The 288,358-nt window shown below is 38.6% G+C and overlaps 1 protein-coding gene and 1 long non-coding RNA gene across 2 annotated transcripts; one reads left to right on the top strand and one right to left on the bottom strand.

Moving 5' to 3' along the window:
* Nucleotides 1-47,141: 47,141 nt before the first annotated feature.
* TMEM135 (transmembrane protein 135) lies at nucleotides 47,142-277,509 on the bottom strand. The gene is made up of 15 exons (XM_058663713.1): nucleotides 277,183-277,509; nucleotides 250,393-250,520; nucleotides 245,999-246,091; nucleotides 230,540-230,573; nucleotides 172,808-172,873; nucleotides 126,184-126,230; nucleotides 74,549-74,590; nucleotides 68,082-68,228; nucleotides 65,567-65,636; nucleotides 62,285-62,452; nucleotides 58,036-58,099; nucleotides 57,167-57,243; nucleotides 51,661-51,759; nucleotides 50,826-50,893; nucleotides 47,142-48,367 (listed from the first exon to the last, which is right to left on the bottom strand). The coding sequence occupies exons 1-15, from the start codon at nucleotides 277,321-277,323 to the stop codon at nucleotides 48,235-48,237; spliced, it is 1,377 nt and encodes a 458-aa protein (XP_058519696.1). The 5' UTR covers nucleotides 277,324-277,509; the 3' UTR covers nucleotides 47,142-48,234.
* Nucleotides 277,510-277,635: 126 nt separating this feature from the next.
* LOC131480216 (uncharacterized) lies at nucleotides 277,636-281,583 on the top strand. Its single transcript, XR_009245342.1, has 2 exons — nucleotides 277,636-277,759; nucleotides 280,367-281,583. It is a non-coding gene; the product is annotated as an uncharacterized LOC131480216 (long non-coding RNA).
* The last annotated feature ends 6,775 nt before the right edge of the window (nucleotides 281,584-288,358 follow it).

Below are 288,358 nucleotides of genomic sequence, written 5' to 3'. Positions count from 1 at the left end.
GTACTAATCTTACTTTTAAAGATCTATTTAATTTTATTTGATAGGCAAGTTTACAGAGCAGGAGAGAGAGAAATAGAGAGGTCTTCCATCCACTGGTCTACTCCCCAAATAGCCAAAATGGCCAAACTGAGCCAAAACTAACCTGGGAGCCAAGAGCTTCCTCTGTGTCTCCCACTTCGGTACAAAGGCCCAAAGCCCTGGGCCATGCTCTGCTGTTTCCCCAGGCTGCAGATAGAGGGCTAGATCAGAAATGGAACAGCCAAAGTATTAACCAACCCACATGGAATGTTGGTGCTAGCAGGCAGAGGATTAGCATGTTATGCCCACTGCACTGGTCCCACATTAGTTTTAGTCTTTAATTCCATTTTTCAGTAGCTTTTCAAAAAAAATTTATTTATCTCAAAGTCAGAGAAAGACTGAGTGACAGAAAGAGAGAGATCTTCTATTTGCCAGTTCATTTCCCAGATGACAAAAATGACTGAGTCTGGCCCAGGCTGATGCTCATTTAGGTAGCCCAGAGCTCCATCTATGTCTCCCGTGAGTATGGCCAGGGTCCAAGTACAGGGGCCTTCCAAGGGACATTAGCAAGGAGCTGGACAGAAAGCAGAACAGCCAGGGCTCAAATTAGACCTCCTATACGGGATGACGGCTTTGCAAGCAATGGCTTAACGTGAGGTGCCACAACACCAGGCTTCCATAAACACGTTAGAACACACAACACATGCATATGCATATATATATATATATATACACATATATGAACTAGATAGAGGTTTCTCCAAAATTAAAAACTGAAATTTTGCACTTTTACACAATAATTACCAAAATTGAAATTAAAATCTTGCAATATTTTCAGCAATTAAATTAGAAATTCAAGCAGCATGTAAGAAAGTATATAGTCGGCTTCCATTCTTTCTACAGACAGGAGTATTACAAAATCATTACACTATGAAAAGCAGTCAGCCAAAAACGGTAAGGAAAGAGAACTATTGTCTGCCAGGTAGTTCAATATTATTTAAACTTATACTATGCTTTTGGTATTTGTGATTTGGTTTTGTTTATTTTCTCATTATAAATATATTTTACATAATTCTATATTCGTAATTTTGTGTCCATTTTATGAAGAGAATGAAAGTTGTGTCAGTTTCAGGCCCCACACATCCTGGACTTCCCCTGATTTGTACCCATTTTACAGGTGAATAAACATACTCCAGAAAGGTCTTGCCCAGCATCAACTACTAGAAAGTGACAGAGCTGAAACTCAAAGTTGATGCATTTCTTTCCCTGGGACATTATCTCTGACATCAGCTTTGCTATACTTGATAAACCCTCATGCACTTCCTTTGGGGAAATAGAAACAAAATGAAGCCAAAACATTTTTAAAATCCCAAGAACCCCTTGGATTTCTAAAGAAGAATTAAGGGGCTCTTCCCTTAACTTCCATTTAGAACTGTGTCTGGATAAAAGGATTCAAGTTCTAGTCAGAGCATGCATTCCAGGCTCAAAGCAATGGCAGACTCCAATACACCCAGGGGTGGTAAAGATAGTTTACATCAAACAGTCAGATGTCTACTCTGATTAGTACACATTGAATACATGTATTGATACGTCACACTGCACCACACAATTATATGCAACTATTGTTGATAATAAGTTCTGAAGACAGGCCTGTTTGTCTCCTCTTCTGTGTGTCACGAGTGCCTGGACTGGGTCCAGCACAAGGCAAGCAGGCCCTAAGTGGGATGAATGACAAAAGCTCACCTCCCTTCACACACACCACACTGGGTTCAGGCCAGTGCTGTCTTCCATTTTGAATATTTGAAGAGCCCTAGTTGAAGGCTGTCCACATCTATGGGCATTATTTATGGAGTAATAAATCCCTCAGTTGAAAGGGGTGCCCCTTCTGTACCAGTCACCGGGACACTTTGGGATCACGATACATTGGAACTTTTCTGGTCATCCATATATCAGCAACAATTTGTCATGGCACTGACACACTACAGTAAAGAGGTGATTGTTGTACAATTTTCTTTTTCCTTTGCAACCAATTGTAACAAAGAACCTGACATCATTTTGGAGACTTGATTGATGATTCCTTTCAGGCCTCACCCTTTCTTCCCTCTCAGCCCCACATCTGGACAGGCTGATAAGAAGGCATATGACATCACCACCTCCTTTGGGGCCAGTAGGAAATTTAAAACTTCCCACACGGAGGAGTGTTCCCCCAGCCCACTCCTTCGCACCAACAGTCTCCTCTAACGCATCCTGTCTCCTTTGCCCCACCCAACCTAAACCTGTGCTGCCTAGTTCTCCACAGGGCTCCCTTGTAGGAGTAACATACTTTCTCAAATTCTCTTGGTGTATAATACATATGAGCCAAGTCTGTGTGGGGTTCTTCCTTCCCTGCAGGAGAACTGTATAGTACCAGCAGTCTACACAACACACACACACAATCTGAGGCGTCTTGGACATTGCAACAGGTTGCTATCATTTTTACAATGATTAGGATTCATTATATTTCCTTCCATTTCTTGCATTCATACTGCCAGGAATGGGTTTGCACTAACTTTATAACTCTGTTCCTCTTAAAGTGAAAACAGAGACAAAGAGAAATCCAGGAGGTCTGGAGAGCATCCAGACAGCAGCATAGGATCAAATTCCCACCTCCCATGCCTGTCTTCTAGTCACACACCACACAAAGCATAAGCCTCAGTAGTCAACAATTAAAATGGCCTCACTGAGCACTCACAAAGTTTCAGGCATAGTGGTCAGCATTTCAAACAAATTACTTCATCTTCCAGGTAACTCAATGCCATCATAGCACATGCATTTGACAGATTTTTAAAATTTAGCTTTGGAGAAATGCTGTGGTTATCAAGCAGGATAAAGTAGACTCAGAATTAAATCCAGGACCACTTCAAACTCTGGGTTCATAACCACCATGCTGCTAGAGCCCCAAGACTTCCTTGGAAGCCAGGCACAGGTAGTCAGGACTGCCAGTGTTGCCTGTCAGCATGTTCAGTGGCAAACTGCAAGCTTCACAGACTAGTTTCATTCTCTTCAGGATGCAAAGCCCTGTTGCTGTGGCCACTGACTGTGGTCCACTGGTGCCTCATCAAAAAACCTGTGATCCAACAAGTCTCAAAGCCCTTCACCAGGTGAGCCAACAACAGAAGGGTCTAGCCCTACTCCAACTTCTGAGTCCCAGGAGCATCTTTGTTTTAAATCCTGCTATTATAACCTCAGGTGCTTCACAGGACTGCTTCCTGCTGGGGTCCAGAAGCTGTCTCAGGGTCCTCACCTGATTCCCACACCCAGGCCAGGCTGTAACATGTAGCGATACTTAACCTAAAGTCTTCAATTAAGAGAAAATGCAGGGAGCAAACTACAGTGGGATGATCTTATCACAACATGTGCTGAGCCATCTTCAGCTTGGAGCCCAACTTGCCCAACATGTAACACAGATCTTTTACCTTCCATGTAGAGCCTGTCTGCATACCCTGTAGCCAGGACTCTGAGAATCAGGCCCAAAAGACACCCACCCCCTGGCCCGCAGGCCTGCCTGTGGCCTTCATCCCACGGTCTGTTTGTGTCTAAGGACAAGCCTTTGCACCGCAGAAAAGAGGAACATCACTCTCCTCAAGGAGAACCCCACCAGGCATCCTTCCTTGGCCTCCACAGGGCAATCGTTTCGCATGTGGCCAAACAGACGCCACAACCCAACAGGGCTCAAATATCAGCAACAATGCCCATCATTTCCTGAGAGAATATATGAATGTGCTTCAAACAATTCTTAGAAAGTGAAATTAAGTGGTGTCTTTATTTTGGTGCAAACAAATTTTAGAAATCATAGATAGGAAAGGTCTTCAGAAAGTTCATGGGTAAAGATGTGTCATGAAAAATCTATTCTTAGATTTCAAAATATTTACACCAAATAAATTTAACTCTGATATGCATTTTCCATGAACCTTTTGAAACACTCATTTTTAAAAAAGATTTATTTATTTTTATTTGAAACGCAGATTTATAGAGAGAAGAACAGACAGAGAGCTCTTCCATACACTAGTTCACTCATCAAATGGCTGCAATGGCCAGTGCTGAACTGATCAGAAGCCAGGCTTAGTCTTTCACTGGCACTGGAGCCCAAGGACTGCAACCATCTTCCGTTGCTTTCCAAGGTCATAAGCAGGAATCTGGATCAGAAGTAGAACAGCTAGGATATGAATTGCAAACATATGGAATGCTGGCAATGCAGGCAGAGGATTAACCTGTTGAGGTACTGTACCACCCCACACCCTCATATTTCTCACTGTACTGTTAGATGTCTGTTGAAATTTGAGTGCCTCTTCTTAATTTCTATAAAAAAATGTTCATGGACGGGCCTCTTCACCTCCTTCCTACAGCTCCGACAATATTTTCTCAATACAGTAGCCAGAATCATTGGTCTAATTGTGATAAGAATACTTAACTAGAAGTCTACTAAACTATCCTCTAGACTTCTAGGGACATAATACAGTATTGCTACCCTTAAGCACAGTATTGTGTAGCACAGGAATGGAACTTACTCATCCTAACTAAAACTCGGTGCCCTTTAAACAGCAATTCCCCATTTTTCCACTCCCCAATTCCTGATGATCAGCATTCCACGTTTTACTTCTTTGACTTCGACTATTTTAGAATCTACCTGTAAGTGCAATCATTCATGTATTTGTCCTGGTTGATTTCACTTAGCATAAACTGACATTACATCAGTCCTCTGCTCAGAATCATTCAGCGGCTCCTACTTCAATGCCAAATAAAATGTACAGACCCCGCAGTGCCCTGTACCTCTGGCATTGCTGCTATTTCTCTGCCCCGTGCCTACATAGAGCCACACTGACCTCTGAGCTATTCCATGAACCTCCCAGGCTTGTACTCACCTCACAGTAAACACCCTTGCTGGACTTTCTACCCATAAGGCTTCCTTCATAAAGTTGTATGACTACATGCTTCATTTCCTTGGCATCTCAGGATCATGTTCATTTTTCAATGAAATTCAGCCTAACTCATTTTCTCAATGAGACTCAGCCTGACTCAAACTGGCCCCCACCTCCACTTCCACATTCCTGATCCCCATTTGTTCTTGGATTTTCTTGTCCTTGTTGATTTCTTTCTATAGTACTTATCACGTTCTTATGTGAAAGCTCTATGAGGACTCAGACTTCGTTCTTCTGGTTTATTCCCTAGAATATCCAGGACTCACAGAATATCTGGCACATAGTAGACCCTTACTATATAGTCCTTGTATGTGTAAAAGATAGCATATAAGGATGTAAAACAGCTAGACTCCAGGTTCACATTTCAATTCTTCCACCTATAATCTGTACAGTCTTGGATAAATGTCATAAATTCATGTCCTCGGTTGGAGGAAGTCCTTTGGCTTAAACCATGTCATCACACAAGCTTCTCTTTTTAATCCTAAATGCTATTCTACCTAGTCTCACTACTGAGGAGACTGGATCTCAACGAGGTTATGCAACCTGTGTGTAGTTCCTAAACTGAAAAGGTAGAGTTTATATTTGTATCTTACATTCTGACCTATGAGACTGTTGTTTCTTCCTCCACAGCACACAGCTTTATAAGCACCTTCATATTTCATTGTCAAGAATACTAATAGCCAACTCACATTGAACAGAATCTTATAATTGGGAGGGGCACCATTTTGGGGTGGGTTGAGCTGTAGCAGAATAACCCACTCCATCACAGTATTTACACCTACTTGCTCCTCCAAAACTCCTTGAGAGGGGCCCATGCACAGTCAGTTAAACCGTGCTCAGATGACTCTCATATATTTCCTGGATAAGAACCACTGTTTCCAATAGCTGAAGGTGGTCTTCCAAATAATTTCACAGGCACATTTTCTTTAGAAAAATGAAACTCAGAAACAGGAAGAGATTCATGCACAACCACACAGTTGGGGAGGAAATTGGCTAAGAAGTCAAATTCCAAATCCCTGGCTCACCTCCACAAAATGAAAAATCTGATCTGGACTAGGCATGGATCCTATTCTCAGCTCCTTCCCTGCAAAGATAAGTGGATAGAACAAGCCATTTAATTGCTTCTGTTTCATGTGAGGGGGAAAGAATGTGTCCTCATTTCTTTGAGGTAAACAACATAAGAAACAAATGAGATAATAACCATAAAATAACAGCCACTACTTAATGATTGCCTATCAGAGAAGAGAAATACTCTACATTATTACACTTAATCTTCATAAGTGTCCTATGGGATGTCGTTTGTTATCATTATTGTATTAGGGAAGACAGAAAAGTAAGCAAACAGTTCATATGCAGTAGACATTTCAGTGTGTCTTGCAGACCTCAAATCCCTTATGCCTTGCAGTCTACAACATTCCTATCACAAAATACACATGGGGCAATGATAGCTGTGAGATACAGGTCAAATATACAATAGCAAACCATGTATCACTGATAAGACCACATGAACACTGAATATGATCATACCAGATTAAATTCAAGGGCTACTCACTGAGCATATTGTAGTCTTCATGCTGGGCAAAATGATTGAACAACACTCAACTCTTCCTTCAATTTTTCTCACACACTTTCTTAGCAATGACCTGTACAACACAAGTTTTCAATTCAGATTTATAACATATAATATCACCCCTAGCACTGATAAGTTTGCTGGGTGACTTTGTGCAGACTGCTTGGAGATATAAAACCTTAGTAGAAAACAGTCTATTCCAAGGCTGTAGGATTCTACTAAATCTCATGATACAATGATACTGCTTTTTCTAAGGCTATGGGAATCAGAAAAGAGTCATCTGGTTACACCTGAAGGCTAAGCCAACCATTAATAGGAAGACAGAGACCTGAACACGTAGGAAACTTTCATTCCTTTCTTCCTGGTTCCCATTCAAAACAAACACAGTAGTGGGTATGGCCTGCAAAGTGATCCAGAATCCAAACAGAAGTGTGAAAGTCCTTTACTAGGAGTCCAAATCCAGTGGGATCAGTTGTGTAAAAACCAAGGGCAATGTAAACATCAGTGTCTGGGAAGGAATATGAATGACTAATTCCAAATACAGAGCATCAAATACAAAGCACTCTTGAGTTGAGATCGGGGAGGAGTTGGAAAAGAAGTCAAAAATTGCAAAGAGCAAGCTCTCAATAATTTCACTTTTAGAGAGTCAGCACCAAAACCATTTCTTTTGCTTCTTTATGAACATGTCAAATATTATGTTTATGGGCATAATGTAAAAAGATACAGAATTGTAGCAAATTGTGGCCATCCATGAATCTCTCACATGTGGATGGATGCCTCATCCTCACCTTTTACTGAATATAAACCATTGACATAGACATGGGAGGGCCACCTCAGGACACAGCTATGGAATGCCTTATCTCCAAAGAATCCTGAGAGTGGAATCAGTTGACATTTGATGCTCAATTCATCATAAAACTTTTCAGCAACCCTATGGTAATTTTAATTTGTTTTGTCCAGTTCTTGGCTGTGTTCCTAAGGTTTTGTTAACAACACAAATCCCCATGGACACCAAGTCCTGAGTAACCATTCCTGGTCTGGGTTGAAACTAATGTAATTGTTCAGAGAGTTAAAGTTAGAGGCATCAGGGGGACAACCGATTGCAACTTCCAAGTGCTATAATTGACATACAGCCTCTGGAATACAGACAAGAAAAGCCTACAGGGAGACATTGCTCTGTAGGGGATCTGGGGAAAGGCCTGGAAACTGTTCCAAGCCTGAAATAGCTTGGATGAATTCAGAGGAGGATAGAAGGTCATTCCTTTCTAGCCCTAGGGACCTTGGGAACAAGGTCAAAAAAGGAACAGCTCGTCCCCCTAATGGAGTCCAGTGGGGGCTTGGGAGCTGTTTTGTTTACCTTGGGTAGACTTAGTTTCAACCCTTTCCCACAGAGTCAGGATGAACTTCCCTCCTTTCCACTAGCAGCCTTGTAAAGGAAATATTCTGATTCTTAATCAGACATTCCAAAACCACTCCTACGAGACCAAAGCCAAGTATCATGGAAGGCATCTGAGGATGACGATTGAAGCCAGACCCTTGGCAAGGCACAGTACGTTCACCTCTGTTCATCCTAACTTTATACCTTGGCCTGTGAACTCTCAACTTTACTCCAAAAAAGTATTATAAATATCAGTATATTTTGTACTCCAAAATAAAAACCAACAACAGGATGAATTGTCATAAAGTACAAGAATTAAGCTGACAACAATGAAAACTGCAAGCTGAAATTTGTTCTAGCTTAAAAACTAAATGGAAACTCACACAACACTGAATATACAAAATGCAAAAGGAAAAAAAAATTTGAAATAACCAAGAATAAATATAAGTGTCAACAGTCAAAACCACACTCAGAAAAAAAAAACACAAAACAACAAAAAAAATCTTCTAGCAAAATTTACATCAAGAAAATTTTATCTGGAGAAAAATAACTTTAGTAAGATCAAAACAAAAAAATAAATGGAAGAAATGTTGACCAATAAAATCTGTCAATAATGAAACAAATGACAGCAAAAATGAAGAGCTATATCAAAAGTTATTATGAAATATACACAGAAATAATTAATGTAGATAAATAGCAATAAAATAAAAGTAAAATTGGAACTGGTGTAACTGCCTTAGACAGTGTCAATCACCAAATAAACTTGGGCTAGTGTAGACACTCTTACAATATGAAATTATCCTGAGTTAGATATTTATTTCCAATAAAATTCAGGAATTAAATATATGTAAGACCAAACCAGACAGATCAAAACACCTACAGAGTTCAATTACCAATCAGTACAAAGGATCAGAACACCCCATATTTAATATCCATGATTGAGTGGAGGCTGTAGAGCACGTGACTTTGTAGAATTTATGAAGAAGTAAAAGCGTGTGTAATAAGATCTAGGAAAGAAGGAAGCATTGGGAATGCAATAGGAAGAAGCTGATAAAAAGATAACAATTGAGTTGCTGCATCATTGTGATAGCCAGGGTTCTCCAGGGAATCAGAAACAACAGACAATAGATACATACAGAGAGAAAATTTATTGTGGAGAATTGCTCATGTGACTATGGAGGGTGAGAAGTCACATAATATGCTGGATGGAGGTTGTGGAACTAGCAAAGCTGATGGCATAACTGAGTTCAAGTCCAAAGCCCCAAGAGCCAGGACCAATGTCCAAGAGCCAGGACCAATGTCCAAGAGCAGAAGGTGACTACTGATGCCCCATCTCAGGGAGAGAAGTCACCCTCCCTCTGTCTTTTTGTTCAATTCAGATAGACCTTCAAGGGACTGGATAATGCCTGTCTACACTAATGAACAGAATTTTCTTTACTGAGACTACAATTCAAAAGCTAATCTCATCTGGAAATATACCCACAGACATACCCAGAAACCCAATTTATCAGTGACATTCATGGAGATGTTGCTGGGGCCCAGAGCTCCTGACAGATTCATAATAGTGCTGAAACATGCAATATTCCCATCTCCACAGTCCTGGCTATGAACCTTCTCATTTGCTCACATATTCTTCAACCTAATTGCCATCACTAGTGACATGAACAACAAACAAAATGAAACTAAAACACATAAAGTGCATTCCTCCTGATTCTCAATAAGATAAAGTAAAAGTAAAACGAAACCAAGATTTTATTTCTCATCTATCATGTTGAAAAATATTCAAAACTTCATAAAGAAACCGTGTCATCAAGACTATAGAGAATAGGTAATTTTCTGTGGGTGAGAAAACAAATGAATACAATCTCTGGGTGGGGAAATTTGGCAATATCTAGCAAAATTACACTTGTATTTATTTATGCTTTGACAAAGTAATTTTGCTCCTATGCAAAAACACATTAAAATGTAAAAGATGTATGAACAGGCTACATAATTTTAACTAGTAAAAATTGCAATTAAAATAATTTCAATTTCTATCAAGAGAGGACTATTTGGATAACCAATTATGCTGTACAGTTGTTAAAGAATAAATGACATTTTTTGTGTACTGCCATTGAGTGAGTTGGAGGAATTAATGTTAAGTAAAAATAACTTTCAGGCTAAGGGAGCTGGGACAGAAACGGCAGATGAGGCCCTGCCTGAGATGCCAGCACCCCACGCAAAAACTTATCTGAGTCTGGCTATTCCGCTTTCAATTTACCTACTTGCTAATGGCCTGAAAAAGCATGGTAAGATAGCCCAAGTATATGGGCCCCTGCATCCATGTGGGAGACCTCAGTGAAGCTCCTGGCTCCTGGCTTCTGCCTGGCACAACACTGGCTATTGCAGCCATCAGGGAGTAAATATGAAGGTGAAAGATTTCTCCCTCTCTTTTAGTCATTTCAAATAAATAAATCTTTTTTAAAAATAAGGCAAAGAAGAAAATCATGATATTTGATATTCAATCCAATTTCTCTCTCTCTTTTTGTTCTATCTCTAGAGATTCAAATACTGAGACCAATGTTCCAACAAAGTTTGCTTCTAGTGAGGTTTCTTCTTGGATTATGTTCTGAATTGTTTCTGGGTTGTGCCTCCTCACTAAGTCCTCACATGGTGTTTCCTCTATGGGTTCTTGGAGAGAAAAAGAAAGAGAGGCTGAGTGAGCTCTTGTGATATCTGCTCCTCTCCTGACAAGGACATTGATCCTGTTGAATTAGAATTCTCTTTCAATAACCTCATTTAACCTGAAATCCATCCAGAAACTCCTGTCTCTAAATATAGCCAGTTTGGGGACACAGTATGTTCCTTGACAGCTAATGAACACTGATATTCATTGGTCATGTTTTTATTGTTATTAGAAGTTTGCAAAAGGGTAATAGTCTCTCATTCCTGCTTTGTTCGTGAAACACTTGTGTAAAAGTCAATGCCTGCAACCTTCATGCAAAACACAAAACAAATAGATATATAGTTTAAATATATATGTACATATTCTCATAGGTGAACTGCATAATGGAGACTAGCATATCAGGAAGTGAAGATACACTGCAGTAACTGTCTCTACTCCAGAATAAAGCACTCCCAACATAGCTTGACAATGTGATATTAGATTTTCTACAATGCCATGATACACTTAAATAGCAGAATGCTAAATTTATAACTGTGACTAAAGACTCTATTGCTGTAAGAATATGGGGGAAATGTGGGAGGGGACAATGAGGAGGGAGGAAGGGAAGGGGGTAGGGGAAGCCCTGTGCCTACAAAACTGCACCGTGGGAAACAATAACATGAAAGAAACTGTGCTATTCAGAGAAATCCTGGGTTAATTCTATGAAAATAATATAGAGAACTCCTCTATATAATGCGTACAGAAACGGAACTTGCATCTTTAATTCTAATTTTTATTTACCATTTTCCTGCCTGGTATCCAGCCCAAGGAAGCTTGTTTCAGGCCTACCAACCCAATGCAAGCTATAATGCTAGAATTTATCCCTAAATAGTGCCCTGAGAAGCTTTGACATCACTAACTTTCTTGTTCCTTTTTCTACACATTGCACATGGGTTCACTGCATTCCTCGACACAGAGTGGGGGATTTGAACTTCCACCAGATATTAGATGTTGCTAACTCAATTTGAAGTTAAATTTTGAATTCTTGATGTAACCTGGATTTGTACAAGCACACCCAGCTGCTCTGTCTTGACTTTGTGTCTGCTGGGGGCTGACTCCATTCCTCCACCCCAGTTAGGACAGGGCTTCCAATTCCTAAAACATGTGTCACCCCACCACTAGCTTTAGCTTGACTTCCCACAGTAATGCTGATAGATTTTCAAAATGCCTTCTTCATGTCTTTGCTTTGTGCTCTGGCCCTCTTGCTACCCTGCCTGGCTATGATCAGGATTTTCCTTTTTTTAAAGATTTATTCATTTTTATTGGACAGTCAGATATATCAAAAAGAGGCGAGACAGAGAGGAAGATCTTCTGTTCACTGATTCATTCCCCAAGTGGCCTCAATGGCCAGAGCTGAGCTGATCTGAAACCAGGATCCAGGAGCCTCTTCCAGGTCTCCCATGTGGGTGCAGGATCCCAAGGCTTTGGGTCATCCTTAACTACTTTCCCAGGCCACAAGCAGAGAGCTGGATTAGAAGGGGGGCCACCGGGACTAGAACTGGCATCCATATGGGATCCAGGTGGAAGCAAGATGAGGATTCTAACCATTAGGCTGCTGCATTGGGCCCAGGATTTTCAAATCATTCCTTCAGCACCTCTCATTCTTTCACTGCTGACACTTTGCTCTTGTTTTGCAATATACTTTGAAGTTTGCAAATAGCAATGAAATTTAGGACAACAAGAATGATAGTCTTGTGTGGCCTCGCTAAGATTGATACCATGTTGTTTTTGACCCAGTTACTGCATTTCATTGTTACCAGAAATCAACTGATTAGGCAATTTTGGAAGTACTTTGCATCTGGTTGTTTTTTGTTTTTCATTTTCACTAAGTAGCATGACTCGTACATCTCAACTGGTTATTCCCCAAAGTAGGCCTAATAGCTGGCAATCTTAACAGTTACATAATTTCCAAGAAGCCTGGATTCCATGTTCTCTATAAAGTCAGTATTGCAATCCTCTGATTTTCTGCCCCTGTAGAAGTGTACCAAAGGATCTAACATGTTATAATGAGATCAGGTTATATGGTCAGTATGGAAAGAAAAGAGAGACTAACATTAGACCTTTGCTTCAATAACCGCCTTTGCTTTAACAGTGGTGTTTCATTACTAATAATAGGGTTTTGTTTTTTTTTTTTACTTTTTCTTCACTTTTGTATATTCCCTAAAAGCCTTCAGGTCAGGACTTACATTCCATTTTCTTTGTAACTCCAGGGTAATTTTGTCAAATAGTAGGTATTAGATGAATCTTGAATGAATGAATGAATATTCAAGACTTGGGAAATCATAGCTTCTCTGGTTATATCCAAAATCCCTGATACCATCAACAGTCTTACAGGCAGTAATGGCCTTTTATTGATGATTAAAAGTAACTCCTGGCCCATGAAAAGTCTGCCCCAAATTTTGAGGTTTGTGATAATGGAGCAGTTAAGGAGTCAGTAGAATATGTGTTGGATTCTTCTTTAAGTAAAGACAACTCTTGGAAATCACAGGTTTGGGGGGGCAGAGGTATAATGTATTGAATTCCGTCAGTCTTCTGTTTAAGAGTTTTTGGTTGTAAGGAACCGAATTTCCTTGAACAACTTTAAGCAAAGAACAATTTTAAAATACTGGCAGAGAAGTATCAATAAGAGATGAAGAGCAGCAGTGAAGCTGACTCCTACTAAGGCCTGGTACCAGGAGTTGAACAAGTACCCTCCACATCAGATCACAGACCCACGCTACTGCTAGGTTCCCAGCTCTCCAGGACCACACGGTCCCTTGTTCCTTCTGCCCTCTGCACACCTCTCTGCAAACAATCTTGCCTTTTGCACTTGTGAATAGGCCAGCCATGGTGTCTAGGTCCTGTTTACTGTCACTGCTGAGTTTGGCAGTCACAGAGGCTCACAGTCTTCAGACCCATTGCTGTCTTCCAGAGAGAGGATGTCTGATTTTTCTCTTCACTCCGGGCCAGTGGCCTCTGCCTTCCCACTCAGGAGTGGCTGCAGGAATCATTTTTTTTCTGAAGAATGATGACCTTCATTATGGACGCAATATTAGTAGTTCCTGTGGCAGAAAGGATGGATGGGAATGTACTTCACAAGGGAACCGACGACCTCCCAAAGCTCCCAACTCCAAATATCCCCATGTTCAGATTTAAACACGTGAATTAATGGTAGAGCGAGACTAAGCATCTAGACCATAGCAGATGCTGTGAGCAACCACACTCCTTCCCATCTTTTTAGGCCAGAGAAAAATGGGATTTGGAGAATAGGAGGTGAGTAACTAGATTAAAAAAAGAAGTCAAATTGCCATTTTCAACATTGGAAACCATATGTTGAGGACTAGAGTTCAAGCATGAAGCAGAATGCAGTGAGACTGGTGTGTGTCTGTGTCTGTGTGTGTGTACACACACGTGTGCACTTTGAAGAAAGAAAAGTAAACTTTGAGCGTGTCTGTGAGCTGCAGAAGACGAGAAGAGGCTAATCGAGAAGAGGTGTTGCTGAGCTGACAGACCGAAGGGAGCGGGCCGTGAGCCAGAGCAGGAAAGACGCTTTTTCCACATAGATGATGGAGCCCCTCGTTGCTTGTCCAGTGCCTCCCTGAACACCCTCTCCTTGTCAGCCCTCTCCCATTCCCTGGTCATGCCACACTTGTCCTTGCTGGCATGGGTTTTGGCCCATCTTGTTCCTTCCCGTTGAAAATCACTCTCTCCTTGAAACGTGGAAAGAAGGAATGGGGAAATGCGAAGACCCTGAATGGCTGAGGAGCTTTGGGGCAGGGAAAGATGAAAGATGACAGTCTGAGTCCTTGGTGAAGTGTCAGGATGGAAACAAGGACCTTCCCCTCCTCCCCAGAACAGCCTTGTGGCTACTTGAGTGCATAGCCAGTGACAATGGCAAGGCTCTGAGGCTCGGGGAGACACAACCAGCGTGCCTGCCAGTGACATCAGTTCATAAACACAAATTCACATAGCTGAAGTTCATGACCTTCCTGTGAAGCGAGATACAACTCTCCATTCCCACAGTCAATAGCTTTATCTGGGGCATAAGTGGAAAGTGATCAAATCAGATTTATGACCCCTCAGGGGAAGTCCATGATCAAAGGCTGGCAAGCTTGGCTCATGAAAAAGAAAATCTGCTTAACCAGATTAAGAAAATCTTTGATTATTAATGTGTTGCCACGTAAAACTGTTGTTCCATAAAATAGAATTAAATATCAATGATAATATTTTAAATCTGTATTATTATCATGATTTAGCAATACTGATTTGTATAGCTATTAACAAATCATCAGTTATAAACCTGATATATACTTGAGGGGAATGTGTCTCAACTCACTGTCTTTTTTGGGTGTTCTCAAGTCCAGAATATCACAAACTGAGGAACCTTAAAGAACGTGTAAGTCAGTAGCCTCATTTTATTAGAGATCAGGGTGTAAACGTGAATTCTCAAAACTCTCACCTCATTAGTGGTAGAACCAAGCTAGAAACAAAAATGTTCTCATCTTTTCACTAAGTGATCCTCACTCTGTAGTATGTTATGAAAATAAAGCTAAATCATATTCACAGTTCTCTTTTTGTAAATCACCCAACATATTTCAAAAATTTCCCATCTACAAGTGGTAAGCCCTAGGATAGCCATAAAATAATGTTTTCCGAAGCTCCTTATTTCCTAAGAGTGTTGAAAAGTGGCAATTCTGCTGAATATACACTGTTCTCAGAATCGCGAAGGAAGAGCCTGGGATTGAGGTGAGAGGTGGGAGGCAGATTATGAAAGAGGATTTGCACAGAAAGCCCGGACTGAACACATGGGGCAGACAAGGCAAAGGGCCAGGATGAAGAAAACTGCCACTGACTAACACTAGATTGGAATTCATTTGTTTAGAAAAATTTCCCAGAACATATTCCATAGAATACTCATTACAAAATACACTGTAAGACAATTAAAAAATAATGAGGGAATCTATGTTCAAACAAGGTCGAGGAATTCTATGGCCTCTCTGAGAGACTGGAATATACAGTGTGCCCAGTCTTCTTCCAGTCGAAAAGCTCATATGGCATTTTTAAAGTTTGTGTTGAAAGATGGTGTACATAATGGTATTGCTAGACAAATTCTTGCCAGCTGAACACAGCCTGTGTTTAGATCACGAAGCAGCCCTGCAGAAGCATTTAACCTTCAACAACACTTTCTGAAATTCATTTGATCATAGAGCAGAGGTCACTAAACTTCCACTGAGAAGGGTCAGATGGTAAACATCTTAGGTTTGCCTAACACATAAGGCTCAGTTATATATTCTTTATATTTTTTACAACCTTTTAAAAATTAAAGAAAAAAAATTCTTACCTCAAGGGCTACAGCAGAAACAGGCCAGTGCTGTATTTTTAGCTCTTTTCAGACTCCCTCTCCTAGACCCCTCTTGATGCTACATGCTTTTTAACACAGTTCTTATTAACATCCAAGCACCTCTGGTTTTGCTAAATATAGTCTAGGGCCTGGCGCCATGGCCTAACAGCTAAAGTCCTCACCTTGAACGCACCAGATCCCATATGGGCGCCAGTTCTAATCCCGGCAGCTCCACTTCTCATCCAGTGCCCTGCTTGTGGCCTGGGAAAGCAGTCGAGGATGGCCCAAAGCCCTGGGACCCTGCACCCATGTGGGAGACCTAGAAGAAGTTCCTGGCTCCTGGCTTCAGATCAGCTCAGCTCTGGCCATTGAGGCCATTTAGGGAATGAATCAATGAACAGAAGATCTTCCTCTTTGTCTCTCTTCCCCTCTGTCTCTCTTCCTCTCTGTATATCTAACTTTGTAATGAAAGTAAAATAAATCTTTAAAAAAAAAGAAAGCATAGTCTAGAGAAATCATTCTGACATTAAACATAATCATCAGCTGAAATGCTGGTTAAATGCAGATTCTTGTGCCTGAATCGCATTTTCTCAAAGATGATTCTGATAGAGGAAGTCCAAGAATCATACATGTGAAAGAAAGCTGATAACCATGGAAAATCAAGGCCAATGATGAATATTAGGCTGAAGACCAACAGGTGACTAACTAAATACAATTAGGAAAAAGAGGGAGGTAAGGTTCTCAGAGAACACAATCATATTTGTGGGGAGGGGCCAGCGAATGAATTTTATATTTCTATAAAAATAGAGAAAGTAGTCTCTTGCACTTCCGGGCTTGGAGATGTAAAGAAACTACTGTTTTAAGAGTCCCTGACAAATTGTAAAGCTTCCACAGGTGAAATAAACATTGTAATGCCTCAAAAGCAGAATTAGGAGAGAGCTTGGGAAACCCAGCAGTTCTCTACTCCTACCACCTGAAGTCTTCCAGAATTCACTTTCTTGTCTGAGAAGTCTGCTTCTGCCACGAGTGACCGTCAGTGAGGATGCTTCAGGGGCACTCACTGTACAGGAACTTTTTTCTATTTAAAAAAATGCTCTCCTTTCAGACACAGCCAAGCTGGTACTAAATGCAGACACACAGCAAGTGTGTCGGATTTCACTACTCCACCTCCAAACCCATACTTAGCTGGGTCTGTAGCACATGTCATTCTGTGCATAAGATGGGCCTCAAGGACACACACGGTCACTGTCATTCACTCAACATCGAGATAGCCAGTGATTCTTTAAAATGTAAAATTTTCATTAATCTGGAGGTAGATTTTATGTTCTTGCCTAAGTAGAGAATTATGTAGCCAATTAAGCCATCCCATGGCCTCCAGGGCCTCTTTATCAGCACCAGCGTGGAGAATTGTTCTTCCCACCTATTCTTGTTATGAGAGAAGAGGAAGACTGCATGGAAGCTACCACGGGACAGCTCCAAGGAGCTGAGGGTTTAGCTTAAGTCTCTTGAACTCCATTTATTTTCCTGTTATTTGCTTCCTCCAAGGAGTAAAAAGATGCACAACAGACTGTGAGGTGAGGTGCAGTTCCACAGCACAAAGTGATGAAGCTTTCCAAATCCAGATCATATTCACCTGTGTTTCCCTTAGCCATGGTCTGCTGAAAGCAGAGCTGTGAGACCTGCAGGTCTTTTCTGCAAAACTCCATCTGCCTCCATTTCTCTCATGTGCGCTCTCAAGGGGTGGAAGTTTTCTCCATGGAACTTTAATTGATTTAGATGAGAAATTGGTATGCAACACACAGTCCCAAATACATGAGCACTGAGACAGTCAACATGTCACTTACCTCATTAGGTTATAATTTAATTACAAGCAGAAATTCTTTCCAGTGTGTTTGCCATTACCCTTAATGATCAGAGTAAAAGAACAACTTTATTTGGAAGAGGACAAGTCTGAAGAGCTTCTAGAAAATCAGGATTGAAGGCTTTGGGTTCTTCAACTGAGATGCACTACCAGCAGCTCTCCAGCTCGCTATGGCCTTTCCATTTGTTCTGTTTCTTGGAAGAACCCTAACACAAGGTGACATTCCTCAGCTCTGTGTTTCTGGATGATTATTCTGGCTGCTGTGTGGTAAAGGACTCGGGGGGTGGGGGGTCAGGGGCAGGAGAAATTTCTGGGAAGCCTGTTAAGAGACATTGCTGTGACCTGGTGTTGCAGGGTGCGAGCAAGATCATACCAGACATGTCTAAGGCTTATTAAGGAGTCTTTATTAACCAAGCTTGGTGATAATAGAGCACAATAGCAAATCACAAGTCCATACGTCAACCCAACCAATCATAATCCAACCAATCATAATCCCAAAAGAAACAAATGGTCATCATCCTTAAGTCCACCCATTAAGCTGAAGACCCAGCTTCCCCAACAATATATGTTATCCTAACAGACATACAGCAAATAACCTGGACACACTTACAAAGAACCTGGACACACAAAGCTGCAGACATTCACCTTTCCCTGGCTTCTCTGCCCACATCCTACTACTGCTTGGCCTCACCCCTCTTGGAACTCCAGATAGTACACAAAGCAGAAACAACATTATTATAACCATTGCCTCTTCTAAGCAGTACATAGGGACCATGCTCAGGGGATTACCTGTCCTGGGTCAGCCAAGAGTCGAGATGCTAGCATAACGGAAGCACCTGGCCAGAAAGAGAGTGAGAGCCCCTGCTTCATGGGCCTTTTAAAGGGGCTTGTGAGGGGCGTGGTTACACGACAATGCAATACCGTCTCCTCTCAGTTGATAGGTGAGTCACAGGTGGGCAGGAGCGAATACCTAAGAGTTGTGGGCTAAGGAGTTGATTAGTGCTCGTTGGGATGGCAGGAACAGGAACTGGGCTTGTAGCTAAAACATCTAGACTAATTGGACTTCCAATATCCTGACTAATTTAGGATGTGGGGGACGTGGTTGAGGATGGAATTAACATCCCATTGCTGTTAGGACTCACCTTCAGGACAGAGGTTGGTGGACACAGCCAAATTTCGTTTGCCCACTGTCAATGGGTGCTGGCTATCACTGGCTGCACCCCATAACACTGGGAGAGTAACCTAAATGTACTCCAGGCACCATGATGCTGGAGGAGTACTCTGCATGAGTAGAAAAAAAAAAAAATCAATGAAATTGTTGGTACCTTCTGGAAAAAAAAAAAAACCATAATAAACAATAAACTGCTCCAGCTGTGTGGGGCATGGGTGGCAGAATTCTATTTAACCAGAGCTACGAGGGCAAGCTGTGTGCTGTCCATCCAACCAGAAGCACGTGGCTCATTGACAGAGATGTCCAGAGTTTGCATGCCACTAGAGTTCACCAGGCAGGGCATGGGTGACCAGCAACTGGGTATCCCAGACCATTCTCAGTAGGGCAAGTACTTGCCCTGAGGCACTTTAAACACAACTCTTGCTCTCCAGTGTATAAAGAGATACCAGGCAGAGGAGAAAGGCATGTTCAGAGACAAGGGTTGGACTGAAACCCTAAGATGGAGCTATTTCATAATATCTTGACCTTGCACAAGTTGCTACCTTCTGGTGTCTCAGTTCCTGCCTTTCATGCAATCTAGAACTAATCCACCTGCTTCCTAGGGGCCCGTGAGGGATAATTTAAAGTTAATGAGCTCCAGGGAGCCCTCAGGAAGGGCAGCTAGCTTCCCTCCTGATCTGAGAGGTTCTGCAGACACAGAGAATTTGAACTCAGGCTCGTGTTGCAACCCCTCCTATGGCCTCTATTCTTTGTGACTCTGGGCCACTTCATAAATGTCTCTGAGGCCCAACTCATGCCCCTGTCAGATGGGGATGATAAAGTGCACCCCTAAAAGGTGGTCATGGGGGTTGAATGACTCAGGTCCATCCAGCTGTGCTTCTGCCTGCCGGAAGGGCCACGAAGCAGCCTTTTCTCAAAACAAACAGGAGTGCAGATCTGAGGCCTTGAGAAGCACTCAGGTGACAGCCTCCCTCCATACCTGCATTTCTGGGCATAAGGAGGCTGGATATTATTCAGAGTGAAGGGTAATCATTCCACCAGATATCCGTGGGGAGAGACTCTAATTAGCATTTAAAGAGGTGCTGGAAATGGATCTTGCTGATAAGGTAAAACCTTGCAGCTTGGAACTCTGCACTAAAAATGTGCATCCTGCTCTGACAAGGGAAAGAAAGGAAACCACCCCAAGTTGTTTTCCTGTTTTTCAACAGAGGAAGGGTGACTTGTGCGTTTTCAGCCAACTCCAGACCTGCGGGTGAAAAGCAAGCTTGTCCTGGGCAGCACACTTGATCTGCTGATCCAGCACAATCTGAAACACCCACTATGTGCCAGGCGGCCTGCTGCAGAGAAGTGAGACATGACAGGGACCTCCAGGAATTCACAAGGGCAAGGGCAGACAGATGTGGTAAAGGCCCCAGTGGCCTGTCCACAGAGCTGCAGCAGCCTGGGCATGCATAAAGGGAGATTTCTTCCAGGAGGTAGCATTTTAACCAAAGCACACGTTATCAATAGAAGAACAGAGTGTAAAGTATCCACTCAAGAGCCAAACACGGAAGAGACTTTGTTAGATGATGACCACCGACCGCCCACCTGCTGGTGGAATAATATCAGCAAGTTGTTCAGAGTTGTAATGGAAACTTTATTGGAAAATCCGCTCCTGGGTCCCCTTCGCACAGAGGGGAAAGAGGAGGGAGGTGAAAAGGGCAACTGGGATAAGCGTGGAGGAGTTTTATAACCCCCTAGACATGTGGGCAGGCAAAGGGGCTGTCCTGTGCCCCAACTATGTGAGGAATGCCCATTCAGGTGTGCCATTGCTCAATTGGAATCCCGCCTGGTCGGTGCTGTAACTGGCTCCGGTGGCTCCTTTGTTCCAGGCTGAGGCCTGGGAGATATGCCGGGGCAGAGCAGACCAGCTCCCTGTCTCCAGTGCCCCGGGCAACTATCAGACTTCAGCTCCCAGTTGGAAAGAAAAGTCTGGCAAATGTAGAAAATGGCATGAACCAAAGCAGGAAGTCACAGATGGGAGCATCCACCTTGACTTCAACCACACAACAACCCTAGGAGGAAAAGTCAGGCTGACAGATCAGAAAGGGAGCAGAATGAATAAGATCAGTCTAAGGAATGGCAAAGTTGGAAGCCCTTGGACTAACTGACCATTCACTCAAGAGAGCGAAAACTGAGTCAGGGAGGATCACAGAGATGAAGAAACATGCCCAGTGTCACACAGCGTCTTAGTGGCAGGACCGGGAATAGAAGTCAAACTTCATCTTTGGCACCCAGCTGTACAACCCTTCCTGTACTATAAATGACAGTGAGGGCTCCGGCGTGTGAAACCATCTAGCTCAGCTAATAGAATGGGAGATGTGTTTTGTGCTCCCAGTCAACAATAGTCTCTAGGCCCCCTATTCATACCAAGGGCTGGGAGAGGGAGAAAGCAGGAAACAAGCCTAGACTCATTCAAGAACCAACTCACCAATCAACTTCTAAAGAGAAAGAAAGCCTGGGACAATATCCGACACTGGAAACAGTCTAAACACTCACCACCAGGAGAATGAGAAAATAGAGAATAATGAACCCACTCAATTGTCTCTCAGCTCTTAATCATTTTTACAAACACCATAGCATAAAAATTCTGATGACATATTAAGAGAAAAAGAAGTACAATGCACTACTAATAATGAATGAATACTGACTCAAAGACAAAAATAGAAAAAATAATAATAAATACAGATAGACAAAAATGTGGGTAATGGTTACTTCGGCAAATATGATGAAGTAAAAGTAGTTTTGAAGACCTATTGGTGTGTTTTAATGGCAGAGTAACAGAGGAAGGAAGAGCTCCTTCATCTACTAGTTATTCCACAAATGATCACAATAGCCAAGGCTGACCAGGTCCAAGCCCGGGATCCATCCTGGTCTCCCACAAGCATGACGGGATTTTCCTGGGCCTCACCTGCTGCCTCCCAGGCACATTAGCAGGAAGCTGTATAGTAAATAAAGGCGAGTGAATCCCACACACTCTGATCAGAGATGTCCTAAGTAGCAGTGTAACCCATTGTATCACAGTGCCTATCTCAAGGCATATTTTTTTATTTGTTCTTTAAGGTGTCTTTAATTATTATACCTTTATATTACTAAGGAATGCATAACCATCTATATAGAGAGATGTATAACTAACATTTCTCACTTTACTCTTCTCCACTGAAAATAACAAACTAGCTATGTTCAAGGTCATCACAATCAAGAGGCAATCAGGGGACATCTGCTTGTGTGCCTAGAATTATGCCACATACTATGAAAAGCTGTAAAAAAAATCTTAAAATTACAGACACATTTTCAAAGTCTTGTGATACTGTAGGATGTTAGACTCATGTGTACAACAGGTCCTGGTTAACTCATGGTACAGGATTGTTCGTGGTTGGCTCTGCAGCATCCTTACCCTGTCTAAAACTCCTGGCACTTCTTTCCCAAGAATCCTCTGACCAATTAATTGGGCATCAGGCTCATTCTGTCAGCAGATGCCCTTGAGAGCACCACCAGGAGCCCAAGGAGGGACAGCCCTCCTATCCCAGGGAGCAGCTGTTTGCAGACAGCTGGAACTTGACTAAAGGCAGATGCTTGGGACAGCACTCCAGGAATCACCTTCTTTGGTGTGGAAACATTCAATCACCCACCATAGCTTAGGCACCTCTGGGAGGCCTCCTGGGGATTTCTCCCCAGGAGCCTGGGCACTGCAGCTGCTGGGATCAATGGGGCAGCTCCCCTAGGCCTGTTGAGCTTGGTGACTTCCTGGAGGCAGAAACCTCCACCCTCTGCTAGCCATGGAAACCTCCAGGTTCCTGTATTAAGCTTCCTCCTGTTTTAACCACCTAAACTGGCTTCTGTTCTAACCACACTCTGATTACATAAAATGGCTACAAACCATGAAATGCAAGACTGAATGGACCCTAGCAAGCCCTAGACACACTGCCACAGTTAAAATCATGGGATCCTTTCTAAACCAGACAAACCAACCAGACAAGTGAGTATTGGTGTGTGAATGAGTAACAATTGTTACTGTTCACTTCATTCCAGCATCCTTCTGAGCTTTATCACGCACATTAGAGTTTGTCTAAGATTCCTGTCTCTTTACCACCAGATAAAGTTTTAAAAAAAGTCATGACACAGGCTTTACAAAACACTGACGGTAACTAGCAATTCTCTTTAGGAGAAAAGCATTTCATTTGGGCTTTTACTAGTATGTTTTCCTGGCAGTGGTTGCCAGTGCCCTGAAATAAGCCTAAAGAAATCTTTACCAAACCACTGAGGCATCATCATGCCTGGCCACTCACGTCCTGGGATAGATCCAGATCCTTCATCGACAAAGACCAGCATTAACCCCAATTGGGCAAATGCACTGCAAAGGCCAGCAACTGGCTTGAGCATCTCATTCATGTGCATTATTCTATGTTCAATGAGCATATATTTAACATCTGATATGTGCCAGGCACTGAGGGTGAGCTATAGACATGCAACAGCAGCAAGTCATGGGCTGCTCCTTGAAAAACTCAGAGAGCATAGGGGAGCAGCAAAGGGTAAAATCATAATTATAGCAGGATGCTTCTTTTAGATCCACAATGCTTTAACCAAAGTACTATCATACAAATAAAAACCAAGTCATTAAAGGTTAAGAGCTATGTGGAAGTAATTTTACTTCCAGGCAGGAAATATCTAGCACACAGTTCAGCGCTAAAGTAGGAGGGTTGGAGAAAAGGAAATGGAATTAGTCTTTTACAGGCAAGGAAGTACTGGTTTTCATATTTCTCTCTCTCTTCCTGTGTGTGTCCCCCAGGTAGGAAGGCAAAGCTTCGAAATGCTGCCCTCTGGCTGGGATATTGGACCTTTTGGCTGCATCTAAGTGCTGAGGTGGCTGTAGTAGTCTCTGCTGTGCTTGGGACGCACCTGCTTTGGGGGTTTAGTCCTTCCCTTGCAGCTTTTTCATGAACTTTCTAAACTGGGGTTAGGACTCCCAAGAGTCATTTTACCGTAAGCCAGGCTTGTGACTTTGGCAGCAGGTTAGTTGGCACATCAGGGTTCATTACTAGGATAACAGTATAACCTTTCATCCCAACCAACATACCACTTTAAATAAAACAATGGACTGCTCCTAATCATTGCAATGGCTCAGTAGTAAATCTGTGACCCAGACTGCCCCAAAAAGGATGGCCAGCTACCCAAAGTGAAGGGGACAAAAAGCATGAGCACTTTTGTGTAAAATGCTACCAGCTGCCACACTGACCTTCCTCTCATTTTAATTCTCATACCAACTCCAATAAGTAAATGTTATTTATTTCCATTCTACAAATAGAGACCACGTCTCAGATAATTAAGTAAATTGCCAAGGGTCGAAAAGAAAGTAAGAGGTGAAGTCATAATCTGAATTTAGGTCAGTCTGACTCTAAATACCCATTCTCATCATAGGCATGATACTAGCTCTGCAACGTGGTGGCGCTGGACTTGGGAGGCCCCCACTGAGTGTGGCTACGGATACAGGTTTTCATTAACAAATGTAACGTGGTGGCTCACAGCAGTGTTCTCCTGCTTTGCTAAAATTCAACCACTGACTTGATTCAGTTCAACACACATTCAGGCTGGGTTTGGCACTGTGGTTTCTCACGTGAAGGTTATATTCTGGCCCTAACAGGTGAAAAAAATCAACAATAAAAGAGCCATGTGATAAGTGTCTCAGAACAGAAGAACTTCCATAATCCTGTGGAATCATTACAAGGAGCAACTCACCTGGTACAGGCTTGAAGGAAGGATTGCCAAAGCAGGTGACTGCACCAAAGGACAAAGGATATGTAGGAAACTGGTAGAAGAATCAGGATAAAAGCATGGGGACTGTGGGTGAAAGAATAGTGACATAAAAGCCTCTAGGAGCTCAGAGAAGCAACCCGTATGAGTCTGTTAGCCCACAAAGTGCAGCTTGGGGCAGGTGGAGGGCCAAGGGAGGATGTAACCTTGTCCCTCTGGGCAGCTGTTCACAGAGGATGTCTCCAGATCCAGAAACACCAGCCATTGCATCAGCAGCAGGCACATTACACTTAGTAGGCCAGCAGCAGTCTTCCTGGAGACGTTTATTCCTGATACAGTGTTTAAACATCTTCATTCAGCTGAGACTGCTAAATGGGTAGCAAGGGCCATCTTGCCATCCTACAAAAAAATCCATCTGGGACTGAAGCCAAGGCGGAGGAGTTACAAGACATACAGAGAGAGAAGTAGAGACAGATAGAGCACCCAAGGGGCACAGCTTGACAACCTCAGTGCAAGGATGTCAAGCGGAATTTACGCATTTGGGAATTTCAAGTTACGTGAACCAACAATCGTATTTTCCTGCTTAAGTTCAATGAGTTCTTTGCCCTAATACAGTGATTCCAACATATTGTTGGGCCATAAAAATGGGAATTTCCAAAATATGTCTGCAGCTCAAGAGATAAGTCAGGAGACATCAATAAATCTGGAGCTATCACTATAGGAATCCAAACATCAACAGAGACCGCCATCATCCATGGGGGATGGGTGAACAGTGAGCCTGCTGCTTGTAGGGCACATGGCCGAGCCCTAGGGACATCTGGGCATGTGCCCTCAGAGAGGCAGAAGGACAACAAAGCTAGGGGTCAGAAGTTGAAGGAGAACAGAGAAGAAGCGGTATTGCTCAGCAGGACCAAGTGCCACATAAAAATAAATGATGCCCATCTCACAGGAAAACAGGAAATACCACTCCTCACGCCAAAGTCACACGGTACTATAAGAAGTGCCATAAAAAGGGTCATATGTCAAATGGAAGTCACAGACCAAATTCTCTGGCCATTTCTGTTCTCCTTTTGCTTAATGCTTAATGCTTAATGCTCTCTCACCATTCTGGCAGGTACCCCCTTAGGTATCTCCTCTCTGGGTGTCTGGGTAGCACTCTCTCATTTTTTTTCCCTAGGTCTCTTATCCTTTCAAGCCCAGTGTTGTTGAGTGTCATTCCTCATTTGTAATCAACCTTTTGAATCTTACTCTGGCAGATCTAAATCTCTCTCACTGTTCTAAATCTCTCATACTGTACTAAATCTCACTGTTCCTGGGCCATGCCCATAAAGAGTGCCTGGGAGGAGGGTTGTCATATCTTCATTAGCACAAAAGACAGTCTCTTTGCCAAACCCACACACCATCAGAGCTGCCACCAACCCTAGGGTCATCCTTGTTAATTAGATGAAGTGTGGATCAGCATTGACCTTGGACCCAAGACACAATAAATTAGCGAGATTCTTTGAGAGAGAAAAACTGAGGGCTGGCAGACAACTGATCAAGGAATATGCTTCCCTACTGCCCTACAGGAGGGTGTGCCAGCTCTTCCAAGCTCAAAATTTTCTAAATCAAACTATTACTACTTAGTCCATTCCCACTCACCATTGAGTTTATTCCTCTACTTGGAGGTGCAGGGAATACAGAACTGAATTCCTCACAAGCCATAAGCATTAAATCTCAGGGAAACGGGTGGGTACCAGAAAAAAACGATTCACTTGCCATCCACCCCACCAGTCACAATTCAGGTCCTTTCCTGGACTAAACTTCCAGCAGGGACTCATTTCTGGTACACCTTGCCTGAGAAAAGTATCTATCATGTATGGGAATCCATCATTAGCAGGTCAGAAAGTAATAAAGGCCAATTCTCAGGATGCCCCTATTCTTAAAAAAAAAAATTAAATGGTTTATAATTATTGGAAGCTCAGATCTACAAAGAGAAGGAGATACAGAAAGATCTGTCCACTGGTTCACTCCCCAAGTGGCCATGACTAGGTAGGACACAAAGATTAGTTACTCCTCACTAAGGTATTGGAGATTTCTCAGTAAGGATTAATATTGCTGCTGTGGCACAGAAAGGTAGGATCCCATTGAAAGAATATCCTTCACAAAGGTGTCACAAAGCTGGCTTTTCCACCCAGGAGCTGTGTGACTCTAAGTACTCTTGGAAAAGAGGGATAACATGCAAGCCTTCAAAAATACAATTGTTGGGCCCGGCGGCATGGCCTAACAGCTAAAGTCCTCACCTTGAACGCCCCGGGATCCCATATGGGCGCCGGTTCTAATCCTGGCAGCTCCACTTCCCATCCAGCTCCCTGCTTGTGGCCTGGGAAAGCAGTCGAAGACGGTCCAAAGCTTTGGGAGCCTGCACCCGCGTGGGAGACCTGGAAGAGGTTCCTGGTTCCCAGCTTTGGATCGGCACAGCACCGGCCGTTGCCGCTCACTTGGGGAGTGAATCATTGGATGGAGGATCTTCCTCTCTGTCTCCCCTGCTCTCTGTATATCTGACTTTGTAATAAAATAAATAGATCTTTAAAATAAATACGATCGTTTACGCAGCAGGTGTTCTTGCTTCATACACTTGCTGTTTCATGTCTTCATTCATTCCTCATTGGTACAATCCCAAATGTACACTCAGTCTGTCTGCATTCAGGCCCACTGAGCTCAGCTGGTGGAGCACAAACAAGAGGCCCAGACATCCAAAAGCAGCATGAAAAGCAGGAAAATGACACAAGTGACGTGAGCAGAGGAAGGGAGATGAAAGAAGCGAGGGTGAGCAGAATCTAAACTGTCAATCTTCGTTTCTTTACATTCAGATTCTACTTAATTGCATTTCAGAACCCTAGAGTTTGTGTTCAAAATGCCTACTAAAATTAGCATGTGCAGTGTCAGCCATGCGGTGCCCACTCTTCCTAGCACTGCCCACGTTCCGGAGAACTCTCCCATCCAGGAGGGAGTGAGGATCATCTAGGAAAAAAAGATTGACCCTCTGGGTCTCTGTTTATCCCAAGCCCACTGAGCAGTAAGGTGAAGGGCTGTCTCGGGGCCTGGACGAAGGACACGGGGCGTGTGAATGCCAAGCATCCTTCGGCCATGCTGCCAGGCCTGCAGGCTTCCAGCTCCTTGGCCTTTCGGCTTTCCAAGTGCTGTCACAACATTTTATGAGCTTCTCCCATTTTCCCTTTTGTACAGGTGCCTCCCTCAGTTCTATGCTAAAGGTGAAGATTTAGAGAGGTTTGCAGGCTTTGCCTAAGCCTCAGTAAGCCAAGGAGGAAACCAGACACAAGCCTCAGAGGCCCCAGCTGGGAATGTATCTCCTTCCCAGCTGCCTTCCCTCCAGGTGTGCGACATCCCTTCTTTGTCCTAAACATGCAGTAATAGAGGTCCTGCTTGGGGATCAGGAGCAGGCAACCTGACAAAGCCAGAGCTAGATGGGGTGACTAGCGGGTTGCAGGGCTGGCTGCAGGGGCTCACACTTTCAGCCTGCCTACGGTATTAGGAACCATTCTGGGCTTCACCCCGCCTCCAGCCTCACAGGAGGAAGTGAGGCCCCACGGTCCTCCAGCCCTGCTCCCAGCCGGAGGAACGTCCCTGTCTGCATCCTGACACTGGCTTTGCCATTGCTCCCAGGGTCCTTACACATCCAAGGGCAGCCCCGCCTTAGCTCGGTGGGGCTCAGAACCCAGGAGCTGCCCTGCAGCCTGCCCTGGGCCTTAGGCCATTTGGGGACTCACAGCTACATCTGAGGAGGCACACCCTTCTTCACTTGCAGTCTTAGCTGCTAGACAAGGCTGCCTGCATTTCTGAGATAATGTCACCCCCTCTCTCCAGGTCACTATGAGCTTTCTGTATAATTTCATCTTTAACTATGTAGGCTGCTTCTCCCGGTTCAAAGCTCTTGAAAGTATTTTTTTGGACTCTGCTATGGTAAATGTCATGAGGTAAAAATTTGTTATCTGAACAGCTGGCCTCAAAGTTCTTAGTGAGGAAACTACTTTTATTTTGGGAAAATACTCTGACAATCACCTTGGGAGAGGAGGTGAGACTGACAGGCACCTATCAAGCCGTTGGCTGAAGGGGAACTTACCAAAAAAAAAAAAAAGGCAAGTTGCTTTGCCCTGGTGAGGAAGGGTGAAGGGTAAGGAAGAGAATTGCGACAGGTCTGAATGAAGGCTAAGTTCAAGTCCCGGCATCCTCTGAGTGGGGTGCAGGGCAGGGCCCGGCTCCAGAGAGCGTTTAGTGCTGGCACAGTGAGAACAGGAGGCTAGGCTCAGCAGGGCTTCCCGGGGTTAACATCCCACTAGGCCCTGACAGAAGCCTGCCACAACTCTCATGTCCGTGCCCCCTGGAGGAGGAGTCGCTCTGGGAGACCCTGAACAAAGGGCTGGACTTCTTTCCTGAATCGCTGTAATAAGAAGATGAACTTTATGAGAAGTTACGAAGGAGTTGCCAAGGACACTTCCAGAAATTTTTTGTGACAGCCTGGACGTCTTCAGAGAAGAGCATGCCCAAGTCCAAGTGTGAATTAAACACATGCTAAGCAACTGACTGAACAGAGTGACTGAGGGTGCGGGGGGCGGGGGGAGCAGGATGGAACCTGCCCAGCAGTGATATTCGGCAAGGTGCTGCTTCCGGTGCTGTCCCGTCAACCCTCACTGCACCTGCAGGAGGCCGCCCGCAGGGAGGGCTGGAAGCCTGCTTAGTAGATGTGACGTGTGTTATCTTCCACGCCCTTGCAGGCCCGGGATCTCCAGGGGCAGGGAGTAGTTCTGTCTGAGCTCTCACCACAAGTAGGAAGCCACTGCTTGTTGGGCTACATGGTCAGGAAATGTGGAGGGGCGCATCCCGGCCAGGGCAGGCTCCTGTGTCTGCCATCCGCTACGGAGCCTCTTTCTGCTTCGGTTTGGAAGCACAGACCTTACCCGTTGCATGTGGTTTCCCCAAGCGAACTTTGGTGCTGGTGCACATATCCCGGGTGCAGAGCCGGCTTTGATGTCAGCGTCCCACTCCTGCCCCTCGCTGAGGGCGGGCGCTGCTGCCTATCCAATTCCTGCTACGGCCGGGGATCCTGACTTCCGCTAACCCTGTTTCCTGCGCTCCCGGCCAGCCACACGTGCCTCAGCACTGGAACCCTGCGTGGGATCCTCAGAAGAAATGACGCAGCTGCAGGAGTTCATCCTCAGAGCTGCCTAGGAGGTTTGGTTGCTGCAGGGTTCAAGGTCAGCCCACGCATGGCTGCCTCTGGTTAGGGTCTGGGTTCCTCCCTGGAATGGGTGGGGTTTCTTGGCCTGTGAGCTTTCCTTGATGGGAGAGATTAGTTTGATAAACCTTTTGGGGTAGAGGAGGAAGTCCCCAGCCTCCACGTGCGGCACCGACACCACAAGCCAGCTCCTCCTGAAGAGCGCCCTGCTACCTCCCTGTCTCCCTGCACTGGGGGCTGGCCTGTGTCACAGCAGCCACGGACCCCCACCAGAGAGGCGGGCGATTGAATGCACAAGCCAAGGAGTGTCTGCAGTCCTGATCATCGCCCTTTGTTCTTGAGTGTGACACAGGCACCATGAAGCCTTCCAGTCCCCGGTTCATTTGTCAGTAGAGTTACAGCTCCCACATAGCAGTTGACGGCTCCTACTGGCCTCTGAAGGGGAGGAGTGAGCTGTGGGGTCCACCGACAGTTTAGGGGAAAAGTGGGGGCACCGTACCCCCAAAGCTTCCACACTCAGGAGGAAGGAATCCTGGGCTGGGGCAGGAGCCTGGGAGTTGAGGAGTGGGATGGCAAGGGGGCCACCCACCCCTGGATGTAGCTGCAGCGGCACCTAACCCAGTTCCACTGGACCTGCCTTAGCACGACTCCCCAGGCTCCCTGCCTCTCGGGTCAGCTGAAGCTCCAAGCTGGAAGGCTTTCCGAGGGGCGAGCTAGAGGGGGCGAAGGAGGCAGGGTGTGTTTTTCAGATCTGGGGCTCAAAGTAAATGCCACTGACAGGCCGAGGCCCGGACGCGGAGCGTGGACACTTCATGTGTCTGATAGGGTCTGAGCCTCCGACCTCTCTCCCCCGCCGCACTTCCTGCGAGCCCCACTGATGAGCAGCCAGAAAGACTGCCTGGGAGACAGGGCGTCACCTCCTCCCAGCAGGAAACAGTCGACGCGAAACAAAGCGCTGTGGGTGAAGTGTGCAGCCCGGTGGGATCAGGACCACGCAGGGGTCGGAGAGCTAGGAGGCGGGTCTGTGGCCTCACGGACCCCACAACCTCCGGGCTCAAGGGGTAGGCAGGGTTGAAGTCTCGTTTGACCCCATAGGCGCCGCTAATTTGAGCCAGAGGCAGAAGGGAGCCAGGAAGTGTGGTCTGTTCTGCATTGGTAGAGCGCGGGCTCCACCTGGTGGCCAGAGCTGATAATACCGGAGGACCTTGAAATGAGCTCCCGTGGTCAGGACCAGGACGCCTGTGTCACGGAAACTGCAATGTCAGCCACCCATTTTTGAAGCTATCCCGCCGTCCATCTTTTGTAGATTTCACTTGATCTTACCCTTTTATTGCGATTACAGTCATATTGACTAGACTGATAAGGTGATTAGTTCCACTAAAACATTCAAAATTGGAGCCATCTGTTTGTTCGGTGTTGTGTAAAGGGTTATGCCACTGCCTAGGAAGTTTTGTCTCTTTTTTTTTTTTCTTTCTAATTTTTGACGATTTTCACATAGTTGATTAGGGTTCAAAGGGTCAAGGGCTAGAGGAACGTGGGCAAGACCATGGTTTGCACAATCTCTTTTTTCTTTCCTTTATCAGGGAGAGGGGAAGGGATAAAGGGGAAGGGATAAAGGGGAGAAGCCACACCCAGCCTCCCCCCACCCATCCCAGGGTTCCCGATGAGGAACATGCTTGGAGGGCGCTGCTCAAGTGGTTTTGATAGTTCAACAGTTCTGAATTGCTGCTGTTCTCACCACTCCAAGCACAATGGAATCTCTCCAGAATCCGCTAGTTGACATAATCCACCTTAGCATCTCTATTTGCCCAGATATGCACTGCCAATATTTGGCTGGGGTACTTGCCCAATTTGTTCTGTCCTCCGTCCTTTGTTCTGGTACCAGGTGTCCTCTGCAGGTTCTGATCTACTACTGTATCCTCCATGTGCAACTGGCTATGCTGTCCACTATTTCATCTAAGCCACTGAGGAGGGCCACCTCTGACACGTGCATTCCATGACATACTGCATTCTGCAGTCAGACCATGGAAATTGCAATTTCCTTCAGGGTTGGAGTTCTGAGTCCAGTGGTTCAGTTGGGGAATCCCGGAAGAAACCTCATTTGAGGTGAACCCAAAACTGATTCTTGTGTGTGCATGCCAATACAGGGTCCAGAACAGTCTGTCACCCCAATCAGCTTACATGCACACTGGTGGTTGCAATTGCTGGGTCAGTTCTGTCTCCAGCCTTGTCCTCTACATAAACCAATGGGTGTTGCAACCCAATCCAGTCCCACCCACCACACACTTGGCCACATACACCAGTGGAAGCTGCAGCCTAGTTGGGGCAACCCACAATAACCCCCACCAGGCCCACCCCTGTCCTGGTCCCCATGCTTGCCAGTATGTTCAGCAGACTGGTCCAGTGTGTCCCACATCCCATTCAGTTCTTGTGCAATCAAATGAGCACTGAAGCCTAGTTCGATCCAACCAGCACCACTATCCAGTCCACACATGCCAGTGGGTGCCACTCTCTGTCTAGCCATGCCTGCCTCTGTCCTGGTTCTCATGCTCACCAAAGTGGCAACCCAAAAGGGAGGTGCCCACAGTTCCCCTACTGAGCACACTCCTACTCCCAGATCTTGCACTCTCCAGGTGGTTCTGCAGTTTAGTTTGACAGTTTGCCCCCCATGCCTGCATCTGCCAGCTGATGCTGTGGCAAAGGCCAACCCACCCACACCCACTCTGGCTTGTGCATGTACCAGCAGGAACAGTCAATTCAGCCTGGCTTTCCCCTGATCCAGCTCACATGAGGCAAACAGGTGTTATAGCCCTGACCAGCCTGCGCTGCCCTCAATCCCAGCTCTCATGCTCACCAGTGGGAGTAGTGGTCCAGCAGGGGAGCCCCATGCAGCGCCCCTACTGTGTTCCCTTCCCCCAGGTCTCAAACCCCTCCATGTTTGCTGACTGCTTCACCAGGTAAGATGACCAAAAGAAAAAGTAGAATGAAGACAAGAGAGAAAACTAAAGGGAAAAAAAGGATACAAATGCTCTTCCTTGTTTTGCAAACAAAAAACAGGTGGTTCAGAGGTAGTGTGCAGGCTGAGGTGACACCGCACGTCCCACTCTGACATGCTTGTGAGCGGCACCTCCTCGGGAAAGAACAATGGCACAACTTCTCCAACCGGATGGCAACCAGCCAAAGAGGCCGGTCCAGGCCAGGATCCAGGGTCCCCAGAAGTTACTCCATGATAAATGACTCTTGAGTTCAATATAAATTTTTTGAGATTTATTTATTTATATTTGGAAGGCATATTTACAGAGAAGGGAGACCACTGGTTCACTCCCTAAATGGCCACAATGACCTGAGCTAAGCCAGCCCAAAGCCAGGAGGCTGGAGCTTCTTCTGGGTCTCCCACCTGAGTGCATGGGCCAAAGAATCTGGACTGTCTGCTGCTGCTTTCTCGGGCCTTTAGCAGGAAGCTGGACCAGAAGAGGAGCAGTCAAGACAAGAACCAGTACTCATACGGGATGCCAACGTCACAGGCAGAAGATTAGCTTGCAATGCCACTGTGCAGGCCTTCAACTTAACTTCTTATCTCTGGCAAAGCTAAACTCCCACTGTTCTTACTAGTGCCACAATGAATTCCATCAAAAATCACAATAAATTCTTATTGCATAAAACTTTATAGTAAGACTAATGAAGGTACACCCCTAATATAGCTCAGGGAAAATTCAAAGCTATCTACCAATTGGTGTGGGCCACTTTACCAATGCAGTAAATGAATATGACCATATCATTTGTTTTCAGTTGGTTGCAAAAAGGTACAGAATAAACCTCAATGTTGCTGGCAAATTTTGGTTCTTGGTTTTGATGTGCAATAATTTATATAAACACTTCAAAATCAAAATGTTATAGCTACTAACATGTCGCACGTATTCATATTACCAACTCATTTTTCTATTTCTACAAAGTATTTGTTATTTTGGTTATTTTAAACTTTTTATCATTTCCGTATACAATTAAAATGGCTAGCACAATTCACTTCTGTATTCTAGTATCTTTAGATTTCTAAGATTTTCTACAGAAATGGTTAGTGACAATGTTACACTTCTTACATTCCAATTTCAGTTGTTTCATTTCTTCTTTCATCTCAATACAAAGGCTAGACTCTCCAATACATTGTGAAATACAAGTTGTAAGTGCAGACATTCTTGGGGCCTGGCGCGATAGCATAATGGTTAAGGTCCTCGCCTTGCACGCGCCGGGATCCCATGTAGGCGCTGGTTCTAATCCCAACTGCTCTACTTCCCATCCAGCTCCCTGCTTGTGGCCTAGTAAAGCAGTCGAGGACGGCCCAAAGCTTTGGGATCCTGCACCTGCTTGGGAGACCTGGAAAGAAGTTCTTGGCTCCTGGCTTCCAATTGGCGCAGCACTAGCCGTTGTGGCCACTTGGGGAGTGAATCATCAGACGGAAGTTCTTCCTCTGTGTCTCTGCTTTCTGTAGATCTGCCTTTCCAATAAAATAAATATACTTAAAAAAAAAAAGAGCAGACATTCTTGTTTTGTTGTTGACCTAAGGAAGCAAAGCATTTTGTCTTTCACCATTAAGTAGGATACAGCTTTGTAGACGCTGTTATTAGAAAATTCTCTTCAATTCCTCATTTGAGAAATTCATTAACACTCATAATTGTTGAGAGTTATGTGAAATTAGTGTTGGATTTTATCAAAAACTTCTCAGATTCTAATAATATGATCACATTGTTTTTATTATTTTGCAAACACAGTGAATTATATTTATCTTCCAATTGAATCATCTTCAATCTTGAATTCTTGACATACACTTCAGCCATAATGTGTTATACCTTTTTAAGTTCAATTAGCTAAAATTTTGAAATAAATTGTTCTTATGGTTAAGAGTTGCATTTTCTTTAATTTTCCTTGCCAGATTTGGTTATTGGGAGAATAGTTGCTTCATCAAATCTAGTGGGCAGTTTCCGCTCCTCATTAATTTCAGAACAGTATCTATAAATTGATATATTTTCCCCTTAGTTTGGTAGAACTCATCAGTGATTCCATCAGGTCTAGAACTTTGTGGGGAGCCTTTCAAACCAAAATTAATTCCTTTGATATGATGTTGTTCAGATTATCTAGGTCGGGGAATCAAGATGGCAGAATAGGGTAAGGACACATTCAAACAGACAGAAAAAAATCTAATCAGGATGAAGCAGAGAGGACATATTCAAGGAAATAGGAGAGGACAGAACAACAGCAGAGGGGTACCTGGAGACTGACAGACACAGGAAAGCAGTGGACACAACGGTGTGGTGTTGCAGTGACTGATACTCCAGCGGCATTCAGCTAATGGTGATCCGAACTCCACAAGCAGCCAGAACTCCACCAGCAACCACTGGGAGCTTGGGAGGTGAGCCCAGACAAAGAACTGTCCGTCCTGCTGGTCCGTTTGATTTGACCAGGAGCAGAGACGGAGCAGCAGATTCGAGATAGGCAGTGCGAGAACAGGGTGGATTTCACAGCCCAGTCAGCCCCCTAGAGCTGAACTGGGCACCATTTCGCGTAAGGAGGCAAAAGCAAAGGAAAGGACTGAGCATACGCTGAGCTGGGAGTGAACTAATTTCTGACTCAGTGAACTGCAGCAACGTGGCATTCTACAGGTTCCACCCAAGACAGGTCTCGGTAGCCCTCAGACCTGATGGCCAGCAGATCAAGAATTCTAGTGGTGGTATGGCAGGCGTCATTTTGTACACTGTGGTAATAGCTTTAGGACTGCAGGGGAAAACAGTGAACTGCTCATGTGCTGATCTCGCGAGAACTCACTGAATTCAGTGATTTGCACTGGTCCCACAGGAAAATAATACTAACTGTGGCATCGTACTGGTCAAAATAGGTCCGTGTGGCACCCAAACCTAACAGCCAACAGGTTCCAGCAGGATCAGTACCACCAACAACTTAACTATATAGGACACCTGGTGTCTCCCTAATCCTGGGACCTGCTCCAACCGGAAGTGGGAGAAAAAGGTTGCAGAGACAACAGTGCAGCCTCAGCATGGGATCACAGGAGGTGAAGAGTAGAGAGACAGGAGCTGGGGCTATGGAGACCACGACAGAAATCTAACATAAGAACCCAGACCTGAAACTCGCTGGAGGTTGTGGCACAAGTGGCTATAAGCAAAGAATTGTGTACCAACTGCAATAAGTAAAATCGCACTGTAGACCTGTGGGTGACACAGCTTAGAAACCTGCCCCAAGGAGAAGACTCTGCTAACCAGAAGTACAATGACCAACAGCAAAAGAAGAGACAGAGGCACAATGAATATTGAAAACCCTATGCAAAGGAGCAAAACCTTATGCCAATCTCAGAGTTAACTGAGGAAGACATCGAGAAAATGGGGGACACAGAATTCATAAGACTCATTTTAAAGCTTCTGATCAACAATGAGAAGCATGTACAAGAGTTCAAAGAATTTAAGGAAGCAATAAAGCAAATCAAGGCTGATATATCAGAAATTAAGAACACAGTAGAGCAAAATAAAAGTACAATGGAGAGTCTCCAAAATAGAATGAAGCAAGCAGAAGATAGAATCTCAGAGTTGGAAGATATTTCCTGTCATCGGGGAAACAAACAAAAAGCTGGAAGCAGAGCTGGGTCAGGCCAAAAAAAGTATTCAAGAATTGAAAGACACTATTAAGAGGCCAAATCTAAGAGTTATGGGAGTCCCAGAAGGTGCAGAAAGAGAAGCTGAGTTTGCAAATGTATTTAATGAAATAATAAAGGAATATTTCCCTAATCTAGAGAAAGAATTGGGAAACAATATCCAGGAGGGGCACAGAACTCCCAACAGGCTTGATCAAAAGCGATCTTCACCAAATCACATGATCATCAATCTCTCTTCAATTGAACATAAGGAAAAGATCCTTAAATGTGCACGTGAAAAAAATCTATTGACATATAAAGCAATCCCAATTAAACTCACAGGAGATTTTTCACAGGAACTCCACAGGCAAAAAGAGAATGAAGCGACATATTCCAGATTCTAAGAGAAAAAAATTGTCAGCCTAGGATAACATATCCAGCAAAACTTTCTTTTGTCTTTGAAAATGAAATAAAATTCTTCCACAGTAAAGAAAAGCTAAGAATTTGCCTCTTCCAAACCTGCCCACAAATGATACTAACAGATGTTCCCTTGACAGAGAAGAGGAATAGCACCCAACAAAACCAAAGGCAAACGGGAAGAACATCCAAGTAAAATGACAACAGAAGACTAAACCAATGAACAACCCAGTCCTAGAAGGACAGGACTAAAGTACCATCCATATATGTTAAACTCTGAATGTAAATGGCTTAAGCTCATTCAAACATCATAGATTAGTAGACTGGATTAAAAAAACAAAACCCACCTATTTATTGTCTAGAAGAGACAAACTTTACCAACAAAAATAAGTGGAAACTATATTGCATGGATTTGGTTGATTTCTGTTAGTTTCATCTCTTCAAAACACTTTCTTCTGATTAAATCATTCAATGACTCATAGATCATACGGCAGCATCATTTTCTTTAAGAAGGTTCTTGATTTTCATTTCTTCAGCTTCATGTCAGTCCTTTAGTAGCATGTTATTTAACTTCATGGTGTTGCTAATTTCTTTTTTCTCCCTGATGTTGATTTTGTTTTGTGGCTTTTCATTTAGGGGGATGTGTAGTAGATGTGTAATGGAGATTGTCATATCTAGTAACATGTCATTTAACTTCAGGGCATTGTAAATTTCTATTTTTCTTTCTTTTGTTGATTTTGTGTTATGACTTTTCATTTAAGGGGATGTACAGTAGCTGTAAAATGAAGACTAACATCCAGATGTGAGAATACAATGTAGTATGCATTTCCACTTCCAGACAAAGATGGACTTCAAATAAAACTGTGTGCTATATCATGACAAAAGGATGCTGGACTCTGCCATTGTCCATGTCCGCAATGATGGACATATGACTGTGAATGAAGAACTATATTTTAGTAATGATATAGAGGAACTAGGTGGGGGGAGGGAATCGGGGAGGGGATAAGGGAAATGCCAGGAGCCTATGGAACTATATCATAAAATGATAATAATAATAAAATGTTTTTAAAAAGATTATCTAGGTCATCTTGCATGAGTTGCATTAGTTTGTTTTATATGCTGCTATAATAGAATATTACAGAAAAGGTCTTTTAAAAGAACAGAATCCTGTTGGCTCACAGTTCTGGAGAATGAGAAGCCCAAGACCAGAAACGGGCAACAGCCAGGACCTTCTTGCTTTGGCAGCACGTGGCAGAAAAGGAGAGGAAAGTGAGAGAGAGCAAGGGGTGGCTGACTTCATCCACTCCAGTGATAACAGCGTTCATCCACCCATGGGATTAGCGTGACGATGAACACCTGTGTGAGGCCCCACCTCCCGCACCTCTGCACTGGGATCGAAAACAACAGGGACTCTCAAACCACAGCTGTGCTCTTGGGAACACACGACTCACAATAATGCTTTTCTAGGGATTTGTCAATTTCATGTATGTTGTCAAATGCATTGGCGTAGATTGGATCATCTCTGATTTCTCTTGATTTCTGAAAAATCGCAAGTTCGTCATCTGCATTTATTTCTGTACTTTTTTCTTTAACTTAAAAGTTTATTCATTTTATTGATTCTGCTCAAAAAAAGCTAGTTTTGCTTTACTTGGCTTTTCCGTTTTTTTATTTCATTGATTTCTGATTTTATGCTTATTACTTCACTTTATTTATTTTACAGTTTACTTCGCTCTCATTTTTCCAATTTTTTCAGATAGGAACTGAGATAATTGATTTGAAAACATTGTTCTATTTTAAACTAGACAAATGTAAGTTAGTTTTCCTGTAAGAATTGCATTATCTGGACTAGTGTTGTGGCAAAGATCGTAAAGCTAATGCCTGCAATGTGGGCATCCCATATGGCCACTGATACATGTCCTGTGTCTCCACTGCCTATCCACTGGACGATGATTCAATGGCTTGGGGCCCTGGTATCCCTTGTATGAAGCTCTTGGCTTCTGACTTCTGGCTGATTCATCTCTGGCCATTGTGACCACCTGGAGGGCGCGCCAACCCACTGAAGTGCTTTCTCCGTCTTCTCATCTGTCTTTTTGACTCTTTCAAATACAAAATCTTTAAAAATAATAAAGAATTGCCTTACCTGTATCAATATATTTCGGTATGTTGTATTCAAGTCAGTGGACTTTCTATTTTATTTTTATTTCATTTTTAAGCATTCTGTTGGGTTTGTAAAATTCGGGTACTTCCCAGATACCTTGTATTCCTGATGTAATACCAATGTAACCTCTTTTATTCTTCTGCCAAACAGCAATGTATTTATTTTGACTTGTTTTGTGGCCTTGAATGCACTCTCTAGTTGAGTTGCTCCAAAAGCATGTGAAAAAAAAAATGTAGTTTGTGCCTGTTGGATGGAGTGTGAATTAAATTAAGATGCTTGGTGAAGTTGTTTGTCTGTATACTCACTGATGTTCTGTCTGTGTTTTATCAATTACTGAAGGCCTGAAAATCTCCAATTGTTATTATTTCTCTTTGTAGCTCTATTAATCTTTTTCTCATTCATTTTGATGTTCTAATGCACAAACACACTTAGGGTTGTAATTTCGTCTCACTGAATTCATCCATTTACCATTATAACCCACTGTCCTAATCTTTCATACTATCAGCTCGGGGATCAAATTTATTTTCTATTGCAATCGTTCATTTGTTTATTAGTGTTAGCATGTCTTTCTCCATATGTTTATGCAAAACTTTTTTTTGGCTTTCTTTTTAGTTTTGAAGAGCTAACTTATAAGGTAGTCTTGCTTTCTGAAAAGTCCATGTTACAATCATTGTCTTTTTACTGGGTGCTTAATAATTTACTACTTTGGTCTTTGAAACAGTTACTGTGAAATCTATCCTGTTGCTATTTGTTTTCTATTTGTGCCAGCTATTCTTTGCCCTTTGTTTCCATTCCTCTCCATCGTTTTGTTCTTCTCTTCGATGAAATATGTTTTAGCAATTCTATTGTGTCTTCTTCGTTGGATTATTAGCCATTACATTATCAGCTGTGTGTGAGGAAAATAACTTAGGGTATATACTATAAAGCATTAACTATTGAAATTTTTTCATCGAACATACTTACTGTACAGCATAAACATCTCTAGTAGTATACTTCCTTTTGCCTCTTCCTCAACCTAGTGATTTTTGCTATATTTTATTGACATGTTATAAATGCAGTTGCTATTGTTTGTGATTCAAACAACAAATAACCTTTTTAAAAATTCCAGGTGTTACTTATCCACCTGGAATTTCTTTGCTTTTTTTTGTATTTGTTTTAAACGTATCTACCTGGAGCCTGGTTGCCTGGAAAGCTATAGCAGTAAGCTAGAACTACATGAATAGGAAAATTTTTCTTGAGAAAACATCCAAGAAAAATCTGTATCTTAAGGTATCAGTGATATAGTCATCTTATTCTAAAGAAAAGCTGTAAAGAAAACACAAAACTTCATGTGGGAACACAAGACACCATGAATAGCCAAAGCTATCCTGAAAAATAAAAATAAAGCCCAAAGAAACACAATTCCAGATTTCAAGATATACTATAGGACAATGGTAATCAGAATGGTCTGATACTGCTACAATAACAAAAAAATATCAATGGAACAGAGTAGAAACTCCAGAATTTAGCCTACATATGTTTAGTCAACTAACCTTCAACAAGGGAACTGAAAATAACCTAGGGGAAAGCTCTAGTCTGTTCAACAAATGCTGTTGGGACAAGTGAATATACACTTGCAGAAGCAAGAAATAAGACCCCCACTTTCATGATTAGAAGAGAAGATAGGAAGCAATCTTCAAGATAAAAGAATAGGCAATGACTTCTTAGAAATGTTACCAAAAGCACAGGCAGTTGACGCCAAAATAAACAAATGGGACTACATCAAACTAAGAAGCTTCTGTACAGCAAAGGAAATGATCGACAAAGTTAAGAGGCAACCAATGAAATGGGAGAAAATCTTTGCACACTACACAGCTGATAAGAGACTAATATCCAGGATTTAGAAAAAGCATCAGAAACTCAATGACAGTAAAACAAGCAATCATATGAAGAAATGGGCAAAGAAAATGAGCAGGCATTTTTAAAAGAACAAATTGAAATAGCCAACTCAGGCTCCTTAGCTATTAGGGAAATGCAACTAAAAATCACATTGAGGTTCCACCTAACTCCACTGAGATAGCCTACATTAAAAACTGTGCTAACACCACATGCTGGTGTGGATATGGGAAAAAGTATCCTACTGCACTGTCAGTGGGAGTGAAGATTAATACAGCAACTACAGAAGACAGTATGGAGAGTGCTAAGACAACTGAAAATTGATCTACCATATGACCCAGCTATCTCATTCCTGGACTTACATTCACATCAAGTGAAATCTGTCTATGATGAAAGTGACCTGCAATTCTATATTTATTGCACCACAATCCACAAAACTGAAGACAGAAAAACAACTCAGAAGCCTGTGGAAAAAGGAGTGGATTAAGAAACTGATATATCTACTCCATGAAATACTATATAGCCATTAAAAGGAATGAAACTCTACCACTTGTAACAGAATTTCACTGACCACTAAGCTCAGTGAAATAAGCAGATCTCTAAAGCACAAATACCATACAGTATCTCTGATATAAGGCAACGTTAATGCAAAATACAAAACAAATGGATATATATGTACATAAACATATCTATATACACATAAACATATATATGCATATATATACATTCTCATAGATGAACTATATAATGAGAACTATCTTACTGAGAGTATATCCACCTAAATATGGTTAAAGTATGTTCTGTTTTGCAAATGTATTTCTATATGGTCTGTGGCTTTCAAACGATACTTAAGGATCATAATAAAGTTGTTGCAAGAGTAAGACCTTGAAGATAGCAGCATATCGGCATACATATAGAATTTAGAAGAGAAAAAGAAAGTTAGTCCAAAGGACAGAGTATATGATGGGAAATGAAATGAAAGCCAGTTTGTGAAGTACTGGGATGTGTCCATCTGAAATGCTTTTAGCTGAAAGCAACAGAATTTTTGAATAGAGCCATGGGATATAGAGGTTGATTTTCTGAAAAGAATCAGAAATGTGCTGCTTGGGTTCAAATCAGTAGCTGAACAATTTCATCTGGAAGGCAAGCTCTTGCTATTTTTCTGTCTTGACATTTGAACATGGTGTTTTTCAGCTTTGTCCTGCTCTCTTCTGTTTACAGATGCAAAATCTCATTAACTGACATGAGCATCCTAAACCAGAGGAAAAAAGGAAGGAGCTGAAAAGAGCCTTGTTTTAAATGGGGAGTAAAGATTTTCTTTTTCCAAGAGTGTCTCAATTTTCCGTTATATCTCATAAGCCAAAACTCAATCACATGACCACCCTCAAAAAAAAAAAAAAAAACTGGCTGGAAAAATCCAGACATAAAGAATCACATAAAAGGCCTGGAACAATGATGATGTACTGATGTACTCCCACCCCACCCCCCGACTGGGTGTGTCAGCAATGAAAAACAATCAAAATCTCTTTTAAAAATGTTTACATAGTTGATTGGGGTGGGAAGGATTGAAAGTTAGGGGAAAGTGGGTGAAACCATTTTTCCCAAATTTTCTTTTCTTCCTCCTGCATCTGGGAGAAGGGGAAAGATAAGCAGAGAAGCTGCAACCAGCCTCCCAACCACCTCAACACCTGGGGATGGGGAATGGCCATCTGATATTATCCCTGGGTCCCCAATGTGGAGCATGCTCAGAGGGTTCTGTTTAAGCGGTTTGGGTACTTCTGAAATGCTGTTGATCTCACTGATCCAAGGATGAAGACATCCTTCCATGTTCCGCTGGCTGACATAATCCATCTCAGAGTCGCCATTTGACCAGATATTTGCTGTCAACACTTGGCTGGGTTGTTGTCTAAGTTGTTCTGACCTCCTTCCTCTGCTATGGTAGCAGATGTCCTCTGCAGGCCCCAATGGACTGCCATATTTACCATGTGCATCTGGACATGCTATCTACTGCTCCATCTTATCCACTAAGGAGACCCAGTTCTGACACAGGCATCCATGGTGAGTACACAGACCCTACAATTCTCCCCATGATTGGGATTCTGAGTCCAGCAGTTCATTTGAGAAGATTCCCAAAGAGACCTTGTCTGAGGTGGTCCCAGACCTGACCCTGGTTCTCATGCGCACCAGTGGGAGTTGTAGCCCATCAGGGAGGTGCCCACAATTTCCCTACGGGTCCACACCTATTCCCAGATTTTGCACTCTTCAGGTGGTTCTGTAGTCTAACTTGACAGGATTTGCCCCCAGTCTCAGCATTTGCAAGCCAATGCTGTGGCAAAGCCCAACCAGCCTGCACTTACTCTGGCTCATGCATGCACCAGTGGATACAGTTGGCTAGCCCAGCCTGGTTCGCCCCCTAGCCCAGTTCACATGCAGGTCAATAGGTGTTGTAGCCCTCCCTGGTCTGGTCTGCCCCCAGTCCCAGTTCTCACACTCACCAGTGGAAGCAATGGCCCAGCAGGACAGCCCTGCCCAGCTCCCTTACCTAGCTCACACACCTCACTCACCCCGGGGTTTCATGTATACTGGTGGGTGCTGCAGTCCAGACTGGCACAGTCCATCCCACTAGTGAGTACTGTGATCTGGCCCTGTCAGGTAGGCCTCCAGCCCTAGTTTCACTGTATACCAATGAGGGATGATTGGTGTTGGTCAATGCTAACTAGCCCAGCTCAGGTCTCCCACATGGGCTGGTACATCAGTCTGACCTTTAAAGATCCTCCAGTTCCCCCATCCAAACTGCTCGGCCTTGGCCCCCTCACTTCTCTGCAAGTACAATGACCTTGTCGATGTATGTCCTTTAGAGGTCATTCCTAGATGTGAGCCCCCAGGTCCCTGCATACCCCCACCTGTGCCATGCCCTAGACGCCCTGTAAGCCCACACCCTGAACCCTCATGAGCATGCAGCCAGGTGGCCCATTGGCTTCACCCAACCTGAGTTGCTTCCTTCCCTCTCCAGGGCTAACAGGCCCAGCTTCCATCACACATTTGAGCCAAACAACCCAGGCCAGATGGCCCAGTCCAGTCCCCTTTAAATAGCCTTTAGGTGAGAGTTAACAATGACCAACAGGGGATAGTGTTGTGGGGCAGTAGATTAAGCGTCTGTTTGCAACACAAACATCCCATATAGGAATACACTCCAAGTCCTGGCTACTCTGCTTTTGACTCAACATTCTGGCTAGTAGACCAGGGAAGGCAGCAGAAGATGGCCTCAGTACTTAGGCCCTTGCCAATCATGTAGGAAAGCAGAATGGAGTTCCTGGCTCCTGGCTTCAGAATAACCTATTTGAGGGGAAAAGTATTTGGCTTTTTCACTGCATTTTAAATATATATGATAGCAATTCTATTCTTGAACTTTAATTCAAGTGGAAGGAAGGAAGGAAGGAAGCAAGCTTTCACATACATAATGTGAAGGCACAGCAGACCATTCTGACAGTGGCTTCTACTCTGTTGAATCCTTAGGACATAAGCTACATGATGGCCAAATTTCTGCCCCTCCTCTGCTTCCAGAAAATACAAGTTTAGTCTCACTTTTTTCACACTGCAAAACTACTCCAAAGTCACCTGTGGCTACAACTAGAAATAGCAACCCAGAGCCACACAGCCCTAGAACAGGTCAACACCCAGATCACAAGGTCATCACAGTCCTTGACACTTCTTTCCTTGCACATTCCACAAGAAGGAATTAGAGTTGGGACCAACAGTGGCTTCAGTACTGAGTAATGGACAGTGAAAGGAAGTTGAGCAAATTATTTCAGCAAGGTCACAACTCAGAAATTAATATTTTGTTATTGTATAGCAAAGAACAACTCTGGCATTGGTCAGACTGTTACTGGTTTAGGCAAGACATCATTTACATAAACAAAAACAAAACAGCAGAATTAAGTAATCTTTGGGTTGATGGCTTCCCTGTTCTGTTAACCCCAGGAAAACCTGGGTCTCTTCTGCCAAAGGACAGACTCCTGCCCTCAGGCCCTGTGGAAAGGCTTTTTGTTGTTCCTCTTTCTCTTCTTCTCCTCCCTCTAGTTCCTCTTTCCTTTTACGAATCATTTGAAAGGAACAGAGACATAGAGACAGAATTGGCTCATTCTTCAACATCCTTCAATAACTGGGGCTGTCCCAAGCAAAAATTGGGAGCTATGAACTCAAGCGTCTTCCTCCACACAGTTGGTGGTCGCAGGGACTCATCTGCTTGAACCACCATCTAGTGCCTTCCGGGGGAGTGTATCAGCAGAAGGCTGCAATCATAAGCGGGGTGCGGACACAAACCCAGACACTGTGATATGTAGTGGACAACCCAAGGGTTTGTGAACCATGAGGCCTTAACACTCACACCCCAAGCAGTTGTTTGACTACCACGAGCAAAGAGGATGTGGCCAGGTCACGGATGAAGTTCTCGGAGGGCTGGGATACTGATTTTCATGATCCATGCAGAGGACTCAGAAACTTAGCGATTTGATAAAAGAGAAGCAGAAATAATTGTGTCAGCATTATTAACTCTGTCAGATGTTAGCCTAAAGACAACCTCCAAGGAATTGAATATTCCAGTGTAGTAAGAAAGTAATATGAGTTTCTCCAAAAAAGAAATCTGCATTCTAGTTAAAAATGAATTCTAAAAACTGAGAACAAAGAATAAAAAAATTAGTTTCAATTCAGTGACAACCACATGTATAGAGTTTAAAAGAAAAAGTTACCTTTAGGATTCATAAAAGAAGATAATTAAACCAAAGATGTTAGTTCAGAAATAATCTGATAAAAACAGGTCAGAATCCCACAAATTGGAGAAAACTTACTGTCTCACATGTGGTCTTCATGTATGGTACTAGCTCTGTGAACATAAGGGCTGCATCACTACCGCTCCAAGTGAGGCATTTTACAATCTGCATATAACGACGTCAGAGTGACGAAGAAGGCATATTAATGTTTACAGTCATCAGTTCTGATGGAAACTTACCAAAAGACTTACACAACCTAAAAAGAAAATATTTTGGAGTGAGGAGATGCATCTCTATTTATGATGCCACAAAGTTGTAAATCAATACCGTATTAGGTAGAGGTGGAAAGATACCCACTGGGTTGTCTTCAGGAACACAAAGTTTCTTTACAATCTATCTCAATGAAGTCAAAGTGGACTTCTAAATTCACCACTGAAAATGTACCAGGGATTCTTGTATGCTCTTTGCGTATTACCATATTTTACCTAATGACAGTTATTTCATTTTACATCTTTCATAAAACTCTAAAATCACTGCAACTTGTAAAAGAAAAAAAAGCATAGCAATACATTTTTGACCAGCAAAATTTTACTAAACAATCTCAGAAAATTTCAGTAGAATCTGTCTTTCAATATCACAATCTTTTAATGTCAGTGAAAATAATAATTTATGGATTAAAATGTATATTTTAACTTGACAGGACAAATATTATAAACACAATTTCTGAATAGAGAAAATGAGGTACAAGTAAGAGAGCTTTCTCAGTGCTTTAATACTTCATTTGAAAAAGTAAACACGGTAACAGTCATCATTTTGATTCCAGTGAATAGAAACTTAGACTAAACTTACTAAACATTTTGAAATCTGAAACCAAAATGATTCTTCAACTGGACAGATCATTCTAAGAAGTTAATCACAATGGAAATTTTGGCCAACTTAAGTGGTTCTTTGTGTTGCCATGGTACCTGTGTCTTTTTTGTTAGGTTTCCATTTGCCATAATAACCAAGGATAAGATTACAAAGAAACAGAAGTTCACAAGGCTTGATGACATTGAATACTCGGCCTTACATCTTTTTAGAGTTCAGGTTATAATCCCTGTCACAACACAAGTTGTAATGCATATTATGTAATGGCCTAAAAATCTTTCAGCAACAAAACTGTATTAAAAAAAAATCATCATTCCCATATGTTACATTGACTGTATATAGCACAACCACTAAGCCTTTAATTAACTTAGAAAAGCATAACTTTTCCCTGAACAACTTGGAATAGGGATGTCCTGAACTTTCATATTCAACGAGTATGTTTTGTCACTTCTTCATTCCAGAATGAAAGGGTGACGATGATTTTCTTAAAGCAAGCCAGAGAACCTGAATCCAAATAGTGATAAGATGGACTTTTTAACAACAGTTGGATTTTTATATTATTTTCAGCTATAAAATATCCACCATGCAGGTGAAACAGCCGAGAGAGCTCAACACACCGACTCACCAACACATTTTTGTCCCATAGGTTTTGATCCCTTTTGTAAGGTCAGACAAACTGAGCTATGAAGAATTCGGCCCTACTAAAGGAGAACCTACAGATTTAAAAGCATTGTTTTTAAATATTCAAGTGCAATGCTATTACAAAGGATTAAAACATCTGTTTCAACTCTATCAGATGTATCAATTTCCATTTGTTCTTAACCTGTCTGAAGTACACAGGTTCCCCGGGCTGCCCAACAGCCCAAATGCTGCAGTGGAGAGATGATGTTATCAGCTGAAAAAGACCATGGATACCACTCTTATCCCAGTGCTTTGAGACCCATTTTATCATCCCTGAAGAATGGCCACCTCTCTCCAACTGAGTTGCTCCATACTAGAGCAGCATTATATGTAGAGAGTTACTTTAAATCTATACCATTCTAGAACTACAGATACCACTCTAAAAGTTAAAAATAATACAGATCAATCATGTACCCGTGATCCTTTGTAAATTCTAAAATGCAGAAATATTCTTAGTTTCAACCAAGAATACTATTGGAATGAACTAAAGACATCTTTTAATGTAATTTTAACTGTCCTCTTATTCATTATTACACTTCTATATAGATTTAATATTGCTTTTGGACATAATTTAATCGATAATATATCATAATGTCAACTACAACAATGACCCAGAATCAGATTCTGGCTACGGAGGAAGCTTAATTATTAAGCAACACCAGCCTAAAAAGCTTCTGTGTCTCTGATTGGTAAGAAAAACAAAGTACATCTCTCATTGAAATAACACTGAAGTCTGAGCTTGGGCCCCCTTCTTTGTGTTCAACATAATTCACTCTTCAGGATAAAATGATGAAACATTTAGTCACATGAATAAGTTACAGCCATCTTCAAGAAAACTCCACAGGCAACTCTGGTGGCACAGTTGTGTATCTTGGATCCAGCCTGGGAGTGAAATCCTGAAAGTATTTAGATGCACTAGTACCAAAAACGTCAAGGACTTTCCGGTTCATGACAGCAAATCTGTAAGACAGGACACAGTGGACAGTTATTTGATGAGGTTTAAAAAATAAAAGCATTCACTTAATTCGTCCTGGTTTCAGAAGATAGAAAATAGAAAAGGCTGATACAGCAAAAGATTTAAATCCAATAGCAAAATCAAGGTCACATGAATACTCTTCTTCAAGATTTACTATCTTTGCAAAAAAAATACTTTATTTATGTATCTAAAATATAGAAGACACATGTACAACACACATATACTTACATGTGGGTAAAGAGAGAGACAGAAAGAGACAGAGAGAGATCCACCTTGCTTCTGATGGTGCAATCTCCAAATACTGGCAACATTCAGGGCTGGACTGGGCCAAAGACACGTGTCAAGAGTTTTATTCATGTCTCCCACAGAGATGGCAGTGATCCAAGTATGTGAGCTGCCTCCCATGCTGTGGCTTAGCAAAAAGTTGAATCAGAAGTGGAAGTAGGACTTCATCCTATGCAGTCTGCATAGGATACTGGCACTTGAATTACATCACAATGCCCATCAGTGTCTAGTATCGTATTTTAAAAGATTTGGGGCCCCAGAAATTACAAACTGTTACTTCAAGTCTTTCTAGAATTTAGTTTCCACTACATTAATGTCAAATAATGAAAAGGTCCATTTTTCCTGTTGAATAAAATTATAGGAAGCAAAATAATGAATAAGTTAACATACACTAATGAGGCAAAAATACTGAATGTAATTTCTTCCTGAATTAACATCTTCCTGTCTTGCAATCAAAAGAAAGCACATCCAAATGTATAAATATTTAAAGATAAAAAGCAAATACCATATAGATTTCCAAATTTTTAATAGACAAAAGAGAGCAAAAATATACTCTCGTGCATTCATTCACCTAATTGATGATATATAAAGCTTTTTTTAAAAAAAAAATACATGTTTAGTCAACAGGCAAGCTGAACCTTCTGAGGCATTATGCTTAATTACAAGCAATTTCTTCTACAGAAAACAGAAGAAAATTTGTTTTGAATCATTGCCCAGCTGGTAGCATTATTCCCAGAACAAATAAATGTGACTTTTAACTCTTTTCCAAAATAAGATTCTCTATAAAATAATGTGTAAAACTCCTTTATGTGACAAGCCAAGCCAAATGACAAGAAATGATTAAACAACAATATAAAGAATATATAGCACTATGACTTCGAGGAAGAACTCATTTACTAGCTGTGTTACTTTCAGAAGCTGTCTGACCTCTCTGTGCATCCCTGCTTCCTTCCATGTGTCACAGGGATAATCACAGTACACACCTCACAGGCCTAGTTCAAGGACTAATACATAATATGCTTGCAGATGTATCTCTGTATCTATCTGTAAATCATGTAAGCATTAGGCAAGCATTTGTTATTTTCATTATAAACAACAGTAATATTCATGAAGCTGTGATTTACTGACTTCCTACTAAATGCTAAGCAACACTATAAGTGTCTTCATTTTCTCATATAATCATGCTTTGCATGTATCATCGTTTCATTGCAGAGAAAAAGACACCTCAGCTTGTGAGGGTAAGAAACTGTCAAAACTTTGTCACAGTTACCACAGCTGAAGGTATCAGAGAGGGAGTTAAATTTATGTCTGCTCAACTTTAAAACACATATTCTATTAGGGCAATCATCTCCCAAAGAATTAGATTAAGATTAGGAGGGCAAAACAGGATGGGAAGGGCAGAGGAAGGTATATTTAACATCAGGTAACAGAACATAATTTTTCTAGCATGGAAAAAAATCAATTAGTTAAGCAGAAATGAACATAAAAGAACACATTTAAATTTTTAATCAAATGATGAGATCGAAGATTGAAAAAGTTACTCTTTATAGCAACTAATTATCAGTAATCAACATGCTGTCAATCTGGAATACTTAAACTGAAACATAGGGAAAAGAATAATGTTTACTTAAACAATGCCTCATGCTGGGCCCAGCTTGGTAGCACAGTGGCTAAAGCCCTCGCCTTTCATGTACCAGGATCCCATATGGATGCCAGTTCTAATCCTGGCGGCCCTGCTTCCCATCCAGCTCCCTGCCTGGGAAAGCAGCTGCAGATGGCCCAAAGCCTTGGGACTCTGCACCTACATGGGACACCCGGAAGAGACTCTGGGCTCCTGGCTTTGGATCAGCGCAGCTCCAGCCATTGCGGCCACTTGGGGAGTAAACCAGCTGATAGCAGATCTTCCTTTCTGTCTCTCCTCCTCTCTGTATATCTCATTTTCCAATACAAATAAATAAATCTTGAAAAAAAACTCAATGGTAAGAATATTTAATTTTTAAAGTAGACAAAAGATTTACATATCTATATACAAAATCAACATTTATATATAAAACTTCATCACTGAAAGAACATTATCAAGGAGAAAAAGAGATTTGTAACATTTTTATGAAAACTGTTTTTTTCCCCATGAATATTTAAAATCTCTTAATCACTTACTTGCCCTTGGTGAGCCTTAAAAGAAATTTCCAGTAAGATGGTCGCAAAGTCTGCACTTCCATGACGGCCTAAGAGTATTCAATTAGAAACTTTCCTTAGTAAATACAAATATCAATAGTCTTAATCAATACTTTTATCTCTACTGTTTTGCTTATTATATTTAGAAAATATGGTGACAGTAATAAATAACATGTCTTCATGTTTAAGTCAATAACTGTTAAGAATTTTTGTAAATATGTCTTCAATTAGAATTTCTGCATTTAAAATAATTATGGGATGAATATTCATTATTATCAGGAATCATTTCTGGAGTAAACTTTAGACAGCTGATATTTTGCTAGTTTTAATGAGGTAATCTACCTGGCAGCATTCCTGCAAAAAAATGGCAAATAAAAGCTCTCCCAAAAACTTTGCAACAGCCCTAAAAACATGAACATCATAATGATGATTACAGAATTCAAAGACATTAAATACTGTTTTTATCCATCCTCATTCCTTCAATATTATTGGGAAAATGTAATTTTGTGTGTTTCTACCCATGCTTTTTTTTTCTTGATGAAAGAAAATTAAATTGGATCATTCCACCCAAGGTACTGAAGTGCTGATTTACATACAAAGTGCACTCTATTTAAACATAAGAATTGGTCTGCCCATAAACCAGGACCTGGTCCATTTAGTTAACATGTGCAATAATTTGAAATATAGATGCTGTCTCAATGAAAAAAAAAGATACAAAACATCATAAATAGAAAGTTCCCAGATTTTTGTTTTCCCTCCATTGGCTTAATAGACCTTACAAACAGAACCACTCTTCTCATCTTAAAGTTACACTTACTGCCTGGAAGCAAATTGCTGTAGAGATGGAATAGATGATAGTATCTGCATGAGGAAAATAGGGAACCTTCCCTGCTTCAATGCCTTTGAAATACATGGTCTGTAAAAGAAGTCAAAAGCCAGGGTTAATCAAAATAGCAAAAACACTTTAAAATACAGTCGAGGAGCATGCTTCCTATCTACAACTATGTTTTCTACCTCTCTAAATTCTATTACGTCCATCACAGCTCAGGTTTTCTGTTACAACCCATGACGGGGTTAAGTGCCAGCATTTTCCTTTGCTTTGCTCCAGACCCCCGCAACAAGTGGCAATTCTTTCTATGAAATTAAATGGTATCTTACGTCTCCCACATTGCTGCCATTTATTCCTCACTGTTTGTACACAGCCTCAGGGCCTCCTTGCTCTGAAGGATCTCTTTCTTTATTCATTCATCTGTACACATTTAGTCTACAAAGTCCAAATTCCCAATTCTGCCAAGATTTCAACAACAAGATATTTATATTAAACCAAGTGGTATATTTATTTCTTCAGTTTTACAGGTGTCCTATATATAGCACAATGGGTAATGGATGCTGGACATTAAGCTAAGAGCAAGAGATTTAAAAATGAATAAAACACAATTAGTGCATAATATATCACAATTACACATAATTATATACTATAATGATCATAGATAATACATGTATTTATAACAATGACATATGTTTGCATGTGTGCATGTGTATCTGTCCTTCTGTCTGTGGGTCTCCCGAGAAGGGAGCAAATTCTGAATTCTGCGGCTGAGATAAAGAGTGATGGAGAATTTCAGAAAGGACTGTATGTGAGTAGTGCTTATCAAGCCATCTGCAGCAAAGAAGCATTTTTTTAAAACTTACAACACTTAAAAAAACATACTCACTATTCAAAAGATGAATATCATGGTAAAATAACTACATAGATTTCCAAATGCTTAATCTCAATTATATAGTTATTATGTCACAAATTGGTGATAAGCAGCATGCTGAACACATTTTTAGTAGTGCTGTCTTATAAGATACAAAGTAGGCATCAAAGGATATGATGGATATAAGATTTTTTCAAAATGTTGATGAAAAATGCAATTAAAATATAAATTTTGATATTAAAAATGTTTCTCAGGGGACAACATTATCACACAACAATTTAAGCCATGGCCTACAATGCCAGTATACCACATGCGTACTGGTTCAGGTCCTGACTGCTCCACTTCTAATTCCTTGCTAATGTGCCAAGGGAATCAGCTGAGGATGACCCAAGTACTTAGGCCCCTGCACCATATGGAAGAGCTGGATGAAGTTCCTTGCTTCAGATTGGCCCAACCTCAGCCACTGTGGCCTCTTAAGAAGTGGGCCAGCACATAGAAGATCTCCACATCTCTCCCTCCCTCTCTTTCTGTAACTCTGCCTTTCAAATAAATAAAATTAAATAAATCTTTAAAATATTTTACAAATTATCTCATCATTTATTTGTCTTATTTTCCTAATCACTACTACAGTCTCATTGAATTAAATATTTATTTTTATTCACCCTGAAAAAATATCTTAAAAATATTTCAAATTCATGAGGTTTTTTTTTAAAAGATTTATTCATTTTTATTAGACAGTCAGATATATAAAGTCAGAGAGGAGGAGAGACAGAAAGGAAGATGTTCCATCCAATGATTCTCTCCCTAAGCAGCCGTAATGGCCAGTACTGGGCCAACCTGAAGCCAGGAGCCCAGAGCCTTCTTCAGGTCTCCCACGCAGGTGCAGGTCCCAAGGCTTTGGGCCAACCTCAATTGCTTTCCCAGGCCACAAGCAAGGAGTTGGATGAGAAGTGGGGTAGCTGGAATACAAACCTGTGCCCATATGGCAAGGATTTCAGCCATGGGCTACCACACTGGGCCAATTTTTTTTTTTTTTTTACAATATATATTTTCCTAGAATTTTTTTTGAAGATTCAGCAATCTGTACCTAAACCCTCATATGAGCATGTGTGTGTGTGTGTGTAAAACATAAAGAACTGCTGGTAAACACAATTAGTAACAAAAAGCAATAAATAAATCGGTTTCCTGGTACACGAGAAAGCTAAAGTAAAACTTGAAAGAAAAATGAAAAGGTGATGAGAAGGAATGCTGACACAAACAGAAGTTCAACCAGATATGAGTGACTCATGACATAAAGAGCATGGAGAAGACAGCAGTCATTTGACACAATCGTTAAGACCTGCTCAGCATCCCCTGTCACAGGACCTAGTTTAAGTCTTAGCCACCCTGTTTTGCACGCTGTGCCTCCTGGCAGGTGACACAGGTGGCTCAGGTACACCCACATGGCAGATTCCAGTCTCTCTGTGTCATTCTGACCTAATCCTGATTGTCACTGACATTTGGAAAATGTACCAGAAGATTTGTCTCTCCGCCTTTCAAATAAAAAATACATAAATAATTTTTAAAGGAACATACAAACTAAAGAAAGAATTTTTGCTTTATCTTGATCACTGACTCTTGACCAAGTGAAAACACTTGTTGCATAAATTTGACATTTCAGTTATTTTCCAAGTATGTGCCATAAAAAAATCTCTAAAGATCCATATAACCGATCCAAATCAAAGAGCAAAGCAACAAGGGAAAGGAAGGGTTGAACAGATTACACATAAATCAATAAAATACATTTAAGAAATTCACTTATTTTTATACTAAAAATAAACATGAAAAGTAATGTATATTAGGGACTGTAAGATATGTCTCAATATTATGACCCATTTCAGAAACAAGAAACTAATACACTGCCAGTCCATTATTTTGAATATAATATATCAACATATTATGAGATATACTGCAGTGAATTCATGTTAAAGAAAGTGGAATTTGGATAGAAGGGTGACATTAAAAAATATTAAATGAAATAGCTATCTCATGCCATATGTAATGTTTGTGTTTCTAATTATCTCCCATAATTAAATACAACTATGAACCAGATTTTAAGTTAGCAAAGGGCAGGAACCTTTTTCTATCTTTATGCTTACCAACTCCCAGACCAGTAATAAGAACAAATTAGGTACCTAATAAATATATGCATTTGACTTACACATTTCAAAGAAAAAAAAACTATTCATAGAGCTGATTTTCATATCATCAATACTGTGCAGTAATACAGCATTTTAATATAAAATAGCATGATTTTAATTAATTTCATAAGAACACAGGAAGCTGAAACTTCTAATTCCCTTTTTTCACTAAAACATCTTCATCAGCATGCTTCATAGCCAGTTCCTTTTGCCAAGATCAGACACGCACAACCCAATGACACAAGAAGCCAATATCACTGCTCCACTTTTAAAATTCTAATTATGTACTGAAGGAAGCTTGCTTAAGACAGCACTTATAAATCAGATTTTATTAGTGGTTTTTTCCTGTGGCAAATAATGCATTTTACTAAACAGATACTACTTTTGCTATCACTTCCTTTTTCTCTTTCTACTCCTAAACATACACAATTTGTGTATTACTCTCTCTGTGGCTACCACCCTGATATGGGATGCCACCTTCTGCCAGACTACCTATTCTTCCAGATTCCAACTTGCCACTCCCTAATACACTGTGTAACATCCAGAATATTTCTTCTTAAAATGTGAAGTAAATGTCATTTTGTGATTAATACTTTTCAATGGCTGCAAACTGTACTAAGGAAAAACTAACAAAAAGTTGCATGTTCTAGCTTTTAAAACTCTACATGATCTAGCTCCTGCCTTTCTCCCAATTTCATAATACATACTTTCATATATTCTCTCAATCTCTCTCTCTTTCTATCTCAAATTTTGTCTTCCCCTCCTCTTTTTCTTTTTTCCCCTCCCTCAGACAATATGTATGAGAGGAAAGCAAACATGTAACTCTGCTGATGCTTATAGGAACATAGATTTCTGCGAGACAAAATTAAAAGAAAAAAACAATAAAATCTATAACCCTAATTTTAATTGGCAATGTCCAATTAAAATTTTAATCTATCCAAAATATATTTTCTCTCTTATTGAGAAAAGCGAGGGAAATGGATTCTGTGATTGTATTTCCTGGAAGCAAAACTCCTCTTAATAACAAGACTGAAGTCTCTAAAATATAACTAATTATCACTAGACAAATAAATACAATCAAACACTCCAAAACATCAGAAGCCAGAAGAAAATACGGCTGATCCCATGCTGAAGTACCAAACTTTCCAAGTGAACCTGGGATATCTTGTTTCCCAGCACGTCAAGCTGTCAGAGGCAACTGTGTCATGTCAAAACAAAGAGCGAACTACAAGTGTTGGAGTGCCTCTCTCTCAAAGGGGACAGTTTGAGCATTATGACTGCAGTGGTTTTTATAAAAATCCATTCATGCCCATGTTTTCATGATACTTAAAAAGTAAAAGACTTGGGTCAAATTTAAAGGATACTAAGGTGCTATCCTAAGCATGATTAATAAAAGAGGAATCAAGCATTTTATTCCTTCTTCACACTTCAAATGAGAAAGTTCTGTTTAAAAGCATGACAACTAATAAACACAGAAGAAATAACAGTAGATTATCATCACTTTGGAAATCATCATGAAATAATGAATCTCAGAATGATCTTTAATGGCTGCTGAAATTATTCATTGAAATGTTACTGAGGAATCTTACATTGTCTCTCCCAAAACATAAATCGATCTGTCAGGGACAGACAACAACTCATTTTTGTGACTCCTAACATGATATAAGAGAAAATATTTCTACCTTCCTCATTCCACAAAATGAAACCTGAATTTGCTTAAGCATCTAGATTTAGTTAACAGTTTGTAGAAAACTCATGAATTAAAGAAACAAAAGAAAACAACACAAGTATGCTATCAGCAAAATATAGAATGTGGGAAATTCCATGGAACTAAAACCTAGACTTTTTACAAATAAATAGCTAAAGAAAAGAGGATGAGAAGCAGAAGGGAAGACAGAGCTAGTATAAATTTAAAAAGACTTAATTTTGCACAAAGGCATTTATTTAGAAGATGGCAAAAAAGTGAACTCTAATAGAATATCCTATATCATTAAGGAATTTCTCTTTGTTTTTAAATATAGAGTAGTATTGTGCTCATACTTGGGTGGCATTGTTGATTTGCTTGTTTTTTATAACTCTGCTTCCTCTAGCTTTTATTGTCTAAGGAGACTTATCCTGGGTTGTTTGTGGACGAAATGATATAATGTCTAGAATGAGCTTTAAAATAACTCAAGATCTGGGGAATTGGGACAGAGAGAAGAATTGGCCAAATGTTGGAAATCTGTGAAGCTGCATGATGAGTGTATGAGCAATAATTATACCACTGTATACATACTAAGTGAATATGATTTGAAAATTATAAACCTAGGAAAAATGTATAATAATTGACTTTATAAATACTTTGATACTAGTTGGAACATATATTTGCTGCACTGCAGTTAGAAAACAGTTAAAAAGCTTTATATGCCTCACAATTGTTCATGCATAAAATTTATTTGCTTACCTCCACCAATTTTGAAGCTAAATACATGGAAATTGTTGTGCTCTTATAGAACATCATTGATACGCCTGCCAAAAATCCTGAAACAAAAAGGAAAAACTGATAGCATTGCCAACAGTTTCTTTGGTATTCAGGCACAGAAAATGTAAATTCATTTACAGTTAAGAAAGGATTTGAAGCATTCCCTCTTATTACAACATCATCAATATACCTAATTTCATGAAAATGTACTGAGGTCTTATCACATTAAGAAAAATAATTTCTGGGCTACTGGTGCTATTTCTATTTTGAAGTGGAAAATATTTGCTCATTTATTCTCCTAACACCTCAAATTATTTTTCATGCCAATATTATTCTTTTCTTTATATCATTTCCTTTACTATATAAATTGACAATTAAAAGGTACAAGACTAGTTAGTTAGACTAATGTTGTGATCAAATGTCTCAGAAATGATCTTTTAGTTTAACAAGTATATATACTGTACTTGCAGGAAATAATCTCTAGTTTTATAACATACATTCCTTGACAGAAATAATATGAAGACATATGTCATTTTTCATGGCCAAAACAGAATTAAGAAGTATACTCTTACATCCATTAGTTACTTCTAACTTTTTTTAATCTTTATGCTCTTTTGTGACACATTTTCTAGGATTTGTGGCCAGCATCAAGGCAGACACCAAAGTTACTGAATTAACCATTAAAACCACCAGATTGCAGGAATGACTTGACTTGCCAAACTTCAAAAATGCAGTATTTAGTTTAGTCTATTACAAGAAAGAAAGGAAGACAAGTAGAAACTTGGTAACACTTGGAAGCTAGTCAGGTTCATTCCTAACAGTGATTAGTGATAACTTTACTATTGCTTTACCAGCTATGATAGCATGGAGCTCATCATCCAGGTTTCTGACCCAACGCAAGAAGCAACTAGTACCCTGTATTAAAAAGAAAAAAGAAAAACATTGGCTTCAGTTCTTTCTTTTCCAGGAAAAAAATGCTTGAACAAAATTTTCAATGAGATATTCACTAGACGATTTTTGGAATGAATTAGTGAATTTAGACAAATCAATTGTATATGACTTGAAAAAAAAATCTGTGCTTTAATTGATTGCTTTAGATAGACTCTGTTAAGATACATAGCTTCATTACCCTGATCTTCTAAAACAGATCCATAAGCTCCCCTTCCATCTAGTAACATGCTAGGGAAAGTATCACTTCCATCCTTAACTAAGAAAAAGCGAGATCAACTATAATCTGTCAAATCAGAATTCGACATACAGAAAAAACTTCAGTACTGAAGGTAAAATAAAAAACTTTTCAAGATGAGTAAAGCCAGGGCTTGGCAGCGTGGCCTAGTGGCTAAGGTCCTCGCCTTGATCCCATATGGCTGCTGGTTCTAATCCCAGCAGCTCCACTTCCTCTCTATCTCTCCTCCTCTCAGTATATCTGACTTTGTAATTAAAAAAAAAAAAAAAAAGAGGAGTAAAGCCTAGGAAAGTTCATCATCAGCTGACTTGAGATACTAGAAATGTTAAAAAGCAGTTCTTCAGGCAGACAGAATTCAGCAGACAAAAAATTTCTAACTATGCTAAGAAATGAAGACCTCTGGATATAGCGAAATCACGGACAATTTAGAAGCCATGACAATTTTTTAAAAAATATTTATTTATTTATTTATTTATTAAAGATTTATTCATTTTTATTACAAAGTCAGATATACAGAGAGGAGGAGACAGAGAGGAAGATCTTCAGTTCAATGATTCACTCCCCAAGCGGCCCCAATGGCTAGAGCTGAGCCAATACGAGGCCAGGAGACCCTCCTCTGGGTCTCTCATGCGGGTGCAGGGTCCCAAGGCTTTGGGCCGTCCTCGACTGCTCTCCCAGGCCACAAGCAGGGAGTTGGATGGGAAGTGGAGCTGCCAGGATTAGAAGCGGTGTTCGTATGGGATCCTGGTGAGGCGAGGATCTCAGTCACTAAGCCACCATGCTAGGCCACCGTGCCAGGCCCCGATAACTGTTTTTTTTTTAATTTTAAGATTTATTGGGCCCGGCAGCGTGGCCTAGCGGCTAAAGTCCTCATCTTGAACGTGCCAGGATTTATTTATTTTTATTGCAAAGTCAGACATACAGAGACGAGCAGAGACAGAGAGAAAGATCTTCTGTCCGATGATTCACTCCCCAAGTGGCTACAATGGCAAGAACTTAGCCAATTCAAAGCCAGGAGCCAGGAGCCAGGTGCCAGGAGCTCTTCCAGGTCTCCCACATGGGTGCAGGATTCTAAGGCTGTGAGCTGTCCTCAACTGCTCTCCCAGGCCACAAACAGGGAGCGGGATGGAAAGCGAGGCTGCAAGGATTAGAACCAGCACCCATGTGGGATCCCAGCACGTGCAAGGTGAGTACTTTAGCTACTAGACAACTGCACCAGTCCAAGAAGCCATGATAGTTTTATCACTGATTGCTTTAAAAGTAAGTTAAACTGTTTAAAAAGTAAGGAGGTGCAGCGAACTAGGATCCACTAGCCAAGTCTGGCCTGCTACCTGTTTTCTTTTTCAGGAGGTAATTAACGGTCTTTGAAGCTTTAGACATTTTGTAAATACTGCATTTATTTCCATCTTATTTGAAAGACAAAAGCATGGAGAGACAGAAAAATATTCCCTCCAAATGTTCATTTCTAACATGCTGGCAACAGTCAGCACCAGCCCAGGGTGAACCCAGTAGACCAGAACTTCTGCATGTCTACCCTGCAGATGGCAGGGACTCGGGTAACTTGAGTCATCACCCTCTGCCATCCAGGGTCCATAATAACAGGAAGAGGAGACACAGAAGGCAGGAGGAGTCAGGCCTCGAAGTAGGCACTCTAACAAGGGAAAATGGTGTCCCACGCAGTGGCTTAGCACACAGTGTCAAATGTCTGAGCCTACAATTTTAAATGAGTGAAAATAAGTCAATAGAATAATAATAATAATGTGATGTGAAAATTACATGAAATTCTACAACATTGAGAAAAAGCTCTGCTTACTCATTTATGCACTGATCTATAGTTGTTTTTGCAACATGTAGTAGTTGAAACAGAGACACATGGAGCCTAAAATACTTATTCTTTGCCCCTCTATTGAAAAAGTTTGCTGACCTCTCATGTAAAAATAATAGCATGTGTTGTGGAGTTGAGAACACATATAATGATGAATGTATAGCACAAAGGTAAGAAGAACTATAGTGTTGCAACATGAACTATATGTAAAGTAGTAACAACATTAGTTGAAGACTAGCTGATGAATAAAACTTTCCTTTGTAAATGTCAGGACAACCACTAAATTAAAAAAGAAGTAATTAGAAATAGTGAAGCCAGAAGACAGACAATACCAATTTAGAAGGTAGTTAAAAAAAAGAGTGAAAAAAAACAGAGAAATATGGAACAAATACAAAATAACTAACAAGAACACAGATTTAAACTCAACTATATCATGAATATATTAAGTATAGATAATATGAACATTCCAATTAAAAATAGAAATGCTTAGATAGAATAAAAAAGAAAGAACAAACTATACAAAGATACTTCAAAAAGTTTGTAGGAAATGAATTAAAAACAAGTTTGTTTTAGTGCAAAAAAATTTAAATTCATGGAGTTTTTTGGTAACAATTATGTACTTTCTGAAAGTCCCTTAAGTGCATGGGATTCAAGGTATTTTTATACCAAAATAAACTAACAGTGAAATTCTACTTTCTATGAACATTTTTAAAGTCTTGCTTCTGGGTTTATTTGTTTTTATTCTTTGAAAGACATGGTGATAGAGAGAGAGAGAGAGAGAAGTTTTCCATCAGCTGATTTACTCTCCAGATGCCACCAACAGCTGGGCCCGTATGGCGGAAGCCAGGAGCCAGGAACTCTCTCCAGGTCTCCCACCAGAGGAACACAGATGCAGGTAAGTAAGACATCATTTGCTGCTGCCCAAGATGTGCAGAAGCAGGAAGCTGGATCAGAAGCCAAGGCAGACAGCGTTCCGGGTGGCAGCTTTACCAGCTGTGCCACAACACCCACCCTGGATTAACTTTCTGAAGTACCCTTGAATAGGCTGTAAAATAAACTAAGTTTCAAAACAAAGACAGATAACTTAAACAATAGCAATCTTATATTGTCAAAAGTTAAGCAAGTGAAACAGCAGACTTAAGAACAAAGGCTGTTATTAGGGATAAAAAGGAAGGAACACTACAGGGTCAGATCAACAGGAAACAAAAGAAACAAGGGTCATTTGCTGTGCTTTTCTTAACCATATTCATTTAGGTGTTTATGTTGGGAATAACACAAAACACTGTATATAAGGGATAAAAAGTGCACAGACGTGTACTTTTTAATAATCTGTTCTAAATTATTTTGTACTCAAATATATTAGTAACACCACCTAGTCAAAACGTATTGAAAATGGTTTTAATATTAACAATATTACATAATAAGTGACTGCCATGGATTATTTACAGTTTTTTCCTCCTTTCCATCTTGAAATACTTTGTTCAAACCTATCTTTTATGAGCAAACATTTACATAAAATAATATACTATTTTAGTTAAAATAACTGCAGCTTTCAATTTTTCCAGCATAATTTGAGAATAAGAAAAATATAAAAGGGGACTTTGAAAAGTTCATATAAAATGGAATTGAATAATAACCTAATTCTTATGCCCCAAATTTTTAAATACATAATTTTTTATGATATGCACTTTTCATGACCATTTTGAAGAGTTTAAAATATATTTAAACACCCTGGCAGGAAATATGACTAAGAAAAAAGATATACCAGGTATATTAATATAAATTGATGTTGAAATGTGAGAAAATTCCTATATTTTCTTAAAGTTTCTATGCATTTATGAAAGAAAAATCAGTATTTGAGAATATTTCATATAATAAGTAAACTCAAATGTGTGTATAAACTTAAGTATATTAAATAACATTTTAAAACAGGAGCTTTCTCCAAACTCAATTCCCAATGTTCATATTTGGTGGTATCATGATATTTCTTAATATTCTACAAAGAATCACTAAACAAAATGATAAATGAATTTTGGCCATAGTCATTTCTAGGAACAACCATGTTGCTTTCTTCTCCTGAAAACATTACCTTGTATATACTAACAAAAGAGCCAAGAAAAGCTCCCAGTTGGAAGTTTTCTTTATTGTAGAAAAGAGACAGTAGCCTGGATGGTTGTGTAAACAGATGCCGAAATGCAGAGGGGATCCGGAGGCAGCACTGGATCAAGTATCCCACGCTAAACATTCTGATAAAACCCTAGAGAAATTGGAAGCAAATTCTGATTTACAATACAATACTGAAGGCTGTCAGAATATTAATGTTATCATCTCAAATCTAAAATAAGATGCAAAACAAGTTATTACACATTTACGTTACAGCAGTTTTCAAACTAAAGTCTAAAAACCTCAAGCAATAATTTTAAAACAATTACCTTAAAAATAAGGGTGAAATTGTTGAGTGAGTACACTTTCTTTGATTTACAAAGACTTAAAAAGTCTCATAAGCTCTGGCCAAGCTTGCCTATGCACCAAAATTCCATCTCTTGACATTTTGTTGGCAATAACCAGGATTTTAAATTCCTAAACCACAAATGAGTTTTAGAAACAAAAGCACTAACATTCCAAAAAATTAGTTTCAAAACCAAATGCTTTTGGAAATTTCAAAAGAAAGCTGCTCTTACTCATTAGCATAAATAGGAATTCTTTTGATAGATAAATGAATTCATTATTCATTTAGACTTTTGACATCTACTTTTTTACGGTTTTTTAAAGGTTAAAAGGATTTCCTCTCAAAAAGAAATTATAACTAGGCTTTTATTCCTGTGCTTAAATGGGTCTGGCTCAAACAACTCTGTGAATGGTGGTTTTAAGGTATACTAAACTTAAAACAGTAAGGCCACTAAAAATCCATATTATACTGCCAAAAAGTCACCTGGGGAAAAAGACAAGTATTAGTCAATTTCATTTCCATATTTATGAGAATGAAACTTATACTTACTTACTATCAAGAGACTAAAGAATTCTAACTAACCTAAAACAAAATGTTTGTGGTAAGCATAATATTTTATATGTGATTTAATCAATACATTACAATTCTGGTCTTCCATCCTCCTCATCACCTCCTCTCTCACCACTACTGGAATGGGAAAATCTTTTACATTCTCAGTAGTGCTTGCCTGTTGCTTTCCAAAGGTCAAGTCTATATTTTCTGGATTGTGGCTTCTTATTTTTCTGGAGAAAACTGAATAATTGTAAAGAAACACTGCATTCAGGCTAATTTATCTGAAGATACCTAATCTAGTTAAAACATGAAAATTCAACTGTCCAGTAAATTACTGTGAATTATCACACATTTACTTAAATTAAATGTCAAGTTCACTGGATTAAATGGTTAAAATTATAGTTTTTATTGACATCATAATATTGTAACTATTTTCAAAATATTCATTTGTCTACCATGTGCTATATTCATCAAATATTCAATGAATATCTGTTCATTCAATGAGTATTTCCCCAGAAGTAAGAGGAGTAAAAGTTCTTGCCTGCATTTGGTTTTCATGTTCATTAGAGGAAAAAACATGAGAAGAATTAAACACATAAAATAATAACAGACTAAAATAAACATTACAAGGGAAATGATCAGGGCACATAGGTAAAAATCAAACAGTCATCTATATTAGACTGAGAAGTTAGGGAAGGACAGAGACACAGCAATTAAACAGATCCCAAAACGCAGAAGAAAAAGCAGAAGAAGAATATTTTAGACAACTTCAACAATAATCACAAAGCCAATTAAGAAGTTGGGAGGTACAAGGAAACAATACAAAGTTAGTTGAATGGAAGACAGTAAATTGAGAAAAATGTAATTAATATGGATATTTCTTCAGGGCTATGATTTAATATGCAGTTCTACTTAAGCCCATAGAATACTGAAGTGCACTGTAAAACAAATGATTATTGTATTCATGGTGTAAATTCTTTACCCACTAGTTTCAAATAGCTTTATATACACGGACATATTTCAATTCACACAAAAATTACCAAGTTTATGGTACCGGTACACATTTGAAAGAATCACTATGCTTTTTCCACTGCTAGTAAATTACACCAACTTTACTGTACACAGTGTCTTTTAATATCACTTTCCCTAGATCTCAAATTTTCAAATACCTCTAACTTTACAAAACTTTCCTTAGTTCTACTCTTGAAGTCTCCCTTGAAATTTCAGTCAATTTAGTTAGAAGATCTAAGAGCTTTCCAGCAGCCCTCAGGTTCTGAGATTGCCAGAATCTTAAAAGTGAAAGAGAAAATGGGAAAGAATATATCAGAAACCACTGCACACTTAAGAAAAACTGCTGCTTTTATCCTGGTCCTATCTTTGGAAGTTCTGATGGTGCAGCCTTGACCAAATGGCCACTCTCAATCTGCTGGGCCATAGGCATTCACATTCACAAGTACTAGGGATATTCCCTCCCTGCTGGAATGACTACAGAAAAGCTGTCTTTCAGCGTATTGTACAATGTAGCTCCTATCCTTGACAGAAAACGTATTTTAAAAGCATTGGAATTGTTAAAGTACCATTCAAAACCAAGGGGCTTGAACTTTACCAGGTGGTATGACCCAGGCCTAGCTAATTGCAAAAAAAATTTATAACTTACCTTCGAGAGCTGGTGGTGATGGGGGAAAGTAAGGAGACAGATACAGAGGAAAGAGGGAATGACACACTAATACATAGTATATAGATGTTCCTAATTTATGCCAGCAGCCATAAAGAACTATGGTAATGAACAGTAACTGTGCACATGTTCTGGTTATTTTCATGTCTTAAAATAAATGTTATACTTTTATAAGTCTGAAACCAAATGCTAATGTAGTAGATCATAATAATATATGCAGTATTAGTGTATACACTAATCTAGCTGAAATACTGCACTGTCCACTGGTCACTGCAGCATGAACCAAATGCTACTGTACCAGATTGTAATAATACGTACAGTATTAGCATATACTCTACTGAAATACTGTGTTGTTCACAGGTCACTGTGGCATGTCGTTCTCAGAGAGGATATATTACAATGTACAAGGTTTAATGACCTTATTTTTCTTTTCTGTTTTGCTATGAATCACCCGCCCTATTTCATAAGTTTTAAATAAGCTAATTTTTAAGTAATCTAATTTAAAAATGCTTAAAGATCTGGTTAGTGCATATTAAAAACTAAATCGTCACCTTTTCTCACAGATTTTTATTGCTCAAATCAAATGCAAAGAATGACAGCAATTTTTAGTCAACTTTTGTACTTCCAAATTATTTCTTAAATACGTTGATATACGTTTAACATTGATAATAAAGTGGGTGCTTTCATATACTTACTTTAATGCAGTAAGAGATGCAGTTATCTTCATAGTGTTTGCAACATCTATGCCTTGGTCCATTTTTGCATCTGAAATTAAATCCCAACAAACTAAACTAATTATAATTAAAATGTGTGGGTGTTTGAAGAGTCTTAAACGACTCTCTGACAACAACAACAAAAAGGTTAAAACAACACTACTGGCTTCTAAATTTATGCACTTTGGGAGTTCTTGAGGCATACAGGAGCAAGGATAAGAAATATTTTTGGTTTTCTTTGCTGCTTATTATTTATCATATTTTTAAAACATATGAATGCACTAAAAATTCTTGAGTGTGGAGTAAAAAAGTCACATTGGTAAGTATTTGTGACTAAATATGAAAAATATGTGTATATTATCTACATATGCTGCCAAATCCGTTGGAAGCTTTAAATCACTTATTGCAGAGTATAATGGTCATAAATCATCCATGAAGCCAGTACTTGTGCAAAAATCATAATGAGAATATGCTCAGGTTACAGGAATTTATACATAATTATATTTGAGAGAAAACATCTGGAAAAGCAACATGATGCAATATTAGAACTCAAAATTGAATTTTTAAAATAAATACAAATGGAGAGACCATGTGACAATTTAAAAGCAAGTTGTTTGCAATTTAACTGTAAACTACTTAACACTTAATGTTAAATATAAACATTGCTGCTGAGAGGACTCTAATGTAAAACACACTGATTTTAATTACTATATTGAAGAAAGGATTATCTATTCATCCTAAGCATTAAAAAAATAAGTGGAATATCTTTTGTGAGCTTAGCTCTTTCCCTTTCTCTTTAAAGGATTCATGCTTCAAAATAAGTAGTCTGTATAATTCCTTTCAGACTATAGTTAATTAATTATCTTCATGGCTGGAACACATCAACTCTTTCCTGCTTGCAACATTAATCTGTAGAGCATTGTTCTGGCTCAACACTTCTCCAATCCCAATTGCAAATTGATTAGTAAGAGTCTCTGAAATCCAATTCTACCCAGCAGCTGCAGGACACTGGCAGCCTGTCCTGTGCTAGGGTGACAAAATAGCTTATTCCAAGCACAGCTCTTATGTCATGAGAATGATATGACATATCTGTTCCTGTGAGTTGCTGAGTGATTAAAGCTGTGACTAGAAAAGAGGTGATTCAGAGAAGTACTATCTTATGTAAATCATCGTGCTTCATAAAAACATTTCATGAATGTCTTTAAAGACATTTCTCAGCCACTGACTCCAGAACTACACTGAAATGATTAAGCACTGCGCTGGTGAGGTTAAATGTTGGTATCCTCCACACTGTCCCTCTTTCCTCAGTCACTCATTAGAACACCTTCCCAAGTCTTCAACTCCCCAAATCCTGCATTATTTCTCTGCTTCCATATAATTCTACATTGGTTGTCACCCAGGGGCCTTACTGAGTCTATTCTTGTTCAAGTATGCACGGCCTGCTCAATTCTAATGTCCTGGGCATCATTCACTCACATAATTCAAATTCTGCTCTGACTTTTACTGAAATCACTTTAATTAATGGAGATCTCTCCTTTATTTTTTTTCCTTCTTTAAGGTAAATCATAACTGTTTTTGAACTTAATAAATGAATTAACTACCACAATTACTCTTGCAATCTATGATTCCTTACTTAATTCAGTTAGGTGTGGTATATGATAAAAGCTGAGCACTTTGTGCTTATATTTTATGTCTTGATTTCACATGTGTTTTATATTTAATGCTCACAGAAATTTTTTAATAAAGATGCTTGACTCCAGTAAAAAGCTAAAGAGGCGGGAGAGGCATAGTGGTTAAATGACTTGTGCAAAGTCCCACAGCTGGTAGAAACCAAAGGAGGGTCAAACATGGTTTTCTGATAGCTTAGTAGCATCAGCTCCTTAAAAATGTTCTCTAACTTCCTATAAAGTGTACTCATCCTACCCTCTCTAAAATAGTAACTGCCATGATTATTTTTGTCAGCTGACATTATAATTTCAAAACAGTAGATTTACTTCCTCAAGAGTTTACATTAGAACTATAAATGTGTGCTTATATGAAATACAAAGAATGTTTTGCTGAAAAGATTTCTCAATTCTGTATCAAAGCCCTAAAAACTTTTATTCTTAGAAAATATTGCTTTCTTAAGGTCTGTTCCTCATTTTTTATCTTCTTGACTCTCTTTCAGGAACATTTTTTCCTTTCCATACCTGGCATACTCAATGAGTGGATAGTAATCTGTTTCCTCAAAAGTAATTTGTTTCCTAATAGTCTGAAATAGAAAAGTACTTCAATTTTAGAGAAATCAATTTTAAAGGCATAAGAGGCTCTACATTCCTGCCAAAAATGAGAAATATCATTCACTTGTCATCATGTGCCTTTTATCAAATTCTGTACACAGTTTCTGGTGAAAAATAATCATCACTACCTGAACAGAAAACAAAATTACCTTGGCATAGAATAGATATTGTATATAACAGTGACAAAGCATGTTAAAATATCAAGATAAAGGACTCACATTGAATCCACAAGTTTCCTGACTAAAGCAATTATATTCATTTTTCTTGGTTTGTCTTCAAGCTTCTCTTTCTTTTGTTCAACTTTTATATATGCTGCCTCTGGTGAGTAAGAATGTGTGGGAATTTCTTCCTTCCCTACAATGAACCTAAAGAAAAAAAGCACAGAGTGAGGCATTTTTAACCTTAAAAAATAAGAAAGATAACAGATTTTGCAGAGTATCTTCTTTGAAGTCATATTTTCACCATTTACATAAAATCTAATTTTCGTTTAAAAAAAAATAGATAGTCAAAATCAGGATACTTGGCAAAGTGCAATACTCATTTGTTTGACATACAGGTATTTTAAATCAGGCAAATTCCAGCACATCACTTTAAAGAAACACACTTTTTAGGATAGCACTTTTTAATGTATTAGATGTTTTGAAATTTTTCAATCAGAAGGAGCACTTTTTGGGGGGAGGTGACAAAATTTGTATTTTTTTCAATCACATCATTTTCTTAAACTCTTCTTAGAGTTACAATTACATGAGTTTCTCATGCAGAGTAAAACTCTAAATGTATGCCTAATGTCACTGAGAGGCAGAAACAGCTGCACACAGGACAAAGTCACCTGCACCCACACAAGGAAACACAAGCAACTAGAGACCAAGACTCAGTATCTGGTTCAACAGCCACATCTCAGATTAATTCATTAGGAAATTTTAACCTCATTGCTGTTCTTATTTATTTCTCTTTTGAAAAATCAAATACCTAAACGAGGTCATCTTGTTGTTAAACTATAAAAACTGATATGCAGCCAGAAAGTGTTCCCACCATCGGTATTCTTTGTTGGAATTTTAAGTCACTGCTCTGAGCTTTCCAATGGAAAGTTTACTTTCCCATTTTAGAAAATGCAATAAAATGCAGATAAAACAGATATATGACATACTACCAAATTAAAATTCTGGAATTTGAAGCTGTGAAAGTGTAAACTTACACACCCTGAAAAGAAAAAAAAGACATTACTGCCAACAACTGCAATCTGTTTCATTTAGACAAAACATATAAAACATCTAGCTTATGAAATCATAAAGGCCTAGTGGCTGTGTTCTTGCCTTGCATGCGCCAGGGTCCCATATGGGCACCGGTTCATGTCCCGGCTGCGCCACTTCCTATCCACTCCGTTTGTGGCCTGGGAAAGCAGTCAAGGATGGCCCAAAGCTTTGGGACCCTGCACCCAATGAGAGATCTGGGTGAAGCTCCTTGCTCCTGGCTTCAGATGGGCTCAAATCCGGCCACTGTGGCCACTTGGGGGTGAACCAAAAGATGGAAGATCTTTCTGTCTGTCTGTCTTTCTCTCTGCAAGCCTACCCTTCAATAAAAACAAATAAATCTCAAAAGAAAAAAAATAGAAAAGGAAATCACAAAGGCTGTGCAAAAAAATATTTGGTTTGTCACTAGGTGGCAGCTCTGCTTGCTTTGCAGCAGAGCTGCAAGAATCTGAAAGAATACACTTGTTACTTTTATGCACGTGTGTGGACAGTTTAAGTTCTGTACTAGTATTCTTTATATGCAACAAGAAAAAATAATATCTTTCACACCTTTTGTAACACTGCTGCATTTTTCTTTTGCTAGAATTTATCATCTCAGATTACATGTTGCTCTCCTGGAGATGCTGGCCCTTTCCCAAGCCAGGATGAGTTAGAGGTCATACCTCTGTGTTCAGTCCAGGGAATCCACAGAACTATACACATCATTTTGGTAGTCAATGTTTTTCCCATGAAAACTGTGTGTCTTACTTGCTGTTACATCCCAGAACTTAACATAGCGTCTGGTACATAGAAAATATCTAATTAATACATGCTCTATAAGGTAAAACAAAAAAATGCCATATTCGGAGCACTTACTAGGAGACAGGTGCAGTGTCAACCAAGTTTTTCTTACAAGTATAAAGTTAATTAAAGCTCATGGCAATGCCATAGGTTAAATGCCATGAATCTCAGCATGAGTAAGGATCTGTCCACAGCAGTAAATATCAGCAATTATTTCAACCCAGAATTGTTTAACTTTAAATCTTGACTTCTTAGTAATTGAGCTATGCACACTTCTAAGTTTGAAAGTACATGAACGGAGGCTTAGTGTACTTTCCAACTCCCATTCTGACTTGATGTCAATGACTTCTATTATTTGTTTACATAGATGATTTTCAAATCATCTGCACACATGTACCTACACTTCCTAAAGTCCAGGTCAGAATATGCTACTCCTATTCTCAAAGAATTTCACTGGTCTTCACTTACTACTGAGTCAAATACAAGCAAGCTTGAATTAATACCTGATCATAGCGGATGGCAGTTAGAAGAGCTGTTGTCATATTATAGCCAACTGAATTAATCACCATTCTACAAATAAGCCCATGCTTCTTTGCTGCTCTTCTTGCCTAGATTTTGAAATCTCCATCTTTATTAAAATTTTAAGTTTCATAAAAATCTATTTTTTAAAAAGTATTTTAGTTTTACTTGAAAGGGAATGAAAGAAAGGAAAAGAATCTTCCACTTGCTGGTTCATTCTCCAAAGGATCTTAAGAGCCAAGATTAGGCCTGGTAAAAGTTGGGAGACAGAATTTCAACGTGGGTTGCTCACATAGATGGCATGTACCCAAGTAATTCAGTCATAAGCTTTTCATTCCTAGCATATATGTTAGCCAGATCTAGAATCAGAAGCAGAGTCAGGAATTGAACCAGGCACATTCTAATGTGATGTGGGCCTCCGAAGCAGCTGATAAACCACTGCACAAAACACTCCCTAAAATCCATCCTAACAGCTCCTTCTTTCCCCCTCACTCCTTATCCCTTCATGGGTGGGGGTGGAGTCATAGCACTTAATCTCAATTCTCCTTGGAGTCAGAATTGTGGCATACACAGTTAAGCTGATGCCATGTCAGCATCCCGAATAAGCACCTGTAGGAGTCCTGAGTGCCCCACTGCCAAACCAATATCCTGCTAACCCCATCTGGGAAAGTAGAGACAACTGCTCAAGTGCTTGGGCCCCGGCATGCACGGGACACCTGGATGATACTCCTGGCTGCTGGTTTCATCACAACGCAGCCTTGGCCAGTACAGCCGATTGGAGAGTGAACCAGCAGATCTCTGTCTTTCCTTCTAACTATACCAATACACAAATCATTTTATAAAATCTATTTTCTCACAGAATTTTATCTTTTCTATTGTATAAGTAACTCTGGATCTCAGGAGTTTTCCCACTTTCTCTGCCTTTATTCCAGACTGAAGTTCCATCTTCTGAAATATATTCTTGAGACAAGCTACATTTCCCCCTTGTAATACTTGGTGAAATTATAATTAAAAGTTTCTTCCCTACCAGACCACATGCTCTGTGAGGAAATTGTATCTGACTTATACATAATGCATTTTCAGTATTTACTATAAGAGTTGGAGCAAAGTAAAAGCATACTAAACATGCACTGAATGAACTCTGTTCATCTTTGTAGGCCCCATACTATCTTACATATTTGAGGGATATATCAAAAACCAGGTGCTGAACTGAAGTAAAGTTCAATATTCTAAACCTTTTACTCTCTTCCCAATTGGGACACATAAAACTGGGATACTCTATACATAATTCATGCCTTGTGAATAAAGGACAGGCTTCCTCAAAGTAGACAGTGCATATTTTTATGACAGCATAATTATCTTTGTAAGTTATTCCCTTTAAGCTCTTTTACAATTGCATTCATTTACATCATTTTCAGTTAGATCAGGTACTGATTAACTTTTCCAAAATGAAGTTAAATAATGACAGAAATCAAGTTAAACTGGGCTATAATAAGCACATCTCTTTCCTCTTCATCTTGTAGTTGACATTAAGTGTTTATTTTTTTAAGACCAATTTATTTACTTATTTGGAAGACAATAATCTTGAGAGAGAGACCATCCACTGGTATTGGCCAGAGCTGCAACAGGTCAAAGCCAGATGTCACGGGCTTCTTCCAGATACCCCATGTGCGGCATGGCCCAAGCACTGGGCAATCTTCTGTTATTTTCCCCAGGCCATTACCATGGAGCTGCATTGGAGGTAGAACAGCCAAGATACAAGTCAGATACAAGTCAGCATCCATATGGGATGCTAGATTCACAGGGAATGTTTTACCTACTATGCCACAGGGCAAGCCTCTAATGTTAGACTTTTGTCACACTATAAATGTATATAGCTTATGTCTGCAACAGAAATTGGTCAGGAATGTTAAGAGGAAGAGTCTGAATGTCATATCAAGTACTTTTTCAACCTACAAAATCCACAGACTGACATTTTCTGACAATGAAACTTAACAAAAAAATTTATTTGGTTTCTTGTAATATTTTTCTGAGTGTTGGTTCTGTAGCTTTGAGATTGATCAATCTGCAATGCAGGAGATCTGAAATGAATTAAAATCTGTTTAGAAGGCGATGTACAATATAAAAACAAGGCAACTCATAATATTTAACCATTTTCTTTCTAAAACAAGAATACTAACAATAAATATTTTCCTATAATACAAATAAAAAGTTTAGGTACTAATAGCACAAGCGGCCCCTTTATTACAAGTGTGTCTTAAGAGGAGACAAAATAAATATGATATATAATCAATATTTACAAATATTCTTGGAGCCTACAATGACATGTAGGAAAAAAAAGGACAAGGTTTTCAAGGTTTTCCCCTCCTCTTTATGAAAACCAGTAACTATCCGTTGTGCTTACGCCCCTTCAGCTTAATACTGCATAGCCAATACAACAACAGACACTGCAGCCTGCAAATTTCATGATCTATTAACAAAAACTACAAGATGTAGTATTATATATTATGACATTATTACTACCATACAATTTCCACAGTCAGCGATATTCTTAATCACACAGGAGACTGCATCTGTTCCCTCCCAAACCAGTTTTCTTGTATAGCATTAGATTTTCTGTTAACAAAAATTTCTTTCACATCTTTAGTTTTTTCAATACTTGACTAGGAATAACTGAGAGATGGAGAGGAAAGAAGCAAAGTGTCAGTCACCGGATCTTCATCTTCTTCCATCATTGAATCTAACTGGTCTTTTCTTTATTCCACCCGCTGTGACCCAACTCTAGTTCCTAGTATCTCATCTTTCTCCGTTCTGCCTCTTTTTCAGTGTCCTAAACACCATGGCCAGCCTGATCTTTCTGAAATGCTATCAACTCCCCTTCTCAGAAACCGTTAGTGACTCCCAGGTAGTCTACCTTACCACAACTCAAATTTGCCCTTTTTTCTAGGTCTTCCATCATCTGGCTCTTCCCTACTTATTTTTTAAAATCTACATATTCCCTAATAGAAACTTATAGTAATTAAATATTCTCACTCCTGCCTAATATTTCCAATTAAAATTTTTTTATCCTTTCAATAATATTCATTTCCACAAAGAGTACTCTTTATTTCTCTGTGCCTACATGATTCATGTGCCGTTTAAAGTATATCACCTGTAAAATTAATAACAGGTCAACATTTCCCAACTGCTTTCTCTGCAATGCAATATTCTACTACATACTTTTCAGGGTGGCAGTGAAGGAACCGACACATTGGATACTAAAAATAAAAACTTCTAGTCTTCTAGTATTTGAAGTCTACCTTGATTTTCTCCCCAATATATACCAAGCCACAACTCACCTTCACTAAGCACCTAGCATATGCACTTGAAAAAGATAAAATAGTCAATGATTATGATCTAAACAGGAATGTATGGGTGTGGATTCAATATATATGGCTGCTCACGTGAAGTTGAGTTTATCATGTCACATCACATACTGTTACTCACATGAAGTTGATTTCATCACATGATTTTAACATGAAGTTGATTTTACCATTTTATCAAGTTTCAATTTTGTCATGCTACACATGGGTTAAAAATACCTGCCTCATTAATTCTTAGAAAAATTTAATTTTTAAACTCTGTGAAAGCTCTTACTTAGCTGACTATTAAAATATAATTTGTATAGTACATGGTAAGTACTACTCCCTGTGTGAAGAGATGGCCTATATGGTGGGAAAAAAGGGGGGACCTGGCAATGCGTAAAATCTAGCATGTGTCAGACAATGTGAGTGCTCTCCTACAGAAAACTATCACATAATCAAGTACCTAGTTTTTCAGTCATTGTTCATATAAGACTCTGTTTCCAAGCTTAGGGAAGAAAATATGTCATTTCTTTTCTAATATTCAACAGTTTAAGGCATATGATAAGCACCAAAAGTAATAGTTGACAGAGTTTTAGGGGGAAAATCTGATAAATCACCCTTTTGATTAACCATAGGCAAAGGCTTTGGAATACTTCTGAGACTTCTAAAATCCCCTGCAGCTTAAAAATTGGGTCAGAAAACATTTATTGTAATTATGTAATTACATATAATGGTATTCCTTTTTTAAAAAAGATTAACATAAATTGTCTCCGAAACAAAAATATTACTTACCTAAGTGCAGAAAATGCAAATCCTTTCAAGCCATCTTTGCACCTAAAGCAATTAAAATTTAGTTAGAAAATAGCATGTTGTGAGAAATAGAGTAGAGCCTTAAAAAGCTATTATAAATGGTTTTCCAACGAATTATGTTTAAGAGGTTACATTCTTATTCAGAAGAACCATTTGAACCTTACCAAACAAATAAGCAACAAGCAATGAACAGCCACCACATACAAAATGAACAGCAATGATAATGTTTTCCTACGTAATAGTAAAATAACTTAGGACTCAATTCTTAGCTCTGGTTGCTGAAGGAGACTTAAATAATTTTTCTGAGGACTTAAAACGAGGTCTGGGCATGGAACATTCTTCACTCCAACCACTCTCTCAGAGAGCAATTCTGCTGTGAAAAATGTGACATACACCTGCTTAGGTGTTATACTTAGTCAAGTTGAGGTCCTGACTACTACTTACTAATTCAGTGAGTGCAAAGGAATGTACTGGCAGGCACAGAAAGTCTTCAAGTTGAATTTGACAGCTTTAACTTCTGATTAACCTCAATCACAAGAGATTGGGGAAAATGGTTGGGGTGAAAGGTGGGAGAGATCAGAAAGAGAATTCTAAACAGTACCAATGAGTGCTAACTATTGCTGAGTACTGTTATGGGTCTTTGGATGCAGTGCCTCATTTAATTATATCACAACTCTGTGGACAGATTTTTCCTTACTTTCTATCACACACACACACACACACACACACACACTGTGGAGGACATAAAATTAACAACCAGAAATGAGGGACAGAAAGGGAGAGAGGATTTTGACCTGAAAAGTAAAAGTTTTCTTCCATCCTCCCAAAATTATACCATCTTTTATTGAACAAGATTCAAAATATACGATGATTAGAGAAAAAAGAAGAGTCTCACATGCATAAAAACATTAAAACAAGATGCTAAAATTAAGACATCACTACACCGGTCTTACATTATTCTAATGTCGTGCTGTGCCTCTCTTCTTCCTTTACAGGTAAGAATACATTACATAAAGAGCTTTAGGATATTCATTAGTAGAATCAATTTTATAAATCTATTAAAGCTGGTGACACAATGATGATCTAATATATGCTAATATTGGAAACTGGATATTCCTCAATAAAATAAGAGTCTCAAATGAATTGAGGCTCTTCCATGAAAATGTCACAAAGGGGGCTTAGCATGGTAGCCTAGCGGCTAAAGTTCTTCCCTCACACGCTCCAGATCCCATACGCAGGCTGGTTTGAATCCTGGAGGCCCTGCTTCCCATCCAGCTCCCTGCTTGTGGCATGAGAAAGCAGTCGAGGCCAAAGCGTTGGACCCTGCACCTGCATGAGAAACCGGAAGAGGCTCCTGGGTTAGTATCTGCTCAGTTCCGGCTGTTGTGGCTTAGGGAGTGAATCAGAGGGATGCAAGAGCTTTCTCTCATATCTAATTTTCCAATAAAAATACATTTAAAAAAATTTTTTTAAAAGATTGCAAAGGAAATGCTCAAAATGTGATAAGCCAAATTAATCTAAATATATTGCTTTATTGGAAAGCTTTTGATCTATGTGCACAAAGATGTTTTAAAACACTCAAATCATTTCAATTAAGGCATGTGATCTACTATTGAAAGAGAGATATGGAACTACAGAATTTAGCTAATATTTTATATAACTATCTACTCTACAGGGTGGTAAAGGCAAAATAATTCATATGTAAGGTAATAAAAGTCCATGCAAAAAGTATAGCACTAAAATTCTTAAATTACTCTTCTTCCACCTAAAGAAAGTGTTTGAAGTAATTTACAAGCTCAAATCTGAGGAGGAAGCAGGCTGCAGATCTACTGAGTGTAAGAGAAAAAGTGTGGACTTAAAAGATTTTACATATATATGCATATATATGTATAAAATTTCGGCTTTGGTGAGTTCATGTTGAAAAACAGCAATGTATCTTTGTGCAATACTGAATAATGGTCTAGTCAGGATTGCCTATTTGTGAACTTAACAATAAATGCAATTAAGGATCCAAACTCAAAAAGTGGCTTTCACATATAAAAGAAGCACATACAAATGAATTTGCAATTTCATTATGAGGAAAGTTTGGTCTTCTCAGCAGAGCCCTGTGGGAAGCACTTGATATTGATAAAGTCTTAGAGTGGATACAAAAGGGCCTATTCTTTCCATTCATGTCTATAAGGTTTTTAGTGTAATTGAGAGTCGGATGTACACGTCAAAAGAACAAAAAAGTAATTATTCTCATAAAAAAGAATCATCAAAATAGTAATATGGCTCTGCATATGGTTCCAAGGACATTGTCTGAGTATTATCCTAAACATGAAACACTACAGTAATGTGTGCTAAATGTAGAAGGTATGATGTAAACATAAAAATTTAAGCAAAGCAGACTCCATTAGAAGAGATCTGACTTTTCTATGGATTGAGTTACTACAGTGTAAGCCAAGTCACATTTTCCACTTACAAATGAAGGCTCAGTGACTTATCCAACAAACATTAACTAAGGGTCTACCAGATAGAAGCACTGGTTTAGGTTCTAAGGATGTTGTAGCAATCAGTCAAGAATTCCTGTTTTCACCCAACCGACTTTCCAGTAAGGAGAGACATTAAAAAGTAGACATGTTGATAATAGCTATGGCAAAAAAAACCTTGCAAGATGACAGTAAAAAACTGCCAAGAAATCCGTTTCTATTGCATTGAACAGTATGCCAACAATGGTGTCTCTGAAACAGTAAAATCTACTAATCTGATCAAAATCCTTCAGGCATCAAGGAGAGAGTGTCAAGCTAAAGGAGAACAAGCACAAAGTCCAGGACGAAGAGTCTCTGTGATCTGCAAGAACAGCAAACAGATCACGGACACAGGAGGGAAGCAGCTAGAAATGCCATCACAATAACAGAGGGAAGGAAAGGTGCAGACTTCACACAGTCCTTCAGGCAAGGCAAGAATCTGGGCAGATTCTCCACAAAGGAACGACAAGATCTGTCCTTACGTTTAAAAACATCATTGTAGCTGTTGGGTGGGAAACAGACCACAGGAGGGCAAAATTGGCAGCTATTTGGCTAGCTAGCTCAGAGGTGTAACTATGGTCATGCAAACCATACTGTCAGATGTGAGAGATTTTAAGTACATTTCAAAGAGGAGCTGGTAGAATTTCTTGAAAATTGAATGTAGCGTAAAAGAGAACTTACAAATTACTATAAAGTATGTTTGGTTTGATCAAATGTGAGGACAATATAATCACTAATATGAGGAATGCTGAGAAATACGTCCAAGGACAAAAATCGAGTTTCATTTCAGATATGCTAAGTTTTAGATGCATGTTAGCTAATTAAAAGAAAATGCCAAGGAAGCAAGCATCTCACTACACAGGTCTGAGGATCAGGAGTTATGAATCAATCAAATATAATATTTAATTTTTTATTTTATAAAGGTATATTTATTAGGGCTGGCATGATGCTGCAGCCAGCTAATCCTCTATCCTGTAGCACCAGCACCCCAGATGGGCACCGGCTCATGTTAGGGCTGCTCCACTTCCAAAGCAGTGGCCTGGGAAAGCTGCAGAGGATGACCCATATCCTTGGGCTTCTGTCCCCATGTGGAAGACCTGGAAGAAGCTAATGACTCCCAGCTTCAAATCAGCTTTACTGGGCCTCCTGAGACCACATGGGGAGTGAACCAGCACATGGAAGACCTCTCTGTGTAAAAAAAGATAGAGAATCTTTGATTTGCTAATATAGTCCCCAAATGGCTACAACAGCCAGGGTTGAGCTAGGCTGAAGCCATGAGTCAGGAAATTCACCCAGTTATTCCACATAGATAGAGCAGTCCAAACACTTGGCCATCTTCCTCTGCCTTCTCAGGCAAATGAGTAGGGAGCTGGATCAGAAGTGCTAGAGTGGGGAATTGAACCATTGACCACAGAGGATGTCAGCACCACAGGTGGAAGTTTTCCATGCTACGCTACAGTGGCTGCCCCTTAAATGCAGTATTCAAATCCAAGACACTACATGTAATCATACAGAAAATATACATAAATAAGGAATATATTTAAGAACTCAATATACTTTATTCCTTTATAATTATTAACATAGAAAAACCTCTTCTACAGAAAAAAATTGCCTAATTATTCTCTAATATAATCTCATTTTATTCTTAAGCAGACATAAAGATAATACACTTAACTCTTTAAACCTTTCTATTTCTTCTATGTAAGTAACATAAAGTAATTACTATAATTCAATTAATATTTACCGAATCTCTACTTTTGCCAAGTTAATGGTAAGGTAAAGTATGATACAAAAGAACCCTACCAAAAAAACAAAAGGAATTTTCAAACAATGCAGTTAATACACATCTTAGTGCAGCAATTCAGATTAGAAATAAATACTATCAACAGGAAAGTATAACGAAGTTATCAGACTAACAATGCTAATAAAATTTCAGAATTTTCAATTAGAAGTGTAAATACAGACTTTTCCTCTCACCCTAATTCCCATGTCACTTCTAAGAGACTGAATTGTGATGTGACTGTTACTTTTAGGCCTTTGTGGTCGACTGTGGAACTGCTATCTTCCTCCTTTCTTCTTACTGAATATTATGACTAGGGGTGAATAAGCCTGTGATTACAGAATGGATTAAAAGTATGTATTTTCAAAAATTAAAGAAAAAAGGGGGTTGAAAGGTAGAAGGTAGTATGGTTACCTTAAAGCTGTAACCATGGAATATATATCTGTTGTCTTTATAGTAATAAGAAATGTAACACAATTTTTAAAATGTTCCCAGAAGTAGATTGCTTAGTTGCTATTAGAATATTACACCAGCAGGTGTCGCTAGGAAACTGTATTTGGAAAAAAATTGATACAGCTGTGACTTCCAATAGCATGCATTTTACTGCAGGTTTTCTTCTAATAATGTACTTATAAGGTTTCAGAATTGTTATTAATCCTAATTAAATTAAATTCCAAAGTAAATATCATTAGACCTATTGATATTGGTATTCAGATGAAGTTTGATACTTTCTGCTCCTGTCACCTATCATTTCAAATAGTTGTGAAGTATTTAACAAAATCCAACTAGTTGGCATGAACACAAAATTTGATGACCTGCAACTCTAATTATATTTGCTGTGAATTTTACCTGTTCATACTTTCTAGTCATGTGGGTGATTATTAATAAGCAGGCAAGTTAAATCTTCAAATTTTTTGTTTGTCTAATTATGGTATCATTGCTTTTAAAAGCAGAAATATATCTGGAGAGAACACAATTAAAATTTTTATTTTGAAAGTCTAAACGGAACAAGAGTATCTATTTAAATCTTTATAATCTCAACTCATAATTTTCTACATTTTAAAAAGAGTGTCTAGTCTTAGGTAGATGGCTTTTCACTTAAGCTTTTACTGTTTTAAAACACCTGTATAAAAGAATTTGCTTTTTACCAACTTTCCTAGCCCATTTTCAAGCATACAACTCACATTTAGTATGGTTTAGTATTTGAGACTTGATCAACAATCGTAGTTCTTATGCACAAGCTTGTCGTAAGAATATCAAGTAAAAATCGAGATGGTATTAATTGTAGGTTGTTATTTTTGCCTTGTTATGAAATTTTTCATTGTTCTCATAACATGCATGTGCTCCAGTGGGTTTTTGTCAACATTTACAATTTATTATTTAGAATTTGTGGTTAAAACACATTCCATTGATCATATACATTCACCAGGGTTGTCGTCTTTTGTCTTGTTTGAATAATAAAACAGATCAAGAGTTCAGGTTCAGCCTCCATCTAGCAGTTAATATGAGAAAGCAGAATAGTTAATGCTGTGTTCTTATTTCAAGAGATCTCACAGGGACCAGAATTGAGACTTAGTGGGTGCTTGGGAGGCCAGCATGCCACATGGATGACACGGTCCAAATCCTGGCTGTCTTACTTCTAATCCAGCTCCCGGCTAATGCACTGGGGAAGATAGCTAATGACGGTGCAGGTGCTTGGGCCCCCACCACCTACGGGTGACAGCTAGTTGGAGTTCTGGTTTCAGCAAGGCCCACCCTGGATCCTGTGGAGCAGCGGATGGGAAATCTTCCCCTCTCTCTAACTGCTTTTCTCCATCCCACTTCCTATTCCTCCCAGCCTGTCTCTGCTTTCCAAATAAAGAAACTGCATGTAAAAAAATCTGAACTTGGAATAGCAACAAACTGAGAAATTATTTTCCCAATGAATCTTTATTGTATCTTCAAAATATTTTTCAATAGGCTTTTTTAAAAAGTAAATTTTCCCACTGCACAAGAACTCTTCTTCCAATACATAGTTGACAGTACACTCGGTTCACAGAGAACGGACCCAGGCTGCCAGGCTCGTCCCCCGTGTCACAGGAAAAGTTGCTGAAGCAGTCAGGCATAATCAAGTGTGACTGCTACATCCCCCAGATGATTGTGATGCACGGTTTTTTCTGAAGCGTCCCAAATATAAATTGGAAACAGTTGGACTCAAACTTCAGTAAAAACTCCAATAGCGTCCAATTTCTCTTTAGACTTAGAGAAGAGGGTTCCAGTTTTGCTTTAAAATTCATACAATGAAGGCCGTACTCCAAGATGCCTTGATTTGCTAAGAAATCAAGAATGATTTTCATATTGTTTCTAACAGGAATGCCAATTATGATAAACTTCCCTCTCAAAATGAACTTGTTTTTAGGAGGGCTATTTTATTTATTTATTTGGAAGGTGAAATAACAGAGAAAGAGGAAGAGAGACAGATAAAGATGTTTCACGCCCTATCAAGTTCCTCAAAAGCTAAAAAAATTTACATATTTGACAGGCAGAAACAAGCACAGTGATTACTCCCGTTACATTTGCTAGTTCATTCCCCATTGTGCACTGGCTGCAACTGGGCTGCACTAACTCGGAATGAGCTGAAAGCTGAATTCAAGCCTAAGGGAATTCAAGCCAAGCACTGTAATATGGGACCCTGGGATCTTGACTAACATCTTTAATTTTAGGCTAAACATCTGTACCTTGAATTTGTTTCTTATCAGCAACCTAGGGTATTGTTTTATTTTCATTTTTGCTTATTAAAAATTTTTGTTTTTTTTTATAATAGATACCTCAAATACTCATAAACAATTCTCAATAATCTTTCTTAATATTTCCATTGGTTTCTTTGCTTTTTTTAAAAAAGATTCATTTATTTTATTGGAAAGGCAGATGTACAGAGAGGAAGATCTTCCGTCCGATGATTCACTCCCCAAGTGGCCACAACGGCAGGTGCTGCGCCGATCCGAAGCCAGGAGCCAGGAACTTCTTCCAGGTCTCCCACGCGGGTGCAGGGTCCCAATGCATTGGGCCGTCCTCAACTGCTTTTCCAGGCCACAAGCAGGGAGCTGGATGGGAACTAGAGCTGCCAGGATTAGAACCAGCACCCATATGGGATCCCGGCACTTTCAAGGCGAGGACCTTAACCACTACGCTACTGCGCCGGGCCCTCCATTGGTTTCTTTATACTGGTAATTTAGAATGAATTTAAAATTAGACATGAATTTTCCATATCCTTACTCAGAGCCTCTGTTTCTTACTTAGGGACAATTATTTCACATTTGAAATAAAATGTAGCAATGACTGCTATATAAAACAGTCTAGTCCAAAGGGGCAGAAAAGAAAATTTATTGGAAACTGTAATCCAGGAAAAGACATGAGGGCATGATGTTTAGTTTGGAATATTGTCCACATTCGTTCATCCTTCACTCCCTCACTTACTCACTCACTCCCTCACTCACTCAGTCACGCGGTTAAATATTCTGCAATACTAAGAGTTGACTATGTACTGGGCAAGTACTGGACATATCCTTGGTTCTTCACGAACTCACAACCCAGAAGAGTGTACAGTCTAGTACATAATTCTCGTTTGTTATAAAAAGCAATTAACACAGAGTTCATAGTGCTAAGAGCACCTAACCCTGGCTTTGATGTCACGAAGACTGTCAAGCAAAACAGAGAACATCTGAAATGCTATAAAAAGGAAGATATAGGGTTAGAATGCAAGGAAGGAAAATATATGCAAATGACCTAGAAAAAGGTAACACTGGATATTATGAGCATTTGACTTTATAATAGTTGTTATGGGGCCTGCTCAAAAAAGATTGCTATATGACGGACCGTGACAAAAATGGGTCTGAACTTTATTATAACAAAAAAGGGCCAACTTCCCAGAGATACGACACAGCCCCAGATCCACATGAACAAAGACATGCCAAGTGCAGCTTTCAAGAGCTATTGTGGATCTCTCTCAATTGTTTATTTTTAAAATTTACTCTTATGTAATAATATGCATTTAAATTTTATAGATGACAAGCTAAGAGTAGCAAGTAACAGATGTTAAAATCATCTATAAACTTATGTTGTCCTTAACCTTAAAAGTAAACCATGGAGTTGATGCTATGGTGTAGCTGGTAAAGCTGCCACCTGTGATGCCAGCATCCCATGTGGGTGCTGATTTGCGGCATCCCATGTGGGTGCTGATTTAAGACTCAACTAGTTCACTTCTGACCCAGTGCCCTGTTGATCTGCCTCAGGGGGCAATGGAAGATGGCTCAAGTGCTTGGACCCCTCACCCATGTTGGAGATCTGGAAACAGTTAAGACACTTGGCTTTGGTATGGCCCAGTTTGGTCTTTGTGGCTATTTGGGGAGTGAACCAACAGTTGGAAGAACTGTCTCTCTCTTCTGTTCTCAGTTAACTCTAACTTCCAAATAAATCAATTAATCTTTTTTTTTAAATACAACTAAATATTTTAAAAATAATATCAAGATAAAATATTAAAGTATAGGCCAGATAAGTAATCCTGGCTGCTGTGTAATAACAAGTGAAAAATCTCAGTAATTTAATATTAAAAAGGCCTATTTTAGTGGCTAAAGTCCTTGTCTTTCATGCACTGGGATCATATATGGGCGCCGGTTCTAACCCCAGCGGTCCCACTTCCCATCCAGCTCCCTGCTGGTGGTCTGGGAAGGCAGTTGAGGACGGCCAAAGGCTTTGGGACTCTGCACCTACGTGGCAGACTCGGAAGAGGATCTGCATTATATGAAAATAGCCATACCACTTTTATCTTTAAAATGAAAACCAGGGCATTGGCACAATGGTTAGGATACCACATTGGGATACCTGATTTCAATTCAAAGTGGTTCAAGTCCTTTACTTACATCTAAGTTTCTGCAAATGAACACTCTGGAAGTAGTTAGTGGATGGCACAAATACCTGGAACCCTGACACCCATGTGTCAGATACAAATTGAGTTCTGGTCTCTTGGCATTGGCCTGGCCCAGCTGGATGTTATGGGCAGTTATAACATTTGCAGGATAAAACGTTGGATAAAGAATCTTTCTCCCTCCCTTCCATTTGTCCTTCCATCAATCCATCCAGTCCTCTATCCTTTATTTCTTTTTTTGTTCTTCTTTCCATCATCCTTCTCTCTTTTTTACTCTTTTTATTTGTTCTCTGAATTCAAATAAAATATAAACCGATAAAACATTTTAGGCTATTTTACCTTCCCAAGTGAAGAGCAGGAAGGAATTAAAAGTCATCCATGGGGGCTGGCATGGCGTAATAGGCTAAGCTTTGGCCTGCAGCACCATCATTCCATGTGGGTACTAGTTCAAGAGCCGGCTTCTCCACTTCTGATCAGCTCCCTGAGACCTGGAAGAGGATGCTGGTTTCTGGCTTTGAACCAGCTCAACTCCAGCCATTGTGTTCATCTGGCGAGTGGACCAGCAGATGGAGGACTTACCTCTCTGTCTCTCCTTATCTCTATAAATCTGTCTTTTCAAATAAAAATAATATAAACCCTTTTTAAAAAGTCATTCACAACTGTAAGGCCCATATACTTTCAAAGATGCCCATTAGTATTGCAAATAGGGAGTTACAGTAAAAAAGAAAAGACACCTGCAAGGCATTTTGTAGATATCAGTCATTCATGTGGCACTGATGTTTTAGAAATATAAGAGAAAGGAACAGGTCCTTCTACTAGATTAAGATTTCTTTTAGCTGGTAAAAGGCAACCGTGTTAATGACTTAGTCTTAGAATTACCATAAATTTTGATCATTTTGTCTGCCTAATCACTGGGCAGTTAACTACCTTCCAATTTTACATCTTACAACTGATTATGAGTAGACTGAGTCTAAGAATATGAATCCAAATTCTAGTTCTTAGTAAAAAAAAAAGGTTAAAGAGACACAAGGCCAGCATGGTGACAGAAGTGTCATCACCATTTCAGAGCATCAGCTGGATTCCTAGCATTTCAACTTCTGACATAGCTTCCTTCTTATGGTCCTGGGAAGGCAATGGAAGATAGTCCAAGCACTTGGAACTCTGCAACTATATAGGCAACCAGAACAGAACTGCTGGCTCCTGGCTTCAGCCTGTGCTAGCCACGGCTGCTCTGGGCATTTGGGGAGTGAATACACGCATAGATGATATCTTTCATCCCTCACTCTGTGTCTCTTTCATTTCTCTTTCAAAGAAAGACAAAATGAAAAAAAAAATTTAAAAGCTGACAGATCTTAAAAAGGAAGAAAATTGCTTATGAACTTTATTTTTTACAAATATAAAATTAATAACTTGAATAAATGATCATTAAGATCTCCTTAAACTTCAGATTTCTTAAATACTATCCACAAATTTCTGTGCGTTATTCAAGTTCAGCATAACTCTGATCTGATTTTTTTCATTCAAACTAAAATCTATTATTGAGTCAAAGCTAAGCTTTATTAGATAGGTTAAGATATTCCAGTCTAGTGAACAGTAAAGATACCTTTGTATATATTGTAAGCAGAAAATAACATATAATTAGCAATCTACCCAATGAAAGAATTTTCAATGCAAATGAACAAACCATATATTCAAATATTCAAAATAAGCTATTCCCTTAAAATAGCTTATCTTCTAACTTAGGCTATAACATCTGAGTTTGTGGAAATTATCTGAGTTCCACAGAATGAAGTATAGCAAATAACAAGAGTGTAAAGCACACAGTTCTATCTCCATTTGCTATAGATTAAAACTTCGTGCATCATATTCTTTTTCTAACAGCTCAAAAGCTGAAATATTGAATAAGACTACATTAAGAAATAATTTTAATTTTAGGAAGCTAAAAAGATTTTATGTATCCTTATATACATACATGCATATATGTAGAAGTTTATGAAGAGACTTAAAAACACTCACAAAAATTGAATTAATAGAAAATGAGAACTTTCCATTACACACACATACACACACATACACACTCTTTATTTGGGGAGTGGGCCAGCAGATGGAAGACTTTTCTCTCTGTTTCTCCTTGTCTATGTAAACCTGCCTTTTCAAATCAAAATAAAATAAATCATGGAAAATAGTCATGGAAAATATGTACTAGGAATTTCCATCAAACCACAAATCTCTTAATGTTATTTTCCCTCAAATTGCTTGAAGTTGCCTTTTATAAACTTTCAGAAATACCTTTAGATTTGAAGAATATATTTATATTCATACATATCTTTTGAGATTGTATTCCTTTATAGTTTTTATTTATTTGAAAAGCAGAATTCAGGGGAAAAAAAGATTTTTTAAAAATTTAATGTACTAGATACAAGAGAGGAGAGGTTAAGCCTGGCCTTAGTTAGGAGCTAGAAAATCCGCACAGGGCTGCCAAGTGGGTGGCAGGGCCACAGGTACTTCATTCTTCATCTGCGGCCTCCTAGAACAGACATTTGTAGGAAGTGAGATTGGAATAAGGGGCGGGACTTGATCTTAAGCACTCAGTAATGGGCTGTCCCAAGAAGAGCTTAACTTGGCACCACAAAGCCCACCCTTGAATTCCTTTTAATGTTGGGTAGAACTGATGCATGTATACATTTCAAATAGTTCGATCATATATGTTAGTTCCATCCTTATATATAACCCTAACTAGCGTTCATTCCATAATATATTAATTTTACATTTTCCTATTGCACATTATAAATTGAAATGCTGCTGAATCAAAAGAAATGCTTCAAAATGCAGGGAATTTTTTTTTTCAGTACTGCATGATTAAGCATCCCTTTTAGCTTGGGAGGGGTAAAAAATGAGAGCAAAACATTAAAATCCAGACCCATTTTGGTTTTTCTTAAGCTGAAACTCTAACTTGCTAAAAAATGTCCTTTCTTTTCCAACAAGTTCACATGTGTGGGCTATATTTTAAGTTTTCAGTATCTTGCCGACAAATACCAAATAGATAAAGTGATGTCGTGTTATATTTTTGGCAATAGTGTATCAAAAGTTAATGTCATCAAAATTAGTCAAGTGCCATTGCCTGAAACATTTGATTGTCCATCAGCCAAATTTCTAATAGACCGGCTAAGGTCTCAAGAAACTTGTCATGGTTGCTAGTACTTGAATATAGGAATTTACATTTGACTTGATGCCATGTCTTGCTCTGAATTCAAGCTTCAGAGGCAAAATTCCAAGAAGATAGTTTGTGAAACACAAAGGTTAACAATACAGAATAGAAGGAAACAATATCCTTATATTTTTATATTTGAAACAATATTGCTCGAGATGATAATAACATTTCACATGCTTTATTTTTTGTTAAATAAAAAAACTGAAGGGACCTAAACATTGAGACTAGGGCTTCACATTCGTTATTTAAATAAAGTAAAAAATAAAGAAAAGGTTATTTGTTCTAGAACAGATACCTCTTACAACTTTGTAGAAGAAGAAAAGGAGTTCTTCAGAAATCAGTTCATTTAAAACTAATTCTATAAATGTCCTGCTTATTCTTCCTTAATATCAGGATATTGAGTTGAAAATGTAGCATTTATTCTTCAGGAATTTATTACTTCCATTATTTATTCTACATTGATTTGGCATAGAATTTTGCCATGATATGATCTCTGGAACACTAAAAGATATTTAGTATGGTTTGTCTTTTCTAATAATGCAACACAAAATGTCATAAGATCAGAATGTGCTGGCAGAACCTGACAAAAATATGAATGAAGGTACATCAATAAAGAACTAATAAGCAGAAAAACAGAGAGGAAAGGTTTAAGGGAGGTGAGCTGAGATCAGTACAAAGCATATTTGTGGAGACAATTCATGAAAGTATGGATTTAGCCATAAAAGTCACGGCATAATTCTGAGATGTACAAGTACCATTTTAGCTTTGCCCATCAGTAAGGAGAGTAGCTGGCAGGATATTGAGAGTCGGGACCTCAGGGAATGTGAGAATGTGGGAAGGAAAATCGGACGTTGGGAAGGTTTTCATTTTTGGTGTTCAGCAGTTTTCAGAACTATAAGTTTTGTTGACATGTCTAGCCTGAGAAACAAAGGCCTCCTGAATTACCCACTAAACTCACCCTAAAAACTGGTCTTGAAATACATGTTTCTTAAAACATTGCAAAATATATTTCATAAATATCATATCAGATATCCTTTTTAAAAATCACTCAAGTTTCATTTACTTTTGTTAGAATACTTGCAACTCACTCCATTTACATAATTAGCACAGAGCTCCATTGTCCAAAGTAAACATTGTTGCCCAAGCAATGGTCTGAAGAGAACTATGCAGAAAAATAATAAGACCCAAATAAACTCAGAGCAAGTTATTTTACATAGCTATTACTCAAGTTCAGCCTCTAAAAAGCTGAGGGGAAAAGGGAATATAGCAAGTATTCAACATATATTAAGTTCCTTTCTCCCTTTCCTACCTACCACCTGAAGTACCCTCCTCCTCCCTGATGTTCACAACATTTTTTTGTAAATCTATGACAAAGTTTTTAAAAATCTAGATGCAAGTTTCAAGTAGTGACTTCCATTTTGCAAGCAATGTTACACAGATGATTCCTGACCTAATGCATTTAAGTGATAATGCATTCTAGAGAAACTCTTATTTCAGATTTTTATCTTTTCCAAGGCTAGCAATATCCGTGAACTTTCTGTAAGCCTGCTGAGCAACAGCATAAGCCACAGCTCCCAGCTAGTCACGCCATCAGAGGAAAACACGCAACACTCGGCAGTGTACTGTGTTGTGTGTCTATGACATTGTTAGTAGGTGGGATGTATTAAATACATTTTTGACTTACAATATTTTCAACTTATGATGGGTTTATCAGGATAATGCCATTATCAGTAGAGCAGCAACTTTATATTCACTTTGTTTGTTTATAGCCACAGCCTGTTGGAAGGATTAAAGATTGCTAGAAGAAAGAATATCAATGAATGGGGCAGGAGGGGAAGAGCTAAAATTATAAAAAGTATAAAGGATAGCAAAAAAGTATAGTATCGTTTATAGTTGAAAGAAGGTTTAGAAGAAAATAAGAAGATGGGTAGGTAACAACATATCTATTTTACAAATACAAGGATGGAGGTTTAGCAAGGTAAGCGTCTGCTCAGGACTGTTCACCTCTTAACAGGAGCAACGAACTAGAACTCTTCTGCCCAAATCCTGCATCCTCTCTGGGATACCATGCTAGCTGTAATTAAGATCGATGAGAAAAAAGCTTTGGGAAGTAATGTAAGAGTTTAACAATAAAAAGATATAGAAAAGCAGAAAAATAGATAAACCCACTTCAGAAATGAGAAGATCTTCACATAACAAAAAGCTGAAAGGTCAATTCTTTCATAGCAAGAGTAATATAAATAGTGCGTGCCCTGAAATAAAGAAATGATTTTCAAAGGCTCTATATTATAAAACAGCATACTATAAAATTCCTGAATAAAGACTTCAACATCATTACAATAAAAAACAAAATGATACTTTCAGAGCCAGTCAGAATCTCTCAGAATCATTGCAAGGCTGGAACCAGAGGAGTCCGTGCCTCAATCGACATGTCATATCTTCTTATAATAGCACTGTCCAATAGAACTATAACGTTACACTATATATGTAATTTTATGTTTCCTAGTAATCATTTGAAAACTTGTAACAGATGGAATAAATTTTAATAGTGCATTTCATTTAATAATTTAACAGATATCATAATACTAAATATAAAAATATTATGTCAGGAAATAATATAAATTATTATTAATGAAATGCTTACATTCTTTTTACATATTAAGGCTTCAAAATTGAGCATACATTTCATACTTACAGTAGTCTAAATTTGGGCTCCCCATGTGTCAACGACTTAAATAGGTTTATGTAGCTAATAGCTACCATTAGGAAAAATGCAACTTACATGATCATAAATATAATATTTAGATATCAACAGGAGTCCTAATGATTAAGGGTAGTGATGTGTGATATAACTTTCTTCTCTTGGCTGATGATACTGGAACTGTGAAAATCTCATGGAAATTTATAATCAATTAATGTGACCATACTGTAGCTCTAAGAAACTGGTCATTGATCAAACTAAGGATCCCCTAAGCTCAAAAAGGCTACAACTACAGACATTTGTGTGTAGTACTGTCTATCTTTTAAAGGGACTTGTGTTTCCTTAAGAATTAGTCAAAAACGAAACAATCCCAATAAGCTTTCTAAAAGTAAACAGATACATAATCTGATATAGCAGGTTTCATGAGAATTATTTTTAAAATGAGCATTTACAAGACAGAAAAAGAACCGAATTTTTATGGATATTCAGGCATGAATATATGATTTAAATCTGAAAAAAAAATATTCAAAGCTTTAAAAAAAACTTGTGGGAAGGAGCAGACAGAAACCTGTAACCTAAAATAATGATGGCCGATAACTAATCAGAAAAACATGGTTGCACAGAATTTTTAAAATTTAGGACATTATTGAGTTTATAAAAGATATTATGAAGTTTACAAAAGGAAAACTTAAAAATCATACAAATCAAGACAATATAGGATACTGCCAATTTTTGTGACAATACAAAAAAAACATAATTCATCAAAACTATGTAATGACCAATATCTTATTTCACTATAAAACAATGTGTAATGTGGTCAAATGGGCCCGACTGGAATCCATCATGCTAAGAGAAATGAACCAATCCCAAAAGGTTAAATACCACATGTTTGCCTTAATCTGAGATGAAAAGAGGACAACTTAGAAGATAGTACCTGTATATTGTAATATCAGTGCAATCTCTAACAACCTGTATCCAATGCAATAAGATAATGCGATATAATCTATAAACCAACAATTAATGTCAGAATACTTAAGATCTACATCGTAAAACTGTAAAACCTACTATACCCTCAATACGCTATGTTAACCTGTAATGGGGAGGGAGTGCAGGGAAATCTTTCAGGACCATAAAAAGAGTGAGAAAAAAGTACAATATAGCCTATCAAGATCAAATCTGGTGATTCATAGACAACAGACTCAAAGCGGCACTAAACAATAGTAAAACTACTATACCAATGCATGAGGGGGGAATCGGGTGCGATCCTGACAACCTCTTAACAGGAGGTCATGCGCGTGGAGCAGGGGGGCACTCCAGAGTGGAGCAGGTGGTAAGGAGGAAGCTTGGATCCCAACCATGAAGACTCTCAGACCTTCACCACAAACTATTAATACGAGCAACAAGGACTATATCCCAAATGCCAAGGAGGCCACAGGGAATTGGATGCCCTCAGAGGCCGAGCACTCTGAGGTCACCCACCCCAACCGGAGCTTCCGCAGGGGATGGAAGAAGTCCAAACACTACTGCGCAGAAACCAACGTCATCGGAAAGACAACCAGAAGCCCTGAGCGGTCCGCAGAAACAGAAGAACAATAAATGTCCTTCGGGACCAGGGAGGAGAGCTTTCTCTGGTCCGAGCCTGGCTCCACCTCTGGACCCCCACCCTCCCTCACAATGACCATCGGGATTGCTTCGAAAACCCCTCACAGCAAACAAACAATCATACAAACTAAAAAAACCTAAAATAAATAGACAAACAACAGAAAGTAGAGCTTGAAATTTGACAGGAAAGAGCTGGCATGGATTGGCTCGTGCCTCGCTGGGTGGGACACAAAGATTAGTTACTCCTCACCATGGTGTTGAGGATTTTCCTGCACACGCCTCCCCCCCAAAAAAATGTTCTGCACCTTAAATGTCGACAAATATCTTGTCAGAGTTACAAGCCAGTCTAGATTATCCTAAAATCTGCCAAGATCAGCAAAATTATACTTCAACACAACAAATGGCTAAATACTAAAATGAAACAGACACCAGAAAGCTGAATAGTACCTTATTGCCATTTTAAGGTATATAGCAGCCGGTCCTGAATATAAACTAAAATTGAAATATCAATGAGCTAATCATAGGTTGTGGTTAGGACTTGCTTTTTTTTTTTTTTTAACATACTGGTTACTCAAAACCATGTCAGTTCCATAATGTTGCAAATTGCTGTTGATGTTATATTGGGACTCTTAATTGACTGAGATGATATTCTACCAGCTCTAACTTCAGACCAGAAATGGTCTCCCCAAGAAACTGTTCAACCCATCTGGACAATAAGTAGCTGGACTTTATGCTTGGTATATGTTTGCAAGGAAAGAATCTTGATTGAATTTGAACTGTAATACTGCATCAAGGTGGAGGAATCCACCAGGGGGGAGGGGCGTGGGGAGGGTGGGGAGATTCCCAGAGCCGATGAAACTGTCACATAATGCAAAATAATTAATAAAAAAATAAATAAATAAACAATATGTAATGGAATGCAACACAATAAAAAGCCTTGTTTACTTGCAGAAGAAAAAGCAAGTAAGACAAATTCAGCTCTAGCTACTAATAGAGATAATAATCAAATAAAAGCACTAAAAAAGTTCTTTTATTATTACAGCATTTTTCCTTTTCAAAAAAGATGTATTTATTTATTTGAAAGGCAGAGTTATAGAGAGAGAAGGAAAGACAATGAAAGACAGGCAAGGAACTTCCATCCATTGGTTCACTTAAACGACTGCTGTGGATCCTAAAGAATGCCAGGATCTAGAAGCTTCATCCCAGGTCTCCCACATGGTACAAGAACGTGAGTACTTGGGCCATATTCCACAGCTCTTCCATGCACATAAATAGGCAGCTGGCCAGAAAGCGAAGCAGATGGGACTCAAACACCTGCCCAGACGGAACATCAGCATCACAGGCAAATAACTAACCATCATGCCACAATGTTGGCCCCCTTTAATATTTTTCTTACATAAACTCCACTAAATGATGTTGATTTGGCTGAGAATGTAAAGTACCAATAATTTTTATACACATATAATCCTTGAAACCTAACAACTTTTAAAAAGCAAATTTTAGAATCTATAATCTTACCTATAGTGAGAGGTGAAAATCTAGTTATTGAAACTTTGAAAAAACACAGAATTTGAAATGTTTACTGTAATTCATAAGATAATTTGACAAAGTAAAATAAAATAAAATAAAATAAAACAAAACACCCACAAGACCTGCGTATACAGGGCGAGGACTTTGGCCGCTGGGTTACCATGCCAAGCCCAACTATGACTTTATGTTACATTTCAATTTATTAATATATATTGAGATTTATTTTATATACTATTATAGATTATATCAGTGTTTTTAATGCATATGTAATAGTCCACCACTCATTTAATTGCTCCAGTTTAATAACCAAGTTGTTTCTAATCTTTTGAATCAATAAACAGAGCTGAAGTAAAAAAAAAAACCCAATACCACTTTTATTCACAAACAATGCCATGGCGGAGAAAGCACATGTAAGAAAAGTCTCACTCACCATAGCTACACAAATTTTAAATACCATGTAATAATTTAAACAAGATTCTGAAGGATCTCTCCAGTGAAAATCAGAAATAGAAGGCATCAAAAATGGAAAAGTACTCAGGTTCAGGGATTAGAATTAATATCAGTAGCATAGTCATATTATTATCCACAGATTCAATGTGATTTCAATCAAAATACCCCAAATTTTCTTTTCAAGCATAGCAAAAAAAGACCCTAAAATTCATTTTAAACACAGACACCCCAAATAGCAATAGAAATGTTAAATAATAAAAAATGCCATAGATATCACAAAACCAGATTTCAAGATACACTTTATGGTAGTCACAATCAAATCAGCCTGGCAGTAGCACAAAAATAGATATGTGGAGCAATGAAAGAGATTTTTAAAAATCTCAGAAATCAGTTCATGCATCTCTAATCAGCTACCCTTTGATAAACAGGCTAAAAGCACTCTCCAAAAAAGGACAGACTCTTCAAATGGTGAGGATGAAGTTGGATCTCCACATACAAAACGTACAACAATAATCCCGGCCTTACACCCTACACAACAATCAACTCGCTGTGGGTAAAGGGTTAGACCTAAGACCTGAAACCATTACAATTCTTGCAGAAAACAGGGAAAACGCTGCAAAACACTGGCATAGGCCAAGCCTTTCTTGGATAAGATCCCAGAAGTATAGGCAATAAAAGTGAAAATTTACAAATAGTATGATAACAAGGTAAGAAGATTCTGCCCAGCAAGTGCAACAAAGAGGCAATCAACACATCACATCTGGTAATGAATTAATACCTAAACAGTATAAAGTACTAAAGAATTTATAAAGTATAAAGTACTGAAGAAATTCAAGAAAAGATGTTAAAACATGGGCAAAGAACATGAACAGTTATTTTTCAAAGACTGAAAAACAAATAACCAATAGACGCATGAAAAATGACTCACAGCCATGAGGAAAATACAAATGAAAACCACAACGAGGTTTTGCCTCACCCCAGTTATAATGGCTATCATCTGAAAATCAAAACAACAACTGGCAAGGATGTAGAGAAAATGTACACTGTTCATTAGAATGTAAATACAATCATTAGGAAGATCAATAAGGAAGTTCTTTAAAAATCTTAATACTAATCTACCATATGACCCAGCCATCCCACTCATGTGAATTTACCTATTAGAAAGAAAGTCGGCATATGAAGGAATGATCTGTACACACACATTTATAGCAGCTCAATTTATAATAGCAAAATGTGGCATCAAAGCAGATGTCCATTCACTGATGACTGAATAAAGAAAATATGTTATATATACAAAGCGGAATACTACTAAGCCATAAAAAAAGCAAAATCCCATCTTTTACAACAAAATGGACTCAACTGGAAAACATTATGCTTAGGGAAATAGGATCCTGTAAGACAAATACTATATTTTCTATTAATTGTGATAGCTAATACATAGAACACAAAAATGCATTATATATGAGTAAAATTGGCTTCTTAAGATTTGATTATTGTTTTTAGAACTTGTCTATCCTTCTGCTGAACAGCAGTCTTTATGTTGAGTTCTTTATTTAGTGGAGGATTATGCTTGTGGTTACAAAGAAAATGAAAGTGTATTATTGTTAAAAACAAACAAGGAAAAAAACAAAAGGAAGGAAGGGGGAGGAAGAATGGGCAACACTATCTTTTGCTAAAACCCATTTATGAAGTGCATGAAATTTGTTCCATCTGTATAAATAATTTTTCATTTTTTTCATATTTAATACTGCATTAGGTGACAGCACTATATTAATCAACTTTTAAAATGAAAAAAAAAAGATTAGCACAGCCATTTTAACAGAATCATCTTTTCATTGCAGATGCTATCTGACATACAATTCTAAGAAACCTCAAACATGTGGAATCCAGTTTAAATAAACAAAATAAATCACTTCTGACTGAAATTCACTCTCGAATGCTTTAATCAAGTTTCCACATGCAACAAAATAAAGAACGTTACCAACACCATTCAAGTGGTTTTGCTAACTATTCAGCAAGAGAAAAACTACAATGTCAAAGGAGACAATAGAATTCTGTGTTAAATACATAATCATCCACTCAGTTCTTTCCCCTTTAAGGTCATAATTGTGTTCCTAATATACTCTTCAAATAAAGATACAAAAAGTTGACTCACTGTAACTCAAATTGTTAGATCATTTATTAAAAACTTAAGTCATATAAGACATAATTTTTATCCAGACAATCTTTAGAAAAGAAGAAGTACTTAATCCTTCGTGGAGCTAGTACAGGTATTCTGTACTCCAAAATACTTTGTCTTAAGGGAAAGCAACAGTAGTCATCATGACAGCTTCATGTAGTTGTTTTAGAAATGTATATCATACATAAATTCTCTACATTCATGAGAAACATATATAATATGTATATTTCATCTAAAATGTTTTATATTTACATATATATACACATATATCATCAAAAACAATCGTGAAATAAGTGAATAAGAAAGAAGTTTAAATAACTACTGGAAGTCTATTATTGTTATTCAAATAATACCTTTGCATTAAATTTTTATCCAGTCACTTGTTTTCCTATATAATAAAACCAGAAATCCAGGTGAAAGCAGAAACAACAAGTCTTGGATTCCTTAAATGAGGGAGGGACACTATACTGCCTATCTTCTGTAAGAGAAGAATTAAGAAGTGACTTTCTCTTTACCCAGGACATTTTCAGTTCAAAAATCGCTCCTTTTCTACATATATAAATGAACAAATAGATGAGAATGTCTTCATTCATCCCTCTCTCCCTATTTCCTGCTACCATGCAGAAACTAGAAGTCCAAGAAAAACATACTGATTTTTACTAACCTGTTAATAGTGCAACACACATTTTATGTGGATGAATAATTGGATTCATTTGTCAGCTTCATAGTAATGTTGGCTCTAAAACCCTGCAGCAAATCTTACTACAACAAAGCTGACTCAATCTCTTCCTACTTAATTTTTATAGCACCCTCACTATGAATGACAAGAAATTCCATTGACAATTTCTCAAAATTCTTAGGTCTTTTTTTTTTTACATATATGTCAGTTCAACATGTGCTGATACAAATCATCAGTAAAGAGCGTTCTGAGGAGAGGTGGCTACTAAGGCAGGTGTCTCACAGACTTCTACAGCCTCACTCCCTCTCTAACTCGGTTATTACTCATGTTCCTAATTCCACACAGTGAACTGTAAGCAAGAGGGTTACATGAAAGATTTACTTAAAAGTGCTGATTCAGACAGAAAGCACCATTTTTTCTTTTCACACCATTCACCTTCCTTCTGTCCCATAAGGTAGGTAAGATGGCTGGGATTGCAGAAGTCATCCTACCACTTGAAGTAACTTAGAGAATGAAGTCAATTCGTAAGGGTAACGGAACAGGTGGTTATGACATAGTGATTGTGGGAATACCTTCTCAGCTATGGACTGTACTTCTCCAGCCTCTTTTCATGTAACAAATTGTTCCCTTGTTTAAGCCACTGTATTTTGAAGGTTTTAGTTTTAATCACTGAACCCAATTAAAGTAATCTATATGGACTGTAAAAAAAATAGAAACAGAATAAAACAGAAAAAATTTACTGCAACAGTAAATATTGTGATCAACAGTGAACAAAAGTAAAAACAACACAGCAAACACGATTATAAAAAGTACCCAATACTTTGATACATTTCTAACCTATCTAGTGTGTTATACTTTTAGCAGGATTTTAGAGTGTATTCCTACTCATATGAAAATAGCTACTGTGAAAGAGTGCCATTTTATGCAAGGAGAAGCCTTATATTTCCCACTGATCATGCATCTTGACTGCAACCTTCTTTGTGCAAGCATACTCAGGGATACATGCTTACACAACAACAATCACCCAACAGAAAGGGTTCTCAGGAAATACATTAATTTGTAATGCATGCCTGTATTTTTATTGGACATAATCTTCTTGAGATGACTTGAAGCAGTGTAGCATAATGATGAGCAGCAAGACTATGGCACCAGAAAGTAAGATTCAGGTACTGGCTCTGCCACATCCCACATCCCATCTGTGACACAGGGTAAACTAATGGATCCTTTTCCTCTTGGTTTATCCACCTATAAAAATGAATGGTAATGATACACTCTACCTCATAGGGTTGCTATGGGGATGAATTAGTTAGCATATGAAACATATTTGAACAGTACTTGGTACAATTTGTAGTAATATTCTAAAATAATAATTTCATTATATATTTATAGTTTAATATTTAAAGGACTTTAAGAAACTGATCAATAATATTATCTCAACTATTCATGCATATATACATATGAATTTATATGTAAATAAATTAACTTATATATATTTCAACACTGAAATATGGGCATAGCCAAATACATTTAAGATGTAATTTACATCACTAGAAGAGTGTCAAGGAAAGATAATGATAATATTCAATAAGAAAAATGCCATTTGCAAACAGAATTCTATAGTCCTTGTGCATCAAATGTTACATTTGACTTGCAATTTTTAACTGATGTTATCCCTAGTAAAACACCCAAATGAATGAGAAAGGAAGATGGTCATTTTAATGTTTCAATTAAATTTTTCTTATTGTTAAATATATAAATAGCATTTACTGAGTACAAACTACCTGTTTATCTCTTCCCAGATATTCAATCTCATCAGGGGAAGTTTTCTTCACCTTTTCACATCCAATGAAAACTAGTGGTTCTCCAAATATACCACTCCCCGGCACATAGCTCAAATGAATGTTGTTTACTTATTACATTCTTCCTTGTCTCTGTATTTCTAGCTTCATATATTATCTCCAGTTCTTTAGTAACGACCCTGATCTTTTGAGGACCACTCCTTTCCATTTTATCACTCTCTTTAATTCCACCTCATCATTTTGTCCCACTAATCAGTTGGCCATTCTCCCCCATTCATCAAAGACTTTAGAACTTCACTCAAAGTCTTTTAATGCCAAAGCCTGCCATTACTCTGGGTAATTTCAACATCCACCTATGCGATCCAGGCAGTTCCTGTGGATTTATTGTTTCTAAACAGTAACTCCAATTCAGACATCTACTTCTACAGTTAGACCATACTCCCTTCATCCTGTATGCTCCTTGATTAACAATGTTCAAATAGTTCAGCTTTCAATAACTAATATTCTTCTGGATGCATACTTCTAATTTTTTTGGATGAGCTACTTTCATAGGCAAGGTTTTTTCAGCCTTTAAGAAACTCCCAGTTTATAAGTTCTACATTTCCACCCATCTATCAATGCTTTTTTCTTTACTATCCTCCTTACCTTACTTAAAGTCCTTGACCTTAGAAAACATCCTATTACCCTAAAATTCTTTGTTTTCAGTTCTTGCATGTTGGGTTTCAAACACAGTTCCTGCTTCCTAACTTCATCCTAAGTAGTCAGAACATAAATTAAAACTTCTGTTTTGCCTTGAAGGTATACATAGAGAAATTCTCTGACCTATCTTGTGTGACAGAAGATAAGACCCCCATTTCAGGAGTCCTGTCCCACATCCATGAGGAAAATGTGCTGGAGAATTCAAACAGATAGAACTCTGGATTTCCCCCACTCAGTCTGTATTAGCAATGATCATACCTTGCCTACACAATCCATTAAAAAAAAAAAAACAAAAAAAGGATTTAGCTGAATATGTAGAAGTCCCAAAAGGGTGGAATGCACAGAGAAGGCATAAAAATTTAACACCCTATCCCCTCTATCTTGCCTTATGTAGCGTGTCACCCATTTTCTTTGTAACATCCTTTACTTAAAAATTAGAAACATGAACCCAGCACCGTAGCCTAGTGGCTAAAGCCCTTGCCTTGCACACGCCAGGATCCCATATGGATGCCAGTACATGTCCTAGCAGCCCTGCTTCCCATTCAGCTTCCTCCTGGTGGCCAGGGAAAGCAGTGAAGAATGGCCCAAAGTTTAGGGACTCTGCACCTGCATGGGAGAACCAGAAGAAGCTTTTGGCTCCTGGCTTTGGATCAGCTCAGCTCCAGCCATTGTGGCCACTTAAAGGGGGGAATCATCAGATGGATGATTTTCCTCTCTCTCTTCCTCTCTGTATATTTGAATTTCCAATAAAAACTAATCAGTTAAAAACTGGAAACAAGTTTTCACCTGAGATCTGTAAGCCACTCAAAGTAACTAATCAAACCTGAGTAGGGGATTGTAGGACTTCATTTTATAACTAGCCAGCAGAAGCACAGCTCTAAGGACAGGTGACCTGCAACTACCATCTAAAGTTGGCAGGACATTCTTAGGACTGAGCCCTTAACCTTAGTGTTTTCACATCATCTCCAGGCAGATAGAGTAGAATTGAATTAGAAGACATTCAGTTGGCCATCTACTGTAGAACTGCTGACTTGCTGTGTTGGGGAAATCCCCGCATCTTCTGGGATCACAACAGTCTTCGATATTAACTGTGGTGTGAGAACAATAAGACAACAACAACAACAACCAAAAAGACAAGTATTTTCTTTTTCTCTTCAGAAACCCAGTCTGGCTAAACTTCAACCCTGAATGAAATATTCATTTTCTGTGTACATTAAAAGATTCAAGAGTGCACTACTAGGAAAAACTACCCAGGATCACTGTGCCCAAATGGATCCTGAAATATCGTAGCAATCCTATCATTCTGCTGTGATTATGCAAAACAAATATCTCAAACCTAAGGAAATCTGTTCAGGTTTTTGACTCTCTATACTTAGTTTCAGCAAAGATTCTCCTACTTTACAGAAAAACAGAGAAGTTACAGATTTGGTTTTCCAAAGGGGAATAAGAGGAAATTCATGTCTGACAACTTTCACCTTGTATCATTCCCTTTTCCCTTCTATTACATTAGACAGTAGTGCAGGCTCTGAGTATGATGGGGTTTACAATGAGAATACAGAGGCAGACAATAAGAGAACTTTCAACTAATCCTTGAAGAAATCTAAGATTTGATGGCTGCTTAGAGAATGAAGTTTCAAATGAAACCACAGATTTATGCTAGAAACAAGTCAGTTATAGTCTGCTATAAAGGGGTGTGTGTGTGTGTGTGTGTGTGTGTGTGTGTGTGTCCACACATACAAGAAACTGATTTTGAAGGCAAAGGCAACTCTGGTGTTTCTCAACATTAAATATGAGTCCTTTGATAGATGAAATGTCCTAATATTATTACTACTGAATTCCAACGAAGCATTTTCCCCTATGAAAATAATCTACTTGACAGAATTCTACTAGCCAAAAGTAGAGGATATAGGGTGGAGAAAGTGAAATTATTACCCTTTGCAGACACAAAATTTTCTACTTGGAACAGAAATAGCCCTGACTCATCAAGACTACATGTGTATTTAGGATTCTTAACTATAAACAGTAGGCTTCAGGCTTGGGTGGTCTGCATTACGTCCAATAATATATAAATTGGCTTATCCTCAAAATAAATATTTCCTTTTTCATTACTCTGAGCCCTGAATTATATTGGCTCTTTGGTCAAAACCAAAAACTTTTTCAATAGAATCTTCCAGCTTTCAGTTTTTGTATTCAGGGGATAGTTCAGGATCCTATACTCATTATATATAGATTTTAAGTGGCTTTCTCTGTTTCTTGAGGAATATTCTGAGTGACTGGAAAAATATCTACTAAGAAATAAAATGCCTCAATGCACATGATGATAACCAGTATTTTCCACGCCATGCTCAATTGTGGATTATGATCTAAAGGAAGAAACACAAAATATTTTGTGTCCTGTTTTCACTTCAGAAATGTTTGCAAATTATGTAAGCTGTCTCAAAATTACTTTTATGCTGAGTATGCCTTTTATCTTCTTTAAATATTAAGTTAAAATGCCGTTGGTTATGTTACATATATATGTCTTTATGACAATATCTTAATATTTTAATAAAAAGACACATCTCTTAATATTTTATATAATATAAAAATATATATAACATTTTAATAAAGATATTATACATATATATAAATGATTTCAGAAGAAGTCTTTAAGCCCTTATTAAAACATTGTGTAAAGTGGTATTTTAGTGGTGGGAGGTGTGGGCAGAGAAGGGCATGAAAAAACATTGAGGAGTAAGTGTTATGGTGAAGCATATATCCTGCAGTTGCAACAGAACATACATGTACCCATTCACATCCTTCCTGACTGGTATACTTCCAACCCACCTTGTTAACGCATCTGTGAAGGCAGAAGAGGATGACAATTGCTTGGGCCTCTGCTACCTACTGGGAGACCTGTTAGAAGCTCCTGGCTCCTGGTGTGGGCCTAGCCTAGCTTTGGTTGGTACAATCACTTGGACAACGTACTAGCAGATGGAAGATATCTCTTTGCTTCTACCTCTGCCTCTTTCTCTTTCTGCAACCATGCCATTCATATAAATAGGTACATTTTTTTGAAAATGAGGACTAATATTCACTTCGGTTTAGTAAGGCTTCCCTGTACCATCCAAATAGTTTTTTTTTTTTTCAGGGCAAAAAGAATCCTTTATTCTTCTGGATAATAGGAACTTGGCATGACTCACAACTCTCCTATATACCTGGTTAATGAGTTGGCCAGAAAATATTCTGAAGTCATAACAAAGACATATCATCAGAGAGCAAAGATTCCAAAATCATTATGACCAGATGTGTAGGTCTAAAACTCTTGGCTTCTGGCTAGATTTCTCAATATTGGTTTATAAAAGCAGCATTAAATATTATTTGTTCTAGTTCAAAATTTCTTCCTTCCAAAAGAGCTGACCTAAGTGTGAAAAACTTTGTGGAAAGTTAATGAATGTTATGAGGAAATGCTTTAGCTACAGCTGGCTGTTTTCCATATAGTACATATTAACTCATATGCTCACTGAACTTCTACAAGGTACTTTAAGAATTTAATGGAAAACTTCAGTTAAAAGGTAAGTTCATTTTGATACAGGAAATTTTTTAAATCAATGCAGCTTTTTCATAATATACATTTCTATGAAATTCTCAGACAATGTAATTTGACTCAGAAAATTAGTTGCGTGCTAACAATATTTATTTTTCTACAATTAAGAGCTTTTTTATTATCTAAATGACAGAAAATTTTGTTCTAGATTTTAAGTAATACCACAGGATTTTTTAATAAACAAAAAATGTGACAAATACCATAATCACATTATAACTAGGAAAACCTGTTTTATTGTATTCAAATGAGTAGAAAAAGGCTATGCATTGATACTAAGAGAAGATTTAGTTCTACTCTACACATAATGCTACAATAAAGTCAACTTTAAAATTAAAATTTGAAAGTGGGCAATTTTAACACCAGTGATTGCTTTATAAAGCAAATAATTCATCCAGTCTTGGATTCATCCATTATGAAACAGCATATGTCTTCTGTTTCTTAAAAGGTTTATTAAAGGAAAAAACTGTTAAATACTCAGATGATTAACAATCTTTATTGTGATAAAAATTCTGAAGTTTAACATAATTATGAGGTCTAAAAAAGAAAATGTAAAATATGATTTTAGAATGATGAAAATTCTGCATGATATACTATAATTTTACTTACTATCCAAGAAACAGTTTAAAAGAAACAGTTTAAAAACTCTAGAATTAAAAGCCTATCTCATTAGCAAAACAAAATCCAATTCTTGCATGATTGTGAATTCATGATAAAAACTATTGCTATTGCTATTTAACAATATGGCAAGATTATTTCTAAGACTAAATTTTGCTTTCAAAGTTCTCATATTGACTTGTCAAACCTTCGTTTCACTGATTTGGGCTAAATATTTCCACAAACATGAATTACACTTTTGAATAAAGATATCCAGACTGAATGATGCCATCGCATGCTAATTCTTGCTGCACTGGCATCTCATACCAGTGCTAGTTTGTGTCCCAGCTGCTCCACTTCAGATCCAGCACCCTTTTATGGTCTGGGAAAGCAGTGGAGGAGGGCTCAAGTTATTGGGCCCCTGTACCCATGTGAGAGACGGGAATTCAAAGCTCCTGGCTTTGGATCAGCTCAACCCCGGCTCTTGTGGCCATTTGGGAAGTGAATCAATGGATGGAAGATCCGTCTCTCTCTGTCTCCCCTCTCTGTGAATCTGCCTTAAGTAAAAATAAATAAATCTTTTTTAAAAATTCAATCTGAACCAGTATTTATTAAGAACCTATACTGCAGAAGGGAAACAGGGATCAATTTTGACAGGGTAACTCAGTAGGCCATTGGAACAAAAAGGAGTTTCATACGCATCAGTAAATTCATAATCTAGTGAATTTTATGAGATATGAAGGAAAACAAGAGATATTAGTCACAAGGCAAAGTGTTATTTCTTTCTGAAATCATATAGAAGGAAGGAGGTCTTAACAACACAGTAACTCTTTTTATTACGATAAATGATATTAACAAAGACTGTAATTCCACTATTTTTAGCATCTCTTAAACTGTTATCACAAAGTTAAGCATTTACTGTTATCCCATTTGCATTATATTGCATCTCTACATTATCAGGAGGAGTTATGCTCATGCTGTGGTTCAGAAAATGAATCAAAAGGATTAAATACTTGGGCAACACAAAATAATTCTCAAAAGGCTCAGATTTTTACAGAGTATGTAAACAGTTCCAATCAAGAGAAGTGCTTTCTCTCCTAACCCTCCAAATACGCAGAGAAGATATTCGGATGGTCCACTAACATCACCAGTGGAAACAATTCAGGACTTACTAGGAAATGTCATTAACTTTTTAAAGTGTATTTATTATTATTATTATTATTTGTTTATTTTTTCTTTCTTTTATTTTTTGATTTTATGGTAGAATTCCATAGGCTCTGGGATTTCCCCTCCTCTTCCCCAAATTGTCCCCCGCACCCTCTGACTTCCCCTATAATATTACAATAATAAAGTCCTTTAAGAACAGTCATTAAGTCCATTATTCTGCTACTTAAGTGTATTCTGACATTGTAGGTACGGACAATGGCAGAAAGTCCAGCATCCTATTGTCAAGATATATTTAAGTTTCCTTGAGAGTTTATCTTTGCTTTGGAAGTTGAGATGCATACTGTATTATATATTCACATCCGGATATAATAGTCTCTATTACACAGTTACTATATATCCCATTAAATGAAAAAGCATAAAACAAAATCAACAACAGGGGAAAAAAAGATCTAAATTTACAGTTAATAATCTTCTTCAACATTTCTATGAGAACCTGTGCCATTAGTGGTGTTAAATGGCTTACTCTATTTCCAGGTCTGGATTCCCTATAATATATGAAACACAAAGCATTTGGTACCTAACAATGACTTTCCTGCACAACATTATTCTAAGGAACATACTCACACTCACTTCCAGACTTCAACATGGTATTGATGACTACATTTGCATAAACCACATTATTATACTTTCTTCCTAGTATACTTGGAAAGAGCTTATAGTAATACAATCATAGTCAGTTAGTCCGCATTTTCTCTGCGACACAGGAATACAACACTGTCCCCATAGAAGCACAACATTCAAGCTTCTGCTGGGAAATGACTTATCGCATTTATCTTCTTTGGTCAGAGTCATACGAGCACAATTTTCTTCAAAGGTCAGTGAAGTCAAATCTTGCCATGTGATCACAAGGGTTACTTAACAGATATTTTCTTCACAGATGAGATGAAAATACAAATGGTAGAAATGATACAATTCACTAAGTTTTGGCTATTGAAAGAGGTACCACCTCTCTCCACACAATTCACAAAGGAGAAATTACTGACATATTTTGAAGGAAAAAATGGGCTCCAAGAGATTAAATAAACACCACAAGGCTGTACAAACAGTAAAAATAAAATTGAAATCTAAATTTGACTCTAAAACTCAACAAAGGTAGACTTCTGACTCAGTGTTCAACATGCAGTATTTTTTTAAGTTTACAGTTACACGTAAACCGATGTCTAACTTCAAATTCAAAAAGGGTGACTTCAAATCATTTATACAGATGCAAATAGTGATATTAAGCACCATTCCCCAAGATTTTACTTCAAAGACTTACGTTATTCAATGTATGACAAATTATAAACCACCTTAAATGAAATAATCTATATTAAAAATATACGTCCATAAGAAAAATTAGTGAAGCAAAAGCTTTCTTTTGGAAATGGCATTAGTGAGAAGCCAGTTAAATTGTGAGTTGTGTTGTCTACATTGTGACAGCTAAGAACATAGTTTTATAATCTCTTTACTAAAGAAGTAAAAGAAGAAAATACTATACGTTCTGAAAATTGCTGACTCTTCATACCTTTGGCCTGTTGCGACAAGTAATCAAAGAAAGCATCAATATTATATTGTTCAAAGGTATGCATGATACTAAAATAGGTTTGGAATAGTGACAATAACTGTTACATGATCTTTTCCAGTGAAATGAAAGAAAAGGGTGGCAGGCAAAATCCACCTGTCTTCGCAAGAGCAGAATCTACCCTATTTGATGTGCAAAAACTATAGAACATGATATAAAACCGTGTAAGTCTATCATAAATAAATGAAAATCCAATACAAACATCCCAAATCTATTCAAACAAAAGCTTTATTCTACACATTCTACTTTCAAAGAAACATAGTAAGCCTACAAAGTCAGATTGGATCAACACTGAAGAGAATGTTTAAATGGTCAATGGAATATTAGTTCATTTTGCACATTTATAAAATTACAAAGGGTCACTAAAGATAAAGATACATTTATTATAAATCCTTCTATTATCAATTCAGAATTTGTCATTTTAAAAGCTTATATTAATATAACCTGTAATCCATTTTCTTGTAATTAAATAGTATTATATATTCCTCAAGAACTTTCATGTCACTAGGTTAGTATATATTTTTCTTCCTATATATTGAAACTAAAATTTTCTTGCAGAATGTTTTGTATACATGATAAAATGTGGATAAATAAAACATATTTAATGTGATTTAAATTGTTAAGTGGTTTTTAATTGTCATTAGCATTGTGAGTGTGCAATGGTTCTAAAGACCAGTGACAGAAGCTGGAACACATTTTAAAGCATGAATAATTAGATGATTTCTTTATCATCTATCTGTCTTTGGATTCTAGTTGAACAATTTATAGGACCATCCATTTTAAGCTTTAGTTTCCTCAATTATAAAACTGAGGTACAAAAATAATTTTAAAATAATTTTTAAACTGTTTTCCACCATACTATTTTTATAGGTATAGGCAGAAGGGAGGATGAGTCCCTCTACACAAAGATCTTATGAGGATAGGAAGGAAACAAGCATACAATGTACTTAACATAATAATAGCTCAATAAATGTTAGATACTATTGCAGTTCCTATTGTCCTAACAATTCACTTAAAAGATAAATCAAGTCATTACAAAGAAATTAGTATAGGAGTGCCAGAAGCTCCCTGGACATCGAGCATCCAAGAAGAAACACATGGTTCGGAAGAAATCCAGAGAAGGAACGCAGGAAACACAAAGACCCGGTTAAAACGTGGTGAGTCATCCCGGGAAGGGGGCGCAACAGCGGGAAGCCCAGAGGACCCAGGGCAGCTGGAGACAGCAACACGGGCCCCTGGAGGCACCTAGCTTGGCAACTTTGTGGCGCTGGGACGCACAGGAACCCAGAGAGGTGGAGTGCGCCAGAGGTGAAAAAAAAAAAAAAAAGATTTTCGGGCTTTTCGCTCCCTGAGAGAACTATACTGAGACTGTCCCTGCTCAGTGCCCCCTGTCCCCCAGAATTCTCCCAGTCTGAGGCTGTGCGAGAATTGAACGTTCCAACTTGTGTGGGAGCCAGGGCGGAGAGCTCCTACAGGTCCCCCAGTGGTAAGGTGCAGGAGACTTGCGCAGCTTAACTCTCTCTACTGGACATAGTTGGGCAGACCACATAGTACAACAACTTCTGGGGTGCGCCAGCACAGCCTCTCACTGCTGAAAGCCCGTGGCCTCACAAAGGCGGGTACCAGCGGCGGGCGCCAGCAGCGAGCGCCTGCAACGGGGAGTGCTGCTTCAGTTCCTCTGAGGGATCTGCCTCGGTAAAACCCCTCAGGGCAGCAGCAACTTCTGGTGTGCGCGCCTGCAGCTTCTCACTGCTGAATGCCTGAGGCCCCACAGAGGAGGCCGCCAGCAGTGCGCGCCTGCAGCAGGGAGTGCTGCTTCGGTTCCTCTGAGGGATCCCCCTAGGAAAACTACCCCAGCACAACAACAGCAACTGGGGTGCAAGCCAGCACAGCTTCTCACTGCTGAATGCCTGTGGCCCCACAGAGGCGGACACCGGCGGCGGGCGCCAGCAGCGAGCACTTGCGGCAGGGAGTGCTGCTTCAGTTCCTCTGAGGGATCTGCCTCGGTAAAACCCCTCAGTGCAGCAACAACTTCTGGGGTGCGCCAGCACAGCTTCTCACTGCTGAATGCCCGTGGCCTCACAAAGGCGGGCACCAGCGGCGGGCGCCAGCAGCGAGCGCCTGCAACGGGGAGTGCTGCTTCAGTTCCTCTGAGGGAGCTGCCTCAGTAAAACCACTCGGTGCAACAGCAACTTCTGGTGTGCGCGCCTGCAGCTTCTCACTGCTGAACGCCTGAGGCCCCACAGAGGAGGTCGCCAGCAGTGCGCGCCTGCGGCGGGAGTGCTGCTTCGGTTCCTCTGAGGGGTCCCCCTAGGAAAACTGCCCCAGCACAACAACAGCAGTCCTCTGAGGAATCCCTCTGGGCAAACCCCTCAGCACACCAGCATCTGAGTTTCACATCAGGCCAGGGTTGGGCAGCTCCACAACTGCAGGCCCTGAAACAGTGGCCCAGATACACATAGCTAGAGCTACCGACGGCCTGACACATACTCCCCCACAGGCCTGAGGGGCGCTAGGGGTCTTCCAAATCCACCCCAAAACTACAGACAAGGAGCCCTGAAGCTACAAAATACTGCTACTAAGCCCTACCCCTGAAAACGCACACAGGACGAAAGGTCTAACCAACAGACCTGACAGAAACCAAGCTGCAGAGGGTTATAGACATTCAGGGGTTGATATAGCTATCCCCCCGCACCAAACATCTCCAATAGAACTCAAAGAAATTCTCCTTCAAAAGTAAACCTAAAGGAAGCAGCAAACTCACACCTACTCCAAACTACTGCACAAAGACCAGAAACTGTAGATAAACAAATCAGAGAATACATCCCTGAAATCAACAAGAAACAATAACGCAATGAGAAGAAACTTCAGAAAAGGCAATGATCCAGACGAGAGAGCCAGTACCTCACCAAAAAAAGACCAAAAGCCAATATCTATTTTGGAGACACGAGAAGAAGACATGGAAGCTCTACCAGACAAGGAATTTAAAAAAATAATGTTAAAAGCTGTCAGAGACAATGAGAAGAACTGGGAAGACTTCAAGGAATTCAAGAACCACATAGTCACAGAAATTCAGCAAGTCAAAAACAAAATCCTTGACTTAGAGCACAAACTTGAGAGCCTAACTAACAGAATAAATACAGCAGAAGAGAGGATCTCTGAAACCGAAGACACACAAAATGAACACTCCCAGCTCATTAAACAGCTAGAAACAAGCCTGAACAAAGCCAATAAGACCATTCAGGAGATGAAAGACAACCTAAGAAAATCTAATATCAGAATTATGGGACTGCCCGAAGGAGCAGAAAGAGAATCAGGAATGCAAACGGTGCTCAACGAAATTATACAGGAAAACTTCCAAAACACTTGGAACATGAACCCAGCCCAAATCCAGGATGGTCAGAGGACTCCCAGCAGATATGACCCAAAGCGATCTTCACCCAGACATATGGTGCTCAAGTTCCACTCCAACGAAGACAAAGAAAGAATCCTAAGACAAGTACGAAGCAGAGAAAAGATCACATTCCGGGGAAAACCAATCAGGATCACTGCTGACTTCTCTGAAGAGACCCTACAAGCAAGGAGAGAATGGACAAAGATCTTCCAAATCCTGAAACAGAACAACTGTCAACCAAGATTAATGTACCCAGCAAAGATCTCATTTATATTCGAGAACGAAATCAGATACTTCCATAGCAAAGAGAAACTTGAAGAATATGCCAGCACAAAACCAACTCTTCAAAATCTCCTTAGAAATGTGCTAAACACAGAAAAAACAGGGACAAACCACAAGCAAAGATGGCAAACAGGAAGATCTCCCCACTAAAGCCCACACAAGGAGGGGGAATTACACAGTTACCAACACCCACAAAGACACATATGTATGGCAGGGCAAAATCGCAGCATCTCAATATTGACTCTTAACACAAATGGCCTGAACTCACCAATCAAAAGGCACAGATTAACGGAATGGATCATCAAACAAGATCCAACTATCTGTTGCCTACAAGAGACACATCTAACCAGAAAAGCCTCTAAGAAATTTAAAGTGAAGGGATGGAAACAGATATTTCACGCCAATGGACGAGAAAAAAGGGCTGGGGTAGCTGTCCTAATTTCAGATGATATAGACTTCAAGCTTACAGACATCAAAAAGGACAGAGAAGGACATTATATATTGGTGAAAGGATTGATCCATCAGGAAGCAATTACCATCGTGAACATATATGCACCAAATCCCAATGCGCCTAGCTCCGTGAAGCAATTACTTACAGACTTAAGGGGAGACATAGATATGCACACAATAGTAGTGGGTGACCTTAACACCCCACTAACAACAATAGACAGATCAACAAAACAAAAACTCAACAAAGAAACAACAGAGCTAATACAAACAATAGAACAACTGGACTTGGTTGACATTTATAGAACTTTTTATCCTAAGGCCACAGATTATACATTTTTTTCAGCAGTACATGGCACCTTCTCCAGGATCGACCACATGATAGGACACAAAGCAAATCTAAGTAACTTCAAAAAGATAGGAATCATACAATGTACCCTCTCAGACCACCACGGAATGAAACTGGAAATCAGCAATTCAAAATGCCCAAGGAAATACAGAAATTCTTGGAGGTTGAACAATATGCTATTGAACGAACAATGGGTCAGAGAAGAAATTAAAGATGAGATCAAAAAATTTATGGAAACCAATGAAAACTCTGACACAACATTCCAAAACTTGTGGGACACAGCCAAAGCAGTGCTACGGGGTAAATTCATCGCAATTGGAGCTCATGTCAAGGCCCAAGCGAGGCGCCAAATACAGGAACTAAACACACACCTCCAGGAATTGGAGAAGCAACAGCAGATGAGCCCCACACACAACAAGAAACAAGAAATCATCAAAACAAGGGAGGAAATCAACCATATAGAAATAAAAAAAACCATACACAAAATCAATGAATCAAAAAGCTGGTTTTTTGAAAAGATAAACAAAATAGACACCCCGTTGGCCCGACTGACAAAGAAAAAACAAGAGAAAGCAAGAATTAACAGCATCAAAGATGACAAAGGCAACATAACAACAGACATTGCAACCATTAAGAACATAATTAGAAATTACTACAAAGCACTGTACTCCAACAAATCAGATGACCATCAAGAAATGGAAAAGTTCTTAGACTTCTACCACTTGCCAAAACTTAGCCCAGAGGCAACAAACGACCTGAACAAGCCCATAACTGAAGCAGAGATTGAATCAGTGATTAAAGAACTCCCAACAAAGAAAAGCCCAGGTCCAGACGGCTTCACTACAGAATTCTACAAAACATTCCGAACAGAACTAACCCCAATCCTCTACAAACTCTTCAATACAATAGAAAAGGAAGTGACCCTTCCAAACTCATTCTATGAAGCCAACATTACCTTAATCCCAAAACCAGACAGAGATCCTACAGAGAAAGAAAACTACAGACCTATCTCTCTGATGAACATTGATGCTAAGATACTCAACAAAATCCTAGCCAATAGAATTCAAAAAATCATCCGACAGATCATTCATCCGGATCAAGTAGGATTCATCCCTGGAATGCAGGGATGGTTCAACATAAGGAAATCCATAAATGTGATACACCACATCCAAAAACTGAAAAACAAGAATCACATGATAGTATCAATAGACGCTGAAAAAGCTTTTGACAAAATCCAACACCACTTCCTGCTAAAAATCCTAACCAAAGTAGGCATAGATGGAAAAATCCACAACATAATCAAAGCAATATATGAAAAACCCAACGCCAGCATCATACTGAATGGAGAAAAACTGGAACCCTTCCCACTAAGAACTGGAACAAGACAGGGATGTCCACTTTCTCCACTGCTATTCAACATAGTCCTAGAGGTACTTGCTGAGGCCATAAGACAAGAAAAAGAAATCAAAGGAATCCAAATTGGAAATGAAGAAGTCAAACTTTCACTATACGCAGATGACATGATTCTTTACATCGAAGAGCCAAGAGGCTCAACACAGAGACTCCTAGAACTTATACGAGAGTTTGGTAGTGTGGCAGGGTACAAAATTAATGAACAGAAATCAACAGCCATAGTGTATGCAAACAACCCCAAGTTGGAAAAAGATCTAAGCAGCAAAATACCATTCAAAATAACAGAGAAAAGTATGAAGTATCTGGGAATTAACCTAACCAAAAATGTAGGAGACCTATTTGAGGAAAACTACAAACCACTTAAAAAAGAAATTGAAGAAGACCTCAAAAGATGGAGTAACATCCCATGCTCCTGGATAGGTAAAATCAATATCATTAAAATGTCTATACTGCCAAAGGCGATATATACATTCAACGCAATTCCAATCAAACTGCCCAAAACATTCTTCATGGAACTGGAAACAATGATCCAAAAGTTCATCTGGAAGCACAAAAAACCACGAATAGCCAGAACCATCCTGAAGAACAGGAAGTTAGCAGGGGGAATCACAGTTCCAGACCTCTGGACATACTATAGGGCAGTGGTTATCAAAACAGCGTGGTACTGGCACAAAGATAGAGAGGAAGATCAATGGAGCAGAATAGAATCACCAGACAGTAATCCACATAGATACAGTCAATTAATCTTTGATAAAAGGACAAATGATAATCCAGGCAAATGGGAAGGTCTGTTCAATAAATGCTGTTGGGACAACTGGTTGATAGCCTGCAGAAACAAAAAGATAGACCCACATCTCTCACCATACACTAAGATCAAATCTAAATGGATAAAAGACCTAAACCTACATCCAGAAACCTTGAAACTGTTGGAAGAAAATGTTGGAAACACACTGCAACACTTAGGAGTAGGCCCTCACTTCCTAAAAAAGACTCCAAATGCAGTAGAAATCGAGTCCAAAATAAACAATTGGGACCTCATCAAACTAAGAAGCTTCTGTACAGCTAGAGAAACAATCAACAAAGTAAAAAAGCAACCCACAGAATGGGAGAAGATCTTTGCGCACGACATAGGTGACAGAGGGCTAATTTCCAGAATATACAAAGAACTACAAAACAACCAAAATGTCAAAACAAACAAGCCACTCAAGAAATGGGCACAGGAAATGGGCAGACATTTCACAAAGGAACAAACCCAAATGGCAAACAAGCATATGAAAAAATGCTCAAGCTCCCTGGCAATAAGGGAAATCCAAATGAAGACAACCTTGAGGTACCACCTAACTCCAGTAAGGATGGCACACATACATAATACCACCAACACTTGTTGGCGAGGATGTGGGGAAAAGGGAACCCTTCTCCACTGCTGGTGGGACTGCAGATTGGTACAGCCTCTATGGGAATCAGTTTGGCGAATACTCAAACAACTGAAAATCAACATGCCGTATGATCCAGCAATAGCACTCCTAGGAATATATCCAAAACATCTCCTACTCAAGAAACCAACATGCACGTCAATGTTCATAGCAGCACAATCTACAATCGCAAAAACCTGGAAGCAGCCAAAATGCCCATCAATAGAGGACTGGATAAGGAAGCTATGGTTCATCTACTCTATGGAATACTACTCAGCTATTAAAAAAAACGAAATGCAGTTCTTTGTGGACAAATGGGCCCGACTGGAATCCATCATGCTAAGAGAAATGAACCAATCCCAAAAGGTTAAATACCACATGTTTGCCTTAATCTGAGATGAAAAGATGACAACCTGATAGTACCTGTATATTGTAATATTATTGCAATCTCTAACAACCTGTATCCAATACAATAAGATAATGCGATATAATCTATAAACCAACAATTAATGTCAGAATACTTAAGATATACATCGAAAAACTGTAAAACCTACTATACCCTCAATACGTTATGTTAATCCGTAATGGGGGGGAGTGCAGGGAAGCCTTTCAGGACCATAAAAAGAGTGAGGAAAAAGTATAATATAGCCTATCATGATCAAATCTGGTAATTCATAGACAACAGACTCAAAGCAGCACTAAACAATAGTAAAACTACTATACCAATGCATGAGGGGGGAATCGGGTGCGATCCTGACAACCTCTTAACAGGAGGTCATGTGCGTGGAGCAGGGGGGCACTCCAGGGTAGAGCAGATGGCAAGGAGAAAGCCTGGATCCCAACCATGAAGACTCCCAGACCTTCACCACAAACTATTAATACGAGCAACAAGGACTATATCCCAACTGCCAAGGAGGCCACAGGGAATTGGATGCCCTCGGAGGCCGAGTACTCTGAGGTCACCCACCCCTAACCGGAGCTCCCGCAGGGGATGGAAGAAGTCCAAACACTACCGCGCAGAAACCAACGTCATCGGAAAGACAACCAGAAGCCCTGAGCGGTCCGCAGAAACAGAAGAACAATAAACGTCCTTCTGGACCAGGGAGGAGAGCTTTCTCTGGTCCGAGCCTGGCTCCACCTCTGGACCCCCACCCTCCCTCACAATGACCATCGGGATTGCTTCGAAAACCCCTCACAGCAAACAAACAATCATACAAACTAAAAAAAAAAACCTAAAATAAATAGACAAACAACAAAAAGTAGAGCTTGAAATCTGACAAGAAAGAGCTGGCATGGATTGGCTAATGCCTCGCTGGGTAGGACACAAAGATTAGTCACTCCTTACCATGGTGTTGGGGACTTTCCTGCACACCCCCCCCCCCAAAAAAAATGTTCTGCACCTTAACTGCTGACAAATGTCTTGTTAGAGTTACAAGCCAGTCTAGATTATCCTAAAATCTGCCAAGATCAGTAAAATTATACTTCAACACAACAAATGGCTAAATACTAAAATGAAATAGACACGAGACAGCTGAATGGTACCTTATAGCCATTTTAAGGTATATAGCAGCTGGTCCTGTGTATGAACTAAAATTGAAATGTCAATGAGCTAATCATAGGCTGTGGTTAAGAACTTGCTTCTTTTTTTTGTTTGTTTTGTTTTGTTTTGTTTTGTTTTGTTTTATTTTGGTTTTTTTTTAACATACTGGTTACGCAAAACCTTGTCAATTCCATAATGTTACAAATTGCTGTTAATGTTATATTGAGACTCTTAATTGACTGGGATGATATGCTACCAGCTCTGACTTTGGACCAGAAATGGTCTCCCCAACAAACTGTTCAACCCATCTGGACAATGAGTAGCTGGACTCTTTGCTGGGTATATGTTTGCAAGGAAAGAATCTTGATGGAATTTGAACTGTAATACTGCATCAAGGTGGAGGAATCCACCAGGGGGGAGGGGTGTGGGGAGGGGTGGGGGGATTCCCAGAGCATATGAAACTGTCACATAATGCATAATAATTAATAAAAAAAATTAAAAAAAAAAAAAAAAGAAATTAGTATAGAGTTTCCTTGTAAAAAATTTAAAAGAGAACTACCACGTGATCTAACAATACCACTCTTTTTTTTAAAATGTAACATAAACAAGGGCATTTTTTTATTAGCTTTAATTCATTAATTACATTGTAGTATGTGACACAGTTTCATAGGTACTTGGATTCAGTGTACACCTAAACAGAAATGAAATGTGTCAAAGAGACATCTCTTCTCCCAATATTATGGCAGTGCTATTTACAATAGCCAGGAAATGAAAATGGCCTTAAGGTGTATACAATAATGAATGAGTAAAGAAAAAGTGGTGCGTGTATGCAATGCCAAACAGAAACAGAAAAAGATGAATTCTTGTCATTTTAAAAACATGGATGGAAATAAGGTTATTATAGTAAGTAAAATAAGTGGAGCAAAGAAAGACAAACATCACATGATCTCATTCATACGTCAAGTCTGAAAATCAGATGTTCTAAGAGAAATTCAAAATACAATAGTGGTTACCAGAGACTTGGAGGGATAGGGAGAAGTTTGACTGGCAGGTACTAGATTATAAATTACAGCTAGATAAGAGTAAAAAGTTCAAGGGTCCTACTGAACAGTAGGGGGATTAAATACAACGTTAATACAGTACACATTTCTCTTTGTAAGATGTTTAGAAATTGCAATTCTTAGTGCTTTTGCTATAGAGAAATGGAAATTTCTTGAACAGCTTAAGTTTAAGATCTTTTTGCTTACACCTGAATTATCAGCTATGTGCTGAGTGGGGAAAAGGAACTCCAGAGTAACATCCTCGATTGGCATGGTGGAGCAACTCTGGCTACAGTCATTGGGGGAAGGGACACTTGAGCCAGCTGGCTTGTTCTCAGTCCCAGCTTTCTTCATGCCACAGTGAGCCAGCTGATCCATATCAAGTAAACTCACAGTGCCCACATACTTCATTTACCCAGGCCTGTACTCTGTCCAGAACACCAAGTCACACTGAAGTATGTCACCTGTTAAATCGGTCCACACCTCTCCACAATCAGACCAGACATCAGGGGCCCAGCAATTGGTGATTTTCTGAGCTCCCACAGTCACAGAATACAGAAGGTGTGCCCTCTGCCTGCAAACTGTCCTACCTCAACGTCTAACAGGTTGTAGCAGCAGAACCACTCACAGATGTCAGAGACAGAACAAAGCAGGGACTACTACAACACAGTCGTGTGTGTATGTGTGGGGGGTAGGGTTTGGAGGGGGAAGAAAATGGGGGGGGTGATGGGCTTTTCCCTTTCAGAATAAAGCATGACTCAGACTCCTATCATCTCCACAGGCTGAACTTTTGAAATTCGTGTAGACTATGGAATTGTTAATTAAAGCTGTCTAGAGTCAGTGTCATGGTGTGGCAGGTTAAGTCTCTGCCTGCAGTACTAGCATCCCATATAGTTGCTGGTTCAAGTCCCGGTTGTTCCACTTCCCATCCAGCTCTTTGCTAATGCACTGGGAAGGCATCAGAACAAAGGCTGACTCATTAGTTCCTTGCACTCATGTGGGAGAACCAGAAGAAGTTCCTGGTTCCTTGCTTTGGACTGGCACAGCTCTGAAAGTTGCAGCCATTTGGGAAGTAAAACAGATGGTGGAAGATCTTTTCTCCTATGTCTCTCCTCTATATATAAATCTGCCTTTCATATAAATAAATAAATCTAAAGAAAGAAATCCTGCCAATGGTGGATCACTGGCAGCAGCATGCCAGCCCTATCTCCTCACTGCTACCTGGATCCCTTGCTTTGTTTCACCATTTCTGCTCTGAAAGTTTCAGTCAGTCCCCCTCAGAATAATGTCCTTTCTTTGTTTTCTGGTTGTCTATCTGTGGCCGAGGCCTCTATTTAGCCAAGTTGGATGTCAAGCTCCCTTTCTCTTCATATTAACATGTAATAAGAGTTTTAAGCACGCCTTTCTCTCTCTCTCTTTTTTTTTTTTAGTTTTTAATTTATTTGAAAGGCAGAGTTATAGAGAAAGACAGATAGGTATCTTGCATTTACTGATCCATCCCCCCAAGTTTATAACAGGCTGAAGTCAAGAGCCAGGAACTTATTCCAGATCACCACATCGAAGCAGGGGTCCAAACACCTGGACCATCTTTCACTGATTTTCCCAGACACATAAGCTGATCAAAAGTAGAGTAGCTGGGACTTGAACCGGTACCCATAAGGGAAGTCAGCACTTGAAGGTGGAGGCATTACCTGCTGACCCACAGTGTGGACTCCAAGCATTCTAATTTCTGAGTCTTTTCTATCTGCAATACTGTCTTTATCACCAACTGTATGGTATCTTATGTTTAAATTAATTGACTCTCCAGACTTGGATATCATGAGACTTGTTAATGAAGCATTTGCTATATGACCTAGCTAAAAAGTAATCACGCAACCCTTCCTAATGATTTCACTTTGTTCAAACCATATGAACATAATCACTGCTTACACCATATTAATTTATGTACAAAATTCTCTTCAGATTTTGAGTGAACTCCAAAAGCATACAGCCCAGTAAGTATTTCCTGGATAAACAAAACCAGCAACGACATTCATATTTATTACCAAGAGAGGAAAGGAGAAAACAGAAAACACATCACCATCACCCAACACTATCTACCAGCCTAAGATAATACGGGTGGCTGCAACCATTTCTACATTTGGGAAATTCTATTCTAAAGATGGTTTGATCATAATATTAGCCTGTTGAATTATCTAATTTTAAAAAACACACACATTTTTAAACATTCAATGAAAACTGATGATATCAATTTTATTTCTGATGTGGCCTAATGAGGTAGCTAGTTTAATTTTTACAAGCTAGAGATCAGAATGTAATGCCATGATCCTACTTGTCTTTCAAAATGCCTGCCTTCCTGTGATGGACCTACCTCTTCCAGGACCTAATAGGGATACTATGAAGATATGGAACTTGTAGATGTATCATAAAATCTACAGAGAGTTTCACCTATTACAGTTACTAGCCCCTACAGCTAGGGAACTCTTTCTTTTTGCTATGGACCATGGCTCCAGATGCTACACGGCTGCTTTCCCTCTCACATCCCTACCTGTTTCTTCAGTTAATTCTCTTGCCTATGCCTACTCATAACAGACATTTCTCTGTGTAGGGTAACCCACATACATGTTCACTTACTCTCCTTTGAATACAGTTTACTATCACTTTTTGTACCTTACATACATATATATGCTTAGAAATTGTATCTTCATTTAAGACAAGAGCCTTAGATTAATATACCTATACCCTTATCACTTCCAATATTAATGTTTGATACTTTTGAGATAGATCTACAAATCAAGTGTAACACATTCAACTGTTCCTATCACCAGATTTTTAATATTGGTCTCTATAGAACTTGAAACCATTACATGTCCAAGTCGTATCAGAAAGTATTCCAGAGCAGCTAAGATTTAAAATCTAAAGACGCATTTTTCTCCTTTTGTTCTGCGTGTTAGGATGACAGGCATATTCTCAGTCACCAAAGACCTCACCAGCACAAAGCAGCTCTGTGGCAGACATGAGAACACAGAGAAGAGAGGAGACCAGGATTTGCCTCCTTAACAAAGACTTTGAACAAAGAAGAGTGAAATTTTAGAACATAAAAGCTTTTCCTATTTCTACTAGTTCACCTTGCAGGGTTAGTCAGTCACACATTTCAAGTACTCTGTGCTGAAAACCAATAACGGTGGACAATTATCCAGCTTCATTGTGAATTTCAACTAAGCCTGGATATTGATCGTATACTTTGTCTTTGCATAAGCCCAGTCACTGAGCAAACACAACATGAAAAATAAGCCACCAAACAGAGGTATGTCATTTGAATTTTTTAAGGATAAAAAACAGCGTAAGTTCAAATATTTTCAATTTTTGTGGTGCTATTTCTGCAAACTGTTGAGAATAGCTCACAAAGAGAAAAATATAAAATAATATATATTATTTGTATGCTCTCAATTTCAAAAATAATTTGTGCAAGCTAGATCAACATAGTGATTTTGATATGACCTACTCCAAAATACAGAAAAGGCAGTAAAGTAACTGTTACTCAAAACAATTTTCTATTTGAATTTCATAAAATAAAAATGTGTAAAACATAATCATTATGTCCTAATTTATATTTTCAAAGGCTAATTTCCATTCATATTAAGCTGAAATATATTATTAATTAGGAACTTCTTAGAAACACAAAACACATTCATATGATCATGAGTCATACTGCGAAGTGTGTAACTTTTAATTTTTATCTTGGAAGCACTAGAATATACACTCACATAATTATTAATATAAAAGTTATAAATAATGAAATTCATTTTCATACAGTCTACCACTCTGCCTTTTATTATACATATTTACAAACTTATACAGTTATCACAACAATTATTTTTAGAACATTTTCATTATCCTTAAAATATCCCCCATTGCCATAAGAAGACATCCCCTATACTTCCAATTCCCAAAGCAATAGACAATCACCAATCTAATTTCTGTCTCTATGTATTGGCCTATTCTGGATGTTCAATATAAATGGAATTATGCAATATGTCATCTTTACTGCTCAGATTTAAGTAATAGCAGCAACTTCAATTTTGTGAATTCTTACTACGCAGTAGACATGAAACACTCACAATAAAACATGAGATAAGTACTACTACCATCTCCCCTCAAAATGACAAACCAGAGGCACAAAGTCCAAGTAATTTTTTTAAAGATTTATTTCTTTTTATTGCAAAGTCAGATACACACAGAGAAGGAGAGACAGAAAGGAAGAATCTCCGTCCAATGATTCATTCCCCAAGCGGCCGCAATGGCTAAAATAAAGCCAATCCCAAGCCACCAGCCTGGAGCCTCCTCTTGGTCTCCCATGAGAGTGCAGGGTCCCAAATCTTTGGGTGTCCTCAACTGCTTTACCAGTCCACAAGCAGGGAGCTGGATGGGCTGCCAGGATTAGAACTGGTGCTCGTGAGGAATTTAGTCACTAGGCTTCCATGCTGGGCCCGAGTCCAAGTACTTTACACAAGGCACAAAATAACTAAGATGGAGAAGGGTTTTAAATCAACATAGACGGGCTCCAACATTCAGGATATTAACTAATGTTTATACTTGAGTATGCCTTTACTGTCTTTGAAAGAATCTTAGAAACATAAAATAACTGAAACATACAGAGTTGAGAAAGACTGAATTATAGCATTCCCCATAACTGATGGATCAGCAAAGTTTACATTAAGAAATTTCTTTGGAAGAATCAAGATGGCAGAATAGGGTAAGGACACATTTAAATAGACAGAGAAATATTAGCCAGTGTGAAACAGAGAGGGTACATTCCAGGAAATAGGAGAGGACAGAACAATACCAGAGGGGTACTTGGAGACTGACAGACACAGGAAAGCAGTGAAAATAACGGTGTGGTGTTACAGTGATTGATACCCCAGCGGCATTCAGCAAACTGCAATCTGAACTCCACTGGGGGGGTTGGGGGAGGTAGTACTCCACCAGCAATGAGGTGGGAGGGACATTTACCTGGAGCTTTGGAGGTAAACCCAGACAAAGAACTGCTCGTCCTGCTGGTCTGTTTGATTTGACCAGGAGCAGAAACAGAGTGGCAGGTCCCAGACAGGCAGTGCAGGAACAGGGTGATTTAACAGCCCAGTCCACCTACTAGAGCTGAATTTGGCACCATTTTGTTTAAGGAGGCAAGGGCTATGAACAGTACTGTGCATGCACTGAGCTACGAATGAACTCATTTCTGACTCAGTGAACTGCAACAACATGGCATCCTACAGGTTCCACCCAAGACAGGTCCAGGGAGCCCTCAGACCTGACGGGCAACACATCAAGAATTCTAGTAGTGGCACATCAGGTGCTATTTCATACAGTGTGGCAAACAATTTAAGACTGCAGGGGACAACAGTGAACTGCGCATGCACTGGGGTTGGCAAGAACTCACCGAGCTCAGGGCATTGCACTGATTCCCCAGGAAAATAATACCGACTTTCACATTGTATGGGTCAAAATAGGTCCGTGTGGCACCCAAACCTAACAGCCAATAGGTTCTGACAAGATCAGTGCCACCAACAACCTAACTATATAGGACACCTGGTATCTCCCTAATCCTGGGACCTACTCCAACCGGAAGTGGGAGAAAGGTTGTGCAGACAACAGTACAGCCTGAACATGGTGCACAGGAGGTGGAAAGTGTTGAGCCAGGAACTGGGGCTACAGAGATCATCTAACGTAAAAATCCAGACATGAAACTTGCTGGAGAGAGTGGCACAAGTGACTGCAAAGAGTCATGTACAACTGCAATAAGTAAAATCGAACTGTAGACCTGTGGGTGACACAGCTCAGAAACTTGCCCCAAGGAAAAGAATCTGATAATCAGAACTACAATGATTAAGAGCAAAAGAAGAGACAGAGGCACAATGAATATTACTAAAGACTCCCCTGCAAAGGAGCAAAACCCTTTGCCAACTTCAGAGTTAACTGAGGAAGACATTGAAAAAATTGGGGATACAGAATTCAAAAGACTTGTTCTTATCAGCACATAAAGCAGATGTCCAAGGAATTTGAGGAATATGTTACACACTGAAAATGAATCAAATGAAAGCTGATATATCAGAAATGAAGAATACAGTGGAGCAAATTAAAAGTACAGTGGAGAATCTCCAAAATAGAATGAAGGAGGCAGAAGAAAGAATCTCAGAATTGGAAGATATTTCCTGTCACAAGGGGACATAAACAAAAATCTGGACGTAGAGCTGGATTAGGTCAAAAAAAGTATTCAAGAATTGAAAGACACTATTAAGAGGCCAAATATAAGAGTCACAGAAGTCCCAGAAGGTTCAGAAAGAGAAGTTGGGTTTACAAATGTATTTAATGAAATAATAAAGGGAAAATTTCCCTAATCTAAAGAAATAATTGGGAAAGAAGATCCAGGAGGGGCACAGAACTCCCAACAGGCTTGATCAAAAGTGAACCTCACCAAATCACATGGTCATCAAGCTCTCTTCAATTGAACATAAGGAAAAGATCCTTAGATGTGCACGTGAAAAAAAATCAATTGACATATAAAGGAATGCTAATTAAGCTAACAGATCTCTCACAGGAAACTCTACAGGCAAGACGAGAATGGAGCAACATATTCCAGATTCTAAGAGAAAAAAATTGTCAGCCTAGGATAACATATCCAGCAAAGCTTTCTTTTGTCTTTGAAAAGGAAATAAAATTCTTCCACAAGTAAAGAAAGGATAAAAAAATTTGCCTCTTCCAAACCTGTCCTACAAATGATACTTCAAGATGTTCTCTTGACAGAGAAAAGAAATAGTGCCCACCAAAACCAATGGCAAACGGGAAGAACATCCCACTAAAATGACAACAGAAGACTAAATCAATGAACAACCTATTGCTAAAATTACCACCTATTTGTATTAACTCTGAATATAAGTGGCTTAAAACTCATCAATCAAATGTCATAGATTTGTAGATTGGATTAAAAACAAAACCCATCTATTTGTTGCCTACAGGAGATATATTTCATCAACAAAGATCAGAGGAAACTATCTCACGGATTTTGATTTTTTTTGGTTAGTTCATCTCTTCAAAACACTTTCTTCTGATAAATTATTCAATGATTCATAGATCATACAGTAGCATCATTTTCTTCAAGAAGGTTCTTGATTTTATTTCTTCAGTGACATTAATTCAGTAGCATGCTATTTAACTTCATGGTGTTGCTAACTTCTTTTTATTTTCTTCCTGTTGTTGATTATGATTTGTGGCTTTTCATTTAAGGGAATGTATAGTAACTGTGTAATGGGGACTATCATATCCAGCTGTGAGGATACAATACATCTCTACTTCCAGACAAAGATGGACTTCCAACGAAATAGTTTACTTTATCTTGACAATAGGATACTGGACTCTCTGCCATTGTCCATGCTCGCAATGATGGACATATAACTGTGTATCAAGAACTATACTTTAATAATGATATAGAGGAACTATTTGAGGGGGGAGGGAATTGGGAAGGGGATAAGGTAATTCCAAGTGCCTATAGAACTGCATTATAAAATGATAATAATAAAGATAAGTAAAATTTACAAAAAAGAAATTTCTTTGGTTTGCAATAGTGTTCCTTATACAAGAAACAGACATCTTAGTACATAAGATTTCAGAACTTGAAAGAATATGAGGCATAGAATCACTAATTTAATCACACCCACACTGTTAAGTATTAATAATTGACCTATACAAGCATTCCATTTCTGAATGGGGAAATTATGGCTGATTATTATTATTATTATTATTATTTATTTTGTCTTTAGTTTTCTCTATTTTCCAATGAGAAAAAGTTTAATTTTGCAAAAAAAAAACCAAAAATTTCAATATAACCTTAGTTTGATATGGGATGCAGCCATGGCAAATAATACCTCACCACTTCCTCACAACACCAGCCCCAAATCAATTTTCCTTAAACCATATTGGCACAGTTTTTACTCTACTGAGAAGTCTTGTTTCCATTTTCCAAGGAATAGCCTGGGACAAAACATAAGACGACTCTTTTCAAACCTGAAAAGTTTCCCTTCTGCTTTTCTCAAAGGAGGCTATAATAAATGGAGACATGGGAACTCTATCATTTTACATTTAATTTTTTTATTTCAACAAATAATATTCGAATTGGTTATCAATAATTAAAATTTGCCCTCAAGTACCTGTATTAATAGTAAATTTCAATTAAAAAAACTAAAAATCTAACACAACTGGACTAGAGCTGTCAAGTGGTATTCATATGCTATACTGTTTATTTCAACATAACCTGGACTTCAAACATTTAACATTGTTTAACTTGGTTGCAATGCTTTATAAATGGCTATATTTTACCATTTACCAAATCTCTTTTATTGAGTTATTCAAACAAACTTCCAGCATTTGACGATAGTGCTTCTTTTAGGAGAAAAACAACTACTGTCCTCAGAAAATTGAAAGTGTTTATTTTGGCACTTAAACCTTGTATTGAGCCTTCTGGAAAGTATTTTAAACTGTTGTTTTTAACCCAGACTTTGTGACTGAAACAGGAAAAGGTTCCATAGCTATGTACCAAAACACATACTTATTTATAGGGCTGATTTTCTCTCTACACCAAAAATACTGACTTGATGGCAGCAGTTTTCAAAACATAATTTCCTAAAAACCAAACTATAAATTGAGTGTTTATCAATGTATTCAACGCACAATTTGTTCTTTAGCTTCAGAATCTCCTGAAACCTAAGAAATGCTTAACCACTGTATGTAGGCTGTCTTTAAACGCCACATTGGCAACGGTTGTTTCATTTGATTACTGCTCCGTCAGGAATTTCCATAGGAAGAAAACCTACTTGACATTCTACTTCCTCCCTGGGTATGTCAACAAAAATCATCCTTGTAATTCTGTGACATTTTACAAATATACCTTCTTCAATGGGTATGCTATATCTTCATACAAGAGCACAAACTTATAAAAATAAGCCATGTGAACAGTTGCAGCATCATCCTAATAATGTCCCCTAATGCAATTATGTTTTTGAAAATCAAAGAATTAGTCACTCCTCTTAACTGCTCTAAAACCAAGTTCTATATCACTAAAGTATAAAAATAGGCTGAGGAAAATCTGTTCTTGAACAGCCAGGAAACTGATTAATTCAAGCAGTTTCTCATAGACCACCACACAGCAGCAATAACTTTTGAATCATTAAGAATGGTATAAAATACTATACATTCTAATACCAATTCTTCACAATTAGTCCTTCCTATCTTTAGTCATAATGTATGTTTCCAAAAGAAAATGAAGAAGGAGGTGGCTTGAAGAAGGGAGGGATGTATGATTATCTTCTTAGATTTGTCCCTATGAAGTACATAAAATCTGTTCCCCTTCTATTAATACATTTAAAAAATGAATAAAACCATCATCATCATCATTTTATTCTTGCTGGTAATCTTTTTTATAAAGTCAAAACATCTTCCTGTTTGTGATTTTGCTTTATGGCTTTTCTTTTAAAGGAATGTATAGTAACTGTAATAGAGACTATCATATTCAGTTGTGAAGATGCAATGCAGTACGCATCTCTACTTCCAGATCAAACATGGATTCCCAAAGAAACTGTTAAATACATCTTAACAACAGGATGCTGTCCTGTCTAACCTTGTACATACCTAAAATGTAAAGATACACTTACACAACGGATTCATGGACATGTGACTGTTTGTGAAGGACTATACCACTATAATGATACAGGGACAATCAGTGGGGAAGAGGGGAGAGGGGAAATTCCAGAGCCCATGGAACTACATAGTAAAATAATAATAATAATTTTTTTTAAAGAACTAAAAAATAAAAAGTTAAAAAAACATTAAATTGTATTATTTTGCTTTATGGAACATGTTCTGGTAGGAAACTCATGGCTTAAAAATTCTGGTGTGCGTGAATTACCTTATACTTAAAGATACATATGTCAACCAAATACATCTTTCTATAACTCCTTAATTGCCTTGGTTGTTTAAGTGAAGTTTTCAATACTAAAACCTAGTACCTTCTTGCTATGACTGAATATTGCTTAGATGCAGGAAAATCATGATTTATTTCAATGAGTACAGTAAAAATAAAATAAATGGAATTGGTTTCAATGACAATGAAGTAGTGGACTCATCCTAATCGAAAATAATTTTCTCCACGATCTGTGGTTATATGAAGATGACCAACACCTTTTTATTGGAATTTAAATCTTGAGTTATCCTACTCCTATCTCCCACATTGCTCAGAGACGATATTTCACAAAAATTTTTAACTTCATATTATGGACAAACAGTATTTTATAGATTACAATTAGTAATGTCATGGCAAAAAGCATAGATACAGTCCTGCTATAATTTTTCTCATTTAAATTTAATGAGAGTAAAGGAAATCTAAAACCAGTATGCAAAAAATAAAAACTTATTTATTAGAATCTGAACACATAACAAAGCCAACTTTTTAAGCTGAATCTTTAAATAGAATATGGCAAAAGTGAGTACATCTTTCCCTCTCTCATTCTTTTTTCTCCTCAAGAACAGACTGATTTCTCATATTTGTGATATCTACAGAGGAAAAATATGCCATTTATATAAAATAATTGCTAATTTCACTTTAGTGTCATGGTTGATGAAAACATTGCTAAGGGAAACAATTTTTAGGGTTAAAATAGGTAGGGATAACACAACATACCTGAAAAAGAACATGTACATGGCAGCTGTGATGCAGAACAAAAGAACCTACAGAAACAAAAAAATGCATTACTTTCAAAAGAATAATGACAACATTATTTTGTAACTAATAAAGGAAAAAGACAAACAATTATAAAAGTAGGCAAAAAGATACAAAAAATCAGTCAAGCTCATATTATGTTCTCTAACTTTTCAAATAATCAGTCAGGTGATAATACACTGTTACCATTACAAATATATATCCACATTGTTACATAAAGATAAATATATGTACATAAACACACAAGCTAAGATGGAAGAGTAAGTAATAGATTTCAGGAAAGAAACAGTTTTTTAGCTTGGCTTCTTAGAATGGCTGAAAAAGCAAGTGATTTAAGAATGAGGATAATATTTGTTACAATCAAGTTAGTGAACGAATGGGAAAACTTATTACTATTCTATCAAGTACATTTTAATGTAAAAGACAATGTAGCTACCAATCATTTCTAATTTGCAGGAAACGTTCATTAAAATGTAATCATTCTTTATGGAATACAGATTAACTAGTTTTAAAGTTTTTTAAAAGCATGCAAAAACCATACAATAAATCCTAATTGAAGAAGCTTTCCTCAAAACCATAATAAATTCAACATGCTACTAGGGAACGTGGAAGGAATCCAGAATCACAGACCTGACTAACAGACTAGTTATGTCAACAAAGCAGATCGCTGGACTACTGTTTCTAAATCCATAAAATGGAAGTTGTATAATGGATTTTTATATTAACAACAACAGTTTGAATTAAGCACAAAGACTGTCCACAACATATTAGACAGTAGGAAAGGAAAAATCAACTTTTAAGTCTGAGCACAAGAATAAAAAAAGAAAAGGTAGTTTGCTACTCCCAACAAATATTTTCTAGTCTGCCTTTTTTTAAATTTCCTATCTAACTTCACAAGTTTGTTGTCTTAGCCCAAGCTAAGTATCATAAACAAGTAGTATAGCACAAATGAACCAGAAATATATAAATGAGATAACTAAAAGAGGATAATGTCAATTATCAAATATGACATGTATTTATATAAGTATCATATCATATTTAGAATCTCTAACCAATAAAGTCTGCTCCCTTCTCTCTTCCTTCTGTAAGCCTTCCCTCTTCTTCTTTATCATTGCCTTTAAAAGTTACCCTATCCCTGATATTCAAGATTCATTTTACTATTTTTACAAGTGTAACTTAAAGCATTTGGGGTTTTTTTTCATTATTGAGTAGTCTTTTATAAAGTCCAAGTAATTGTGTCCTTTGTGTTTTTTTTTTCACCTGCAAGAACACTTTCTACTTACTTTGTTTTTAATTTAAATACACACATACACACACACACACATCAGGAAAGGTTTCTTTTTCTTTAATCTCACTGTCATTGTATCCCCAACAGGCAATGCTACATGTTCATTCCCTTGGGTTTCCTCTATACTAGTCAATATCCCTCTTGCAACCCTTACTCAAAAATTTCTCAAGGCTGGCACCTAATCCACTGCCTATGGTGCTGGCATTCCATATGGGCATCAGTTCTAGTGCTGGCTGCTCCACTTCTGATCTAGCTCCCCATTCATGATCTGGGAGGGTAGTAGAGGACAGTCCAAGGACTTTGGCCCCTGCACCCATATGCAAGACCTAGTAGAATTTCCTGGCTCCTGGCTTCAGAATGGCTCAATTCTGGACACTGTGGCCCTTTGCAGAGCGCTCTCGTGCGCACGCGCTCTCTCTCTCTCTCTCTCTGACTCCAATTTTCAAGCAAAATAAATAAATCATTTTTTAAAAATTCTGCTTGCAATGGGGGAATCTCAACTGAACTTGAACTGTGCTTATGCAACAAGGTGGAGGAATCCACCACGGAGGGAGGGTTTGGGGAGGGGTGGGGAGAACCCAAGTACCTATGAAACTGTGTCACATAATACAATGTAATTAATGAATTAAAAATAATAAATAATAAAAAAGTAAAAAAAATTCTCTAAAATAGTCTCACAAATATTTCCCCCACTTTTCACCAACTGTAAATGTCCAGAGTCTTTTTTCCACAAAATGTTGCTATGTTCTAGCCTAACACACGACACCAAATCTAAAGATCATTAAAAATGCTCATTAAAGAACAATGGATTGATTAATTCAAAATTTATTTATGAAAACTCTATATACCACAAACCATTTTGGAAATTGCAAGAGTTCACAACATTGACTTCCCCTTGTGGAAATTATCCACTTATCTTCTAAGTTAAGTGAAAAAATATTAAAAACAAACAAACAAACAAAAAACAGTATTAGACATACTGACATAGGAATTTTGGAAGCAAAGAACAATAGGTAAGGCGCTGGTGACATGGTATACTGGTTAAACTTCTGCCTGTGGTGCTGGCACCCCCCAGCTTCATATCTGCTCAGCTCCTGCCACTGTGGCTACTTGGGGAGTGAACCAGCGGATGGAGGAGGATTCTGTCTCTCCTTTTTATAACTCTGCCTTGCAAATAAAAGTAAAATGAACCTTAAGAAGAAGAGGGATAGGGGAACAGAGTATTGCTATACACAAAGTGGTCAAGGAAATAGAAACATTAGCAGTGGGACTAAACAGATAAGGGGATAACCCAGGCAACCATTCCACAAAGCCACTGCAAGGATTTTGGTTTTAGTCAGGAAAGACAGAATGCAAAACGTGTTTAGCATTGTGTTACCGAAGGATGCTAAAGAAAGGACTTCACTTCTAGCTAAGTAAATTTTTTAAAGTTTTGAAAAGTAACTGTGCTTATTTATCATTGGGGTTTAGCAAAGTGCTTTTTTTTTTCTTTTTATTTATTATTTTATTTTATTTTTTCACTGCAAAGTGCTTTTATAAGTAAATGTAAATATGAAGTTAAATAATGAAGGATATTTTCTGCATATCTGAAATTAAATAAGTTGAAAGCTAAAATGTAGGAACCTCAAAATAATATCTGTTTATTTGGATCCTGAGAACCTAAATGATAATTACACCCTACAGTCCAATACTGTATTTTGTATTCCACAATACAATACAATATTGCAACTTCTGGTCACTTAGGGCTATTTAAATGCTTTAGGAATTCTAGTGAGATATAATTAATTTAACCTGCATGTAATTAAGATTAAAAATTGATGACTTTTGACATAGGTCAAAAAATTCCATAAAATCATTACCAGAATCAAGATAACAAACATATTCACCACATAAAACAGGCATTTATAGGATACTCTCATTAATGATTTGAAAGTGTTTCCAACTTTCTTTGTTTAGTATTAGTTTTACTTTTAACTGAAAAAAGGCTTTCAGTTGAGGTTATTTGTAGGCAGCATGTAAATTATTGCTTTTTATAAGCAAATCTGAACATCTCTGGCTCTTGATTGCAGACTGTTTCTATAATTGATATGTTTAGATTTAAATCTATCAACTTTCTATTTTCTTTGCTTTTTTTTTCCTCCTTTCTGCCTTTTTAGGTTGAATTGAACAGTTGTTGTTGCTTTTTTTCTAATAATTCCAGTTTCTTTCTTGGTTTCAGGACTATAATACACATCTTTAAATTATTAAAATATACGTGCAAATTATATTGTAACACTTAATACAAGTGTAAAAATCTTTTTTTTTTTTAAGATTTGTTATTATTGGAAAGTCAGATATACAGAGAGGAGGACAGACAGAGAGGAAGATCTTCCATCCGATGATTCACTCCCCAAGTGAGCCGCAACGGGCCAGTGCTATGCCGATCCGATGCCAGGAACCAGGAACCTCTTCCAGGTCTCCCACGTGGGTGCAGGGTCCCAAAGCTTTGGGCCATCCTCGACTGCTTTCCCAAGCCACAAGCAGGGAGCTGGATGGGAAGTGGAGCTGCCGTGATTAGAACCGGTGCCCATATGGGATCCCGGGGCCTTCAAGGCGAAGATTTTTAGCCGCTAGGCCACGGCGCTGGGCCCAAGTGTAAAAATCTTACAGAAGTGTAAGTCTCCTCCAGACATTTTTGCTATTATTGTTATCTATTACACACACTCATACACACAAAAATAAGGTCACCACTATACATTAATTATTTTTCTAAAGGATGTATGCCTGAAAAACATGCTTTGTTTTAAAGAAACCTTAGGTTAATGAATTTCTTTCAGTGTTTCAAAATACAATTGTAACCTTTTCACAAAGTGATTATGATGCACTTGGGGTCATTGTCATTTTTTTTCTTATACTAGAGTTTCATTAAGTATCCTGGATCTGTAGGTTTTGATTTCCACTAAAGTTGAAAAAAATTTCACCTGTATTTCATTAAGTATTTCTTCTTACTCGGAACAGACAGTATTCCCACTCCAGAATAAATACCAAGTGCTTAGTGAAGAATCACTAATCCCTCAAGCCACTCTTTCCTTGGTCATTGCCTCACACACACCGCCTAATCCCTCAACATCTGAGTATTTTTCTCTGTTCTGTGAACTTCATCCAGCATGATCCGCCATACTTTCAATTTATTTCAATTCAGAAAATTCTTAACCTTTTCTCTGAATAATTTCCTTTTCACCCATGTCTGGAAATTCTAGCAAGCTAGTAAAGTACAGCATTGTGAGGCTCATTTCACTTGATTCCTATACCTCAGGAATCCCCGTACTTCCGTGCTTATAATCCGAGATCTTAAAAACCACTGTTTAAAAACAAAAGGGAAATCCCAGAGCCTATGGAATTGTATCATAAAATTAAGAAAAAAATAGAAGGGAAAAATAAATTAAAATAAAAATTTAAAAATTAAAGATTTTTAAAAACTTGTTTCACATATTTTGTCCATTTCTTCACTGTTCAGTTGTTTCAAAATAGAGTGTAAATGCAAACAGCGTTTTGTATGATAGCCAGCAGCACAGCGTGATTACTTAAATTTATTGAACATTAGATGGCATGCTTCATTTGTAAGTGCTTCTATGCTATGTCTTCAAGTTCAATGATAGTTTATTCTGCAAAGCATAATCTGACATTGATACCATCCACACTGCAACTTTCTCTTTAGAGACTGATTTTTTGTTACTGTTGTTGGTTATCAGTGTTAATCAACTCAACCTCTACAGCAGCTATATTTTCAATTCAGTTAACTGAACTATATGAAAGGAGTTTAATGGGATGGAAAGATTTATCCTACATAACAGTTTGGAGGTTCATAATTTGCGATCTGGTGGTTCTATTAATCTAGCACCTGATCAAGGCTGGGTGTGAGGGAGTCGATACAAAGGATCTATCACACAATGGACCAGAAAGTAGAGCAAAGCAAAACACACGTGAAGAAACTGAAACCTAAAATCTGGCTTGACTCTATACATAAGATATAGAAGGTTGATGCTGTATTTTTGAATACCAAGATATACTTTGCATATGTTATATATCTGGAGGCAAGCCAAATTTATTATTGTATTCAAGGAAAGTGCGTTTTAATTCCAACAAATATTGCCAAATTGTCTTCCAACCGCACTGTGCTGATCCACACTCCCACCACAGTTTATGAAACTATTTCCTCACACTAGCTCTTTTCCCCCTACTCTCATAAACATTACTTTTTAAATCAAATTCTCTTACCTTTGCCAACGTGGTGAGTGACACAATTGATACAGTAGCATTCCTCTTGTGGCTAAAACTGAGAGTTTCAGGTTTACATGTTTTTCTATGTTTTTTACTTAAATGTTTTTTCACATATTTTTACCTATTTCCAATTGCTTTGTTGGTGTCTCTGAACTGTTTTTACTTTTTTTTTTACATTGAATGTTCTTACATGAAAACATGGAATTAATTTCATTACTATCACCAAAAATATGAGTGATAACATAAAAGATATCAGGTAAAGGAAATTTAATAATATAGAAAGCTAATGAACAAGAGGATACCGACAGTATAACAAAGAGGAAAGTTCATCCAGCTGATACTGTTCTCTCTGGAAAGACGTGGCAAAAAGTGACAGATTCACATACACTGCTTCCTGCTACAGACCTTATAAAACTTTCAATACAAAGATTCATCTGGAAACACAAAAAACCACGAATAGCTAGAAACATCCTGAAGAACAGGCACTTAACAGGGGGAATCACAGTTCTGGACCTCTGGACATACTACAGAGCGGTGGTTATCAAAACAGCCTGGTACTGGCACAGAGATAGAGTGGAGGACCAATGGGGCAGAATAGAAACAACACATGGGAAACCACGCAGATACAACCAAATACTCTTTGACAAAAAAACAGACGACAACCCATACAAATGGGAAGGTCTCTTCAACAAATGCTGTTGGGACAACTGGCTAATAGCCTGCAGAAACCAGAAAATAGACCCGCATCTCTCACCTTACACTAAGATCAAATCTAAATGGATAAAAGACCTAAACCTACATCCAGAAACCTTCAAACTTTTGGAAGAAAATGTAGGAAACACCCTTCAAGAGCTAGGTGGAGGCCCTGACTTTCTAAATAGAACACCAAAAGCAATAGCAATTAAGACCAAAATAAACAAATGGGACCTCATCAAACTAAGAAGCTTCTGCACAGCAAGGGAAACAATCAACAAAGTAAAAAAACAACCCACAGAATGGGAGAAGATCTTTGCACACTACATAGGTGATAGGGGCTAATCTCCAGAATATACAAAGATCTCCAGAGAAACCAAAACACCAAAACAAACAAACCACTCAAAAAATGGGCACGGGAAATGGGCAGACATTTCACAAAGGAACAAACTCAAATGGCAAACAAGCATATGAAAAAATGCTCAAGTTCCCTGGCAATAAGGGAAATCCAAATTAAGACATCAATGAGGTACCACCTAACGCCAGTAAGAATGGCTCATATACAAAAATCCACCAACAACACTTGCTGGCAAGGATGTGGGGAAAAGGGAACCCTTCTCCACTGCTGGTGGGGCTGCAGGTTGGTACAGCCTCTATGGAAATCAGTATGGAGAACACTCAAACAACTGAAAATCTGCATACCATACGATCCAGCAATAGCGTTCCTAGGAATATACCCAAAACACCTGCTACACGAGAAACCAACATGCACCCCAATGTTCATAGCAGCACAATTAATAATTGCAAAAACTTGGAAGCAACCGAAATGCCCATCAACAGAAGACTGGATAAGAAAGCTATGGTTCATCTACTCCATGGAATACTACTCAGCTATTAAAAAAACTGAAATGCAGTTCTTTATGGCCAAATGGGCCCAACTGGAAACCATTATGCTAAGGGAAAAGAGCCAATCCAAAAAGGTTGGAAACCACGTTTTCCTTAATTTAAGATGAAATTATGTCTAGTAACATGTCATTTAACTTCATGGCACTGTAAATTTCTATTTTTCTTTCTATTGTTGATTTTGTACTGTGACTTTTCATTTAAGGGGATCTACAGTAGCTGTGAAATGGAGACTAACATCTAGATGTGAGGATACAATGTAGCATGCATTTCTACTTCCAAAGATGGACTTACAATGAAACTGTTTACCATATCTTGACAATAGGATGCTAGACTCTCTGCCATTGTCCATCCCTGCAATGATGGACATATGACTGTGTGTGAAAAACTATACTTTATTAATGATATAAAGGAACTATGGGAAATGCCAGGAGGCTATGGAACTGTATCATCAAATGATAATAATAATAATAAAATGCAAAAAAAAGAGAAAAAAATCCAAAACAAAATTTTAGACACTAATATCTGGAAGTGTTTATACAAACATTTTGCCCCTAAACATTTATTATGCTTGTAATGATAAAGTCCATATTTAGTATGTATGCAAATAAATAGATTAATATGCATAGTATTCTTTTTGTAATTCTCTTACTGAAGAAAATCACTGCTTGAGCTTTCTAAATAAAGTCAAAAGAATGTACTCTCAATCGGAGCATAGTCTCTACCTTCCTCATTTTTCACAATGTCTTAATCTAAGAGAACTGGGGGACTCAGAAACAAGAATGTGACCCTCATATAATATTTTAGTCCCTTCACTATATTTACAAGTTGAAAACTACAAACTCTAATTAATTAAAATTGTCATTTCTCTAGGATATGTCACTGAAAATCATGCAAAAACAGAGAGAAGGTTTTCCTAAACTTTCCCATGATAGTAGCATAATTAATGTTGGCAGTTTTTCTGTTGCAATGGCATTCATTGCAGAGTTTCATCTTACTTTTCCCGTACTAATTTATTAACATATCCATGCAAACTTTTATTTAGAAAACAATAATGTGAATTATACTTACTCTAGGTTATACTACATAAAGGTCCATTAAAGGTGATTAGATACAGAGACATGAAGAATGTATATTACATAGTTACATTCAAAAGACGAATTTTTATTTACTCATATAAATTCTAGGCTTACTTGTCTCATCTGATTTCTTTAATTTCAAAGCTATTTGAGAGTACAGCAAGATAAAGCCAATTCAACATAACACTGCACAAGTCAGAGCACACCATTCCCCCTCAGATATTTGTAAAATACCATGTCTAAACACCAATGTTGCCTGCACACATAGTTAGAAAGAGATTATCTCACAGCACCTTAGCTGAGCAGACAGCTTTCTAGCATCATGCTGGTAAGATTACTAGTGAGGGGCCCGGCGGCGTGGCCTAGCGGCTAAAGTCCTCGCCTTGAACGCCCTGGGATCCCATATGGGCGCCGGTTCTAATCCCGGCAGCTCCACTTCCCATCCAGCTCCCTGCTTGTGGCCTGGGAAAGCAGTTGACGACGGCCCAATGCATTGGGACACTGCACCCATGTGGGAGACCTGGAAGAGGTTCCTGGTTCCTGGCTTCGGGTCGGCGCGCATCGGCCCGTTGCGGCTCACTTGGGGAGTGAATCATCGGATGGAAGATCTTCCTCTCTGTCTCTCCTCCTCTCTGTATATCCGACTTTCCAATAATAACAAATCTTAAAAAAAAAAAGATTACTAGTGAGATAGAAAAAGAACCAGAGTTACACTCAAGGCACTTTGAAACTGATATGACTTGGCTTTCTTGAAAATTTAATTAGTAACAATAAACCAGACTAATTGGGGGTGGGAGCTGCAAGATTCTGAAGATCATTTCTCAATGCACTCTTTTTAGTACATGAAACATTAGGGCATGGCCCAAAAGCGTTTTGTGTATATATTAGCCAAAATGTTCACATGAAAATTCTGTCTTTCACAATAGTCTGATTAATACTTTAACAGAAAACACCCTGAAGGAAGGCAGGTGGTTCCTGGTATACACTGTGGCAGGGTCTGAACTATCCTAAGCATACATTTGTTCATTTTAATCAAGTTAGCAGCCCAAGTATAAACAGGGATTGTAGGAGTGTTTTTTCATTTTTATGAAAAGAAAAGCAGGCAAAATGATCATTTTTTAATGAAAACTAAACACTAAAATATTGAACATATTGCTAATTATTCTGCTTTAAATTTTTTTTAGAGCCTAAACCTTTACAAGCAAAGACCAACCTAAGTAAAAACAAATTTTGCAATTAATGTACTTAGTACTTAGCACCAAGTACAGAATGAATGAACAGAAAAACAAATTTCCCCATTATATATTACAATATAATGACACATGAATCTTTTCAGTGTTATTTCACTAAACTACAAACCACAATATCAGAGCAGTTTGCTTATAGGCAACCAAAAATTAATGCAAAATTATTACTTAATTATGCAGAACACATTCACAAGACAATGTTAAAAGGCTTACAGAAAATAGAGTAAAAGGATAAGTTTATTTTGCCTCAAATATTTTAATTCACAGGTTTTTCTTTTTCATAATAAGCCTTTTTCATAAACTTTCTGGAAGATTCTCCCATATACAGAAATTCTTAAACATTGTCACCAGAATAAGTTCCTTTTATTTGATTTTCCATAAACTTTTTGAAGCGTGTATGTGTGTGCATGTGTATGTGTAGTGTGTCTCACTAGATTCCAATCATTTCAGTACTCTGATTCCATACTTCTAAAACTCCAGAACTGTGGAAAAAAATACATTTCTTTTATAAATAGAAATAGGGTCTGGTGATGTTATATTTATTATAGTAGACCTAGCAGAGTAATACATCCCCAGAAAATTAAAGTGTACTCCTTGGGGGTGGGGGTTATATATCCTTTTTAGAAAATAATTTTAAGTACTCAAAATTATTTCCACTGAGATTTTACTCTACTTCTAATTAGATACATAAAATGAATATAAACAATTCTAATGACTGAATTTTTACTTCAATAATTTCGAATAGTCATTATCCAGGAATCACATGGTCTTAATTTAATCAAGTGAGCATAGGTTTTTCTGCAAGCAAACCCTTGTAAGTAATGGAACATATTTACCTCCCTATTCATAGACAACTGGAACCTTGTAAGTTTCCAGAAGGCACCATGAATCATTGAAAAGGCAGGCATTATTACTATAAACAAAGAGTATCATATCATCGTCAGTTGGAATATTCGTGTTTCAAACTATCTAGGTAACAGAGAATACATATTGAAGGAGTAGTGGCTGCAATAACTAGACCTAAGGAGACTGTGCGTCCTTATTGGATAGCACCAGAAGGATGTACAAAAGCAGATTCTGGGGCTTATGAGGCATTACAACTCATATGGATGGACATGGCAAGAATTCACTGAAAGCAAGTCACACTTTGGCCAAGGAAAGTATTCTCTGGCCTAATAAATACAGGAGCAGAGTGGATTTAAAAATAAGATTACCATCACATAACACACATAATGAAAGCTCTGCAGCTGAACTTCTTAAGCTCAGCATAAATGACACTTTGGAGCAGAGAATTCTTCACTGCTGGGGATGAAGAGGAGTTGAGGAGCTCCACTGTACTTCAGGATGTTTAAAACCAACCTGACTTCTCCCCACGGATGGAATCCTGCTGTGCCCACCAGTGGTAGCCAGTGACCGCAATGAAAAATGTCACCGGTTTTACTCTAAACATTTCTGAAAATAGTTTCAAATGAGTACAAATTGTCCGAGAAAAAACTGACAGACTTGAAATTCTCACACAAACCCTGAGAACTATCCACATGAATTCTTTCAGTAATGACCATAAAAGCTATACTGATCAAATTTCCTTGGCTATCTAAAATTCTACTTATAAATCATAATTTCCAAATGCAAAGAAAATTAATCATTTTTCACAAGCCCGTACTTCAGATATAATATAATAACCTTTAATGCTTCGATCCCTCTGCAGATCACAATTACAAAAAGAATTACAATTAACTTTCAATATATCAAATGATCAAACAGTCATCCAAGCCATCCATGATGGTGTAGAAGATACTGAACTATTTCCCAACTGCACTCTGGCCCAGAATCAGATAACACACGCATTTATAGCAATATTTACAAACACACTTTAAAATTTAAATTTTTGTTACAGAAGGCTGTACCTTACAAGTATAATTTTTTAAAATATTTCCATTTCATTTAGGTAATCAATTAGGTATTAACATAATTTTTAGCTTTTTGAAAGATCCACTCACTCACTCACTGGTAGATTCGATGATATGCCTCTCTCAACATACTGAAACCCTTTTTATTTTGCTTTTTGTTTTATTTTGTATGTAATTTATGCTCTAAATTTGGCATTCTTATTTTCCAGAATATATTTTAAAGTATTTTAAAGTATCTGATAAAATTTAAGCATTTAAGTTCCCCATTTGGAAAATCTGTCTTATAAAGGGCTTAAGGCAAAAATATTTTTATGAGATTTTAGATCATTTGGGTTTTAACTATTAATTAACTTTATATACTCCAAACTCAGCTAGAACACACATCCAATAACCTAAAAATCAGACTTTTAAATTTTTGCTTCAGACAAAAACCGCTTTTGTCCAAAAATGTGTGTTCCCCCCCCCAAAAAAAAAAAAAAAACTAAGGTAAAACAAACTAACTAATGGAGGAATGCTGCACGTGAATTCTGGCAAGGCAGCTTGTGGGCCTTCTTGGTCTCGCACACTGTGTTAGACAATAGTTCCTGTTAGTCTCTGCAAGTTGGAAATATACAAAGACCACCTAGGAAAACACTTTCTTGGTATCCAGACACACTCACCTGCACACACACATGCCCACAGTAGAGTCAGACCGCTCCTCCCGTTTTCTATTTTTAAAAGTGGTAACAATATTCCACAATAATCATGTATTCAATCTGTAGTAGACTATAAAGCCTTTCACAAGATGATTCTTAGCTTTCATATCATTTCGGCAATACAGGACAAGTTGTTTACTAAAGAACAGCAGCAAAATTCAGCACAGAGAAGAAAAAGAAGAGAAAGTAAGCTAGACCGAGACATAAAACTAATAAAACATCATAGCTGACAGGAAAAAATAGTATAAAATTAGTAAGAATGATACACTACAAAAGTAGTTACAACAATTTCCCAAATCCTTGTACGCATACTCCCATGACAGGTAACTCTGTTGTCCTCCTGAAGACTGTGATACAGACTAGTTCCCCTCCTGATCTTAACTGGTTTGGTGACCTGTTCGCTAGTAACGCAGCAAAAATTACCCTATTTGATTTCCTATCCTGCAGTCCCTCTCTTATCTCTTGCAACACTCAGATTCTTACCTAAATAGAGCTTGTCAAAGAGGCAACAAAGACAGAGAAATCAATGCCCAGCTTAACACAAAAACTTAATGAAGATACTGAATGACTATACCTATATTAGTGATTCTAAGGAAGATGAGCAAATGAGAATCAAAAGCAAAGAAAACTTGCTGTTATACAGCCTCAAAATTTTGAACTAATTTATTAAACAAAAATAGATTGTAATAGGCAAAATTAAACTTAATACTTATCTAGAGATCATTTAATGTAGAAAAAAGAGCCCGACCTAATTTGATAAATTCTAAATGTATAAATCTTATTGTATTACCAAACACTTTGACAATAATAATAGTTAATAATAAAAAAAACTAAGATGTTTGAAATGCTCCAATTAAGGAGAAATGTATGATACCTTTTATAAATAACTAAACATTTTTTTTTCTTTTAATTTCAGAAGCAGAGAGTTTCCATTCACTGGTTCCAAATGCCTGCAACACTCAGGGTGGAGCCAAGTCAAAGCCAGGGGACCCCAAAACAATCAAGTTCCCTCCAAGTACTTTAACCATCACCTGACACATATTAGGATGTGCATTAGAATGAATCTGGAATAAGATCTGTTAGCACTTGAACCCCAGAGATTATAGAATTCTAATATCCCAAATGGTTTGGTAACCATTGCATGAAATGTCTGCTACTGATTTAACACCTTTTTCCTAAACTTTATTAAAAATTTTGGCTGAAAAAGATCTCATAACTAAACTGTTATTACAGCCGGAGAAACTCTGCCAGTCATAGCATCAATCTTTCCTTCCCTTAACATTCCACAGTGATGTAATCTGGGTGGAAATCTTTTTTAAAAATATTCAAAATATTCAAAAGAGGATCAGCTAATTAAGCAAACACTATAATTACTAATATGTATACACACCTCACAGCCTAGCACTGTAGCTCCTCCATCCCCACAAAAGTGTTATAGAACCTGACTTAAACACGTAAGAAGTTTTCCTTAAAGAAAATTTGCAGTCACTCAATCTATCGCATAGCCCACATAGAAGCATTGTCCCGGTAGAGAGCTAGAGGGCTTCTGCCAATAAGACTTAAGCATAGCTACCACAAATCCTACAACTCAATTATCCTGTCTACCAGGGAAACTGCTATGCACTAATCAAACTATAAAGTAGGCATGGCTACACAGAAAACTGAAAAAAGAATACTTTCACTGCAACTCTAACTAAAGAAGATCACTCAGAGACCCCACAGAGCCCTACCAGTACTACACTAAATTAAAGAGTCATCAAATCTAGAACAGGAGTAAAATCCTTTTCATGTTCTCAGAGAACTTTGGAAGTAAACAATTAAGACTTGAGATTAGCACTGTGGTGTACTGACTTAAACTGCTGCCTGCAATGCTTGCATCCTATATGGGTGCTGGTTCCTGACCCAGCTACTCCACTTTTTATCCAGCTCCCTACTAATGTATATAGACAGCACTGGAGGATGGCCCAAGTACTTTGACCTCTGCACCCACACAGGAGATTCAGAAGGAGCTCCTAGCTTTTCAGCCTGGCTCAGCCCTGGCCATTTTGGCCATTTGGAGAGTGAACCAGGAAATGGAAGATCCATTTCTATCTCTCCCTCTGCAAATCTGCCCTTCAAATAAACAACTCAAATATCACGACAGTCAGCAATGACCATAATTACTGCTAAAATAGAGAAAAAGTTCAAAGTAGTCATAAAAGGAATCATTTTTAAACAATCTTAGTTTTTAAAAAGATTTATTTTATTTTTATCGGAAAGTCAGATATACAGAGAGGAGGAGAGGCAGAGAGGAAGATGATTCACTTCCCAAGCACCTGCAATGGTCAGAGCTGTGCCAATCTGAAGCCAATAACCCAGAGCCTCTTCTAGGTCTCCCTTGAGGGTGCAGAGTCCAAAGGCCTTGGGCCATTCTCAACTGCTTTCTCAGGCCACAAGCAGGGGCTGGATGGGAAGTGGGGCCACTGGGATTAGAACCACACCCATATGGGATCCTGGCGCATGCAAGGTGAGGACTTTAGCCACTAAGCTACCATGCCGGGCCCAAACAACCTGATTTTAAATATTCTCATAGATGAACTGTATAATGGAGACCAGCATACCAGGAAATGAAAATACGTTGCAGTGTGCATCTTTACTTCTAAACAAAAGGAGGATTCTAAATGAAACTGTTAAATATACCTTGACAATAGGACACTAGACTATCTACCATTGTCTATATCTACAGCGCCATAATACCCTTAAATAGCAGAACACTGGACTTGTGACTGTTTCTGAAGAACTATACTGTCAAAATCATAGGGAAGAAAACAAAAGGGAGACATGGGGGGGAGGAATTCTTGTACCAGTGGAACCATTTTGTGAAAAATAATAATTACGAAAAAAGAAAAAGCAAGCAAACAAAAGAAGCCTTCTGACATTCAACTATCAGAGACAACTATAAAATTGTATAAATTTGTAGCACAGACTTTGAACACCCATGGGAGCTATACATTCTCAGGAGCTTATCAATGAATACTTTTCTGGGATGAAAAGCCCATAATATTGTAGTCAGAAGATTTCTATCTCAAGACGGGATCATACAGTAAAATAAATTTTGCGTACATAATGACATCAAATTAATAAAACTTATTGTTTCTAATAATTGGGTAAAACTACATCCAACAATAAGCAAGGCATTCATACTCTCAAATGATGGTTTCTATCTTCCATCCTGGTACTAACCTTTATATGCAACTTCTCATTCTCTCTGTTCTTGAATGAACAATACCTTCTGTAATAAAGTTTTCTCAAAATGGTTAATATATCCAACTTTATTTCAAATATTATTCTAACCTGTGAATTATCTTTTATTCTTTAGCATAATGACATATCCCTTCTTCAGTCAATTTTATGACTCACACATAGGGCAAGGGATTCTCACATCTATTGCTACTTACTGGCAAGAAAAATGCATGGAGTTAACACATGAATACAAAGCTAAAATAGAACTCCAAGTTACAGTCTAAAATCAATGCTGATCAACTACAGTAATTGATAACCCTATTTGGGTACCTGCTATGTATCAAGCATCATATTTCATAAATACATACACACACAATTACATAATAATACAGTATTCTCTACCCAACCATATGTAGTTACTATATGAGAAAAACATACTTAGAAAAGCATACTCAAGATTTCGCTTCTCTGAAATCAATGAGCCCTTTCATGAACAACAATCATGCTATAATACCTCAATAAAATCCCAATGATATTTTATACTTGGTAATATTTACAAATAAGAGCTCAATATAAAGCAGCAGTTTATAAATAGATCTAGTTAGTTATTTCCCATTTTCTAACATTCTTCTACCAGTCACCTAAAAAGAGTACACATAAAAGAAGGAAACTTAAGAATACAATGATACATCAACTCAGAATGAATGGATCAGAATTATGAAATTCTGTAATTGTATTTGCAACTTTCTCAGTTCTATAGTATCATTTTTCCTTGTAGTTTTTTTTCTGATTTTAATTGGACTGTTCTCACTGAAACCACAAATATAAGTTGCTTAGGAATATCAGATCATATAAATCCTCATACTAGATATCATTACTATGCTTTAAAAATATTCTGTGAATTAAGGATGCTTCAAAAGTTCATAGCTAAATAATAATAAAGAATAGATTCAGGTGAAATGACAAATCTCAACAAATAGAAATTTCATATTTCAAGAGGTAATGTGTTACTCCTGAAAGTACTAACTAAGACTTTGAAGTTCAAGTCCTTATAGTGTATGACTTTGGGCAAACTAGGTAGCCCTTATGAACTTCAGGTTTAGATGTATAAAATGGGACCCAGAACGCATACCTTACAGTGCTTCTTTGTAGACTTAATGAAATAAGCAAATATATGTAAAGCATTTAACACATTACCCTGATGACTTTCAATAAATGGTGTTGATTACTACTATAGCTTGGAAATTTTATGCTTTCAATTAGTTTAGCTCTGTTGCTTAATGGAAATATTAAAGATAAAACATTACAATCATTAAACTGGAGTCACACGGTCCTTGAATCTCAAAGAGGGATCTACAGGGGAAACTCTGTTGAGCTTGTTTCAGGCACACCAACTATCACAGGAAATAAGAGAACAAGAGCCATAATGGGTCTCAAAATAACTCCAAGAAAGGCAATATGGAAGCAGAGTTAGTAATTTCATCAGCCCAAGAGAAAACTCATTAACCAAGTTTATCTTCAGTGCTGTTTTCAGAATCCTTTCCCAGACCCCAGGGTCCTAGAGTAAACAGTCCAAGGAACCAAAATGATGTGCAACTGGACTACATCTAAACATTTTCCTACATAACCCCTTCCCCTCATCCTTTGTTCCCCGATTCCCTTAGCATTCTATTCTGTATCAGTAGTCAATGTGTTTAGTCAGAAAAATCCCTGGTAATATGGGTAGCTAGGTACTACTTTAGTAGCTTACTTATCCTGGTCATCTGTGCCTGGACTAGATACAGTGTTTTTGGAATTTCAGGAATCACAATAGGCTGGGAAGAGAATTTTGTTTAATTCAATCTTAGAATGGGCAATTCTGACCAATACAGTTTCTACCAATTATACTAACATTAAAATACATATTAAAGTAAGAATCCAGGCTTGGAATTGATTTTAAATTTAATAAGCATCAAATGTAACTACAAGTGAATGAGTAAGACTAAATATTAAACCTGAAAATAAAGTATACAATATAATTGTTCCTACTATAACAGCTTTAAAGCTGTTGTTATCCTGAGAAAATACCTTTAAATATTAAATTTGTGTAGACTAAACATGTTATTTTGGTTAACTAAAGTATGTGTGTATAATAAGTATGCTTAAATTAACATTAAAAGCTAATATTTTACACAGATGTTTCTGATTAGCCTCTTAGCAACACTGCTACAGGTTACTTTGTGGATACTTTTGAAGAAGTTTGCCTTGACTGTGAGATTCATTTTTATGCATCCATTTAATAAAGCTTCATCTCTCAATAATTATGGAAGTAATTTATACCACTTGATAAGAGAACACAAATACACTGAAAATCCATGAATGTTCTACACATACCGTCACATCCCATTACCACAGTCTTAGTGTAATATGAGATTAATTATATGAAATATTTGCAATGCTCAATTTCTACCAACTATGTTCAGACAAGTATTACTAGCATTAATGAAAACTAAATCACAGCATTTAACAAACTGCATATTAGTTTCAGATGAAGTTTTTGAAGTTTTGCCAACAATCTGGAACATAGTATAGCCCCTTTAAACCAGATACACGTCATTTCCCCACTTTAGGATATGTTATTACAAAGTTGGACTGGGTTTTAATAAAAGCATTATAAAATTAAACACATTTTAAATTACTATAGTTCCAGTCACAACTACCAATACAGATAGACCCACATAGATTTACTGGTACAGAAAAAACACGATACACAATTTAAAAAAAAATCCCCATCCTATCAAACCTATCTGCCAAAGTGATGTTCTGTGCAGGTACATTGTGAAAAACATGAAGTTACCACAGCAACAATATTTCTCCCTCCCAGTTCTGTATCCTCTGACCAGCAGCTCATTGCAAAATAATGAAGGATGGCACATGTGGTATAGGATTAAGACAAAAAGATACAGAGCAAGAACAGAACTGAACCGAAATTATTATATTCAACCAAGTTTCATTTTAGGGTAAAATATGCATTAGAAGATTGTGCCTTATTCCTCTGTAGATCACTAGGCACAAGAAAAAGTTTCAAGGCATTTAGGTAGTGAATAAGTAAATGGAAGATCACTCTCCATCTCTGCCTCTTCCCATATTTCACTTTTGCTTTCGAGTAACCAAATATATTAAAAAACTAAACATATTGTCACTATATAATCTAACAATTACACTCTTCAGTGTTTATCTGAAGGTGAGAGTACAATGAAGAGCATTTTAAATATTTAAAAGACCCAGTGGCATATGACTGTGAGTCAACTATTCCACAAGAGTCCTTTCTTCATGTAGTATCTGCACATTTTATATGCAAGACTCATATTTTCTTTTGGGCTATCTCAAAAACACTTACATAGAGTGAACTGTCTTGGAAGGCAGAAATAATGTTTTGTTCTGGAGCAAGAATGTAGGAATGCTAACTGCCCATTACAAAAGATTAAAGCCAAAGAGTTCTACTTTAATGGAACCTAGTACATCTGCAAGTATCATTTTGCTTTGTGAGAACTGGGACTCAAGAAATAATCAAAGCCCAATTGCTGTGAGCAGTACTGTCTTTTGTCTCTCCCTAGAAATCGCATGTATTCTGCCAGAACATGTGGAAAGGAAGTGGATTCACTTATCAAACTGCAAATAAGGTAAAATCTTAGACACTACAGTTCTTGAAGTTCACAGAGCAGGATAATATTGCACATTTAACTAATTTCAAACCATAGTTTTCAATAAATTTAAAATAATAGACTCTACTGGTAATTAATATTAACCTACATGAGAAAATCCACATCAATAATTTGCACAGTGCTAGAAAAGTATAACTTTTATTTTTATGCAACGTGCTACACATGTGCATTTGCATAACTGTATACCTATAATACAAAAAAAAAAAACTTCATTATAAACAATTTGCCATATGCCTTTCATGGTTGTATACGGTAACAGAAGTGCAGGCTACGCAAATGATAATGAAAAGCCAAAAATGTGTGTATACGTGTGTTTTTAAACTTTTTACCATGTTTGTGAAAATATAATCACATAACAAATTCCACTGAAGAAAAACACATCCAAAATACATCTTCAACATTCATTTAAATAAAGTTCCTAGGTGTCTTAGCACAGATTCAGTATTATTATATTTAGCAAACTGAGTTTTTCAATGTGCTTCGATGTAATTTGCTTTTCAAACACTAGTTTTCTCAGAATACGAGAGGAATAAAAGGGAACAATGAACATGAACCAAATTTATTTCTCACATATTCCAAACAGGAGCTTTCATAATATGCAGCTGACATTAGCTGTCATCATATGACAGAATTAACTCCTCCAACTAGCATGCTTCTTAATAATGACCTTAACAATTATCATGTTATATTCACTGACTACATCAGGAAAGGTATAATCACAAGATTTTAGTGAAGAATGGAAGCCAAGAACACTTGTACTGAATGAAAAATTTAAGCTGTTGAAATTTTAACTGCATCTACTAAGACCCTAGTGAAAACCTCAGAAAAGGGGGAAAAAAATGAGTAGATTTCTTATATTTTCTCTATCAAAAGTAATGTTTTCCATACAAACAATATTAATGAAACCTGAAGTACTCAAAAGAGATGCGTTTAAATGAAAATTGAGTTGTATTAAAAATTACAACATAAGAAGCATGTTTTCAGCAGAGTAGCTACAATGCCCCCTTGGGATATAGTAGATCATGATACAAGTACTTGGGTCCCTCCCACCTACCCAGGAGACCCAGGTAAAGTTCTAGGCTCCTGGCTTTGGTGACTCAGCTCTGGCTATGGCTGGCTTGGAGTAAAAACCATGGATGGAACATTTTTTAAAGTACAAAATGTAAGATTTCATATATGTTACATACTCCTTTTCCACACTTGGTGTTAACCAATAGACTGAGAAGTGATACACATTCCTTCTTTAAAATATGATGATTACTGGGGGTGAAGCATGACGGTTCAGTAGCTAAATCCTTGCTTTACATGTGTCGGGATGCCTTAGGTGTGTGGGTTCCTGTCCTGGCTGTTCCACTTCCCATGCAACTCCCTGCTAATGGAGTACTGGGAAAGCAGTAGAGAAGGGCCCAAAGCCTTGGGACTCTGCACTCACTTGGAGATCCAGAAGAAGCTGCTGGCTCCTGGCTTCAGATCACCTCGGCTCTACCCATTGTGGCTACCTCAGGAGTGAACCAGTAGATTGAAGATTTTTCTCTCTCTAAATCTGCCTTTCCAATAAAAATAAATAAATCTTTAAAAAAAGATATGATGATGTACTAAGTCCAAGATTATCCAGGATCCAAATCTTGAATTTATAACTCTCAGTACTGTGATCTTGCAAAAGCTGTGCAACTTCTGCATACCCTGTCTTATTTACTTTCAATTAGGCATAATTGTGTTTTACTTGGGAAAAATTAAAAGTAAAATCAAATTTTTAAAAATGGCAGCACTAAGAAACAGAAGAACAATAAACGTCCTTCGGGACCAGGGAGGAGAGCTTTCTCTGGTCCGAGCCTGGCTCCAACTCTGGACCCCCACCCTCCCTCGCAATGACCATCGGGATTCTAAGAATGTGCAAAACTCAACAAGATTCATTTGGCCTGGTCTTTCCCATTATTTTCCATATGTAGATCAATTTGAAAAATCTGTGATTGCCTATATCAATTACAAGTATTAATTAAATAAGCTACTTCCCCTCAAAAATTAAAATTAACTATTAGCCCATTATTTTAAGATAGTATTTTACTCTTCTAAGATAATACTTATTGAACCATAATTAATAACAAACATAAATCTTAAAAGGGGATTTATAACAAGTATTAGTGAAAGAGAACGAAACAATTTATATTGAGGTTTCAGGTAAAATTCTATTAACAAGCTCAAGAGAAAGATGTGGAGGTTAATAATGGCACATTTCTTCATGGCCTTGGAAACCCAACTTCCTTTATTTCCTTTTCTCATTTACTTAGACCTATTCCAGCTTCTTCAAATGCCTCAACTAGCAAATGGAAAGTGTCTACCACATATCCTATAATCTCAGTAATTTTCAAACACTATTAATGTATGATCCATTGAATGAATTGTTGTTCATTCAAGTTTGTAAGTCTGTAGTTTCAAAGTGAATGCTTCTCTATAAAGCATCTTTGAGTAGAGGTCACAGTTTTCTGCGTTTATAGCTTCTCCACACAGTTAATCTTGCAGCTGCACTTGATTAGTTTTTGACATGAATGCCCTGTTTCACAGAGGTCAATACAAGGAGGTTTCTAACCTCTTAACCACCCTCTAACCTATCCTATTCAGAAACATAAAATCAGTGGTAATCGCATTGCACAAGGAGTTCCCAGTATCCAGACTCTAAGAAAGTCCTCCATCTTCCGTGCTGCATTCTTCAGGCTGCAAAAAGTAGTCTGAACTTGTTTCTTTATGAATAGCTCTTTGAAAAAACAATTTAAAGTTCATTATCAAGTCACAGTCCCAATTTTCAATGATGACATCATACCATTTCTCAAAAACAGAGTTGAAGGAGTTTGGGTAATGATTACAAACCCAAAACTTTAAGAGCACAATTTGTGCATTTCAATATAACACATACAGAATTTAGTGCATTGCTACCAAATATAAGAGCTGGAAAGGACAGATAAAAGCTCAACATGTTTTAAACTTCTAAATCTATTCCCGAACTACGATCTGACTTGGTGACAAATGGGGTAGCATTCAGATTAAGTGTGCCTAAATATTAGCTTGAAATCTGTAAGTACTAATATTAACTAGATAAATGCTCCTAACACAAAAGATATCCGTAACTGGCTTCCAAACCAGAGGATAAAAGTATTTTTCAAAGGCTGACTTAAGATACTTCTTTCCCTATTTATACTTCTATGGGATGTTACATACTCTTCCATTGTCTTACTGAGCAAATTTAAATTATGTGTCTCATGAAAGCAAGAAAATCCCTAGTGCCAGGCAAAGTAAAACAGACACGGTAGACAGTCAATATTTGTTGAATGAATATATGAAACTAGGAACTCAATCATATATTCCTCATTTCTAAGCATCTTTTAAAACTACTATATCCTTACTTAGACTTGTCCCTACTATCTGGCATAATGTTTTCATATGATTGGTGTTCAATCACCACTGGTTCATTCATTCATTAAAAATATCTATATATATTTTTGCTGTGGTTCTTTTTCTTCTTCTTTGGATTTCCCTAGAATACATTGATAGTTTTCAAAGCTTTCCAAGAACTCTGTTCCACCAAAAAACTAAAAGGGAGGGGGGAAATCCCTATACCTACAAAACCTTATCATGGACAATACTAATAACAATCAAGAAATACAAAAAAATGATATAAAAGTAAAAGGTTACTTAGGCAAAAACAGGAATCATAATAAAACTAACTTTAAAATAGATTTGTGGTAGCATTAATTAATGCTTTGGTAGCTATTTTTCCATCAAATAAAATGTCAATTTTCTTTGTTGATAACAGATAAATTTAAAAGACCTTTTAATCTTCCCATTCTAATTAGCAATCTATTTCTATGACATCCCTAATAAATGATTTGTGAGAAATACTTCAAATAATAAAATCTATTATTAGAATTCAAGTTTGAACAAATAGTAGTCTCCATCCCCAAAACTTTAGTTTTTTCCAAAGCCGCACATGAAATTACACTGACAATAAATGAAGAATGAAAATCATGAAAGCTACTAATTGCAATTATCATAAGATAATCTATGTCTCACGAAAAGCAAAAGGAAACTGCTCTTTGTAACTCAAAGAAGGTCCTGTATCTAACACAGAATGAGGAATACTCTTTCTTGATTTTCATATCCACATACTTAAGCATCCTACAGTTTGGGAAAACAGTATTTTCTGTTTCGTGAACAGCTCAAAAGGTTTAGCATGTTTTTCCATTCAAATTACTAAATAATAATCTGAATAAGGGTATATCTTTTACCATTTATACTGAAATGGTTCTTCTTGCATTACATCATTTTATATAATTTCTCTATTTTTTATAATACAGTTCCATAGGCTCAGGGAGTTCCCCTTTCAGCCCTCACATTTCCCCTCCTGTTTTCCTCTATACTATTACAATAGTACAGTCCTTCAATAAGTCCATCATTATGCTATTTAAGTGTCTCATAACAGTACAGGTATAGACAATGGTAGAAACATTCATGCATATACACCACCTCCTTTTCTATCAGGAAACCTCTAAAAATAGTAAAATTATAACTTTATTGGCACGAAGATAAAAACAGAACAAGCATAAAAAATTCACAATTTGCTTTCTAACACTATTAGTTTTATTAATGTGTTCTAATTTGGAGAAATGTAACTATGTTTCTTCAATATCCCCTGAACACGGCACATCTGTAATTTATAAACACATTTATCCTTAGCTAATATGTGCCCCATGACATATATCTGTTCATGAAGAATTTAAGTTCTTTTTTGACAGAATTTTTTCAGAATCATATTCCTTAACATTTTTTTAATTATTATTTATTATTTTTAATTCATTAATTACATTGTATTATGTGACACAGTTTCATAGGTACTTGGGTTCTCCCCACCCCTCCCCAAACCCTCCCACCATGGTGGATTCCTCCACCTTGTTGCATAACCACAGCTCAAGTTCAGTTGAGATTCCCCCATTGCAAGCGTATGCCAAACATAGAGTCCAGCATCTTACTGTCCTGTCAAGTTCAATGGCTTCTTAGGTATACCCTTTCTGGTCTGAAGACAGAGCCAGCAGAGTATCATCCCAGTCAATTGAAAGCTCTAACATACCATCAGCAAAAATTTACATCATTATGGGATTAATTGACATAGTAGTTCACTGACATACATATTATCTTATCCCACAGAGACAATTACGTATTAAACTCTGAAAGTTTAGGTTTTGCTGAAAATTTCACTCAGTCTGGGCTTTGTCTAAGCAGAAAGAAAATCAGGAAATACTGAATAAGCGCATACATTTTACACATTATTTTTGGAGCCTGCTTCCCAACAACCCTGTAAAGATCTTCCTGTAAAACCAAGACTCAACTATGTATTTTTTGTACGATTTATTTATTTACTTGAAAGAGTTACAGAGAGAGACAGAGAGAGAAAGGTCTTGCACCTGCTGGTTCCCACCCCAAATAGACACAATGGCTGGAGCTGGACCAGACTCAAGCCAGGAATCTGGAGCTTTATGACAGCATGCAAAAGCTGAACTTAGTATGCGGTATTAAAACTTCTCAAAATACCTAAATATTTTCTTTTAAAAATGCCACATCACATGTGACTTGTTACATACTCTAGAAACTTCATTGTACAACAAGACTTTTTTTTTAATAGCTGTTGACTTCAATAAGACATTTTTGTACACTAGATTAGATTTTCCCTTCTGATGTTATCCATACTCACAGCAACCCACAGTGACTTCAAAGAGAATTGTGGAAGCTTAAAAGACAGAATGAAGGGTGAAGGGAAGTATATTCAACGTAGTATATTATTAATAAGAAGATAATTTAACCATGGTTTTTATGGGTACTATGCATGTTATGAAAAATGCATATTATGTATATTCTTCTATACTTCTATACATCTATACATCTATGTTTATTATCTTTAAGAATGTGAACTATATTAAACATGAAGGAAACAATATGGAAATAATAGTCTTACCCACTTCCCTATAGCCCTTGAACCTTTTTTACCCTAATTAACTATGTAAAGATTGCCAAAAATATAAAAAATAAATAAATAAATAAATAAACCACTTTAAAAAAAAAGAATGTGAACTACAAAATGTAGAAGAAGCTAAACTACAAGCCATATGATTCAGCAATCCCACTTCTGGGTATATTTCCAAAACTAAACACTCTATCAGATACCTGTGTTACATGTTTATAGCAATGATGTTTACAACCAAGGTGCAACTTCAGATGAATAGAAAAAGAAAAATGGGCCATAAACACACAATCGAATGTATTCAGCTATATATTAAAAAAGAAGAAGAAAGTTCTACCAAATGCAGCAAAATGGATACAACTGGAAGACATTACATTGAGTTTTTAAAAAAAAGCCACATATGGAAAGATAACTACTACAGGCTCTCCCTATTACATGTGGAGCTAAAAGTTTTAAAAGGGAAATCAAAATAACTGAAACCAAAGATGAAAGAAATCCTTGTCTGTATCATTCTTGCTGCTAATATAATTATGTGAAGCTTTATTGAATACTGTTATCAAACTAGTATTTAACACTGTTACGCTACTGGAGCCAGCATTGCGGCATAGGTGGTAAAGACGGTTTGAGTCCCTGCTGCTTCACTTCTAAGAGCAGCTCCCTGATCATGTGCCTGGGGTAGCACTGGAGGATGGCCTAACTTACTGGGGGCCTGCACTCATTTGGGAGACCCAGTTGAAGCTTCCTTACATGGGCATTGGATCACTCCAGCACTGGCCATTATGGGTATCTGGGAAGTGAACCAGCAGATGGAAACTCTCTCTATGCGCCCCACTTACTCTCTGTAACTTAGCCTATCATGTAAATAAATACATACTTTCTTAAAAAATATTGGAAAAGAATGTTATGGTACTATAGGTTCAATAATCTGTGATTACTTGGAAATTTACTGCGTATAATAGCAATAGTTATTTTATCATCTGATTATTGTTTAAAGTTCCTTACTGTATTTTCCACTAAACTAGGGTCTTTTCCTTTTTTTTTTTTTTTTACTTTTTGGAATTTTTTTTTTTTTTTATTTACTGGAGCATTAAGCCTCTGAGTGTAATGTAAAACTAAAGATACACTATCTTAAAGTGAAGGAGTGAAAGAGGGAAAGAGAGGTAGAGCCAGAGAAGAGGGTAGATAATGGAAGATAGAAAAGGAATACCACTGCATTCTTAGAATTGTATCTCTGAAGTATACTGAAAATTCTAACACTTAAAGTTAACAATTTAATGGATGAGTGAATATATTGCAGCAAATAAGATGACATAATAATAAAAGGCAATCTTAAAGGTTTTTGGTCATTAGAAGGTTTGGGATATTCTGATCTGCAGAGCTGCAGGGAGTACCTGGACGATCTGCAGACTAGCCTAAGGAACAGTGCTGTGTAAGCTCAACCACGGCTGCCAGCTGTCTCGTGGAAGTATTTTGTCAGCTATCTGTGCATATAACAGCAGCTTTCTCAGCACTGCACTCAACAAAGATCTATATTTACCAAAGTCTTTTTTTTTTTAAGCTGAGCAGGAAAAAAAAAGTTCTCTTTTCTGTGAAGACAGTTCCTTTTTCATTAAAAGGCTTAAAATTTGTATACCAGCAGATTCATTTAGATATGTTTAACTAACAGAAAAATTTTTATAGGAATTTCAAAAACTACATACAAATGTCAAAATTTAAACATTGCCACATTAGCCTACCCTAGTAGTAACTGAGGAAGAAAACTTATCTTTCACCAAAATTCATGATGTATAATATTCCATAGCAACATTTTAATACATAGAAGTTAAATACAAATTTATTGGCTATTATGATATGTCATGATCATAGGCCTGCTGAAAACACAAGTACATGATTCTTCATAGTAATGAACACTTAAGACAAATTTGAAACTGCTAAAAAAAGAAAATTGAGTTTACTTCTCTTTTTGAAGAGATTTATTCATGTATTTGAAAGCAGATTTACAGAGATGTTCTGTCTGCTAATTCACTCTCTAGATAGCAGCAATGGTAGAGGAGGAAGGAGTTGGGAATGCTAGAGGTAGGGGTTCAGATCACCATCCTGGTCCCCCATGCGCGTGGCAAGGGCGCTTGAACATCTGCTGCTTTCCTAGGTGCATCAGCATAGAACCAGACAGGAAGTAGAGCAGCCAGAGGGCTGCCTAGTCAGCCGGGCCACAACACTGGCCAATTCTTACTTCTCTTATATATACTTAGAGAGAATTCAGATATTCTTAATGACATAGTCACAAAATTAAGGTTTAATAAATGTTCACTGTGTATTTATTAGCACCCAAAAAGAACTCATTTTAATTTCTTTTTACCTAATCAAAATAGTATGACACATGATGTCTCAAATAGGAAAATTAAAAATACATGTATAAATTGCAATGGAACTGGATTAAAAAATAACAGATGGCAAACTACTTAATACTCGAATCTCTACTAAAACAGTAGAAAAACTATTATAAATTTATCTTACAATTTTTAGATATCTCCTTAATATTTCTTGAATCACACTTTATCATCAATACCTTGGTTTAGAATGTATTAGACACAAGTGACTCAAGAGCAGGTGCCATGTTCCATCACTGTAGTGTTTCTCCTAATCTTAACCTAACTATTACTATACATTTCATGAAAACGAATACACCAAGAATGGAAACCTCACAACCAAAATACTTCTTTAAGACAAAACACATGGCTCATCCAAATATATAAACACATTCTTACAAATACATAAATTGATATTATAAAGAAATTATTTAAACTAAGTCTTTAGAAGTGAGAATAGATTTTTATTTATATTTTATTTATTTATTTATTTATTTATGTATATTAGAAAGGCAAATTTACAGAGAAAAAGGAGACACAGAGATAAAGATCTTCCATTCACTGGTTCACTCCCCAAGTGGCCACAACAGCCAGAGCTGAGCTGAGCTGAGCTGAAGCCAGAAGCCAGGAGCTCCTTCTGGATGCAGGGTACCAAGGCTTTGGGCTATCCTTCACTGCTATCCCACATCAAAAGCAGGGAGTTAGATGGAAGTGGAGCAGCCAGGACACAAATTAAAGCCCAGTCTGGCACTTAAAAGGGGGAGATTTAATCAAGTATACCATTGCACCAGATCAGAGAATACAAACTAACTAGCAAAAATAAAAATGATTACTTCAAACTAATTAGAATAAAACTTTCTCATTCATGATATACATGATGCCTGATACCTCCAAACAGCAAAGCAGAACATATTTGTTTTGTGAAAATCCTTTTATTTGCTTCTATTCACATCTTTGTAATGCCTTCAACTACAGCTTAAAAGACATCATGTAGAAAAAAAGTTTACTTATGCTTAAAAACTTGTAAATTTCTGAGGTTTGTCTTCAGCGAAATATACACATAATTTTATTTTTATTTCCATTAACTTAAAGTACCAACACAGCAGATATTCTTCTGGCATTTATTGACTTTGGACATTTATCCTAAAAAACTATTAAAATTGGTATCAGAAATGGTAAGGGGAGACACAGAAAATCTATATACCAAATATCATAAAACTAAGAATTTTCGATACAGCTCTCAATAAAAATTACCCAGGAATTTCTACCTTGTCTATACCTGCAGTGTCGGGATACACTTACATTATAGAATGATGGATTTGTGACTATTGTTGAAGGACTATTCTATTGTAATACTATAGGGGAAGTCAGTGGGGGTGAGGGGAAAGGAAGGGGGAGGGTGGAAGGAAATATCCTGAGTCTATGCAAAGGCATAAAAAAAAAAAATTAAACATGAAAAAAAGTCTCCTTCATTCTAACTAAAAACACTCCCTCCAAACACACATACACACAATACCATCAACATCACTGTTTCTTTTAACCAGATAGTCTTCTCATTTTACACAATATTATCTATAATAATCTCCACAGACAGCAGCCAAAGATAAACTGGAATTAGGCAGTGAAAACATCTCATAAAGATGCTAATTACATTTATCAGGCTATATTAAGAGCCTTAAAGCCTGCAGAATAGCTGTAAACAAGTAAGAATTTGAGTAAATCAGCTGTGCTCTTATCCGACAATTTTATAAAGTGCATGTGGTTTTATAAGAGTTCTTTCAGAAATCAAGAAACAAGTTTGTAGTAGTAGTTCCTTGTTCTGCATGATTCATTTACAAAGAAAAATTATAATTCTGTACTGCTACTCTGTCTTTAGCCATTCCAAATGATTTTTAAATCTATTATAATGGTTTCAGGATGGATACTTTCCGTAGTTTTTATCTATATGATTAGAGGGATGCTCTCCACCACAAGATGTTCTATCATCCTTCTAATTGTACAATCTCTTACCATGCCTATAATGATTATGGGATGTCTAAAAATGCCTGGGATTTCAAAAAAGGAATTATAAGGAAGGTTCCCTGGCTATCAGGGAAATACAAACGAAAACCACATTGAGGATCCACCTAACTCCAGTCAGAACTCTACTAACAACACCTGCTTGCATGGGTGTGGGGAGTAAGGTACCCTCCTTCACTGCCGATAGCAGCGTAGGCTAGTACAACCACTATGGAAAATGCTAAGAGAACTGAAAACTGACCTGCCATATGACCCAGCTATCCCACTTCTGGAAATATATCCAAAGGAAATGGAATCAGCATATGAGAAAAGAATCTGTAACCCTATATTTATAGCAGTACAAACTACAATAGCAAAGACATGGAAACAACCCAGATGCCCATCAAAAGAGGAATGGATAAAGAAACTATGGTACACTAAAATAAATTAACAACAGAAAGTAGAACTTGAAATCTGACAGGAAAGAGCTGGCATGGATTGGCTCGTGCCTCGCTGGGTGGGACACAAAGATTAGTTACTCCTCACCATGGTGTTGAGGATTTTCCTGCACACCCCTGCCCCCCCAAAAAATGTTCTGCACCTTAAATGTCGACAAATGTCTTGTTAGAGTTACAAGCCAGTCTAGATTATCCTAAAAGCTGCCAAGATCAGCAAAATTTTACTTTAACACAACAAATGGCTAAATACTATAATGAAATAGACACGAAACAGGTACCTTATAGCCATTTTAAGGTATCTAGCAGCCGGTCCTGTATATGAACTAAAATTGAAATGTCAATGAGCTAATCATAGGTTGTGGTTAAGAACTTGCTTTTTTTTTTTTTTAACATACTGGTTACTCAAAACCATGTCAATTCCATAATGTTACAAATTGCTGTTAATGTTATATTGGGACTCTTAATTTACTGGGATGATATTCTACCAGCTCTAACTTCAGACCAGAAAAGGTTTGCCCAAGAAACTGTTCAACCCATCTGGACAATAAGTAGCTGGACTCTATGCTTGGTATATGTTTGCAAGGAAAGAATCTTGATTGAATTTGAACTGTAATACTGCATCAAGGGGGAGGAATCCACCAGGGGGGAGGGGCTTGGGGAGGGATGGGGGGATTCCCAGAGCCTATGAAACTGTCACATAATGCAAAATAACTAATAAAAAAAAAAGAAAGAAAGAAACTATGGTACATCAACTCTATGGAATACTACTCAGCCATTACAAAGAATGAAATTCTACCATTTGCAACCAAATGGTCACAACTAGAGATCATTATGCTCAGTGGAATAAGTCAGTCCAAAAGGGCAAATACCCTATGTTCTCTCTGATACAAGGCAACCTTCATGGAAAATACAAGACAAATAGATATACAGGTAAAGTTACATGTACATACAAGTCAGCCAGAGGAACTGTATAATAGAGACTATCACATTGAGATGTGAAGATACAATGCAGTATGCATCTCTACTTCCCAATCAAAGATGGATTCCCAATGAAACTGTTACTTATATCTTGACAACAGGATGCTCGACTCTGCCATTCTCCATAACTATTATGTCAAGATAAGTTTAAGTGGAAGAATGATGGATTCATGACTGTTTTTGAAAGACAATACTATTGTAATGAAATAGGGGAAATCAATGAGCAGAGAGGAAAAATAAGAGAAGCTTGGATTTTTCTAACTTCATCAGAAAACTGGAGGGCATCACTCCATTTTTATAACATCCAATCTGGTTACTGAAAAAAGCAATATTTCAATGATGGAAAGCATCAGAGCATCATCGCTGACCAAGATTCAAACTTTTCATAAAAGCATTCCCAAAAATTAATAATGTAGCTTCAAAAAAGAAAAAGACAAGCATTTTTAGAAAAATACCATTAAAACATGACTTCTGAAAGAAGACATTATTATATAGCAGGCAAATCAACTACCTGTGATGTCTGTATCCCATATGAGTACTTGTTCAAGTCCTGGCTATACACTTCATATTCAGCTCCTTGTTAAAGGCTTGAGGAAAGCAGCAGAAATGGCCCAAATGCTTGAGTCTCTGAAACCACGTGGAAAGCTGGAAAGATGCTCCTGCTTCCTGGCTTCAGACTGGGCCCACCCTGACCATTGTAACCAACTGTGGAGTGAACCAATGGATGGAGGATCTTTCTTTCTCTGTAACTCTGAACTACAAATTAATAAATCCTTACTTAAAAAGACCAAATACCTGGGCCCGGCACGATAGTCTAACGGCTAACGTCCTTGCCTTGAATGTGCCATGATCCCATACGAGCACTGGTTCTAATCCCGGCAACCCCGCTTCCCATCCAGCTCCCTGTTTGTGGCCAGGAAAAGCAGTCAAGGACAGCCAAAGCCTTGGGCCCCTGCACCCATGTGGAACACCCAGAAGAGATTCTGGCCTCCTGGCTATGAAACAGGGCAGCACCAGGCACTGCGGTCACGTGGGAAGTGAATCAGCAAATGGAAGATCTTCCTCTCTGTCTCTCCTCCTCTCTGTCTATCTACCTTTCCAATAAAATTAAACAAAAAAAAAAGACCTGTCTTTTGAAATTTAGAAGCTTCTTAAATAAATATATTCCCTGAAGGAATCTGTAGGAAATAAATATACTCCCTGAAGGAATCTGTAGGAAAATCAACATTCAGTATAAATGCCCAAGACCTGACTGTAAGCTAACCTAAAGCAAATCCTTCCCAGGAACTATGGAAGATTATTTGGGGATTAAAAATAGAACTTATAAATCCTGCCCTGAAGAGTTTATTATCTCCCATCTTAAAAAAGAAGAAAGATAAAACTTCAAATAAGACTAGATATCTTTTATTAAAGAAAAGAAAAACAATCCAATAATTTTTATAAATCTGTTTTACAGATGTTTTATGATTTCATTTTCAGTCATTAAAACATTTTTCAAAACCTCAAATTCCAAATAAATTATGCAAATCTGAATGTAAGCAAAAGTAATAATGTCTTATGAAAATTTAAACATGAGCACAAGAAGTTCACACATGAGAAAAAGCACATATTGTCCTAAGAAAAGCCTTTCCAAATAACAGGAAGCTGTATTATTATTACTCCTTCTCATACCTTCCACATTCTTCAGTTGAAATTCTTGCTAGAGCCTATATTCTCTCCAAATTCTAACAGTCACAATTCATAGGAGACATTAAAAAAAAAAAAACACCTGAGAGGCAGTTTAAATTCAAAAGGATGGGAGAAAAAATAGTACTAATTCCAGCCTATTAGATCAGTTACAAGGAAAGAATATTGCTTACTGTATTAGAAACTAATTCTAACTCTCAGGAAGGCAATGTTGGATGCTGGCTATATTGGCTTTTTTTTAGGTATATGCACCCTTTGACATAGAAACTATTCCTCCAGAAATCTATCCTACCTAATACCAAAAAGTGCTTAACAGTATATGCACAAGGATGTTCACTTTATCTTACTTTAATTTGAATTTTTCATGATAGAGTTCCATAGCAAAATAAATAACTCATTTTCTATACCTATAATGTCCTTCAGCAACAATCCATTATTCTGCTATTTAAATGTTTTGGACATTATAGGTATAGACAACGAGCATTACATTACAGAGAAATAAAGTACTGAATAACAATTTGAATTCTCAACAAATATTAATTGCAAAATATCTCTACTACAGAATACAACATCTGTAAAAGCAAATCATAACAAATGATTTAGATTGCCATACGTATCAATTGGAAGAATGTTCATGACTTATTCTACATAAGGTGAACCTGAAGTTTACATATTTCTCACTTTTATCACTAAAATTAATATATTGTATAATCATGTTTTCTATGCTTGTATAGATGTATGCACATATGTGACGATGCATTTTTAAAAAGTCAAGAATAAGAATACACCAAAGTGGGTCTGGCGTGATGGCCTAGTGGCTAAAGCCCTCGCCCTGAATGTGCCACGATCCCATATGGGCACCAGTACTAATTCCAGCAGCCCCGCTTCCCATCCAGCTCCCTGTTTGTGGCCTGGGAAAGCAGTCGAGGACAGCCCAAAGCCTTGGGACCCTAGACCTGCGTGGGAGACCCAGAGGAAGTTCTAGGCCCCTGGCTTCGGATCTGTGTAGCGCCGGTCATTGCGGTCATTTGGGGAGTGAATCATCGGACGGAAGATCTTCCTACCTGTCTCTCCTCCTCTCTGTATATCTAACTTCACAATAAAAAATAAATAAATCTTTAAAAAATATATATACCAAAGTGTATTCATCAGGTGAAGAAACAGTGAAAAGAGGGGACATCCATTGTTTCCTTGTACATATGCTGAAATTGTAAAGTTTGTAGCATTGCAATGGAAACAATTTTTAATACCCCAACAGAAAACACTGAAACACAGGATCAGGATGAGGATACTTGAAAATAAAAAACACAGAAGTCAAGCTATGCCTTACTTTTTTCAGATTTGAACTTGAAACAGCTAAGTTAAGTTAACCTACACAAACTCCCATGGCTTAATTTTTTTCATTAAAATGGCTATATGACATCATACAATGCAGCACGGATAAAAAGATAATTCTCCACACTACTTTGACTCACTTACACTCTAGGAAATAGCATGTGAACACTACAAAGTGGTTAGCTGAATTTCAACAAAGAAGGGTCTGTGAAGATCCCCTCTCTCTCTCTCATCACTGAATTTTTCAACTGGTAACTGGGAATTCTGAACACCTACCTCACTTAGCAAAAATATCCTGCAGCATAAACACAAAACACTCTTTCTAAACAATACTGATAAACACAATTATTAACCGAGTCTCAATACTAGAGTCTAAGTTTTTACTTGGAAAGATTAGCAAATAAACAACACCTAGCCAAGCATAAATAAACATTTGGTGAAACATGAATTAATGGCAGTTAATTCATTGTTAATTAACCACAAACACTAAGAAACTATTGATATGGTATGGTGGTTAACATCTTTAACATCTTACAGTTTGGTTGGAAGGTGCTCTACTCTTTTAAATCAAAATTTGCAACACGAGCAAAAAAACTCTCAATACTCAAAAACTTTAAGCAAAAAGGAAATGAAATGACAACAAAATGTACACCCACATGAATGCAGACCTACACACACCCAGCATCTTTCAGGTCAATCATTTCAAAAATACCAGATGGTGATATAAGGCTCAAAGAGAGTGTGGTTTGAGAAGCTGGATGGTTACAGTCCAAGTCAAGATCTGAAAGATTCCCAAAACCCAGGGGAGGGTTACATTGAGTTCAACAGGATTTGCCAGATTTTGAAGTTTGTATTCTTGCCCAATCACAATGCTTTATGACAGAAAGTAACTATTTCTCCATTCCCTGTTGAACACATTAATCAGAATCTGGCCTAGGTATTCCACTCATTCAACTCACACATGCTTCCCCTCTCCCCTCCAACTCACTGCTCTCCCCAGAGACTCCCAGTGCAGCCCTGCTATGTAACCCCTGGCCCTAAGTTCAGCCTAACTCTGAGGAAAATAAATTATACGAACCTTATTAATAAACTCTTAGTTGGTTTGACATATTTCCTTGAGACACAAACCAAGCACTGACATTTCTAAATGCTTAAAAAGTCCAAGTTTAAAAATACACGTGGCTTCAGATCAGCTCACCTACAGCCACTTCAGCCCTTTAAGAGTGAACCAGCACATGGAGGATCTCTGTCTCTCTGCCTCTCCTCTCTGTGTAATTCGGCCTTTCAAATAAAAATGAACCTTAAGAAAATAAGGAATAATGAATCCAATTATCCAGGGACAATCAAATAGAAGGTTTATCTGAAATTTAATCCTTATACAACATAGATGTGATTTTTAGGTACTTATATTGAGCTAATTTTCTAAGGATTTCTTTGGAATACAGATAATGAACAAACAAACATAAAAGGTTGTTTAAAGCAATTTAAAGTAAATTGTTAATATAATTTTCCAAAAGAATAAATCAAAGAATGGTGACAGAAAATGATTTTGAATTTAAAAGATTTCAAGATTTTTTTTTTACTTTTTATTATTTTTAATTCATTAATTACATTGTATTATGTGACACAGTTTCATAGGTACTTGGGTTCTCCCCACCCCTCCCCAAACCCTCCCACCATGGTGGATTCCTCCACCTTGTTGCATAACCACAGCTCAAGTTCAGTTGAGATTCCCCCATTGCAAGCGCATACCAAACACAGAGTCCAGCATCTTATTGTCCAGTCAAGTTCAACGGCTTCTTAGGTATACCCTCTCTGGTCTGAAGACAGAGCCAGCAGAGTATCATCCCAGTCAATTGAAAGCTCTAACATACCATCAGCAAAAATTTACATCATTATGGAATTAATTGACATAGTAATGAGTAACCAATATGTTAAAAGTAAATGCGAGTTCCTAGCCACCTTCTGTGACCACCTCACTTACATTTCAATTTTTGTTTACACACAACATATAACATTCATAACATGTTATACATAACATCATATCATCTTAAATTAAGGCAAACATGTGGTATTTAACCTTTTGGGATTGGCTCTGGAACAAGACAGGGATGTCCACTTTCTCCACTACTATTCAACATAGTCCTAGAGGTACTCGCTGAGGCCATAAGATAAGAAAAAGAAATCAGAGGAATCCAAATGGGAAATGAAGAAGTCAAGCTCTCACTATACGCAGATGATATGATTCTTTATGTAGAAGAGCCAAGAGACTCAATACAGAGACTGCTAGAACTTGTATGAGAGTTTGGTAGAGTGGCAGGGTACAAAATTAATGAACAAAAATCAACAGCCATAGTGTATGTGAACAGCCCCAAGATGGAAAAAGATTTAACCAGCAAGATACCATTCAAAATAACAGAGAAAAGTATGAAATATCTGGGAATAAATCTAACCAAAAATGTAGGAGACTTATTTGAAGAAAACTACAAACTACTTAAAAAAGAAATTGAACAAGACCTCAAAAGATGGAGTAACATCCCATGCTCCTGGATAGGTAAAATCAGTATCATTAAAATGTCTATACTGCCAAAAGCAATATATACATTCAACGCAATCCCAATCAAATTGCCCAAAACATTCTTCATGGAACTGGAAACAATGATCCAAAGGTTCATCTGGAAACACAAAAAACCACGGATAGCTAGAACCATCCTAAAGAATAGGAAGTTAGCAGGGAGAATCACAGTTCCGGACCTCTGGACATACTATAGGGCAGTGGTTATCAAAACAGCGTGGTACTGGCACAAAGATAGAGAGGAAGATCAATGGAGCAGAATAGAAACACCAGAAGGGAGCCCAAAAAGGTACAGCCAAATAATCTTTGACAAAAAGACAAACGACAATCCAGGCAAATGCGAAGGTCTGTTCCATAAATGCTGTTGGGACAACTGGTTAATAGCCTGCAGAAACAAAAACATAGATCCAAAATATTTTTAAAATACACTGCAAAATTTTCTAATTACAGGAGGCTTGATGAACAAGATCTTGGTGTAGAACAGTTAAGGATTCATTTAACTTGCGGCACTTTTGGTTACTAGCATAAAGAAAGCATGCCAATTCCCAAACTTCAACGCTAATGTACACATCAGTTATCCCACCTAACCTCTATTTGAATCAAATGATTTAACTGTAACATCACTTTAGAAAAAAATGTCTTAGTATTTAAAAATATTAGAGCTAATTTTTAGTTGTTTTCAAAGTTACTGTAGAATATAGAAGAAACAAAAATACGTATAGTGATTAATGATTCATGCCAACTGAAAAAAAATCAGTCATTTATACAGCTAAAATTCATACACAATAGAGCTTTCAGCTTCAATTAGCAGCTGTCTCTCATGGCCCTTCATCAATCTCAACTCTGCAGGAATACGTTCTACTGGGAATGAAAAGAATCTGAAGCTTAGCAGATTGTAGAACACAACAGATGAAAATTCTATCAAATACAATCATATCAAATATTAATTTTACTTATGCTCTTTATGAAAATTAACTAATTGACCCAAAAAACTCATATTTAAAATAATTAAAAGAAAAATAAAACAGAGAAAAAGGATTTCTAAAGGATTTTTATGAGAGTAAAGGTCATATCCTATTTTTAACATTCACACTGGTCTAGACACTTTTAAAATGGTAATTTTTGAAAGAAAGAATATTTGCAAAGGCAAATCTGATCTAACATTAAGGAAAATTATGAACAGATGAAATTTCCATTCTATCACTACATCAAAGCCAATTAATTTAACAATAAAATATTACAAAGTAGCAAAAGTAAACAGAAATTACATTCACAATGCACAGGTGATGCAGATTTAAACAGACCCAAATAACACACTCATATTTTTTATCAAATACTCTTTCTTCTGTCTTTTCTGTTATTACTGAACTGGTCTAGCGAATTCTTAGCTATTTTAATATTTAGTATTAACAACTGAATTACTTTATTTTCTATGCTAAAATTTCCTTTTGGTTATTTTTAAATTTTGATTTCTTTTCTGAAAATGTTCACTTTTCAGTTGACTCCGGAAGTCTAACTCCTGATACAGGCATTTAACCTAGAGGTGAAGGCAGTCGTTCTTGTCCCACACCAAAGTGTCTGAGTTCCATTTCCAGCTCTGGCTCCCGACTCAGGCTTTCTGCCAATGTGCACCCTGAGAGGCAGCAAGCGACAAGTCCCATGTGTATGCCCCTGCCACCTCTGAGAAGACGCAAGCTGAGGTCCCAGTTCCTGGCTTTATTCTGCCCTAGCCTCAGACCTTGAGGCAGCATTTTTTGTGTCTCGAAAACAAATAGGAAACTTCTTAAAAGCTGTATACTGGCCTCAGAGAACAGCATTATAACAGTGTCTATAAGAACTGCCTTGAAATTCTGAAACTCTAGATCACTTCAAGGATGGCATTTGTTCATTGCTGTTTTCCCTGTATCTGTTTACCTTTCCCTGGTTCTTGATAAGTTAGATTACACTGACTGAATTCTAGAGGCTTTGAATAGCCACAGTACCATGAAAAACTGACGGATTTTTTTAAATGTTACTGCTGCTGATGTTATCGACAATCAACTCTGTCAGCTTCTAAGCACAAGCTGAAAACTACCTTGTGTGGGTGATGTGTTTCAATGTCAGTTCAATTTCCCAAGTAGTTTACATGCTCTTCTCTTTATTCTCCTGCATAAGCTAATAACCAGTACAGACTAGGACAGTGGTCTGCACTAAAGCTTAGTTTTCAAATCTTCTATTCTGTCTTTCTCGAAAATGTTTCACACAGGCTTAGGTTGTGGACTAGTCTGGGACTCCATATACAAACTCATCTTTTTCATTCTCCTCCTTGACCTCCATGATTACACCAGACCCATGTTCCCCAGACGCCTTTTCTTGATTTTCTGGTTACAAAATTGGCATTGTTTTCTGTCTTCTCAATTGGTCGCATACTTTCTGCAGCTACATTTAACTCAGGAGGAGAGTGTAAGAAAATAAAGATAAAAATAGACAATATGTTTCCCTTTACGCTGAACTAAAGAAGCTTGTTTTTTCTTTTTTTCACAACACCTAGTCAAGAATAAAACCTAATTTTGAGAATTTCTGATGTCTTTGTAACGATCAGTGCTGCCATCAGCACCCCCACTGTGGAAAGACAGCTTCATGAGAGTGGCCTAGCTGAAGTCCCAAAAGAATGAAACACCAAAATATTAAAAAAAAAAAAAAAAACAAATTTTCACATAAAAAAATGTTTAATGTATCCTGTCAGGATTTTCAGTTGTAATCTAGAAGAAAGACCGGCAAACCATGCTTCTTGCACATTAGCAGAATCTTAATCAAAAAACTTCTGAAATAAACCATGACATTTATGATAAGTTTTTCAACAAATGTTGCTGATATAATTTTATTCACTGTCCAAGTACAAAGAAGAAGAAAGATGTAAACTTTTGCCTCCCATCATATTTAAGAGAAAAATTAAAAATGGCCACAGGCCTTCATGGAAAACTAAATATTACATCCTTTAAGACAAGAAAAGAGAAAAATCTCTTTAACTTTAGAATAAAGATTCCTTGGATGTGTTATTAAAAATAAAGCCCACAAAACAAAAATAAACAGACAAAGCACCTGGAGAATGGAACTTCACTAAAATTTAGAATTGTTTTCTTCAAAAACACTATGAAGGAAATGCAATGCCAGGTCACAAAGCAGGAAAACAAAAACACTGTATCTAATAAAAGATTTCTGTCCAGAATTTAAAATACATGCAAAGAAGCCACTGTTATGAACAGCAGCCCAAGCTGTTGCCTGTGACACCAGCATGCCATACAGAATTGCTGGTTCCAGTCCCATCCAGGCCTCAGCTAATGTGCCTGAGAAAGCAGCTGGCAATGGTCCATGTGCTGGGGTCCATGCTAACCATGTCAGTTCATGGATGTTGATGCCCAAGCCCTATTCACTGTGGCCATCTGGAGAATAAACACCAGAAGAAGGGGTTTCTAACCTCTCTCTCCTTTTCAAACAAATACATAAGCAAACTCAAGTATATATAGTTAAGATTTACCTTCTGTAGCTCAGTAATAAGCAATGAGCTCCCAGGAATCCCACCGCTGTGTGTATTTCCATAGCACAAAGATCAGTCTATCAAAGAGGGATCTGCTCCACCATGTTCACTCTAGTACCATTCACAATAGCCAAGATACGGAATCCACAAAGATATCCACCATCAAATGAGTGGAAAAAGAAAAATGTTCACATACACCATTGAGTATTATTTGGAATAAAAAAATGAAACCCAAGGGCCTGGCACTGATGCACAGCGGTTTAAGTTGAAGCCTGCAGCACTGACATCCCATCTGGGCACCTCTTCCCATCCAGCTTCCTGCTAATACACCTGGGAAAATGGAGAAAGATGGCCCAAATTCTTGAATCCCTGTACCCACATGGCAGACCTGGAAGAAGCTACCGGCTTCGGCATGGCCCAACCCCAGCCATTACAGCCACTGGGAAGTGAAGCAACAGATGGAGGACCCTATCTCTGTTATTTCTCTTTCTTTCTCTCTCCCTCTAATTCTGCCTTTCAAATAATTAAAAATAAATCTTTTTTAAAAAAATAAAACCATGTCATTTGCATCAAAATGGACTACAATTTGGGGACTACATGCTAAGTAAAATAAGCCAGACACAGAAGCAAATATCACGTTTCTCCATATCTATAAGCGAACAAACAAAACAAAACAAAACAAAAAATCCTTGTGTTCCAACACAGAAGTGATTACTAAAGGCTGAAAGGGGTTAGGGCAGGGAGAGAGGAACTTTGGATAGTAAGAACCATTCCAGAGACTGACTGAAGGAATTAGTTTTTGCTATTATAAACCACAGCAGGGTGACTACAGTTCACAATAACCAATTATATATTTTATGGACAAGTGGAGGGGAGCTCCGGTGCTCTAACCATAAAGTAATATGAGAAAGAAGGGGAAATGTTGAGCATTCTGATTTGACCAATAAATGTCATACACATGTATTGAGATGTAACGCTGTGGCTTTTAAACATATTCAATTACTGTTAAAATTTGGGGGGGGGTAGACTATAGCAAAGTGGGTTTTGCCACTGCCTGCTACACCAGCATCCCAAATGGGTGTCAGTTTGAGTTCCAATTATTTCACTGACAATCTAGTTCCTTACCAATGTGCCTGGGAAAGCAACTGACAATGGCCCAAGTACTTGGACCCCTGCCATCCACATGGGAGATTTGGAGGGGTTGCAGGACATTGGCTTTGGCCTGGCCCAGCCCTGGTAGGGAATTTGGGGAGGAAATTGGGATATGGAAGATCTCTGTTTGTCTTCCCTTTCCCTCTGTAACTCTGCCTTTCAAATAAATCTCTAGAAAAGTTCTACGGAAAAAAGAAGAAAATGAAGCCAGTGAAGAAACTATGTTAAAAAAAAAAAGTTAGTAGATACTTGCCACAATCTATATAAACACAATCTATACAAATATATATTCTGTGGAATATTACTCAGCCATTAAAAAGAATGAAATTATACCATTTGCAACTTAATGGTTCCAACTAAAGACCATTATGCTCAGTGAAATAAGTCAATCCCAAAAAGACAAATACCATATGATCTCTCTAATATAAAGAAACCATCATGCAAATTGGAATGTATAGCGATGGAGTAATGGAAACTACCATATCCAGACGTGAAAACACAATGCAACAGGCATCTCGACTTTCAAATCAAAGATGGACTCCTAATGAAAATGCTGGACATACCTAGACAATGGGATGACTGACTGTCTGACATTGTACCAACAATGTCGCGGCACACTTAAATATCAGACTGCTGGAATGATAACAGATTATGAAGGAAAGCACTGTTTTGACAATATGGGCAAAATCAGTCAGGAAGTGGGAATTGGGGGTGGGAAGGGGAATCCCCAGCCAGACTATATGGAATTGTACCATATTCCAGCCCTGACCACTGCAAACATTTGGGGAGTGAACCACTGGGTGGTAGATCACTCTCTCTCCCCTTCTCTTTGAATCTCCCTCTCTGTAACTAAGCCTTTCAAATAAAGATATTATAGATTTTTTTTCTTAAAAACAGTTGGATAAACACTCATGTACCAATTAAATTTTCTGTGATAATTTAAAAAGTTCAGATTATTCGCTGTCAAGTACACACTCATATGCAAAATTCCCTTGGTATGTATACACAAAGAAAACATGGTTTTGTATACCCAAAAATGTTTTCTGTAAAATACAGCTGTCCTTACTAATGCACTATACCAGCTTTATCTATATAGCCAAAGTAGGCAAGGTTAAACTTAATAGATGCTTGGTACGGGAAGGTTTTGCGGGGACTGATACTACCCATGTGCAAATAATGGTTTTCCTAATCTAGAGCTTCCCTTCTATGATCAAAACAAGTAAATGTTAAGGTAAAAATGTTTTAATTTTTTTAAAAATAAAGACTGAAATGTTCCATAGCCTAAGTGTTCCAAGATCTGGCAGTTTAATACCTATATTATCCATATTTGTGGTTATTAAGCAATACATTTTTTACATGAGCAAGATAGCAACCCCACAACATCCTTGAAACATCTTTTAAGCTTCATTACCCTGAAGTGACTTTAGCTTTCTCAAACTGTCTGATCTGTTGGGGCAACACCATGGCACATTAGATTAAGCTTCCCCCTGCAGTGTTAGCATCCCATACTGATGCTGGGCAAGTGCCAGCTGCTCCACTTCTGATCCAGCTCCTCCCTCTCTCTCTCTCCTGCCAACTGGAGACAGTTTTGCTTTAATATTTCCAGTTCCTGACTCTCAAGATCCTATTCCATACTTATTTATTCTCTCTGCAATCGCTATTTCCCCAAATGCTTTTTTAAAAACTATGTTTAAGGTCCTCTCTGAAAGAAAAATTAACTTTTCTGGCCTAATTCTGACACATTATTGAATAGCTTTATTTAAAAATATCCAAATTTGAAAGCTATTTACAGAAAAAGAAACCACAACTGAAAATGTGACTTTAGAACATTCTAGAGTAGTTATAATCTGCACTCTATGAAGTAGCTTCCCAAATTCTTCAAAACTATCATCTTTTTTTCACAATTTATTTATTTTATTGGACAGTTTTACAGAGAGAAGGAAGGATAAAGATCTTCCATTCACTGGTTCATTCCCGAAGCGGTCACAATAGCTAGAGCTGAGCCAATCCAAAACCAGGAGCCACAAGCTTTTTCTGGGTCTCCCAAACAGGTGAAGGGTCTCAAGGCTGTGGGCCATGTGGTTGCTGGTTTGTCTACCAGTTGCTGCACTTCCAGTCCACTTGCTGCTTGTGGCCTGGGAAAGCAGCAGAGAATGGCCTGCTGTTTTCCCTTGGACCCTGTATCCACACAGGAGACCTGGAAAAAGCTCCTGGCTCCTGGCTTTAGATCAGCTGAGCTCTAGCCATTGCAGCCATTTGGGTACTGAAGCAACGGATGAAAGGTATTTCTGTGTCTCTCTGTAAATCTGCCTTTCAAATGAAATCAAATTAAGCTTTAAAAATTGGGCCTGGTGCAGCAGCCTAGCAGCCGAAGTCCTCATCTTGCAAGGGCCGGGATCCTATGTGGTCGCCGGTTCTAATCCCAGCAGCCCTGCTTCCCATCTAGCTCCCTGACTGCTTCTGGCCTGGGAAAGCAGTCAGGGACAGCACAAAGCCTTGGGACCCTGCACCCGCATGGGAGGCTCAGAAGAGGCTCCTGGCTTTAGATTGGTTCAGTTCTGGCTATTGCAGCCACTTGGTAAGTGAAACAGCAGACAAAAGATCTTTCTGTCTCTCCCCCTCTCTGAATATCTGACTTTCCAGTAAAAATAAATAAATCTTTAACAAAAACTGTTGCATTCTAAATGGAACCAATTGGTTCCACATTCAACTTAAACTAAGTATTTTCACTCTTTCCCAGATATTTTTCCACTTGCTTTCCTGATGTAATTATTTCCCTTACCAAAAAGTAAGCTCCTGTAAAGGTAAGAATCAAATTCTATCATCTGTCTCACAGCACTCAACCCTGCATATGCAAACATGTCCCTTGTTTGCATATTCAATACCTTTGTTTTCTTTTTGTCTTAATTCCCTATTTTCAATATCAAATCATTAATTTTCAACTAATTATCAGCCAGCCCTTGCTACAGATTACTCTATTAGGAACAGCCCATCACTTTTATTTCAAGGTTTATTTAGGTATTTGAAAAGTAGTGACAGGTGGGGAGAAAGAGAGAGAAGAGACGAGAAAGAAGGTGAGAAAAAGAGAAGACAGAGACCTCTTCTGCACACTAGCTCATTCCCCAGGGGCCTGGACAGCTATGGCTGGACAAAGGTTAAGCTAGGAGCCAGGAACTTCACCCCGGTCTCCCATGAGAATGATAGGGGACAAATTAATTGGGCCATCTTGCACTGCTTTGCCAGGTGTTTTACCAGGGAGCTGGATGGGAAATCGAGCAACCATGACAGACAAACGCTCCCATATGGGCTGTGTCACAACACACAACAATTGCACCACAACGGAGCCTTGTTTTGTACTCTATTCGCTACAAAATACCTTGTTAACCTTAGTAATATCAAACTTATAAGAAATTTCCCAATCTAGATAGTGCTAAAATAAGAAAAATAGAAAATGGTGACTATGAAATACCACTGATTAAAAGAAACATCCAACATTCAGAGCTGCTGAAATACAAGAAAAACATGCATTGTAAACTTTTAACCTCATTTTAGAGACTGAAGGTCAGACAGTGTTCAATCATTTGCCCACTTCTAATAACAATTAATCAGTATGAACATCTAAAACTGAGGAAGAAATGCTCAGAAATCAACCATTTTATTCTCTATTAAGTAATATATATACCTGATATAAATATACCTAACATATATATGTATATCTGAAATATATGCCAATGCGCTTATATGCTTACTTACAAAACCATAGCGCATGCATTTCCCAACTTTCCTATAACTAACAGAAGGTAAAGTTCAAAAGTTCATTGTCCTCCCATGAGAACATATATATAATAATCGTTAAAATCTGAAATGCATTTGAAGTCTTTTAGGTAGATAAATGTGTGTGTCTTTATTAGTGGCAAAGTTTTCATTTCTCAATATGTCATCAACTACCTGTATTTGTGGAAAATACAGAGATCAATAAAGTTCTTTACCAGGAAAACATATGTTTAAAATTATACCAAAACAGTAGGTAACATACAATTAAATATTTTAAGAGACTATTACTTTTTGACTGGTAAGAAAATACATTAACTCATCAAATTTATAATCATAAGCTATACAATTCCAGTTACCTTCTTAGATATTCACTACTACTCTAAAACAGAATAGGAAATACTATATTTGGTCATTAGGTGCTTGCTAGAAAAAACAGGAAAAACATGCAAAGTAAAATTATTCAACATCAACATAAATTACATCTTCTTGAGGGAGTAAATACAAAAAAAGCATATAGAGACAATCAGACTGGTAATAATTTAGGAATGGGTATTTATCCCTGGGAACAGGAAACTCTTAAAGATTTACAGAATTTAGAATATGCAGAATGGAGTAACCAAGACTCCCACTTGGGTTGTATCACAATACTTGCCAAAACTGCCACAAGACAAGCCCTACTCTGTACTATATTAGCTACAAAATATTTTGTTAACCTTAATATGTTAATCATATATATCACATTCATTGTCTTTAATCTATTTTAATTTACTTGAAACACTGAAAGAGAGAGAGAATCTTCTACCTACATGTACACTTCCCAAATGCCCACAACAAGCAGGGCTGAGCGGGACAAAAGCCAGGAGCTTAGAACATCCAAGTTTCCTACATGAGTGGTGGGGAGAGGGACCCAAGTACTTGAACTGTCATCTGCTGCCTCCCAAGATGCACATTAGCAGGAAGCTAGATCAGAGCAGAACAGCAGGACTTAAATCAAGCATGACTTGAACTAGGTCTCTCAAGACAGGATGCAAGCATCATCCCAAGGAGCAATTTAACTGGCTACTTAACAATACCCACCCCTAGAGTCTACATCACAATGAACCTCCATAACAAGAAAAAATGTCTTTATTTTCCTCTGCCTGTGATAAAGAAATAAGTTCTGTATGTCACAAAATACCAAGAAAAGGTAGAAGATTATTTTTGCCTCCAACTACGTATGTATTGAAGCTGGTGCTGTGGAGGAGCACGCTAATCTCATAAAGGCTTAAGCCGCCACTTGCAGCACTGGCCCCTGCACCTACTTGGAAGGGCCTAGAAGATGTTCCTGGCTTCTGGTTTCAGACCTGCCCAGCAGCAGCCACTGTGACCAAAGCAGGAGGGGATCATAGGGTGTGGACAGTGATCCAACCAATGCATGATCTCTCTCTTTCTCACCTCTTCTTAGTGAGTCTCTCCTCCTTTTGTAACACTGGCTTTCAAATAAATCGTAAATAATGCTCTATATTTGTAGATGTCTTTAATAAAATGCTATTTGTATTTAATGAAAGATCTAAAAAGAAAAAATAAACAAAGATTTTAAAACTTTGCCTATTTTCAACCTGAAATATGGTTCAAATATGACTATGAACTAACATTGGTTCATATGACAGGAACAATTAACATACACATCACGTATTTTATAAAGTTGCGAATTATAAGTTATCAACTAATAATTACATAAAACTTTTCATCTTACTTCTCCATTTCTTAATGAAGTGATGGTTCCTCTTGCCACACCCATTCTAAATAGTGTTTCTGTAGCCTGCAAATAAAAAAAAATGCATCATCTACAATCTGAAGTCAATTAGTTTTCCCAACTCAAAAATATACAAACATCCAACACTATTACGTATGTTACATTCAATACTACTACAATACTAACAACGTATTCAGTAACACACAATAAGAGGTAGAAGTTCTAAATTATCCCAATTTTTTTTTTTTACAATCTTTTAATCCTAGCAAAAGCTCAAACTGAATTATTCCAGAAGGCTATTTTAATATACTGGGATTCTTCCAGTCTATACTTTCAAGTTACTTCACTTAGATAAGTTTAAACATGCATTTGATTTAAAACAAATATATTAAAATTCAGGATGTAGAGTTTTAGCTTCCACTTGAAGTCATTTCAAATCACTTGTTTTACAGTGATGTATTAAATAACACCCAAAACAGTAACATATGTTGACAAAGAACAATCAGAAATAGTAACATATAGTTAAAAAAAGAGAGAGGAGAAATTTAAGAAAACAATTCCATTTACAATATCACAAAAAAGAGAAATTCTTGGAAAACTTAAATAAGGAAGTAAAAGACGTAGACACTGAAAACAACAAACCATTGCTGCAAGAAATTAAAGAAGACTCAAGTACATTCAAAACAACCCATACTCATGACTGGGAAACTTTACCAAGATACCAGTACCACAGGCCGGGCACTCTACAGATTCAATGCAGTTTTAGTAAAAAGCTCAATGACATTTTGGGCAGAAAAAAATAACCCACATACAGAGATATCAAATAGCAGTCTTAAAAAAATAATCAAGTTGGATGACTCACATTTTCTGATTCAAAACACCTCCTGATTACCAGAAGTCTACAACCATAACATTACTGTATGATTCAAGAATCCTACTTTTGAATATATATCTACCAAAATTATAAAAAAAAACTCAGAGAGCTTTGCATAGTTATGATACAATAGTATAATTATTTACAATAGCCAAAAGGTGAAACCAACCCAAGTGTTCACAGGCAGATCAACAGATCAACAGATACGTGGTATATAAATACTACTCAGACATTTAAAATGCTGAAATTTTAGTCCATGCTACAATGATACAAATCCTGAAGACATTTTATCAAGTGAACTAAATCAGCAAACAAATCGCAAATACTAAATGGCTCACTTACATGACCTATCTAGATTACCAAACTCAGCTAGAAACGAAAAATAGGAAGTAACCACTTAGTGGGTTCAGTTTAGGACAATGAAAGGCTATGAAGATGGATGGTGGTGGAGGTGTGCAACAATATCAATGTACTGACACCGATGATCCATATGCTTAAAATTGCTAACATGGTAAATTTTACATTACTTTACCACAATAAAAAGGAAGTTACTGATATTTCCAGTGTTTCACCTCCTTATGATTCCCACAAAACTAAAGGTTTAGTAAAAAACACTATTTTTCTATTAGACTATCCTATACAAAGAACAAACGATGAAAACAAACTATATATTTTATAAGAGTATGCCAAAAGAAAGAAAAGGAAATAATTTAATGATGCAGAATTTATTCAGCAATACTTAAGTTATAAAATATAAAGTGGAATGGATTAGAAAGAAAGGAAATAAGACAAAGTATTTTTTAGGAGTTTACATCCAGGGAAAAATTAGAATGAACAAATTTATCAGTAAATAACTCATGTATGTAATTAATAAAAATGTGTTGCATTTTCCTGTGTGACATATTCCTTAATATTCCTTAAATATTTCCTTAAATTCCTTGAATTTCTGTATGTGCTTCTTGTTGATAAGAAGCTTTATAAGAAGTTTTCAGAATTCTGTATCCCCCATTTTCTTGATGTCCTCCTCAGTTAACTCTGAGGTTGGCTAAGTCTTTTGCATCTCTGCAGGGAAGTCTTCAATAACATTCATTGTGCCTCTGTCTCTTGCTTTGTTTTTTGTCATTGTACTTCTGGTTAGCAGATCGATTTTACTGATTGTGTTTGGCACTCAGTTCTTTGCTTGCAGTCACCTATGCCACTCACCCTCACAAGTTTCAAGTCTGGATTCTTGTGTTAGACTTCTGCGTTGGTCTCTATAGCCCCAGCTCCTGGCTCACCACTCTTACTTCCTCTGATCCTGTGTTGTGGCTGCACCACTGTCCACTTCTGGTTCAGGAAGTTCCCAGGATTAGGGAGACACCAGGTATCCTAAATCAGTAGGTTGCTGGTGGTGCTGATCTTGCTGGAACCTGCTGGCCATTAGGTCTGAGGGTCTCACAGACCTATTTTGACCCATAGGATGCCAAATTCGGTATTACTTTCCATGCACTGAGCTGGAAGTGAGTTCGCTTCCAGCTCAGCACATGTGCAGCTCACTGTTGCCCCTGAAGTCTCATAGACTTTGCCACACTGTACAAAATGGCACCCAGTGTGTCACTGGTGGAATTCTGGGTCCACTGGCTTTTAGTCTAAGGGGTACCCAGATTTTTGGCGGAATCTGTAGGATGCCACATAGTAGTATAGTAAGTTTGCTCCCAGCTCAGTGCATGTACAGTCCCACCCCACAGCCTTTGATTTCCTACACAAAATGGAGAGTCTTGGCTGTGAAAACCACCCTGTTCCTGCACCACCTGTTTGGGGTATATTCCTCTGTCTTTCCTCCTGGTCCAATCAAAGAAATTAGTAGGATGGACAGTTTTTTGCTTGGGTTAATTTGCTGATCTCCCAGTGAATTCCCCTTCCCACCTGGCTGCTGGTGGAGCTCTGACTGCCAGTGGAGCTCAGTTCCCTGCCTGCTGACTGCCACTGAGGAATCTGGTCACTGCAACACCACACCATTGTCTCTACTGCTATCCCATGTACATCAGTCTCCGGGTGCCCCTCTGCCGTCAGCCTGTCCTCTCCTATATCCTGAATGTGCCCTTTCTGCTTCACCTTGGCTAATGATTCTCCATTTGTTTAAATGTATCCTTACCCTATTCCACCATCTTGATTCTACGTAATCACATTACTTTAAGGGTGGATAATATAAGCACAAAACTAAATGAAAACAATAGCCCAAATGCACACCATAATGATAGTGACAATTGCTGCTCTATACCTAATACTTGTCAAATAAGATTCCGAGAGATTTTGATACAGTTGAAGCAAAGTAGCTTCCATTCAGATGGGGCAATAAGTACAAAGACTTGCAAGTAGGATTATACTTGGCATATTTAAACGCAAGATGGCCAAGGGGACTGAAAGGAAGAAATGCAAGAGAATGCATATTCACTGGTTCAATATGTGCTGGTATTTTTTAACTTGTCATTAAGAGGAATTTATTTTCAATTTTCAATTTATTTCCAATTTTCAATAATCAAAAATATAATTCAAAGGATGCTCTACTAAACAAATTTTTAACAATTAGAATCTAGGTGCTATCATGGCACAGCAGGCTTTGCTGCTTGAGACACCAGTATCCCATAGGAAGTGTGAGTTTGAATCTTGGCTACTGCTCTTCTAACCAGCTCCCTGCTAATGCACCAGGGAAAGCAGGAGATGATGGTCCAACAAGCTGGGCCCCTGCCACTCATTCAGGAGAGAACTAGGCGGAGTGTTAGGCCCCTGGATACAGCCTGGCCCAGCACCAGCTACTGCAACCATATAGGGAGTCAAGCAATGGAGACAACTCACTTGCTCTCTTTCTCTCTCTCGTTATCTTTTTCATTTCTTCTCTCTCTGTCTCGCTCTCTCTTCTCCATCTCTATTGCTACCTCTCAAATAAATTATTCAAACATTTTTAAAAAGTAATTAGTATACAAACTAAAAAACAAGAGATTTCTTAAATTGAGGGATTGTTCTAATTTTTCTATTTTTTAACTTCTCCAATGAAGGAAGTCTTATCTCCCATAGCAACTTCACCATTATATGAAAGTTAAGACTAGTGTCACAACCAACAGAGTAAACACTACTCCAATAACTTTATTTAATAATAATAATAATAAAAGCAAAAACCATTGAACACTTAAGGAATGCCTTTAAGACAAAAGACAGAGAAAATAAACAGAAAAAAAGAGAAATTTAGAGAAACAAAAGAGTAGGTCAAAATGCAAAAATAAATACATAAGGTATCACAAGAAAAGGAACATTTTGGAGAACTGAAGAAGCTCAGAAATCATACCGAAAAAGCTATAAATTTTAGTAAAAGAATTCTAGATAAAATTGAAGAACTCTTCAATGAATTCAAACAAAAAATTCTAAAAAAAAAAAAATAGAACAGAGGAACATTACAAGAAGAAACACATAAGCACGCGCACACACACAAGCTGGAGGATGGTGGCTTGATATCTAACTGCTGAATCAGAAAACATAAAAGCTTTTAGGACAAACTGATAAACTTCCTGCATATTACAGAGCATTATCATAACTCCAATCAATTTACTGAGGGATGAGTCATTAGGAAGGGGCTATTCACATAGTCACAAACTGTAAGTTCAAAGATTTTCTACGACAGATTTTTACTAAATCACATAAAGCTAGATGTTGAAAAGACTACATAAATTTTGATTAAAGAAAAAATGTCAATCATTATTTACTTGCACTTATTCAATTCTTGGTCACACACACATAAACACCATCATCCTGCTTCCTACTAAATCTTACCAAATTCAGTGATGTGTCCTATAACTATAGTCATGTAGCTCAGCCTACTTACTGCATATGCTTGAGGAAGTCAAGGAGAAAGGCAAAGACAAAAAGCACTTGGCATAAAATATGATGCAATTCCTCAAAACCACATTACATTTCTTTCTTCCTCATGTCTCAAAAACCTGAGGTAATCTTAAAATTGATTCTTTTTTGTTGTTTTCTTCAATAGAATAACACTTAACTCGATCTTTTGTTTCCACCCAAATTGGTTCACTTTCATCAGCTCTTCCCACTAACATGCTTATAGAGTCCTCAGTCTCACAGGGATCCTTCGATTTAGTTAAGCTTCCTTTGTTTCCATAGGAAAGCGCTGGAGTGTGAAACCTTCCTTTGATGTCTACCAAAGAGATCTTTTAATTTACTTGTACCTAAACAAGTACTAACAAGTGTTAAAAATAATGGGACACAGGACTAACTCTCTCAGCATCTGTAAATTGACCAACAGTGAATTCCTGATTGAAATGTTGCAACTCCTAAGATGTCTGTATTATATACAAGATGATTAATAGTGAAAGCATTCATTCAGTGTTTTCTACTTCAGTGGAGTGGAATGTTCATAGGTCCTTGTTTATAAACCTATTATCAGGAGATTGTCTTTAAGAACAATATTAGATAAAAGTAGTTTAAAAGATACAGAACCAGAACCAGTGTCCCTGCAGTCCTGGCATTCCTCATGCTCAAGTCCTGGCTGCTCTACTTCCCATCCAGTTCCCTGCTTGTGCCCTGGGAAAGCAGCAGAGTATGGTCACAAGCCTTAGGACCCTGCACCTGCATGGGAGAGACCCAGGGGAAGCTTTTGGCTTTCAGCTTCAGTCTGGTCCAGCTACAATCTTTGCTGCCATTTGCGGAGTGGAACCTCAGATGGAAGATACCTCTATCTATCTATCTACCTATCTATCTATCTATCTATATAGTAAACAAATCTTTTAATGAGAGAAGGAAACATAAAACCAGACGCAATAAATGTAAAATCTTGTGTTGGAGCAGTTTGGGGGAGGAGCAATGCACAAATTAGAATGATCCAGAAGGATTCACACACACACACACACACACACACACACACACACACTAAAGTGATAAAAATAGTCATTTCTGCGTGATTTTCTTTTCTTTATTTTTTAACTCCTAACATGCCTATGTATAGTATGTTCCAAGATCTCCAACAGTTATCTAAAACCAAGACTACTACTACATATATATATATATATATACACAATGGTTTTTCCTATATACATATCTATGCTAAAGTCTACTAAAGATAACAACAGTAACGAAACAAAATTTTAAGAATAATCTGTAATATACACAAATGTTGTCTCTCTCAAAATGTCTTACTAAACTATATTCACTCGTTCCAGGACCTGTATGATGAGACTGAGGTATCTTGGGCAATGTATTATAAAACTAGGCCATTACACGAGGGCTACTTTAGCATAAACACTGCAATATTACAGTGGTTGATTTGGTAACTGAGACAGTTACTGAACAAATGGCATGTACAGGGTAAACATGCCGAAAAGCATCCGTAATAGACCAGCCAGACTTCACCACTTAAGGCATCGTGTAATTCAAAACTTAGGAAGGAATTATTTATGAAATTTATCTTTGATATTTTCAGATCAAATATGACTCTAAGTGAAACAGCAGAAAGCAAAACTACAGGAAAAGAGGGAATTAGTATATACTATTTAGTAAAAATAAAAAAGAGAAAGCAGAATATTAACCTCCCTAAAGCAGTCAATGCAAGTATTAACCTATGTGAAAAGTCTCCTTAAATAGCCAAATGAATGTAAAACATTGAATTCATGGTCTAGTTTAAGGTGCCATTTCTTGAAATGAACAGACATTTTAGGAAACACTAATTGCACTTTTTCAAATACAAAACAACATTCATTTGCATATTCCCAGCACCTTTTACAACCTATAAAACTACAGACTGAAGAGATCTGGTTGTAGTAACAATCCACCTCATTCAAACTGTAGCCTCATCATTTGCAAGCACTGTGACCTTAGACAAGTACTTCATGTCTTTGAGTTTCCTGATTCACAAGTAATGATAAATACGAAATGTAAACTGAAAGAAACTTGCAAATGCACCATAAATGATATTCTATCAGCATTAATATCTAAAGGAAAAACAGAAAACTCCAAATCTGCCTGTATAATGGCAGCAGACAGCACTGGCAACTAAGATTTAACTGTTTTAACAACCCAACAGAACTGCTATATTAGGCAACATAGCCACTTATACTGAAATTCTTAACAGGGCAATTAGAATAAACAGAAAACATACTTCAGGAAGATCATTTATCAAGTTTTCAAAAATCAGATATAGGGCCCGGCAGCGTGGCCTAGCAGCTAAAGTCCTCACCTTGAACGCCCCGGGATCCCATATGGGCGCCGGTTCTAATCCCGGCAGCTCCACTTCCCATCCAGCTCCCTGCTTGTGGCCTGGGAAGGCAGTCGAGGACGGCCCAATGCATTGGGACACTGCACCCGCGTGGGAGACCTGGAAGAGGTTCCTGGTGCCCAGCTTCGGATTGAGCGCACTGGCCCGTTGAGGCTCACTTGGGGAGTGAAACATCGGATGGAAGATCTTCCTCTCTGTCTCTCCTCCTCTCTGTATATCTGACTTTGTAATAAAAAATAAATAAATAAAATCTTTTAAAAAAATCAGATATAAAAACCTCACTCCCCAGCTGTTAATCCAGACCATAGAAGAAAAAAAATATTAATACTGATACCTTTTAAAAGAAAATTTGCTTTTCTTCTTTATAGTGATACAAAATATAAAATACAAAAAAAAATGGCAAAACTAAACATTAAGTGTCCTCAAAAACACACAAATTTATTAGCATAGCACTAAAATCTTTGTCTAGTTAAAACCACTCTAAAACTTTTCTCCAGGCAGCTGCCTACAAGCTAGCCCTTTCCTAGCTTCCTAATTCGTATTCATAACTCCAGGGCCCTGGGCTGCAGCAGCTGTAGCACAAGAAACACTTCAGAAAGAAATTTTAGCATTCTAGCCAGAAAATAGGGAAGAGTGGTCCAAAGAAGCCAGACAATGTGGAGCGAATGAATTCCTTGTTATTGGGATTTGGGGCTTCTTATTTTCTCCTAACTCTGCTCCCAAGAGAAAGTCCTACTTACAAGATGAAACATCAGCAGTGAAGCCAGTTAAAAATGGAAAAGAAATCTTGTTTTCTAACAAAAGGGTTGAGAAAGGATCCTTTGTAGCCAAAACAGGGGGAAAAAATTCCTAATTTTTTTTTAACTTTCTCCAGCCACATTGTCCTACAGATATGCTTTCCTTGAGTGACTCCAGCTGTGACAGCAAGCAAGAACTCAAAATCCAAAAGAAACCGTCTGAACAGAGAAACAGGAGAAAGACCCCTAAGATCTACATAATCCACAGGGATAACTTCAGGAAAGAAGTGCTAGTAAGAGACCATCTAATTCAATTTACCATTGAACTGGCACACCCCTAACTAACAACCTAACATATGTAACCAACAAACCAACAAACAATAGATTTGACAGCAAAACTGCAACTAAAACCACCACCTAGGAATATGAGTGACATATATACGTGAAATACATTCAAAGTATCACAGGAAACTCAGAACTGACCCTGGAAGTACTGTCCACTGAAGATGAGACAGAACTCATTGTCTGAACCTAATCAGGTGACTCTTTACTACAAAAAACTTAAGTAAATTAGACAAAAACATGTTCAAAGTATCTACAACTAAACCCAAAGTACTCACTTGGCAAATAATGAAGCTTGATCATTTCTGAGAAAATAATTATTTGACATTGAAATGATCAGAAAAAGCCTTTAAAGCATCGATTAAAACTGTGTTCCATGGGATAAAGTAAACATAATTACATTTAATAAAACTTTCCAGCCAAGAAGTAGAAATTTTTTAAAAATGGAAATGTGGGGATCAAAAAGTATTTCAAATGTTACAATTCAATGGATGGGCTCAATAGCAAAATGAAGATGGAAAAGGAGCAGTGAGTTCTAAGATAAATCAATAGAAATCATCCATCCCAGGGCAGCAGGCATCCCAAGTGCCTAGGATCAAGTTTCACATCTATCTATTCCAGCAGCTTGCTAATGGCACACCCTGCAAGGCAGCAAATAGCTTCTCCAGTACCTGGGACTCTCATCGACATGTAGGAGACCCAAATGGAGCTCCAGGCTCCGGGCTTCAGCCTGGCCTAAACCTGGCTACTTGTGGACAGCTGAGTAGTGAACCAGTGGATCGAAAAATAAGTCTCTCTCTCTCTCTCTCTCTCTCCCTTTCTTCAAAATCCCCATCCTGGTTGTTCCGTCTTTCAAATGTGTAACAATAAACAAACTTTTTAAAAAGCAAGTCAGGAGTTTTTTTTAAAGGAAGCATATATTCTACACTATAGTGACCAGAACAAATATTGAAACAAGTAAACTGATCATAGAGACTGGTAGGAGACATTGTAAGATACAGTATTTGCTCACATTATTAGCTATCCAGAAAAAGAAGGAAACAGATTAGCAAAAGTAAAATGTCTGAAGAAATAATGACTATACACTTGTGCACTTGGTGCGAATCATGTATTTCAACATTCAAGAAGCTCAGCAAACACTGGGGGCTAAGAAACATCCCCAAAAATTCCAAATCTGTAATATAAGGAAAAATAATCTTGAAAGTAAACAGAAAATACATATGCATGCAGGTTGTATTTAGTAAAGTATTAGGATCAGATGATCAAGTCCCAACATTTATTTCAAAATAAAAAGTTGACAGTAAAACTTTCTTCATCACAAATGAAAAACTGATGCTTAGGCAATTCCTGATCATGAAAAACACCAATTCACATTGCCAAACATCCAGCATAAAATCAATGTTTTTCCTTAAGAGAGATCAGAAAAGCAAGACTTACGGGTCAAATTCAGTTTGCCACTAGATTTTATAAATAAAGTATTACTGGCACACTACCATACCCATCTGCTTATTTATTGTCTTTCAAATTACAACAAAAGAATAGCTGGAGCCAGTATCAGGGCATGATGGCTTAAGCCTCTGGTGCTGGTATCCCATATGGGCACCAGCTGGTGTCCCAGATATTCCACTTCTAATTCTCACACTGCAAGTTGATATAATATAAACACTATGCCTCTTTTTTTAATCGTTGTTATTTTTAATCATTACACTTTCGAGTGATTTGCTTGGCAGTATCAGGCAATTAATTCATGGATAAAATGTGTTCAATTGAAATTTAAGTATTCTGTTCCTTCAGAAATGCTAAGAGAACTTTTTTTGCCCATAATCAAAACTTTATTGAAAAACTGACATCAAAATAGGGGATAACTTGAATACCTTATAAAGTCAAACAAAATTACATTGTTTTAGTAGATTCTCTAGAATATCTGAACTTATGATAAGGCTTTCTGTGAGAAAACACAAATCCAGGAATTTGCATGGGTCACTAGTGGTGCTTTCTTTTTTTTTTTTAAGATTTATTTATTTTTTATTACAAAGTCAGATATACAGAGAAGAGGAGAGACAGAGGGGAAGATCTTCCATCCGATGATTCACTCCCCAAGTGACTGCAACAGTCGGTGCTGTGCCGATCCAAAGCCGGGAACCAGGAACTTCTTCCAGGTCTCCCACATGGGTGCAGGGTCCCAAAGCTTTGGGCCGTCCTCGACTGCTTTCCCAGGCCACAAGCAGGGAGCTGGATGGGAAGTGGAGCTGCCAGGGTAAGAACCGGTGCCCATATGGGATCCCGGGGCGTTCAAGGTGAGGACTTTAGCCACTAGGCCACTGCGCTGGGCTCTGCTGCTTTCTTCTAACAAAACAGCTGTCTATGAGCCAGGCCTTCCCTCCCGTGGGCTGGCACAGCACAGTGGAGCAGCCCACACAGAGAACCACCATCTGGGCATGGCTAAACACTGTAGTGATCTTGTAGCAACCTAGACATTTTACATCCATAAAGTAAGAGTTTGGACTCTGAACCAGCCGTTTCTTTTTATGCTTCTTCTCCCTCCTCCAAAGAGGGGTGTAGCAAATCTCTGGCCAGAGGCATGTCGGTGGCCTGCAAGCCCAGTGCAGATGACTTAAGAGAGAATTTTTTTGAAAACCTGAATAGAATTTTTAAAAGCAATCTATAAACTCGAGGAAAAAAATGCGCACTTAACAAACTACTCACATTTAGAATATATAAATAACTCCTACTACTCAAAAATGAAATGAAACCCCCCCAAAAAATTAAATGAGCAACACTTTTGAAAGATATTTCAACAAAAAATACACACACATGGGGCCAGAACTATGGTATAGCAGGTGAGGCTACCCCATGCGCAGCCAGCATCCTATTTGATTCCAGTTTGAGTGCCAGCTACCACACTTGCGATCCAGCACCCTGCTGATGTGTCTGGGAACCAGCAGAAAATGGTCTAGGTATCATACCTTGGGACTCTGAACTGATTTGAGAGAACCGTTAGAAGCTCCTGGCTCCTGGCCTCAGACCAGCCCACCTCTTGACACTGTGGCCATTTGGGGAGTGAATCAGCAAATTAACAATGCTTTCTCTGACTTACCTCTTAATTCCATTTCCCACAACTTTTGAAACATCATGTACACACTACATGACAAAAAACCTATATATACATACATATATAATGTGTAAACAAAAAGATGCTCAACATCATTAGCATTTTATGAAAATGAGAAATAAAAGTGAAACTATTATACATGTCCCAGAATGGCTAAGAGTAAAAAGAGTAACCATACTAGGTGATGATGTAAATATGGAACTACTAAAACTCTCATATATCGCCTGTCATAGCACTAAATGGCATAGTCACTGTGGGAACATTTCAGAAAGCACATTTATATGCTTTCAACATAAACTGCAATGTTTTAGATCTCACCTGAAGTTCATATAACTTTTGGGAACAGCAACATGGCTTAGTGAGCTAAGCTTCCTCTAAAGCACTGGCATCCCATATAGCCACTGCTGAAATTCCAGCTGTTCTACTTCCAATGCAGCTCCCTGCTCATGCGCCTGGAAAAGCAGCAGAGGCTAGCTCAGGTCCTTTTCCTTGCCCCCACATGGAAGACCCAGAAGAAGCTCCTGGCTGCTGATTTCAGAATGCCTCAGCTCTTGCCATTTTGGGGTAAACCAGCAGATCCAAGATCCTTCTCTGTTGCTCCTTCCCTTTTAAATCTATCTTTCCAATAAAAATAAATCTTTTTTAAAAATCAGATTATTTTCTTAAATTCACTTAAATGGGGAGCATAGGTGAAACATGACCAAAGTGGGAGAAAATCAGTCCAAACTACTAAAGTCAATAATAAATGCAACAAATGAGTAATCCAGGAGAGACACAATAAAGTTTGCATGCCACAAACTCAGAGTACATGAAGAATAGTTAGGAATACGCTACATTTAATGCAAAAGTTTTCATACATCACAAATTAACAACCACTGCTCTAATACATATTTAGCTTAGGTTAAGAAAAATATGTACTGGGACCAGCGTGAAGGCTCATTGGCTTAATCGTTGCTTTGCACGTACCAGGATCCCATATGGGTGCCAGTTCATGTGTCATCTGCTCCATTTCCCCTCCAGCTCCCTGCTTGTTACCTGGGAAAGCAGTAGAGGATGACCCAAAACCTTGCAACCCTGCAGCCTTCTGGAAGACCTGAAAGAGCCTCCTGGCTCCTGGTTTTGTATTGTCTCAGCTCTGGTCGTCACAGCCGCTTTGGGAGTGAACCAGTAGATGGAAGATCTTTCTCTCTGTCTCTCCTTTTCTGTGTAAATCTGAGTCTGTCTGTATATATATTAACACTCTATATATAGGGGCTTTTCAAAGTTTTCAAGAGGTGGGGAAGGGCAGGAGCAACACTGTGGTATAGTAAGCTAAGCTTCCATCTAAGGTGCCAGCATCCCATATAGACACCAGTTTGAGTCCCAACTGCCCTGCATCTTATTCAGTTCCTTGCTAATGGCCTGAGAAAGCAGCAGAAGATGGTTCAAATCTTTGGGTCCCTGCATCCACATAGAAGATCTGGAATAACCTACAGATTCCTGACTTAGGATCAGCTCAGCCATTGCGGCCATGTGGGGAATGAAACAACAGACAGATTTCTTTCATTGTCTCTTCTCTCTTTAACTCTCTCTTTCAAATGCAAATTTGAAAACATCAGGAAAAGATAATTTAAAGTGTACTTTAATGCAAACCTTTGAAATCCATATACAGTTTTTTATCACATGCATTTTCATGACTATTTAAGACCCTTTCAATTTGCATGGATTTCAAACATTCTTCACTGAAACTTCGTTTTTTATTGCATTTTCCTAAGAACTTTTTTAAATACCCTCTAAAAACTGGCAAATCAGAAAACAAACACCAACAATCTCACCTTCACTTACAAGTGAGTGCTCTTGTATTTTCATAAGCCATTTGTCCAAGTTGAAACTTCAGAATCACAGCTGAATCCTTTTCTCCCTCAACAACTTCTCATGTTCAGCTTAAATTCTCACTAGATCACAGACCGTATTTCACCCACCATTGTATCTGTAACACTTACACCTGAGAAATACCCAGTGTTGAATGAATGCAAGATCTAAGAGTTAATGAATAAGTACTTACTTGACCAGGATAAATAGGTGCTCTTACATATAACTGTCTTCATTGTTCTAGGGCATATGACCCTAACTGCATTACAGCAATTTCAAATGCTGAAAGCATAATTCGTTGGCCTTTCATGTTACTGAAACCAACTTGGTCTTTTTACACATAATAAACGTCATAATCTGTTTTCACTCAGTATACAGGAAATATGCATTACATATGGAGACAATGGTCCTTAGCAGTGGTTTTAAGGTTATAAAGAATGTAACTTCTGTTTAGAGATGTGGGTTGCTAAGGTATCCAGGAATTTAAATGATAAACAGATGGTTTGTTTCCCAATTGAGAGCAGTCATCCAGCTCTAAAGAAGTGTGTACTGTTGTGAATGTATGTTCTGTCATGTTCTATCAATGTGACATGATGTAATGATGTACTACGTTTCGTTCTGCTTGTCTTTTTTACCATGATGAAAGTTAACAAAGGTGAAGTATGGATTTTTAATAAACAAAAGATGGAAACTGACAAGTCCACAAATGCAAAGATGCAGACTTCAATTCTGAATCAAAACAAACAGACTTCTCTCAGAACTCTGTTTATTGTTTTCCACGATATAGTCTTAGAGGCATTGAGGTTCATCCTTCCCTGCTCCCTCCTCCCTGCCCATTGTCCCCTCCCATCATTAGTCACCAAGTTATCCAAATAGCATAGAACTGTTTTCTAACTGTCAAATAGGGTTAATATTAAATATTATAATTGAGAATACGTGTAATCTCAAATTTGAGACTGTAGAATAAGGATTAGATGTAAGGATTGAGCTTTTATTTCATTGTCATGAATATTTTCAAAGTAGGCAAGGTTAACATACCTAATACATAATTATTGGATACATTTACTACAACCCTACTGCTTCAACCACTTTCTTCCTGTCTGAAAAAAAAATGCTGATTTTCTGTGGATAACTCATCTTCATTTAAAGGATGCTGGGCAAACTAAATCAATAATACTAATTCCATCCGCTTGCCAGTGATTTTTTTTTAGATATAAGTGTATAACACCAGAGATAAAAAATGAACATTAGATAATAATACATTGATTAATCAGAACACATATTAAATTGCACTTTTAAATAAGTACATCTTATTAAACTGTAAATAAACTTCAGTAACATTGTTTACAAACCTAACACTAATTACTCACGTCAACATTACAAAGACCTAAAAAGACAAGTATCACACAGTGGCAGGCTTATTCCAAGACTGTTCCTTCCATTTAGGCATGTTAAAAGATTGAATACTACCTGAAAATTTTTGTTTTGCTGATACTGCTCCACAATGAACTAATCTCTTAGAGAAATTATAATCATTAAAGTAAGAAATACAATTTTAATTTATGAAATCAATATAAATCTATTAGTCATTTTGGAAAATAATCACTTTTCATAACTTTTTATCAGTAGGTTCTTACAACTTGATTTTTGTGACTTTCATTTTTAGAAGTTTGGAATACTATGTCTGTGGACATATATGGATACTTTTACTTACACAGCAGCATGGAAAAAATTTATATATTATTTTTCACTTTTGTTATTTTATATCTTTCATTTAATGGCTGTTAGTGATTGTACATCATTCCATTTCAAAAAGCTTAAAAACGGCTACAAATTAAAACAATTACTATATGTTCTAGCAAAAAAAATATAACATTTTTAAGGAAAACCTATCTCTCTGCTAAAAATATTTAAATATTTAAATCTAAAAGTGTTAAGATTGCTGGTTTTTTTTTTTGCTTTGCACACATTTATGTGTGTGCATGTATATATATACACATAACTATGAATATATACACACACATATGTACCCATATAAATACATTTGAAAGAGCAAGGGACTTATTATACCATATAGGATGTGATCTTTGAAAAAATAATGTTGGAGATTTTTGTGTTAAAAGCTGCTAATAGGGCCCGGCGGCGTGGCCTAGCAGCTAAAAGTCCTCGCCTTGAACGCACCGGGATCCCATATGGGCACCGGTTCTAATCACGGCAGCTCCACTTCCCATCCAGCTCCCTGCTTGTGGCCTGGGAAAGCAGTCGCGCAAGGCCCAAAGCTTTGGGACCCTGCAACCACGTGGGAGACCCGGAAGAGGTTCCTGGCTCCTGGCATCGGATTGGTGCGCACCGGCCCGTTGCAGCTCACTTGGGGAGTGAAACATCGGATGGAAGATCTTCCTCTCTGTCTCTCCTCCTCTCTGTATATCCGGCTTTCCAATAATAATAATAAATCTTTAAAAAAAAAAAAAAAAGAAATCCATGCTGTTCTCGCACTGTCAAAAAAAAAAAAAATCTGCTAATAACGTGGCTAGTATTATGGTGTAGCCAGTCAAGATATCATTTAGAACTCTGGCCTCCTGTATTAGTGTACCAGTTCAAGTTCTGCCTGATCTGTTTCCTTTTCAGCTCTCTGCTAATGTCCCTGGGAAAGCAGTGGAGAATGGGCTAAGTGCTGGGGCCTTTGCCACCTTGTGGGATACATGGATGGAGTTACAGACTGCTGGCTCTGGCTTGGCCTAGCCTCAGCTGTTGCAGCCACTTGGAGACAGAGTGAAACAGCAGATGAAAGAGCTCTGTCACTTTCTCTCTTCACTTTGCCTTACAAATAAATAAATAAGCGAATAAATCTTTAATAAAATGTTTAAGGAAATTTCTTTGCAGTATAGCTATACAGATTTAGAGTTCCATAAGGAAACATTACATTTAAAGAAAGCTGGTTTCAATTACTAAGTAGGCTATGTACTATATGTGTTTATAAAATTTATGTTTGAGTTCTAAATTCTTATTAGAGTAATTTATGATGGAAATAAAATCCAACAGTACAGGCAAACTAGTACAGGAAATGGAGAGAAACTGTGGAATTAGGCAGAGTGATGAAGAACAAGAATCTATTGCATGCTTTTTAAGAACACACATGTAAGTGGAGATTAAAAAAAAAAAAAGGCTGAGCTTATTTGCAATATATTAACAGCCCCAACCTAATAGGAGCAGCACTGACTAGTTCTGAATATTTTCCAAATCCTGTGAGCTTTGTTAAACCAAAACAAGGTAATCTGGAATTTAACATTGACGCCTGTTTATAGATTGTTAAGCTTTTTAATTTGGTATCTGAGACTACTATTTAGCATTGTGCTCAATTAGTGTGAACTAACTAGTTGAAGTGCCATATTTGTAAATGTTCTACTTCAGTTAACACAAAAAACTAAGGACCCCATTCATTCCAAGTCCCTTGATCCATGGTGCCAGCCACACAGTCTCCAAGTGGGGCTTTTTGTGGATTAATCAAGATTCTTGGCCACTAGGTTTTGTGGTATTGATATTTTGTTTTCTGGAATCTCCTTTTCTCTTGAGTGTATCTGTTTTATTGTCCCTTCCTCTCTGTTTCTCCTCCTCTCTGTATATCTGACTTTGTAATAAAAATGAAATAAAATAAATCTTCTAAAAAAAAAGTGTGCTTAGACTTTAGAGACTGAATACCAGGTTTCTGGTCCTAGCTCTGCAGCTCACAATGTGTCTCTAGGAAAGTTACCTCTGGGCTTCTCAATTAACTTCCCTGTAATCAGGATAAAATAGTCGACCTGAAAGGATAGTGTAACAGTTAAGGAAGCCTGTGAAAAGTATTAGCTAATACATTGTTGATGAGACTATGGTGATGCAGCAGGCTACACTGCTTCTTGGAATGTGGGGATCCCAGATCGAAGTGTCTGAGTTCTGGCTTGTCTGCTTTCCATCCCAGAATACAGTCCGGGATGCTGCGGATAATGGTGTAATAGTCTAAGATGGCAGATCTAGCATGCCTATCCATTTTTCCAAAGATGAGGCCTAGTTAATATTAGGGTAGTTATAATGTATCCATCCATCTATCACTCAATAAAGTACACCAGTATACAATTCAAAGTATTATCATGAAAGCACTAACTCTAATATTTTCAATAGTACAAGCAAACACACCCTGGGAGCATGCCATATGGCAGGTCTCAATACAACACTGTCTCTACACACCACTACTGAAAAGAACTGAACAAGGATCAGAAGGAACAACAGGGAGAGAAAATGTCTATTCTAGGTGCTGACTACAAAATCTGATTGTTAAAGAAGTAAAACAAGTTAATCTAAGTTTTAGAAATTAAACGAAATTTGTCTTCATTTAGGCTATAGAAATGTATCATAAAAAATAAAGACTTAAAATAAATAAACTATTTAAGACTCAATTAAATAAATTTTATAAGACATTTTTATTTTGCTATAATAGCCTGAGAACTGGCCACTCAGGATTCAAAATAGCTGCCCATCTCCCTCCAATGCTTCTTCCCAAATCAGCCACAGTAATTGTTTCACAATTCAAATCACATCACTTCACCTTGCTGCTTCTTGAAAGTCTCCCATGTTTTTCTTTTTAGTTATACTTAAAATAAAACCTAAATCCTACATGGTCCCATGCCTTTGGTCCATCTTTCCATTCTGATTTCATTCCACTCTGTTCAGCCCTAATAGCCTCCTTGACTATGGGCCAAATGAAACAAAGTTGGTTCCATCTAGAGGCATAGCTGCTTACTGTTCACTCTCCCTGCACACTGCTGCAGAAGATCATCTCAACACGTAGCTCCTTTACATCATTCTGGACCTACTCAGTGTCATGTCTTTAGAGAGGCCCTTCTCGACCAGTAAAGACTCTACTCCCTACTGGTGACTCGGTATAGTATCCTGTTTACTAACTTCTACCTTGCATTTAACTATCTGTTGTATTTATTAAATCAATTAGAGAGAGAGAGAGAGAGAGAATCTTTCATCTGCTGCTTCACTCCCTAAACAGCCACAATAAGTAGCCTGAGCCAGGCTGAAGCTAGCAGCCAGACACAACATCTATGTCTTCCACATGGATGACGGGGGACTAAACACATGAGCCACCATCCACTACCCTCTCTAGCACACTAACCGGAAGTCAGATAAAAAGCTGAGCAACAGGATTCACACGGGCACTGAGACATCAGTATCACCAGAGGGGAATAGCCCACTGTGTAACCCAGCCTCTGATATTCATGCTCTTTCTTTCTTTAACAGATTATTATCCTACTGTCCCTCTAGTAGGTAACCTCCACAAACAGGGGCACTAATCCCAAACCATACAGTAATGCCAAGCACATAGCAAGCACTCAACAAATACCTGCAAGAACAACAACAAAAGCAAGCAGTTCCCATTCAAGAAACATTTTCTATTTCAATCATTTGAAGATATGTATGAGTAAATAAAATCTCAGCTCTGGAAAAGGTTATCAATTTAATGAAAGAAAAGCCAAAGAGGAATTGAGAAAGGAAAAATAAGAGGAAACAAAGGAGGGAAAGAGAAAATCAGAAGGGTAAGAGAGGGAAGTTACTTGAAAGTACACAAGAGAACAGGTAAGAATCTAACCTATAACCTAAAAGAAAGATTTCTAAATTCAGATTTGTCATTGTAAAAGGAACATGATGATAACATGTAACACATCACATATCAAACAGAAATTATCTAGTTATCCTCTATAGCTCAAGGTACCAAAAAGTAACAAAAAAAATTGAGTTGCTTTAAATTCATGAAAAACACTATGGAGTTATTCTCCCATCACTGGCTACTGCTATGACCATCGGACTCAGGATAAAATTATGACCAAACTAGACTGATCAGTTTTCCTCCAAAGAACTGAAATTTAAGGTTAAAGGCAATGTGGAGGGAAGGGGATGCGGAGCTGAATCACTTCAATGGCAGTGTCATACACAATGTCCCACTCCTGAGTTGCCATAAATGCCCTGGTTCCAATTGCTCCAAGACATGACTGGTGAGTATATTAATTCAATTCTGCGAGCCATGTAAGTGTCTTCTCTCATTCCTACTTTTGTCTTTAACCAAACCGATTCTGTTTAAAAAGAAAACATACCCATAACAGATCTGTGAAGCACTTAGTAAATATGTAAATATTAATATAAGACTATAAATTATTAATTATAATTATAAAATATTTGTACAAATATAAAAACTTATATAACTAAATATGAATCCATCTTAGAAAGAACTAAGAGGATAATTATAGAACTATTCCAAGTTACTACATACATGAAATATGGCACTTGAAGAGAAAAAAGTAACAACATTAATACCAAAGATTTCATATAGAGTTATACCTTCAACTCACTATTTACCAGCTTTCTGCTGTGAGCCTGAACAAGTAAATGTAGTAATGTTGTCATTTTGTTTCATGAGTTGCTGATAATAAATAGATCTGCTTTATAGTGTTGTTTGAAGACAAACAAAACAGAAATGTCAAAGCAACAAGGAAAAAAGGTCTGGACGCCAGTGAGGGCTCCATAGATGTTATCACTACCAAGTTCTCCAATAAGGATCTTTAATTATGTAACAAACAAAAATCCAGCTCTGCCTAGAGCAGGAAATAAGCCAATGACCAAATTCATCTGATTTGTACTTTATACAACGTAACAGGGATTTTTACATTTTTAATACAGTATAATGAGTTAACATTGTCCCACAGAAAGAACAACTTGTAATCCTGGTATAGTACAAGTGAATGTAGCCTTAGTTTAGAAAAAGGGTCTTTGCAGATATAATCAAGATAATGTCATACTATAATAGGGCAAGTACTAACTCCAATGACTAGGGTCTTTATAAGAGAAGGTAGAAAAAATTCAGAAGCAAAACTACGCAAACAAAAAGAAAAAAAAGTAATGTGATGACAGTGGCAGACATTAGAATGATGCAGCAATAAACCAAGGAACAACAATTACAGGGAGGGACAGAGCTAGAAGAGGCAAAGGATTTTTCCTACATATATCTGAGGGAGCATGGCATGGCCAGTATCTTGCTTCCAAGCTTTTAGCCTATAGAACTTTATTCTCTTAAGAGAGAATAAACCTTAGCCACTAGGCCACGCTGCCGAGCCCGTTTTTTTTTTAAAGATTTACTGAAAACAGAACCAACCCAGCAATTGCAACCACCAGCTGATCGGGGTGATGGACTGTGCCGGGCCCTGTGCTTGCTAGAACATACAAAAAACTAATCTGGGAATACCTCAAAGTATCTTTGGAGATCTCCCCAATCGAACTGCTGGACTCAGAACTCTAACCAAGAAAAGACAGAAGACAGAACGGGACAGTCATTCATCTCAGCTATATGTTGGCAGCAAATTATGGGGCAAACGGAGACTTTATGATGGACCATATCAATCAGTGGACGACCTCATCGAGCGAAACGGGCAGCAATTCATAACTAGAGAACTATTAACACCACTTGGGCACATATCTCAGAGCATGCCCCACATCCGGGACTTGGGGTGGGCGGGAAACCGGGTGGGGCTTCTCCCTCAATGTCCCCCTTTACCTCAGATGCAGGATGGAAACAATATGGACATAATGGCATTGCCCACTTTCCTATCCCCCTGAACCTTTTTTTTCCTTTTTTCTTTTTTTTTTCTTTTTCCTTTAACTGTAATTAACTATGTAAAGATTGTCAACAACAATACAATAATAAAACAAACAAACAAAAAAAAAATTTAAAAAAAAAAAGAGAGAATAAACCTTTTTTTTAACCGCACCAGATCTGCAGTAATTTGTCACAGCAGCACTGGAAAACTAATATATGTAGTACTTCTTAAAAATCAAATGAGTGGTATTTTTTGACATATGAAAAGTATGCAAAATTTCTTGACATGTGAAAAATATACAAAATTTCCATGTCCATAAGGTTTCATTAGAACACACCAATACTCTTATATTTACATATTGCTAATGACTGTTTTTTTCTACTGCATTGGCCAAGCCGAATAGTTCCAACAGAGATCAAATAATAAACAATTCCAAAAGGTACTGAATATCAGCTCTAACTGAGAAAACTTTTTATGAGTTCTCAAATGGATAGGGCATGGCACCAGTGAGATATGGCCAAGTCATAGATGTGCAATTATTAAAACCTAAATGAGCAAACAAAAAATCTAGGCATTTTTATAGTGAGAAACAGTTTCAAATTTTATAAGTCAGTTGTTAGTCAAGAATAGTCTGGTTGAGACAGGAATTGCAGCACAGTGAGTTACTCAAATGCTTGATGACATATCTCATATCTGATTGCCTGGAATACAGTCTTACCTCCAATCCAATATAGCTTCCTGCTAATATGCCTTATAAACAGCAAATGGCACCACAATACTTAGTCCCTACCACCTGTATAGGAGACCCAGATGGAGTCCCAGGCTCCTAGCTCTGGTTTTGTATAATCCCTGCTATTGCCGGCATTTGGGTCAGGTAGACAATTCTTCTTTTCACTCCACACTTCAAATTACCAATTTTTCAAAAAACAACCATCTAATGTCTTTGTAAAAGTAGGAGATATTAGTCATTGTGATGGAGCAGTTATGGTAAAAAGATATAAAAAGCATTCATTTGCTTTATTACAGATAATTTGGGCAAATATAGAGTAGATTTAAAATAGCAACAAATGGAAATGAAAAAATATTTTAAAATTCAGATATAAACTAACACACTCTTGTCTTCTCTTTACTATCAACCAATTCTAATCAATAAAAACTTCTTACTGACTGAATGAACATTTTAAGAATCTCCTAATTGGCCATATTATTAATCCATCTATTAACAGTACTTTCAGACTCATTATCCTAAAAAAGAAACTTGGATCATAATGTAGAAATGCTATAGATGACTTAATTAAATATTTAAAATCCTGTGCTCAGCATAGAATGTTTTCCACAACTAGACTCTCTTGTTATCGCTCATCAATATTACAGAACCAGCTGAGAGAAGATCTCTATTTTTCTCCAGCTCTTCCCTTCTCTCAACATAACTCTTTCATATAGATCAAATAAATCTTTAAAAAGGACATAGCATGGTAGCCTAGTGGCTAAAGTCCTCGCCTTGCATGAGCCAGGATCCCATATGGGTGCTGGCTCTAATCCTGGCGGCTCCACTTCTGATCCAGCTTCCTACTTGTGACCTGGGAAAGTAGTAGAGGATGGCCCAAGGCCTTGGGACCCTGCACCCCTGTGGGAAACCCAGAAGAAACTCCTGGCTCATGGCTTCCGATCGGCTTAGCTCCAGCTGTTGTGGCCAACTTGTGGAGTGAACCAACAGATGGAAGATCTTTCTCTGTATGTCTTTTTCTAAATATGATTTTTCAATAAAACTAAATAAATCTTTTTTAAAAAAATCTTTAAAAAAAAACTTAAACCAACATAAGAAACACATGAGTAGTCAAAATTAAAATTTTCTGGAAGTTTTAAATCAAGACAACACAGTTCTACGTTACATGACACTGTATCTTTAAGTGTGTTTCATTCTTAGAAGTTAATTTTAAGTTTATTAAAGTGTTTTAAATCATTATGATTACATTTTAAATAAAATTTAAAAATTAATGAACTTCTCTCATATTACAAATTATTTTACTACACAAGCAATGTAACTCCAGCATAAACTAAAAAAAAGCTAGAATAAAGCATGAAATATTCTTTCTATCAATAATCCCCATTTCAGGGATATTAACTATAATTACTAAGAATTTAGCACTTCAGCACAATGGATTACTTTAGTCCTTAGTCTATTCATTCACATATACATAATAACTATATGTTTGTGTATACAAATGTGATAATCTCAATAAACATTAAATATTCATGTATACTAATCCTACTAAAACAGCTCAAATTAAATGTATCCAAAATAAGTGTCATAATTTGATTTCAATTTTCTAGTATCTGGAATCAATTAAGTTGTGAAAAGTTTCAAGAGGGCCACCCAGTAATAAACACAAAATAAATTGTGCCTGCTATCCTGCTAGTGATAATTTTTTATTGCTACCTCAGTTTCAGACAACAGACTAATGACTTCCATATTCTGATTAAAATGCAAATTGAATCCATATGCCAGTAAAGCAGACTTTAAATATCACTCTTCTCTTATTTAAAGAAGTGTAAAGCTGTCTATATAGATTAATAGTTATCTAGATAAATTCTGTCAATTCAAAATTTAGAAACAGTGTAGCTTTAATTTCCAAACTATGGCAACAATGGCACAAAATACATCAAAAAACAATTACTTCAGATATGAAAGCACTTCAAAAAGTTCATGTGAAAATGGAATGAGAGTGTGAGTCTAAGTTGGCATAAGAAAAGTTTGAAATCCATGCAGATAAGTCTTTAAAAAGTTCATAAAAGGAATATAAAAATAATTTGCATGTATTTCAAAAGATGGTTGCACCAAAATAAATATCTTCTAATTCAATTTCTCCCAAACTTCTTATAGAGATCCTCTTACTGCAAAATATATAACATGGGCCACATGGAGGAAAGACCTATAAGAATTACAGAATCTTCATTTACATTCTTGAAGGATAACAATTAAAAATTATCTTTCAATTATATTTCTTAACCCCTAGATTTGAGTTAATAAAATTTGCTTTAATACATATTCTTAAGAGTTTTATATTTTTGGCCCGGCAGTGTGGCCTAGCAGCTAAAAGTCCTCGCCTTGAAAGCCCCGGGATCCCATATGGGCGCCAGTTCTAATCCCGGCAGCTCCACTTCCCATCCAGCTCCCTGCTTGTGGCCTGGGAAAGCAGTTGAGGACGGCCCAATGCTTTGGGACCCTGCACCGGCATGAGAGACCCGGAAGAGGTTCCAGGTTCCCGGCCTCGGATTGGGGCACATCGGCCCGTTGCGGCTCACTTGGGGAGTGAATCATCGGACGGAAGATCTTCCTCTCTGTCTTTCCTCTTCTCGTATATCTGACTTTGTAATCAAATAAATAAATCTTCAAAAAAAAAGAGTTTTATATTTTAATTTAGTTTACTGATAAGATAAATCAATCAAGGTTTATATAAATCCATTCAATGTTTAATGAATTCCTAAGACTGCTACAATTTTTTTTAGCATTCTCTTGGACTGAGATATGAAATGTATCAGCGTAATGACAATAAATATTATAGGCTCTATTAACCAGTTTTACTTGTAGCACTTAAAATTATATCTGTACAAAACTTTTCAGAGTGAGTGCGGTGGTGTGCAGCTAATCCTCTATCTACAGTGCCACCATCCTATAAGGGTACCAGCTCATGTCCAGGTGCTCCACTTGTAATGTAGCTGCTTATTGCCTGAGAAAGCAGCAGAGGACGGCCTAAGTTCTTGGTACCCTGCACCCACCTGGGGAGACCTGGAGGAGGCTGCTGGCTCTCAGCTCTAATCAGTTCAGCTCTGGCCACTGAGACCATCATCTGAGGAGTGAATCAGTGGATGGAAGATCTTTTCTACCTCTTCCCTCTCTATAAAATTTGCCTTTCAGGGCCAGGCAGCATGGCCGAGCAGCTAAAGTCCTCGCCTTGAACGTGCCGGGATCCATGTGGGCACCGGTTCTAATCCTGGCAGCTCCAGTTCCCATCCAGCTCCCTCCTTGTGGCCTGGGAAAGCAGTTGAGGACAGTCCAAGGCCTTGGGACTCTGCACCTGTGTGGGAGACCAGGAGGAAGTTCCTGGCTCCTGGCTTTGGATAAACATAGCACCAGCCATTGCACTCACTTGGGGAGTGAGTCATTGGATGGAGGATCTTCCTCTGTCTCTCCTCCTCTCTGGATGTCCGACTTTCCAATAAAAATAAATAAATAAAATGAATCTTTTAAAAAAAATTGCCTTTCAAATAAAAACAAAATAATTCTTAATTTTTTTCACTCAAAAAGGCATATTTTGAAATTATACATCATACTCTTATAAACAGTATTTCTAGAAAAGCCAAATAGTAAATATTCTAGCCAAAAGTGGATATTCTTAATTTAGCTATCTAACACCAATAAGTTGCCAAAAATAGAGAATTCCAGCCATTACACAATGCATAGACCTCACACCATAGTTCAGCTTTAGAAGTCTAAAAGTAAAGATGACTACAAAAATATCTGTTAAACAGGGACTGTTATAAAGTGGGGTAGAGATCAAGAATAACTCAAATCAAAAAAATCATTTCTTTTACTTTTTAAAAAAATATTGTACCTAAAAGTTGAAGATAGAGATCTTTAAGAAAATAAAGTCATTAAGTCATTTCTAATGTAGAGACAAAATATTTACAAATTAAATATTCAAGGGTTTAAGAAGAATTACTGAGACCACTAACACATTTTCACAGGCCTTGAACATTATGATAAAACTTGAGCAAAACAAATGGGCAGGATAAACATAGTTTTTAATGTTTGATCTGTATAATAAATCATACTGATAAATGCTTAATCCCCATCTTTGCAAATTAATTACTAAAGCTTCTACTATACAACATTCCTCTAAATTTTTTCAGAAATACTACTCTAAGTTGCAAAGATGATGAATAATAGCATGCATGAATGTGCTGGAATGTGGTCATTAGTCTGTTCTAGACTTCTCTTTTCCTGACTATCTACATAACTAGCTGTTTGCCAAAGCATTTGTTTTAAAGCAGCATGCCGGTACAAGTACTACTGCATCTTCGGTTGACTAATGTGTACAATTATTGCAAGCTCTGTACAGCTCCACCCTCAGTTCTCAGAAATTGCCTATAGTGGGTTCTTTTGCCCATCTTGTGTACAATAAATTTTACTAATATAGACAAAGTATCCCTTATGGGTAACAGTTCAAGTTCCACATGTTTCACTTTCTATCCAGCTCTTTGCTAATGTTCCTGGGAAAGCAGCAGATAACTCAGGTTTCTGAGCCCCTGTACCCACATGCAGACCAGGATGAAGCCCTGACTCACCTGACTCACCACACTGACCTAACCCAACCCAGGTCACTGAGACCATTTAGGGGAATGAAGCAACAAATGAAAGATACCTCTTATCTCTCTTCCTCTCTCTGACTCTGTCTCTCTCTCTCTCTGTCTTCCTCTCTCTCTCAGAATTCTCAGAAATCCGATACTTTGTTTCAGGTTTGCTCCTACCCCTGAATTTTCTATTTTCACTAAGGCCAAGTGTTTATTCAACATTAACTTAATATTTATGCTGTTCATTTTATTCAAATAAATAATACCTGGTAATGTCTGGCTATCTATTGAAATTGAGGAATTAAAAATTACAGAGATAAACACATTCGTGCATACACACACCCCAGCAATGTTCACTGCAGTGCTGGGCTGGTTTACTCTCCTCTGAATGTAGAACAACTGTGAGTTATATACATGACCAAGGAATACTTACTGGAAGACTTCATTTTAATGGAATGAACAGCAAGTAGACAAGCATGCCAGACCTCCCAAATGTTTAAAACCCATAATAAATTGTACTCTTGGATTAAGTTGCCCTGAACCACCCAATTCCTCCCCACCCTCTCCTAAGGGGAATGACTCTACTCTTCCAATACATTCCATTAATTAATGACTACTGCTGACTCCTGCTCTTTATCAAGCTTCCACTGCAACTGTCTCAAGAGTTCCAATAGACATGGTTCCAAACTCTCATACAGTATTCATTTGTAACTGTTACCTGTCTCTTATTCTTCCCTTGATTTTTAATTACTAAGATATAATTTCTAGATAGTCATCAAAATGTCTAGCCTCTTCCAATATTTTTATGTCCTTGTTCCTTTTGAAATATTTACTCTCATTTGCAACAAAGAAGGGAGGGACAAAATTGTTAAATCACTGCACCATCAACCATTCTGAATATCCTTGGAAGTGTTCTGTCTTTAATAGACAACTTGTTGCCAGGCAACACCTATTTAGAATAATAACTTACTTCACATGCAGGCTTACAACTGCAATTATAACTGCAAAAACTTACAATGACTTCACTCTCTCTATATTTAGTCATTCTGCCAAACAATACTTCCCGCTTTCCGAATTTGTTTTCTTGCCTGTAAGCAGAGAAACTCAATCGCATCAAAATAATTTCTCAGCAAATTACATTATGACATCTATAGGCTAAGAAAAAGGATTTGTCAAAGAATTAAAAATAATTTGTCATTAATTTCCAAAGCCCTCAAACATGGATACACTCAACTCCAACTTCCATGTTTCTCATCAGTAAAAGTGATCTATTTTATATATTCCATTAAAGTAATATCCAAATGTTAAGTTTTAAAAAGTTTACCTACACCCACAAAATGTGTTTTGCTTACTAGAAGAAAAAATACATATATGCACAATATAAAATTATCAATGACTACATACTCATATTTAATTCAAAATTACCAAACCTCTATGTGTGTCTCCTTTTCTCTGTAAATCTTTCACATAAAAATAAATATTTTAAAAATTGAACAGCAAAATTATTAAAACCACATAAAAACATAAAATCAATAGTTATTTATATAACCATTAATTTACGCCTGCCAAAGAGATGGTAGCAGGAATGGAAGGGATATAATAAAGGAATATATCTTTACATATATAAGCAAGAGATATAACAAAGGAATGGAAGAGATATAATAGGTTAATATCTATATTCAGTTGTACTCTTTCAGGATAGTATAAAATCATACTGAAGTAAGTAGAGTCAGTTATATATAGCTTAGGAAATTCTCTGCTGTCACACCATGCAAGCTTTCTTAAAATACACCTTTCCGACTACGGGGAATTGGACTGCCTTTGTAGGCCAAGAACTTTGAGGTCATCCACTCCCTTTCGGATCTCCCACATGGAATGGAAGATGCCCAGATCCTTCTTCACAGGATCTAATGTCATCGGAACAATGGCCAGGAGCCCGGAGCGGTCCTCAGAGACAGAAAAACAGTAAACTTCCTCCGGGACTTGAGAGGGGAGTTTTCTCTGGTCCTTACTTAGTTCCAACCTCGGATCCACACCCTCTTTTGCAATGATCATCAGGGTCGCTCCAGAGCCCGCCCCCCAAAACAAATTAAAATTAGATAGACAGAGATCAGTAAGGAATGCTTACTACCAGACAGGAAACAGCTCAGACTCACATATAACTTACTAGATAGGACACAAAAATTAGTTACTCCTCACTAAGGTATTGAAGATTTCTCTGCACACCCCTCCTAAAACGGTTCTTCACCTCAAGTGTTTACATATGCCTTGTTAGAGTTATAAACCAGATTAGACTATCCTAAAATTCACCAAGTTCAGTAAAAATTATGCTTCAAAACTACAAACTGCTACATATAAAAATGAAAATAGACAAGACACAGCTGAATAGTACCCTATAACCATTTTAAGGTGTATAGCAGTCGGTTGTGTATAAACTAAAATTGAAATGTCAATGAAGTAGTCATAGGATATGGTTAAGAATTTGCATTTATAACATATGGGTCACTCAATACCACGTCAATTAACTCCATAATGTTGTACATTGTTGTTGATGTTATGTTGTGGCTTTTCATTGAATGGGATGATACTCTGCCAGCTCTACTTTCAGACCAGGGATGGTCTCCCAAGAAACTGCTGAATTTATCTGGACAATAAGATGCTGGACTCTATGCATGGTACATGCTTGCAGTGAAAGAAGCATGACTGGATTTGAACTGTACTTCTGCAACAAGGTGGAGGAATCCACCATTTGGGGGGAGGGCAAGGGAGGGGTTGGGGGAATCCCAGAGCCTATGAAACTGTGTCATAAAATGAAATGAAATTAAAGAAAAATACACCTTTCCAGAAATACAGCAATATTTCTTCATGTTGTAAAGACTTAACAGACATGATCACAATCATAACCACAACAACAAACATTGATTCATATGTGCTAGTATTAAATATGCATTTTATGTACAATCCAGGTTTTACAATCTTATTCTCTATGTAAAATAATATATCACAGTCAAGAAAATTAAGCCATAAAAGTAAAACAGCTTTGGGGCCAAAGCTACAGCATAGTGAATAAGGCTACTGATTGCAACATAGACATTTTCACGTAGGTGACAGTCCTTGTCCTGGTTGCTTCTGTTCTGATCCAGCTAATGATCTAGGAAAAACAGCAGATTTGAGCCCTGCCATCATGCAAGAGATCTGGAAGAAGCCTCTGGCTCATGGCTTCATCTTGTAGCAGCTCTTGTCACTGCAGCAAGCTATGGAGTGGAACAGCAGATGGAGGACCTCTCTCTGTCTCTGCCTCCCTTTCTGTCATGCTTTCAAAATAAATCTTAAACAAAAAAAGTCAACATAATAACTGGTATAATAAATTAGAACCAGCCACAATTAATGTCATAACCACTGTATTTATAAAATGCTTCATTCTCTAATTTAGAGTATTTATTTTTACTTCAAAGTCCAAGCTAGAAAGAGAGAGATCTTTCACCCACTGGATCATTCCCCAAATGACTGCAACTGTCAGAGCAGAGCCTGTCCAAAGCCAGGAGCCAAAAGCTTCTTCCTGGCTTCCTACATTGGTGCAGGAGCCCAAGGCCATGGGCCATCCTCCACTGCTTTCCCAAGCCATTAGCAGGGAGCTGGGTTGGAAGTGCAGGAGCTGGAAACAGAATTGCTGTCTATAAGGAATATCACACTGCAGGCTGAGAATTAGCTTGCTACACCACCACATTGGCTTCAAATTCATTCATTATTTAAAATGTTTTCATTAAACTACTATCACAATAAATCACCTAACAATAAAAATAATTGCGATAAAATAATAAATGCCAGATCTGAAGGATTCAGGTACATGCTAACAAAGCATATTTTTCTTAAAGATTTATTTGTTTTTAATGGAGAGTCAGACATACAGAGAGAAGCAGACACAGAGAGGAAGATCTTCCATCCACTGATTCACTCCCCAAGTGGCTGCAATGGCCAGAGCAGAGCTGCTCCAAAGCCAGGAGCCAGGAGCCTCTTCTGAGTCTCCCATGCGTGCAGGATCCCAAGGCTTTGGGCCATCCTCAACTGCCTTCTCAGGCCACAAGAAGGGAGCTGGATCGGAAGTGGGTTGCTGGGATTAGAACCAGTGCCCATATGGGATCCCAGTGTATTCAAGGCGAGGACTTAAGCTGCTTGGCTATTGCGCCAGGCCCAGCACTTATGCTTTTTTCCCAAAGAACTTAACATATAATGCATAGATGCACAGTCTTAAAATTAGAGTACTTAAACTCTTAAATTAGTATTTTGGCCACCTGTCCTTAAGTTTTCCTTAATAGTGATTTTAAAATTATAAAATTTTAAATAAGATTAAACATGATATTTAATCCTGAAATTCAATTTTGTATCACTGTATAAGTGAGCACAATGAAAACATAATTTTGTTTCCATTTATAACAAATTATGAAATACTAAAGCAGAGCTATGCTTATTAAAGTAAACACACCAAACAATATTTAACATACTGTGAAATATAGCTAGATGAACAAGAGCTACAAAATATTGTAAAAAAAAAAAGAGTAAAATATTTTGTGTGTATATCTCAAGCAGTTGGCTACATAAATGCAAACTGAGTTGTTTTTTCCTAGGCTTTAAACATATGACACACTTGAGTAACTTAGTTCCTAAAGGCACAAGCAATGTTCACTTGCTAGACCAAAGTGACATAAAGTGATTCAACACTCAAGTATGCTGAGTTAGTGTCCCATGCTGCTGCCTGAGGCTGTTGTAGTGGTGTTAACTTCTTTAAAATATTGCTGTTACATTCCAGAGCTCCAGATTCAACCTTACTTAACAGACCATAAATGAAACAATCCTGTTCTATACTGCAACTGTAGAAGCATTCAGAAACATTGAAGGATTTGCTTCTTTTATTTTTTTAAAGATTTATTATTATTGGAAAGCCGGATATACAGAGAGGAGGAGAGACAGAGAGGAAGATCTTCCATCCAATGTTTCACTCCCCAAGTGAGCCACAACGGCCAGTGTGCGCCGATCCGAAGCCGGGAACCTGGAACCTCTTCCAGGTCTCCCATGAGGGTGCAGGGTCCCAAAGCATTGGGCAGTCCTCGACTGCCTTCCCAGGCCACAAGCAGGGAGCTGGATGGGAAGTGGAGCTGCCGGGATTAGAACCGGTGCCCATATGGGTTCCCGGGGCGTTTAAGGCGAGGACTTTAGCTGCTAGGCCACGCTGCCGGGCCCTTGAAGGATTGCTTCTTAATATCACCAGTTAAACTAAAAGGCAGGATTCAAATGTTTAAGTATATACAGCTAACTATAGCTTGTGTTCTTAACCACCTAAAGTTCTAAAATGTCATCATCAGTCAACAATATTTAGATAAGGCATAGAAGCCTACACAAATTACTACACTCATTAGTAAAGCCTGAATTTACATCATGACCTTATAAATGATCAGTATGAGTTTACAGGAGTCATATGTCCTTCCATTCTCAGTCTTCCTCATATATAAGTGGGATAATAAAATTTCTATCTATTTAACAGGGTAGCTTTGACATGTGAAAATGTATGTAAAAAAAAAAGAGGTTGGGGCCAGTATTGTGCCACATGGGGTTAAGCCACTGCTTCTGATGCCAACATTTCATATTGAAGCACTGTTGGAGTCCTGCCCACTCATCTTCCAATCCAGCCCCCTACCAATGCGCCGGGAAAGCAGGAGAAGCTGATCCAAAAGCTTAAGAGCTAATCAACAATGTCAGAGGTCAGGATGGAGTTCTGGGTTGGTTGCTTTAACTTGGACCAGTCTGGCACTTGTAGCCACTTTGGTTGTGAACTGGTGGGGACAAGATCATTCCATCTATTTATCTATCTTTCTTTGTCATTTGTTCTTTCAAAAATATTTTCGATAAATAAAACATCTCATAGAGCAACTAGTAACCATAAGCTGTCTTCTCATACAGATGTGATTCACTGAATAAAAACAACGAAGTTATTACTGCAGAAAATTGCAAAGATACAAATAAAAGACAAAAATTTTAAGACTGATGAACTTCAGAGAAGAAAAACAAAACAACAGAAAAACATACATTAAATATCTAGAAGTTAAGAAAAGTTCTCTTTAACTTTGTAACAAATATTTCAAAAATACTATCAAAAATACTTCTTAGCTAAATTAAGATTCAGGGACAAGGGTGACACAACAAGCATTTCTCTGACCTTCCTTGTTAAAGGGTCTTACTTCCCAGTATTAGTCTACACACACACACTCAACCCAGCTTAAGGAAGCTCTGCTTCAAGTTATCATTACTGATGATTTACTTAGTCCAGACTCAGAAAAGCAATGCAGGACTACTAAAGTAAATGCCTAAATTCAAGTAAATAATAAATCTACAGCATGATCAAATTTAAGACTCTACTCTGATGTCAGCTTCCGGGAAAACATTTTGGGAAAATATTCACCCACTGTGAATACAGTTATGCAATGCTAATAACCTAATTTTATTTTCTTGGTAGTAAAATATCCATAATTTTAAGATAAATGCCAGTTGTTCTTCTTTCTTCATTTAAACATCATATACAAACACTCTGTAAAAAGCAATCACACATAGAATTCCGTCTGCAAATATATCCTGAAGTTATCATATCCTACTAAGTAGAATAATTTGTAATCACAGTATAGACTTCACTTTTTATACCTTCTATAAATTCCTGTATTAATTCAATCTTCACAGCAATCACCAAAAAATTGCACTAATTATTCCGTTTGACAGATAACTTAGTTTTGCAGCTACAATCTTAAAGTTAAAATTCAAATGTACAAGCACCTGATTCTACAGTCCCTGATCTTGACTGCCTCACCTCACTGGGTTTTTGTAATCTGTGTTGGAAAACAGTTTTCTACATAAGTAATTTACAGTACCAAATAAAATTACAGAAAACTTTTATCTTTATGGAGAGCTTTGACCTTGCCACAACCAGTTCATATCTACACAACAGAATACTGCCACCCAAGTCATAAATAAGTATTCCAGAGGTAAACACAAACTGGTTTGCCAGCCAGAAAGCTGGAGTGCCTGAGTCAATCTTTGTATGAGGCTCCATAGCCAAATTTAAATGGAGAGTTCAGGTGGTCATTTTGCAGTTAACTAGACAGATTTATTTTAGACTGAGTGTTAAAAAGAAAAAAAAGCTATCCAGCATAGAATTCATAACCCAAAGGAAGTCATTAGATCTATTCATTTCAGTAAGCAAAAGTTTTCTCTCTTGTCAGCCAATAAAACATAGTTTGCTTCTCTATTTCATTAACATAGAAAGATGAATCTAAAATCCACCAAGAAATTGACCACAACAACGGCAAAAGAAACAGTTATAATTTAAAATTCTTCCAAGATAGTGTTAGTAAAAGATAATTTTGTATTTTAACTTATTGCTAGAATGTATAAAATTCAGACATTTGAGAGGCATTTGATGTTAAACACATACATTTCTAAATACTTTTTTTGAAGTAAAAACTGACATACAGAAGGAGACTCGCAAGATGGCCGACATAGGAGGAAGACTGTGAGAGAGCTCACAGACAGAGAGGGCTAGAACGCGACAAAAGCGTAAGTGGAGCAGCATAGAACTACAGGGAGAAGAACGTGAAGTTCCCTGGACAGTGTGGAGCCAAAAAAATCCACACAACTCGGAAGAGCAACCAGGGAAAAACAAAGCAAAGGACAGGGAAGACGACTTTCCGCTCCTGACCTGCTGAGTCACCTCTGAGTGCAGACGCTGAAAGCCGCCGAACCCACCCAAAGACCGACCTGAAGACGCTGTGGCCGTGAGGACCGGAGGTGATTGGGACCCGCTGGCATCTGCTCACCCTGGTCACCAGGACTCGCCAGGACCTGCCCCGCTGCGGACACCAGGACTCTGAATCACCGGGACCCGCCGGCATCTGCCCACCCTGGTCGCCAACCCCCGGGACCTGCACCAGCCGCAGCCTCCAGGCTCCATTGCGACCCGCGGAGACCAGCAACGGACGCAGCAGTCGGGAGACGCACTGGCGGCCAGGATTCCCACCAGAGGAAGAGGCAGACTGCAAGAACCTGAGGTTTGAGTGAGTTGGGTGGGGACAGTGGTGGGTTGGAGGCTTCGGGAGTTGGCCCCCCAGGGGCACGGACAGAGCCTGAACACAATTGGTCTCCCCGCCCCTCCCCCCGCCCCGGGCTCCAGCCTCTAGAGACACAGGGCGAGTGCCTTGAGACTGCCAAAACTGTGTCTGGGAGAAAGGCAAAAGGCACACTGGATACTCCCCTGTGCCTTTGCGGTCTGGCACTCAGCTGGGCGGTGCTATCCCACAGGAACCCAAGCACGCCTCTGGGCTGGGCAGTTCCCTGCTAGCGCAGGGGCGGTCGGTCCCCTGCAAGTGCTGGGGTGGGCGGACCTGCGCAGGAGGCGTTTCCAGAGAGCACCTGGAACACGCCCTATAGTCCCTTGCTCCGAGCCCTGTGATCCAGTAAACAGGGTGCGCGCACAGAGAGTGCCTTCACTCCCCCACGCCCTGTGGTAGCATACCTGTAGGGGACGAGCTGAGAGTGCGCTTTGAATCCTCTGGACCCTGGAAGAGGCGCCCTGAGGTCCAGTGTTCTGGAGACGCACCAAAAGTGCCTTGAAAATTCCCACACCCTGCTACTCCACGCCTGCAGACTCCGATCTCTACAGGATAGTGCTTGGAGACCCCTCAGCACACTGGTGCCTAGGTCTCTCAAAAAAGAAACACTAACACAATGGGAAGAAATACCAGAAAAGGTAATGATCCAGATGAGAGTGCCAACACCCTACCAATAAAGGATCGAAAGCCAATGTCTATTTCGGAGATGCGAGATGAAGACATAGAAGATCTACCAGACAAGGAATTCAAAAAAATAATGTTAAAATATGTCAGAGACAATGAGAAGAATTGGGAGGACTTCAAGGAATTCAAGAACCACATAGCCTCAGAAATACAACAAATGAAAAGTAAAATCCTTGACTTAGAGCACAAAATTGAGAGCCTAACCAACAGAACAAATACAGCAGAAGAGAGGATCTCTGAAACGGAAGACACACAAAACGAACACACCCAGTTCATGAAACAGCTGGAGACAAGTCTGAACAAAGCCAATAAGACCATACAAGAAATGAAAGACAACCTCAGAAAATCAAATATTAGGATTATTGGCCTTCCTGAAGGAGCGGAAAAAGAATCAGGAATGCAAATGGTGCTCAACGAAATTATACAGGAAAACTTTCAAAACACTTGGAACATGAATCCAGCTCAAATCCAGGACGGTCAGAGGACTCCCAGCAGATATGACCCAAAGCGATCTTCACCCAGACATATGGTGCTCAAGTTCCACTCCAACGAAGACAAAGAAAGAATCCTGAGACAAGTACGAAGCAGAGAAAAGATCACATACCGGGGAAAACCAATCAGGATCACGGCTGACTTTTCTGAAGAGACCTTACAAGCAAGAAGAGAATGGACAAAGATCTTCCAAATCCTGAATCAGAACAACTGTCAACCAAGACTATTGTACCCAGCAAAGATCTCATTCGTATTTGAGAACGAAATCAAATACTTCCACAGCAAAGAGAAATTAGAAGAATATGCCAGCACAAAACCAGCTCTACAAAATCTCCTTAGAAATGCACTAATTCCAGAAAAAAAGGAGGTGAATCATAAGCAAAGATGGCAAACAGGAAGGTCTCCCCACTAAAGTCCACACAAGGAAGGGCAATAACACAGATATCAACACCCACAAAAACAAGTATGGCAGGGCAAAATCACAACCTCTCAATTTTAACTCTCAACACAAATGGCCTGAACTCACCAATCAAAAGGCATAGATTAACAGAATGGATTATCAAACAGCACCCAACTATCTGTTGCCTACAAGAGACACATCTAACCAGAAGAGATTCAAAGAAGCTGAAAGTGAAGGGTTGGAAACAGATATTTCATGCCAATGGACGAGAAAAAAAGGCTGGGGTAGCTGTCTTAATTTCAGATGATGTGGACTTCAATCTGACACACATCAAAAAGGACAGGGAAGGACATTATATATTGGTGAAGGGACTGATCCATCAGGAAGTAATTACCATTGTGAACATATATGCACCAAATTCAAACGCACCTAGCTACGTGAAGCAATTACTCACGGACTTAAGGGGAGACATAGATATGCACACAATAATAGTGGGTGATCTTAACACCCCACTAACAACTATAGACAGATCAACAAAACAAAAACTCAACAAAGAAACAACAGAACTCATACAAACAATAGAACAACTGGACTTGGTTGACATTTATAGAATTTTTTACCCTAAAGCCACAGATTATACATTTTTTTCAGCAGTGCATGGCACCTTCTCCAGGATCGACCACATGATAGGACACAAAGCAAACCTAAATAACTTCAAAAAGATAGGAATCATACCATGTACCCTCTCAGACCACCACGGAATGAAGCTGGAAATCAGCAATTCAAAATGCCCCAGGAAATACAGAAACTCTTGGAGGCTGAACAATATGCTACTAAACGAACAATGGATCAGAGAAGAAATTAAAGATGAGATCAAAAAATTTATGGAAACCAATGAAAACTCTGACACAACATTCCAAAATTTGTGGGACACTGCCAAAGCAGTGCTACGGGGTAAACTCATCGCAATTGGAGCTCATGTCAAGGCCCAAGAGAGGCGCCAAATACAGGAACTAAACACACACCTCCAGGAACTGGAAAAACAACAGCAGAAGAGCCCCACACACAATAGGAAACAAGAAATCATCAAAACAAGGGAGGAAATCAACCAGATAGAAATAAAAAAAACCATACACAAAATCAATGAATCAAAAAGCTGGTTTTTTGAGAAGATAAACAAGATAGACACTCCACTGGCCCGACTGACAAAGAAAAAACAAGAGAAGGCAAGAATTAACAGCATCAAAGATGAAAAAGGCAACATAACAACAGACACCGCATCCATTAAGGCCATAATCAGAAATTACTACAAAGCACTGTACTCCAACAAATCAGAAGATCACCAAGAAATGGAAAAGTTCTTAGACTTCTACCACTTGCCAAAACTTAGCCCAGAGGCAACAAACGACCTGAACAAACCCATAACTGAAGTAGAGATTGAATCAGTGATTAAAGACCTCCCAACAAGGAAAAGCCCAGGCCCAGACGGCTTCACTCCAGAATTCTACAAAACATTCCGAACAGAGCTGACCCCAATCCTCTACAAACTCTTCAAAACAATAGAAAAAGAGGCAACCCTTCCAAACTCATTCTATGAAGCCAACATTACCTTAATCCCAAAACCAGACAGAGAACTAACAGAGAAGGAAAACTACAGACCTATCTCTTTGATGAACATTGATGCTAAGATTCTCAACAAAATCCTAGCCAACAGAATTCAAAAACACATCAGACAGATCATTCATCCAGATCAAGTAGGATTCATCCCTGGAATGCAGGGATGGTTCAACATTCGAAAATCTATAAATGTGATACACCACATCCAAAAACTGAAAAACAAGAATCACATGATAGTATCAATAGATGCGGAAAAAGCTTTCGACAAAATCCAACATCACTTCCTACTAAAAACCCTAACCAAGGTAGGCATAGATGGAAAAATCCACAACATAATTAAAGCAATATATGAAAAACCCAACGCCAGCATCATACTGAATGGAGAAAAGCTGGAACCCTTCCCACTGAGATCTGGAACAAGACAGGGATGTCCACTTTCTCCACTACTATTCAACATAGTCCTAGAGGTACTCGCTGAGGCCATAAGACAAGAAAAAAGAAATCAGAGGAATCCAAATGGGAAACGAAGAAGTCAAGCTCTCACTATACGCAGATGATATGATTCTTTATGTAGAAGAGCCAAGAGACTCAATACAGAGACTGCTAGAACTTGTACGAGAGTTTGGTAGAGTGGCAGGGTACAAAATTAATGAACAAAAATCAACAGCCATAGTGTATGCGAACAGCCCCAAGATGGAAAAAGACTTAACCAGCAAGATACCATTCAAAATAACAGAGAAAAGTATGAAATATCTGGGAATAAATCTAACCAAAAATGTAGAAGACTTATTTGAAGAAAACTACAATCTGCTTAAAAAAGAAATTGAACAAGACCTCAAAAGATGGAGTAATATCCCATGCTCCTGGATAGGTAAAATCAATATCATTAAAATGTCTATACTGCCAAAAGCAATATATACATTCAACGCAATCCCAATCAAATTGCCCAAAATATTCTTCATGGAACTGGAAACAATGATCCAAAGGTTCATCTGGAAGCACAAAAAACCACGGATAGCTAGAACTATCCTGAAGAACAGGAAGTTAGCAGGGGGAATCACAGTTCCGGACCTCTGGACATACTATAGGGCAGTGGTTATCAAAACAGCGTGGTACTGGCACAAAGATAGAGAGGAAGATCAATGGAGCAGAATAGAAACACCAGAAGGGAACCCACACAGATACAGCCAAATAATCTTTGACAAAAAGACAAACGACAACCCAGGCAAATGGGAAGGTCTGTTCAATAAATGCTGCCAGGACAACTGGTTGATAGCCTGCAGAAACAAAAAAATAGATCCACATCTCTCACCATACACTAAGATCAGATCTAAATGGATAACAGATCTAAACCTACATCCAGAAACCTTCAAACTTTTGGAAGAAAAAGTTGGAAACACACTGGAACACTTAGGGGTAGGCCCTCACTTCCTAAAAAAGACTCCAGATGCAGTAGAAATCAAGACCAAAATAAACAATTGGGACCTCATCAAACTAAGAAGCTTCTGTACAGCTAGAGAAACAATCAACAAAGTAAAAAGGCAACCCACAGAATGGGAGAAGATCTTCGCACACGACATAGGTGATAGAGGGCTAATATCCAGAATATACAAAGAGCTACAAAACAACCAAAATGTCAAAACAAACAACCCACTCAAGAAATGGGCACGGGAAATGGGCAGACACTTCACAAAGGAACAAACCCAAATGGCAAATAAACATATGAAAAAATGCTCAAGTTCCCTGGCAATAAGGGAAATCCAAATTAAAACATCAATGAGGTACCACCTAACGCCAGTAAGACTGGCCCACATGAATAAAAGCACCAACGACACTTGTTGGCGAGGTTGCGGGGAAAAGGGAACCCTACTCCACTGCTGGTGGGGCTGCAGGCTGGTACAGCCTCTATGGAAATCAGTATGGAGAATATTCAAACAACTCAAATTCAACATACCGTATGATCCAGCAATAGCACTCCTAGGAATATATCCAGAACACTTGTTCTATGAGAAACCAACATGTACTCCTATGTTCATAGCAGCACAATCAGTAATTGCAAAAACATGGAAACAACCAAAATGCCCATCAACAGAGGATTGGATAAGAAAGCTATGGTTCATCTACTCCATGGAATACTACTCAGCTATTAAAAAAAACAAAATGCAGTTCTTTGTGGCCAAATGGGCCAAACTGGAAACCATAATGCTAAGGGAAATGAGCCAATCCCAAAAGGTTAAATACCACATGTTTGCCTTAATTTAAGATGATATGATGTTATGTATAACATGTTATGTTTTGAATGTTATATGTTGTGTATAAACTAAAATTGAAGTATAGGTGAGGTGGTCACAGAAGGTGGCTGGGAACCCGCATTTACTTTTAACATATTGGTTACTCATTACTATGTCAATTAATTCCATAATGATGTAAATTTTTGCTGATGGTATGTTGGAGCTTTCAATTGACTGGGATGATACTCTGCTGGCTCTGTCATCAGACCAGAGAGGGTATACCTAAGAAACCGTTGAACTTGACGGGACAATAAGATGCTGGACTCTATGTTTGGTATACGCTTGCAATGGGGAAATCTCAACTGAACTTGAGCTGTGGTTATGCAATAAGGTGGAGGAATCCACCATGGTGGGAGGGTTTGGGGAGGGGTGGGGAGAACCCAAGTATCTATGTAACTGTGTCACATAATACAATGTAATTACTGAAGTTAAATAATAAATAATTAAAAAAAAATAAATTAATTAAGAATTAAGCTAAAAAAAAAAACTGACATACAGTAAACACAAAAATATACACTTTGGTAAAGTTTTACATAAATAATAAGGTTTTTTTAAAGATTTACTTTTATTTTTATTACAGTCAGACATACAGAGAGGAGGAAAGACAGAGAAGAAGATCTTCCATCCAATGATTCACACTCCCCAAGTGAGCACAACGGCCGGTGCTGTGCCGATCCAAAGCCGGGAACCTGGAACTTCTTCCAGGTCTCCCATGCGGGTGCAGGGTCCCAAAGCATTGGGCCGTCCTTGACTGCTTTCCCAGGCCACAAGCAGGGAGCTGGATGGAAGTGGAGCTGCTGGAATTAGAACCAGAGTCCATATGGGATCCCGGTGCTTTCAAGTTGAGGACTTTAGCTGCTAGGCCACCGTTCAGGGCTCCACACATAATCAGTTTTAATCAATCATCATATACAAGGTAATTAATACATGTACCACCTCCAAAATATCCTTGTTCTCTCTTGTATCTCCCTCCCACTATCCCCCCAATGCCTACAGGACCAGGCAACTACACAGCTGCTTTCTTTTACTATAGATTAGTTTACATTGCTGCGAATTTCATGGTAATGGAATCAGCCAGTACATGATTCCTTTTTCACACATCATTATGATTTTTAAATTTATCTATGTTGTTCAGAGTGTTAAGTCCTTTCCTTCAGTTAAGGGAGAAAATCCTTTTGTTTGGGTTTAATGCCCTTCACTGTTTAACATACAATGTCTTGAAAATTATTGCTTCCTTGACTTTGACTGGGTTTTTATTTGTTTGTTTGTAGTAGAAGGATAAATCTATTCTGTTACTCCAATTTGATCTGAATCAAAATCCATCTTGTCTTTAAACATAATAAACACACATAACTTTTACTATTTCAAAGTAACTTCAATGCATGAAGTTATCGCAAGTATATTCCAGTTATTTATCATTTCTAAGAGCTATTCATAATGGTATATTGTTATTATGTATATCTGATCATATGTAATTTTCTTTTTTTAATTTTTTTTATTTTTTAATATTCATTTATTCATTAATTACATTGCATTACATGACACAATTTCATAGGTCATATGTAATTTTCAAACTTTCCACTTCTATGAAGACAGGATACATTGTTTCTATTACTGTTCTTCCCACTAAATATAACTGAAAACCCTGGGCATTATACACAGCAAACAATAAAAGACTCTGAAACTTCAAAAGAAGAAAGCAGGTAATCCAGGGGTTAGGGAATATAAGCAGTGACATGATAGTGATCCTAGGGCCGTTTTGTTTTTATTATTTTTTGGTTTTGTTTATAAATATGTCAGTTTGGCACAGAAGAAGGTGACAAACCAGGAATGCTAACAGGAGAGAGAAAATTTCCTCCAAAAAAAGGACAACTTATCAAACAGAAACTTGCAGTTGATAAGTCTATTCTAGACAAACGTTCCAGTTAAAAAAAAAAAAAAAAAAAGAGTTCCAGCCCCACTCTCAATGGCCGAGTAGCGGAAAACCTAGCCTTTCACTCTCAGAAGGCTGTTACAAAGAACCACAGCAGGTTCAACTGAGAGCTGAGAGCTGCAAGAAAAGGGCAAGTAGGGCCGTGAGCCTTTTACCCCAACCAGCAGAGCAGGTTAAAGACCTCTGCTTCCTGCAAACTCTGGAGATGTTGGGAGAAACCATCTGAGAAACCAGTGAAACGGAGCCAGACCTCCATCCTAGTCCACACGCATGCCAGAGAAGGAGAGGGGAAGCAAAAACCTCAGAGACAGATTCTCAAGCTATAAAGGAGGTTGTTCTGGGATTTAGCCTGTGAATCTGGATGTACAAAAGCAACACACTGAGAACACCATCATGCCACAGCATTGTGTCTTCTGTATGTTTTTTTTCAAAGGCATATTTATTTTTCACTAAAAGGCACATTTTACACAAAGAAGGAGAGAGAGAAAAAAACAAGATCTTCTATCTGCTGATTCAATCCCCAAATGGCAGCCACAGCCAGAGCTGAGCTGATATGAAGACAAGAGCCAGTAGCTTCTTCTGAGTCTCCCACATGGGTACAGGGTCCCAGGCAGCTTGGCCATTCTCTACTGCCCTCCCAGGCCATAAGAGCCGGATTGTAAGCACAGCAGCCAGGACACAAACTAGCACTCAAATAGATGCCAGACAACAGGGCAGAGGATAAACCCGATGTGCCACCACATTTCCCCAACAAACTATCAACTGTGAAGCGGGCATCACATAGGGAAGCCAGTTCTGGCTGCTCTACTTCTGATTCAGTTCCCTAATAATATGCTTAGGAAAACAGTATAAAATGACCCAAGTGCTTGGGCCCATTCTACCTATGTGGGAAATGGGCATGGTATTCCAGGCTCCTAGCTTCAGCCTGACCCTGACCATGTCATTGAGGTCATTTGGAGAGTAAACCAACAGATATAAGACCTCTCTCTCCGCTTCCCCACTCTCCCCCGCCACCTCTCAATCTCCTTCTACCTCTCTCTTCTCTTCCTCTCTGTAATTTTGTTTTTGAAATAAGCAAATAAATCTTTTCTAAAAGCTTCCAATATGCTGGAAATCAAGCTTAGTTTAGTGGGGCAATTCTCCTAAATAGTCTTTTTATAATTTTTTCCCATTTAGAACACAAAGGAGAAATTTATTTATTAATTCTAATAGCTTTAGAACAAAAACACAGAACCCTTCAGGATCTAGCTCTTCTGAGTTGTACAAGAAAAGCACATAACTTTATTCAGTGTCACTAAACTACATCTCATATTAAAAGAGATGTAGCGGTCCCAGCACTATAGCCTAATGGATAAATCCTTCCCTTGCATCACCAGGATCCCATATGGAAGCTGGCTGGTTCATTTCCCAGCTGCTCCACTTCTGATCCAGCCTCCTGTTTATGGCCTGGGAAAGCAACAGAGGACAGCCCAAAGCCTGGGGACCCTGCACCCGCGTGGGAGACCCGGGAGAGGCTCAAGTTCCTGGCTTTGGATCAGTTCAGCTCTGGCCACTATGGCCATTTGGAGAGTGAGCCAGCGAGAAGATCTTTCTCTCTGCATCTCCATCTCCTTCTCTCTCTCTCTCTCTCTCTCTCTCTCTCTCTCTCTCTCTCTCTCTCTCTCTCTCTCTTTATATATATATGTGTGTGTGTGTATATATATATATATATATATATATATATATATATATATATATACACCTGCCTTTCCAAAAAAATAAATAAATCTTTTTTTAAAAATAGAGATGTATAAAAAATAGAGATGTAGCTTGGAAAACCCTCATTTTCATTAATTTTTACATCACCTGACAAGTCTCATTACTTGTTAATAAATGAGTTTGGCAAGCTGTTATCACCCTTCTTTAGCCAGTTACAGCAAGGTTTCTCTTCCAGCAGATAGATTACAAATACACAAAGCCATTAGGTCACTTACAACATTTATTAAAATCCTGTGATAAATCTTTCCAAAAGTTAAGCTTATTTGCTTGACACAGCTAAAATCTAAAAAAAAAAAAAAAATGGTTATCATCATCATAGAAACAAGCTCAAATTGTCACTAACATCCAAGGAAATCATCTAATGATTTCCAACAGTTTTGGCTTTTTATGTTCCCAAGTTTAGCAGCAGTTTCTACAAAAATCTCCCTCAGTGTCTGCTTCTGTGATCAAGTGAGCACAGCAACTTTAACCCTGTTCACTTGGCTTAGCACAGTATCTCACCATCCACAAAGTGTACTTAGGAGCGCAACATTACCTAACATGGTGCTGGGTATCAGAAATTCACATTTCTCAGTGTGATTAAGAGAAAACAGGAGCAAAGAGAAAAGAATCTCATACCTCAGCTTGGTACTTCCAAGTAAGTTACCGTAAAAAGAATCAACTAATTTAAAACTTTGGCTTAAGTCATGTCCACTTATATACGTTTATCTTCCTACAGAGAAAGAAAAAACTGGTTATTTGTTTAGCATAAGGTTCCTGGTCCTCAGAGCTATAGAAAATGGATTTATTTATTTTTATTTGAAAGACAGATTTACAGAGAGAAAGAAAGAGTATGTATACCTGCTGGTTCACTCTCCCAAAGCAGCAATGACTGGAACTGAGCAATCCAGAGCCAGGAGCTGCCCTCTGAGTCTCCCATGTGGGTGTAGGGGCCCAAGGACTAGAACTATCCTCTGCTGCTTTCCCAGGTCATGAGCAAGGAGCTGAATTGGAAGTGGAGTAGCCAGGAAATGAACTGGCACTTTTGTGGTACACTAGTGCTTACGGGCGGAGGATTACCTTGCTGAGCCACCATGCCAGCCCCTCAGCTTTGCCATTCTCAGGAATATTTGAGGATAATATATATGCATTCAATAAGTATTTATTAAGCATATGTTATGTGTCAGGAACTGTCTGTAGATACCATATGCAAATCAGCGAATAAGCTTAAAATCTTGACCTTACACAGTTAATTCAAAATAAGGAGGAGGAAAAAAACTAACAAATGGGAACTTATAATTAAATGCTACAAAAAGAAAATGAGACTATGAGTGATGAGGAACGATTTTAACTGCAATGATAAGGAAATATTCTTTCAGCAAGTGGTACCAGATTGTGAAGATACTAGACAAGAATGTTCTCTAAGACTTAACAAGCACAAAAGGGAGAGCAAGGGACCAAAGGTGGAAATAACGGGCTTTCCATGTTCTACAAGCACAAAGCAAGCTAGTGTAACGCATCAGAAACAACAGCAAAAGGAAATTAAGAAAGATGAATAGAAGCTACCATTAACAGCCTTGTAAGCCACAGTAAGACATATGGGGTTTTGGGGGAGGAGGGGTTTGGTTGGTTGGTTGGTTTTTGTTTTGCTTTGCTTTTTGTTTTTGAGTTGGAGTGGGAAGAGAAGTTTGTTTCTGTTTTGATTTTTTGACTTTTAAACAGGAGAAGGATCAACATGTTCTAATTTTTATTTCTAATGATACTGGCTGCAATGTGGAAGATAAGACTTTAGGAAGACAAGTATGGCAAGATGCAGACCATTTAGGGTACTACATCTCAGGGTGGACTTTGTGGCACAGTAGGTTAAGCCACATACTTGACACGCATATCAGAGTGACAGGGATAAAGTCTCACCTCCACTTCCAATCCAGCTTCCTGCTAATTCACCAGGGAAAGCAGCAGAGGGCAGCCTCGGAGCCATGGGCCCCTGCACTACATGGGAGACATAGCTGTCCATGCCCTTACAGCCATTTGAGGAGTAAGCCAGAAAACTAAAGGTTCTCTCTATATATGTGTGTCTCGCTCTTGCTCTCTCTCACATACACATACTGAAACTCCACCTTTCAAACAAATAAATAAATAAATATTTTAAATATGTTTTAAAAAAAACACGGTTCATTCAAGAAATGCTAAAATTTGAGCTACAGTTCTAAGCATGTAGGCAGTATGGGTAGAGTAATACCCAGAATAGTGTTAGAAGAGCATGGTTTTCAGATGGATTCAACTACAAGTACAAAGAGAAGGGAAGAATTAAAACGCTTGATTCTCTGGTAAAAGCAACTGGGTGAGTGGTGGGTATCACTTGCTACATAAGGAAGGCTTATGGAGGCAGTTTGAGGAGGTTTATATTTGCATTTTTTTAGTTTAATATTCTTATTTCTTTCATGTGCACGTGTCAAATTTCTTCAACTAGCTTACAAATTCATTTTGTAATTCTTTAGTATCCTAAGGTGCCCAGTTCAGGATAATAAATACCTGCTAAATTGAATTAAATTGAAGTAGTCTTGCACAAAACCATATGAATCAACATTTCCAAACCTTATGTTTGGAAATCAAATACAGATGTTTTAATCAAAGACAATGAACGTTGAACATTTAAAAAGTGCTAACGACAAGCCTACTAAATGTATGTTTACAATTTTTAAATGCATACTGTTAAAAGGTGATATAAATAAAATTACAGAAAGAACTTCACACAATCACTTAAACAGAATTTTTAAATGTCTAATTAATTTGTTTATAATTAAGCATAAATAACAGCAACTGACATAACATTTTAAATAATCATTAGCAGCATATGATGACTTTTGAAAGACTACAAACCTTAGTATTTGTCATAACCAACATGATAAAGGAAAAATCATGTAAAAGTACATTTTGGTTATGTGCTCTTTTTAAATTTATTTTTATTTTTTTATTGGAAAGTCAGATATACAGAGAGGCAGAGCTTCCATCCATTGATTCACTTCCCAAGTGGCCATAACAGCAGGAGCTACACTGATCTGAAGCCAGGAGCCAGGAGCCTCTTCCAGGTCTCCCAAATGGGTGCAAGGCCCCAAGGCCTTGGGCCATCCTCAACTGCTTTCCCAGGCACAACCAGGGAGCAGGATGGGAACCAGGGCCACCGGATTCAGAACCAACGCCCATATGGGATCCTGGCACATACAGGGTAAGGACTTCAGCCACTAGGGTACCACACTGAGCCCTATGTGCTCTTTTTAAATTACAGCATGGCAAAACTGAATCCTACCAACTGGTATTTTTATTGGTAATTGTTTCTGGCATATAAGCCCTAGGAAAAATTTTCCACCCTGTTACAGCAATACTTTGGGCAAAAGGCAGAGAAAATAATTGCTTCTTTACAGCTTTTCTTCATTTTGACCTTTAACCTAATTTCCTATCAATTCCAAAAATCTTGCTAATCACTATTTTTACAAGTATAGACTTTTCCTCTAAAACACGTTGACTGCCATATAACAAGTCCTACTAGTCAAGACTCTCATCACCATAATCAAACACCTAAACAAAAAAAAGAAAAGAAAAACACATATGAAGGAGAGATTTACTTAGCTCACAATGTCAGAGGTTTGGCAGCCAGATGGCATGGTACAGGCTACAGTGATAGTCCAGAGTAGATGGTGGGTCTTACTTAGAGAAAGGATTACATAGCAAGCTGGGAAGCAGAGTGGTTGAGCCCAAACTTGGGCTTTTATAACAACATTCTCAGGAGAGCCACTTACAACTTCAGGACCTCTCCTTAGGCCTCCTACAAGTTCTAACATCCTCGGAAACACATCACCCTGTTGGTCCTAACATCAGAACCTAGTCCTCAACACATGAAAATCCGGTAACATCAAAACTAACATCTAAACCATAGCACAAGGAAATCATATTTTCAGATGGATATTACTTCTGCTGCTTTAAGTTTATATATTTTAAATGCTAGTTAGTGCTTCCTATCATCCGTATGCTGAATGCCCCCTCAAAAACCCACAAGTTAATAGTCTGGTCACCAAAGTTTCATATTATTTCTGTTAAGACAATAGAAATGTAACATAGTTATGATAGTTGCAGGTGAAGTCTTTGGAAGGTAACTGGACTGCAGTAAACAATTAGAGTAGAACGGATTAAATTCCATGATTATTTATCTCTTCTTGTCAACTCAAAGGAAACAGTGCCAGAGAGAGAGAAGTGAAAACAAAGAAACAGGAAGAAGTGGGGAGCTCATCCATCATCCATGCACTAGCTCACCGTCGAAGTGTCCTTCATAGCCTGTACTGAGTCTGTTGGAAGCCAGCTGAAGCACTGAGTCATCAGCCACTACCTCCCAGGATGCATTAGCAGGAAGCAGTATAGCCAGGACCCAAACCTACACTCCACAATGGGACATGAGCATCTACATAAGCAATAGATGAACCTGTTGTGCTATACTGTCTACCCCTAAATTCTGCTGGTTTAATGACAGACCTCACTAACACAAGCATTCCCCCTCAAACTATGTGGTAGACTTTGTGCTACTTCAGAATTCAGCCCGCAAGATCATCACTAGAGGCCAAATAAGTAGAGTCCTCCAACCTGAGACTGTGACTTTCCAAAACCATGACCTAAAGTAAACGTCTTAAGTGAACAGTGGGCTCAGCAAATATCACTAGGAACACCCACATTTCGTATTGAAACACCTGGGTTCAAATCCTGCCTGCATTCAGCATTCCAGCTTCCTGATAATGCACACCTCAAGATGCAGCAAACAATGACTCAAGATTTGGGTTCCTATCACCCATATAGGAGACCCAGACTTGAGTTCCTGACTCCTGGCTTCAGCCAGGTACAGTCCTGGCTATTGCAGGTACTTGGTAATGAACTACGTTACAGGAGAGTTCTGTTTGTCTTGCTATCTGTCTCTTTCTCTGTGCATCTTCAAATAAATAATAGTAAATAATGTTTTTAAAACATAGCCAAGTCTTAGAACACTGACTACTAGAGGCTGAGAAGGGTGAGGGATAAAGACTTCGAGGAGGATTGAATAACAGAAACCAAAACACAGGTAGAAGTACCAAGTTTCAATGTTTCATAGTTCAGTGATATGATTATAGTTTACAATAAAGTATGATATACTATATAAAGAACTGGAAGGAGGAAGACGATAGGCTCGAAACGCAAAGTAAAAAAAAAAAAACAGAAGACTAGCTATCTGGTCTTCTCAGTTTACACTATGTATATATGTTGAAATATTGCACTGCAGCCCATAAGAATGTACAAGTATTAAGTGTTAATCAGAGTTGTTTAAGGCGCAGAAAAATGGCTCAGTGGCTAAATCCTTGCTTTGCACACACCACGATCCCATATGGGTGCCGGTTCATGTCCTGGCTGCTCCACCTCCCATCCAGCTCTGCTTGTGGCCTGGAAAAGCAGTAGAGGACAGCCCAAAGTTTTGGGACCCTGTACCAGTGTGGGAGACCTGGAGGAGGCCCCTGACTCCTGGCTTCAGATTATCTCAGTTCTGGAAATTACAGAAATTTAGGTAGTGAACCAGTGGATGGAAGATTTTTCTCTCTGTCTCTCTGTAAACCTGCCTTTCCCATAAAAATAATTAAATCTTTAAAAAAAGAATTGTTTAAATATTTCTGCAAAGCTATAATGTGCTTATACATCTCAATCTGTGTATTTATCAGCAATGAAGAAATAGAAACATAAATTCTAACATTAGTAATTACTAATAGGAAGATTGCAGATGATATTCACTTTATGATACTGAGTACTCTGCAATAAGAAACACAAAACTGTGATAAATATTATCCAAATAAAACTTCTCATCATTTAGAAATTTAACATTCTAATAAGCAATATCGTCAAGGTATGGCACAAAATGATTTCCTAAAATTCAGTTCTGAAATAGCGTAAGTTCTCACTTATTCTGTGACAAGCACTATCTTAGTATCATATTAATTAGTAACTATATTAATATGATAATCTAGTTCCAAAGCAAAAGTATAAACAGATCTGCTTAGTGAAAGGGAAAATGAAGCTTTCTTAGATTCATGTTAGGCTTGGAAATATATCATAATTACATACAAATTCACTTTCCCTTGGACACTGTCAAAATTTATGTAAAGTCTTTGATCTCATTAAGCCTTTACAGTACAAACTATAACTGGCTGGCAACAGATAAAAGACCCCTCTCACATTAGCATTTTCCAGAAACTTTTTAAATATGGAAATGTAATAATCTAGACAGGAAAATTATAAGAAACTTAAAAGGCTATGTACCTTCCACTCAAAATAAAATCTTCCATTGAGACAGAAATAGAGATTCAAAGAGTTACTCTAGTTTGAGAATACTATAAAACAAAAGTGATATAGTGACTATTCTGAAACACAAGCTAACAGTTCCTTTAGAAACTGAACATTTATCCACATAAACCAGTAACAGCAGAGCTGGGCATTTAACCTAGACAAATGAAAATCCATGTTCACATAAAAATTTCCACATTAATACTTCTAGTAGCATTATTCCCAATAACCAAAACTGAAAAGAAAGCAGATATTCTTCAACACATAATACCCACCTCAGAGAATCCTACTGAGCGGGAGAGAGGAGTTAGTAACTACTTGGATGAATGCTAAGAAAAACATCTGATTCCTAATCATGACATACTCTGTGATTCCATTCATGTAACTTTTTTGAGATGTCAAAATTATAGAAATGGAGAACATATCAGTGATCATCAAGGAAGTGACACAGGGGGAAGTGCATATATACAAAACAACAGTATGAGGTATTCTTATAGTCACAGAACTGTTCTGTATTCTAAATAAATTAAATAGCCATGCTTTGATATTACACTATAGAATTATATAACACATTACTATTGAAAGAAATTGAGTAAAGAATACATGGGATCTCTGTGTTACTTTTTACAACTGTATTTGAATCTGTTATTGCGAAAGAATAGCTTTACTTTTACAAAACCAGCATTTTAAGCAAATGCTACAATATTGACTACATCAAAGTAAAAAAAAAAAAAAGCTCCCCAGGAATTTTCAGTCAAAACAAGAAGCACATGCAAGTTTTGAAAATTTTACTTGCAATTTAAAGATAAATTATGAAACTATGTATAGCACTTGGGTATCAGAATACACACATATGAGGATCAGCATTGTGGCATAATAGGCTAAATCTCTCCCTGTGGGGCTAACATCCCATATGGACACTGGTTCATGTCCAGCTGCTGTACTTTCGATCCAGCTCCCTGCTTATGACTTGGGAAAGCAGCAGAGGATGACCCAGCTCCCTGGTCCCTGCATCCATGTGGGAGACCCAGAAGCAGCTCCTGGCTCCTGGTCTCTAATCAACTCAGCTCTGGCCATTGTAACCATCTGTAGAATGAACAAGCAGATGGAAGAATTCTCTGTCTCTTCTCTCTAATAATTCTGCCTTTTATGTAAAAATAAAATAATCCTTTTTAAAACAACAATATATAGGGCCCTGCGGCGTGGCCTAGCAGCTAAAGTCCTCGCCTTGAAAGCCCCGGGATCCCATATGGGCACCGGTTCTAATCCCGGAAGCTCCACTTCCCATCCAGCTCCCTGCTTGTGGCCTGGGAAAGCAGTTGAGGACGGACCAATGCATTGGGACACTGCACCCACGTGGGAGACCCGGAAGAGGTTCCAGGTTCCCGGCATCGGATCGGTGCGCACTGGCCCGTTGTGGCTCACTTGGGGAGTGAATCATCGGACGGAAGATCTTCCTCTCTGTCTCTCCTCCTCTATGTATATCTGGCTGTAATAAAATGAATAAATCTTTAAAATATGTATATATATGTATATATATATATGTATGTCAGTATTGAAAAATATATGAGTAGCTCAAATAATGCATTGAAATTCAAATCCATTCTAACATTCAGACACCATATTTTAAAATTTATAAAAAATACACTTGAGCAGAGTAGAGATGGCTCAAGTAGTTGGGTCCCTGCCACCATGTGGAAAGCCTGGATTGAGTCCCTGTCAGGGTGCAGTTTGACCCAACCCCAGCTGCTACATTCAGTTAGGGAGTAAACCAATGGGTAGGAGCTCTTGCTCCAACTGTCTCTTTGGATCTCTCTTTATCTGCCTCTCAAATAAATAAATGATATACTTATAATAAAAAATAAGAAAAGCAGAAAAATAAAAAAGTCATAAAGAAAATTTAAGACATTTTGCTGTAAATATAGATTTAGCAACTGTTTGGAAAGTGTTTCATGTTGCAGCATTTTTTAGCAGTTAATAAATTTATACTCTAAAAGCAGATTATTTCTCCCAGATATTTAGTATCCTAGATTCAAAATAAATTAGAAAAACAGGTAAAACACGAGTGTTCAGCTTCAGTTCAAGCTGAGTCTTATATACTTATCCTGAGCACTTTCTAAGTCCCAAAACCATTATTTTTTCAATCTTATCTTTTAATCAGCAGTATAAAATTAATATAGCTAAATAAAGCAAAGTTTATTTTTGAAGATAAATACCATTCAAAATAAGATTTGAAATAAACATCTAGACATAATGTGGTGCCTCTGCTAAAAAATTTCTTCTCTTTATAAACACATTCATCTATGGATTCATTTTACAAATAATGGCACATAGTATATCAGGCAAAATAAGCAATATATATTATACAGACAAAGCACTACAGTCATAAAGCTTACATTTCAGAATGGAAACACAGAAAAATGCAATAAAGCCAAAAAAGATATAAGTTAAATATGAATGAATTTCCAAGGAGGGAAGAAAAGACACATGAGCTAGAGGGTACAGGGTTTGGGTGACATGGAGGATGACTTTTACGTGGCTCCCATACGGAAGGCCTCATAACAGTGACATCTCACTACAGTCCTCATGAAATGGAAAAGCAAGACGAATGGATATTTTCGGTAAAAGCTCAGAACAGAACAGCAAGTATCAAGGTCCTGAAGCAGCAGCATGCTTGTCATGCTCACTAAACACCAGAGGGGGCAGTGTGACTGAAAGAGCATGCTGCAGGGGAGAGGGACCAAAAAAGAGAAGGCCAGAACTCTAGTTGCTCCACTAAGTCATACTTTGGCAAAATTTGCAAAAGCACACTATTTTAACAATATGTAGCTAGGATCACAATCACTTTATGCACTGAATTCTCTGTCCCACTTCTACTTGTGATGATTTACACTGAGAAGCTACAGGTATTTTTGGGTCAAGCTTATTAGAACTTGATTTGGAAAACATTTAGTTCAAAGCTTGATTCTTTTTTTAATCTAAATGATTACATTTTCTTTCTCTTTTTTTGGAAGACAGAGAGAGAAAGCTCCTATTCACTGATTTAATCCCAAATGCACTCAAGAGCCAGTGAGACTAGGCCACACCAAAGCCAGAAGCTGGGAACGAGACTGAATCTTCCTTAATGGTACCAGGCAAGCAAGTACTTGACCTACACCATGTGCCTGTCAGAGTGCACATTAACAGGAAGCTGAAATAAGAAATACAGTCAGGACTTGAACCCAGCCAGGCACTCCCATACGACTGTGGCCATCTTAAGCAGCATCTTAGCCACAAAGCGAAATATTTGGCCCTGGTTGGTCTTAACAGGATAAACTCACTTACTTACTTCCTAGTTGTTTCTAGGTATATATAATTGCTGTTGGCTCACCGAACCAACAATTTCCAGAAATATTCTACCATCCACTGTGCCAAAATGTCAATATAAAATTTTAAGCCCAGGAAGATTACTATTAACCCAGCAAACATTAATCTTATCTGTCCTATAGTCACACTCTATTTCAGTGCCTGTTGCACAATGGCAAATAAAACATTCCCGGCATTGTAGACTTTAGGTCCTAGTAACAATGTTACTAGGATAAAGACAAAACAAGGATAAAGACAAAAAGAAGTCCTTTAATTAGTCTCTGCTCTCCTGATATCCTGAAATTTCCATTCCATCCACAATGGAAAGAACTCCTCGTTTTTTGTAGTATTTACTTTTAAATAACTCACCTAATGGTTTAACCTACCTTTCCTTTTTTTTTTCATTTATTCAATTTCGTTTTATGAAAGTTTCATACACTCTGGAATTCCCCAATCCCTTCCTTTGCCCTCCCCCCATGTTGGATTCCTCCACCTTGTTGCAGAAGTACAGTTCAAATCCAGTCATGCTCTTTCACTGCAAGCATGTACCATGCTTAGAGTCCAGCATCTTATTGTCCAGATAAATTCAACAGTTTCTTGGGGAGACCATCCCTGGTCTGAAAGTAGAGCTGGCAGAATATCATCCCATCCAATGAAAAGCCACAGCATAACATCAACAACAATGTACAACATTATGGAGTTAACTGACATGGTATTGAGTGATCCATATGTTATAAATGCAAATTCTTAACCATATCCTATGACTACTTCATTGACATTTCAATTTTAGTTTATATACAACTGACTGCTATACACCTTAAAATGGTTATAGGGTACTATTCAGCTGTGTCATGTCTATTTTCATTTTTATATTTTGCAGTTTGTAGTACTGAAGCATGATTTAAGTGAACTTGGTGAATTTTAGAATAGTCCAATCTGGCTCATAACTAGGCATATGTTAAAAATTAAGGCTCAGAACAGTTTTAGGAGGGGTGTGCAGAGAAATCTTCAATACCTTAGTGAGGAGTAACTAATTTTTGTGTCCTATCTAGTAAGGTATATGTGAGTCTGAGCTGTCTGTTTCCTGTCTGGTTCTAAGCGTTCCTTACAGATCTCTGTCTGTCTAATCTAATCTAAGGACCCTGCTGGTCATTGCAAGAGAGGGTATGGATCCAAGGTTGGAATTAAGTAAGGACTAGAGAAAACTCCCCTCCCGAGTCCCAAAGGGAGTTTACCATTCTTCTGTTCCTGAGGACCACTCAGGGCTCCCTTCCATTATTCCGATGACATTAGATAAAAATAAAATGTAAATGTAATATTCTCCAATGCAAGTATTTTTTATGGAAATGTGACTCTTTAAAGAACATATTTATAATAAAGCAAACACTCAAAGGTTCAAAAACGTCCCCTGTTGTAGGCAACTGCCTAGTTTGCATTGTACTTACGTAAATGTTAAATTGCTGGGAGAAAAGCATCCTGGACCTGGTTAATACTAAATTTGCATTAAGTATAACAGTATGCCAGCAGTTTCCTACTCCTTTTGTTTAAGATATATAGAGGGCAGACACCAGTAGGCCAGCAGACAGGACCTGGGCTCCCATGCATACTCTGCGTACTTCTGGGCATGGGACAGGGTATGGGGGTGTTTTGCTCACAGAACATAGTCTGGAGATATGTGTGAGGGAGGACTACTGAGGGAATACGTGCCAGGTGAGGAGTGACTTCTGGGGGACTTCCACCAACCAGGCTACTGCACTTGCAGGTAAACAAGGGGGCTGAGACTGGGTGGCTTAGACAAGGGAAACATGGAGGCCCTTTTGGGGCCAAACCAATACACCTGCTCTTACGGGAGACCTGAGCTGGGATTATTGGTATTAACCACTGCCTACCAGCACACATGAAAGCCATGGTTGGGGGTCCTCCTGGCAGGACTTGACCACAGAACCTACCAAAGAAAGTCAGGACAGGGCTAGGCCAAACCATTGCATACTGGCATACACAGGAACCAAGATGAGGTGCAGGATATGCCAGGTTAGGCTAGGTTATCACACCTACTGATTTAGAAGAAACCCAGGGATAGGAACAGGCTGAGCAAGGCTAGGCTGCAGCACCCACCAATGAGAGCTGGGACTGGGGTGTGCTGGGCCGGGCCAGGCTGCAGCATCCAATGGCAATGGACAAGATGGGGGATGGGTTTTGCTGAACTGGGTTGAGCAACCACTGGCAAATGCAAGATCCATGGCTAGCAGCAGGCCTGGTCAGGGAGCTAAGGGAATGCCTCAGCTGGGCTGCAGTTTCCTTTGGCAATCATGAGAGGATGCGAACTGGGCTGGACATGGCTGCAGTATCCCTTGGCATGGATGTATACTGGGTCTGGGGTGTGCCAAACTGGACTCCAGCACTTATTGGTGCTCATAAGAATCAGAGTGAGTTTAGGTCAGGCTAGGTTAGGTCTCTGCACCTGCGGAACCATGCCAAGAGCTGGGTCTGGGGTTGATCAGGCAGGGTTAGGCTGTAGAACCCATCAGTAACAGCCAGAAAGGGTGTGAGCTGGTCGGGCAAGGCCACTGTACCTGACAGGACAGGAGATAGGCCAAGTTAGGCTGGGCCAAGAATCCACCAGTGTGCATGAGATCTGCCACTGGAGGTGACCTAATAGAGGAGCTTGGGGAACTCCTTTGTCAGGACACAGTCCCCACAGGTGAGCACAAGAACCAAGACTGGGACCAGCACAGGCCAAGCCAGATTAAACTACCCTCCAGCATACATGTGGGTCAGGTCTGGGGGCAGGACAGGACCAGTTCATAACACCCACTGGCAGATGTGAGAACCAAGATAGGGTGCAGGATGGCCAGGTTGGGCCACAACACCAGCCAGTTCACATTATGGGAAAAACTGAGAGCTGGGTGGCCTGGGCTAGGCTGTAGCATCCCAAGCGAACCATGCCAGTCTGGGCCACAGCACCCACCAGCACACCGAAGACCAAGAATGGAGTGTTAGCCCAGTAGGGGGTTTAAAGGGGCTCCCCTGCTGGGCCACTGCTCCCACTGATAAGCATGAGAGCTGGGATGGGGCACACCAGACTAGGAAGGACTACAAAGCACATTGGTCTGCATAGGAACTGGGACAGGGAGAGAGCCAGGTTGAGCAAAGTGAAGGTAACCAATGATGCATGCATTAGCCAGAGTAAGTGAAGTACTGGATGAGCCTTGCCACAGCATCAGCCAGCAGTTGCTGGGACTGGAGGCAAGTCCTGTCAGGCTTGACTGCAGAAACACCTGGAAAGTGCAAGATCCAGGGACTGGAGTGGGCCTAATAGGGCAATTGTGAGCAACCCTCTTATGGGCTGCAGCTCCCACTGGTGAGAATGAGAACCAGGGATGGGGCGGGCCTGGATGGACAGGCAGCGGCACCTGCCAACGTAAGTTTGGACTGGATAGTAGGGTTGGTTTGGCTGAGCTAGGCTCAACACCCACTGATGTGTAGGAGAGTTGAATAGGATGCAGGACAGACTGGACCAGTCCATTGCACATACCGGCATGAACAGGAAACAGGGCCAAGGCAGGCCTGGTGGAGGTTATTGGGGATCACAACAACCAGGTTATAGTTCCTGCTGGTGTGAGTGAGGGCTGTGTGTGGTGGACCAGGTTGGGTTGGACCACAGTACCCACTGGTTTGCATATCAGATATGACTGGGGAGAGAACTGACCAAGTAACTCCAGTCACCAGCGTGTATGTAGGCTGATGTGGGTGAAACTGAGCCAGAACCCACAGTGGCTGACACACACTGGACTCAGGTGTGGGGTGACCTCTGAGAAGGTTTCTTTGGGGACCCCCCAAAATGGATCACTAGACTCAGAACTCCAACCACAGGGAAAAAAATCACAGGATCTGTGGTCTAATCGTGGAATGCATGTGTCAGAACTGGGTTTCCATGGTTTTCCATGGTTACTGAGTTCTGTGCAATGGATGGCATGCCCAGATGCAGGACATGGCAGCCAGTTCACTGAGGCCTCTAAAGGATGTCTAATAGCATGGAAGACAGAAAAATTGGACAGCTCTCCCAGTCAAGCTTTGACAGCAAATATCTGGGCAAATGGAATTTCTAAGCTGAACTATATCAGCAAATGAACATTGGAAGGATTTCTTCAACCTTGGTGCAACAAAATCAACAGCACCTCAGAACTATCAAAACCACTTCAGCAGTATCCTTGGAACATGCTCCGCATTGGAGACCCTGGGATGACACAAGGAGGCTGTGTCCCATTCCTGGCTGCTGATGCTGCTGGACTGCTGGCAGCGGCCTTTTCCCCTTCTCTCCTCACTTTGCCCAGATACGAGAAGAAACAAGGAGATTACAGGCAGGCAGTTGTCTCATCCACTTTCCCTCATTCCTCGACCCTCGTCACCCTACTGGTCCATATGGGCATGCATCCCTCTCAACTATGCAGGCAACATCAAAAATAAAATGAATTAATTCTTTAAAAAATGAAATTAAAATAATTTATTTTATTAGCTAAGATAAATAAATATCAAATATTAAAAACTAATTTTTTAGAAGAATGACTTACCAAGTTGGCCATATAAATTGTGAGCAGTCCTCTCCTGCAAATTTCAAAAGCAGAGATTAAGCTTTGCATTTTCTTAATAATCACTTCATAATTTCTCAGAAATCCGTTGGAAAAAGCATTCAGGAATTGACAAACATCTTAGAAAAGTAAACAGATAATGTTGAATTAAATTTTCAGCTGAACATGAATATTCTGTTTAGTGATTTTTGTATTAAATTTTTAACATTGTCATAATTATTATCTGCTATTAGAAAAATTTGTAAAATTTGTTACTAGCATATGTTTAAGCTAAAAAGAGTCAAAATTCAATTAACTAATTCATCTTTCCAAAAAGTCCTTAAAAATTCTCAGTACAAATTTAGTCCTCCCAAAAATTCAGATTATTTGTTTCAGTAACATTGTAACTGTTTATATCTCTAAACATCATTATGAATAATTTTGGTTCTAATTTTAGCTAACCTGAGAAGTCAGGCATTAGGAAAACTTTCTAAGAATAAAACAAAACTTCTATAAATACTCAATGTACCAAAAAGTGCATATTCACCAACCTATTTTTAAAAATTCAGACAAATTCTCAAAGATTAGAATTGTTTCCTGCCTTTTACCAACTTATTTATTTTATTCTATAAAAGAAAAATAAATGATACACATCCTTTTCTCTAAGAAACATGCCTTCAATAATTTAAGAATTCAATGGCTGAGTCAAATAACAAACTTATTTGAGCTTCAATTATGATAATTTTCAATACTCAAAGAAAACTAAAGTTTTATATCAACTTCACAATCATTTAAATATCATGCCAGGTCTCCAAATTAATATCGTACAGTGAAATATTTTTGGTAACATGTTCATTCATGTATCGTCTTTGTTTATTACTGAAAACACCTTGGGCCCAGCAGCATGGCCTAGCGGCTAAAAGTCCTCAACTTGAAAGCCCCGGAATCCCATATGCGTGCCAGCTCTAGTCCCGGCAGCTCCAGTTCCCATCCAGCTCCCTGCTTGTGGCCTGGCAAGGCAGTCGAGGATGGCCCAAAGCTTTGGGACCCTGCACCCACGTGGGAGACCCGGAAGAGGCTCCTGGCTCCTGGCTTCGGATCGGCATAGCACCGGCTATTGCAGCTCACTTGGGGAGTGAATCATCGGATGGAAGATCTTCCCCTCTGTCTCTCCTCCTCTCTGTATACCTGACTTTGTAATAAAAAATAAATAAATCTTTAAAAAAAAAAAATACCTTCCTAGGATTTTGGATATCTCCAAGGCCACATGGAGGCAGTATCATTTAAGCAAACTACTGAAGTTAGGAATCAGAGTACTAGTTAACTTTCATTCACTGCTGAGTTTGACCTTCTACTATTAAAATGAAGAAACAGAACTGGTTTTCAACTTACATTTATAATAAACCTTAAAATTTTATTTATCATCAATATATAAACTATAATACTTGTCCTACTCTGAGTAAAAGGAGAGGAGAAGGTCTAGGACACACAGCAATTCCCTTCCCTAGCAGGTTCTAGGGCACTGGGCAGTACAATAATTAAGCCCTACTACTCCCCCAGCAAAGAACCTAAAATCCCTGGTAAGATGATCTGTAAAGTCACTTTCATACTCTCTTTTTGTGAGTTCCACACTGAGATTGTTCCTGCTAATCTAGTTAGATCCTATCAAATTACAAATCAAAGATTTTTTTTATTATTATTATAAAGTCAGACATACAGAAAGGAGAGACAGAGGGGAAGATCCTCCGTCCGATGATTCACGCCCCAAGCAAGCCACAACGGCCGGTACTGCGCCAATCCAAAGCCGGGAACCTGGAACCTCCTCTGGGCCTCCCATGCCGGTGCAGGGTCCCAATGCATTGGGCCGTCTTCGACTGCTTTCCCAGGCCACAAGCAGGGAGCTGGATGGGAAGTGGAGCTGCCAGGATTAGAACCGGCGCCCATATGGGATCCCGGTGCGTTCAAGTTGAGGACTTTTAGCTGCTAGGCCATGATGCCGGGCCCAAGATGTTCTAACACTATACATTTTACATAAATTAATAAAAGGTAGGGTAACACTAATAACCAAGTCACGCATTCTCACAAGAAAGCAAAGTAGAACCCATGTTAAATGGTACCTGCTTCTACCAAAAATCACCATTTAAAAGGTAGCATTCGTAATTTAAAAATCCAAAATGAAAATATTTCTGTGGTTAGTGGCAGAACCTGATAAACACATTTCTCCATGTAGTTACACCAAGCTATAGTGCTGTTTTTAACAACACTTGTTCCACTAACGTAATTCCGTAATACTCAACAGTAATGCATCTAATTTGATCACCAAATGTCACCACCTGTAAGAAAATTGCTTTAACTACAGAGTAAAGATTATGTTGTTTGCCTTATACTTCTACAAATTTACAACAATACCTAACATCTAAGAGGTGCTAAATCAATCACTGTGAAATTACTATATATATAACCAGCAGGTGTTCCTAGAAACCCAGGCTTATAAAATGGTGCACAATATTGGCATGTGTTAAGAGACATAAAATCACTAAAAATAAGATAAAACCACTAGGATGGAAGGGCAATAAGTGACACCAATTTATTGGCACACAAAATGACCAGATTACTTTGCATGAATATAAATATGCAACCAATATTATGAAGTCAGATTTTATCTTCCCAGTTGCCCTACTCAACATAAGACAGACAATATTATCCTTACTTTGCTGATGATGACATATCACAGATTCGTCTGATTCATGCTCAGAGGTTAACGTGAAAGCAGCAAAAAATACAAGTTGAAACTAGGAATCAGTTCATTTGACTCCAGCTTTGGGTTCTGTCCAATGAAATACTTCCATAAAGAAAATCTTTACACTACCAAGCTACCATTAAATTCTGTAAGTTAACAGGTTCGTGCACTTTGAAGATGACTAAAGCCATCACATACTCCTTTTTTTATTATTAATTATTTTGCATTATGTGACAGTTTCATAGGCTCTGGGACTCCCCCCACCCCTTCCCACACCCCTCCCCCCTGGTGGATTCCTCCACCTTGATGCAGTATTACAGTTCAAATTCAATCAAGATTCTTTCCTTGCAAACATATACCAAGCATAGAGTCCAGCTACTTATTGTCCAGATGGGCTGAACAGTTTCTTGGGGAGACCATTTCTGGTCCGAAGTTAGAGCTGGTAGAATATCATCACAGTCAATTAAGAGTCCCAATATAACATCAACAGCAGTTTGCAACATTATGGAATTGACATGGTTGTGAGTAACCAGTATGTTAAAAAAAAAAATTAAATAAATAAATAAATAAATAAATAAAAGCAAGTTCTTAACCACAACCTCTGATTAGCTCATTGACATTTCAATTTTAGTTTATATACAGGACCGGCTGCTATATACCTTAAAATGGCTATAAGGTACCATTCAGCTGTCTCGTGTCTATTTCATTTTAGTATTTAGCCATTTGCTGTGTTGAAGTATAATTTTGCTGATCTTGGCAGATTTTAGGATAATCTAGACTGGCTTGTAACTCTAACAAGATATTTGTCGACAATTAAGGTGCAGAACATTTTTTTGTTTGTTTGTTTTTGGGGGGGTGTGCAGGAAAATCCTCAACACCATGGTGAGGATTAACTAATCTTCGTGTCCCACCCAGCGAGGCATGAGCCAATCCACGCCAGCTCTTTTCTGTTAGATTTCAAACTCTACTTTCTGTTGTTTGTCTATTTATTTTAGGTTTTTTTTAGTTTGTATGATTGTTTGTTTGCTGTGAGGGGTTTTCGAAGCAATCCCGATGGTCATTGTGAGGGAGGGCGGGGGTCCAGAGGTGGAGTCAGGCTCGGACCAGAGAAAGCTCTCCTCCCTGGTCCCGAAGGATATTTGTTGTTCTTCTGTTTCTGCGGACTGCTCAGGGCTTCTGGTTGTCTTTCCGATGACGTTGGTTTCTGCGCAGTAGTGTTTGGACTTCTTCCATCCCCTGCGGAAGCTCCGGTTGGGGTGGGTGACCTCAGAGTACTCGGCCTCCGAGGGCATCCAATTCCCTGTGGCCTCCTTGGCAGTTGGGATATAGTCCTTGTTGCTCGTATTAATAGTCACATACTCCTTTTGTTAAAAATTGTTTAATTGATTTGGACAGCAAAGTGGCAGAAAACAGCAGAAGAAACAAAGCACCTCCATCTCCTAACTCACGCTCCAAATGGCCACATATGCTAGAGCGGGGAAAGGTGAATGCCAAGAACCAGGAACTCATCTTAGTCTTCCACAAGCCCTTGGGCCATTTGGAAGCAGAGTAACCAGCATTCAAATCAGCCCTCTGACATCAGAAACCAGAGTTTTCAAGCAGCGGCCTAGCCCACTGTGCCACAATGCCTACCCCTCTTAGATTCTTCATATTTAAAAAAAAGTAAAGGATGTATTATTATTAGATTATACCCTACTATTAAGCTTCAATTTATCCTTCCCAAAAGCCTCCTTCCTAGTTTTTTTTCTTCCTGAATTCCAGCCCAGTCTCATAAATGGGAGAACAATATCTCTGAAGGTCATGATATGTTAAGAGTACAGAGCCGCACTATTTTTGATAGGATTCCTTGGTGTAACGTCTTATCCTTTTTTTCAATGGCCACTTTGTAGCTTAGCAGAATGGTGATTCAGGGCTGGCCTGTGGCACCAGCATTCCATCTGGGCATCATATGTGGGTGTCAGCTCTAGTCCTAGTTGCTCCACTTCTGATTCTGCTAATGGCCTGGGCAAACAATGGAGGATGATGCAAGGCCTTGGGCCCCTGCACCTACATGGGAGACTGGAAGAAACTTTTTGACTCCCAGCTTCAGACTGGCCCAGCTCTGGCCAACTCAGCCAATTCTTTCTGTCTCTCTCTGTATTTCTCTCTCTCTCTCAGCTCTGGCCATCTAACCAATTCTCTTTCTCTCTCTCTCTCTCTCTCTGTCTCTCTAACTCCAGCTCTATAACTCTGTAACTCTAACTCTTTCAAAGAAAATGAACCTTTTTTTAAAATAGTGATTTACTTTATCACTTCTGCAACTATGTTAAGTATTACAAAAAAAATTGGTAAGATAATTACATGTCATTTTAGTATTCAACATTGACTATATCTGTATTAAATCTGAAGAAAAACAAGCCGCTCCTTTCCTAGTAAGTACATCCTCTCTGGAAACAAAGTCACATATTAAAACACTGCTACAACGTGATGGGAAAGGTGCCAGTTAGAGCAGAGAATGGAATCCACTAAAAAGGAGAGGCTGGGACAAAGAAGGATAATAAGTAACTTTTTAAACTACACACGAGATTCTGATATTCAAGTACACCCACCACTGAAAATACTTAGATCATACCACTGTGGAGCTTAAAGAATAAGCATTACCTCTTAGAACCATGAATAAGGTTTTATCTTATTTTTTTTTCTGGTAGGGATAGGAGTGTTCCTCTCAAATATTCATACAAAAACTAAGTGAGGGGGGGAGCACATTCAGGGATATTACCATAAAAAAAATTAAGAAATCCTGCTGTAGGTACTTTTCACGATTATCATCTTTCCTATGGAAAAAATAATTCCATTTTCTATTAAGAACCTATATTAAAAATTCTCCTTATCTTGATGAAATTTTAACACTTTTGCCTTTTAACAACATAATCATTTCTAATTAAACAAAGCAATGTACACTAAAAACATGAGTGGAACTAAACCTTAGCTTACCTTCTTAAAATTTAGAATGACACTGTAACATATTTCATAACTGAGGTTTAATGAGAACATAGTAGAAATGTTGTAAAATCTACATGTTCCATATATATAAGTACATGTAAAATCTACACAAAAGATAAATGTTCCACCAAAGGGAAGCCAGAATAAAAGTAAGCAAAAGTTTTGAAACATGCTGTGATTAATTACCTCAGAATATCTTTCAAGTTATAATAATTTTCATCTGTTAAATATTTTTTAAAACTACAAAAATGTTTCCTTAAGCTTTAGAAATGAACAAGACAAACTCCCAACTGAAGATAAGAGCCCTTGATCATAATCTAGTGTATACAGTACATACTGGAATAAACTCTTCAGAAAAACAAAAGGTCTCCCCACTGAAGACCAAAGATGCAAAGAATTCATAGAACAAATTCTAGTGTTCTGTTATCCATATTATAAGGTTTATTCATTTTGGTCAAATACGTGTAACAGTTTTATAACTATAAGTACAATGTAACAACCCATGATTATTTCTAAAATAAACAGGAAATTTGGGTATTTTAATGAATGTGCATGTTTGAGCACACTGCAGTTGTTAACCAATCTAAACCAACACTAAATTTTCAAAGGAAATTCCGTAGCGATTCTACAAAGCAAAATCCATCTGAGCCTTCTGAACCACAAAACATTTCCTAGAAAAAGAAAGAGATGACTAGTTCTTAACAGCCCTCCTAGGGATAAACTAGATGTTACCAATGCTTCCTGCCGAGTTACTATGATCACAGTGCTTTGCGGCACAAATTTTTTAAGCAACCCTGGAAACAACTTCAAAGCTTTCACAGGACCCTACAATGATGCGATTAAGATTTAAGTAAGCTTCCCTCTTACTAGGTGTCAGGAACTAGCTGGCAAAGCCTGCTTAATTCTGGTAAAGGGAGGAAAAGAGGAAGGGATATAGGCAAGCTTGGGTGGATTACAGGAGAAAAAAAGGTGGAGTGGGGGGTAGAAAGCTAAACCAAAACAGATGAAGTTGTTATTAAATAGTAAAGTCCCTACCTCTGTGTGTGTCTGACATACTGAGAGAGAGAGAGAGAGAGAAGACAGATACCCATGTTTTATGAAAAACCTGATTTGACAACAAAATGCAGTCTCTAAGCAAAGGCTCCATTATTAAATAAAACTGTAGAAATCTTTTAAAATATAATTGCCACTATCTACCATTTTGGAAAATCAAACCTGCTGCACCTCCACAGTACTTTTCTTCCATTTCTACCATATTTGCAGAAATGAAACTGAGCTATACACGTCGTAGTTGGTAACTGGCTCTTCAATGTTGAGGTTTTCCAACTTTCAACCTCACACCTCTTCTCATGCTGGACTATCCAAAACCTTCAGAAATGATTTACAAGAGCAAACTTTCAATGCCCTTCCTACTACCATATTCCCCTAAAAATGATCACTGGATATGTTTCCTGCACATCAGTGATTTTCTCTACAAATTAAAAGCATAATTATAACTTCTTTCCTTATAAAATAAAAAGTACAATACTAACATGCTTTGTGTTTGGCACCTGCTAGCAAAATTTAAAATAGAACTTCAAGCTTTGTCAACTACTTATAATCCATTAAAGGATACTGATGTTTAACAAAATCTTAATATGTATTTATGGCAAGCAAAGCACAGTTTTTCAGAGGAATTTGGACCTGTAAGTTATGTCTGGCTTACCTGAAAATAAGCAAAAATCTGATTTGCTTAAAATAAGATACACATTAAAACAACTTGTAAAGAGTTAAGCAAAAAGTTTTTGCATCTCTCTATTTTAATGTTTAACCCTCCAAAAATGCAAAACCTGGTTTTCTAACTGTCTGTCATTAATTACTGTTATCAGAATTTGTGGTTGAATTGCCTAGACATATGCAACTCCCTTTAAGTAGCACAATAAAGTTGTTTCTATTATTAACCATATCACCTAACAGTCAAGGAAACTAAAACAACAACTGTCACAGAGAGTTCATTTATGTAACAATCATGAGGGAAAATCTATTTTTGTTCTGCAATCATGAGAACAGTTTTTAAAAAGTTAAGTAACGCTACACTTAAATTTTTGATTGTCGGGCCCGGCGGCGGCGTGGCCTAGCGGCTAAAATCCTCGCCTTGAACGCCCCGGGATCCCATATGGGCACCGGTTCTAATCCCGGAAGCTCCACTTCCCATCCAGCTCCCTGCTTGTGGCCTGGGAAAGCAGTTGAGGATGGCCCGATGCTTTGGGACACTGCACCCGCGTGGGAGGCCCAGAGGAGGTTCCAGGTTCCCGGCTTTGGATTGGCATAGCATCGGCCCATTGTGGCTCACTTGGGGAGTGAATCATCGGGACGGAAGATCTTCCTCTCTGTCTCTCCTCCTCTGTGCATATCTGGCTGTAATAAAATGAATAAATCTTTAAAAAAAATTTTTTTGATTGTCTTTAAAATAATCAAAATACTTCAATTAATATTTAGAGCAGACTAAAACACCTACAGTTTTTTGTGAACAACTGTCTAAAAATGAAAATCTGGTGCAAAAATGTACCTACAAGGAATACAAAATAGGAAACTTAAAACATTTCACCTACCAAAACAGGATAAAAAAAGTAAATAAGCATACAACCCAAATAAATATTATCACTTCACTTCTAGGAAACCTTTCTTTATGATCTAAGTACTTACTGCTTCTAATACCAATTTAAATGCTATTAAATTCAAATTAATGTTAGTATTCAAAGAGAAAAAAGAAAAACATCCTACATAAGCAGCTTTTCATTCTGCAAGGTGGTAAAATACTAACACTAAGGAGTTGGAAAGGTTAAGTATGCATAGCATAGCCCATGGAGCAAACACACACACACACACACACACACACACACACACACACACACACTTTTAATTTAAACTTAAATACTGCAAAAAAGATAAAGAACAATAAATAAATAAACAAAACAAATGCTAAAATAGGTCAAAAAGGTCAAACTCAGCCATATAAATAAAAGCACTGAAAATTGAACTACATGAATTTAATTAAAATGCACAACTAGGAGGCCAGTACCGTGGAATAGCTTTAGACATTAGTATCCCACACAGGACACTAGCATTCCACATAGATGCCAGTTCACATCACAGCCATTCCACTTCTTATCTCCCTACTACAGGCCTAAGAGAAAGGGGCCAGTACAGTGGCACAGCAAGCTAAGCCTCTGACTTCTGCAATGGCACCAAATGGGTGCCGCTTCATATTTCAGCTGTTTCACTTTCAATTCAGCTCCTTGCTTTTGGCCTGAGAAAACAGCAGAGGCTGGCCTCCTTCCTTGGGCTATTATACCCACATAGGAGACCCAAAAGAAGCTCCTGGCTCCCAATTCAAACCTGGGAAAGCAGCACAGGCTGGCTCAAGTCCTTGGTCCCTGGCACCCTCACGGGATCCCTGCTGGGTTCCTGGCTCTGAACTGGCCAACTCTGCCTGTCAACTCTGGGAGTCAACAAGCAGATGGAAGATCTCTCTCTCTCTCTCTCTCTCTCTCTCTCTCTCTCTCAACTTTGCTTTTCCTGGAGTGGGGCTGCGTTCTGGTCAGGATACAGTTGTAGTCTCCCTTGGCACAAGTGTGGACTGGGACAAGACGCACCAGGTGAGGCCAGACTGCAACACCTTCTAGTGTTCTGGAGGACCAGGGTAGATGTGGGATGGACTAGGTTAGGTCTCAACCCCAACTGAGCCATATATGAACTATATGTAGGTATGGATGCACCATGGCTGGGCTGAAACATCCAACAGCAAGAGCCAGAATGGGTTGAAGGCCAGTTAGGAGAGGCCACTGTTCCTGCTAAGACAGGAGGTGAGCTGAGTAGTGCTGGCTCATGGACCCACTGGTATGCGCGAAATCTGGCACTTGGAGGGGTTCTGATGGAGGAGCCTGGGCAACTCCTCTGGCAGGTCACAGACGCTGCAGGTAAGCGCAAGAAGCATGGAAGGATACAGCCAAGAGGTCATAGAAAGTGTCCCACTGGCATACATTTGGCATGGGTCGGGGGTGGACCAGGCTGAATCAGTTCACGTCACCCACTGGCAAATCTGAACACTGGAACAGAGTGTGAGTGGAGCCAGGTCTGGTCGTGACAAAAGCAGTTCACAATGCAGAATGCCAAGGTGAGGTTGCCTGTGCCAGACGTGACTGCAGCACCCAACCAGCACATGTGAGAGCCAGGACGGGAGGGGGCAGAACCGGCAGGGGAATAAGGGGTGGTTCCCTTGCTGAACAGCTACTCCCACTGGAGAGCGTGAGCAGGGATGGGGGCAGACCAGACCAGGCAGGGCTACTGCACCTGTGCGCCTCATGAGGACCAGATCAGGGAAGAACCAGGCTGGGCTGATTGTTCCTACTGGTGCAATCTACAATTAGAGTGGGTGAGGGTTGTTGGGGCTTGGCCGCAGCATCAGCTGGCAGAAGCTGGCACTGGGGGCTAGTTCTGTCAAGTTAAACCACAGAACCACCCGGAGACTACACAATCCGGGAGAGGGAGTGGCCTGGGAGGGGAACAGTGGGCTCCTCTCTTGGGTTACCAACCCCCATGGGAGGGCACGAAAGCTAGGGCAGGGGTTGGGGTGGCTAGACAGAGAGACACCCAACAACATCCGTGAGGGCTGGGTAGTTGAGCTGGTTAGATGGGACATGGTTCTCATGCCCATTGACATGTATGAGAGCAGATGGGAATGTGGGATAGACTGGACAAACATATTGGCAAACCAGGGCAGGGGGCGAGTCTGGTGGGGTTATTGTGGGTCGCTCCAACTGGACGGCAGCCCCCAGTGGCTCGGGCGAGGGCCAAGTATGTGCTGGGTAGAGCCAGTCTGGACTGCGGATACCCATGGGTTCCAGTGGAAGGCGGGGCTGAAGACAGAACCAGCCCAGCAACTGCAACTGCCAGCTGATAGGGGCAATGGACTGTGACAGGCCCGGTTCTTGCCAGTACATACAGGAGTTTGGTCTGGGAACATCTCAGAGAAAGGCTCTTAGGGATTTCCCCAGTCGAGCTTTCAGACTCAGAACGCTAAGCATCAGCTGACGGAGGACAGAGCAGGTCGATCAACCACCTCAGCTATGTGTCAGCAATGTAAGTGCTGGGTAAATGGAGACTCTATGATGGACTATGTCAATAGTGGATTCTCCAGAGACCGCATTGTGCTTGGAGTGGTGAGAGTGGCAGCAATTTAGATCCTTTGAAATGTCAAAAACACTCTACCAGCTCTACCTTCAGACCAGAGATGGTCTCCCCAAGGAACTGATGAACTTATCTGGACAATAAGATGCTGGACTTTATGCCTGGTAGATGCTTTCAATGAAACAATCTCAGCTGAATTTGAACTGTGGTAACGCAACAGGGTGGAGGAGTCCACCATGGGGGGAGGGCTGGGGGGTTTGGGGAGGGGCGGGGGGAATCCCAGTGCCTATAAAACTGTGTCACATAATGCAATGTAACCAATAAAAAAAAAAAGTAAAGGAAGTTAGCCCATGTGAGAGACCTAGATGCAGTTTCTGGCTCCTGGTTTCAGCCCTGGCCCAGCCCTGGCCCAGCCCTGGCCATGGTAGCCATGTGAGGAATCAATCAGCAGATGGAAGCTCTCATTTTGTCTCTCCTTCTGTGTTTGTAACTCTTTGAAATAAGTAAACAAACCCTTAAAAAAAAACCAAAACTGATAGAACAGATGTTTCGTGATCAGACGAGATCAGGTACATTGATACGGGCGGTATGGCCGTAGACGAACAGATGTTTTAAAATAGAGTCAACTACCGCGGTTCTGATAAAACATAGCATGACCAAAAACATACAGACAGTTGAAATTAATCAGAAAGAAAACTATACTATGTATACCATGTTACATTAATATCAAATAAAAATGTTTTAGAAGAAAAGGTATCCAAGCTATAGGAGAATGCTTCATATTCTTCAAAGCATCATGAAGAATTGGCAAGATACATATTATAATAAAAGCATCAGAGAAATTGATAAAGAAAAATGACCATTTAAAACCACAGATGGACCTCTTAATCCATTCTCTCAGTAAATGATAAACTAGTCCAAAAAAGGTACTAAAGATATAGCTCAATAATTCTCCACAAAGAGTAGCTTGTCCCATCAGGACATTTCATATGTTCAAACATTTCGGTTTTCCTGATGTGGTGAGAACAGGAAGGGAATTCTAATGCACAGGACAGATTGCTCAACACGGAAGTACCTGACTCAAAATGTGTTAACAGTGCCAAGGTTAAGAAACACTGATGTAAATAAACAGTACTAACACCAACCTTGACCTCACTAATACTTAAAAAAAAACTACAGACTAATTGACTGGGATGATACTCTGCTGGCTCTGTCTTCAGACCAGAGAGGGTATACCTAAGAAGCCGTTGAACTTGACTGGACAATAAGATGCTGGACTCTATGTTTGGTATACGCTTGCAATGGGGGAATCTCAACTGAACTTGAGCTGTGGTTATGCAACAAGGTGGAGGAATCCACCATGGTGGGAAGGTTTGGGGAGGGGTGGGGAGAACCCAAGTACCTATGAAACTGTGTCACATAATACAATGTAATTAATGAATTAAAATAATAAATAATAAAAAAAATTTTAAAAAAAACTACAGACTAAGGAAGAAAAGTCAAATGATCATATCACTGATTCAAAAAAGACATATTACAAAATACAATACCCATTCAAAATAAATTCTCAAGATGGAAATGTGTGCTTTCAAACTTGATAAAGGCATTCCAAAAATAAAAAAATAAAAATAAAAACACGCGACAGCAAAAATCAGACTTAATGATGAAACACTGAACATCCTCCCGTGAAGTCAGGGAAAAATGTCTACAAGTGCTGTAAGCATCTGGGGATGGATTAACACAATAAGACAAAACAAGTAGAACTAAAGGACACAATGAGGAAGGCACCTAAACTAGAGCTAATCAGTCATGGGAGTCATGTAAATAAAGATAAACATGCAAAAATCACCTGCATTTATAAATAGTACAAAATATGGGGGAAATGAGACTTAAAAATGTAATACCCACCTCTACTCACACCTTATGCACAAATTAATGCAAAATAGATGAAAGAGTTAAGATGAATAGATGAATAGACAAAACAGCTAAGCTCATAAAAGTGACAAAGAGAAATAAAGACATACAGGTAAATCTTTGTGTTAGTAAGAGTTTCTAAATATGACAGCAAAAACATAATCAACATAAGAGTAAAATAGATAACTGGACTTTATCAAAACCAAGAATTCTTGTGCTTCAAAGGACACAATCAAGTGAAAACACACACACTGAACAGGAGCAAACTGTGTATCTAGCAAAGGACTGAACCCTAAAACTTCTAAAGAATCTACAATTCAGGAATTAAAAGGTAAGTAACTCTGGGCCAAGAAGTTGACCTGCCAATTCTAATGCCATTTCGGATGCCCATCCCAGATACCAGAGTCCCTGTCTGATCCTGATTCTAACTTCCTGCTGATGCACACCATCAGAGGGAGCAAAGGATGGCTCAAACAGTTGATCCCTGCCACCCACGTGGAAGGTACAGACTGCATTTCTGTCTCCCAGCTTGGGCCTGGCCCATGTCAAATGTTATAGGCACTGGGGAAACCAATCAGCAGATAGGAGCCACATTTCTTTCTCTCTCTCAAGTAAATGTTTTTCAAAGAAAAAAAAATGCCAAATTTAAAAACTGAGAAAAAGATCTAAATGAATAGACACACACAGTCCTCCAAAGAAAATATGAAAATGGACAAAAAGGGCATGCAAAGATACTCAGTATCACTCACTAATTTAGCTAACAGTAATCCTTCAGATGTAGCAAATTCTTATGAATTTTTACATATATTACTCAATTAATTCTCTGAGCCACTCTAAAAATAATTACTACTAGTTTCATTTTTAAGATAAAGAATAAGCCATAGAGGACACACAGTAAGTGACAGAGCCAGACAATGCACAGCTGGACAATACAGTTCTAAGTCCACACTGCACTTTCTCTCTGCTGTGTTTCTACCATTACGGACCTCATTTCGCTGCGGTTATATCCAATTCTCCTTTCAGTTTAGTAATACCAAACACCCAAAGCACCATGATAAAATGAAACACAAACACAAAAATTCAGCTGCTCTTAATTATGAGCTGCTTCAGTGGTCCGACTGAGAACACCCATTGCTACTCTGGCTAGGAAGTTATTAACTGGAATAAGCATTTTCACGAACAACATTTTTAACATATTACCCAATATTGATTCTTTGGAACAGAAGAAGATAAATCTCTCAAACAACAGAGAAAAAAATTACTGGGAGTGGGTATTTAGCCAAGCAATTTAGACACCTGTGACACATATCAGAACATCAGGGCTCAACATCTCCTGACTCCAGGTTCCTGTCAGTGCAGGCCCTGGCAGCTGGCAGTATCAGCTTCTTAACTGGGTTGCTACCACCTACTGGAACAACTGGATTGACTTTCATAATCCTGACATTGAAAGAACCTGGCCAGTGACCCAGCAGACAGGAACATATCTTTGTCTCACTGTTTTTTTAAATGAATAAAACAAAAAATAGATTTTAAAGTTATTATTAATGAGATAGCAAAAGCTTCACTTTATCTGACTGGACAGTTCACATAAATTTGCAATATTTTATAGAAATCCTACTGGTTCAGAAGGAAAGATTCAATTTGATAACAATCAAAAATATTTGTAATGACAAGATGAATTAAAACCTGATTTATGGGCCCGGCGGCGTGGCCTAGCGGCTAAAGTCCTCGCCTTGAAAGCCCCGGGATCCCATATGGGCACCGGTTCTAATCCCGGAAGCTCCACTTCCCATCCAGCTCCCTGCTTGTGGCCTGGGAAAGCAGTTGAGGACGGCCCAATGCATTGGGACACTGCACCCGCGTGGGAGACCCGGAAGAGGTTCCAGGTTCCCGGCTTCGGATCGGCGCGCATCGGCCCGTTGCGGCTCACTTGGGGAGTGAGTCATCGGAGGGAAGATCTTCCTCTCTGTCTCTCCTCTGTATATATCTGGCTGTAATAAAATGAATAAATCTTTAAAAAAAAAAAAAACCTGATTTAAATGAGGTAAGCAAATGAGCCTAAAGCAAAGCACAAATCTACTTTAATTTTCTTAGGTATGAAATGATGTCATAACAATGGAAAAGTTTTGTACTGAATTTGCATATGCCATGGCAGTCATTTCGTGAAACAGTGAAGATAACTACTGGAATGCCCGTACCACGTTACAGAGTGGCTGGGTGCAGCTCCCAGACATGCTTTTGATGCCAGTGTGCTGTTGCTCATGTACTTTGGCCCTTTCTGCAAGCATGAAGAACTGGACAGGACTCCAAGTCACTGGGCACCTAGCCAATGAATCAGCATTTGGGAAGTATTTTTTCTGTGTTTGTCCACCTGTCTCCCAAAGTTTAAAAAAAAAAACCAAAACTTGTATTTATTACTTCATAGCACTCCACAATTTCAGTACACCAAAGAGTGGTATTGCTGTATGTTAATTTTTATATTTTATAAACTTAAATATAAATAATAATATTAACTTCCATTCAGATATTTGCAGAACTAAAAACAAATGCATCTAGAAATACTTCCTAGTACTGGACTATCATAAAACAAAACAAAAATTTCTAATTGGAATAAGGGACACATAATCAGTTCTACTGAAAAACATGTAAAATCTTACCTGCTTTTCCTTTCGATTAGAATGGCCATATAAGACGCTGGCAAAGCGGCACCGAAGCCAGGAGTCCATGAGTAAAATTTTCCAAGTATTTTCCTGAAATTCAAATTTGAATTTTTGCATGAAATTTTCAGTTGTTCATTTCCATTAATACAAAGAGAAGTTTATCTTATCAGTACATTCTCTATACAAATGTTCCACAGCATCTCAAATTCAATATTTTCAAACCAAACTCATTTCTCTCTTCCCTGCTGCCATATATTATTTTTCCTTAATGATATTCAATATCCATTTAAAATTGACAGACTTATCCTCAAGTTTGCTTCCCTTACCACACACATTAAATCTGAGATGTAAATTCTGCAATTGCTATCTCAAAATCTTCTGCAACTCATTGTCCCTGCCTTTGTTAGGTCCCTTCCCATCATCTGCTAAAACTCTTTTTTTTTTTTTTTTTTTTAAAGATTTATTTTATTTTCATTACAAAGTCAGATATACTGAGAGGAGGAGAGATAGAGAGGAAGTGGAGCTGCCGGGATTAGAACCAGCTGCCATATGGGATCAAGGCGAGGACCTTAGCCACTAGGCCACGCCGCCAAGCCCATGCTAAAACTCTTAAAACAGCAAACCATTGGATAGCTCTCCCTCCAGTAGCTGAGTCACCGTAGTCAGTGATTCATACCCTGGGTTCAAATCAGTTAGCTACTCCAATCCCCTGCGTCCTCAAGTATCTTTACTTACCAAGTAGGAATACTAAGATTACCTCTCTCATATCATACAGCTGTCATGAACACTAAATGAGGTATTTCCCAGCAACATGTAGGTACACAATAGGGCCTAAGCAGAGATTAACTGTGATTACAATTATTACTGCTATTATTTTTTCAACACATATTTAACAAATGCTTTTCCATCTATGCTCCTATAACCTTTTAATTTTTAATTAAATTTTAATTTTAATTTTTCATTCACAAGAATATATTCCTAGTCCCTAATATAATATGAATAACTAACTATCAGTTCCTTTGTTTTGTTTTGATTTACTTATTCTCGGGCCCAGCGCAATAACCTAGTGGCTAAATCCTTGCACAGTCTGTATCCTAGCAGCTCCACTTTCCTTCCAGCTCCCTGCTTGTAACCTGGGAGAGCCCGTGGAGGGTGGTCCAAGGCCTTGGGCTCCTGCAACCATTTGGGAGACCCAGAGGAGGCTCCTGGCTTCAGATCAACTCAGCTCTGGCCATTGTGGCCACTTAGGAGCTGAAGCAGCAGACAGAAGATCTTTGATTCCCCTTCTCTTTATAAATGTACCTTTCCAATAAAAATATATAAATCTTAAAAAAAAAAAAAAGATTTACATATTTTTGCTAGCAAGGCAGTTACAGAGAGAGAAGAAGAGCTATTCCATTTACTGGTTCACTTCCCAAATAGTTGCAATGGCCAGAGTTGGGCCAATCTGAAGAAAGGAGCCAGGAGCTTCCTTCAAAACTCCCACAGGAGTTCAGGAGCCCAAAGACTCCACTGCTTTCCCAGTCATCAACTGAGACCAGGATTGGAAATGGAGTATCCAGGACTCACATCAGCACCCAGATGAGATGCTGGAGCTGCAGGCTGAAGCTGAGAATGCTACACCTCCACGCCGATACCTCCTACAGTTTTTAAAGAAAGAAAAGGAAAGTGGTAGATAGGAAATTTCTCTCCTTTCAAAAAAAATATGTTTCAAAAAGTGAAAAGCACCAAGTAAAAATTATAAGAAATTATATGAACAAAGTTGGTCAGTTACTAAGTTGCACTTTATAGGGGGTAGCTACTACATAGATATATGCACAGTCATCAAGCCTCACAATAGGGCCCTGCACGATAGCCTGATGGCTAAAGTTTCCTGGCTGCTCCACTTTCCTTGCAGCTCCCAACCTGTGGCTTGGGAAAGCAGTCAAGGATGCACCAAGGCCTTGGGACCCTGAACCCATGTGGAAGACTGGAAGAAGCTCCTGGCTCCTGGCTCCTGACTTCAGATTGGCTCATCTCCAGCCTTGTGGCCACTTGGTGAGTGAACCAGCAGATGGAAGATCTTTCTGTCTCTCCTTTTCTCTGTGAAACTGACTTTCCAATAAAAAACAAATAAATTTTTTCTAAAAAGTGCTGGAGAAATTAGATAAATATTTTTTTAAAAAGCATCACAATCAGGAGAAGGTGTTGTGGCACAGTGAGCTAAACTACAGATTGGGGCACTTGTATTCTGTATTAGATTTCTTATACAATCAAGTTCCAGCTCCTTCACTTCCAGTTCAGCTTTCTGCTAATGATCCTGGGAGACAGCTGATCATGGCTCAGGGGACATTTGGGGACAGAATCAAAGGATGCAAGCTTTTTCCCTCTTTCTCTCTGCTTGTTTAAGAGATAGGTGAAAATAAACAAATATGTGTTAAAGGGATTATGAATGAGATTGTCCTTTTAATTGAATAACAGATATGAATATCCAAAAGCTTCCTTTTAAAACTGGATGTAGTCTACAGCCATACCATTCTGAACGCGCCTAATCTCATTTGATTTCAGAAGAAGAATGGATGTAGATTTCCCTCCAGTATAAAAACCATAAAGATGAGTCAGGTATTAGGCTCAGTGGTTGGGTCATCACTTGGGATGCCCACTACCCTTATCAGAGTTCCTGGTTCAAGTCCTAGCTTCTTCACTCCCAATCCAGCTTCCTGCCAATGTGAACCCTCAAAGGTAGTAGATGATGGCTCAAGTGTTTGAGTCCCTGCCACCAACATGGGAAACCAGGATGGCAGTACTGGCTCCATGGTTTTGGCCTAGTCCAACCCTAACTGTTGGATATATTTGTGGAGTGAGGCAGCAAATGGATTATCTCTGTCTGCCTCTATGCCTTTCAAATAAAATGAAAAAGTAAATGGTTTTTAATTTTAAAGTATCCACAAAGAAATTAACAAACTACTGAATGTACCCACTAAAGGAAAATGGACTTGATGAGTAAGTTATAACAGGAACACTGATGCTTTTTTTTTAATAAACACGAGTTTATTATAAGCAACATGCTTATATATGATCAAAGAAAAGCCCAACTGAATCTCAGCTGTCGAAAACATCTAGTCCTTTATTCTTTATCCCAAAATGAAATTTCTGTCAGCATATGATAATCATTTGATGCTTTTTTTTAAGATTTATTTATTTTCATTGGAAAGTCAAATATACAGAGAAGAGGAGAGACGGAGAGGAAGATCTTCCATCCAGTGGTTTACTCCCCAAGTGACCACAATGGCTGAAGCTGAGCCAATCCAAGGTCAGGAGCCAGGAGCTTCTTCTAGGTCTCCCATGCAGGTGCAGGGTCCCAAGGCTTTGGGCCATCCTCCACTGCTTTCACAAACTGCAAGTAGGGAGCCGGATGGGAAGTGGGGCCGCCATGATTAGAACTGGCATCCATATGGGATCCTAGGCGTGCAAGGCGAGGACTATAACCACTAGTTTACCAAGCCAGTCCCCACTGATGCTATCTTAACTACACCCACTTATTGCTTCCACGATTTAACCAAATGGGTTCAAAGAACATGAGCCAATTTAAAAGCATGACTTTCTCACTGGCATAAAAATCTCTGCAATTATTTACTGTATAATCAAAGCTTATAATATAAATGCTCTAAAAGAGAAAATCCAAAAGACACTTGGAATTACATATTAAGTTTCAGGTAAAACATATTTACAGAGCTATATGAAGAACCCTAATATGGGGATATTATAAGTTTAATATTTTAACTTAAAAGATATTAAAAACACTACCTTGCATTTTTCAACAATTGTTGGGGGGTGAAAAAGAATGAAAAAGAAAAAAAGAAGTAAATAACTAATAAATATTAGAACTGTCACATTACTTAAAATGTTAAATTTTATCTGTAACTCAGATACATGAAACATGCAATATAAATAATGTACATAAGACTGAATCAGTACCAAATAACCAATAGCATTACAAAGAATCAACTTATTGTTTTATATAGAATATGCTAATTCCATGGTCCTTTTGAAGTCTGTTCCCTTGACATGGTCCTAATCTATGTTCTCTAAATTCCTAATCAATGAAATCTAAAATCCAAGAAATCTTGTTTGACAATTTGGTAAATACAGCATGCTTTAGGAAATATGCAGTATATTAAACCATTCTGCTACATTATTTTGAAATAACTTGAAATTTCCATTACAAGCTGAGACCATGTGGCCCACAACTTCTGGTTTTACAAATATTTCTTTGAGATAAATGTCATTTCACAGATTAAACAAAAAAAATAGAGGTAGTGACCCACATAATATATATATATATATAAACATCTGTTTCCATTTCACCAAGGAATTTGCATTACCATTTGGTGGTGATTGTGAATACCAACCTTAAAGTGCAAAAGAAAGCTATATACAAGGCCCCATTAGCTGTCAGAAAGGAAGCAGACTGTAGGATCTCAGGAAGCAGTTTATGTAAATAATAGTCTAATTTTCGTTTCCGAAGAATTGCTGCAATCTGAAAAAGAGAAAGGTTTTTGGTTAATCCAACCAACTTTCTCCACTTCAATTACCTGTTACACGGAGCTACTGTGAATACAAGTTTGTATTTTAAAAGCAATCTAAAAATCCTAGTGTTTTATTGGCTCTACTGTAAAGAAAGAGAAAAAACACACTTGAATCTACTGAGGGTAAAATGTACAACCAGAAATTACTAGATGGGTCCTATGATGAGTAAGTTTCACTTATTAAAGCAATAATTTATAATACCCTTACTCATTTTAAACAAGGGCCCGGCACAACAGCCTAGTGGCTAAATCCTTGACTTGCATCCACCTGAATCCCATATGAATGTCAGTCCGTATACCAACTGCTCTAATTCACATCCAGCTCCGTTTGTGGTCTGGGAAAGCAGATGAGGATGGGTTAAGGCCTTGAGACCCTGCACCCATGCTGGAGACCCAGAGGAGGTTCCTGCTTCCTGGCTTTAGATCAGCTCAGCACCGGCCATTGTGGCTACTTGGGGAGTGAATCAGAGGACAGAACATCTTCCCCTCTATCTTTCTCTCTGTAAATCTAATTTTCCAATCTAAATAAATAAGTCAAGTCTATAAAAAAAACTTTTAAACAAAAATGTAATTACTTTCAAAAGGAAAAAAGGATGGAATTCAAACAAAAATTCAATGTTATAACAAAACTATGCCACAGATTTTATTATGCTATTATTAGAACCTCAGTGAAAGGAGCTTACAGTTATTTAAACATCACTACTATAAAGCAAAAATTATGCTATGAATACAAAAGTAAAATTAAAATTATTGACTTCTAGTCTCCTGGAGCCCATCAACAAAAGATGTGAAAAATTAGTTTTAAAAAGAATCTAGTAATAAGGTGGGCTTTTAGCTTACTCATTAATTTAGACACCCACTTCCTACATCAGGGCAGGGTTGAATGCCCAGCCCAAATCCGGGCTCCAGCTGCAAGCCAGTGGATATCCTGGGAACAACAGTGATGGCTCAAGTAATTAGGTTTCTATCACTCACTAGGGAGACTGGATCAAGCCTCTGACTCCCAGCCTCGCTCAGACCAGCCCTGCTGATCTATATAGTGACCTGAGACGGAATATTCTTGCATTTGCTTGTGGTCTCTCTCTGCCTCTCAAATAAACAAAAATCTAAATCTAAATAAACAACAACAAAAATCGTATCAACAACACAACTTGAAAACAATTTCCTCTACCGAGAACTGAGGGTGTTTATCAAAGGAATCTTTTATATAAATACATTAATAATAATTGTAGTCATCTACTTGGACTTTAAGTTGGCTTTAACTGTTTGGGGGAGCTAGTTAAGTTTTAATTTAAAAGGGAGATATCTAGATTAAAACAAGCAAACAACCAAACCCTAACATAATTTTGTAATGGTACATAAAAATCTAGACATGATTTCTGGGGTGGGTGCTGTGGCACAGTCAGCTAAGTCACTGCTTAGAGGACTGACAGTCCCCTTCCCAAAAGAATGATATTTACATATTTAGTGCACATACTGTGAATGTAATAGGAAATGAGATTATATAAATCATCATATACTCAAGATATGGACATAGATGTTAAAGAACGATGAAGTGTCACTAATACAGTAATAGCCAATGCCACGGAAATTGATCAGTATCTGACACAGGAGGAGGCTGTAGTTTGAGCATTGAGAAGGGAATCTGGAAGAACAGTGACCTTCACACAGGTCACAAGAAGCAGTATTATTTTATCATGATGAAATAGTATATCAAAGAATCAAAGGTTAAAAAAACATAATCAGTGAAGACAGAAAGGGGTGTAAAAGTATCCATTCACCTGTCACCTTTCTAGAGAGGACACGTTCCCTAAGGATAGTAATTAACAAATCCCAATGCCTGTACTCACTTCTTCTTCCTCCACTCTCTTGAAGTCTCTGACAATAGCTATCCCTACTTTACTTCAACAGTCATAGGCAGGAAAAATAATGAAGAACAAGATCTAGCTCTCCCCTTCAAAGCTATAAGCTATAATGTGGAAAAAACAATAAGCTATAATGTGGCAGAGTGGTGAATGTTGCACAATAAGAAGAAACAGTTATGGAAATAACTACTAGAGAGTGATTACAGGGTGATGGGAGCAGGCAGGTGATGATGTCAGAAAGATTTGGCTAAATTTTCTAAGATAGTCCTGGAAACATAACAGAAATATCTGTGGTCTCAGTGGTAGCACATTTTTCTCATTCTGTTTCAGTATTTCTAAATGGTATTTGTTAGTATTTCTTCATCAGCTCTTTATCCATTCTACATATATTCAACCACAATATCAGCTGACATTTTAATGTAGAAATTCCTATTATAACCCTAAACTGTTCATCCAATTATATACCTTATCCCAAGTCTTTACTTCAGATATTACCAATATCTCAATAGAGATGTCCTATAAAGCATCAAAATAAATCAACATATGCAGAGTAGAATTCCTTGTATTTTACTTCTGAGTTTCCTAACTCAAGTAGCAGAATGACATTCACTCCATCAGGGATAAAATTTTGCTGTCACTTTAACTTCCTCCTAATCCTCAGTCATATCATGAGTTCTTAGTATCTTCAGGATTTGGAATGTAATACCTCTTTAGACTCAAAAATGGGAAGAATCTGGTACTGTTATATATTCAAGTAGCTACAGAAAAAAACCCACTGCTACAAAGGAATCTGCAAATAATCCAAATGCCTATACAGAAGATGCAAAACAGTCCACCAAGGTAGCAAAACACTTGATAAACATACAAAAAAAATCTACTGAATTCCCACGTAACAACAACAAATGCATGGATATCAGAATTTAAAACATACTGGCATTTAATTTTTTAAAAAATAGAAAAGCATCAATGTAAATCTATAACACATAAATGCTGAAAATTAGACAATGAAGGAAATCAAAGAATATGTAAAATAATTGAGGTATATGTATGTTCGTGGATTATAATTTTCAACATAGTAATGATGCCAGTTCTCCTGCCAAGTAATATGTAGGTTTAACCAATTTCCTATCACAATCTCAGAAATATTTTTATAGCTACAGACAAGATTTTTCCAACATTTATATAGAAAACTAAAGGAATTAAAATAGCTTTTTGAAAGTTTTTAAAGAGAATAAAATGGGAGGAACCTGATTACAAGATGTTAGTGCACATCATCTGAAATGTATGATATTGACAGAGAGATAGATCAACAGAACACAGTAAGAATCAAATATGGACTCCCAATGAAACTGTTGCACATATCTAGACAATGGGATGCTGGACTGTCTGGCACTGTCTGTACCAACAATGTCAGGGCACGCTTAAATAACAGACTGATGGAATCATGACTCCTTATGAAGGGCTATACTATTGCAATAATACAGGGAAAATCAGTGGGGGGTGGACACTTAAGGGGGGGAGTGAATACAAGAACCTATGGAATTGTACCATAAAATTCAAACTGAAAACAAAATAAAAAATTACATTTTAAAAATCTAAGAAACAGATCCACACAAATACTTCCAATGTGTCATCAACTAAAGTGCAAAAGCAACTGCATAGGCTAGTGCAACCACTAGGGAAGCTGGCGTAGAGAACACTTAGGCAACTGAAAACTCACTTACCATATGACCCAGCAGTCCCACTCCTGGGAATATATCCAAAGGATCTGACACATGAGAAAGCAACTTGCACCCTTGTATTCATTGCAGCACAATCAACAATCACAAAAACATGGAAACAACCTATATGTCCATTGAAAGAAAACTGGATAAAGAAACTGTGGTACATCTACTCTAAGGAATACTACTCAGCTATTAAAAAGATTGAAATTCTATTGTCGGAATCCAAATGGGCCCAACTGGAGACTATTATGTCCCAAAAGGACAGATATCATATGTTCACTCTAGTGTAAGACAACTTCCATTGAAAATGTAGAGCAAAAAATAATATAAAATAAAATAAAATAAAATAAAATAAAATAAAATAAAATAAAATAAAATAAAATAAAATGAGAAGAAACTCACACAAACAAAACCCACAAACAAAGGATGTAATGGAGACCAGACTACCGGGAATCAGTGAAAATCAACAGAATGCATCTCTACTTAGGAACGAAGGTAGACTCCAAATGAAACTTCTAAATATACCTAGACAACAAAAAACTGCAATCCCTACTATTGGCTACGCCAACAGTGTCACGACCCACATAAAGAGCAAAAAGTTGGAACCGTTTCTGTTTCATCTTCAATTTTAACTGGTTATTGCCTCGTGACATTCACTGTTAATAAAGCTGAGGGGTTATTTTGCTCATCTTCTTAGGGAATGACTCTTTCTTGTTTCAATTTGCTGTTGTTTGGTGCCAAATCAATTATTTTGTGGTGAATTATACCTTTTTAGCACTTCCTTGTCATTTGTATTGTTTTCAGTAAGTTCTTGTGATTCATTAATTAATCACCTATAAGAGACTGGATTGCTTTGTAATCACCTGAGGTTGTAAATGTCCTTTCAACACTGTTTTTGCTAAGTCTCAAGACAATGATGCTCTTGTTTTTATTTGTTGTTTTTTCAGTGCCACTCAGGTCATATAGTAGCATCAGTGTCTAGAAGGTTTTTGATTTTCTTTTTCATCACTTTAGCAATGCATTCGTAATTTTGTAGCATGTTGTTCAACTTCATGTTGATGAAAAAATTTTTTCCAATTTTTCTCTGTTGTGGACTGTTTTCTGATTCTGCATTTAAGGGAATGTATAAGAGAAGTGTAGTGGATGTCCCGACATGAGACATAGTGTATGTCTTTCTGCTTCCAGACCGAAGATGGACTCCCAGTGAAACAGTAGAAAATACCTTGGCAGTAAGATGCTGAACTCTGACAAAAGCAACTGCATGGAAGAAAAAGAGCCTTTTCAAAAAATAATACCAGAGCAAGTAGATAGGCCTAGCTTAAAAATATGTAAAAAGAATCTCAATACAATTCTCATACCTTACATAAAAATCACTTTAGAATGAGTCACAGACATAAATGTAAAACACAAAACTATAATTTTTTAGTGACAAAAGCTGGAGAAAATCTTAGGGATATAAGACCAAGTGGGGAGTTCTTAGACTTGACAACAAAAGCACAAATCATAAAAGGAAAAATCGATAAATATGTCTTTATCAAAATGCAAACTTTTTCCTGTGAATGACTTAAGATAATAAAAACAAATCAGAGTAAACACTTGCAAATTACAGGTCCTAGGAACTGGTATTCATAATATATTCTCTAAACACACACAAAATTGAACATATAAAAAAATCCAATTAGAAAGTGGGCAAAATAGTGAGCAGGCATTTCACAGAGCAGGATATACAGACAACAAATATGCTATTAGCATTAGGGAAATATTCATTGAAACCACAATAACATATCGCTACAAATCTATCAATGGGGCTAAAATAAAACATAATGACTATAACAAGGATTTGATGAAATTGTATCATTCAAATGTTACTGATAGAAACGTGAAACGGTATTATATTCTGAGAAACAATTTGAGAATTTCTTAAAAAGCTAAACAAGAATTCTCATAAGACCAATACATTAAGTCCTATGTGTGTATTCCTGGGAAATGAAAATATGGTTCACACAAAACTTGTACATGGATGCTTGCAGAAGCTTTGTTTCTAACACTCAAAAACTGGAGTAGCAGGTATTTAAGATGCTGCATGGAATGTGACACATCCAAGTATCTGATCCAGCTTCCTGCTATCGTGCCCCGGAGAGGCAGCAGACTATGGACCAAATATTCTGGTCCTTGCCAACCACACTGGAAGCACGGGTTGAGTTCAGGCTCCTAACTTTTTTTTTTTAAGACTTATTTTGTTTTTATTGGGAAGGCAGTTGTACAGGAGGAACAAACAGAGAAAAAGATCTTGGTTCTACTGGTTCACTCCCTAAGTGGCTGCAATGGCCAGATATGAGCCGATTCAAAGCCGGAAGCCAGGAGTTTCTTCCCGGGTCTCCCACACAGGTGCAGGGTCCCAAGGCTTTGGGCCATCCTCTACTGCCCTTCCAGGCCACAGCCACAAGCAGGGAGCTGTTAAATACATCTTGACAATAGGACGCTGGACTTTCTACCATTGTCTATAACTACAATTTTCTATGCCTACACTTCTATAGAAGTATGATGAACTTGTGACTGCTTTTAAAGGATTATACTACTGTAACAATATACGGGATAGCAGTGAGGGAAACAGAGAGGAGGGGAGGGAAACCCCTGAGCTTATAGAACTGTATCATTAAAAAATGAAAAAAAAAAAAAACTTTTAAAAAAGTCAGAGTAGCTAAGATACTGATCCTTTCAGAGGTCTGAATAATCAGACCAGGATTGTCAGTTCAGCTTTACAGAGTGCTATATCATTATATACCACAGTATGCCACAGTGTGAAAAAAAGGTGTGGACGCACTTGTCTAACCAAATAACATTCCAGTAGTTATGTTAACCACGTAGGAAGCTTTGTCTGTTTATCACAGACACAAGACAGAAACAATGAGGGCTCCTATCTGCTGATTCACTCCCTAAACACTGGCCACAACAGGAAGTGAAGAACCCAAAGATCTCCCACATGGCTGGCAAAGATCAAACTACTTGGCCCCCCTTCCTTCCCATGCTGCCTCACACTGTACACATAAGTAGAAATCCTGACTCAGGAGGACAGGACAGACAGGACTCAAACCAGACACTCACATGGGAGATGGACACAAGTGGCATGCATCCTAACCACTAGTTTAAACGTATCCCCCAAGCCACATAGTCATTTTAAAAGCGCATGAACGCATCTACAAAAACATCATCAGCCATCAGCAGATACCTTCAAAAACACCACATCCATAACAAACTTCAATACTTATTTGCTTCAACCAAAACATTACTTCCTTTTAAATTTTTCAAACACATTCACAGATTTATAAAAAGATAAACATCATACACTATAATCAAAATGTATGCCTGTATTCATTTATTTATTCATATTTATATAATCTGGTTATAGGAAATTAACAATGTGAAAATACACACAATGAAAAAGTAAACTACAAAATATTAATTTGCAATGAACAAATGAAACTGTTGGACATGTGTAGACAATGGGATGTTGGACTGTCTGACATTGTCTGTACCAACAATGTTGGGTACACTTAAATAAGAGACTGATCCAATTATGACTCCTTATGAAGGACTATACTATTGTAGCAACATGGGGAAAATTTGTTGGGGGTGGAGTTTGGGGGGAATGCTAGCCTATATGAAACTGTACCACAAAATTTAAAATAAAAATATAACATATATAAATAAATACATAAATAAGCAAATACTAGAATATAACACACTGGTTATCTCTCAATGGATGATAACAGATTATTTTCTTTTTGCTTTGGGAAATTGTTCAGACTTCCCATAATATACAGATGAAAACAAGTAGGAGACAATAAGTTCTAATTATTAAGTGAAAATTAAATCAAAAAATAGAAATAATCTGCATGGTACAGTACAAAATAAGGAGATGTGATTTTTAATTCTAACTTTAAAACTATTTCCACATAGAATCTTTATATGTCCTTTAGATTTCAATTTCCGCAATTCTTAAAATTATACCAAAAATGTTCCTTTTTTCACTCCTATAAGTATGCGACTTTCTGGAAATATTAAATGACCCTGAAAGAACCATGTGGATAAAAGAAAATAAACTTTGATCTCTGCTTCATACTTGGTGGTGTTGCTCTTGTTCTTCAGTGATAGAGTGGTTTTTCAAAAATATTTGTTCTTTTTTTTTTAAGGCAGTTAGAGAGGAAGACACAGGAAGAGAGAGCTTCCATTCACTGGTTCTTTCCCCAAATGGCCCCAACAACCAGAGCTGGGCCAGGCCAAAGCCAAGGGCCAGGAGCTTCATGTGGGTCTCTCATGCGAGTGGCAGGGTTCCAACTACCTAAGCATTCCTCTATTGCTTTTCCCAGGCCATTTACGGAGACTGGACTCGAAGCAAAGTAGCCAGCACTTGAACTGAATAGGTGCCCATATGAGATGCCAGCATTACAGGCACTCTTTACCAGCTATGCCACATGTCATTCCCCTACTTCATACTACAAAAAGAAATTAATTTCAGGCACTGACAACAGGAGCATGGGTGAAAGCCCATGGGAAACACATATTGACCACTAGCTAGAGTTCTAGCTGCTCTATTTCCTGTTTACCTCAATGCTAATGCACCACAAAAAGCAGGGAATACTCGTCACAGTAGCCTAGTGGCTAAAGTCCTCACCTTGCACTCACTGGGATCCCATATGGGTGCCACTTCTAATCCCAGTGGTCCCATTTCCCATCCAGCTCCCTGCTTGTAACCTGGGAAAGTGCTCAAGTACACCCCAAGGCCTTGGGACCCTGCACCTGGTTGGGAGTCCCAGAAGAAGCTCCTGGCTCCTGGCTTCAGATTAGCTCAACACTGGTCGTTGCTGTCACCTGGAGAGTGAATCAGTGGACAGAAGATCTTCTTCTCTGTCTCTCCTCTCTATATATCTGACTTTCCAATAAAAATAAATCTTTTTTAAAAATCTGATGGATGGGCATCTGGCTCAGAGATCCAACTTCTGCTTGAGATTCCCACAGTTCCATAAGAGTGCACTTGAGTCTGAGTATTTGCAATTCTGATCCAGCTTCCTGCCAAAGCACATCCCAATAGATACTCGAGTCCCTGCTATCCTTGGGACACCAAATGGAGCTCCTGGCCCCTGGCTTTGGCTTAGCCCAGACCTGCCTGCTGCAAACCTCTGAAAAGGAAAACCCAGTAAGCCAGGCAGATCTCTCTGCCCATTTCTCTCCCTTTTGCTCACCCTATCCAGCTCTCTTTCTACTCTCCTTTCCTCTCCTTCGCTGCCCCCATGTGTCACACTACCTTTCATGTAAGTACAAAAATAAACATTAGAAAAAAGTAGCATGAGATGGCTCATAGAGCTAAATTCTAAGTATAACCAAATATCTTCACAGATATTCCAAGCATGATTTAAGACAATAACACGGCATTAAGCAAAGATCATGTGAGGCAGTTGGGAAGAACAAACTAACACAAAAACTGAAGACTGAAGATTGATAGAGAACTATTAATTTTTTTAAGATTTATTTTTTTTTTTATTGCAAAGGCAAATAAGAGAGAGGAGGAGAGACAGAGAAGATGATCTCCCATTCGTTGATTCACTCCTTCCCCAGCCACAATGGCCAGAGGTGAGCCAATCCAAACCCAGGAACCAGAGCCTCCTCCAGGTCTCCCACATGGGTGCTGGGTCACAAGGCTTTGAGCCATCCTTGATTGCCCTTTCAGGCCACAAGCAGGGAGCTATGTCGGAAGTGGGGCCGCTGGGATACAAACCGGCACCCATGTGGGATCCCAGCGTGTTCAAGGTGAGGATTTCAGCTGCTAGGCTACCACACTGGGCTCAAGAGCTATAAATTTTGTATATTCTATCTTCTTTGTCTCTCCCACTCTGTAGAATAAACTAATGAACAGAAGCTATCTCTCCACCTGTCTTTCTCTTTCAAATAAAATGAAAATACATTTTCAAAGTATAAGACCAGGCCTATAACTAACATCATTATTGGAAATACCCATCAGAACTATCTGCATTTCACCTTGTTCATTTCTATCCCCTTGGCATTCCCTTGTCTGTTTCCCCAAGTGATCAAACCCTCACATTTGCCACGGAGATGGTTGGTTAGTATTGGGACTGCAGACTATGGTCACAGCTAATTGGTCCTCAAAGGGACTAATCCACTCCCTTATTACTACCAAGCTCTAAATTAGCCATTTTATTAGCCCCGGGATCTGATCATTAAACTCTTGTAGAAGATTGTATTTCTATGTGGTCTAACAAATCCAGTTTTTGAAACAGGATCTCTCAACCTCAGCATTACTGGACATTTTGAGCCAGACAATTTATTGCTGTGGGAGGCTAACCTATTAAATGTAGGACATATTTTACAGCATCCCTAGCTCTTATCTTCTAAATACCAGTAAGTACTATTCCTGCAGTTGTGTCAATGAAAAATGTTTTCATAAGCAGTCAAATACTTCCTAGGTGGTAATCTCACTGAGTGAGAATAACTGTGTTTAAGAAACTTGACAAAATGAATTTATTTTTAAATATTTTATTAGCAAGATTACCATTTTTTTCTTAAAAACACTTACGTAGCCTTTATTGCTTGCCAGACTCTGTCGTAAACAACTTAATCTTCATAACAACCTAGGAAATGGTTATTACACCTAAAGATAAGAAGATGGGGCAAAGAGAGATAAAGCTGACCAAAGTCACACAACTAATAAATAAGAGCAGAGGTTGAAGTCAGGCACTTGATATCGCACCTTAACATACCTAAACAGAAATATCACTCATCCATAACGCATGATCCAATTTAAAACCTGTGATCTGTTGCCCCATAGCTATCGAGTTTGCTAATCCTCAAAGAAAAAATAACAGAAATATAGGGAAAATATAACTAAGAAATAAAAATAACAATGACTATTTACAAATTCAGCATGGATAAACACCAGTGAGCTAACCTGGAAGGAAGACCAAAGAAGGTGCAATGATGAGTCCCAGTCTACAGAAGCTAAAGATAAAAGATGATAGAAATACAACATTCAAAGACAAAACCAGGGCCCAGTGCAATGATTCAATTAGCTAATTTCCCCTTGCAAGCACCGGGATATGATATCATATGGGCACTGGCACTTGTCCCAGTTGCTCCACTTCCCTTTCAGCTCCCTGCTCGTGGCCTGGGAATAACAGTAGAGGACGGCCCAAAGCCTTCTCCACGTGGAGACTAGGACAGAAAGATCCTAGCTCCTGGCTTTGATCTAGTCCATCCCAGGTGGTTGAGGCCATTTGCAGATTCAAGTAGTGGATGGAGAAACTCTCTATCATTCTGCCTCTCAAGTAATTTTTTTATTGAAAAAAAAAGGGGGTGTGAGGAACTAAACCAAAGAAAAAATAGGAAACAATCAGCTGTGTAATTAATCTTTACTCTTTTCCTTATTCCCTAAAAAAAAAACCTCAGTACCTTTTTACACATACTTATTTATATAAAAAGTAGTAGAAGGAGAGAGAACTCTCATCCACTGGTTTACTCCTCGAAGGAATGCAACACTCAGTGTTGGGGCAAGGACAAATCCAAGCCTAACAAACAGTCAACAGGAACCCAACTACTGGAACCATATTCATAACTGTTTACTATAAAACTTCTCTAGAATGAAAATCACACTGGGAGAGGGAAAGATGGCCAATCAGGGTAGGAAAGTCTAGCTCTGAGTGCAGAGAGAGCAGTGGGAGAAAAGCAGGTGCTGTGCACAGCTGGAGAAGGAAAACTCCTGGCTTAGGGGAATAGAGTCCACTGAAGGCTTGTGGAGGGAAGGTGGACCTGTGTGGACTAGGAAAAACCTGCTGAAAAAGTCCAGGGTTGAAGTCTATGGCACAACAGGAAGGTGCCCAAAAAATGAGCTACGGCAGGCAGTCCAACCCACAGACAACAATCTTGTAGATCTGGAGTCAACACAAAGGGATACTGAGCAGGCCGACTCCCACAGGAGCACCCACACCGCCCCAAGAGATGCAGTACATGACAAAAAGCCACGGGAGCAAAGCGTAGTCCCCAACACCTGCAAAGGGAAGCAGAACTGAGTAATTTCATGGGCTACCAAACATCCCCAGAGAAGCGCAGCCACGCAGTTACGGAGAACGCCTCTGGGAAGCAAACCACGGGTGAGCGATCCAGCCAAGGGAGGTACCCCTCCACTCCATACCAGGGAGTCCACACCCTAAACCCCCTGAGACATACAAGGGCCACTAGAGAGGGGGACCTGAAAACCTAAGGGGGCAGAGACTGGAGACGGATCAATTACACGGAAACTGGCGAGTAAGCCAGAACTAAAGGCCAAATTCGCATGGGCAAATAGGACCCTGTTGTGAGGATTCCAACACCTGGAGTTCTAGCAAGGTGGTGGGGGGGTGGGAGTTGAAGGCTGCCCAGGTAAATACGGGTAGTCGAGGCAGTGTTGCACATGCAGGAGAAGTCAGCTGGGAAAGGTTCAAGTGCACTGGCTTGAGCACGCAGGAAGGAGTCAGAGAGCAGCAAGCACGTGAACGTATTCATCAAGTTTTTCTGCCATGGGACAAACCCCAGCGAGTAAAGTCGCTGACCTGTGCGTGGCTTTACGGCACCGCAGGCCACGACTGGAAGAGACAGAGTGAAGCACACAATATCAGGCCTGCAGCTCCGTGGCTCCACAACTGCTCTGGTGCTGGCTTCAGTGTCTGTCCTAACCTCCACAGCACCAGGAAACCAGCAGTCCTGCCATGTGCCCAACTCCTTAGCCCCTGATGTACAGCAGGGAGCTTCGCCAAGCAGCAGTAAAAGTACGGGAAACCTGCTTTGAAGTCTAGGGAATCTCCTTCTGACCGCCCCTCCACCTCAAAAAACAAAAAAAACAAAAAAAGAAAGAAAGAAAGAAAAAGGGATGCGGCATTCCCTGGCTACTATTTTTGAGAAGTCCCTCTACTCAGAAAAAGATTGGAGGTAAACCAGGCACAACTCATTTGTCTTCCAGAGCAACAGTCACCCAATCACCAACAGGGCAGAGCAAGAAAAGATGAAGAATGACAACAAGTTGGTGGCCATGGCAGTAGCCTCCTGGCCCTAGGTACCACTGAAACCACCAGTGAGAGAGGCAGATAAAAGCCTGGATACCACTCAGGAGCACCCAAGGCAGAGAGAAGCAACCAGGGCCGTCCTGACTGCTAAGGCCGAGGTACAACCAAAACACGGGAGCCTGAGGTTGAAGCTCCCCAGAGCCACCAGCGCAAGCATACAGACATCATCCAGATCAAGAGAATAAATAGGAAACTGGGTACAGAATAGGAAGAATAAAATCTGCCCACAAACCTGGGAGCAACACAATGTAGACAGAGCCTTCCTGAAGAGAAAACCTGCAGATCTGAAAGACAATGGGCAAGAGTAACAGAACAATCACAAGCAACACAAACAGGGAACCCTCAAAAATGAGCAGAAGATCATCTCAATTTTACAGTTACAAGAGGAAGACACCGAGGATCTCTTGGACAAGAAATTCAGAAAAATCAAGAAACAAAAGCAAGAATTTAATAAATACAGCACAAAGGAGATACAAGTTGTAAAATGATCAAATTAAAATACATGAAGAATAGAATAGAGCAAATTTAAAAAACAACAGATAGTCTCACCAATGGAATGAGTGAGGCAAAGGAATTTCAGAACTAGAAGACATCTTATTTGAGAATACACAAATAATCAAAAACATAGAAGAGGAATTGTGTAAAGTTAAAAAAAAAAACTATCCAAGAAATAAATTATACCATCAAAAAATCAAACATAAAAGTGATAGGAGTTCCTGAAGGTGTGAAAAGAGAGGCAGGATTGCAAGATGTATTCAAAGAAATTATTAGAAAGAACCCCCCCAACATTAGGGAAACCAAGTACAAAAAGGGCGGAAAACCCCAAACAGGAGATATATTCAATGAAATTATTAAAGAGAATTTCCCAAAGTGAAACCAAATCCAGGAAGGGCAGAGAGCCTCAAATTGACTCCATCAAACATGATGTTCACCTAGACACATCAATATCAAGCTCCCTTCAGTTGAACATAAAGAAAAGGTACCGGAACAGGCATGCAAGAAGGGTCAGATAATTTAAAGGGGAACGCCAATCAGATTTACTGCCAATTTCTCAGAGCAGATATGTCAGGAAAGAAGAGAACGGAGAGATATATTCAATATAAAACCCTGTACTACTTTTTGACAAGTAATTAGAACCAATTCAGAGTATCCATCCCAGTCTAAGTGCCTGCTACTCCATGCTTCTGTCTGGGAGGCACCGATGATGGTTCAAGTGGTTAGCTTCCTGCCACCCTAGGGAGACCTAGATACACTACTAGGCTCCTGCTCTGAGCTGGCTCAGTACCAGCAGCTGCGCATATCTGGGCTATAAACCAGATTGTGGAAGAGAGTCTCTCTACCTATTTGCCTTTTTTTCCATCTCTATTATACTGCCTTCCTAATAAATAAATAAGCATATACATACATATGTTTAAAAAGTATTTAACCATCCTCCTTTCCTTCCTTCTTCCCTCCCTCTTTCCTTTCTTCCTAAGAAATTCTTTATGGGATAGGCATTTGGAATAATGATTAACCGTCACTTGGGACTTCACATCTCATATAAAAATCCCCATGCTCTGCTCTCCATTCCAGCTTCCAATTGAAGTGTACCTTCAAAGACAGCAGTATTTGGGTCCCTGCCCATATAGAACATCCAGACTGAGTCCCTGGCTACTGGCCCAGCTGTGGTTGTTGGGCATTTGAGGACTAAACAAACAGGAGCACACTCTCGCTCTCTCTCTCTGTCTTTTAAATAAATAAAAAAGTAAAGTTTTATACAAAATATTTAATGTTTATTTTACTAAATTTACTGAATATTTTTTTCGATGCTAAGGCTAGCAAAGTTAGTTACAATCTGCATTCATTCAATTATTTATTGTCCTCTAGTGTAAGGAAATTAACAGTTTGTAATTTCTACTGTTAAGGAAATGAACAGTTTGTAATTTTGATTTACAGTAATAATTGTATTTGCTCAATAATCAGGCTCATGAGCAAGTACTTAATTACATTCCTAAAATTTCAACATAAAACAGATTCATTTCATATTAACTAAAGGAAAAATATACAAATTTCAATCATAGTATTCTTCTGGAGCACAGCAATCAATAGAAAACAAGCTAAAATTAGTGATTTATCAAAAGGCAAATTAAAACCTTAATAGTGCGAACAGGGATTCAAACAAGTCTTTAACACAGTACTAGCTTACAAAACTGAAGAATGATGAGCCTAAGACATCATAAAACAGCTAATTGGGCCCAGAAGGTGGCAAAGCAAGTTAAGCTGCTACTTGGGACACTGGCATCTCACATGAAAGAGTTAGTGTTTCAGTGCTCCGTTTCTGATCCAGCTCCCTACTACTGTGCATGAGAAAGCAGCAAATAATGATCCCTGCCACCCACATGGGAGACCCAGGCAGAGTTCCTGACCGCAGGCTTTGACCTGGCCCAGCCAAAGCAGTTGCAGCTCTTTCAGAGTAAACTGGAAGGTGAAACAACTCATTCACTTCATCCCTCTCTCTCTCTCTCTCCTCCTCGCTCCCTTTCTTTGTGTGTGTGTGTGTGTGGGAGGGTGTATGTGTGTAAGATACTCTTCTTTCGAGAATCAAGATGGCGGAATAGGGTAAGGACACGTTTAAACGGAAGGAAAAACGTTTGATCAGGATGAAGCAGAGAGGACATATTTCAGGAAACAGGAAAGGACAGAACAACAGCAGAGGGGTACCTGGAGACTGACAGACACAGGAAAGCAGCGGGCACAGCAGTGTGGTGTAGCAGTGACTGATACTCCAGCACGGTGATCTGAACACCACCAGCAGCCAGAACTCCACCAGCAACCAGGTGGGAAGGGACTTTCACTGGGAGCTTGGGAGCTCGGGAGGTGAACCCAGACAAAGACCTGTCCATCCTGCTGGTCCATTTGGTTTGACCAGGAGCAGAGCAGCAGATCTCAGATGGACAGTGCGAGAACAGAGTGGATTTGATAGCCCAGTCAGCCCCCTAGAGCTGAACTGGGCGCCATTTTGCATAAGAAGGAAACGACAAGGGTAAGGACTGAGCATGCACTGAGCTGGGAGTGAACTCATTTCTGAACTGCAACAATGTGGTATACTACGGGTTCCACCCAAGACAGGTCTGGGTAGCCATCGGATCTGATGGCCAGCAGATCAAGAACTGTAGTGGTGGTACGTCAGGCGCCATTTTGTAAACTGTGGCAATAGCTTTAGGACTGCAGGGGACAACAGTGAACTGTGCATGTGATGAGCTCACGAGAACTCGCTGACGTCAGTGGATTGTGCCATCCCGTAGAAAAATAATGCTGACTATGGCACTGCACTGGCCAAAATAGGTCCACCTGGCACCCAGACCTAACGTCCAACAGGTTCCCACAAGATCAGTGTCACCAACAACCTAATTATATAGGACACCTGGAGTCTCTAATCCTGGGACCTGCTCCAACCAGAAGTGGGAGAAAGGTTTCAGAGACAACAGTGCAGCCTCAGCACAGTACAACAGGAGTTGGAGAGTGGCGAGCCAAGAGCTGGGGCTGTAGAGACCACGGTGGAAATCTGATATAAGAACCCAGACCTGGGATGTGAGGGCGATCTGGCTGCAACATCTGTCACCCCATTGATCGCCAGGGTTGATTCGGCTGATCTGGCTGGCTAGGCGGGAGTCCCCTTCCTCCCTCACCGCTCCATGTGCGTCCCTCCCGAAGCTGCGCACTCGGTCAAAGAGGACGACAATCCCCACCAGAGGAGGACAGGTCTCGGTCAAGGGTATACGAGTAGCTGCGCTCCCCTGCTAGAACCTCCAAACAAGCTCTCAAGAACCCAGACCTGGAACTCACTGGAGGTTGTGGCACAAGTGGCTGCAAGAAAAAAAGTTGTGTATCAACTGCAATAAGTAAAATCGCACTATAGACCTGTGGGTGACACAGCTTAGAAACCTGCCCCAAGGAGAAGACTCTGCTAACCAGAAGTACAATAATCAAGAGCAAAAGAAGAGACAGAGGCATAATGAATATTACTGAGAACTCCCCTGCAAAGGAGCAAAACCCTATGCCAACCTCAGAGTTAACTGAGGAAGACATCGAGAAAATGGGGGACACAGAATCCATAAGACTCATTTTAAAGCTTCTGATCAAAAATGAGAAGCTCATGCAAGAGTTCAAAGAATTTAAGGAAGTAATAAAGCAAATCAAGGCTGGTATATCAGAATTTAAGAACACAGTAGAGCAAATTAAAGTACAGTGGAGAGTCTCCAAAATAGAATGAAGAAAGCAGAAGAAAGAATCTCAGAATTGGAAGATATTTCCTGTCACTAGGGGGAGGCAAACTAAAAGCTGGAAGCAGAGCTGGATCAGGCCAAAAAAAGTACTCAAGCATTGAAAGACACTATTAAGAGGCCAAATATAAGAGTTATGGGAGTCCCAGAAGGTGAAGAAAGAGAAGCTGAGTTTGCAAATGTATTTAATGAAATAATAAAGGAAAATTTCCCTAATCTGGAAAAAGAATTGGGAAACAAGATCCAGGAGGGGCACAGAACTCCCAACAGGCTTGATCAAAAGTGATCTTCACCACAACATATGATCTTCAAGCTCTCTTCAATTGAACATAAGGAAAAGATCCTTAAAGGTGCACCTGAAAAAAATCATTTGACATATAAAGGAATGCCAATTAAGCTCACAGGAGATCTCTCACAGGAAACTCTACAGGCAAGACGAGAATGGAGGGACATATTCCAGATTCTAAAACAAAAATTGTCGGTCTAGGATAACATATCCAGCAAAGCTTTCTTTTGTCTTTGAAAATGAAATAAAATTCTTCCACAGTAAAGAAAAGCTAAAAGAATTTGCCTCTTTCAAACCTGCCATACAAATGATACTTCAACATGTTCTCTTCACAGAGAAGAGGAATAGCACCTACCAAAACCAAAGGCAAACAGGAAGAACATCCCAGTAAAATGACAACAGAAGACTAAACCAATGAACAACCCATTCCTAAAATGACAGAACCAAAGTAACACCCATGTATATTAAACTCTGAATGTAAATGGCTTAAGCTCAACCAAATGTCACAGATTAGTAGACTGGATTAAAAAACAAAACCCATCTGTTTATTGTCTGGAGGAGACACACTTCAACAAAGATCAGTGGAAACTATATCGCATGGGTTTTGCTGTTTTCTGTCGGTTTCATCTCTTCAAAACACTTTCTTCTGATTAAATCATTCAGTGACTCGTAGATCATGCAGTGGCATCATTCTCTTCAAGGAGGTTCTTGATTTTCATTTCTTCAGCTACACATTAGTCATTTAATAGCATGCTATTTAACTTCATGGTGTTGTTAATTTCTTTTTTCTCCCTGATGTTTGATTTGGTTTTGTGGCTCTTCATTTAAGGGGATGTATAGTAGCTGTGTAATGGAGATTGTCATATCTAGTAACATGTCATTTAACTTCATGGCATTGTAAATTTCTATTTTTCTTTCTATTGTTGATTTTGTGTCATGACTTTTCATTTAAGGGGATGTACAGTAGCTGTGAAATGGAGACTAACATCCAGATGTGAGGATGCAGTATGGTATGCGTTTCTGTTTCCAGACAAAGATGGGCTTACAATGAAACTGTTTACTATATCTTGACCATAGGATTCTGGACTCTCTGCCATTGTCCATGCCCACAATGATGGACATAAGACTGTGTATGAAGAACTATACTTTAGTAATGATATAGAGGAACTAGGTTGGGGGGTGAGGGAATTGGGTAAGGGATAAGGGAATATGGAGCTGTATCATAAAATGATAGCAATAATAATAAAATGTATATAAAAAAAGATATCCCCAATAAAGATATTCCTCAAAAAAAGATACTCTTCTTTCAAACAATCAATGAATCATTTAAAAAGAAAAGACCTTTAATCATCAAAACATAAACAACTACTGTATTATTACTGTATGCCCAGTATAATCTTTGGGAGTGTAAATATATTTTACCTTCATTACACAATACAAGCAAACTATAATGTAAGAATCATATCAATGCAACTTGAAGATTCCCTAAATTTTTTTATTTACTTCTTCATGAAATTGTCACTTCAATTGATTTCTCTTCCATAATTATAATCTAGCACAGTGCTGATAGGTACTCAATAAGTATCTGATGAATAAACACACAAGTATTATCAACATCTTACCATATTTCTTCTATTAGATTTATGAGACATAAATGTTCTAGGTCTTCAATTCACATTATCCAGCCATAATCAATGAAAGCAATGATTCATTTATGGTTATGTACTGTTTAGGCACCAATCTAAGTCAAAAATTTTTTTTCTCAAAGCCTTAAATCATAAAAAGAGAAAAGTCGCCTTATATGCATTCCATAAAAGTGTTCCTTCTTTGAAATCTAGAACTCATTGTTTTAAATAACATAAAACTTATATTAGAAATACAAAATAAATTGTGCAGTTAAACCTGGATTGAGGTGAATAAGCAAAGAGGGAAATAATGTGAAATGCCATCAAACGACCAATATGTAACAAGAAGGTTTTGCAGCCCATGGCAAAGATTTCATGTTTTATTGAACTGGAAAGCCACTGCAGAGTTGTAGACAGAATAACAACAAGCATTGACTTTGATTTTTAAAAGCTATGAAAGCAGTGATCGACCCCATTTTAAAGACTTTACAGATGAGGACACCGAAAATCATGTTAAGAATCCTGTTCAGGCCAGGCATGGTAGCCTAATAGTTCAAGTCCTCACCTTGCATGTGCTCCAATTCCCATCCAGCTCCCTGCTTATGGCCTGGGAAAGCAGTAGAGGATGGCCTAAAGCCTTGGGATCCTACATCTGCATGGGAGACCTGGAAGAAGCTCCTAGCTCCTGGCTATTGGCTCCTGGCTCCTGGCTCCTGGCTTCGGACTGACTCAACTCAGGCCATTGCAGCTACTTGGGAAATGAAGCAGCAGTTGAAAGAGCTTTCTCCCTGTATCTCCTTCTCTCTGTAAATCTGACTTTCTAATAAAAATAAAGAAAGAAATCCTTAACAAAACAAAAAAAGAAAGAAAAAAAAAAGAAGAATCCTGCTCATACACAAAGCTAATGAGTGGCAAAACTGAGATTCAAGCCCTTGTTCTTCCCACCTCTTAGCACCTCCCAAAACTCCTGGCTTAAGACTTCTCTAGGGCCCGGCAGCATGGCCTAATGGCTAAAGTCCTCACCTTGAAAGCCCCAGGATCCCATATGGGCGCCGGTTCTAATCCCGGAAGCTCCACTTCCCATCCAGCTCCCTGCTTGTGGCCTGGGAAGGCAGTCGAGGATGGCCCAATGCATTGGGACACTGCACCCGCATGGGAGACCCGGAAGAGGTTCCTGGTTCCTGGCATCGGATCGGCGCAGCACCGGCCCATTGCGGCTCACTTGGGGAGTGAACCATCGGACAGAAGATCTTCCTCTCTGTCTCTCCTCCTCTCTGTATATCTGACTTTGTAATAAAAATAAATCTTTAAAAAAAAAAAAAGACTTCTCTAAAAAACTATTTCCTCAATCTTCTCATACCTCTTTGTCTGCTTATTTTCCCTTTCTTTTTCCTCTACACCAAACAAGAGCATTCCCCAGTTTGTCTTCTCCTTCTATGTATAGACACCTAAACCTAAATCTCTAGCTAGTTTCCTTCTAAAGCAGATTTACATTTCATAATGCCTCCTGTTCATTCTCCATTTATATGTTGCACTAGTAGCTAAAATCTAATTATAAAAAAAACAATATTTTGACTGAAAATATTTTTCCTGTAGCTCTACTTCCCACATTTACCAATAAACAAGTTCTTAAAAACTTATAGCTTTACTTGTATTTGATTGTTCTCTCTACCTGAGTCATTGAGTCATGGTCACTAAATCTAACATTACGTACTACTGCCCAATTAAGCTTTGCAAAGCAACTCCAAGCATACTATCACCTGTAATAATGCAACCTATATTAACTGCCTACTGACAACCAAATAAAGTACAAACTCCAAGTGCCACTCCCCACAACATATCATATTCTGTTGCTCAAGCAGTTGATTTTCTTTTAATCACTGCCTCTTTCTATCTTTCTAAGTTCTTCTTTTCCTTCAAGGCAAGCAAAGTGCCACCTCTTCTATTAAGTTTCCCATTATCTCCTTATCATGTGGTCTTGAACAGGATGTTGGCACAGCATTTAATATTATGGTTAAGAAGCCCATGTCTCATGTTAGAGTATCTAGGTTTCATACTTGGGTCTCACACCTGATTCTCACTTCTTGATAACACAGATCCTGGGAGGTGGTGATGTTGTTTCAAGTCACTGGGGTCCTGCCACCTACATGGAAACCTTGGAATTGAGTTCATAGTTTCACGTTCAGCCCTAGCCCAACCCAGGGTCTTTGCCAGCACTTCTACAGTGAATCAGCAAATGGGAGTTCTTTCTCTTGCCCTTTACTTTTCAAACAAATTAATCTTTTTGAAATGTGGTCTTCTACTTCTGATCTCTTACACCACTTCCTCTGCACCTCATGGTGTTTATTCCAATGAAGTTGTGCTTGTACTTCAGGACAATACAAGTCTAAAACCCCTGGCCCAATCAAAAATTCTCAATATGAGAAGTATGTCTAGTTCATTTTTCCCTCCACAACAACAAACGGCACAGAGCTACTGTGAACAACACAATGCAAACAGTAAGCTCAATAAATACTTGGTAAGTGGATAGGAAACGAATATTTCAACACAAATAGATAAGTTCTCAATCCCGACCTGAAATTATCTGTTGCAAGTTGTACTTTGTACTGAATAGAAAAAAGCAAAAGAATAACATGTCACAAATGAAAACAAGTATACAAATTGAAACCATCATATTAATGAACAGGAAGATTAATCATCTAATTCCTCATTTTAAAAAAGACTAAATGGAGTGCTTAATCTCCAAAGTAACAGTTAATCAAAGGCCATATCACTGAACAGATTTCAGTCGGTGGTTTTCATTCCGTTAGTAACTAACTGGAGACAACTCAAAAGTTGTTTTTTTTTTTTTTACTCCTAGGAACTGCAACTCTTACATGCTTATTCGGAGCCTACAGGAAAGGAACTGACCCTATATAACCTATGAAAGCTACTGAATTATAAGCAATTCATTAAATTATATGGTTCAAGGGATACAAATAATGAAGAAGCATCTTCATACTAATGAAGAAGGCTCTTAACAGCTGTCAATGAAAAGAATGTTTTAAATCATCCTTCAAAAGAGTACCAAAGAGTCAATGTTCTTTGGTTCCAGCTACCAGCGAATGCCAATACTCTCATTTGGAGATCCCGAAGAAAAGGACCTAGGAAAGGGACAGTCTTAGAATCAGCTTAAGTTCTGAGCAAGTTTGCTTGAACATCATGAAAACCATACTCCCAAATGTGTGTCTGTTTATTCTAAATTTGCTACAAAAACCAAGCGCACTACACTTCGAATTTCAGTAGTAGTCGAGGGCTAAAACAGTTTTAACAACCGTTTTTTGTATATGTTTATGGCAAGGGGTTATCACTTATTTTGAATGTATAGCTATAACTAACATTCAACAAATAAAACAACTTCCTAAAACACATTTTTGATACATGAATAAATTATTAACATCTATTATAAGCATGCAGGAACATTCAAAAATAAGGGGACCAGCAATGTGGCACAATAGTTGTGAAAGAATCCCATATCAGAACAGCAGTTTGAGTTTCAGCCACTCTGCTTCTAACTCAGCCTCCTAATAAATACACCTGGAAAAGCAGCAGCAGAAGGCCCAGGTCTTTGGGTCCCTGCCATCCATACAAAAGATCTGATGGAATCCCTGGTTCCTGGCTTTGGGCTGATCCAAATCCAGTTGTGGCAGCCATTTGGCTATTGAACCAGAAAACATAACCTGTTATCCTATGTTTCCAATTAATTAACTAGTTAATTACTACAAGAAATAAGTTCCTAAGTATGTAATGGTGTTTTTTGCAAATGGTGACACAGGGGCCTGCATTGTAGCACAGCAAGTAAAGCCTCTGCCTCACGAGCATCCCATATGTGGGTTGTTTCAAGTAGTGTCTGGGCTACCTCCAACTGAGTTCCCTTTGAATGCCCTGAGGAAACAGCAAGAGTTGGAACAAGCATTTGAACCTTGGTCCACTGCATCCACGTGGGCCTGCATCCACATGGGAAACCAGGAAGAGGCTCCTGGCTCCTGGTTTCGGATCGGCTCAGTTCCAACCACTGCGACTACTTGAGGAGTAAACCAGCCAATGGAGGATCTTTCTCTGTCTCTCCTTGGCTCTGTAAATCTGACTTTTCAATAGAAATAAATAAGTCTTAAAAAAAAATCATTCCAACCCACGCCACTCAGGGCTGCTACATCTGTCATTTAAAGCACCACTTTGCACTTGTTACACCTTTGACTCAAAATAACCTGAAACAGAGACAAGATGAAGTTCTGTAGGGATTTTAAAAGATAAAATATGTATGGGGCTGGCACCGTGGCGTAACAGGCTAATCCTCTGCCTGCTTCACCAGGATCCCATATGGGTGCCAGTTTATATCCTGGCTGTTTCACTTCTAATCTTGTTCTCTGCTTATGGCCTGGGAAATCAGGGGAGGACGGCCCAAATCCTTGGGTCCCTGCATCCAAGTGGAAGACCCAGAAAAAACTCCTGGCTTCAGATTGGCTCAGCTCTAGACACTGCAACCATTTTAGGAGAAAGTGGATGGAAGACCTCTTTCTGTCTCTTCTGTTCGTAAAATCTGATTTCCAAAGGAAAATACATGATTTTTTAAAAAAATATAAAACATGCAAAAGATTGTGCATATAATTATTTTTATACTTATGTATTTTATATTATTTATATACACAAAGCATCTGTTTTATACAATGCATATATGGCTTCTCTCACAAAAACACTTAGGTCTCTACATCAATTCATACAATTCCCCCCTTCCATTAGGAATAATTATTCTATTAATACCTATTACATGGAACACTGTCTACCCATTTGTTCTTCAAAGCCCAAGTCAAATGCTACTTCCTCCAAATGGTCTCCTGACCACCCTCAATGAACTTCACTCCTAACTTAAAAGCTACTGGGACATGAGGAAGCAAAAGCACAATTATCATGACTTATTGTAACCAGGAAATATACAATATATCGCCAATGCATTACTTCATTTAATTATCACACCAAGAAAAGATAAAGGACCATGTCAAAAAATTAAACTACTAGTAACTGATGGACATTCAAATAAAGAATTCATAATCCCCTTTAAAAGCCAAGTTCTCACATTACCTTGCATTATAGATTATGAGTACGCACTTAAATAAAGTAAAAAGAACATAGCTGCTATATGTTCAAAGCAGCCCCACTCACATACATGCTGAAATAGAACAGTCATGAAATACTGTCGTGTTCTCTAACATTTTCTATGATGTTCTATTTCACTTTAAAAAAATGTTTGTGAGTTTCCACTGATTTTTATTTCACAATCACTGATGAGTAGCAACCCAAAGTTGGAAATGTATCATACTGAGACAGACAACCTCATGAGATAGGTGAAGATAAAACAGTACAATCAATCTAGGTGAAGATAAAACAGTAAACATAACTCTTTTCCTGACCTCTCCATCCTATCTTAGGCAGGTGCGATAGCAGAACCTATATTCCTGTTGCTCCCCTGAGCTTTCTATCACAGAACATAACCAATAAATTGTCTAGGCTACAGATATAACAATTTTAAATGAATGAAAGTGTTGATAGGCTTTCAGTCAGAGGCAAAATTTTACATGGCACAAAATCTCTACCCTCCTAAATTAAAATCAGTTGAGAACAGGTTTTGTATAACCGAATACAGGGATTCAATAATATTGTTCGGCAGTCCGTTATATTAATATAAAAATATTTGAGACAGCCGGGCCACAAGTCATATGGAAAACTAGATAAACATGAATCATTGCCAAAGAAAGTCAAGGGAGGGCCCAGCACGGTAGCCAAGAGGCTAAAGTCCTTGCTTTGCCAGCACCAGGGCCCCATATGGGCACCAGTTCTTGTCCTGGCTGCTCCACTACCCATCCAGCTCCCTGCCTGTGATCGGAGGAAGCAGTCAGAGGACCCAAGATCTTGGGACCCTGCAGACACGTGGGAGACCTGGAAGAAGCTCTTGGCTTCAGATCACTCAGCTCAGGTTGTTGTGACCATTTGGGGAGTGAATCAGCGGATGGAAGATCTTTCTGCTCTCTTTGTATCTCCTTCTCTCTGTATATCTGACTTTGCAATAAAAAATAAATAAGTTTTTATATTAAAAAAAAGTCAAAGGAGAAATTTCCAGCTCCAACACTAAGTTTATAACTGGCCTTTTCCCTAGATCCTCACTACCCAAAGCAGGGTTCCCAGCACCAGTTTGTTACAACAGATGCTCAGGGGCCCAGCGGCGTGGCCTAGTGGCTAAAGCCCTCGCCTTGAACGCCCCGGGATCCCATATGGGCTCCGGTTCTAATCCCGGCAGCTCCACTTCCCATCCAGCTCCCTGCTTGTGGCCTGGGAAAGCAGAGGATGGCCCAGAGCACTGGGACCCTGCATCCGCGTGGGAAACCCGGAAAGAAGTTCCTGGATCCTGGCTTCGGATTCGCATAGCACCGGCCGTTGCGCTCACTTGGGGAGTGAATCAGTGGACAGAAGATCCTTCTCTCTGTCTCTCCTCCTCTTTGTATATCTGACTTTCCAATAAAAATAAAATAAATCTTAAAAAAAAAAAAGTTGCTCAGGCTCCGCCCAGATGTACTGAATCAGAATTTTTGCTTGAACAAGGTCCCCAGGAGATTCTTAACACTTACTGAAGTTTGAGAAGCACTGATCTGTATGACAAAAAAAAAAAAAAAAAAAAAAAAAAAAAAAAAAAAAAACTGGCTTCTGCAATCTCAAAGAATGCCAATATCTCTTCCTGTTTGTCTTTGTAATTAAGTAATCAGACTTTTCAAATAGTCCCACACAGATAGCCATAAAACTTCCAGGTACATTAGACTACAAATTAAAATTATGACTCCAAAAACAAGTAAGAATTGCTAATCCATTAAATATGGCATGGGAACTTTTAGGTAATATACATAAAATATGATCTCTGTCTTCTTAGAACACAGGCTCTTTAAGACAAGAAAATGAGACAATGAATTTCACTTGGCAAGTAAATGCTTAATACCAAGGATGAAGTTACTGAAAACATCTTTAACAGTTCTCAGTCACTGTTGCATATACATGTAACTCCAAATAGTCTCTACTAACAATCCTGCCTGTAAAACTGTGAAATAAAAGACCCTAGAGTTTCTCATCAATTACCTTCACTGACTCAGGAACCAACCCTTAAATCAACACACACACACACACACACACACACAAAGACTACTTGCACAACCCTCAAGCCACAAGTCTAAGGCCACGGGACTTAGGATCAAATATGTCGTTTTTCTTGTGGAGGGGAGTGGAGGAATATGAGGGTGAATTAAAGACTGCACACCATTCTCAACGTCTCGCAGACCTACAAACACCTCTCCTTCATAATGCGGGAGACAGTTAAAAAAAAAAAAAGATAAAAATTAAAACGCCAGCCCCTGAATTCAAGCTTTTTAAGTGTCCTCAAGTAAATTCTAAAAGTTGGGAGTCCATCCTCGTCCTAGCAACAGGCTTTTTCGAATGACAGCTCAACCTCATATTCCCCTCCCCCTGCTCCCGCAGGAGCCGGAATACCCACCCTTCCGACCTCGCGCCATCACGCCTTCCGCTCCCCTCCAAACACACTCCGACCCTCCAAAGAGAAACCCGCACAGGGTGAGTCCCCGCGAGCCGCTGGGGGCGCCGGCAGCAGCCCCAACCCATCCTCCACGCTCAACTCGCCCCTACGAGATTCGCTGACGGGTCTCACCAAGTACAGAGGGGCATAGATCTTCAGGGACTCCTCCAGGGCGCCCCCGGTGATCTGCAGGAAAGAGACCCGGCAGGAAGGGTGCCAAGTGTGGCCAATCTCGTAGCAGTTATGAGGGATGGACTTGCTGAGGGCCGCCATGACGAAGTGCAGCGCGAAGGACGGGGGGGAAGGGGGGTGCGGAACTGGGGCTCCAGAAGGAGAGCCGAGCGCACCAACGGCCGCCCTCTCGCGGGGCGGCAGCGGGAGGTGCGGGATAGAGGGGAAAGGTCACGCCAGCAGGGTTACTCTGGGCCAAAGTCCTCGGATGTTGAACGCTCGGCGTATCGCCGCCGCCGCTCGAGGGGGCGGGACGCGCACCCGGGAGGAGGGGAGAGGCGGAGCGTGCGCGCTCCCCCAGGCCGGCCGCCGCGCTCCCGCGGCCTCGGCGCGCGCAGACCCTGAGGAGCCGCCGGGCTCGGGGTACGGACGGCGTGCGGCCTTTGGTCCCGGTATCACGCGCTTCGCGGGCCGGCGATGCTGCTCCGTGGCCGCGCACCCTGCGCTGGAACGGGAGCTCACGGGCGGGTGCGCAGAGGTAGGTGACTTTGGGCTAAATTGTACTTCAGTTTCTGTCCTCTCAAAGCCGTCCAAGCAGAGCTGAGGGTAATGGAGGAAATTACTCTTTGTTGGGAGCTGGTGGGAGAAGAGGGCAAGGAAAGCTTGATTTTTTAAGCCCTCTGCCTCTACCACCAGAGTGCTCGGGCTACCTGCTGGTAACATCCATCTACTCCCTGTGTCTGGGCTTTCCGAACGCTAGGAAAGCTGGGTGCGTGGAAAGCTCGAAAAATCAGCCACATTCACGTCCACTGTGTGGGCCATTGTGTCAAACCGTAAACTACCGAGCAGTTCTGCCTACAACACCCTTGACAGGTGCTCAGCATCCAAATACTACCTGCAGTAGAGGTAGCAGTGATGTGGCAGAACGCACAGCTGGTGGGAGGGTGCCACACCACAGCCTCTGAGACACAGACCCTCTCACTGTCAGTGTGTTAGCTCAATGTAACCTTCCAGTCTCTTTGGAGTTCTATATGCTTAGAGACAGTGCTTTCCTACCATTAGAGCAACCGTGTTCTGATCTTTTTCATTCTTTCCACACAAATACTTAACTGTACAATAACTGTTTTTCCAGGCACTAGCTTAACCCCTGCAGAGAGACAGGTGTGAACAAAAGAGACAGTCGGAAAGTAGTTTCTATTTTCATAAAACACATCCTAGAGGAAGAAGACACAAAAGCAAGAAAATGAGCTAATATGAACAAGGTGTGAATTGCTCAAAGCAGATGAGAGGAAAACTCAAATGAAAAGTCCTGCAGTGGGCTTTTACACAGCTATTAAGATGCCCAGCAAGTCACATCCAGTGTCTGAGGTCAAATATGGGCTTTGCTGATACTCCAGCAACTCTGCTAATTACACCAGAAGAAGCAGCAATGTTGACGGAAGTACTTGGCTCTGACCCCTCCTTGGGAGAGCTGGATTGAATGTTCAGGCTTTTGGAGACATTTCTTCATGCCATTGGAAATGAAACAGTGGATGGAAGAACTTCCTATCACATCCCCATCTCTACCTTTCAAATTAAAACACACACACAATAAAAACTTCTCTCTCTCTGAGTAAACAAACACTGGCAGTTCTGAGCCAAGATCCTTACTTCATCACCATCATGTCTTCTAGGCGTTTGTTGATTGGTTGCTCCATCAACTCTTAGCTGTGATTTCCACCCTGATTAATTAAATGGCTGCCTCACACACCATGACATCTATGTGCTAGCCAGGAAGACCCAGGACAGGGGAAGAGAAGGACTTACTTACTCTTCTTAAAAGTTCTCACAAGATCCTAACGAGCCATTCCTTACAACTGTTAGCCCAAACTTAGTCGTTGAACCGCAACTAGTTGCAAGAGAGGGTGCAAAACACAAATGTATGGTCTCGTCTCGTTTTGTTGTTTGGAGAAATGCCCAACTAACATTTGAGGTTTCATATTAGAGCAAAAATGAAAAAAAACATATTTGGGTCAACTAACAGTGTGTGCCATAGTCCTAGGGCTCTAGCTAAACATCTGGGCAAATCATTTTTCCACTGATATACTCTGATAAATAGACAATCTAAAGTCCAACTAAGTTGCTGCATCCTTTTCAAGGCCCAGGGTCTTTCTCAGGACGAGGTGTGGCTCTCGTGCTATCGCTCCCCTCAGCACACAATGGAGCATACAGTGGTGAAATGGGAAAAAAGTTTATTACAATTTGTTAAGGTCTACAATTGAGAAAGTGAGAGCACCAGCAACACAGAACATAAATTTCTAGAAGTTACAGGAACAGCATTGTAGCTATGTCCTACTGTGAAAATGCTATGTTCCATTGTGAAAATGTTAAATAAGAACCTATTTTTAAGAGGGGAAAAAATTAGAATTCACATCATCCAAAAATTCTTAACAGATATTTGAAATAGTTAAATATAATTAATAAATGATCACATTAGATGTATAGTACTTTAAACAGTCGCAATTTTTAAAAATTTATTTAGTTTTATTTGAAAGCCAGATTTTACAAAGAGAGCAGAGACAGAAAAAATTTCTTCTGTCTGCTGGTTCACTCCCCAAATGGTTCACAAAAGCCAGAGCTGAGCTAATCCAAAGCTGGGAGCCAGGAGCTTGTTCCAGGTCTCCCATGTCCTCTGCTGCTTTCCCAGGCCATAAATGGAGAGCTGAATCAGAAGTGGAGCAGCCAGGACACGAACCAGCACTCTGATGGTCACATATGATACCATCAGAGTTGGTAGCTTAACTCATTACACCAAAAGGACAGCCCAAGTCTAGCATTTTAATCATCAAGCAATGAATATGACTGTTATCAGTAAATCATGCAATTCTCATTCCTCAGACTAAATGATATATTTACCATGTGGCATAGTAAATATGCACCAATAACTAAGGAAATATAAAAATTACAGTTACAACCTAAGTAGCTTATTTTGATTATTAGGTAAAGGCTTGAAGCTTAAAGGAACTGGAGAAGAGATAACAGAACTGTTGTGTCTGATACCAAACGTGGCAGTGCTGATAAGCTGAATGTCAAGAGACAATTTTAAGACAAATCTGAAATTCAAAGAAATGGGAGTATTCTTTTTTTTTTTTCTAATGCACTGTAGATCCTCCAGAACAAGAAGAGATTGGTAAATCTCCATGGAAGGGGAAGGCCTGTGACCTAGCTGTGAAGACACCTGCATCCCACAGCAGAGTGCCTGGATTGGATAGCTGGCTTCAGTCCCTGTTGGTAGCTGCTGCTAATACACACCCTGTGGTATAGCTCAGAGAGGTCTAGGAGGAACAGCTTTAAATGTTTGTAGCCATCTTAACAAAGAAGCTAAAAGCTGCAACAAGATTGAACTTTCTCCTAAGCAAATACCTTCATTTCAGAACCTGTTTCCATATGAAGAGACTGGGATTGAAAACAGTTTTGTTTTGTAACTCAAAAGATCTTAAATTCTTTATATTTCCACTAAAGCCTACTTTAAAAATTAATAATTCCATTGTATCTCATCTGTGTCAGATCAGGTAGTTTTTACAAAGTCAGTTAGCACTTTCCATATCCTTGCCTGGAAATTTACTTAACCAAATGCATCATAGTGTTGGATATTTTTTTTCTATTTTCCACATTTTGAAAGGCAATAGCATTACCAGTTTTCTCCCACTATATAGCCATGATCCCTTTTTGTTCAGTTTTCAAGAATTGCACAGATTACTCTCGACCATAGAAAATATGAAGTTGCAATGAGCTTAGAATTCCTAGTGTTTAATAGTTAGATGATGTTATCAGTACCTAGAAGCTGTGGCTAGGGACACTATCCTCCCAAAATTCAGATTCCCTACCACTCCAACCACACAATTGGAAATTAGAGACTTTTAAATCACTCTTTGGGAGAAAAAAAAATACAAAACCAACTTGTAATAGGTAAGAGTTCGTACATACAAGGAATGTCTCAGAGTTCAGCCACATCTGTCTAAAGAATTGAATTAATACAGTAGCACTTCTGAAGAAGTGTGTTGATAGGATTGGAAGAAAAGCAAAAGACACTGAGGCAATACAGGCACAAGCCTGGAAGTGAGAACTGCAGCCCAACAACCTCAGGCATTCTGACTCACTAACAAAACTGTCTCACCATGAATTGGATTCACAGGCTGTCTTGGGAAGATGTCATTAAACATTTATTTCATCTGAGAACAGGTGCACCAAATAGACTTACTGTGGTTAGGTTTCCCATGCAGGTTAGTTTCGACTGAGAAAATGGATATGGTAACAGATATCCTCATTTGTATCAGATGATTTTTCATCTTATCATTTAATAAATTTTCAGTTTTATTTATACACTCATTTATAACCTTTCTTGTGTCACTTTAGCCTGTGAGAGATAGAGCCTCCTTTGGTGCGCTGCCAAAGCACTGGCAGTTTGGAAGTGATGAATGCTATATTAGCCAAGAAAGATTAGACTGTGCCAAGATGCCAAATTCATCCCTAAATCTCGGGGGGCTTTAAAACAAGGTTTATTTTGTGCTTACAAAAAGTCCAAAGCAAGTTGACCAGTTTTTCAAAAGGCATTCTTTCAAATAGTGGTTCAGTTATATAGTCTCTGCCATCTTTATTGGATCTTCAGGTATTGTGTTTTGTTATCATTCTTTTGATTTTTTTTTCCTGCGTAATAGCATGTACAAAATTTAAGTGTGCAGCTTTAAGAAATTTTTTAATTTGCCTTGGCTTTTTTTTTTTTTCAAAGTCAGATATACAGAGAGGAGGAGAGACAGAGAGAAAGATCTTCCATCCGATGATTCACTCCCCAAGTGAGCCGCAATGGCCAGTGTGCCCCGATCCAAAGCCGGGAACCAGGAACCTCCTCCAGGTCTCCCACTTGGGTGCAGGGTCCCAAAGCTTTGGGCTTTCCTCAACTGCTTTCCCAGGCCACAAGCAGGGAGCTGGATGGAAAGTGGAGCTGCTGGGATTAGAACCGGCGCCCATATGGGATCCCGGGGCGTTCAAGGCGAGGACTTTAGCCACTAGGCCACTCCGCTGGGCCCAATTTGCCTTGGCTTTTTAAAAATTTATTTATTTGAAAGAATGAGAGGGAAATATCTTTCATCCACTGATTCCTTCCCCAAATACCCTCAATAGCCATGGCTGGAGCAGGCTAAAGCCAGGAGCTAGAAACTCCATCTGGGTCTACCACATTTATATCAGGGAACCAAATGCTTGAGCCATCATCCTTCTAAGTGCGTTAGCAAGAAGCTGGATTCAAAATGCACATAGGACGCCCCCCCGCCCCCAGGCTGTCTGACACAGATGCCTCAAATGGTGGCTTCACTTGCTGTACCACAGTACCCATGGCTTGGCTTGGCTTCACTCTCAAAATGACTATCCAGATGAAAGAATAAGAGCGTTGAACCAGACTGGACTGCAACACCCATTGGTTCCAGTGGAAATCAGGACTGAAAACAGAACCAACCCAGCAATTGCAACCACCAGCTGATCGTGGTGATGGACTGTGCCGGGCCCTGTGCTTGCTAGAGCATACAAGAAACTAGTCTGGGAATACCTCAAAGTTTCTTTGGAGATCTCCCTAATCGAACTGCTGGACTCAGAACTCTAATCAAGAAAAGACAGAAGACAGAGCAGATCAATCATTCATCTCAGCTATATGTTGGCAGCGATATATGGGGCAAACGGAGACTTTATGATGGACCATATCAATCAGTGGACGACCTCATCGAGCGAAACTGGCAGCGATTCATAACCGGAGAACTATTAACACCACTCGAGCACATATCTCAGAGCATGCCCCACATCCGGGACTCGGGGTGGGCGGGAAACCGGGTGGGGCTTCCCCCTCAATATCCCCCTTTACCTCAGATACAAGATGGAAACAATGTGGACATAATAGTATTACCCACTTCCCTATCCCCCTGAACCTTTTTTTTTTCTTTTCTTTTTCTTTCTTTAACTGTAATTAACTATGTAAAGATTGTCAACAACACAATAAAATAGATTATAAAAAAAAAAAAAAAAGAATAAGAGCGTTTCTACCAGCCCATTCATTAGACCCACAGAAAGAGACAACTATCAATGTGATTCCCAGCACTATGTCTTTCCTTGAGCTGCCCCTGAATTTTATCTTAATGAATGAATACATTAAAAATTACTATCTGGCTTCTTTCATTTAATACTTGTGCATATAAATGTATATATTATAGTTCATTTTATTGCTGTGTTATATTGTCTTTTAACAGGCATGTGTTTTTCTATCTCTTGGGCATATAACTAAACAAAGGGGAGATTTTAGGTCACGGGGTATGTGTGTTATCAACTTTAGTGCGTGTTGATAATATTTGTTTTTACCTCTAATTAGGTCTTAAAGTAGTATAACTTTTGCATACTTTGTATTTCTAGAACCTACTCACATGTGCCAACCCACCTTCAAGAGAGGATAAGAAATGCAATCTTCCTGTGAGAGAAAAATTGCAAATGGAATGAGATTCATTAAGCTTTTGGTATTGTGCACAAGCACCAACCTCCAGATCAGGTCACCTGTCAGGCAACCAGGTAAAGTCTCAGCTGGTTCTTTTTCACCCTTGTGAGCTACATGACTCTCCTTTTTATAAATGAACAAATCAAAGCCGGTCATCGTATTCTATATTTTTTAATATATTTTGATTTTGAATTCTGAATTATGTGGTACAGTTTCGTATAGGCTGGGATTCCCTCCCAAACTCCCACCCCCCAACAAATTTTCCCCATTTTACTACAGTAGTGTAGTCCTTCATAAGGAATCATAATTCTGTTAGTCTCTTATTTAAGTGTACTCCGACATTGTTGGTACAATGTCAGGCAGTCCAGTATCCCATTGTCTACACCTGTCCAACAGTTTCATTGGGATCCATCTTTCGTCTGAAAGCAGGGATGCATGTTCCATTGTTCCCCCACATCTGTATGTGATAGACCCCAGTACTCCATCACTATACATTTCCGTAATTGAGAAGCCAAGAAACAAGGTCAACAACTGGTATGAGTTGGAACAGCAACAACAACAACAAATTACAGCACCATGAAAAAATGTGCCACTATTTTTAATAACCCTTCCTTTCATATTGTTTCCTGAAAGCAAGATACAGTTCAGATTTATCATTTATTTTCCTCTGTACCACACAGTACACAGCCATCACCATAAAACATATTTGCTGTATAATGAATAAAGAACTTGTGGAAGAGATTTTATCTTTAAAAAAAAAAAAACAGCAAAAGAGGCAGGCCTTGTGGCACAATGGGTTAAGCCATCACCTGGGGCACCCACATTCCATATCCTGGTTAGAGTCCTACCTACTCTATGGTTCCAATCCAGCTTCCTGCAAATACACCTGGGAGACAGCAGATGGTAGTTCAAGTTACTGGATTCCTGATAGAGTTCTGGGCAGCTGGTTTTCACCTTTCCCAGCCTTGGCTGTTTTAGGCATTTGGAAAATAAACCAGCAGATTAAAGCTATCTCTCTGTGACTCTGACTTTCATATAAACAAACAATTTTTTAAAAGGAAGACACACAAGAAATGTATAGTTATTTCCTTTTTTATTTCTGATCTATTTCCTCAATTATCCTCTTAAGCTTTTGTTCCTCACATCATTCATCATCAATATATGTTCTAGAATAATGGTACAATATTTGGAGGGAATGAATGCTTGACTCCATAATGAATTTTTGGTTTATTGTCCCAATTTACAAATTCTAGAAATGGCCATTTAATAATACTAAGAATGGGGGCAGTATTGTGTCATAGAGAGTTACACCACTGCCTGCAATGCTGACATACCAAAGAGGCACTGGTTCAAATCCCAGCTGCTCAATCTCTGATCCAGCTCCCTGTTAATATACATGGGAAAGCAGCAGAATATTCCCCAAGTTCTTGGCCCTCTACTTGCTGGGAAATGCAGATGAAGTTTCTGGCTCCTGGCTTTGGTCTGGCCCAGCCCATGTCTGTATGGAGAGTAAACTAGCAGGTGGAAGATTCTTTCTCTTTCTCTCTCTCTTTTTTCCCCCTGTAAATAACTTTTATGTACATAAAATCATAAAATGGATTTTAATAATAATTACAATAATAGTAATAATTATAACATAGGATGATGTTGGCCAAATGAAGTCAGAAACTTGCAAGCGTTTCATCTCAAGATCTCCGTGAGCTCACAGAACTATCCACAAGCCCACAATTCTGCCATCTCTGCCAATTGTTAGAGTTCTAGGACATGTGGATGTAATTTAATTGGGCCTGACTGCTTAAATTCATGGGAAATGGATAAATTCTTACTGTCTTTTATATACTTGGAGTATAAAAATGCAAGGTCTGGCTGTTGGTACTTTGCCCTTCAGCCACTTAAATTGTATCACTTGCTTCCAAGTACAGAACTCCCTTCTTCCCTTATCTGCCAGGCATAGCTACAATGTCCTATTTGTTAACTCTCAAGCAGTTGTTCATCCTGAAATGTAGCTATATTCTCAGAGTTCTTATCTAAACTCTCATGTATACTTTCTTGATGAAACGCTTATTAAAAAAATAACTCTTACAATTCCATAGAAAATTTCTGCATTGCATGTAATTCCAGTGTTTTAATTTTCTTTGTGAAGAATCTACTGCTTTTTTTTTTAGCAGTATTTTTCAAAACTATATTAAACAACAGCAAGTGCTTTGACAGCAGGGACCATTTCTTGCATTTCTTTGTGTGATAGATGGTGCTGATAGTAGGTTATCAACATAATCTTTTGAAAGAAATGCCATTAGGGGCAATCTGGTGATGCAAGATTTCGCTGTATCTTGGGCACCTGCATCCCATATCACAGTGCCTGTTGCAGTTCCAGCTGTTTTTCCTATCTCATTGCTTGCTAGTGCACCTGGGAAGGCTGCAGCTGCTGAGCCCATTATAGCTCCTGACACCCATGTGAGACATCAGATTGGCGTCCCTGCATTCTGGCCTCGGCCTGCTGCAGTCCTGGATGTTGCGGACGTTTGGGAAGTGACTCAGTAGACAATAAGATTTCTTTCTCTCTGGCACTCGTTCACATAAATAAGTCTTTTTTAAAAAAGTGAAATACATGCTATGGTTTGCCTTTCTGCAACTGATTCCTATTTGCAAAATTGAGATGCAGTTTTTGCTTAAAGTAATATATATACATATAAAACTGTAATTTTCTCCAAAGACAACATAACATATTTAGTGCCTATACTAGCCTGTTTTCTGAGTAAAATAGTAACTGAGGTTAGGTAACGTTATTTAACTCACAGGTTTGGAGTCTGAAAGTGCAAAGGCATTGCTGGAGCTCTGGCAAGGACCTCCTGGGCTGTGGCACATCATACTGGATGACATCAAGAGGCAAGCATATTAAGAGGGAGCAGTCACACAAAAGACAGGAAGCCAGCAAAAGGCTGTTTACAGTAGCTTAGTCAATTGAAAACTAACTCAGGGTCCCAGACAGCTACCTTAATCCTTTCCAAAAGCACACCCTACTGACCTAAGAATCTCCCAGTAGGCTCACTATTAAAGGGCCTAGTGACTAAATCCTCACTTTGCAACTGTTGGGCTTCTTTATGGATACCAGTTTGTGTGCCTCATTTCTCATCCAGCTCCCTGCTTATAGCCTGGGAAAGCAGAGGCGGGTGGTCCAAAGACTTGGTATACCCTGCAGTCTATGTGTGAGACCGGAGCAAGCTCCTGGCTCCTGCTGTTGCAGCTACTGAGGCAATAAACCAGCAGATGGAGGATCTTTGTCTGTATCTCCTTCTCTCTGTAAATTTGCCTTTCCAATAAATGTAAATAACTCTTAAGGAAAAAAAAAGTCCCAGTGGGACTTTTACATCATCACATTGAAGATCAAGTTTCAAACACTAAGATTTGGGAAGCACATCCAAATCATAGCATTGCCTGACCCAGTTTCTAGTACAGACACTTAAATATTTGCTACATTAGTAAAATACAGTTATAAGATATACCTTTATTGGTAACCCTGCAGTTAGTCCGCCACAGGAATGTGTTCATTTGAAAATTCAAGTATTGAGGCATTTGTGTTTTTTTCTCTTTAAACATTTAAGTATGTACTAGTAATTTATAATGATCTGTTTTTAGCAAGATAAATCCTAACTGAATTGTTGAGGATTTCCTTGATGCTAAATCCTTTAAGATAATTTTGGAAAACTGTTTTAACATAGTCTAAAGAATAAAATCATCTGTCATATGCATTCAACGTGATGCATATTTTCTCTGTTTTTAAATATTCTTTTCATCAAATTCTTCTTTGAGAATTTCCTTCCTGAAAATACTGCATCTTCCATTCTTAATTTTAAGCTATTTTGACAGCATTTACCAATATTTCAACTAAACATATTTTAACTAAAAAGTTCTAATTCTAGCTTCTGTCTTCTAGGAATAATAATCCAAAAAATCCCCAAGAATTATTCTTCAAAAAAATTTACTTTGATTAGAAAGGCATATTTTTACAGACAGAAGGAGAGACAAAATCTGCCATCTGCAAGGTCACTCCCCAAGTTTCCGTAACTGCTGGAGCTGAGGTGATGGAGACTTACTCCAGTTTATTTATAATAAATGCCCAAAATGTAAAGGTTCAACCCTAATAGAGTCAACTTCCATTTATGTAACAATCCAACATGGTTCCAAATTTAGGGAAGAGAGGTCTGCTCCACAGAGACCCAAGCTGATAGCAACTCTGTCATCTTTAACATGATGCTTCTGAAGTCATGCTGGGAAAATACAGGAGGAGAACAATGGAACAAATATGGAAAATTTACAGCCAGGTCAAAAGAGTCTGTATCAGATTGACCCACATTTCATAGGCTAGAATTAAAGTTCATGGGCCAGATAACCGTAAGTCTGGACATTGAGGAGAAAATGGTTTTTGGTGGTCAGCAGCAATCTCTGCCTTGCGCGTGTGGCATCTGTTAGAAAGTATCAACCTGAGGGGCCTGCGTAGTGGGACAGTGGGCAACGCCACCACCTCTGATGCCCAGATTCCACATAGCATCAGTTTATGTCTCAACTGCTCCACCTCCAGTGCAGCTCCCTGCTAATGCTCCTGGAAAAGCAAAAGAAGATGGCCCA

Source organism: Ochotona princeps, chromosome 4 (assembly GCF_030435755.1).
Source record: "Ochotona princeps isolate mOchPri1 chromosome 4, mOchPri1.hap1, whole genome shotgun sequence".
NCBI lineage: Eukaryota > Metazoa > Chordata > Mammalia > Lagomorpha > Ochotonidae > Ochotona > Ochotona princeps.
Note: the sequence above shows the minus strand (reverse complement) of the source record. Positions and strands in the feature narration are given on the sequence as shown.

Bases quoted from the DNA above. Each gene is read 5' to 3' on its own strand.
- TMEM135 (XM_058663713.1), bottom strand. From the start codon at position 277,323: ATGGCGGCCCTCAGCAAGTCCATCCCTCATAACTGCTACGAGATTGGC. The intron at 51,760-57,166 runs GTAAGCAAATAA...CTTCTTTTACAG, and splicing joins TAGCTTCAAAATTGGTGGAG to ACCATGTATTTCAAAGGCAT. The intron at 50,894-51,660 runs GTAAGTGTAACT...GAATACTCTTAG, and splicing joins CAGCAATTTGCTTCCAGGCA to GCCGTCATGGAAGTGCAGAC.